The 288,358-nt window shown below is 36.9% G+C and overlaps 1 pseudogene; it reads right to left on the reverse strand.

Annotated features, from left to right (window-relative positions):
• Positions 1 to 86,256: 86,256 nt before the first annotated feature.
• On the reverse strand, positions 86,257 to 218,730 carry LOC131874435 (uncharacterized; annotated as a pseudogene).
• Between the last annotated feature and the right edge of the window lie 69,628 nt (positions 218,731 to 288,358).

Raw genomic sequence — 288,358 nt, forward strand, 5'->3', positions numbered from 1 at the left:
ACAATTAGCATCTGTGTATGCACATAAGTCAAAATTTTCATCTCTATGATACCATAAACCAAGATTTGTAGTGCCTTGTAGGTACCAGAAAATCCTTTTCACTGTTGATTCATGATTTTCTTTAGGATTACTCTAAAATATTGAAACAATACATACTGCATTCATAATATCAGGTCTTGTTTGTGTCAAATACAGTAAACCTCCTATCATAGACTTGTATCTAGTCAGATTAATAGGTGTTGATTCATCCATCAAAGATAATATATCAATTGTAGTCATAGGTGAGCTTACTGGTTTACAATTTTCCATGCCAAATTTCTTTAGTAATTCCTTCAAGTACTTAGATTGACATAGGAATATACCTTTATCAATCTATGAAATCTGCAATCCTAAAAAGAATTTAATCTCGCCAATCATAGACATTTCAAATCCTTGTTGCATTTTGTTAGAAAAGTCTTTACACAAACCATCTTCTCCTCCAAAGATTATATCATCAACAAAAACTTCTATAACCAAGATGTCATCATTAGTCACTTTGTAGTGTATCCAAGCTTCAAAAGATATTTGTCCAATCTAGCATACCAAGCTCTAGGAGCTTGTTTGAATCCATATAAAGCTTTCCTTAACCTACAAACCATATCTTTGTTATCTATCAAATAAAATCCATCAAGTTGTTCAATATAAACTTCTTCTTCAAGATCTCCATTCAGAAATGCACATTTAACATCCATTTGATATACTTTGTAGTTCTTGTGTGCTACAAAAGCCAATAAAAGTCTGACTGCCTTGATTCTAGCTACCGGTGCAAAGGTTTCATTGTAATCAATTCCTTCTTTCTATGAATATCCCTTACACACTAATCTTGCTTTGTTTTTGATTACTCTACCATATTCATTAAGTTTATTTCTGAAAACCCATTTAGTTCCAATTACATTTTTGTCTTTAGGGCGGGGACCTAATGACCAAGTGTTATTCCTTTCAAGTTGTTCCAATTCATCTTCCATAGCTTTAATCCAATATTTATCTTCACATGCCTCATTAATTGATGTAGGTTCAATTTGAGAAATAAGACATACCAATTAATTTTCCAATCTTCCTCTAGTCATAACTCATTGAAATTTGTTTCCAATTATCTGATCTTCAGAATGATTCGGTATTACATACCGGGGTGTTTTTATTTGTTGTTGTTCTTCAGTGGTTGTTGAATCTCTAGATGATGCAGGTGTAACTAGATCACCATTCTATACCGGTGTATTCACAATAGGTTCATTTGTGATTATCTCTATTGCCGGTTCAGAGTTTGTGTACCTTGAATTTCCTCTAAACTGTTCATCAATCTTCACATTTGTACTCTCAACAATTTTCTACAATCTCTTGTTAAAACTTCTATATGCCTTGCTCTTAGATGAATAACCAAGAAATATTCCTTCATCACTTCTAGGATCAAATTTGCCAATATACTAATCTCTTCTAATATAGCATTTACTTCCAAATATTTTGAAATATTTAAGAGTAGGAGTATTACCAACCATAGTTCATGAGGGGTCTTATCGGTTTCACCTCTGATGTGAACTCTGTTGAATGTATAAACTATTGTATTGACCACTTCTCTCCAGTATATATGAGGTAGATTTGCTTCTGATATCATACTTTCGGCTGCATCCAAGAAGGTTCTATTTTTCCTTTCCACAGCTCCATTTTGTTGGGGTGTCTGGGGTGCTGATTACTATCTTCTGATCCCATTCACTTCATAGAATGTATTAAATTCCTTAGACGTGAATTCACCTCCTTGATCTAATCTCAAACATTTTATTTTCTTGTCGGTTTCATTTTCTACGATCACCTTGAATAGTTTGAATTTCCCAAATGCTTCAGATTTCTCCCTAAGAAAAGTAACCCAACACATTATAGAATAGTCATCAATGATTAGCATAAAATACCTATCTCCTTGTATACTTCTAGTTCTTGTTGAACCACATAAATCAGTATGAATTAAATCAAGAACATTGTTAGACTTTTCTGGAATACTCTTGAAAGTTGCTCTAACTTTCTTTCCAAATTGACATTCCTTACATATCGGATTGTGAGGTTTAACAATCTTAGGTAAAACTCTTACCACCTTAGTAGTATTGAATTTCACAATGCAAACAAAATTTACATGACAAAGTCTCTTATGCCATAACCAACTTTCATCAATATGTGCAATCAAACATGCTTTCTCATTGTTGTTCAAATGAAAGATATTACCTCTAGTCTGATTATTGCTTGCAATTTCCAAACCAGTTCTGTTTAAGATTTTGCATTTACCATTCTTGAATTGTAACTGAAATCATTTCTCAACTAATCGACCAACAATAAAAATATTATACTTCAAACCTTCAACATAGTAAACATTATCAGTATTGTGCTTACCATCAAAAGATATAGTGCCTTTTCCTTTGATCAAACAAGCTTTATCATCTCTAGATCTTACTAGACCTCCATTGTGTTCCTGAAAGGTTAAGAATTTACTCTTATAACCAGTCATGTGATGTGAAGATCCTGAATCAATAATCCATTCATTCTTATCTTCAACTTTAGGTGCCAGGGCCTGCTCTATCGGTTGAACAGTAGGTGTCGGTTGATCTTCTGTTATAGCAACAAAAGCCCATCCATTATCTGTCAGATCCTCATCAGAATCATCAATAACTCCTTCATCAGCATAATAACAAGATTTGTCTCTATTCTTCTTAAACTTGTATTTCTGATAATGAGGGCTAGGCTTATATGTTCTTTTAGCTTCTTCTCTTAATCTTGCATGTCTGTCAGGACATCTAGAAGCCATATGACCAATCTTATTATAGTTAAAATATTTAAAGGGTGTTTTACCTTCATACTTACTTCCAATTGGACCTTTCGGCATTTTCCTTGCAAATAGTGCTTCAAGTTCTTCAAGTTCTTCATTTTCTCTCCTGCTTTCTTCAATTTCTCTTGCATAGAAGACTTTCTAATTAGATTTACCAGATGATGATGATGATGCCTTGAAAGCTAGATCTGTCTTGATAATAGTAACAGGACCAAATTCCTCAAGTTCAAAAGCTGAAAGTTTTCCAACCAAAGTGTCTCTAGATACTGATGCATTAGGCATTGTTCTCAATTTATTTATAACAGTAACTTTCATTTTATATACCAGTGGCAAAGCTCTTAAAACTTTAGAAACAATCTCATCTTCACTTAAGGTTCCTCCACAACATTGTATACCCAAAACAATTTCATTTACTCTTTCCATAAAAGCAGAAATTCTTTCTTCTTCTTCTTCCATTTTCAGACTTTCATACCTGACTCAGAAGCATTCAATTTTTGCAATTTTGACTATGGAATCTCCTTCATTCAATGTTTCTAGTTTGTCCCAAATAGCTTTAGCAGTAGATCTATCTGACAATCCCATGACTTGCTGAACTGATAATGCACTCAAAAGTGCTTCTCTTGCTTTGCAATCATTTTCTTCATCTTTAGCCAAGGTAGGTGGATTAGGTTGACCTTGAGTAGGAGCAGTATAGCCATTCTTTGTAACATCCCATATGTCCTTTCCAATGCAATTTAGATGTGTCTCCATCCTGATCTTCCATATGCCATAGTTAGTTCCATCAAGTTTCAGACTGTCCTTCCTGAAATAGTTAGAAGACATTGGATCTCCTCAAGCTGTTAAACTTCTGCAAAAAGAGGACTATGCTTTGATACCAATTGTTAGGTCTCAAAGACAACTAAGAGGGGGGGGTGAATCAGTTGTCCAATAAATTCAACCAAAATTATTTTAACCAAAACTTAATGCTTAATACTGGTAAACCAAACTTTATGTCGGTAGAATGTTTTATCAGTTAATTGTAGTACTGATAAAGATTAATGCATGAAACAAAAAGACAACAACATCCACAACACATAACACAAATATTTGTATGTGGAAACCCTGTAAGGGGAAAAACCATGGTGGGAAGCCTTACCCACAATCAAATGATACTACTGCAGATAGTATGTGTGTACAATATGGAGTCTACAAATGCAGAAAAGCCAGCTGCCTAGAGCTCACTACTCAATCACAAAATGAGAGTCACACTGACTACAATTGCATGGTTAAATCCAATGATCATGTATTGCATAAAATAGCATCTTCATATGCTAGATTCAGTACTGGTTTAGTTCTAATTGCCTTCACAAAAACCTTCCTTCAACCTTCAAATGATGTCTTTGTGTATAGCTCTTCTTATTTTTGCATATACCTTATTACAATTCTTTTTCCCAATCACATATCAATCTCACAAATGAGATCTTACATTTATACCATATCCTAAGACCAATTGAGTAGGTCGGCTCACTAAAAGATATTACAATAAAATTAATTACAAATAAATCAATATCTAATGCATGATGTCGGCACAATGCATTTACAATAATAATAAACTATCTCCATAATGTGTCGTGCTGATCTGGAATAGATATACCTATCGGTGCATATCTTGGACCTATTTTTTGGTAACAGCAAATATGCAAACCCGAATAAACAATTAACCAAATCACCAAAACCAAGTGATTGAATAATGTCTTTGACATAACCAAGTAGTCTCCAAGTCATTTGAAGTGCCGATGAATAGTATAATATATTAGTGAACCAAATACCGATGACTGTGCATAAGTATCTGACTTGCCGGTGAACATAACCAAAGATCTCCAAGTGCTGATAAGTGTTGACAAGTGATGACAGGTGTTGACATCAATGACAAAACCATATCAACATATCCAAAATACCATAGATAGTGATGCTAGTGATTCAGATGATGAGACTCCTTCAACTCTGACTTGCAGGGTTACACCTCCATAGTGTCCACTTGCAATTGAGGAGCCTCATTCTCCACCTCCACCTAGACCTTGTTGGGCTCAATGGACACTTGAGTTAGTAGGTTCTCTTATTGGGGATCCTTCAAATACACAAAGGACTTAAGCACAACATCAGGACCTTCCACATGCATTCATTGCTATCGCTTCTGATCCACAAACATTTCAGGAACCATCAGGGGTTTCTGAATGGGACTACACTATGGAGGAAGAGTATAGTTACTTGATGAGGAACAACACGTGGGAGTCAATCCCTCTCCCTAAGGGGCGAAAGATGGTTTGATGTAAGTGGATCTATTGGACCAAGTTTGTAATGGATGGTAGTGTGGATAAGTATAAGGCTTGGCTTGTTGCGAAAGGTTTCTCTTAGGTTCCAAGTGTTGACTATATTGAGACCTTTGTGCCCATAGCCAAGATGAACTCCATTCGCTTGACACTTGTTGTTTCCGCTGCTCATGGTTGGGTTGTACATCAGATGGATGTAAAGAGTATTTTTCTTCATGGGGATCTTGATGAGGAGATGTATATGGAGAAGCCACATGGTTTCATCTAGGATTCTTCCTTGGTTTGTAGACTAAGGAAATCTCTTTATGGCCTTAAGCAGGCCCCTAGGGCTTGGTATGCCAAGATTGATTCCTTTCTTCTCTCAGTAGGGTTCACCAGGTGTCATTCTGATTTGAATGTCTACAATTTGCGATGGGATGACTCTCACTTGATACTTGTGCTCTATGTTAATGATTTGATCATTACAGGGAGCACCACATCCATCATTAGCATGGTCAAATCTACTTTGCATGATAGATTTTCTATGAATGACTTGGGTCTTTTGCACTACTTTCTCATGATAGAGATTTCACAGTCACCTTCTAGGATTACACTATCGCAGCCCAAGTATGCTCTTGATCTACTTGCATGCTTTCATATGGCTGATTGTAAGCCTGCACCGACTCCCTTTCTCTAAGGAATCAAGCTTGAGGCTTAATTCTCTTCTCCACCAGTCGATGCCATAATGTATCGTCAACTTGTGGGTAGTCTCATCTACTTGACTCACACACGACCTAATATTTCATTTGCAGCTGGCATGGTTTCCCGCTTCATGTAGGAACCACGTGAACTTTATTGGAAAGCCGCCAAATGCATACTTCATTACATCCAAGGTACACATCATTATGGGATTCACTATGCAGCAGACACATGACTTTTCTTGGTTGGTTACACAGACTCCAATTGGGTTGGCGATCTTGATTATCATAATTCTACTTCAGGTTACAGTTTTCACCTTCGTTCAGGCCCCATTTGTTGGCAAAGAAAGAAGCAGCATGCTATTGCTCTCTCTTCAATTGGGGCCGAGTATCAAGGAGTTGTTAACACAGCAACTAAGACCATTTGGCTTCAGCAGATTCTCACAGAGTTTGGGTTCACCACTCCACGGCTGCTAGTTCTACATTGTGACAATTAGAGTGCTATTGCAATCTCAAAGAACCCAGTCTAGCATCAATGGACCAAACACATAGAGATCCATATGCACTATATCCAAGAGTTGATTCAGGAGAAGGTCATTGATTTGCAGTATTGTCCTACAACGGAGCAGGTTGCTGACATCTTTACCAAACCTTTTATTAAGAGTAAGTTCCAGTAGTTGGGAGCTCTCTTGGGGGTGCGGCATGTTGATGAATACTAAGAGGGGGTGAATTAGTATACCAATAAATAATGAACTCAAACACTTAAATAGTTTAGTAGTTAACTGGTATAAGAGATTTACTAACAAATCGGTTAAGACAAATGCAAACCAAATAGCAAATAAAGCGTTCACCCACAAGAACACAATCACCATAACATAAGAGATTTTGACGTGGAAACCCAAATGGGAAAAATGACAGTGAGATGAAACTCACAAGTAACTATCTGCATAATAGTAACCAGACTAGTTAAGGATAGACCGGTTAAGGTCATACAATGTTCTTCACCAGAACATATCCTGTTAGGAATCTAGATCTCTGTTAGGAGATAAGTCCGATTAAAGACTACCCTATGAGAGGATTTCAAATCCACAATTGTGAGCCACCTTGTTAGAGGATTTACAAAGGCTTTTCTGGGCCTACCTAGTTAAAGGTTTCAAACTTGTCAAAGATGTGAGTAATCAACAAGTGAGTGATCTAGATACTAGCACAGTATGCTTGGTTAGATCCTTGATAGCTCATTGTTAATGCATTTCAGCATTACATCAGTCTTCAATATCTCCACTTTGTTTCTTCACACAGATCTAATCTTCTTCTATGATCGCACATAAAAAAACCTCATCAACCACCTAAAATCCTAACAACCTTTAAAACCCTAGACATGATGTCCTTATAAAGGAATCTGATTTCATGTCAGTCCAATACGATTACATTGCAAGTTCCTAGGTTTAGTGCATCTAGACACATTTGGTAACACGGCACAAGATCACCGCCAAAGTGTCGGTGAATGATAAGTCATCACAAAAATACTGGTTGGTAACTCATCATAGAGTAATTCTAGTTCATTACATTTAACCGATTACCGGTTCATACATTTTACCAATTACCGGTTTGTCAAAATGAAGACTGGGAAAAATGATAACTGTCACTTTATTTCTTCATTCTGCTTGAGATCCTCGAACCTCTTGAGGTCTTCATACCACTTGGGTCTTCATACCACTTGAGATCAGTAAACACTTTCTGCAAAACACCGATTGTCTAAAGACTATAATACATAATACTCGTTGGAACAAACACCGGTTGAGCATAACTCATACATACAAAAAGTGATCTCAAAACAAGTGTGTGTCCATCAATGACAATCACAACATCATCAAAATGCCAAAAATATCCCCCTTTGGCATTGATGGAAACACTTAGGAAAATTTTGACCTATAAGTGTTTTACAACAAAAAAAAAATATGCCATAATCAAAATTACTCCCCCTAAGCATATACACTATCAATATGCCATAATCAAAATTACTCCCCTTAAGCATATACACTAACCCTTTTACAGAAATAATAATATATACTACTCCCTTAAAGAAATAACATGAAAGTATACATAACATTCACCAAAATTTTAGATACTACTCCCCCTTTGCGAACAATGACAAAATACCAAGTAGAATAACCCCTGTTCCTCATTATCATTAAAATAATAACTATTTATGGCAATAATGAGTGGAAGTTATCAAAAACTGATTTAAAATCCTGCATAAAAGTCTTCATGGATAAAGACCATGACTCGAGTAATGAGGTAGCCTCCTCACTTTCTGTTTGCATCTGGGATACCTATTCTTCCATGGCATCAATTATTCTCACCTCTTGAGTGAACGTTAAGCATCCAAAATGAGATAGCATTTCTGAAGTATTTGTAGTTTGGGTAGTAGAACCAGTTGAAGTACCTACAAATCTCTAGTTCGGTTGCTAATCTCTAACTCTATTCTGGCATACTAGAGCTGAAACCAGTGAACAATTTGCCCATATGTAGTGAAGGAATCATAGGGCATCTTAAAGGTACTTATATATGCTTGCAAATCAGATTGCATTTTTTCCTTCTATGCAAGCACATCATCACAAAATAGATGGGGTTGGCTTATCTTACCGAGCAGTAGTTTCTCCCTCATCCATAGCATCTCTTATGTCCTTATGTTCTTTCTGAAGTGCAGACCGGAGCTCGTTCAATTTCTTCACTAAGGTAGTGTTTAGTGCCTTTTGATGCGTCTTCTATGCATTAGCTTCAGTAACCTCTTTCAGGAATTGTGCTTGGTCATCCACAACTATACATAGAAGCTTTAGTTGGGCCAGAGAGGAATCGGTACCGGGGAGGTTAGTGTCGGGAATCAAACTGGTAAGAGTTTCAACTACAGTTTGAATAAAATCTTGCTCCTTTTTCCTCCTTAATGCTTCCAATCGCTCTTATGCAAGCTTAATTCTTTAGAGAAGCTCTGATTCATTTGCAAATTGGAGGTCAATAGGACTGGTGATGTCAACCGGTTTGTCTTAACCACCGGTTGCCTTTGGGGTCTCCACTTGTGTGCTCTTTGACACTTCCTTCTTCTCTTCAGCTCTTTACTTTTCCTCTTCTGCCTTCGTTTGCTCCTCTGCTTCTTTCTTTTTCTTCTCTTCATGTTTCTTCTTCTCCTCTTCCTGTTTCCTCTTCTCCTTTTCCTGTTTCTTCTTCTCCTCTTACTGTTTCTTTTTCTCCTCTTCTTGTTTCTTTTTCTCCTCTTCCTATTTCCTCTTCTCCTCTTCCTATTTCTTCTTCTCTCCTTCTTGTTTCTTCTTCTCCTCCTCTATCTTCTTCTCCTCATCTTTCTTCTCCTCTTCTTTCTTCTTCTCCTCTTCTACTTGTTTCCTCTTCTCTTCATCTTTCTTTTTCTTTTCCTCTTTCTCCGCTTTCTCATTGTTAGCCTTTTCTTTGTCTTGTTTCTGCATCTCTGCCTTTTCTTTATCCTGTTTTTCCTTGTCTACTCTCTCTTTATCAACCTTTTCCTTTGCTGCATCTGGAGTGACATCTTCACCATCCAAAGCATCAATGTCAATAGTGTCCATCTATTCAGTAACCGGTTCTCCTTCACTATCATATACCTCATCCAGTTTTTCGGTTTCTGGTTCTTGTTCACCCTTCTTGTTGGCTTTAGACACTTGGTGCAATCTCAAAGTGGCTTTGGCATGGGAGTGTGTATCTTTCACCACTTTAGAGACTTTTCCTTCCAGTAACAAGAGTCTTCTTCTTCTCATGAAGAAGAGGCCTTTGTACTTATCCATGATTTCATAAAGCTCAAAATTTGACACATCAGGAAAATGCTGTGCAAATATTTCCTATCTTATTTCTTGTTCTTTTTCAATGGCAATATGTCATTTGTTATCTAAAGAATTGTATAAAGAATCTGGTGTCACAAATCTAATTTCTGATGGCGACCGGTCATTAATACATAGATATTGGATGACTTCCTATTCGACTTCCTCTTTTTCATTATTGTTAAAATCATCATAATAATCTATTAAATCACTTAGCACTTTTCTCCTAACATTCTTGATAGTCCTTTGACAATGTGTCAATGGTTTGTAAGAGGAAATGTCTATATTTACCGGTGTTGATGATGTTGGTTCATTGTTGGTTGTCTTTTCCTTCTTCCTTGTTTTCCTAGTCTTCTTAGGCTGCACTTCAGGTTCTCTATCCTCATAATCTAGTGAGTTTCTCTTAGTCTTCCGCTTTCTTTCAAAAACCTTGGCGGGTGCAACTTCCGGTTTTTTCTTGGCAAGTGACCGCTTGGTCACTTTAGGACTTGCTGAGGTAATTAGTGTCGATACCGATGGCATTGCCTTTCCCTTCTTCACTGAAGGTTCTTCAACCGATTTTATCCTTTCCAAGTAGGTGTCGGTTCTCTTCTTCTTTGGATCAAGAGGCGAGGCAAGTAGGGTAGAGGAATACCCATCTAGCATGTCATACATCACCTCATATCCCATGGGTTCAACTTTTTCCTTTCTGAGCTCCACTGCCTCCATTATGCACTCATCTACTCTGATGGTAAATCAGATGTCTTCTTCATACTTCTTGACAATATCGCTAGATATCCTCATCCTCTGGCTCATCTTCCACTTGAATTCATCAAAATATTTATTCAAAATTTCAGGATACCCAATTCCCACTACTTGAAGACTTTCTCTGATTTGTTTGGTAACCAGTTGGTCAGTAGACTATTGAATATCACCAACCCCCTTAAAATAGCCTTGAAAGTAGAAAAACAAACCTACCAACAGTTGTCCAAATTTAAATCTTAAGGAATTGTCTTATGTCATGCCCAAATTTTAAGGCAAGAATGGAAATTTTTTAAAAAAAAACATAACTACAAAATCATTAAATCGACAAATATAACTTGCTACAACATGGTTTGTCTTAACTATGTTTAGAGTTAACTAGCTCAAGTAATCAGAAATATTAAAATAAAAGCGGAGTTCTAAAGATTAGTTTTAAGAGTGCCTCCAATCTACTTGTCAATAATTAAATAGTAAATTAAACTAGGTCAACTAAAGGGTCGACCATAAATGCCAATGCATATTTTCCTATAGCATTTAATCACATGCATCTATGTCTAGGAGAGTTAAATGTTTACCCTTTAGCCCATTAAGTTACATTTAGAATTTAAATTCCCTAGTGGTTTAGTTTCAAACATCTAAATTTATTTAATTAATAATCTATAATATGTAGGTCCCGGAGACAACTGAGAGGGGGGGGGGGGGTGAATTAGTTGTCTAATAAATTCAAACCAAAAACTTATTAACCAACTTAATGCTTAATACCGATAAGACAGTTAAGTATGCCGGTAAACAGTGTTAACAGAAAATTGCAGTACCGGTAAGAATTAATGCATGAAACATAAGCACAAAGTCATTCACAACACATGCCACCAATATTTGTACGTGGAAACCCTGTAAGGGGAAAAACCATGGTGGGAAACCTTACCCACAATCAGATGATACTACTGCAGATAGGAAGTGTACAAAGAGGGGTCTGCACATGCAGAAAGGCCAACAGCCTAGAGCTCACTGCTCAATCACAAATGGGAGTCACACTGACTACAGTTGGATGGTTAAATCCAATGAGAATGTACTACACAAAATAGCATCTTCATATGATGGATTCAGTACCAGTGTAATGCTGATATGCTTCTACAAAAACCTAACTTCACCTTCAAATGATGTCTTCGTGTATATCTCTGTTTGATCTCGCATATACCTTTCCTTAAATCTTTTTCGCATTCCACACTTGATCTTACAAATAAGATCTTACATTTATACCATACCCTAAGACCAATTTTAGTAGGTCGGCTCTATAAGATATTACAATAAAAACATTTTACAAATAATACAATATCCGATGCAATAACTGATTGAACATGTCGGCTTAATGCATTTATAACAATAATAAATCATCTCCATAGCATGCCATGCTGATCTAGAAAAGATAAACCTGTCGGTGTAACCCTAGATAACCTGGACCTATTTGCCGGTAAAAGAAAATATGGAAATAAGAATATACCAATGATTATTACTTCAAAGTAAAGTGTCCACATGATGTCTTTGATATTACCAAGTGTCTTCCATGTCATTTCAGGTATTGGTGAACATTATATCCTGCCGGTTGACTATATACCAGTAACTGTTTGCACAGTTTACTGTTTGCCGGTGAATGTTGTTGGATCTCCAAAGTAGGTGTATTTAGCAGGTGTTGACATCAATGACAAAACCATACAAAAATATCAACAATCTCCCCCTATGGCATTGATGGCAACACAAGATGGAAACAACATCAAAGTGCCAAAACAGAAATGCCAAGTACAAAAACCAATTCTCCTCTTGGGAGTAATATGTGTTTATACCAATCTCTCCTCAAAAAGATAATGCATTTTTCATACATCTCTCCCCAATTTTTTTCCATATATCTCTCCCCCTTTGACATCAAATGCCAAAGTCACAAAAAGTCAAGTTCATACAAAATACCAACCAAGTCCATATACCAACTACTCCCCCTGTGAGGTAGCTTCCTCATCAAATACTGGAGTAAAAGATTTGTCCATTTAATTCTGTCGGTTGATGACAATCATCAACTATCTAAGTTTGTACCGATGGAGGTAAGACTCTGAGCTGATCTCTGAGATATTCAAAAGTTTCCTTAGGCAAAGGTTTTGTAAAAATATATGCAAGTTGTTCTTTAGTATTCACATAAACCAGTTTTATCTCCTTTTCTTCAACTTTTTCCCTTAGAAAATTCAGTTTGATAGAAACATGTTTTGTTTTAGAATGTAATACTGGATTCTTAGAGATATCAATTGTTGCAGTGTTATCACAATATATAGTAATAGGTTCCTTGCATTTTACCTTTATGTCTTTCAACATTTGCTTAAGCCAAAGCACCTGTGTACAGTTTGTTGCTGCTGCAACATATTCTTATTTTCCTGTTGATAAAGATGTACAACTCTGTTTCTTACTTAACCAAGAAACTAATCTCTTTCCATGAAAGAATGCTCCTCCAGTGGTTCTTTTTCTATCATCCACATCTCCTACCCAATTTGCATCTGTGTATGCATATAGATCAAAATTTTCATCTTTAGGATACCATAATCCAAGATTTGTTGTGCCTTGTAAGTACCGGAAAATCCTTTTTACTACTGATTCATGATTTTCCCTAAGATTACTCTGAAATCTAGAAACTATACATACTGCATTCATAATATCAGGTCTGGTTTGTGTCAAATATAGTAATCCTCCTATCATAGATTTGTATCTAGTTGGATTAACAGGTGTAGATTCATCCCTTTGAGATAATTTGTCATTTGTACTCATAGGTGTGCTTACCGGTTTAGTGTTTTCCATCCCAAATTTCTTAAGTAGTTCTTTCAAGTACTTAGATTGACTCAAAAATATGCCTTTATTAGTCTATAAAATCTGCAATCCTAAAAAGAATTTTATTTCTTTGATCATAGACATTTCAAATTCATGCTGCATTTTAAGAGAAAATTCTTTGCATAATCCATCTTCTCCTCCAAAGATTATATCATCAACAAATACTTCCATAATCAAGATGTCATCATTAGTTACTTTGTAATATAAATTGCTATCTGCATTTCCTTTAGTAAAACCAATCTTTAAAGGATACTTATCCAATCTTGCATACCAAGCTCTTGGAGCTTGTTTTAATCCATACAGATCTTTTCTTAATCTGCAAACCATATCATTGTCATCTGTCAAGGAAAATCCATCAGGTTGTTCAATATAGACTTCCTCTTCAAGATCTCCATTCAAAAATGCACATTTGATATCCATTTGATAAACTTTGTAATCCTTGTGAGCTGCAAAGGCCAAGAATAATCTAACTGCCTCAATTTTGGCTACCAGTGCAAAGGTTTCATTGTAATCAACTCCATCTTTCTAAGAATATCCCTTACACACTAGTCTTGCTTTATTTCTAACAACCCTACCATCTTCATTGAGTTTTTTCTAAATACCCATTTGGTTCCAATTACATTTTTAATTTTAGGCCGGGGAACTAATGTCCAAGTATTATTTTTCTCAATTTGTCCTAATTCTTCTTCCATAGCTTTAATCAAAAATTTATCTTCACATGCCTCATTGATAGATAATGGATCAATTTGAGAAATAAGACATACCTCTTCATTTGTCAATATTCCTCTTGTCATGACTCCTTTAAATTTGCTTCCAATTATCTGATCTTCAGAATGATTCAGTCTTACATATCGGGGTGTCTTAGTCTGTTGTTGCTCTTCAATTACTGTGGAATCCTCTGATGATGCCGGAGTAACTGGATCATCATTCTGTACTGGTGGATTTACTATTGGTTCATTTGTCATAATTTCTGTTACCGGTTCAGAGTCTATATACCTTGAAGTTCCTCTGAATTGTTCATCAATCTTTACATTTGTACTCTCAACAATTTTTTGTAATCTTTTATTAAAACATCTGTATGCTTTACTCTTAGATGAATAACCAAGAAATATTCCTTCATCACTTCTAGGATCAAACTTGCCAATATACTCATCTCTTCTAATATAACATTTACTTCCAAAAATTCTGAAATACTTAAGAGTAGGAGTAGTACCAAACCATAGTTCATGAGGGGTCTTACTGGTTTCACCTTTGATGTGAACTTTGTTGAATGTATAGACAGCAGTGCTTACTACCTCTCTCCAGTACACATGTGGTAGATTTGCTTCTGATAACATACTTCTTGCTGCATCCAAAATAGTTTTGTTTTTCCTTTCAACAACTCCATTATGTTGTGGTGTCCGAGGTGCTGATAATTGTCTTTTGATTCCATTTACTTCACAGAAGGTATTAAAATCTCTAGATGTGAATTCTCCTCCTTGATCTGATCTTAAACATTTAATTTTCTTACCGGTTTCATTTTCAACCATTGCTTTGAATAGTTTGAACTTCTCAAGTGCTTCTGATTTTTCTTTGAGAAAAGTAACCCAACACATTCTAGAACAATCATCAATAATTAGCATGAAATATCTATCACCTTGTAAGCTTTTAGTTCTAGCTGGACCACATAAATCAGTGTGAATTAAATCAAGAGCATTATTGGATTTTTCTAGAATACTTTTGAAACTAGCTCTAACCTGTTTTCCAAATTGACATTCCTTGCAAATTGTATTCTGAGGTTTCACAATTTTAGGTAGATCTCTAACTGCCTTAGAAGTATTGATTTTTACCATGCAATCAAAATTTACATGACAAACTCTTTTATGCCATAGCCAACTTTCATCTATATGAGCAATTAAACATGCCTTTTCACTGTTATTCAAATGAAAGATATTACCTCTAGTCTGATTACCGGTTGCAATTTCCAAACTAGTTCTATTCATGATTTTGCATTTACCATTTTTAAATTGTAACTGAAAACCTTTCTCAACTAATTGACAGGCACTTAAAAGATTATGTTTTAAACCTTCAACATAGTAGACATTGTCAGTGTTATGTTTACCATTAAGAGATATTGAACCCTTACCTTTGATTGAACAAGCTTTGTCATCTCCAAATCTTACTAAACCTCCATTGTATTCTTGAAAGTTCAAGAAATTACCTTTGTCTCCAGTCATGTGATGTGAGCATCCTGAGTCAATAATCCATTCATCCTTTGATTCAATTTTAGCTGCTATGGCTTGTTCTATCGGTTGAGCAATAGGTACCGGTTGATCTTCTGTTATAGCAACAAAGACCCATCCATTGTCTATTGGATCCTCATTAGAATCATCAGTCACACATTCATCAGCAATGTAACAAGATTTATCTTTGTTTTTCTTAAATTTGTATCTCTAATATTCAGGATTAGGTTTGTATGTCCTTCTAGCTTCTTCTCTTAGTCTAGCATGTCTTTCAGGGCATCTTGAAGCCATATGACCAATCTTATTGCAATTGAAACATTTAAAGGTTGCTTTACCTTCATACTTACTTCCAATTGGACCTTTTGGCATTTTTCTTGCAAATAGTGCTTCAAGTTCTTCAAGCTCTTCATTCTCCTTCCTGGTTTCTTCAAGTTCTATTGCATAAAAGGCTCTCCAGTCTGATTTGTTGAAAGATGGAGCAGATGATGTTGATGCTTTGAAGGCCAAATCAGTTTTTATAGTAGCAACAGGACCAAATTCCTCAATTTCAAAAGCTGAAAGTTTTCCAATCAATGTATCCCTAGTTACTAATGTATTAGGCATTGTTCTCAACTCATTTATAGCAATAACCTTCATTTTGTATGCCGGTGGCAAACCTCTTAAGATTTTTGAAACAATCTCATCTTCACTCAAGGTTCCTCCACAACATTTGATACCCAAAACAATTTCATTTACTCTTTCCATAAAAGCAGAAATCCTTTCATCTTCTTCCATTTTCAGATGTTCATACCTGACTCAGAAGCTTTCAAGTTTTGCAATTTTGACTGTGGAATCCCCTTCATTCACTGTTTCCAAATGATCCCAAATAGCTTTTGCAGTGGATCTATCTGATAATCCCATGATTTTTTGATCTGATAATGCACTCAAAAGTGCTTCTCTTGCTTTGCAATCATTTTCTTCATCTTTAGCTAAAGTAATGGGAGCAGTCTGACCAGCTACAGTAGCAGTATAACCATTCTTAGTAACTTCCTAGATGTCTTTACCAATGCAATTCAGACGTGTCTCCATTCTGATTTTCCATATCCCATAGTTGGTTCCATCAAGTTTAGGACTATCCTTTCTGAAATAATTAGTAGACATTGGATCTCCTCAAGTTGTTAAACTTCTGCAAAAAGAGAACTAGGCTCTGATACCAATTGTAGGTCCCAGAGACAACTGAGAGGGGGGGGGGGGGGGTGAATTAGTTGTCTAATAAATTCAAACCAAAAACTTATTAACCAACTTAATGCTTAGTACCGGTAAGACAGTTAAGTATGCCTAGTAAATAGTGTTAACAGAAAATTGCAGTATCAGTAAGAATTAATGCATGAAACATAAGCACAAAGTCATTCACAACACATGACACCAATATTTGTGCATGGAAACCCTGTAAGGGGAAAAACCACGGTGGGAAACCTTACCCACAATCAGATGATACTACTACAGATAGTAAGTGTACAAAGAGGGGTCTGCACATGCAGAAAGGCCAACAGCCTAAAGCTCACTACTCAATCACAAATGGGAGTCACACTGACTACAGTTGCATGGTTAAATCCAATGAGAATGTACTACACAAAATAGCATCTTCATATGCTAGATTCAGTACCGGTGTAATGCTGATATGCTTCTACAAAAACCTAACTTCACCTTCAAATGATGTCTTCATGTATATCTTTGTTTGATCTCGCATATACCTTTCCCTAAATCTTTTTCGCATTCTACACTTGATCTTACAAATAAGATCTTACATTTATACCATACCCTAAGACCAATTTTAGTAGGTCGGCTCTACAAGATATTACAATAAAAACATTTTACAAATAATACAATATCCGATGCAATAATCGATTGAACATGTCGGCTTAATGCATTTATAACAATAATAAATCATCTCCATAGCATGCCATGCTCATTTGGAAAAGATAAACCTACCGGTGTAACCCTAGATAACCTGGACCTATTTGCCGGTAAAAGCAAATATGCAAATAAGAATATACCAATGATTATTACTTCAAAGTAAAGTGTCCACATGATGTCTTCAATGTTACCAAGTGTCTTCCATGTCATTTCAGGTACTGGTGAACATTATATCCTACTAGTTGACTATATACCGGTAACTGTTTGCATAGTTTACTGTTTGCTGGTGAATGTTGCTAGATCTCCAAAGTAGGTGTATTTAACAGGTGTTGACATCAATGACAAAACCATACCAAAATACCAACATAATAATCCACCGATTTCAATTTATAAATATTTCACCCCATTTAGAATCACAATTAAATATTAACTGCATTAAAATTTAATTTCATAATATCTCAATAAAATAAATATTAACCTCGTTAATATTTATTTTATGACATCTCAATATTCTCAAAAAAAAAGAATAAATATTAATCCCCATTTAATATTTATTTCATAACATCTCCACCTTTATAATTATATATATACATATATATATCTATTTACAACCATATAATAATATAATAATATGATATATATATATATTCAATTTCCAAGGGTATTGCCCATGCAACCCTAGGGATTTGTAGGGCCGAACCAGACCCTGGAAGTGATGGCCATGGCAAGGGAGAGGGCGATGTTAGGGGGATGGTGTGGCCAAAGCCACCCACTGTGCAATGCATAGTGGATTCGGCCCTCGCCATCCACTGTGCATTACACAGTGGGCTCAGCCACTGACCACTGTGCAGTGCATAGTGGGCTCGGTCGCTGACCACTGTGCAGGGCACAGTGGGCTTAGCCACCAACCACTATGCAGTGCACAGTGGGTTCGGCCCTGGCCGACCCCCCCCCCCCCCCCCCCCTGAAAATGCATGCATATAAATTTTTTTTTTAAGTTTATTTAATTAATTTATTTTTTTTGTTTATTTATAAAACTAGTATATTATATATATATATGTACATTAGGAAATAGGAAATCATCACAAGACAAGATAAACGTAATAGCTCAATCACAAATGCATTCATTGCAATGATCTATCCTAAACAACACTCAATAGAGACATGAAATAAAAGCATTCAAGACTAGAAATTAAGCAAACCATAGATGTGATTTGAATGCTCCTTCATGCGGCGCCATTGTTCTTCTTTCCTCTTCAAATAGTTTGGTTGTGGATATCACCTACAAGTGCACATACATGATTGAAAGCAAGTAGGTAAGAAAATTGCTCAAAAGTACTCGAAGCGTGATTGATTAGAAATTCGATAATCTGATTAGCAATTCAAGAATCAAGGGTCAAGGGGATTTGAGTGAAGAAATTCATCCAATTTATAGAAGAATTGGAGAAATGACAAGATTAGCATGATTCAATTCAAATGGAAATTGCAAATCAATTATGTCAATTATGACAAATTATGCACTTTCTATGCAAAATTTGTTGATTGATAATTTATGACAAATTATGACAACTTCTATGTCAAAATTGATTGATTGTCAATTATGACAAATTTATGACAAATTGACATGTCATTTCCATGAATTTAGGAGAGAAATAGGAGGAAATTGAAATTAAGAATTAGAAAATTAGGAAATTGGAGAATTAAGAATTTAGGAATTAAGAAATTAGAAATTGATGAAATTAGGTAAATTAATTAATAATTTATCATTTATTAATTAATTCACAAAGAGGAATAATTAGCCAATTAAATGAACATTTAATTGCAATGAGAAGACTTAGGATAAATAAATAATTTATTAATCCTAAAGGGAGAAATGACAAACCAGGTTAAATGATTAAATCATAAAACCCTAGAAGATGAATTAGGTCTTGATGAAAGATAATTGACTCGATCATGATTTGATTGTGGATTGATAAATGACCAAATTGATATGCACCAATTGACATGATTGAAGAGGACAAGGATCGATGACAAATCGATCGTAAAACGACGAGATTGACAAGTTGATAAGAGATTGACAAGATTGACCAAAATCATGATTAAAGATTGTTATCGACAAGACCAAATTCGAAAGCGAGACAAATGAAGAATGTAGAAGAATGACTCAATGCTCACAAATGATAAAAACCAAGTGCGTGACATAGGAGAAATGTTAATGCAACGCAAAAACCTAAAATGAGGCAATGCGCAAATGTTAAAGTATGACTCCGCAAGCGTTGACCATTTTTTGGTGTCTACATTTTGCCCCTCTTTGAGACAATGCGATTTTAAGCGTTGTTTCAAAGAACTTAATGAAAATGCCCCAGACAATGACAATGACATATGAAAATGCCCCAGACAATAATAATGACATATGCATGCCCCCTTGAGGAATTGGCCGGAAATAGGCAGAGAAGAGGCCAATTGATCGATAAAAATGATAGAAAATGATAGGAGCAAACAGACTGACAAGAATGACAGAAGAAATGTTAGTAAACAGAAATTAGACAGAGGATAGTTAGAGACGAAGAAAAACTTGCTTTCAGTAATGCACTTTGTAGGTGAGAACCTTTATTTAATGTAGCAAAACAGATGTAGAGCATCATGGCATTGAAGGCCAGAGCTGAAATGCAACCCTCTTTGCAAAAGACAGACACATCACAGACAAACAACAATCACAACAAAAAAGAAAAGGACCATGAACCATCCCGGTCACTCTAAATCACTCAGTGACATCATCGAGCAACATAGGAACATGATCGAAGATAAATCAATAAATGATAAGACTCACTAATTCCAACAAATCAAACAAACATCTTGATCTTCATTGTCAAAAGTTGAAAGCGTTGATAGGACAATCATGTTGTCTGGTTTCAGGACATGTGGTACCCCGTCTAAGACAGGACATCGTGTGGTTTCGAGTATACCACACCCTGTATAAGACCCATGATAGTAGAGACAAGGACAAATGATTTTGATGGTAACGTTCGATAGATAAGAAAATTTTGATCAATTTGAATGTCTCGTTTGATGGAAAAAGTGCATCTGTTAACGCATGATTTCATTAAAGCACAGTGTGTGATTGCATGTCGTTGGAGGGATGCTCAGTGATTTGTCTTATTCACAAAAAGAGATCCTTTATTGACAAAATGCGTGTTTTTGGATTTTAATATTTTGAAATGTTTTTGTTCATTTTTTTCAAGAATTTTTATGATTTTTAGGGATTTTCATTTTTTCAGTTTTTAGATACTTTTTTCAGGACTTTATTCGATTTTTTTGCTTGAAGATTTTTTCAGGACTTTTAAAAAATTTTATGATCTTTTTTTAGGACATTTTTCAATTTTTAAGAGATTTTTTCAGGACTTTATTCGATTTTTTAGAGATTTTTTTTTTTTCAAGACATTTTTAAATTTTTATGATCTTTTTTCAGGACATTTTTCAATTTTTTTTTTTTTTGAATGCCCCCAATGTCTAGCAAGGCATTGAATATGACAGGTGAATAAATAGGCTTGCTGAAATGATGGTGGATAGAGGGAAGACAAAGGCCTTTTAGCATGGAGAAAATACGGATGCAATTTTCAAGGGCTATGGCATGATGGGACAAGAGACTGGATATGACAATGTAAATCAGTGACATGGCATGAGGGACATGTCAAGAGGTTTTTGAAAAATATGTTTAAATTTTGCGTCCTTATGTCAGATCAAGATCAAGGAATGAAAAAGAGTGTATGGATAGTGATAAGATATGGATAGGATAAGCAAGACCAAGAATGGATAAGGGACATGGACTGAAGGTCGGGATTGGCTAAGGGATAGTGGCATAAAGTTGCAATAAGCCAGGGACTATGGATGAAAGGTTATAATAAGCAAATGGATAAAGACCAAAAGCTATGATAGACTAAAAGCTGCAAACAAGATGCATGATGCTCATGAAGATCCTCAGCCTTGTCAAGATCAAAGGTGGAAAGGGAAACTTGACATGAGGGACAATAGGATAACGGAGGGTAATGACAGGGGTTCGATAGGATAATGGAAGGGCAATAGGATATGAAGGAGGAAACCTGTCCCCAAGTGTGGTGTGCAAGAAGTTCATAAATTACGCATGATGCCTGTTTGCCAGGTTTTCACCATGGTACTTGCCCAAGGCGCCTGTTTGCCAGGTTTTCACTAGTGGACGAATCATTTTCGCTTTACTTTTTTTTCTTTTCTTTTCTTTTTTTTTTTTTCTTTTGTTAATTTTTTTCAATTTTTTTTTTGCTTGAAGATTTTTTTCAATAGAAGATGGACACATGATAGGGGATGGAAGAAGGACTCAAGTGTCTTTTTGTTTGGATATTAGCCTTGAAAAAAAATGGACCATGACCTTTAAAAGTATGCTCAAAGAGGTTGGTAGGATAAAGACATTGAAAATGAGATGAAACTAAGGCAAGGATTTATGCAAAGGATTGGATCCAAGGGATGGAAGGATGGAAAATATGCATTGGCTAATGGATAGGGTATTGGAAGAACTGGGCTTCAGTGGATGGAAATGTTGGCAAGATCGACATTGGCACACACCTTGAGGGGTGATGGACTGATGGAGGAAAGACGTATTTTGGATATTGAGATTTTGAGGAAAGAAAGGCTATGGATTTTGGGACATAAGGGCCCAAAATGGATGAAGAAGGTGATGGAGGAATAGATTTGAGAGGTTTGGATGGAGGAAGAGCAATTTTGGATGCCAAGTTGGATGTTTCTTTAGGATTTTGTGCTTCAAGGAGCCGCTTAGGGATCCACATGGTTTTTGATTTTTCATGCTTTTGTGGTTCCTTGGAGTGCATTGCTTGCACAAGGGATTTAGGAACCCATATATATTTTGACTTTTCTTTATTTTGCTCAGTGGGCCTTTGTGGCCTTTTGGATATTTCCTTTTCTTTATAGATCATATTTTTCTTTGTTTTGACATGTTGATTATATTGGACATGTTGATCCTTGAATACATGTGGATTTTTAGAATTATGACTTTTATACTTGGCATCCAAATTGCTTGGAAGAGGGAATGAATGTCGATGTGGATGGGAATGATATGGAGGCATGTGGGATGGATGGAAGGTTCTCCAAGATGTGTGCCTTTGCTGATGTTGCATAGGAGATGGAGGGATATAGGGACCTAGAATGGATGGAAGCGATGATGGGGAAGGTGGACATTTGGATTTTGACTTTGAAGGGATACCAGCGCTTTGAGTGTGAGCTTTGTAGCCATGACCATTAGTATATTCTTTGATATGGAGGGGCTCTTGCTCATGAAGGTCTACTCCTTTGCCTTTATGAATATCTTGACTTGTAGGATGCTCTTTTCTTTGGGAAGAAGACGAGAGTCCATTATGAGGTGGATATAATATGAGAGAAATAATGAGATCTTGAAGTGGATCGGATTGCACCAAAGTGGAAGAACCCATTATGCATGTTGAGGGTTCATGAACATCTTGCACTGACACGTTATAATCATGAGGGGGATTAGGATCATGTTGTGGACATGGTTCAATGACAGGCTCTTCAAGAGATGGAATGGGAGGAATAATGGGATCATCACAAGAAATACGATCTTGGAGTGTGTATGGAGGATTAAGACAAGGAGATGGAGGAACAAGCGGATCTTGTGGAGGATTTAAAGGAATAGTTTGATCTTGACAAGGAGGAAGATCATTGGAATCCTCTTTAAAGGTGCTTTGCTCTTGACTTTCAATGGGATCATCAGAAAGGATGAAAGAGATATCTGGAATGTCAATGGGATTTGAAAGGGCATTGTGTTCATGAAATGGAAGGGGATCGTTTGGGGTTGGATGAACTAGGATATCTTGATCTTACTCGAGGAATGGAGTGTCAATAGGAATTTGGATAGGATGGACAAGAATAGGGGAATCATCATGAGTGTCTGGGAACATGGGGTCCTGGTCAACAATTGGATGGGATGATAAGGTTTTAGGATCTTGATCTTGATTTTCTTTAGGACTCATTTCTTCATGCTCTAAATTATCCTCTTGACATGAGGTTGGACTTTGGATATGCATGGGGGATTCTGACAAGGAATCAATGTTTTAGCATGAAGGAAATGCACTTTGAACATTTGTGATGGATTCTGGCAAGGAATCAATGCTTGAACATGAGGAAGAAGGACTTCGAATGGGGTCCTCTAAAACAGGTAATGGTAATAAAGTGCATGGTGGCATTGGGTCTTGAATTTTTGAAACATGAAAAGGATGTGCATCATGAGTTGGATTATCTTGGTAATCAATTATGGATAGCTCTTGGATAATTGCATCCTTGGGTGTATTGTTTGGTGAGGACAATACGGAAGGTTCTTGTGAAACTTCTAGAGGTGTAGGGATAGATGCCACTGGAGAGTCAATTTGCTTGTGAGGGGATGAGGCATTGCTAGACATAAGTGTATTATTTTGATCTTCCTCAAAGAACTCACTTGGTAATTTCCTTAAGAGCATTGCAATAAAGCCACCTTTCTTTCGAGGTTTTGGCATAGTTGTATCTGGAATTTGAACTTGTTTGGAAAGGAGTTGGTTCTGATCTGATGTCATGTTTTGATATTGGACTTGGTTCAATTGTTCTGACATGTTTGAAACTTGGGTTGGTGTGTGCTGCAACCTTTGTTTTTGAATGTTTTCTTGTTGTTGTTGACATTGATATTCCACCATTGGTTGAACCATTTGTTGATATTGTATAGTTGGTTGGACATATTGTTGAAATTGGACCATTGGTTGTGTTGGCTGAATATGTTGGACAATTGGTTGTGATGGTTGAAAATCTAATTGATAGTAAACACCTTCTTGTTCTTGTTGTGGAGGCACATAATGTTGTTGTTGATGTTGTCTCCTTTCTTGAAATTGTTTCATCATCTCTATTTGTGAGAGGAGAGCTAGTATGTCTGATCGTTCGATAAGAGACCTTACATCAATTGGCTCAATATTTGGATTTCGACTTGGAAGGTTTCGAAACATTTTGGACATTTGTGATCTATTCTTCGCAATGTTTTTCACTCTTTGTTCCAAAATCTCATTTTCTTGAGCTAGTTTCTCCTCTAGTTTTTGTATTTGGAGACTTGTTTCATCATAAAAAGTTTGATCAATATTGCCTTGTTGTTGGGTTGGATAGAATTGTGATTGCATTGTCGGTTGATATGTCAAATTTTGTTGCATCATCGGTGCTTGGAACCTTGTTTCAATAGACATGTCACTATGCAAATGCAATATTTTTGGAATTTTCAAAGATAATGTATGATATGCAACTAAATGCAAACTTGAATAGATGAAAATGCAATCTATGTTTTTGGTTGTTTTTTGAAGATTTTGACAAACTTTTTGGAATGCAAATCTAAAAGAGACCCTTAGGAAATTGAAATGATGTCTAGACCTCAAAGGACAAAAGGACCAAGTGACAAAAGGACAAAATGACAAAGTCTCCCCTATATGCTTGGATACTAAGCTAGGTTTGACAGAATGACATTGATGACAAAAAGACAAAATTTTGATAAGGTTTATACTTCTTAACAATGACTTAGGGTTTAGCAAAGATTTGGATTACTCAAGTATGACAAAACCTAGTTTTGACACTATATGCTAAGGGACAATTAATATGCAAGTGACCCTAATATGATATGATAATGACCTAAGCTTAATGAAGAGACATAGGGTATGCAAATATGAATGAATGACAATGATATGACTTTGATGCAAGATGACATATGCAAAGGAATATGACTTAGGTGAAACCTAACCTTGGTACTTGACAATGACTTTTGCAAAATGCAACCTAGGATGAATTTAAATGTAAGTGACATGAATGTTCAGACAAGATTTTGAACAATATTTGACAACCATGTTTGAAGATGAATTTTGAATCTTGTTGAACCTTTGTTGGATGAATGTCTCTTATGTTTAATCTTATGTTGGATCAATTTGTTTTGCTTTTTGAAATGGGATGCAATTCAACTTTTGACAAGAAAAGAATACAAGATATTACAACTTAGACTCAAGACAATCATGCTCATTTCCACATTTCTTATGGTAGGCAAAGACATTAGGTACTTGAGAGGTAGACTCATTATGGGATTCAAGGAGAATACATAGATGCTTGACCCCACGGGCTCCCCTCCACGGCACTCACTTCTCAGGGCAGCCAAGCATCAGTCCCCATGGAAATCTCCCCATGGCGAACTTAGTATCTCTTCCAAGTATCCGAATTTGTCCTTCTCAAGCAACTAGAAGGGTTTTTGGCCTCTAAAAACAAGGTGTTTAGTAAGGATTTCTGTTAAGCATTACTCCTTGATGTCACGCAAGCGTGATTGAGACATTAAGCCCATCAAGATACCAAACAAATGTAGTCGCGCAAGCACAATTTAGACCAAGAGGCCCTACTTAGATGTTGATATGAGAAAGAGTCCAAGGGTCATCACTTCCCAAGTAACTGCAATTCCCACGTAATACTTCCTTCAAAGCTTTCGCTCATCGGGTATTTTTTTATAGTGAGTTAGAATGCCAAGGAATTCTAGCCATACTCACTTTGGGTCATTTCCTTCTCACGATTATCACTTGCTTGCAAAAGCAAAGTGGTCGGGAAGGCAGGCCCTCTAAAGGAGACACACAATCAAAGACAAAAGCATGGTATCGAAGATCTGGATTTCTGATCACCCTAAAAGGATGAGAGCATACTCTCCTACTCCAATGTCACACTCAATAATCAAATCAAGCATAGATTCATTCCATCCTATTTAAAAAATCACTAGGTGCCTAAAACATTTAAAGACAAACACCAAGTTTAGTTGTTTCTCCAAGGCAACCTGCAAAACCCAAGTTAGAAGTTTGATTTGTTGTCTTTGACTATCGATCCTACATAACACATGTTAGTAGTTTGATTTATTGTCTTTGCCATGCATATGCCAAGATTCTGCACAGATAATTAGTACCAAAATCCAAAGCACAGAAAACAAAATGCAAAAACTAAACAAATTTCAAGTAAAACACTGCATTTTTACCCCTGTTCTAGACTTTACATAGGCGCAGAACTCAGGACACAGGCGCAGAATGCAGGACACAAGTGTAGAATGTCTTCTACACAGGTGCAGAATGCTCAACACAGGCGCAGGATGCAGGACACAGGCGCAGAAGTCTCCAAAAAACCCTGCACGACCCTGTTTTTGGGTTTTTTGGCCTGCAAATCAACTTGAAAGCACTCAAAACACCATAAAGAGGTTAGAAGGTTAGTGTTCACGTCGGGTTCACCGATTAATGTACGTTAGGAAATAGGAAATCATCACAAGATAAGATAAACGTAATAGCTCAATCACAAATGCATTCATTGCAATGATCTATCCTAAACAACACTCTATAGAGACATGAAATAAAAGCATTCAAGACTAGAAATTAAGCAAACCATAGATGTGATTTGAATGCTCCTTCATGCGGCTCCATTGTTCTTCTTTCCTCTTCAAATAGTTTGGTTGTGGATCTCACTTACAAGTGCACATACATGATTGAAAGCAATTAGGTAAGAAAATTGCTCAAAAGTACTCGAAGCGTGATTGATTAGAAATTCGATAATCTGATTAGCAATTCAAGAATCAAGGGTCAAGGGGATTTGAGTGAATAAATTCATCCAATTTATAGAAGAATTGGAGAAATGACAAGATTAGCATGATTCAATTCAAATGGAAATTGCAAATCAATTATGTCAATTATGACAAATTATGCACTTTCTATGCAAAATTTGTTGATTGATAATTTATGACAAATTATGACAACTTCTATGTCAAAATTGATTGATTGTCAATTATGACAAATTTATGACAAATTGACATGTCATTTCCATGAATTTAGGAGAGAAATAGGAGGAAATTGAAATTAAGAATTAGAAAATTAGAAAATTGGAGAATTAAGAATTTAGGAATTAAGAAATTAGAAATTGATGAAATTAGGTAAATTAATTAATAATTTATCATTTATTAATTAATTCACAAAGAGGAATAATTAGCCAATTAAATGAACATTTAATTGCAATGAGAAGACTTAGGATAAATAAATAATTTATTAATCCTAAAGGGAGAAATGACAAACCAGGTTAAATGATTAAATCATAAAACCCTAGAAGATGAATTAGGTCTTGATGAAAGATAATTGACTCGATCATGATTTGATTTTGGATTGATAAATGACCAAATTGATATGCGCCAATTGACATGATTGAAGAGGACAAGGATCGATGACAAATCGATCGTAAAACGACGAGATTGACAAGTTGATAAGAGATTGACAAGATCGACCAAAATCATGATTAAAGATTGTTATCGACAAGAACAAATTCAAAAGCGAGACAAATGAAGAATGTAGAAGAATGACTCAATGCTCACAAATGATAAAAACCAAGTGCGTGACATAGGAGAAATGTTAATGCCACGCAAAAACCTAAAATGAGGCAATGCGCAAATGTTAAAGTATGACTCCGCAAGCGTTGACCATTTTTAGGTGTCTACAATATATATATATTAGATGCATATTAGATCAAGGTTTTTTTGGTGTGTAAATATATAATGATACTATTGTATATGAAACATTTTCACCAGATAAGTTATAGTCATCGGTTTTAAATTAAAGTAATTTTTTTTTTTTTATCTTATATTCCATGGAGCTAAAATAAAATCAGATAGACTTATTTCCTTAAATTTTATTTTCTACCATGTTTAGCTTATAGATTAATTAACTTATCCATCACTATATGACTATGAAAAATACTAAAATCAAATATTTGTGTAACTCTAGATTTCTAATTTTCTGCCATTAAATAATCGATAGAATTCAATAATTTTACCAGCAACTTGATAAAACATAGAAATTATTGAAATAAACTATAAGAAAATTTATAATATCTTTAGACCTTATTTGCTGCAAGTAATTTAAATGACAGAATGTATTAAGATAAATTTTACATACATCTATTTGATGAATCTACAGTCCTTTTCACATGCATGCTAAACTAATTCTTTATCTTTCTATTTCATTTCTTAAAGATAAAAGAATAAATTTAACTCCTTTCTTTTCTGCAATATAACATGATAATTATTGCATTTATAAAAAAAAAATAACATATCCCCAAGTCTTTATTGTTATTTTACAAATAGGTCTCTCATTCCAAATAAATGAGGACACTTTCAAAGGGTATTAGTTACATTTACAATATTTTTCTGCAACAACTAAATCCAGCCACATCTACTTGTCCTACTTTTCTTCTTCTAACAACCTGCAATTAAATCAAAGCTATGACCATGGAGAGCTCACCTCCCAACCTAGGCTAACTGGTAGCCACCCCTGAGCTCGGAGAACCAAGCCCTAGACAGGTAACACACATGCAAACACAAAAGACAAGGGAATACACAAACTCAAACACAATCCCAACCCGGGCTACATTGCACCACACATTTGTGATGTCTTTTCAAGTGTGGTAATGGACCAAGTACCCTGAGGAGACTGCAAGTATGGTAAATCATATGGCCACCTCATGGAAAACCAAAACATATAGCCACCTCATGGCAAACCAAATACATCAAGTATAACAACCCCATATTCCTTATGCCCCCCTAGGCATTCATGCCTTATTTCCCTCCTTATGACCCCCAATGCGTAAACAAGCCATGCAGCAAGGGTCACATAAAATCCCTTGTGATCGCTCTCATAACGAGAGCCTCTCACTCGAGGGTTGTCACTTCTACCACCCACAAGAGCATCCTCTCTCCCAAGAGTAGGAGGTCTTGATTACTCCCAAAACACATAAATTGCAAAATCATAAAACACCAAATAAATTTCCAAGGAATACATGGAAGAAAATTAGTCTTTTACACAAGCATTTCTTTCAAAACAACATGCAATAAGAAAACATTATAAGAAAGGTAGAACCAACCTTAAACTGCCCAAAGGTATGCTAGTTTTGTTGAGGATGAGCAGCCCAATTCCACAAGTCTTTTCTTTCTACACTTAGCCAAATTCTAAATCACAAATCTATCCTTCTTTTTTTCAAAATTCCGTGTCTCCAAAAATGGTGAGTGGGTGATTACCCCCAAAATCTCTCTTTCTTGCTTAAGAAGACACTAGTGTGAGTTCTCTCAAGTTTCTAAAACTGAAAAGGAAAGTAAGGTAAAATGGGAAAGGGAACTCTCATTCAAAAAGGAAGGTTATCAACTTAGTTCAAGCCTTCTAATTTCCATTTTCGCACAACTTAGAAAAGTCACTTTTTAGGGTGTCTAAATGGTCACATGGGAGTAGAAACATGCCTAAAATTACTCCTAACCCTTAGGTATACCTTATGGGCTTTAGGAAACCCTAATAAACTACCCCTAGGAGTCCATTTAACCCTTTTTAAACCCCTCTGAAGTTTATTTTCGGGTCAAACCTATGTTGACCAACCCAAAGATTCTTTACCCAAGGCATTTATGGAATCACATTACATTAATTGAAAAAGTTATAGTTAAACAATTCCCTCCAAGAGACAAATTTAAAACTCAAACATAAATCCACACGTGTCAAGTGACACAAGAAAATACTTTTACAAAATTATACATGAAATCATGTCTCTTGTTGGATTTAAATAAATCAATTAAATAACATTTAACACACATGCATCATTTACTATTACAAATAAAATACGACACAAACGAGGTGTTGTCTATCCAAATAGACAAACCCTAGTTTTACGAACATACATAGGTCTAGGTTTGGTTCTCCATAATATTTCCATGGTCACATGGATATCTTTTCCTACACCATTCAAATACACATTAGTAATTTCCAATAACCTCGCATAATATTAAACACATGAATTAGAATACACATCAAACACTTCGCATACAATTTACATTTGAACAATTCAATATATCTCATATCCAAATAAATCCACATAAGCAATTATCATAATTCTCATAATTTTGATCCACACATAAAACATACATCCTAATTCTATCATCATAGTAAAGTCCTGAAAATCCAATAATGACATACATCATCTCCAATTTATCCTATTCTAGAATCATATAGAGTTCTATATCATAAAGCATATAAATGAAGCATCAACATACATCAATGTTATCCAAATCATGGAATCATATAAGTTCTAAATCTAGATATAGCTTACATACGTTAGATCAAGATTACCCAATCAGTGGATCTTTAGAATTTCAAATTCATAACACATCCAAATTACACCACAAGGTGAAATAATTCTATAACTTGGTTCAATTACTTTTCTCAACAATTTTATCTATCTAACACAGTCTATTCTATTGAATTATATAGCATTTATTAATAGGGTCAAACATGGTCAACTAAGTAAATCAAAGCTTGGTTTGGGGAAGGCCTTACATCCTATTTGATAGACTTCAGATTTACCAGAAGTTGCCTCTACATACAAGTGCATAGATCAAATGAGGCATCTTCCATGATCATTCTATAGGCGGCATTCACTATGGCAACAGAGACAGAGTTTATTCTGCTAGCATAGAACGTCTGGTATCTGATCATCATGCAGGCATACTTGACTAAATCATCCTTGATGGTGTTGACAGTCATTCCCTGTTGGTCACTCACAAAACTGGTGAGCTTAGTCATTTCAGTCTTGATGACTTTTCTTAGGGCTAGCACCTCACCAGTGTTGTAGAAACTGGTGACAACATGAATGGCTTCAGGCATAATGTCATGTGTCCTTTTGAGATACATCTTGTCACCATGCACTCTGCTTGGGATGATGCAGATGTGATCTTCCATAAATTCTTCAAGAAAGTACACCACATTGTGAAGTTTCTTCCTCTCCAGGATGCTCTATTCTGGTTTGATCTTTTTGTCATCCTCACAGAATAGACCTAGCTGGGAATGGATAACTGGAGATCCTAGGTCTTCCAATTTACAATCAATGTACCCTAAAATATCATCTTCCACTATGACTCTAGTGGGTATCTAGGATAGGGCATTGTATTTCATCTTTCGTTGGATCAAATCCGCTGAATCAACAGGTGCACTAGGACTGGAGTGCGATGCAAAAGCCATGATTAACTGATAAACAAGAATTTTGATAAATACCTTCAGAATTTTGAAATTAGGGTTTGTCAATACAATGTACACTTCACCACTTTGTTTATTTGAATACCGCTTTGTGTTCTTCACTGATAGATTGCAAGTACCTCAGAATTCTTCTGCTAGATTTTAATTCACTCTAAATCGCAATTTAAATTGCCTTTGGTCGCTCTGCACTTGAAAATTTATTCACTCGCAAATTGATATGTGAAAATGACTTGAAAATCCCTTTTAAACAAATTCTTCACCTACCATAATAAATGCTCCACCATTAGGGCATAAACCCTAATTTTGCCTTTTACCATTTTCGGTCTTCTGTCGATTGACAGGTAACACATACCGGTTAAGGTCTTTTACTGGTGTAAATCGAGGGTTCTAAACATTTCCCCAATTTGTTCCCCCTGAGCTTTTCTGAAGCTTAGTTTGTCGGTTTAGCGACTTCTACACTAGGTGTAGAAACCGGTTATTCCTATGACACTTCTTTGGGTTTCTTCTTCCATGTTGTCTTCATATCTACTTGAATAGTTTCAACATCAATCTTTCCTTCCAGAGTGACTGGTATATCATATGATATGTTCTTTCTCATCCTGCAGCTTCTAGCTGTGTGACCCGGTTTGTTGTAGTGATAGCATACCATTCCAGGTGCTCTCCATGGTCCATTATTTATGATTCCATTCTTCCTTCTGCATGTTGCAACAATGTGACCGCTACCATGATAGATCATACAGGTTTCTCTCCAACTGGTTGCAGTTTGATAGCCACCACTACGTGACTGATGATTATAGGCATTATACCGGTTTGGATTCTGGTTCACAAAGGATTCAAGAAAAACTCCTTGACTCCTTTGAGGATATCTTCCAGTGTTGTGCACAACATACCTGCATTCAAATGCTCTATGCCCAAACTTGTTGCATGCATAATAGTTTCCATTGAATCTATTGGATCTAGGCCTATTGTTTAGAAAATAAGGAAAATTGTTGTAAGCCTTATTTCTACATACATTAGCAGTATGTCCCTCCTTGAGACAATTAAAGCAAACAGGTTTGAATTTTTTCTTACCTTTATCCTTTGATGTTTGTTGCATCTTTGATGCCACATCTTTTTCTCTAGAGGATTCACCTTCCTCATATCCAGAGAAACCAAGTCCATTAGTATTCTTTACTGGTTTAGCTGATTCAAGCTTTTACTCTAGCTTAGTTGCACTCTGATTGAATTTGGCAAGGATTTCCTTTGACTCAGTGAGTTCCTTGGTAATAGAAGTATTGGATTCCTTCAAGGTTGCATTCTTAGAAATAGCCATGTTTAGTTCACCTTGCATTTCTTCATTTTCCACTTTACTCTCTTGGAGATGAGTCGTAAGGGCACTGCTTTCTTGTTTCAGTTTGGAGATCTCATGATCTTTGTCTTTTATGAGATCTTTAGCTTTCCTCTGATTCTCAAGCTCTTGACACATTCTGATAGTCAGTCCTTCCAGTTCCCTTCTTAGGTTGCCATTAGATTCATTTAGTTTTTCAACTTCTTCAACTAGGGCTTCCATGTCTTCTTCATCAGAGGAACTATTTTCAGTAAGCTCCATCAGTTTCTCAGCATGCTCTGTTCTCTTTGCTAGAGAGGCTTTATATTTGACTTTAAGTTCATCAAAGGCTTTCTCAGTCTGAGTGAGACGATGAGTAAGCTCCCTCACAATGTATTCCCCCATATCTCCTTTCAAGTGGTTAAACTTATAGAAAGGTTGGCACTGATACCAATTGATGAATACTAAGAGGGGGGGTGAATTAGTATACCAATAAATACTAAACTCAAACACTTAACTAATTTAGCAGTTAATCGGTATAACAGATTTACTAACAAACTAGTTAAGACAAATGCAAACCAAATAGCATATAAATTATTCACCCACAAGAGCACAATCACCATAACACAAGAGATTTTGACGTGGAAATCCAAATGGGAGAAACCATAGTGAGATGAAACTCACAAGTAACTATCTATAGAATAGTAACCAGACCGGTTAAGGTCAGACCAGTTAAGGTCATACAATGTTCTTCACCAGAACGGATCATGTTAGGAATCTATATCTCTGTTAGGAGATAAGTCTGATTAAAGACTACCATGTGAGAGGTTTTAGATCCACAGTTGTGAACCACCTTGTTAGAGGATTTACAAAGGATTTTCTCGGCCTACCCAGTTAAGGGTTTCAGACTTGTCAAAGATGTGAGTAATCAACAAGTGAGTGATCTAGATGCTAGCACAGTATGCTTGGTTAGATCCTTGATAGCTCATTATTAATGCATTTCAGCATTACTTCAGTCTTCAATATCTCCACACTCTGTTTCTTCACACAATCCTAATATTCTTTTATGATCGCACATACAAAAACCTCATCAACCACCTAAAACCCTAACAACCTTTAAAACCCTAGACATGATGTCCTTATAAAGGAATCTAATTTCATGTCAGTCCATTAGGATTACACTAGAAGTTCCTAGGTTCAGTACATCTGGACACATTTGGTAACATGGCACAAGATCACCGCCAAAGTGTCAGTGGATGATAACTCATCACAAAAATACCAATTGGTAACTCATCATAGAGTAATACCGGTTCATTACATTTAACCAATTACCGGTTCATACATTTTACCAATTACCGGTTTGTCAAAATGAAGACTGGGAAAAATGATAACTGTTGCTTTATTTATTCATTCCGCTTGAGATCCTTGAACCGCTTCAGGTCTTCATACCGCTTGAGATTGGTAAACACTTTCTGTAAAACATCGATAGTCTAAAGACTATAATACATAATACCGGTTGGAACAAACACTTGTTGAGCATAACTCATACATACAAAAAGTGATCTCAAAAAAAGTGTGTGTCCATCAATGACAATAGATGTCTCATTAGGGGGGTTAGCTAAATTCTCCTTCCTCTCTTATGGGGGGGACTTTTTCCTCTTTGAGGTTTTGTCCTTCTTCTTTGAGAGTCTTTTGTACATTCATCTCTCTTTTGGGGGGGATTTTTTTCCCACTGGGTTTTCTCCCTTTCTCCCTTTGTGAGAGATTGCATTGCATAGTTTTTCTTGGATTTACATATTGTACATGAGTACCCATCATGGCCTAGTATCTAGGACCCATCTTGCATTGTTGACTTGAGTCTTCATTCCCCTAAGTTGCAATTAAGGGGGGGTGTTGGTGTAAATAAATATTCATCATGGATATTATTACACTTTGCTTAAGTTAACTTAGGATAATGCATCTTTTCATAGTTTGGATATGAGGCACTTAGGGAAGTGTGCACATAGGGATATAGCTTGTAGGAGAAATTCCACCTTTTGTGGTCTTATCTTGTTGTTACACTTCACATTCGATGGGTCATCCACCTCTTGTAGAATATTATATTATTTCTCCTATCTACCCCTAGTATTACTTACATACCCTTGTTTCTCATTGAGCCACATGTCATGATTGTGTGCTCGTACATCCATATGGCCTTGCCTATATAAGTAGGCTCATATTCATTGTATTGGTTAATCTGGTTGATCGTTTGTATATTGATGAGAATACAATTTGTTCTTGTCATTTTTTTGTCTCTCTTTATACTTTTATTGTGCCCTTGATCTTGGCAAAATCTCACAATATCGAATCCTATTTTCTCTTCCCAAAACCAAGAGTCTCATTGATGAAAAATAGCATTAAACAGACAAATAGGTTTCGATATTGGAATGTTCCCTTGTTTTCTCCTTTGATCTTTCCTAGATTGATTAACAATTCATCCAACATCCAACCACATAGATCTAACTTCTCATTCTCCCTCATCAATTTATGAGTTGCATAAATGCAAGAGCTAGAAACAAAATTTAGATGGTTTGACTGACTTACCTTCTAACTAATGACCATGCTTCCAAATCTCATATATGTGTCGGTGATACTACTAATCCTCATTGATCACTTGACTGATGTTGAGTCGATGATCTTGTTGACCTGATCATTAGAAACCTTCTCCTCCGAATGTTGTCCAACTTGTGGTACACTGGTGGTTCCCCTGATGGCCTCCTTCAAGATTTTATACGATCTATCCAGCCAGATAAACTCTCCATGCACTCTTCTCAAAACATATCTAGCAATTTCATCTTCAAATTCTAGAATATCTAGAATTTTGGTAAACCCTAGATCCTCAATATGTTTGTATTCGGGCTTAATCTTTCCAAAATCTCCCATTAGCTTACTCGTGTACATTTTCTTAATATCAATCATTCCCAAATCCTTAATATGACAGTGAATGTAAGCTCTAACATCTTCAACATACATGACTCCTTCTGAGACATGGGAAAAAGTGCCAACCGAATCATCTAAGGTAGAAACATGCGGATATCACTTGAAAATTGGCCTGGGATGGTCCTTGAACTCAACAACAGTAGGATTTGCAACAAGAATAGGTACAGATGATGATCCCACTTCCATGATTGAAAATAAATATATGTGAATAGCTATCAGTGAAAAACCCTAAAGAACTCTTCCAATCGCTAGTGAAATCGCTCAAGATGGTATCGATTGCACTGAATCACCTTAGACTTCCTCTTAATCACTCTGAATGCAAAGTGGTCATTAATGAAGTGAATTTGACCTTTTAACCTCCAAGAAACCCTAATTCGTCATTGATATCAATGACTTCCGATGGAAGATACCAAATCTTGATCAAATGTCTCCATGTCAGATAAGCATCTCCAATGTCTTGAACATCTTCCAGAACCTCTTCCTAGGGTATATGCAGTATCTTCATGAGCTTGTCTACCCCTAAGGAGCAACCTCCTCTATCGGTTGAGTAACCAGTGTATTTCCATCTAGTGATTGTTCCTCTGAATTCCTGACCCATCTCTGGGTATGATCTTGTCGGATTTCATTGACCTTCTCTTTCCCTTTAACATTTGATCCATCATTACTAACCGGTGGATTTCTTCTTCTAGAGAACTTAGCAATATGTCCAACCTCATTACATTCATAACATTTAACATTGTTCTTGTTACTTGCTTTGCTAAAACCGGTGCAATTTCTTGACCTACACTGATTAGCCATATGTCCAAATTTTCCACATGCATAACATTTAACATCCATTATGCAATATTTTGTCTTATGATCATACTTATTACACTTAGAACATTGAGCGGGAGCAGAATCAGGGTTTTTATTTTCTCTATTTCTACATTGCCTAGCCATGTGACCAAATTTATTACAAACAAAGCATCTACCATTAAATTTATAAGCATTCTCTTGACTCAGCTTCAAACATTTCTCATTAAGTGCATCTTTCTCATCATTATCCTTATTCTACAAGAGTTCATTCCTCCTAGCATGAATAGATGACAACCTCTCCTATAGGACAAGAATGAATTCCTGAGCAGAATTCAAATCATATTGTAACTTCAAGTTCTTCATCCTTTCAACATCATAATCTTCAAGTGCCACCTCAATTTTCTTCTCCAAACTCATATCCATGGATTCCAGATTCAGGATCTTCCTCAAGCTATTAAACTTCCTCCGAGGCACAAGGCTCTGATGCCAATTGTTAGAATCCAAGAACACTAAGAGGGGGGGGGGTCAATCAGTGTTCTACCAGAATCATCAAATTTAACCTTATTAAAACATACATATACCAACTGGTATATTGGTACATATAGAATTAAAAGAAGTAAAGCAACCAATAAGCCAATCACACAAATGAATACCATAACACACAAAATTATACGTGGAAAAACTCAAAGAGAAAAAACCACGGTGGGATTTGTGACCCACAATATCGATCTACTGGCTATATGAAGAGATATTACAAAATATGGGGGCATGCACTTGCAGGAAGGCTTATAGCCTAGAGCACACTGCTCAATCACAAAAGGAGCCTCACTGACTACATACAAATCTAGACTACAATCTAGAGAAATGATTAAACTGCAAAGATATCATCTTTTATGCCTAAATATAGTTTTAGTTAAGCTTTGTATGCTCCGGTCTGAAACCCTAAACCCTTACCGGAATAACCCCTTACATAAACTTTAAATTACAAAACATTATCACACTCTCATATCTTTCATATTATAAAATGATCTAATCAACTAACCAATATACCCCTTTACATTCTACCATGCCTTGTGTCGGCTTACAAAGATAATTACAATATGAATATATATGTCGGCTCAATAACATAAATACATGAAGATCAGAACAATTGCTGATGTCGAATCTCCCAAATGATGTCGGCCTCCAATACCAATAACTTGATTCTAAACCATGTCAACCTATATTGTCGGTAATCAAAGAAATCTATCCAACCTAACGGTGTTGGTGAAGTGTCTATGAAGTGCCTATCGATACACAATTGAACCAAAATATGAAGCTAAAACATGTTGCCACGTTTCCATCAATGACAACATATTGAAACCAACCAATTCAGTGTCAATTGCCAACAGCTTCACCACTTGGTGCAGTCTCAGTAACTGTCGGTTCCTCCATAAGAACTGTGATCTCATCCTGTACATTCTGATTCAGAGCACTATTGTCCTCAACATTAGTAACCTATACAATTGGAACCTTCAAATTCTCTGATTCTATCGGTATCTCAAAATTTTCGTGTACATTAGTTTCTATCGGGGGCTTCATATCCACTATCTTAATATTTTTCAAAATTGAGGGTGAAGTACCCACAACACCTTTACCTTTCCCTTCAACCAGGATATCTGCAGTATCTGTCTTAGGTTCTGGTGAAGTATAAAAACCATGATTTTCTACAAAGAATTTAACCCATGCCTTGTGTGTCTCAGTGACTATCTCATTTACCCTACCTAACATAAGAATGATTATTTTGTGCTTACTATGAAATATTTTTCATGACTACAATCTCAAGTGTCCTATCCATCTCCTCTAAAGTAATGGAAACACAAACAAATAACAATTCTTGAATCTTTATATGCTTGTCCTCTTCCATTGTTGATAATCTTCTAGCATCTAGTATGTCATATAACTGTGCTGGTATTTGGTTTTCAATTTCTCACAAGGATTTCTTATAAATATCCAAATACAACAAAACTGATTCATCTACTTCTCTCTATTTACCATCATCCAAATGCTCATAATAAAATTGCACATTCTTCAACATACCATCTTTAGTTATTTCATCAACTAATTCTACACAAGTCTTGGGTGGAATAATAGTTACATTACCCTATACAAGTTGCAGATCAGTGTCATCCTTCTTCTTTCTTCTTCCAATACCGGATGGGGCAGAATGTGTTTAGGAGCTCTTTTCTATTATGGTACCATGATAGTAACTTTCCTAAATGGTTTCTTCTATGTTTCCACCTTAGTCTCTTCACTTTTCTTCCTCAATACCCTTTTGAATGCCAAGGGTGTGTCATCATCAGATTGAGATTCCGCTACAATTGGCTCAATGAATATTTATGGTTCTTTTTTCTTTTTTCCTTTCTCTAGAACAACATCAATTAATGCTTTGATGTTCTGTGAAACCTATTCCACAAACTTTCTTACCTTTCCCTGTTGCTTCTCCCTCTTCTTCCAGTTAAACTTAGTTTCAACCTCTTGCTTCTTGTGCTTAGCAATACCAAAGGTTTTTATAGTTTCATCAATAGGTGCATCAATTAGTAATTTTGCATAACCATTTAGAATCTGTGCATCAACTTGATAACCCATTTCTTCAATCCCAATATTTTGGGGCCTGACTGTCTCCATCAAAGTTTCATCTATCTTAACCATGAAGAATATCTTGGTTGAGTACTTCTCGACAATTTTCTTTGGAACCCTCTCCCTAGAATTCATAACCTTCTGAAATGCTTTAAAGTAACCCCAAACTTTGTCATTTTTGGCATTATGGATGAATTGAATACATGTTGCATTGATGTTTTATCATTGATGTCAACACTAGCCATTATGGTTGGTTACCGGTAGACAGGTTTTTCTTACTAGTAGAAGATCTAGTGTTACCGGCAGAAGAGACTATCTGTTGGACATTTCTGGCATGTTTGGGTTAATAGAGTATGTTTGATTTTATGTGTTAAATGTTCCTAGAAAATGTTTTGGTTAGTTGGTATTGACTTGGTAATCAGATTATATCATACACTCTTGTAAACCCTTACCAGCATTGGTTTAAGGTTTAACCGACAGAGCTTTCACTAAAAACTCTTAACTGGATGCATAAGTGGTGTTGGTGCGGCTTCTAGATGGATTTTAGGATGTTGAAGATGTTCTTTGATCATTCCTCAACTGAGTGAAGACATTTCTCAACAGGACCAGTATGATGTTAACGTGTACTCTACACGTTACTGGGATGTTCTATGGATTGGTTATTGTTGTTTTGGTCTTAAGCTGACATGGCATATCATTGTAATATGGATTTATGTAATGATCTTATTGTAATATGTTGGCATTCTACACACTTATGAGAATAGTTGATGTTGTCATTGACAGAAACCAACTAGCAACCAACTAGCAAACATCTGTCAACCCACCGGCAGTTACCGGTACCGGCAATAGACTTCTACATACACCGGCAAGCACCTCATTGGTAGCGGCAATAATGCATACTGACACTCAGGCCGACATGGAATAAACTTTTTTTATTGTTTTATATTGTAATTATCTTTTGTAAAAGACAACATGGCATATTGTTAAAGACTCATATATATGCATGAGATCTTATAGGTCATTTTGTAAGAAAGAGAGAGAGGATGATATTATGATATAGTTGATAGTGAAGGTTTTTGTAATAGATTGAGCTTAAACTGGTACTGAACCTAGCATAGTTGATGCTAATCTGAAGCAATACATTGTATTGGATTTTGATAATCCATTTTGTAAGTCAGTGAGACTTTTGTTTTGTGATTGAGTAGTGAGCTCTAGGCTGCTAGCCTTCCTGCATGTGTAGGCCCCTCATTGTGAGTAATATTTATTCATTGGCTAGTGAGTGAATATTGTGGGTCACAAATCCCATCAAGGTTTTTCCCACACTGAGTTTCCTCGCTAAATATCTTATGTTATGGTGTGTTCTCTATGCTATCTCTGTTATTCTTATTTGTTGCATTAATTCTTATTTACCGATACATTGTTTTGGGATACCAAGTTCTTAATAAGTTTAAATATTCTGCTATCTAGTTAGACATTGGTTCACCCCCTCCTATCAGTGTCTTTGGGACTATCATTAATTCTAACAATTGGTATCAGAGCCTGGTCCTCTATTTTCAAAAGCCTAAATAGCCTGAGGAAGATCCTAACACCGGCACAAATGGAGAACTTAAGAAAACAATTAGAAGGAGTTCTTGTAGATTATGATGCATAGAAATTGAAGAATATCAAACTTGAAGATGATATGTAAATTGCACAAGAATTCATTAAAGGACTTCAGGAGAACCTTGTTATAGCACAAAATAAAAGAAAAGAACTTCATGAGAAGATGCAAAAAGATGATGATGAAAAATAAACTCTTAATGAACTTGCAAACAAGTTGAGACAAGAAAACAATAATATGAAGAATGAAATGCAAGATATGACTATGAGGTTATGTAAAGACATTGAGGACATGAAGAAGAATGAAGAATATTTGACTAGGAGACTCAATGATGTTGGAAATGAAAATCTAAGACTTAGTCATGAAAATGATATGTTGAAGATAGATCTGATTCACATGCAACATGATAAAACTGAGCTTGTGAGACAAAAAGAAATTCTGGAAATAGTTGGCTACTACAAATCAACACAAAGAGAATTCAAGAGAAGTTCAAAGGAGCTTGATGAAATGCTAAAAAAGTCAAAAACTTAATGGAGATACAAATGGAGTTGGATTTGAAGCTGGATAAAGTTACGGTATTGCAAACAATCTAGATTAGAACAAACCGGTAAGACAACCTAATGCTTATAAGTTTAATGGAAAATGTTTCAATTGCAAAAAATATGGTGATAGAGAAAATAAATGTAGATTTAGAAACAATCAGAATATTAATGCACCCACCGGTCAATGTTCCAAATGCAACAAAGTTGGTCATAATTCAGAAAATTGTAGAATGAATGTGAAATGCTATGTTTGTGGACGATATGGACACTTATCTAACCAATGCAGAACACAAACCAGTGTAGGATATGGAAAGGTTATTCAGAGGAATAATGTAACTTGTTATGCTTGTAACAAAATTGGACATATTGCCAAATTTTGTAGAATCAAGACTTTACCAGCGAACAATAAAGGATTCAGTTTGAAAGGCAAAGAAAAGGTAGATGAGGTAAAGCAAGAATTTTCAAAACAATGGATTAGGAAGAGATATCAGAATGTTGATGAAACTATCTCTATACCGGTAGAACAGAGTAATCCTCCACCAGTAGGAGATTCTTCATGCAACTGAGAAGTAATCCTTTGGGGGTATTGCAGTAAGCTAAAAATGATGCAGATTTCCCTCGGTCGATGGTGAGAAGATAAATTTCTTCTTTACCGGCAGATGTATTAAGTTTTAACTTAACCAGCAAGCATTTAATGTGGTTGGTAAGAGAAATGTCATTATAAATCAGCTAACTTCCCTCTTTTTGAACTCACTAAGCATTCAAATTAGCAGAGAGCGCAAAATCAGAGTGAAGACATTCAAGAAAAAGGTGTAGAGTGATTTCTTTCAAGCATTCAGAATACTTGAAGGCAGCTAAAGGTATTTTTTCAATGGCTTCTTCTTTTGCTCCCAAATTTATTCGAAACCCTACTATTGTGGAAAATGTGAAACGCCCTAGGCCCATATTTAAAATAATTCCCAAAGTAGCTAAGCAAGATGATTCTATAGGGGCATTTTCAAAAATTCCTAAAGGTGTAGCTTTTGCAGAAGACCCTAGGATGTATTTGCAATATAGAAGAACTAGGTTCTAAAGAATTGATGAAAATGTATACTAAGGTGATTTGTGATGAAAATGGTGCTATCAAACCCGAACACAAGATTATAGAAACTCTAGGTTCTGTGGAAATACTTAACATTCCCCAATTTCTAGAAGTAGTAAGAATTATCTTGAGTAGAGCACATGGAGAATTTTTATGGTTGGATTTTGTCTACAAAATAACCCGGCAAGCAATTAGGGCAATAACTGGTTTACCCTCAACTGACAGCAGACCTAACAAAACAAATAAGATCCCTAACAACAAAGTGATGACCCTAACTAGAGAAACATCTAACAATAGATCACTGAGAGTGAATGATATCAAAGACATCAATGTGAGATTTGTGAGTATGGTGCTAGGTTACAAGACTACACATGCTAACAGACTAAATTCAGTTTCTAGTCTTTGTATAAATAGTGCTTATGAGATGGTCAACAACAATGCAATGATAGATGTGTGTGAATGGCTAAAAGATGAACTCATTGATAATTTGAAGAAGATTAAAGGAGATAAGAAAGGGACATTCCGATTTGGAAATTTTTTGGTATGTTTGATGTTGTATTTCAATAAGGAAATCCCCGGTACAGGACCTAAAGACTTTGGATATGATATACCGGTAGGAAAACAATTACAGGAAGCTTTTATCGGCATGGGAACTGCTAAGGACAACAACATAATTGAATATTTCAAAACCTTCAAGGCTAAAATGAAAACTAGATAAAGGCTACCACAGAGTGTAGTGGACAAGTATGACAAAGAAATCTATTTTGTTATCAAGAGAGATGAGACATGGATGGAATTTTTACTCCCTAGGATTGTATGGGTGACTGAAATGGGATATGAGGTAGATCTAAACATTCTTAATACATATGCTAAAGCATTACTAGATTCACCAAGAGAACCATCAGAACACATTTTTGGTAGTGCTGAGACTATTGAAAGTGATGTATAAACATTGAAGCAAAGGAAGAAAAGAGAAAAATTTATTAGAGATGCTTCTAAGAAAGTGAAGGAAATCAAGGAAAATGTAGTGAACATCAGTGGCATATCGGCTAGTGAACTTGAAGGACTGCAACCGGAGGCACACATTTCACCGGTTGGCACAACTTTTGGAACCGACAGTGACAAGGTAGCAGAGTTTAAAAGAGTAGAAAGGAGGAAGAGAAAACCTTCATCGGTACCCTCTCCTTCACCCAAGAAAACAAGGACTTTAAGGAAGAAACAACAGGCAATAAGGGGAACACCAAAGAAATTAACACCAAAGAAGAAACAACAAACTGTTACTCCATCTTTAGATGATTTATTGAATGAGATAACTGATGATGGAAATCTGGCCAATGTACACCAACTATATAACACATTTAATGATTCAGACAAGGAAAGCATTGAGAATAGTATTATTTTACATTTGGACATTTTTAAAAAGGTTTTAATTGAAATTATGGATGACTTACCCAATTATCTATATAGGAGATTGGATGCAAAAAGGATTGCAGTAATGGAATTAGATAAAAAACTAAAAGTTGAGAAACTTCTAGCTGTACATCCTATGAATTCAAAAGAAGAAATTGATGAATTAATCTCTGAGGCTAACCGATCTATTTTTACTAGTGGACACCAACAAGTAAGTTTAATGGCAGGAAGAGTAAAAGAGATTGTAGATGAAACTGCTTCTAACTGGGATATATTTTTTGTGGAGAAGGAAAAACAAGAGGAAATGAACCGGCCAAAGAAAACATTTAAAGTGTATCAGAAGGATAAGGACAAGGGAAAAGGGAAAGTTGGTGGTATTCCAAACATCGAGATCACTGACAATTTACCGCCACCTTTGGATACAGCACCGGTACATACTAATGATCCATCGGTTATTAACACTAAAGGTGTCACACATGATGACACTAATCCTGAATCTGAGATACTATTCACCATGAATGTGGATACTCAGGAAGTGAATATTATTGTGGACAAGGATAGTGCAGAGGTTAAGGATGACAATGTTGATTGTGGCAACATGGCTGAGAAACCGGTAGAGATTGTTGAGGTTGAGATCCCAACCCAAATAGAGCAATCATTAGAAATAGAGAAACCTACTAAAGGAATAGATGTTGGTACAGATCCACCGGAGACTGAGATACCAACATAACTTACTGAGAAACAAACTGAGGTAGAGGTACATACTGAGATAGAGAAACCGGCAATAACTGAGACATCAAAACAGTCTGAGAAACCCTTGCTAGTTGAGATGCAAACACAGACTAATCCACCGGAGGTAAACACAAGTAAAATGGTTACAACTGATGGAAGCACAAAGGTAATAAAGGAAATTGGTGAGACTTGTGGTACTTCAAGTGAATTCAGACCTACAAATGTTATAGAGGTACTCTTTGATTCAATCAAAAAGATAACAAATTGCAATGCGTTGGCCTACAAGGCAATTGATAACACTGTACCTATTCTTAAATTGATTGCACCTAATTGTAACATAGATCATATTAGGGATTCTTTAGGAAAATTGGACACATTGTCCAAATTTATTGCTAACAATGTAATAACGGTTGATAAAGCAAATGAGGACACAATAAAGGACAGAGTTGAAAATGAAAAGAACAAATTCTTTGATGACACCATAAAGAAGTGCACTAAACACTTGAATACATTATTACCAACACTGAACTCTACTATTTTGGAGTACAAATAGCTATATAGGGAAACATGCAACCCTCACCTTCTGACAGAGGACATAGACAAGGAGATCAATAAAACACAAAAGGAAATTGATGACGTAGCAGATAACATAATTCGTTCATCTAGTCACATAACAGTTTTTGAGCAAGAAATGGCAGGATTTGAAGAAAAAATAGAGAAACTTGGAAAAGAAAAGGCAAGGATAAGGTCTAATGCCAGAGAGCATAAAAATCAGTTTGGTCCTAAGTTGGACAATCTTATTTCCCAGAGAATAGAAATATCTAAGGCATTAATTCAAGGAGAACGATCACCAAAAGATCACATGCATTATCTCATCGGCATGATCCAACAAACTGAGGCAACTTTGAAGGACAACAAAAGGTTTATCCAGAGTTTGAATTTGGTTTTAGCAGATATCTTTCAGATTGTAAGCAACCGATTACAGACTTTGAGGTAAAGTTTTGCACTCATTTGACTATTTTTTGACAACCTTTGTCATTGATGTCAAAGGGGGAGTAGTGGAGAGAAAAATAATTCTTCAGAGGAGATCATTTGCTCAGGGGGGGCACATATTTTTGGAAACTTTATGGACTTCATCTTTTGGAACAGTTTTTGTATTTTTCTCATGAGTGTTGCCATCAATGCCAAAGGGGGAGATTGTTGGCATTCTACACTCTTATGAGAATAGTTGATGTTGTCATTGATGGAAACCAACTAGCAACCAACGGGCAAACATCTGTCAACCCATCGACAGTTACCGACACCGGCAATAGACTTCTACATACACCTGCAGGCACCTCACCGGCAGCGGCAATAATGCATACCGGCACTCAGGCTGACATGGAATAAACTTTGTTTATTGTTTTATATTATAATTATCTTTTGTAAAAGCCGACATGGCATAGTGTAAAAGACTCATATATATGCATGAGATCTTATAGGTCATTTTGTAAGAAAGAGAGAGAGGATGATATTATGATATAGTTTATAGCGAAGGTTTTTGTAATAGACTGAGCTTAAACTGATACTGAACTTGGCATAGTTGATGCTAATCTGAAGCAATACATTTGATGAATACTAAGAGGGGGGGTGAATTAGTATGCCAAAAATCTTTGCACTTAAACACTTTACAAGACTGATAGTAAACTAGTAAAACAATTTAGCAGACAAACCGGTTAACAAATATGCAAACCAAATAACTAATAATGAATTCACCCACAAAAGAACAAACACCATAACATAAGAGATTTTGACATGGAAACCCAAAGGGGAAAAACCACGGTGAGATGGAACTCACAAGTAACTATCTGCAGAATAGGAACCAGACTGGTTAAGGTCGTACAATGTTCTTTACCAGAACAGATCCTGTTAGGAATCTCAATCTCTGTTAGGAGATAAGTCTGATTAAAGACTACCTTGCTAGAGGATTTTAGATCCACAGATGTGAACCACCTTGTTAGAGGATTTACAAAAGGCTTTTTGGCCTACTCAGCTAAGGGCTATAGACTTGTCAAAGATGTGAGTAATTAACAAGTGTTTGATCTAGCTAGTTGCACAGACTGCTTGGTTAGACCCTTGGTAGCTTGTTCCTAATGCACTCCAGCATTACTTCAATCTTCTACACATTCATATTCTCTCCAACACCTCAATCACCTTAAACCCTAGCAACAACATAAACTTTTGCTATATCCATATCAACAACCTAAAACCCTAGACATGATGTCCTTATAAAGGAATCTGATTTCATGTCGGTCCAATAGGATTACATTACAATTTCCTAGGTTCAATGAACCTGGACATACTTGGTACCACGACACAAAAAGAACCATTAATGTGTCGGCACTGTCAAACAATCAGTGGATGGTAACTCATCACAAAAAGCCAGTTGGTAACTCATCATAGAGTATTACCGGTTCATACAAAATGTCGATTGCCGGTTTGACAAAAATGAAGACTGGTAAAAATGTTTTATGCCACTTTAATCCCTCGAACCGCTTGGAGTCAACATGCCGCTTCAGACTAGGAAACACATTCTGCAAAACATAAATATTCTAAAGACTATAATACAACATACTGGTTGGAACAAATACTAGTTGTGCTCTAACTCATACATATAAAGAGGATCTCAATGCAAGTGTGTGTCCATCAATGACAATCACAACATAAACCTAAAAATGCCAACAATCTCCCCCTTTGGCATTGATGGAAACACTTAGGAAAATAAAATTTTGACATCTAAGTGTTTTACAACAAAATCATGCCATTAGCAAAATTGCTCCCCCTAAGCATATACACTATCCCTTTAACAATACAATGTATAGCACTTTTGCATATAAAGCATAAACATTGAGATATTCAGAGCATATAATCAAAATTTTGATTAAGAGATACTTCTCCAAATAGAATTCTTCTCCCCCTTTCCCAACAATGACAAAGTACAGATGAACAACCTTGTTTTCATTTGATATTAAAAATAATAAAAGTTTATGACAACAAGGAATGATACTTGTCAAAAACAGATTTAAAGTCCAGCAGGAATTGTTTCATCAAAAAAGATGAGGACTCAAGTAGGGAGGTGGCTACTTCTTTCTCTGTCTGCATCTGGGAGACCTATTCTTCCATGGCATCAATTGTTCTCATCTCCTGTGTAACTATTAAGGCATCCAGGTTCAGTTAGCACTTTTGAAGAATTTGCAATTGTGGGAGTAGAACCAATTGTAGCTCCTACAAATCTCGAGACCAAGTGTTGATCTCTTGCTCCATTTTTGCTGACTGGATGTGAAACCGATGAACAGTTTTCCCATAAAATGTAAAGGAATCATAAGGCGGCTTGAATGTGCTCAAGTAGGACTGCAAGTCTGTTTCAATTTTTTGCTTTTGAGCTAGCACATCATCATAGAACAGATGGGGTTGGAAGATCTTGCTGAGTAGTAGATTGCCCTCATCTAGAGCGTCCCTTATATCCTTTTATTCTTGCTTCAGTTCAATCCGGAGCTCATTCAACTTCTTCACGAGAGCTATATTAAGAGCTTTTTGATGCTCCTTCTTGACATTAGCCTCTATTGCCTCTTCAAGGCTCTACACCTAATCATCCACTACTGTGCATAGGAGCTTGAGTTTAGTTAGTGATGAATCAGTGTTGGGAAGATTTGTACCGGGTATCAAACCGGTAAGCATATCCACATCCACTTGAATTACATCCTGCTCCTTCTTCCATTGAATGATTTCAACGCACTCTTGAGCTACCTTGATGCTCTACATTAGCTCTGTTTCACTTGCAGACTAGAGATCGATAGGACTAGAGAGATCAGCTGGTTTGGCTTGACTCCCAGTTGCCTTCAGAGTCTCCATCTGGGTGCTCTTCTCTGCTTCTCCTGACTTGTCCTCTTTCGCTTTCTTCTTCTCCACTTCTCTCCTCTTCTCCACTTCCTTATCCTCCTCTTCCTTCTTCCTTTTCTCTACTTCTCTCCTCTTTTCCTCTTCTTTTTCTTCCTCTTCCTTCTTCTTCTTCTCTACTTCCTTCTTCTTCTCTTATTCCTTATCTTCTTCTTCCTTCTTTTTCTTTTCATCTTCTTGCTTCTTTTTCTCTTCTTCATCCTTCTTCTTCTTCTCCTCTTCATCTTTCTTCTTCTTCTCTTCTTCATCCTTCTTCTTTCTCTCTTCTTAATCTTTCTTCTTCTTCTTCTCTTCTTCATCCTTCTTCTTTCTCTCTTCTTCTCTTCTTCATCCCTTTTCCGCTTCTCTTCTTCATCCTTTTTCCTCTACTCTGCCTCTTCCTTTGCCACTTCCTATCTATCCTCAGCTTGATTATCAATGTGTTTAGCCTTTTGTGTCTATCATGTTGCCTTAGATGGTTTTTCCTGAGTAACATCCTCAACATCCAGAGCATCGACATCAATGGTGTCGATCGGTTCAACAACTGGATTTCCTTCATCATTAAATACTTCATCCGGTTTGGATATAACTGGTTCTTTTTCAACTTGTCGGTTGGCTAGATGCACTTGGTGAGTCTGGACAATAGTTCTCATATATAGATGAGTGTATTTTTTGACATCATCAACTCTACCTTCTAACAGCTAGAGTCTTCTTCTTCTAGTGAAGAAGAGTCCTTTATTTTGGTCAATAACATCAAACAATTCAGAATTTGACAGTTCGGGAAAGTACTGTACAAAAACTTTCTCTCTAATTTCTTGTTCCTTTTCTATGGCAATGCACCATCTATTGTCTAATGACATATATAAAGAATCTGGTGTCTGAGACTTAATCTCTGAGGGCGACCGATCATTAACACATAAATACTGAATTATTTCCTTTTCAACCGCTTCCTTTTCATCATCATTAAACTCATCAAAACACTCAATTAAGTCATTTAGCACTTTTCTTCTAACATTATTTATTGTTATTTGACAATGTGTCAAAGGTTTATAGCAAGATATATCTATATTTACCGGTGCAGATGATGCCAGTTCATTCTTTGTCTTCCTCTTTGCTTGACGTGTTTTCTTTGGCTTTTCCTCAGACACAGTTTCTTCTGAGTCTGGAGAGGTATTCTTTGTTTTCCTCTTTCTCTTTAACACTTTAGCCGGTGCTGCTTCCAGTTTCTTCTTGGCTGGTGACCACTTGGTCACTTTTGGAGTTGCAGTGGTAACCGGTGCTGATGTTGTAGGCACTGCCTTTGCCTTCTTCACTACAGGTTCTTTTTCTTTCATTGCAGAGGGTTCCTTGACCAGTGTAATCCTTTCCAAATAGGTTTCGTTCCTCTTTTCCTTAGGATCAAGAGGTGAGGCAATAAGGGTAGAGGCATACCCTTCCAGCATATCGTACATCACCTCATAGCCCATTGGCTCCACTTCTTCCTATCTGGGCTCAACAGCCTCCATTATACATTTATCTACTTGGATGGTGAAAAAGATATCATCTTCATATTTCTTGATGATGTCACCTGATATCCTCATTCTTTGGCTCATTTTCCTTTTGAACTCATCAAAAGACTTGTTCAGAATATCAAGGTAATCAGTTCCAATTACTTCAATGCTTTCCTTGATTTGCTTGGTCACCGGTTGGTCAGCAGACCACTGGATATCTCCTACTCCTGGAAAGTAGCCTTGGAAATAGAAGAACAACCCAACCAGTAGTTGTCCAAACTTGAACCTAAGTGCATTATCCTATTTGATTGACTTTAGATTCAATAGGAGTTGTCTCTGCATACCAGTGCACAGATCAAATGATGCATCCTCCTTTATCATTCGGTAAGTGGCATTTACCACTGTAGCAGATACAGAGTTAATTCTGTTGGCTGAGAATGTCTGGTATCCAATCACCATGCATGCATACTTCACTAGATCATCCTTGATAGAATTTATTGTCATGCCTCGTGAGTCACTCACTGAACTGGTGAGCTTGGACATTTCAATTTTGCTTACCGTCCTTAGGGCTGGCACTTCCCCTGTGTCGTAGAATCTAGTGACTGCATGAATTTCTTGTGGCGTGATATCATGTGTTCTCTCTAGGTACATCTTATCACCATGGACTCTGCTCAGAATGATCCTTATATGATCCTCTGTGAAATCCTCCAGGAAGTAAATAGCATTGTGGAGCTTTTTCTTCTCCAAAATATTAAACTCCGATTTGATCTTTTTATCTTTTCCACAAAATAAACCTAACTGGGTGTGGATAGCTAGAGACCCTAGGTCTTCAATCTTGCAATCTATGTAGTTAGAAATTCCCTCTTCTACTATCACACCAAATGGAACTTATGATAGGGCATTATACTTGGACTTCTGTTGAATAAAACTTGCAGACTCGACAGATGCACTAGAACTGGTATGAGATGCAGAAGCCATGATAGAAATCTTAAGAACTCGAGAAATACCTTTTGAAACACATGAAATTAGGGCTTGCTGATTCTCCTTCACTTCACACTCCATCGATTGCAGAATCACCACTTTGTGTTCTCCACTTGACCGTTTCCAGTTTGAATTTGAATGTCCTTCACAGTTTCTCAATTTCTCAAAATCTTTGCTCAAATCACCTTTTCCTCGCTCTACTCTTTGAAAAACTTTTCTTCGCTCGAAAACTGATAGTGAGAAATGAGTTGAAAAATGCTTTTAAACATATGCCTCACCTACCATCATTAATGCTCCTCCATTAGGGCATAAACCCTAATTTGTCTTTTTACTATTTCTGATCTTCTACCAAACGATAGGTATAACATACCGGTTAAGGTCTTTTACCAGTGTAAACCAGGGGTTCGAAACATTTTGCCATTTGCTCCCCCTAAGCTTTTCTAAAGCTTAGTTTGTCAGTTCTGTGATTTCCACTCTAGGTGCAGAAACCAGTTCCTCTTGTAGCACCGCTGGTTTCTCCTTCCAGATTTTGTTCATGTCTTCTTGAACAGTGTCAACATCAATGTTTCCTTCCAGAGTGACCGGTATATCATCAGATATGTCCTTTCTTGATCTACAGAATCTGGCAATGTGACCCGGTTTGTTGCAGTGATAGCAGACCAATCCAAGTGCTCTCCAAGGTCCATTGTTCATGTTTCCATTCTTCCTTCTGCATGTTGCAACAGTTTGACCATGACCATGACAGATCATACAATTTTCTCTCCATCCAATTGCCACTTGATAACCACCGCTTCTTGGCTGATGTTTGAAGGCACTGAACCAGTTGTGATTTCGGTTCACAAAAGGTTTAGGACCAACTCCTTGGGTCCTCTGAGTATATCTTCCAGTGTTATTCATAACAGACCTGCATTTAGATCCTCTATACCCATACTTGTTGCATGCATAATAGTTACCATCAAATCTATAGGATCTAGGCTTATCATTTAGGAAATAAGGAAAAATGTTGTAAGCCTTACTCCTACACACATTTGTAGTATGTCCTTCTTTAAGACAGTTAAAGAAAATAGGTTTAAACTTTTGCTTACCTTTATCCTTTGATGTCAGTTGTTTATTTGATGTTCTAGCATTTGTACCAGAGGTCTCACCTTCCTCATGATAGGAATAACCAAGTCCATTGGTATTCTTGACCGGTTTGGCAGATTCAAGCTTTTGCTCTAGCTTGACAGTACTCTTGTTGAACTTAGCAAGTATTTCCTTTGACTCGGAGAGTTCTTTGGAAATAGCAGCATTTGTTTCCAATAGGTTTTCATTCTCAGAGATGGCAGTGTTCAATTCTCCTTGCATGTCTTCCTTTTCCACTTTGCTTGCATGGAGTTGAGCATTTAGGGCACTCATCTCTTGTTTCAGCTTAGAGATCTCATGATCTCTTTCTTTCACCAGATCTTCAGCTTTCCTCTGGTTCTCAAGATCTTGACACATCTAGATAGTCAGTCCTTCCAACTCCTTTCTCAGGATGGAGTTTGATTCATTCAACTTATTTACTTCAGCAATTAGAGCTTCCATGTCTGCTTCATTTGAAGAACTATTTTCAAATAGCTCCATCAGCTTTTCTGCATGTTCTCTTCTTTTTGCTTAAGATTCCTTGTATTTGACCATAAGATCATCATAGGCTTGCTCAAATTGAGTGAGCTGGTGGGTAAGTTCCCTCAAAGTGTATTCCCCATATCTCTTTCCAAGTGGTTAAACTTATAGAAAGGTAGGATTTGATACCAATTGATGAATACTAAGAGGGGGGGGTGAATTAGTATGCCAAAATCTTTGCACTTAAACACTTTGCAAGACTGAAAGTAAACATGTAAAACAATTTAGCAGACATTCTGGTTAACAAATATGCAAACCAAATAGCTAATAATGCATTCACCCATAGAAGCACAAACACCATAACACAAGAGATTTTGACGTGGAAACCCAAATGGGAAAAACCACAGTGAGATGGAACTCACAAGTAACTATCTACAGAATAGGAACCAGATAGGTTAAGGTCAGACCGGTTAAGGTCAGACCGGTTAAGGTCAGACTGGTTAAGGTCGTACAATGTTCTTTACCAGAACAGATCCTCTTAGGAATCTCAATCTCTGTTAGGAGATAAGTCCGATTAAAGACTACCTTGCTAGAGGATTTTAGATCCACAGATGTGAACCACCTTGTTAGAGGATTTACAAAAGGCTTTTGGGCCTACCTGGTTAAGGGCTACAGACTTGTCAAAGATGTGAGTAATCAACAAGTGTTTGATCTAGCTAGTTGCATAGACTACTTGGTTAGATCCTTGGTAGCTTGTTCCGTAGGCACTCCAGCATTACTTCAGTCTTCTATACATTCATATTCTCTCCAACACCTCAATCACCTTAAACCCTAGCAACAACATAAACTTTCACTATATCCACATCAACAACCTAAAACCCTAGACATGATGTCCTTATAAAGGAATCTGATTTCATGTCGGTCCAATAGGATTACATTACAATTTCCTAGGTTCAATGAACCTGGACATACTTGGTACCATGACAGGAAAAGCACCATTAATGTGTTGGCACCATCAAACAATCGGTGGATGGTAACTCATCACAAAAAGTCGGTTGGTAACTCATCACAGAGTATTACCGGTTCATACAAAATGCCGGTTGTCGGTTTGACAAAAATGAAGACTGGTAAAAATGTGTTATGCCGCTTTAATCCCTCAAACCACTTGGAGTCAACATGTCGGTTTCCGGTTTGACAAAAATGAAGACTAGTAAAAATGTGTTATGCCACTTTAATCCCTCGAACCACTTGGAGTCAACATGTCGCTTCAGACCGGGAAACACATTCTACAAAACATCAATAGTCTAAAGACTATAATACAACCTACCGGTTGGAACAAATACCGATTGTGCTCTAACTCATACATATAAAGAGGATCTCAATGCAAGTGTGTGTCCATCAATGACAATCACAACATAAACATCAAAAATGCCAACAACATTGTATTGGATTTTGATACTTTTGTTTTGTGATTGAGTAGTGAGCTCTAGGCTGCTAGCCTTCCTACATGTGCAGGCCCCTCATTGTGAGTAATATTTATTCATTGGCCAGTGAGTGAATATTGTGGGTCACAAATCCCACCGAGGTTTTTCCCACAATGGGTTTCCTCATTAAATATCTTATGTTATGATGTGTTTTCTATGTTGTCACTGTTATTCTTATTTGTTGCATTAATTCTTATTTACCGATACACTGTTTTGGGATACAAAGTTATTAATAAGTTTAAATATTTAGTTAATCGGTTAGACACTAATTCACCCCCCCCCCACTTAATGTCTTTGGGATTGTCATTGATTCTAACATACTCTGCACGTTATCAGGATGTTCTATGGATTGGTTATTGTTGTTTTGGTCTTAAGTCGACATGGCATATCATTGTAATATGGATTTATGTAATGATCTTATTGGAATATCTTTTAGGTGGCTGACCTAATTGCTTTAGGCCTTAGGGTTGGTATAAAATGATGTAAGATCTCATTTTAGATCATGGAAATGGGGATTATGTGTCATGGTCTTGAAATGTAATATCATATGCGAAAGAGATTTGGTCAATCATAGGTGATCAAATTGGGTTTAAGGAAGAGGTTAAAGGCCTCTAGTATAGAGCTTAACCAAAACTATAATCAGGCATGGTAGATGCTATCTTTGGAAGTTCATTACTCTGGATTGTTGTCCATTTATCTTGAGGTGGTTATAACCTCTTTGTAGTTAGTGAGACTCTTTTGTAATGAGCAGTACGCTCTAGGAAGTGTGCCTTCCTGCATGTATAGGCCCCTCATTGTATCACATACTTTTGCAGAAGTATCATCTGACTGTGGGTAGGTTTCCCACCATGGTTTTTCCCATTTTGGGTTTTCCACGTACAAATCATGGTGATATGTGGTATGGTTGCACTACGTTGATTATCTATTTCATTGTTAAGTTTTATTTCTTACCGGTATTTGTTTCTTCTTTATCGGTACTTAATCCGGTTTAAGGTTATTAAGTGGATTAAATGATATAATCTCTTAACAACTTATTCACCCCCCCCCTCTTAGTTGTTCACTAGTTATCATAACAATTGGTATTAGAGCTTTGGTCCTCTTTTGCAGAAGCTTAACCGCTTGGGGTAGATCCTATGGCACCTAATACTTCAAATTTACCAACATCTATTTTAAAAAGAGAAATCCCTAAGCTTGATGGAACAAATTATGGGATATGGAAAATTCGAATGGAGACCCATCTTAGATGTCTTGGAAAGGATATTTGGGAGATCGCTGAGAAAGGATACACCTTTTATGATCTGGCATCTGGCAATCCTGCTCCTGCAGACTTGGACAAGAATATTGAAAATGATTGTAGAGCTAGAGAAGCCCTCTTGTGTGCACTTACTGATCAGCAAATCATGAGATTGACTAATATATCATCGGAAAAGGTTATGTGGGATAAATTGCAAACTCTAAATGAAGGTGATCCTACTGTCAAAATTGCTAAATTTGATTGTTACCAGGTAAGATATGAAAACTTAAAAATGGAAGATAATGAAAGAATTGTTGTGTTTATGGAAAGAGTAAATAAGATTGTTATGGGAATTCAATGATGTGGAGGATCTCTGAGTGAAGATGAAATAGTTTCCAAACTCTTGAGAACCCTTCCACTAGCTTACAAGATGAAGGCAACTACAATTAATGAGTTGAGAACAATGGCAAACACTTCAGTTAACAAAGATATTTTGATTGGGAAGTTATCTGCTTTTGAGCTTGAAGAATTTGGATCTTCTGGAACTGTAAAGTCTGAACCTGCTTTTCATGCATCATCATCTACTAGCAAAAGTGATTGGAAAGCCTTATATAAAAAATAATTAGAAGATATGAGGAAAGAAGATGAATAATTTGAGCAACTTGAAGCCTTATTTTCTAGAAGAGTACCTAAAAGACTGACAGGAAGTAAGTATGAAGGAAAAGCACCTTTTAAATATTTTGCATGTAATAAAATTGGTCATTTTGCATCTAGATGTCCTAAAAGGAAGGCAGTATTTGAGGAAAGAGTTAAGAAATTATTTAAGCCTAACCAGAACAATATAGATTCAAGAAAAGTAAACAATGCTACATAGCGGATGAGGAAGGAGGAAGTGATGACTCTAGGGATGAACCGATAGAAGACTCTGCTAGTGGATCCGACAATGGAAAGGAATGGGTGTTCTATGCTTTAAAGGAAGATGAACTGGAACCAGCTATCATGAATGAAGAAAAGGCCCTCACAGCAATAATTAAAGATAAGGATAAATGGATAATTGATAGTGGATTCTCACATCATATGACTCGAGATTAAAAAAAAAAAATTATGTCCCTAAAAGAATACAATGGCAGTCAAGTCAGATTTGGAGATGAAAAAGCATGTATGATCAAAGGTAGAGGTATTATTTCTCTAGATGGCAAGTAAAATACTAATAATTTCTATTACGTAGAAGTTTTAAAGAATAATCTTTTAAGTGTTGGTCAATTGGTGGACAAGGGTTTCCAACTTCAGTTTAAAGATAGAAAATGCAAAATCATTAACAAAACTGGTTTAGATATTGCAACCGGTACTCGGACTAGAGGTAATATCTTTCACTTGAACACTGGTAATAAGATATGTTTGATTGCTCATATTGATGAGATTTAGTTATGACATAAGAGGTTGTGTCATTTTAATTTTGATTGTATTGTTAAGATCATTTCAACTAAGGCAATTAGAGATATACCTAAGATTATGAAGCCTCATAATCCGGTATGTAAGGAATATCAATTGGGAAAGCAAGTTAGAACTTATTTTAAGAAAATACATGATAAATCTAATGATGTACTTGATTTGATTTACACTGAATTATGTGGTCCAGCAAGGACTAGAAGCTTTCAAGGTGATAGGTATTTTATGTTGATTATTGATGACTATTCTAGAATGATGTGGGTGACTTTTCTTACGGAGAAGTCTGAAGCCTTTGAGAAATTCAAGATCTTTAAAGAAAAGGTTGAAACGGAAATTAGATTGAAAATCAAGTGTCTAAGATCAGATCAAGGCACTGAGTTTGCCTCTCATGAATTTAATAGCTATTGTGAGACAAATGGAATTGGGAGACAGTTATCTACACCTCGGACTCCTCAGTAGAATGGAGTTGTGAAAAGAAAGAACAGAACCATTTTGGATACAGCAAGATCTATGATGATGGAAGCCAAATTGCCTCACATCTACTAGAGAGAAGTAATGACTACACCAGTCTACACATTCAACGGAGTTCACATCAAAGGTGAAACCGGTAAGACCCCTTATGAATTATGGTTTGAACATACACCTACTGTTAAATATTTCATAATTTTTGGAAGTGTGTGGGGGAAAAAGCGAGACTAGGCCAACATGTCCTAATCCTACCTTTTGTCACACACTACGGAATACGAAAGAGCCTAGAGGTATCGCACAATTGGCTACTACTTTTTGGTGAAAGAGAGAGCCACAGGCTACCTATTAGGGTTTCTATTCCTTTGTTGCAATTGAAAGGTAAGATTATGCAAGTTCAATTCCTAAACCTAAAATGCAAGTATGAACTAATAACAAGATTGCAGAATTGAACTTAAACAATGGAAAGCTGCAAACATAAGGTCAAGCCAAGAATGCAGATGCGTACCCGGAGTCAAAATCTGAGTGAAAATGTTCAAGATGGGGGCACGGGCGACACTGTCCTGATTCTGCACCTGAAACTGCACCTTAAACTGCCACTTTGCAATCTGGAAAACTGTCGGAAATGCTAAAAATTGATGTCTGTCAGGAGGACCAGGGCGCCCAGCGCCCCTGTCCCAGGGACCAGGGCGCCTAGCGCCCCTGTCCTGGCAGGACCAGGGCGCCCCACGCCCCTGTCCTGGTCTTCTGCTCTGAAACTTGGTGTATGGTTCCGTATCCGTCTGCTTCTTTCGGATCTGCAACTTGTGGCGTCGTCTGAATCCCTAAATCTGCACTTATATCTAAAAAGTTGTTTGGGCGGCTATATAGGGTTTTGCCTTAGTCAAACCCCCGCTTCGGTGATTTCCACCTCCACGAATAGCCAAGTTGTATTGTAAAAGTAATGTGTGTGCAGACCTTGTGTGTGTGCAAGATCTAAAATGCCAATAAGCAAACTAGAGCAAACTAGAAAGTAAACCCTAATTGCTTGTAAATGACAATGTAAATGCTCCAAATCAAGATGCCAAGTGATCTAAAGCATGAATGTAAGTGACATAATGAGGCTTATGCAAAGACATGAAAACAACATGAAATCATACCCAACCCCAAGGGAGGGATACAAGCCAATCTTCAATCAGTGATCCCTTATTGCTCTTCAATGCCTTCAAAGCCCTAAGTGAATGAATGGATTTGACGAATGCTTGGAGAATGAATGTTGAGAGTTGCTGAAGTCTTCAAAGATCTGCTCTTTCGTTGCATATGAGGTTCCTGAAAATAAAATTCCGATCCCTTCTAATGAAGAAAGAGAGCTCTTATGTATGAAACCCTATGTCTTAATTCCAACTTTTGGCCGACCTAGAGATTGAATATCCCGCCAATTTCTTGGGGTTAAGCTTTATTTTATGATTGGATCATGCTCCTAAAATTTCGGGAAAAATGTCCGGGACCGTGTGCACTCTGGGCGCCATGGTCCCGGCAACTTTTCACCAAATTTTTAGGGCCGTCAAATATGATGATTTTAGAGAGAATCCCGAAGTTACAGATGATTTCGAGATGTTTTGACCCCCGAAATCAAGCCGCCAAGTCCAAAAGAAGGCCTAATTAGGGTTTTTGATTAGATGATGTATTGGAGGAATAAAATGAAAAGGGGCACACTTTAATGAAAGGGCCCGACTTTATGATATGAAGGATGATGAAATAGGACCTTAGACCTAATTAATTTGATTAATTAAGTGCTAAAGGAGAAATGCAATGCAAAATGCAAATTGCGCCAAGGCGGGTGCTAAACTAGATGTGAAATTGTACTGCTTTAGCAAGTGCGTACAATTTACGATGCTACATTTAGCCCCCACTTTAGCGTTCATATGAGTACTACATGCATATGCAAGCTAAAGTATAGGAAAGTAAACATTATTTGAAAAAGGATATATCCATAAGTTCGTCGAACGAAGCCCCCAACGGTATCTGCAGTACACAGTTAGGAACCGCACCCTACAAAACACACGTTAGATCACAAAATCACCTAATGCTTACTAAGGAAGGTGATGAAATTTGTGAGTAGCTATATGCCCCCCCCTATTTCGGCTTGCTTATTAGGGAGGTGAAACAGGGTAGCATGTTTACTTTCAACAAATTGTGTGAATGATTATTGATGAGAGATGTTCACTACAAAGGCTTCATCAAAGCACATTTTGGAACATCAAGAGAGTAAGGGAACAAAAATATGATTCCTACGCAACAAACGATATACGGTCCAAGCCAATTAGGACTAAATTTTCCCTTTTCTTCAGGTAAGGCATTCACATTGCACTGATTCTCATAGAGAACTAAGTCACCCACTGAGAAGGAACGTTGAATAACATTATCATTATAGCTTCGTTGTAGAGTTTTGTGATACGCTTGAATATGCTCAAGAGCATTTATACGCTGTTCATCAAGCATCTCAAGCTGTTGAAGTCTTTGTTCTCTATAAGCGTCATCATCTACTATACCTTTGAGAGAAACTCTAAGCGATGGAATCTCTAATTCTAAAGGCATAATAGCATTAGCACCATAAACAAGATTATAAGGGGTAGTTCCAATAGCAATTCGTACACTCGTTCGGTAGGCCCAAAGAGCATAGATTAGCTAAGTACTCCAATCCTTACCATGCTTATTCACAGTTTTACAAAGAATTTGTTCAATTATCTTATTGGATGATTCGGCTTGACCATTTGATTAAGGATAGTATGGTGTAGAAAATTGATGTCTGATATGATACTTCTCGAGGAATTTCTTCACGTCCTTGTTCTTAAATGATGTCCCATTATTAGAGATTATAGTGGAAGGTATCCCAAATCGAGAAATAATATTTTCTAGAAGGAATCGACAAATCACTTCAGCAGTAGTAGAGCGAAGGGGAATAGCTTCTACCCATTTTGTAAAGTAATTTGTTGCGGTTATAATGAAAGTATGTCCTTGAGATGAAGGAGGAGAGATTTTACCGATAAGATCCAGTCCCCATGCAGAGAAAGGCCAAGAAGCTACATGAGAACGAAGTTCTTGGGCAGGAGCATGAATCAAATTGTTGTGTTGTTGACATTGATGACATTTCTTAACAAATGAAAAAGAATCCTGCTGTATAGTTTGCCAATAATATCCCATACGGAGCAACCTTTGAACCAAGGATTTGCCTCCAAAATGCCCCCCACAGGCACCTGAATGCACCTCTTCAAGAGCAATAGGGATTTCCAATTTGTTAAGACAACGAAGGAGAAGACCGTTATAACCCCTTTGGTAAAGAATATTAGAAAGAATGATATATCTAGCGGACAGCTTGCGAATTCTAGCCCTAGTGTTCCTATTGGTGGAATCAGGAAAGGTACCATCGGTCAAGTATCTTACGATATGCGAATACCATTCATCTGAGTCTATAAAGTCACAACATGTAACCAAGCTAGAATCATCTACAATAGCTGGAGAAATAAGGTTGTGGATAACAAATTTAAGATCAACCACAGGGTCCTCTAAAGATACCAGAGAAGCCACACATGCCATTGCGTCCGCATGTCGATTATCTTTTCGAGGAACAGGTTCCATGGTGTAAGAATCAAATTTTTGTAACAAAGAGATAGCAAGGTCTTTATATTGTGATAATTTGTCTTGTTTTGCTTGATATAGTCCTGTTACTTGTCTTATAATCAGTTGAGAATCTCCAAAAATATGTATGTGTTTTATATTCAAAGCTAAGGCTGCCTTTACTCCTGCTATAAGAGCCTCATATTCAGCAATGTTATTGGTACATAGGAAATTGAGATGATAAGATAAGGGAATGGACTTCTTTGTAGGAGAAATCAGAACAACACCTGCCCCCAATCCTGTATGACACTTAGAGCCATCAAAGTATAACTCCCAAGTTTCATCTTTCTTTGTACAAAGGATGAAGTCGTGAGGAAAAGACTCAGGGTTAGGGAAGGAGAAAGGTGAAGGGGCCTCAACTAGGTGATCGGTCAACGCTTGCCCTTTAATTGCTCTTTGTGAAACAAATTTAAGGTCAAATTTAGTTAACATCATAACCCACTTAGCTAGGCATCCTAATAAATCAGTTTTAGAGAAAAGATGCTTCAACGGATCAAACTTCACCATGACGTGGACTTCTGAATTTAAAAGATAATGTCTCAATTTCTGAGTCGCAAACACCAAGGCCAAGCATTGTCTTTCTATCGCAGAATATCGGGTCTCATAATCAAGTAAGGTACGACTTATATAATAAACCGGACACTCCTTACCATCTTTATCATGTTGTGCCAATAATGCTGCAAGAGCATGAGAGGAAGCAGCTGTATAAAGAAGGAAGGGTTTAGAAGGTTCGGCAGGTTGAAGGATAGGAGGATTAGCCAAATACACTTTTAAATCTTCAAATGCTTGCTGACAATCTTCATTCCATTGAAAAGTGATATTCTTTTTGAGAAGTTGAGTAAAAGGAAAAGTACGATCCGCAAGTTGAGATACAAACCTACGAATAGCTTGAATCTTTCCTTGTAAGCTTTTGAGTTGAGACACATTTCTAGGAGGTGGCATGTTGACAATAGCATCTATTTTCTTAGTATCCACCTCAATCCCACGATGTGAAACTATGAATCCTAATAGTTTTCCACTATCCACACCAAAAACACATTTTTGAGGATTCAAGCACATGTGATATTTACGAATCCTTTCAAAGATTTGACGAAGGATCTTAATGTGATCTATGCGGAGAATAGATTTGGCTAAAACATCATCAACATAATCTTCTAAAATCTTATGCATGTAATCGTGAAAGATAAGGGTCATTGCTCGTTGATAAGTTGCGCCGACGTTTTTAAGTCCGAAAGGCATCATTACCCAACAAAACGTACCCCAAGGAGTGGTGAAAGCAGTTTTGAATTGATCTTGAGGATTAATGAAGATTTGATTGTATCTTGAAAAACCATCCATGAAGGATAACAAAGCATGTCCTGCTGTAGAATCAACTATCATGTCAATGTTTGGGAGGGGAAAATCATCTTTCAAAGAAGCTTTATTTAAATCTCGAAAGTCAGTACACATTCTTATTTTATTATCTGATTTAGCCACAGCAACAATATTTGAAATCCATGGGGAATAATCAATAGGGCGAATAAATCCAGCTTCCAATAATTTTTCAATCTCAGCCTTAACAAGCAAAGCCACCTTAGGATTCATTTTTTGGATCTTTTGTTTCACCGGCTTAGCATTAGGAACTAAGACAATATTATGAGTGACAATCTTAGGATCTATACCAGGCATGTCAGAATATGTCCAAGCAAAGATCTCAGGGAATTCACGCAATAAATCTTCATATTGTTTTTGTTCTTCTTCGTCCAAACATTTTCCAATTTTAATAACTTTTTCTTCATTGTCGGAATCCATCTTAACATCAATGGTGTCGCTTATAAGAAGATTACTTTGTTGAGGAGTATCCTTTAACTGAGGAAATTCTTTCACAATCTCATCGTTATCAGTCTCTTTTCCAAAATAGGCTTCAGTGTTCAAACAATAAGGGAATCCCCTATTGTGATGATAACGAGGAAGAGTATCATATGCTCCTAAAAACTCAGCTAAAGCATCATCGGTAGGAAAAACATCCAATGCACAGGTATACGAAGGATCAATATACTCAGGGTGTCTCATTGGTAGAGATGTAGAAATAACATTAACACTAATACATGGTCTTCTAGAAGCTTTAGTGCGCTTGCAGGGATTATAACCAAGTCCAAAGGCATAATCATAAAGATTATTCTCTAGAGGAACTTTTATTCCTTGTTCGTGAGTGCCACAGCCATTTCCATTATACCCATGCTTAGCTAGAATACGAAAACCACGACCATAACGATCAGCCATTTCAGAAAGAGAAGGTGGTTTTTCATAATACAAAGAATCAAACCCTTCAGAATTGGAAGTGTGAGGAGAAGAAGTTTGAGAAGCGGCCACGAAGTTATTGCTCATAGGCTCAGGTAATGTTGATTGATTTTTAGCTTCTTCCTTCTTTTCAGCTTTAAGCTCTCTAGAAGGAACCTTATATTCACCTACAAAGGCAGGATTAAAATCAAGAGATCCCCAATCGTCTTCTGCGAGAACCTTCTCAGGATCAAAATCCTTCTTATGTGTAGATTCAAGTCGAGAAGAATCTTCTTCAGGAGCTCTAGACTCATCCGAAGAATTTTGATCATCAAAGAGCGAGGATTCATCGATAGGTATCTTGTTTAAAGAGTCATCACTAGATGAGGAAGGCTTAGAAGAACCCCCTTTGGAAGTAGATGTTTGTAAACAAGCTTGGAAATTAGTATCACCTATCAAGGTATATGTTTTATTATTATAAATAAATTTAACTTGTCTATGCAATGTAGAGGGGACCGCTTTCATACTATGAATCCAAGGTCTCCCTAATAGCAAGTTGTATGTTAGATTTCCCGACATAACATGGATAGGAGTAGGCAAAGTAATAGGCCCCACTGTGATGGGTAAGGTGATAGTACCTAATAAAGTTTTAGCCACATTATCAAAGCCTCGAATAGGACGAGAGTCAGGCTCAATTAGGGATGTATCCACATTCATCTTATGCAAAAGATTAATGCTACACACATTAAGACGAGAGCAATTATCTACTAGTGTTCGTCTTATAGCAGTATCATTTATGATAACCACAATCATCAAAGGGATCATATTGATGTTGAATTTCACTAGTGGGCAACTCATCTTGAGTAAACACAATATGAGCTTTAGGATTCATCACGGAGTTAACCAAAGACACTATATTACTAGATGTATTTGGTGGAGGAACATTCAAATCTTTCAAAGCATCTTGTAACATTCCATGATGAGCAGAAGAAGTTTGAATCAAATCCCAAAGGGATATCTTAGCAGGGGTAGCTTTAAGTTGTTCTATGAGATCATATTCCTTACTAAGAACTTGTGAAATGCGTGGAGCTTGTGGAAGAATTGGTTGAGGATTCGGAAGAGAAACTGGAGTAACCAGAGGAGGATTAGGTTGCCTATTATTTCTAGTATGATAAGTATGGGCAACCGCATGATAACTCTCTCTAGTTAATTGGTTGGCATAATTATAAGGACTTATAGGTTTTCTTCCTTGCACAGTGATGATAGGTTTATTTGGAGTAAGAAAGGAATCATACCTCCCTTGGACAGTAAGGAGAGGTGATTTAGGAACTTGAAAGGTGGGAGAAGGACAAGCACCTTGAACTTCAAAGAGAGGCTTATTATGCTCATTCAGGTTTATCATGTTAACTAATTTAGAAGTTTTGTTTTTGTTTAGAGATTTCGATAAAGCCACAAAGTCATCAAGAGCATCATCCAACAAAGCATGATCATATCTATTAAAAGGTTTATCTTTTGATTCAAAAGGAGACATCTCCTCATAGAGGGGATTATTGAAAACAACCATGTTACTAGATTCAGTGGAAGAGTTGATAGGAATGTACCCTTGAGAGGAATCATTCAACTTATCTTTCTCATCACAACGAAATGGCATAGTAACAAGGTTTATGAGTTTTTGGTAAAACGAAGGTTTGGCCTCTTTAGGATTCAAAAACTCATCTAAAGCTTCATCTAGTTCATCTTGGCTATACTCATAATCAGCATAATTGCATACATCATCATAAATATGAACATCTTGCAAATAAAAATCTGACATTTTGAAATAAAAGTTACATAAAACTGAGACACACAATGCAAAGAAACAAAGAAACACACTCTTTTTTTTTTTCTTTTTCCTTTTTCTTCTTTTTTTTTTTTTTTTGAAAATGAAACTTAAATGAAACACACTAAATCTAGATCTAGATCTAACAAATGCAATGCAAGAGAAAGAAATAATTTGATTCACGTCGGGTTCACCAAAATGTGTGGGGGAAAAAGCGAGACTAGGCCAACATGTCCTAATCCTACCTTTTGTCACACACTATAGAATGCGAAAGAGCCTAGAGGTATCGCACAATTGGCTACTTCTTTTTGGTGAAAGAGAGAGCCACGGGCTACCTATTAGGGTTTCTATTCCTTTGTTGCAATTGAAAGGTAAGATTATGCAAGTTCAATTCCTAACCCTAAAATGCAAGTATGAACTAATAACAAGATTGCAGAATTGAACTTAAACAATGGAAAGCTGCAAACATAAGAAAAAGACAAGAATGCAGATGCATACCCCGAGTCAAAATCTGAGTGAAAATGTTCGGGACGGGGGCGCGGGCGCCACTGTCCTGATTCTGCACCTGAAACTGCACCTAAAACTGCCACTTTGCAATCTGGAAAACTGTCGGAAATGCTAAAAATTGCTGTCTGTCAGGAGGACCAGGGCACCTAGCGCCCCTGTCCTAGGGACCAGGGCACCTAGCGCCCCTGTCCTAGCAGGACCAGGGCACCCCACGCCCCTGTCCTGGTCTTCTGCTCTGAAACTTGGTGTATGGTTCCGTATCCGTCTGCTTCTTTCGGATCTGCAACTTGCGGCGTCGTCTGAATCCCTAAATCTACACTTATATCTAAAAAGTTGTTTGGGCGGCTATATAGGGTTTTGCCTTAGTCAAACCCCCGCTTCGGTGATTTCCACCTCCACGAATAGCCAAGTTGTATTGTAAAAGTAATGTGTGTGCAGACCTTGTGTGTGTGCAAGATCTAAAATGCCAGTAAGCAAACTAGAGCAAACTAGAAAGTAAACCCTAATTGCTTGTAAATGACAATGTAAATGCTCCAAATCAAGATGCCAAGTGATCTAAAGCATGAATGTAAGTGACATAATGAGGCTTATGCAAAGACATGAAAACAACATGAAATCATACCCAACCCCAAGGGAGGGATACAAGCCAATCTTCAATCGGTGATCCCTTATTGCTCTTCAATGCCTTCAAAGCCCTAAGTGAATGAATGGATTTGATGAATGCTTGGAGAATGAATGTTGAGAGTTGCTGAAGTCTTCAAAGATCTGCTCTTTCATTGCATATGAGGTTCCTGAAAACAAAATTCCGATCCCTTCTAATGAAGAAAGAGAGCTCCTATGTATGAAACCCTATGTCTTAATTCCAACTTTTGGCCGACCTAGAGATTGAATATCCCGCCAATTTCTTGGGGTTAAGCTTTATTTTATGATTGGATCATGCTCCTAAAATTTCGGGAAAAATGTCCGGGACCGTGTGCACTCTGGGCGCCATGGTCCCGGCAACTTTTCACCAAATTTTTAGGGCCGTCAAATATGATGATTTTAGAGAGAATCCCGAAGTTACAGATGATTTCGAGATGTTTTGACCCCCGAAATCAAGCCGCCAAGTCCAAAAGAAGGCCTAATTAGGGTTTTTGATTAGATGATGTATTGGAGGAATAAAATGAAAAGGGGCACACTTTAATGAAAGGGCCCAACTTTATGATGTGAAGGATGATGAAATAGGACCTTAGACCTAATTAATTTGATTAATTAATTGCTAAAGGAGAAATGCAATGCAAAATCCAAACTGCGCAAAGGCGGGTGCTAAACTAGATGTGAAATTGTACTGCTTTAGCAAGTGCATACAATTTATGACGCTACAGGAAGTAAATGCTATATCAAAAGAGGTGATTTAATTGCAAAGTTTGATCCTAAACGTGATGAAGGGATATTTCTTGGTTATTCAATTCAAAGCAAATCATATAGATGTTATAACAAAAGATTGCAGAAAACTGTGGAGAGCGCTAATGTGAAAGTGGATGAGAAATATAGAAATCAATCTATATCATATGACAGGGAACCGATAGTGGAAATGATCATAACTTAACCAACAATGCCTCAACCAGTACTGGAAACTGAGAGAGTTATATCAGCACAATCAAAAAAATCAATTGTGACTGATGATCAGAGAAGTGAACCTGAAGTTCATAAGACACCAAAGTATGTAAGATTAAATCATTTTGAAGATCAAAAAATTGGAGATAGGAACAAGGGAGTTATGACAAGATGAAGACTGGCAAATGAAGAGGTATGTTGTATTTCTCCAATTGAACCGACATCTATTATTCAAGCTTGTAAAGATAAACATCGGTTAAAACCTATGGAAGATGAATTAGATCAGATAGAGAAGAATGAGACTTGGAATTTAGTTCCTCGGACTAAAAATAAGAATGTTATTGGAACTAAATAGGTTTTTAGAAATAAACTGAATGAGGATGGTCAAGTTGTAAGAAACAAGGCTAGATTGGTTTGTAAAGGATATTCTCAAATGGAAGGAATTCATTATGGTGAGACATTTGCACCTGTAGATAGAATTGAAGTTGTTAGACTATTTCTTGCCTATGCAGCTTATAAGAACTATAAGGTTTATCAAATGGATGTTAAATGTGCATTTTTGAATGGTGAACATGAGAAATAAGTATACATTGAGCACCCTGATGGATTTTCACTGACAGATGATAAAGATATGGTTTGCAGACTGAAGAAAGATTTATATGGATTGAAACAAGCTCCTAGAGCTTGGTATGCAAGGTTGGATAAATATCTTTTGAAGCTTGGTTTTACTAAAGGATGTGTTGATAGTAATTTATATTATAAAATTACTGATGATGATATTATGATTATTAAAGTATCTGTTGATGATATCATTTTTGGAGGGGAAGATAAATTGTGCATGGAATTTGCGAATAATATGAAGAATGAATTTGAAATGTCCATGATTGGTGAGATGAGATTTTTCTTAGGTTTGCAGATTACTCAAACTAACAAAGGCATTTTTATCTATCAAACTAAGTATTTGAGGGAATTGTTGAAGAAGTTTGGTATGGATAATTCCAAACTGGTAAGTACTCCTATGGTGACAAGTGAGAAATTATCTCTCAAGGATACTTCTACACCAATAAATCCGACAAGGTATAAGTCTATGATTGGTGGTTTGTTATATCTAACTTAGACTAGACCAGATATTATAAATGCAGTAAGTATTGTTTCAAGATATCAAAGTAATCCTAAAGAAAATCATGAATGTGCAGTAAAGAGGATATTCTGATTTTTGCAAGGAACAACAGAATATGGCTTATGGTATTCTAAAAATGATGATTTCACTTTATGTGTATATACTGACTCAGATTGGGTAGGTGATACCAATGACAAGTAGAGCACTTCTGGTGGAGATTTCTTTCTTGGAAAGATATTGGTTTCATGGATCAGTAAAAAAAAATCATGCATTTCTTTATCTACTACAGAAGCTAAGTATGTTGCAACAACAACTAATTGCACTCAAGTCTTGTGGATGAAGCAAATGTTGAAGGATATCAAGGTAAATTGCAGTGAACCGATAGTTATCTACTATGATAACTGTGCAACTATTGACATGTCTAATAATCCAGTATTTCACTCTAAGACTAAGCATATATCAAAAAAGTATAACTTTATAAAGGTCGAGGTAGAAGCAAAGGAAGTCAAAATTGTTTATGTGAACACTAAAGAACAGATTGCAGATATATTCACTAAACCATTGTCTAAGGAATCAATTCATTATTTGAGAGATAGGTTAGGGGTTTCTGCCCCTCTGATAGAGATTTAATTGATGTAGTTTGTCATCAGTCTGACATGCATTACCAAAGATACTATTCATTCTGGCACTGATGAGTGGTGCTACTACTCAGGGGGAGTAGTCAGCTTTAAGATTCAGTGGTTTATATTCTTGCTTTGATATTTCTGTCAAATTTATGGCATTGATGTCAAAGGGGGAGAGATAGTGATGTGAAAAATAAATTCAAAACTTTACAAAGATATCATTCACAAGGGGAGAGTTATTGATATTCAAGAGATTGTTGGTTGTCTTCCATATGGGGAGACTTGTTTAGCATTTTCTTGGTACTTAGATGTTTTTCACATCTAGTGTTGCCATTAATTCCGAAGGGGGAGATTTTTGGCATTAGGGATGAATTGATTATGTGTTGCATTGTTGTTTTGTCATTGATGTCAACACTAGCTGTTATGGTTGGTTACCGGCAAATAGGTTTTGGTTACCGGTAGAAGATCTAGTGTTACCGGTAGAAGAGACTATCTGGACACTTCTGGCATGTTTGGATTAATAGAGTATGTTTGATTTTATGTGTTACATGTTCCTAGAGCATTTTTTGGTCAGTTGGTATTAAATTGGTAATTGAATGCTATCATACACTCTTGTAAACCCTTACCGGCATTGGTTTAAGGTTTAACCGGCAGAGTTTTCACTGATAAATCTTAACAGGATGCATAAGTGGTGTTGGTGTGGCTTCTAGATGGATTTCAGGATTTTGAATATGTTCTTTGATCATGCCTCAACTGAGTGAAGATATTTCTTTGGTGTGGTGGACCCAGAATAGGTCTTGTACCTATCTAGGTTATAGACTGGTATCATGTTAACGTGTACTCTACATGTTACCGGGATGTTCTATGGATTGGTTATTGTTGTTTTGGTCTTGAGACAACATGGCATATCATTATAATATGGATTTCTATAATGATCTTATTGTAATATCTTTTAGGTGGCCGACCTAATTCATAGGCCTTAAGGTTGGTATAAAATGATGTAAGATCTCATTGCAGATCATGGGAATGGAGATTTTGTGTCATGGTATTGAAATCTAATATTATATGCGAAGGCTATTTGGTCGATCATAGGTGATCAAATTGTGATTAAGGAAGAGGTAAAAGGCCTCTAGTATTGAGCTTAACTGGAATTGTAATCAGGCATGGTAGATGCTATCTTTGGCAGTTCATTACTTTGGATTATTGTCCATTTATCTTGACGTAGTTATAACCTCTTTGTAGTCAGTGTGCCTTCCTGCATGTGCAGGCCCCTCATTGTATCACATACTTTCTACAAAAGTATCATCTGACTGTGGGTAGGCTTCCCACCATGGTTTTTCCCTTTCTGGGTTTTCCACGCACAAATAATGGTGTTATATGGTATGGTTGCATTGTGTTGATTATCTATTTCATTGTTAAGTTTTATTTCTTACCGGTATCTATTTCTGCTTTACTGGTACTTAATCAGATTTAGGGTTATTAAGTGGATTAAATGATATAATCTGTTAACAACTTATTCACCCCCCCTCTTAGTTCTCCATTGGTTATCCTAACAGTCATCATGATGACTACCCAATGTAGCAATTGATTGTTTTAGTTGCCTCTCTACCGAAATATCGAATGCCCATTGTCTCTTCCCAAAACTAGGAGTCTCATAAATGAAAAACAACATTAAATAGACAATAAGATTACCATACTAGAATGTTCCCTTCTTCTCTCCTTTGATCTTTCCTAGGCTAACTAACAATTCATCCAATTGTTAGACACAATGCACCACTGAGAGGGGGAGGGGGTGAATCAATGGTTCTCAAATCGTTTTACTTCTTTTGCAATCCTTGGTGAACATACCGGTTCCTAGATTTAAATCAATGCAGACTTACCGGTTAGGGAGAAAACTAACTTAAATGTAAACACACTCACAAGGAGACATCACATAACACCAGCATATACGAGGAAAACCCAAGATGGGAAAAACCCTAGTGAGCAATCTTGCTGGAGTCTACTGCTCCATTTCAACCTCACAATAGAACAAAGTTACAAAGTTTAGGGCACCAACCCAAGGAGCACCAACCCCTACCTGATTTATGGACTACAACCCAAAGGAGCACCAACCCCTGACTTTAGGGCACCAACCCAAGGAGCTACAACCCCTGCACCAAGCTGCAACTCAATGTTCACAAAGTAAATATCAAATACATAAGTGGCTATCTTGTCACAAGTGAATCTTGCAACCATTACATATATCTTGTTCTATCAGTGAGATACCTTCTCTGCTTCACCGACTCACTTCTCTACTACTCTTCACCAGTTGCTTCTTTGCTGATAAGAACTATCAGTTTACCTCTCTTCAGCCTCCTTCACTTCTGCTCTGCTAGTATGAGCACTACCGGTTCTTCCTTTCAACTCGTTGAAAGCTTCAACCCGGTTCTCTCTCACTTCCACTCTTTTCACAGATGCTCATTGAGCACATGGTCTATTTGTTCTTTCTTGCTAAATTCCTCAACCTCGCAATCACATAATATACCTCTATGCAGTAGCACCATTCTTCCTCTTCTGTTGTATACTTATAGATTGGTTTTTCCTCCAAAAACCAATTCAAAAACTAGGCGGTTAGGGTTTCCTCACCATCCTTGAGGCAAACCAAATCCAATCAAATATTGCATGATCTGATCTTTTCGATATCTGAATGCACAACTCTGCCATAATCGCATCTCCTCGATCACACCTTCACTTTCTAGCGACTTTCTTTTTACCCTCATGGCTAATCCCTCGGTCAATCACGAAATATCTATCATGCTATTTCCTTCATCGCCTTGATATTTTCAATTTCTCTTAGCTGACTCATAGTTGTCTTCCAAACCTCGAGTCTCAAACCCCTACAATAGCTCTGCAACATGTCCTGTGATTTAGGTGAATTTTTATTAAAGTTTACTAACCCTGCAACAACCTTGTCAATGTATAGTCTATCTTTATCCAAACGTGGGTTTTCCATGTTGACTCCATTTCGCATCCATATTGACTATCTGCCAGCTTGGCACTTCAATTCAGTCCAAGTAGAATCACCAACCAACCACCCTACTGGTTCCTTATTTTTGTCAGGGCTAACCCTTCCGGTCTCAACCATTTTATCGGTTACCTTATCATATCTTCTCTCATCTTAAACTGTCGATGGAGCTCTCAAACTGGTCTCTAGACTGATAAATCCAAAGAATGCTCATTCCCACACATGGGAAATATTTTTGCACCTACACCTTACTTATATAACCAACAGACTCATATACCGGTTACTACTCTGATAACACGATGTCATCAACCTTCACAAGACTCTTATCTTCTTTCAGTGAGGTCAGATTCCTATGTTTACTCTATTCAGCCTTTCTTCTTGATCGATGTTGTTTCTTCCTCTACTGGTTTGTCAAGGTGACAAACACTTCACACTTCCTCTATATTGGAATCTTAATCATGCCTTCTCTTTTCATTTTAGTGTACAACCTTGATCTTAAGAACATAGGGCATTCCTTCAATTCACCGGTAGATCCAGTGTGATCCTTCAAGTGTTTGCCTTTACCTCTTCACTCTTATTTCTCCACACAATAATGCAGTCAATGCATATAGGATATAAGCCCCACTTACTTGGTGGAGTAACACCCTATCATCTACTCATGTGAGTTCCCTATTTGTGTAGCATATCTTTAAATAGGCACATGAGAACCGATGTGAGCATATTCACTGTCAGTCATTGCTTCTCATGATGACTGCAACTTCATCTGGTGGGAGTCCTATTGTTCTTCATCCTCACATCATACCAGTTCATCCTTCTCTTCCAATGTTGATGTGATTTAGATAACATTCTACCTCTTCATCACAAACAACCGCTCAAAACACTTTTCTATCTCATCACACAAGTCAAACATTAACCTATTGTACTAGTGACTCCCGAGGTCATCTTCCTTACCATTACCAGTGTTTTGCAACACAAGGGGATATGCAAGAATTCTTCATAGTAGTGTTGCACATACATCTTAACTACCAGTGGTCATCCCATACTGGTTGACATCAATGACAATACAATGCCAAGAATCTCCCCCTTTAGCATTGATGTCAACACATGTAGTATCTGGCATACTACATAATTCCTTCTCCCCCTTTGACACAATGACAAAGGGTACTATCGATATATTATGTCTCTTTGTAGGTACCAGTCACTGACAGAATTTTTCCCCTTTTTTCCTCATTGGATGTATCACTTCCTTTGATACCACTTGTTATCTTATCATCGGTTGTTACATCTTCTCAAGTCACAGCACTTGAGGTGGGGAACATAACCATCAACTAACACCAGTTGAGCATGCAAGTCCGATGCTATTGGAACTCAATTTGTAGAAATACCAATACCAATAGTTAATGTGTCAGTGAATACTACTCACCTGTCGATCAACTTGCAACACTTTTGCAATTTCTATCTCCTGTAGTTTAGGCAGACAGTATCCTTGCAAGTTCAAGCGATGCACACTACTTACTAGGCCTGACAACTTTAGGAGGAATACACATAAGGCATAAATTTTTTGCGATTAATTAACATGACTGCCTAGGCAAACGACAAGGGGGGACACTTCCTACGATCCCATGACCCATTACTTAAGTGGATAAAGTAACAAAAGCATAGAAACCAGAGGGTTTTAAACAGACATTAGGTGATTTAAAATCAAAAAACCCTAAACCCTTAAGGCCTAAAATAGAGCTGAAGCATTTGAAAATGTGCCTTACTCAAATTTTCAAAAAACCATAGCCAATTATGGGAAAAGAAAAGCCCATTTTTAATCAATGATAATAGTGGCTCTGACTGGGGATGGTTGACCGCAAGGTCAACACAAGAAGACTCAAAAACTTCTGGAGAAGCAGACCAAAATAGAAAAATAGGAAAGGAACAAAATATGTACAAACAAAGGACCTACCGTGCATGGACATTAAGAGAAATAGTGCTTTAGGAATTGTCCATGCACTGGAAATTCCTATATTTCATCATTCATATTCTTCAATAAATATGAATCCTTACCATTTAAATCATAAATCACAAAAGGGCCAATCCACAGTGATTCGAATTTCTTATGCTTTCCCTTATCCTGTCCTTTTGCATTCCACTGAAGAACCATGTCATCAATTTGAAACTTCCTTTGTGATGTCCTTTTATCAAAAAGATATTTTGACTGCAACTGGATCTTCTGATTTCTCTTATGGGCAGAAGTTCTAAGCTCCTCCATTTCTACAATTTGGATCATTCTATTTTCCATCGGTTTAGATATCTCCATGTCCTCACTTTGCAAAAACTTATAAACTGGAAGAAGATTATTTACTGGCAATCTGGCTTGGGCACCATAGACTAATTCAAAAGGTGACATTCCAATGGATTTCTTAACTATTATTCTATCTGCCCACAGAGCTAACTTCAATTTTTGATCCCAAGACCTTTTATTCTCTTCTAGGATTTTCTTAATGATAGTCAACAGGCTTTTATTGCTAGATTCTACTTGTCCATTCCCTTGAGGGTGATAAGGTGAAGAGTAGGACATGAGTATTCCATGATTGGTACAAAAGACTACAAACTCTTCTGATCTGAAACACATGGCATTATCCATCACCAATCTTGCAGGTGTTCCAAATCTAGTTACAACATTATCCATCAAGAAATCAATGACAACTTTACTAGTAGCTCTTCTTGTAGGGATGGCTTCTATCCATTTGATGAAATAATCAGTGGCAACTATGATCCATCTGTGACCTCTCCCTGACTTCTCAATAATCTCTCAAATAAAATCAATGCCCCACTGAACAATCTCCTACAGAGACTGGATTTAAGGGTAAGGCTCCTTCATACTTCAGCTTGGATGAGAATTTCTGAGATGGGTCACATTTCTGAACATATGCATGAGTATCCTTAAATAGAGTGGGCCAATAGTATCCAGCCCGGATTATCTTACTAGCAGTAGTCTTAGTAGAGTAGTGACCTCCACATACTCCGTCATGCATTTCAGTCAACACCCGTTTAGCTTGGAATTCATCCAAACATATTAGTAGCTCTCCATCTCTTTTCCTCCAGAAAAGATCACCCTGAATGAGCACATATTTTTGGGACCTGAGTTTCAGAGTTCTTTTCTGATTATGTGTCATTTCTTCTGGGAATGTAGCACCTCTCAAAATTTGGACTATCTCTGTGTACCAGGGTTGCCTCTCAATACTAGTGACTGAAGCATCTCTAACCTCAACATTATTGTAGCGTCCTAAAATTGCGACACTTGCAATTTCGACTGCATTTGGGTCTTCACGATGGCGATGCAACACAGAACCTGAATGGAGACCCCGAAACTTGTTCATGACATCAAAAACTGCATTTTTCAGCACCCTGGCCTGATCCCTCCTTGCACCCTGCTGTCCTGGGAGGTGGGACCATGGTGCCCAGCGCCCTAGTCCTTCAGGACTAGGGTGCCCAGCGCCCTAGTCCTTCAGGACTAGGGTGCCCAGCGCCCTAGTCCTTCAGGACTAGGGTGCCCAGCGCCCTGGTCCCTGGCCCTATTTTGGGCCCGGTCTCTTTTGGGGATTCGGGTCTTTAAGTTTGCAAATTGGAAAATAATGTTTCCTGGTCGGCCTAAGGTCGGGAAAATCAGTCTATCAGCCCTAATTGACAAGTATATAAACTACATTTCCTCTCCCATTTGAGGAGGTCAGAAAAAGAAGATATATGCAAGCAAAAGGCAGAAGCAATATTCAAATATTCAAACATTCAAGCATTCAAGCATTCCTTCAAGCAATTGAGCATTCTAAGTCTCCATTCAAGGCTAGGTGTTGCATTCAAGACAAGGATTCAACCATTGAAGAGGAGATCACATACAACATACAACATACTACATACATTACACCTTCGCATGTAAGAATACAAACATTCTTACAACAAGGTATCAGTGCTTGTTTACATTACAAACATTTACATTTACAGCATTCTCATTTCTTGGTTAATTCAAAAACTGAGGTTTGACCTAAAGGCAAACCCCTCATCCCTAACCCCCCAATCGTCCTCTCTTTTCTGTGTGTAGGTTGCAGGTATGCGGCTGTAATTGAAGATCTGGAATCCTTGTGCAGAGACGAACAGATCCCCCTGTTGAACACTATATTTGAAAATAAAAAATATATATAAAAAATGTATATTCCCATAGGCGTGAAGACTGAAAGATGTTTTCGGCCAGCAAATTGTATCGAACACTGCAAAAGAAGTTTCATCGAAAGAGTATTTTCATCGAAATGAGGTATGTAAAGCACCGAACAAAAGTATTTCGGCAAAAGGTCACTTTCGATGAATGTAGAAAATCACTCATCGATACTCTAAGTTTCATCGAAAGGCAAAAAGGCAAAAGTAATTTCGAAGGAATATCATTACCGAAGAAACTCATAAAGCATTCATCGAAACGCAAGTTTTCATCGATGACATAATGTCGAACAAAAGCAAAGGTGTTTCATCGATAAAGGAGGATATCGATGAAAAAGGAATGTCAATGGACATACATGGGCCCTCACCGAAGAAAGAAACTCATCGAAAGAATGATTTCGATGAAACTTGCGAGTGACTTATCGAAAAGGAGGACTATCGATGAAAGAATGATTTTGATGAGTCTTGAAAGTGGCTTCTCGACATGGGCTATTCACCGAAACAATAGTATCGAAGAAAATGGGCTTTCGATGAAGGATTTAAACACTCGGCCGAAGACAAGGGTTTCATCGATAACTTGAAATATGATCACTTTGAGCGAACTGTACTTCTCGCGAAAGAGTTAAAGGCCCAAGTGAAGAATGTCACATCTGCAATTAAGTTTAAACACTTGAGTAGCCATTGTAGACACAGAACATTAACTATGCACAAGTTGCCCATACGATTACAGTTGAACTGATTGAATTTTCATAAGAACCAGATCAATGCTAAAAGACTGAAAATTGCGGAGAGCTTGTGGAAACTTGCGAACGATAACCAGAAGAGCTGAGCATTTCTCCAAGTAAGTGTTGTTTCTCATATTTGCTGTAATCATGGAACCTTCGTCTTCTTCTTCTAAAAAGAGTAGGAAAGGAAAAGAGTTAAACCCTGAAGAGAAGCCCAAGAGACAAAAGAAGGAAGGAAGAGCTCTGACTCAGGATTTATTAGACCAATGTCCCTCATCTAGTGTAAGGTCCAAAAAGATCAAAAGTGAAGAAGAAGGATTGGAGGATAGGTTTGAAAATCTAGGAGATATTTGGACTGAAATCAAAGGACATGAGTTATTCTTATTTAGTTACAAAAGAAGGGACGCCCCTGAACCCATAAGTAATCTATGGAAGAAGAACTTAGGCAAATTGGTAGTCCCAAATGTGTTTGTAGATGTAGAATTAATGAAAGCTCTGGTAGATTGTTACAACCCAAGAACCAAAACCATATGTGATTACAGAGGGAATACATTAGTAGTAATTAACAAACAGACTATTGATATGGTGTTTGATTTGGACTGGGAGGTGGAGGAGAGTATCGATATGAAGAAACTTTCACAAGAATTCTTTAGTTTGGAAAACATCTACAGGACTTGGAGGCTACCTATTCACAGGCCAAAAGTGGGTGGGTCATTTGTTCCATTCAGCAAAGATGACAAGGTGCCATTTGATGTCAACCATTTCCATCCTTATTTTAAATATACCTATTATGTTGCAGCTCAAGTATTAGGCCTAGAGGCTCATCCACTCATGGATATTGGGGTTATGGTTCTGTGTGCTGATTTACAGTCAAAAGACCCTAGGTCATTTGATTTTGCCACTTATGTTGCAGATGCTTTAAATCATGGATTGGAAAAGTTGAAAGGGGACCTTGTGAATGTTCATTTTTCATTGTATTCCTTGTTAATGCATATCATTCTTTATTGTGGACAAGAGATTAATTTCTGGTCAGATGATTTCTGCATTCGATCCTATGATAAAAATGGTTTGAAGAAGCCAGTTCAGTTATGGGTATCTGCATGGGACCAGAGGTTCATGAACAACCAGTACTGGCACTTTCAAGAATATTTTGTGAAACCTCTTAGTGCAGCTTTTGGGCAACACAGGGATTACACTTTGTCCCCTGAAATCAAGAGATTCCTCAGACCAAAGGACTTCTCTCCAGAGTCACAGATTGATCATAATTGGGGTGATTGGTATTGCCATAACAATCATACAGAAATCAGGGTATTTGGATATGAAGGAAAACCCCACATGCTCCCAATTACAGTGCCAAACAGGGTGGCTAGCCTGGAGATTATAAGACAATTGTCTATTGTCAGTGCCAAACACCTTACAGATTCCGGTAAACAATCCATTGTTCTAGGTTTATTGGTTTTTTCTGATTTCATTGTTAAAAGTTCAAAAAGTTATCATTTACTGCAGAACAAGTTAGACTACTATGGCATGACTCTGGGTGAACCTAGAGAGAACTTCGACCCTGAAGGATATATAAGAGCTGCCAGAGTATCACAAAAACTCAAAGCCGGAATACATGTGGCCAAAATGCCAGATGACCTGATTAAGAATCTTGAAAGAGAGGAGGCCAAAGCTTTGAGAGAAAAGAGTGAGTTAGTTTGGGAGGCCTACAAATGGAAAAGGGCAAGGGGAATGATAGATGGAGACTTAATTGGAAATCTCCAAGATCCTCTTGAAGTGGCTAAAAGGCTGCTTCAACATGAAGCAGAAATCATGCATAGAGTGCCTTCGCAATTCCTTCATTTCATTAATACTGAGAAGGATAGTCAGCCCCTAGCCCACATGTCACCAAAATCGACTGCCAGTAGTATCCCAGCTGATTCTCCTAGAGAAGATTATCCTCCTGGTTTCGAAGCAGAGATGAATATGGACACTGGTGAAATTAACATCAAGGATGTCGTCGATATAAGGATGACTGAGCATGAAGATTTTGTTGCTGATGATGGATTCGCCTCCTCTAGGGAATTTCTTTCATTTTTATATCAATACAAAGGAGCTCATGTAAAATGAAGCATGGCTGGAAGACCAGAAGAGGAACAGATGAAGAAATTGCAGGATGAGATTGATGTCCTCATGAAGGATATGACTCCTGAGAAAGGGAGGAAATTACTGAAAGAGGCCAGTGTAATCATCTTCTCTGGTTGGGATATAAACTCAGCACTTTTATTTGACGACTTCCTGAAGAAACAAGACTTAAATCAACAGGTGTTGCCTCAGGAGATAGACAAATTGTTCTTAGGCTCTGGATATGATCTAGACAAGAAAGCTCTCCTACAATGGGCATTATATCCAAAGGGGAAGAGGCCTATCATTGTAGACATTGAAGAAACCTTTGGGCACCTCATGGTTCATCAGGTTGGTAAGACAGACCCTAGGGTCACTGCTAAACTCAACTTGGATGTTGCTAGATTGAACCTAGACCAGACAGAATTTTTGGTCAGAGAAAACGTCACATATAAGGGGTTATATGAAAAATCTAAAGAGGAGAATCAAAAGTTGCAGGCAAAAGTATTGCAACTAGAGACAGGGACTCCTATCAGTGAATACACATCATACCCCGGGGGACGTAGCTTGGACGATGTCTCTGATGCTCTGTACTGGAAGTATCAAGCAGAAAAGGCCAATAAACGCGCAGAAGGTATCCAACAAAGGATGGACAAACTGGTCAACGACATCATAGGACATCGGTTTAACACCATGCTCTTGCAGGTTGAACCATATTGGAAAGTATATAATGGAACGATAAAAGTGTTAACAGAGCATGAGAGGTTAAAAGCACGATTGCATGAAGTACTAAATAATGTCGATGCCTTGACGCCAGAGGAAAAAGCTGAGGGGACTGCGTATATGGAGAATCATGTCAAACTTGAAGATACGCTGAGAAGAGACCTGAAGGATTTGGATGACGAGAAACCTGTTGGAATGCCCTCTGTCTACAAAGAAGGAGAAGTGATATCCCTGGAGGATTTGCGAAAAGAGCTCGTCAGCGTCAAGGATTGGGCCTTGTCAGAAATAGATCGAAGTAAAGATATGGCCCCTACTGTCAACCAGATAATATTCAAATATCTGTCGCTGGGAGACGAAGTGAAGAAACAGACTGCTCGGATCAAAACCTTTAAAGACGATGACTACATTCATCATTTAGGACTTCTAAATCTATTTCTGCTTAAGTTTGTTAGAAGCACTCAAACTAATGATTAGTGTTTCGAAAAGTCGTGTCTCTTCATGAAAAGTCTTCATCCTCATATATATATGAGAATGATTTTTGTAATATAGGGCGATAGTGATTATATAGGATGAAGGTAGCGAAAAATAACAGCCTGTAAGTCTTCTGTATACGAACTATAATGGAATACAAATTTTGATCAACTATTTCTCTGCATATGTGTTGTGGATCATTTCATTTTCTTTTGGCAATCGTCTGTGATATTGTCTGATAAGATAAGGTTATTCATGTTCTTAAGATCAGATCTATGTTTTATATTATAATGTTGCAACAAAAGTTTTGCTTGCGGATTGTGATTGTTCCTTGCAAAGCTTAATTGACTGGTCCCTTAAGGGTAGGGTTAAATTCACTCAATCAGCATATGATATAAGCATTCATTTGGTTCCAAAAGAAATAATAACTGACAGGTTCATAAAGGGATGAATTAAAAAATTGTCTCACAGGTTCGCACCATAAGTCCTAAAGAAAAGTGTAATGACTCTGTAACCCAAACAGCGAAGAAGGCACTGGCTAAATTACAAGTTGCACTCATCATTTCATTCATAATTGAGTATTTTAATAAGCAATAGAAGTAATTAAGAAACATAAAGAAAACAGTTATTACAAACAACAATCTTGAACTCATCTGCTATATCTCCATTCAAGGAACTCATGCCATTTCAAGATCAGGATATATCAGATTAGGATAATAAATCTGCTATAAAAAGCACTGGTAATTGGAGACATTCAGTGAATAGGTATACCTGCCTAGGTCTTGCAGAGCCTAAAGTGAGAGAGTTAGCAACCAAACAGGTTCACTCTATATGTTGGCCAAGTCAATTGGAGGGTTTGATCATAGGAGTTGGCATTTCCTTAGAACCTATCCAATCTATTGATTTGAGACCCAACACCCCCTTCGTTTCGCGGATTTTTCGGAGGACCGTGTGCACGCCGGGCTCCATCGTCCTGTCAACTTTCACTCAAATTTGCAGAACAGCACCGTCTCGACATTTTACTGCTAATTCTAGGTCCGCAGCTTCATCCCATATCCCTATCTCTGTTTATAAGCGAATCTTTCCTACTTTACATGCATTCCTAGTTCAATCTTTCTATCTACATTCTTTACAAAAGAGGGTATCCTTGATGTCTTAACCCTTGGAATTCATATATAATCCAATCTTGCATTGCGTGGGATTGGATCTTGTGGGTTTCAACCCCTCTTTTGAATGTAAAGTCTCCCCTAAGTGAAAACCATCAACCCTAGTGACTCTCCCTTCTCTCTCCTTGGAGTTGGGGAGGGGAGAACAACTAGGGTTCGATTTTTCCGCTTTACATTTTGGTGAACCCGACGTGAACATCCTCATTCTGATTATTCATGGTTAGATCTGAAAATTTTGCTTTCCTAATTACATTTCCATGTTTGATCTTTTGCAAATTTTAGAGGTTGATTGCATAAAAACCCTAAAATTTTGTTTTTAGTAATTAAACTTGTGAAATGTTTAATTGTTAATGCTTGTTTCAGATCTACCCTTCTATTGCAAATTGTCAATTCATATTTGTGCTTTAATTCTGAAAATTAAGTGGTTAAATGTCAAAACCCTAATTTTTAAGACCTTCTTGATTCAACCTTTGACTGATAATTTCACTAATCAAAACACCTCTAAATCGGCTGTAACTTTGGATTCCGCAATAAAATCACAATATCTTTCATCCCTAAAAATTTGGAAAAAAGTTGCAAGGACCGTGTGCACCCCGAGCGCCATCGTCCCCGACATTTTTTCCGAAATTTCGGGAGCTAGATCTTACTGTATTTTTCTGCTAAAATCCAGAATTTTGGCTGATTTTATCAATTTTAACACTTTCAAAATTAAAGTCAAAGTTGGTCTAGCGATTGCTTGGATTGAGGCTTCTAATCATTCAAAAATTGTTGAAATTGAAATTTGTATCAAAATTGTGTTTCTTACTGTCCTAAATCTGAAAAGTGTGTTAGCATTCATTTGGAATTTCAGTGTTTTATTCAAAAAATTTGTAATTTGTGACTTTTGAAATTAAGTGTTTAATTGCAACAACCTTGATTTCCATTTTCAAAATTCGAATTTTGCATGAAATCAAGTCAACTTTTAAATTTCAAAGCCTGCATTGTTTTCAGCATTCCCTCTAAAATCATAAAATTCAAAATTTCAGTTTCCCTCTCTTTTTCAAAATTCAAAATTTGCATTTTTCAACAATCTTGGTAGGGTTCAATTTTGAGATTGCAACTTTAATTTGGCCTATCTACAAATCGTAAAATCACTCAATTTTTTCAGATTAGCTTTAAAATCATCATAACTGTCATCCCTGAAAATTTTTGAAAAAAGCTGCGAGGACCGTGTGCACTCCATTCGCCACGGTCCCGGACATTTTTTTCAAAATTTTGGGAGATTGTCTTGATTGCATTTAACAGCTTAAATCTAGGAGATTGGCTGGTTTTATTGAAATTTGCTACCTCTAAAATTCAAAATCTTCTCTCTTTCTTTAGTGCATGAGTTTTACAACAATAAGCCCTACTTACACTATTCTCGTTAGACGAAGCCTTAGAATTAAGTCTTTCCAAGGTGTAATTACCGAGGAGATGGAACCTAATTTGAATGGCCTTTTTAACGAGGACATGGGTAATTCCTCTAATCCTCTTAATGATGAAGAAGCTCTCCATGAGGTTTCTGTAGAACAACTTTCGAAATTGGATAACCAATTTGATGATTTTCGACAATGGATGTCTCAAAAATATCCTGATAGCGAAGCTCTTTCATTAATTGAGGGTCTAAAACGTATGGTTCAAAGTGATAAGAATGGAATTGATATTTTGCATGGTATTGCACACATTGTGGATTCGAATGTGATGCCTATGAAAAGTTGTGCTGAAACCTTAGGTTATACACAACCTCCTACTCAAGTTAATCATTCTATTCCTTTGACAACTCCTATTGCTAGTATACCTACTTTTACATCAAACATAATGACTACTTCAATACAAGACATTCCTCCTATGATCACTAGTCATGGGAACAATCCTTCTTCTTCAATCAACCCTCTTATATCTCCACAAATGAACATGACGCAAGGGGGCAATTCATTTAACCCTTCCATTCCTCCTTGTAGTGTTCCTCCTTTCCAATCGTCTCCTATGACTAACTATCATAGTGTCCCACCACCTTACTCTCTACCTTCTTTCAATAACATAACACCTCCATCACAATCTAACACGTCTAATATGAACTCTTCGATTGAAGCGACCATTAACAATCTTGCACAAACTGTCTCTTCTTTACAGCAACAAATTGCCTCTATGAATCAATCTAAGTTTAGTGTGCCCACATTTGATGTTGCAAGCCCACTTTCTCTTGACATTGTTCGAGCTATTCCCCCTAAACATGTTGAAATTCCGCATTTGGAGCTTTATAATGGTAAGGGTGATCCTCTAACACATGTTAAGACCTTTCAAACAATATGCATTGATTTTTCTTATGATCAAAGGTTGCTTGCAAAACTGTTTACTAGAACTTTAAGAGATAAAGCCCTACAATGGTATTGCTCATTGCCTTCTTATTCTATTACTTCTTTCGAACAACTGGCAAATGCTTTTATTCAACAATTTCAAAACAATATAAGTCCTAAAGTTACTTTGATTGATTTAATGCATTGTAAACAAGGTGTTAAAGAAAAAGTGACTGATTTCATTGGTAGATATAAGCATTTGTATGCTCAAATTCCTTTTCCAGTGCCTGACAATGATATTCAAAGAATCTTTATTTCTAATTTACAAAAAGATATTAGAGAAAAACTCCTGTTTTCTGAGTTTACTTCTTTCCAACAGTTGTGCGCAACTCTTCACAATTATCAACTGACTGTGAGTCAAATGGAACAAGCAAATCCTATCGCTCCAAGTGATAAGGGTGATAGTAGTCAACAACCATTTGGGAAGTTTAAACCGAACAGAGAGTCCATTAAATTCAATGAAAACATCATCAACAACAATGTGAATGCGGCATCAGGTGTGCCTCCTATTTCTAAGTTTTTCAAGAAAGAAAGAAAGTTTACTCCTTTGAATGAATCATTGCATAGTATTATGAATAAGTTATTGGAACAAAATGTGCTTACTCTTCCTCCTATAAGGCAAATAGATCCTGCAAAGATTAACTCACCCTATTTTGATAACAAATATTTTTGTCAATTTCATCATCAACCTGGACATGATACTGAAAAATGTTTTGCTTTAAAGGGTAAAATTCAAGATTTGATTGATAATAATACTATCTCTATTTCTGGAGTGAATGATAAAGGCAACACATCTGTAGCTCCTCCTAACCAAAATCTTCAGATTTGTACTGATCCATTACCTTCTCATACCTCTAATGCGATTGATACTACTGATTCCTCTGTCTCACCTGATGATCTTGTGTCTATGACTCCGAATGTGATTAACTTTGTAGAGCAGCAGAAAATCCCTAAAGAACCTTCCATCACCTTTGATTCTAGTGAAACTATCAGGGCACCTGATGGTCCTTTATATATAGTTGCAAAAGTCAAGAATACACCTTGCCGTGGAGTGCTTATTGATCCTTCTTGTATGGTTAATATCATTACTGAAGAATTTCTTTTTACTTTGCAATTGAATCAAGTGATCTATGATGAAACAAATGTGGTTGTGAAACTATTTGATGCATTTTCTTCTCCTGCAATTGGTTCTATTACATTACCTATTGAGGTCCATAACAAACCCCTTGATGTAGACTTTGCTATTATTCCATCATCCGAACAATTTCGTGTGAAGCTAGGCTATCCTTGGCTATCTTCCATGAAAGCTATTGCTTCTCCTATTCACAAGTGTTTGAAATTTCCCCATAATGGTGAAGTTGTTACTGTCAATCATAGTCTCTTTAAACCAGCTGAAAGAACTTCTAGCCTTCCTATTGATTACTTTTGGCCTAAACAATTCCAATCTCTTCCTCCGCAAAGTGATCATCTTTTTAAATCTTATCAAAAGTGGAAAAAAGATATGATCCTATCTCTAAGTGAACCTAGAACACCCAAACTTGACATTCCTATCGTTCTTGAGAAGGAAGTTCTTCCTTTAAAAGATAAAACTAATGTCTTTCTGTTAGAATATTTAATCTTTACTTAGCTTAGGTTTATTTGTATTTAGTTTAGGATATTCTTTTGGAATTCCTACATGTAATTTGTCCTCTAGTACATGTGTGAGGACAAGTCATTTCTTTTATTTTCCTTTATTAAAGAATATTAGATTTCCTCCATAAGAGGATGTGGACACATGGCACACACATTTTATGAATGGTGGCATTCATAGATTTGGGAGTTACTTTGTAACTCCTCTCCTCATCTCTATTTAAGAGATGTCTCCTCTCTCATTTCTTCTTAATGACAATATTGTAAAGAGCTTCTTGCTCTCTCTCTCTCTCTCTCATTTTTAGGCATTGCCTCATTCATAATATCACAACGGGTTTTTCTTTGCTTTTCCCCTTTCAAAAAGTTCTTGTGCCTCCTTCTTCACATTTGGGTGATGCTCCAAGGTTTTTGCTTTTCTCTTGGTAACAATTACTTCATCATAAACTTTCTTGGATTTTATTTTCCTTTCCTTGCTCTTGTATTTCCTTTCATGGTATCAGAGCAAGTTTCTAATCCTTGTTTTAAGTTGACATTGATGAAGGTTACCATTCTGTGGAGTTCACCTTGTTGGAGGCATTCTTGAGAGGAGAAGAAGTTCTTTTTCTAATATTTTCTATTGTGCAGGTTTTGGTTTCAGATTTTAACTTTTTTTCAAACTTGTTAACAAGTTTGCCTGCAGGTTTAATCTTCTATTCTAGTTTTTTTAATTAAAAAAGGGCTTTGGAAGGCTTGCCGCCAAAGTTCCTTCTTTCTAGTTTAAATTTGTGTCTTTGGAAGGCTTGCCGCCAAAGTTTCTATTTTTTTTTTAGTTTGCATAGTTTGGAAGGTTTACCGCCAAACTTAGCCTCCTTAATCTATTTGGTCGGCTTGCCACCAAATCTAATTTATTATTACATTGCATTAGTTCGCATAATTTGTTTCTTTGAGAGGAAAGATTTAAGTTTTTTTAATAGTTGTTCTTATCAGAATAACCATAATCTGTAGCTTTGATATCTGTGTATTCTTATATCTCCATTATATTTTGTTCTCTTTACATATCAGCCTTGCTTTTGGCATATTTTGTTTGCTCAAGTTTAACAATAGTTTAATACATCTAACGCATGTAAACACCAGCAAAGGTTTCCAACTTGTATTTTGTGTTATTCCACTCCTTAGGATCCAGGTAGATCTTCATTATCTTCGAGCCATCAACACGGTACCTATCTCGCTTCCCAGCAATCTCTGCAACTGCGCCATCAGGTATAGATTGTAAGGTTTGATATTTGTGAAATATTTTGTTCTTATGAGTTTTCTACATAACGGGATCTTTGCTGGGCTAGTACAGAACCATTTAAATCTGCTTGAAGTTGCTCCCATTGCCTTTATTAAATCTGGAAAATTATGTTAAATGTTATTCAAGTTTAGTACTCACTAAACGATTATTTGGTACTTTTCAACGAAGTCCCAAACTTATCATCCATAGGTTTCAGGCAATAGGTACGCCTCTATTTGAAAACTTTTCCATCAGTATATAGTTGTTAAGGCAACCAAAAACAGTCAATTATTAAAGTTGTGACTCTGCAATCCCATGTGAAAGAACAAAATATCAAACGCACCCTGCACTTCGCCCTTCACCCGCACTTCATAGATTTGGCTGAGGCTGGTGACATCCGATAAAACCCCACTCACTGTACTGAGAACATTTCCACACTGTATGCCCAGCAAAGACTTTAATGATCAAAAAGATAAAGCTCAACAACATCTCTATTCTACAGTCATAGTAACCATTTAGCTCCTCATCAATCGATTTGTTAAAATCTCACAAAGTTCGAATACCTATCAAGTTCTAATCTCATTTTCAAATGTAACGCCTAGTCAGAAGATATACTAAAGTCGTTGTTGTCCACTTAGAGTTGAATACCTGCGTTTTGTATTCATTCTTGTCATTCAACGTCTCTGCACTGTAGATTCTCTGCAAAGTAACATCTCTGTAGTCTGTGCCATTTGCTCTGTCATTATCAATGTGTAAAACTTGTCAATATCGCCCTCACTATTTTTAACGCCTCTATCTTGTGATTGGTCTTTTATTTGTATCAAGGTTGGTAACATTCATTTCATGCATATTTGTCTTTAACAAGTCTTTTTTTACCTTTCCTTTATCTTATACGTGTAAAGTAAAGTTCCTTTATTTACACTAATAGTTTAGTTTCTTTAGTAAAAGTTTATTTAAAACAAGTTTTCTTTAATATTAACCTTTTTAAGTTTATAATTTTTTTTAAGTTTTAAATAATTTTGTTAATATAAATAATTTTATTTTATTATTAATAAAGATTTAAAGTTCTTTTAAAATATAAAGTTTGTTTTAAAAAAAAATTTTAATTTGTTATTTAAGATTTGAATATAACATTTTTTTTTACATAAATTTTGTTATAGTTATTACTCAGATCTGGTTTATTTTTAAATCAAGGAGGTTAATTTTTATTTTTAATTTTTAATCAAAGGGGCAATTTTTTTTTTACAAACTATTATTTTGCTATCATGTCTACATTAATTCCGGAAATTAAATTAAATAGTTCCAATTATCATTCTTGGAAAACACATATCTCGTTTATTTTTCGTTTCAAACACCTTTTGGATGTTGCGACTAATAAAACCTTTGAACCCGCTACATCTACTCCTCAAGCCGACCTAGATAGATGGAAGGCTCAAAATGAGGAAGCACTTGGTTTAATTGGTATTTCAATGGTTCCTGATTTGTATGTTTTAATTGGAAATTGTACAAAAGCGCATGAAGCTTGGGAAATTTTAAAAACAACTTATGATAGCTCAAATGAATCCCGAAAAATTCAACTTCAAGATCAACTTGAAGATCTAAGGTATACGGATTTTAAAACTATGGATGAATTCTTATTAAAGTTTGATTCTGTTAATAGTCAATTAACTGGTTTAGGAGTTACTCTTGCTGATTTACGTTTAATTCATCTTATTCTTAAAAAATGTCTTCCTCATCAATTTCAACAATATATTACGAATATTCATGCTCAACTTGCTATTCCTAGCTTAGCTACTCAATTAACATATGATATTTTTCGTAATTTATTGCGTCAAGAGGAAGCTAAATTAATTCAATTTGGTACTCTTAAAAGTAGTGAACATGCTTTTATGTCTAAAAATCAAAATCATAATAATACTTTTAGATCCAATAATAATAAACATAATCATAATCATAATAATAATCACAAATCTTCTAATTATCAATCTCATTCTAAATCCTACCATAATAATTCTCATAATAATAATCATAATAATACGTACAATAATCAAAGGAATAATTCTCAAACAAGACCCCATTGCACATATTGTGGGAAAGATGGACATATTACTAATAATTGTTTTAAGAAACAAAATGGTAAAAAGCCCATGAATCAAAATAATCAAAATAATCAACATAAACCTCATTATAAGAAAGGTAATAATAATGGTAATTCATCTCGTCATGCATTTACATGTACTTATAATGTTTCTCAACCACTTGAGTGGATTATTGATTCTGGTGCATCTCAACATGTTACTTCTCATAAAGAATGTTTTGAATCTTTGCATCCCGATACTTCTAATATTCCTGTTCAATTAGCTAATAATCATAGTTGTAAAGTTGAAGCTATTGGTGATGTGAATGTTCCTAATGGGAAATTACATGATGTTCTTTATGTTCCTGAATTAAAATCAAATTTGATTTCAGTTCCTAAACTTTGTCAAGATTATAAGATTAACTTTTATAGGGGCATATGTTATATCATTGATCCAAACACTAATCATGTTATTGCTACTGCTAAAATGGATAGTGATAACTTATTCAAGTTCTATGAATTTGCTCCTCCAAAGTATTCTTTGCTTACTACTGTTGATTTTACTATATGGCATGAAAGACTTGGCCATCTCAATTCTGATTATATTTCATTGATGCAAAAAGCAAATATGGTTGATGGATTGCCTCGTATTGTTCCTTCTCAAATTGTTTGCAATGGTTGCATGAGTGGTAAGATGCATAGGGAACCCTTTCCTCATGGTCAATCTTCGAGGGCATATACTAAATTGCATCTAGTTCATAGTGATCTCTTGGGTCCCATGGAGAATCCCTCCATCCAAGGTTCAAGGTATGCACTTACCTTTGTTGATGATTTTTCAAGGAGAACTTGGATATATTTCCTTCATAGTAAGGATCAAGTGCTTGATGTGTTTATTGAATTTCATATGTTTGTAGAAAGGCAATCTGGTTCTAAAATTAAGATTCTTCATACTGACAATGGAAGAGAATATGTCAATCATGCATTTAATGCTTATTTGAAACCTTTTGGAATTAAACATGAGCTTACCGTTCCTTATACACCACAACAAAATGGTGTGGCAGAACGGAAGCATAGGACAATTGTTGAAATGGCTAGATGTTTATTGCATGCTAAAAATATGGATTACAAGTTTTGGGCTAAAGCTATGGCTTGTGCAACATATTTAATTAATAGAACACCTACCAAAGCCTTAAAGGATAAAACTCCTGAAGAAGCTTGGTCTGGTAGAAAGCCCAATTTGCAGAATTTAAGAATTTTTGGTTCCATAGCTTATGTTCACAAACGTAAGGAGAAACGAAAAAAATTAGATGCTAAATCTTCTCCTTTTATTTTTGTTGGTTATGATGAAAATACTAAAGGTTATAGAGTTTACAATCCTATTACTAACAAGGTAAAAGTTGCAAGAGATGTTTGTATTGCAGAAAAAGGCATTCATGATTGTTCTAAAGTGGAGGATGATGAACTTGGTCAAACCAAAGTTGTGCTTGTGGAGGACCAACCTCCTTCTCTTAACCCTACTCCTAATGCATCTCTTTCTATTCCTTCTAGTGATAGTGATGATGATAATAATAACTCTACTCCTCATGACTCTTCTTCTAGTGATGAATCCATTACTTCTAAAAGAAGACCTAAATGGTTTAAATCTTTAATTCAAGATAGTGATGAATACTTAGCTAGAATGGATAAACTTCAAGCTAGAAGAGTTAATTATTGTAATTATGCTTTAATGACTACTATTATGAATTCTAATGATCCTAAAACATTTGATCAAGCTAAAAATCAACCACATTGGCAAAAAGCAATGAAGGAAGAATATGATACTTTAACTTCTAACCAAACTTGGGATTTAGTTCCCTTGCCTCATGGTAAAAATCTTGTTTCTTGCAAGTGGCTTTATAAAACCAAATTGAATGCTAATAATCAAGTTAGTAAATTTAAAGCTAGATTAGTTGCTAGAGGTTTTTCTCAAATTGAAGGCTTAGATTATACTGAAACTTTTGCTCCTATTGCTAAAATGCCTACAATTAAACTTGTGTTTGCTTTAACTTCTAGAATGAATTGGCCTATTCACCAAATGGATGTTAAAAGTGCTTTTCTTAATGGTGATTTACATGAGGAAATTTATATGTCTCAACCTCCTGGTTTTATTAAAGAAGGTAATGCACACTTAGTTTGTAAATTAAAGAAATCAATTTATGGATTAAAGCAATCTCCTAGGGAGTGGTATTCAAAGATTAATGCATTCTTTCTTTCTCAAGGCTATATTAGAAGTAAAAATGATCCTAACTTGTATATTAAACATAGTGAAGATGATATTATAATTATTATCTTGTATGTAGATGATTTGATTCTTACTTCAAGTTCCAATACTTTGATTTCTGATATTAAGTTTCAACTTAATCAAAAATTTCAAATGACTGATTTAGGTCTTTTACATTATTTCTTAGGAATGCAAATTTGGCAAACCTCTAAAGGAATTTTCTTATCTCAAAGTAAATATGCTCAAGATCTCATAGATAAGTTTAAAATGAATGATGCTCATCATGTTTCAATTCCTATTGAATTAGGCACTAAGTTAATGCTTGATATGCAAACTCCTCTTGTTGATCCTACTTTGTATAGACAATTAGTTGGAAGTTTAAATTATTTAACTCTTACTAGGCCAGATATTGCTTATAGTGTTGGTTTAGTTTCAAGATTCATGTCTAAACCTCAACAAACACACTTTAAAGTTGCTAAAAGAATTTTAAGATATATTAAAGGAACAATTAATGTAGGTTTGTTTTATGATGCAAATTCTGATTTTACCTTAAAAGGTTTTACTGATTCCGATCTAGGTGGAGATCCCAATGATGGGAAATCTACTTGTGGTTATTGTTTTTTTGTTGGTTCAGGAGCAATTTCTTGGAATAGTAAAAAGCAACAATCTACCTCTCTTGGATCCACTGAAGCTGAGTACAAAGGATGCACTAATGCTTCCAAAGAAGTCTTGTGGCTTAGAAGACTACTTGAAGATTTGGGTCTACCTCAACACGAACCAACTCCATTGTATTGTGACAACCAAAGTGCCATTGCCTTGGCTAAAAATCCAGTTTTCCATGCAAGGACAAAACACATTGCTCTCCAACACCACTTTATTAGAGAACAAATTGAAGACAAGCAAGTTTCACTCCTCTATTGCAAGGGGGAAGACCAAGTTGCAGACATTTTGACCAAGCCACTTTGTAAAGAAAAATTCCAATTTCATTGTAAAAATCTTGGATTACGACCCATTGAAGGGTTTGATGTAAGCTCCCCAAGTAAAGCTTAAGGGGGGGTTTTAGAATATTTAATCTTTACTTAGCTTAGGTTTATTTGTATTTAGTTTAGGATATTCTTTTGGAATTCCTACATGTAATTTGTCCTCTAGTACATGTGTGAGGACAAGTCATTTCTTTTATTTTCCTTTATTAAGGAATATTAGATTTCCTCCATAAGAGGATGTGGACACATGGCACACACATTTTATGAATGGTGGCATTCATAGATTTGGGAATTACTTTGTAACTCCTCTCCTCATCTCTATTTAAGAGATGTCTCCTCTCTCATTTCTTCTTAATGACAATATTGTAAAGAGCTTCAAATGACTGAGCCATGTCCACTACACACTACTAGTCCCCCTCATGATCCTGATACCCCTCATGATTCTAACGTGTCAGTGCAAGATGTTCATGAACCCCCTACATGCATAATGGGTTCTTTCACTTTGGTGCAATCCGATCCACTTCAAGATCTCATTATTTCTCTCATATCATGTCCACCTCATAATGGACTCGCGTCTTCTTCCCAAAGCAAAGAGTGTCCTATTAGTCAAAATATTGATAAAGGCAAAGGAGTAGACCTTCACAAGCAAAAATATCTCCATATTAAAGAGTATACTAATGGTCATGGCTACAAAGCTCACACTCAAGGTGTTGGTATCCCTTCAAAGTCAAAATCCAAATGTCCACCTTCCCCATCATCGCTTCCATCCATTCTAGGTCCCTATATCCCTCCATCTCCTATGCAACATCAGCAAAGGCACACATCTTGGAGAACCTCCCATCCATCCCACATGCCTCCATATCAGTCCCATCCACACCAACATTCATTCCCCCCTCCAAGCAATTTGGATGCCAAGTATAAAAGTCATAAGTCTAAAAATCCACATGTATTCAAGGATCAACATGTCCAATATAATCGACATGTCAAAACAAAGAACAATATGATCTATAAAGAAAAAGAAATATCCAAAAGGTCAGAAAGGCCCGCTGAGCAAAATAAAGAAAAGTCAAAATATATATGGGTTCCTACATCCCTCGTGCAAGCAATGCACTCCAAGGAACCACAAAAGCATGAAAAATCAAAAACCATGTGGATTCCCAAGAAGCTCCTTGAAGCACAAAAAGAAAAATACAACTTGGCATCCAAAATTGCTATTCCTCCATCCAAACCTCTCAAATCTATTCCTCCATCACCTTCTTCATCCATTTTGGGCCCTTATGCCCCAAAATCCATAGTCGTTCCTTCGTCAAAATCTCAATATCCAAAATACATTTGTCCTCCATCAGTCCATCACCCCTCAAGGTGTGTGCCAATGTCGATCTTGCCAACATTTCCATCCACTCAAGGCCAACTCTTCCAGTACCCTATCCATTATCCAATGCATATTTTCCATCCTTCCATCCCTCTCGTCCAATCCTTTGCATAAATCATTGCCTTAGTTTCATCTCATTGTCCATGTCCTTATCCTACCAACGTCTTTGAGCATACTTGTAAAGGTCATGGTCCATTTATTTCCAGGCTACTATCCAAACAAAAAGACGCTTGAGTCCTTCTTCCATTCCCTATCATTTGTCCATCTTCTATTGAAAAAGTCAAAATCAAAAAAAATCAAAAAAAAAGTGAAAAAGTGAAAAAAAAAAAAGCAAAGAAAAATAATTCGTCCATTGGTGAAAACCTGGCAAACAGGCGCTTTGGACAAGTACCGTGATGAAAACCTGGCAAACAGGCATCATGCGTAATCTATGAACTTCTTGCACATCACACTTGGGGGCAAGTTTTATCCTATCATATCCTTTTGTCCCTCATTGTTCCATTATCCTATCGAACCCCTGTCATTACCCTTCATATCCTATTGTCCCTCATGTCCAATTTCCCTTTCCACCTTTGATCTTGACAAGGCTGAGAATAATCATGAGCATCACGCATCTTGTTTGCAGCTTTCAGTCTATCATAGCTTTTGGTCATTTATCCATTTGCTTATTATCACCTTTCATCCATATTCCCTAGCTTATTGCGACTTTCTGCCACCATCATGTATCCTATCCCGACCTTCAGTCCATGTCCTTTATCCATTCTTGGTCTTGCTTATCCTATCCATCTCTTATCACTATCCAAACACTCTTTTTCATTCCTCGATCTTGATCTGACATAAGGACACAAAAATTTAAACATGTTTTTCAAAAACCTCTTGACATGTCCCTCATGCCATGTCACTGCTATACATTGTCATATCCAGTCTCTTGTCCCATCACGTCATAGTCCTTGGAAATTGCATCCATATTGTCTCCATGATAAAAGGCCTTTGTCTTCTCTCTATCCACCATCATTGCAGCAAGCCTATTTATCCATTTGTCATATTCCTTGCATTGCTAGACACTGGGGGCAAAATCTCTAAAAAAATCATAAAAAATTCAAATAATGTCCTGAAAAAATCATTAAAAAATCAAATAATGTCCTGAAAAAATTCCAAAAAAAAAATCAAATAATGTCCTGAAATAAATCCATAAAAATTTGAAAAATGTCCTGAAATAAACTCATAAAAATCCAAAAAAGTCCTGAAAAAAGTTCAAAAAAATTGAAAATTGTCCTGAAATAATCCATAAAAAAATCGAATAATGTCCTGAAAAAATTCATAAAAATCAAATGAAGTCCTGAAAAAAGAATGAACGAACAAAAAAATTGTAAAACTTCAAAAACAAAAACACGCATTCTGCAATAAGGTATCCCCTTTATGCATCGACAGATCACTGAGCATTCATCCAACGTCACTTGCCATCCAACATTGTGCTTTAATGAAATCATGCATTAATAGATGAACTTTTTCAACTCAAACCAAGCATTCAAACTGATCCAAATTGTCTTATCAATCAAATATCAACATCAAAATCATTTGTCTTTGTCACATTATCATGGGTCTTATACAGGGTGTGGTATACTCGAAACCAGACTGTGTCCTGTCTTAGACGGGGTACCACATTTCCTGAAACCAGACAGCATGATTGTCCTCTCAGCACGTTCAACTTTTGACAATGAAGATCAAGATGTTTGTTTGATTTGCTTGAATTTGTGAGTCTTATCTTTTCATTGATTTATCTTTGGCTTCGATCATGTCCCTATGTTGCTCGATGATGTCACTGAGTGATTTAGAGTAACCGGGATGGCTCATAATCCTTTTCTTTTTTGATTATGATTGTCGTTTGTCTGTGATGTGTCTGTCTTTTGCAAATCGGGTTGCATTTCAGCTCTGGCCTTCAATGCCATGATGCTACGCATCCATTTTGCTAAATAAAAATAAAGGTTCTCACCTACAAAGTGCATTACTGAAAGCAAATTTTCATCATCTCTAATTGTCCTCTGTCTTATTTCTTCTTACTAACACTTCTTCCGTCCGGTCGGATAGTCAGTTCGGTCTAGTGCTCCGATATCCAAAACCATATTGTGTCCTGCATCCATTTGGTTAGTACATTTGCATTCCATTACATATTATATCAAGTATTTTATCCATTTCATATTATAAATACATCAAAAAAATACATAAAAATGCATTCATACATGTTCATAAACCAGTACATAAGTCATCCATACATGAGAAATAACATAAGTCATCACATATTGCATCCCATCATATCGATGCATATCATATCACATATCATAATAATGTCAGAGTACAAAATCGGACTGTCTGTCCTAAGTATGGCCCGCAGGCTGACTACATAATGGCAAACTACATGATGTCCACTGTCTGTCATATGGAGCACGTGCCTCTGTCACTGCGTGCTCCCTCTGTCCTCCTCATCCCTGCCATGTCTCGCAGATGATGTCCCTCCTGGTCCTGGCTGTGGTGGTCTCATCGATCCACTCACTCCTATGCTGCTCAATGTCCTCCGAGAGCGTGACCTGCTCTCTGTCCTCGATCGTGCCCGATATGAAGGTGCTCTCCGCTCCGGTGGAACTGCACCCTCATATAGTGTCCTCCAGTACAGTCTCTCCTCGCCGGTCTCTACTAGCATTTGTGCCATCTCCCGTGCACTGGCATCCCTAATCGATCCAATGAACTCAGCGACTCTCTGTCCCTCTCGCTGTGCCTGAGCTATGGCTGTATCCCGAGCCTCTGTGAGTCTGGTAGAAAGCCCAATTTGCAGAATTTAAGAATTTTTGGTTCCATAGCTTATGTTCACAAACGTAAGGAGAAACAAAAAAAATTAGATGCTAAATCTTCTCCTTTTATTTTTGTTGGTTATGATGAAAATACTAAAGGTTATAGAGTTTACAATCCTATTACTAACAAGGTAAAAGTTGCAAGAGATGTTTGTATTGCAGAAAAAGGCATTCATGATTGTTCTAAAGTGGAGGATGATGAACTTGGTCAAACCAAAGTTGTGCTTGTGGAGGACCAACCTCCTTCTCTTAACCCTACTCCTAATGCATCTCTTTCTATTCCTTCTAGTGATAGTGATGATGATAATAATAACTCTACTCCTCATGACTCTTCTTCTAGTGATGAATCCATTACTTCTAAAAGAAGACCTAAATGGTTTAAATCTTTAATTCAAGATAGTGATGAATACTTAGCTAGAATGGATAAACTTCAAGCTAGAAGAGTTAATTATTGTAATTATGCTTTAATGACTACTATTATGAATTCTAATGATCCTAAAACATTTGATCAAGCTAAAAATCAACCACATTGGCAAAAAGCAATGAAGGAAGAATATGATACTTTAACTTCTAACCAAACTTGGGATTTAGTTCCCTTGCCTCATGGTAAAAATCTTGTTTCTTGCAAGTGGCTTTATAAAACCAAATTGAATGCTAATAATCAAGTTAGTAAATTTAAAGCTAGATTAGTTGCTAGAGGTTTTTCTCAAATTGAAGGCTTAGATTATACTGAAACTTTTGCTCCTATTGCTAAAATGCCTACAATTAAACTTGTGCTTGCTTTAACTTCTAGAATGAATTGGCCTATTCACCAAATGGATGTTAAAAGTGCTTTTCTTAATGGTGATTTACATGAGGAAATTTATATGTCTCAACCTCCTGGTTTTATTAAAGAAGGTAATGCACACTTAGTTTGTAAATTAAAGAAATCAATTTATGGATTAAAGCAATCTCCTAGGGAGTGGTATTCAAAGATTAATGCATTCTTTCTTTCTCAAGGCTATATTAGAAGTAAAAATGATCCTAACTTGTATATTAAACATAGTGAAGATGATATTATAATTATTATCTTGTATGTAGATGATTTGATTCTTACTTCAAGTTCCAATACTTTGATTTCTGATATTAAGTTTCAACTTAATCAAAAATTTCAAATGACTTATTTAGGTCTTTTACATTATTTCTTAGGAATGCAAATTTGGCAAACCTCTAAAGGAATTTTCTTATCTCAAAGTAAATATGCTCAAGATCTCATAGATAAGTTTAAAATGAATGATGCTCATCATGTTTCAATTCCTATTGAATTAGGCACTAAGTTAATGCTTGATATGCAAACTCCTCTTGTTGATCCTACTTTGTATAGACAATTAGTTGGAAGTTTAAATTATTTAACTCTTACTAGGCCAGATATTGCTTATAGTGTTGGTTTAGTTTCAAGATTCATGTCTAAACCTCAACAAACACACTTTAAAGTTGCTAAAAGAATTTTAAGATATATTAAAGGAACAATTAATGTAGGTTTGTTTTATGATGCAAATTCTGATTTTACCTTAAAAGGTTTTACTGATTCCGATCTAGGTGGAGATCCCAATGATGGGAAATCTACTTGTGGTTATTGTTTTTTTGTTGGTTCAGGAGCAATTTCTTGGAATAGTAAAAAGCAACAATCTACCTCTCTTGGATCCACTGAAGCTGAGTACAAAGGATGCACTAATGCTTCCAAAGAAGTCTTGTGGCTTAGAAGACTACTTGAAGATTTGGGTCTACCTCAACACGAACCAACTCCATTGTATTGTGACAACCAAAGTGCCATTGCCTTGGCTAAAAATCCAGTTTTCCATGCAAGGACAAAACACATTGCTCTCCAACACCACTTTATTAGAGAACAAATTGAAGACAAGCAAGTTTCACTCCTCTATTGCAAGGGGGAAGACCAAGTTGCAAACATTTTGACCAAGCCACTTTGTAAAGAAAAATTCCAATTTCATTGTAAAAATCTTGGATTACGACCCATTGAAGGGTTTGATGTAAGCTCCCCAAGTAAAGCTTAAGGGGGGGTTTTAGAATATTTAATCTTTACTTAGCTTAGGTTTATTTGTATTTAGTTTAGGATATTCTTTTGGAATTCCTACATGTAATTTGTCCTCTAGTACATGTGTGAGGACAAGTCATTTCTTTTATTTTCCTTTATTAAGGAATATTAGATTTCCTCCATAAGAGGATGTGGACACATGGCACACACATTTTATGAATGGTGGCATTCATAGATTTGGGAATTACTTTGTAACTCCTCTCCTCATCTCTATTTAAGAGATGTCTCCTCTCTCATTTCTTCTTAATGACAATATTGTAAAGAGCTTCTTGCTCTCTCTCTCTCTCTCATTTTTAGGCATTGCCTCATTCATAATATCACAACGGGTTTTTCTTTGCTTTTCCCCTTTCAAAAAGTTCTTGTGCCTCCTTCTTCACATTTGGGTGATGCTCCAAGGTTTTGCTTTTCTCTTGGTAACAATTACTTCATCATAAACTTTCTTGGATTTTATTTTCCTTTCCTTGCTCTTGTATTTCCTTTCACTTTCCTCAAGAAGATTCCCAACCCATCCCTATGAATGTGACTATGCCTATATCTAATAAACTTCCTAAAAGTAGACCTATCCCTCCTCGTCATGATTGACTTGGTCTCTTTCCTAAACCAAATATTCCTCCCTTATATGGAGCAGTTCCTCCTCCTTCCTCTTATGGAGAGAAGAGACCTTCCTCTTCTCCTATTATTCAACTTGAGAGACCACAACCTAAACACCCAAGTGATAAGGATGAGAACATTCCTCCTCCTCAATCTCCTCAACTTCCTACTAAGACTAGACGAAATCGTTCTGCACGTGAACGCCGACGAAAGCGTCGTCTTAGAGCTCAAGCAGCTGCTTCTCAAACTTTGCAATCCCCAAAAACACCTTCAGCCAATATTATTCCATTTTCTCCTCAGTCGACGATTGAGCCGAAATCTCCTAAACATAAGATGCATGATGGTCTTGATCCTGTGCGAGTTAAAGATCCTATTTTTATAAATCTTGATGATGATATAGATGAAAATATTATGCATGATGAAAATGTTACTCCTGTTCATTCTGATAGTGAATATGAATATGTTGATGTTGATAACCATCTATCTAATGAATTTTCTAAAGCACTTATCCTAGCTCCTAGACAAGAACACCGTGGCTTGGGATATGAACATAGCCCTTGTTTGGATCTTGTGATAGCTCCATCTGCTGTGTTGGATGTTCCTCCTCTAGCGTGTTTCCTACCTTCCTGAAATATTGATCAGCAAGATCGGGGGGTAGATGACGTGCTAGACTAGTTCATTAGCATAGCAGACTCTCTCCTCCTCTCTTTTGTTACTTCTTCTATGTGTTATTCTCATTCTTCTATTTGTTGTCCTTAGTGTTGTCTACTTGAGGACGATGCAAAACATTGAGATCTCTTTTGGTCTCTCTCATGTTGACTCAAAAGACACATGTGTTCCCTTCTTCTAGGTGACCTTCCTTGATTGGGGAATGAAGAACAATTATGCATACATACTGTAGACACCCAAAAATGGTCAACGCTTGCGAGGTCATACTTTAACATTTGCGCATTGCCTCATTTTATGTTTTTGCGTCACATTAACATTTCTCCTATGTTACGCACTTGGTTTTTATCATTTGCAAACATCGAGTCATTCTTCTACAGTTCTTCAGTCATCTCATCTTCGAATTTGGTCTTTTCGACAACATTATCCAATCATGATTTTGATCGATTTTTATCTTATTGCATCAATGTGCGTGCTAATTTCGCATCAATTTGGACATCATCAATCCTAATTAGGGTTTTGTCCTCTTATCAATCCTGTCAATCTTGCGATCGTTGTCCTTCTGTCAATCTTATCAATTTTATCATCAATCTTATCATTTTGGACATCGTCAATCCTAATTAGGGTTTTTGTCCTGTTTTCAATCTTATCATTTGGCGATCGGTTTATCAATCTTGTCGATTTATCATCAATCCTTCAATCTTGTCATTTTGCGATCGATTTGTCATCGATCGTGGTCATGTCTAATCTTGTCATCTTGCAATCTATTTTGTCAATTTTGTCATTTTTCAACCGATTTGTCATCGATCGTTATTTGTCTCAATTGTATTAATTTGGATCAATTTGTCATTGTTCCTCGTCAATTGGCGCATCTATCAATCAAATCATTTTGTCGCATTGGTCATTTATCAAATCAAATCATGATCAAGTCAATTATAGACCTAATTATCATCCTCGCATTTCTAATTCGTCTTCTAGGGTTTCATGATTCAATCATTTAACCTAATTTGTCATTTCTTCCTTTAGGATTAAATAAATTACTTGTTTATCCTAAGTTCCCTTATTACAATTAAATCTTCATTTAATTGTCTAATTATTCCTCTTTGTGAATTGATTAATAAATGAAAAATTATTAATTAATTCACTAAATCCTAATTTCTAATTTCTTTTAATTTCTAATTTCCTATTTTCATTATTTTCTAATTTCCTAATTTCTTAATTCTTAAATTCAATTTTCTCCTATTTCTTTCCTAAATTTATGGCAATGACATAGAAATTTGTCATAAAATGTCATAAATTGTCATAAAATTCTTGACATAGAAATGTGTCATAGAATTTGTCATGAATTTCTCATAAAATGTCATAAATTCTTGACATAGAAATTTGTCATGAATTGTCATAAGCCTTGCATAGCAATTTGTCATAGATATGCTATTATTGATTTGAATTTCTATTCAAATCTCTTTCATACTAATTGGCTCATTTATCCAATTCTTCTATAAATTGGATGTTTTCTTCAATCAAATCCTTCATGAATCTCGAATTTTTACCGAACTTTCGTTTCTAGTACTCTTGAGCCTTTTTGCTTTCAATTGTGTGAGCACTTGTAGGTGAGATCCACAAAATTATTGAAGAGGAAAGAACAACAATGGAGCCGCATGGAAGGAGTATTCAATCTTGAATCTGGTTTGCATAATGTTTTCTTTTGAATGCTTCATTTTCATACCTTCATTGAATGTGCTTTAGAATTAGGTTCATTGCAATGAGTATTTCTTTGATTGAGCTATCATGTTTAACGTTTTTGATTGATATATTTTATTTTGATGAATCCTAATTTCTTACGCTACACATACATATGATATACATGAATTATCATACAGTATACTGACCCCGAGGAAAGCGAAGTCACCTTGTGCTTTGTGTTTTGTGTCTATTATCCTTGGGCTTATCTCACACTTGGGGGCTAAATCCTTGTGATAACGTGCTCCTTTCTCATTTCCTATATGTATCACTACCTTAAAGCAATCACCCCCAGTGAGGCATGTGCGATCGCTTTAACGTAGGGGGGCATACATCCCGTTCATATCTTTTCAAGATACTTGAAAATTTCTTGACAAATTTAGCTTTGCCTTGAAAATTTTTGATATCTTTCTTGCATGACTCATAGTGAGGGAACCTTACTACTGACAGTCATGGTTCTCCCTCATGATCTTCCCTTTTACTTTGTTAATCAAAGTCGTAAGATCCTTAGTCCACTGGGGGCTTGGTGTATCTTGCCTCCTTGACGTGGTGAAAGTTTTTCAATGTTGTTTCCTTGTACTTTATCGGAAGTATGAGCGTACGCTTATACTCCCGCTAAAGTGGGGGCTAAATGTAGCATCCTAAAATTGTGACACTTGCAATTTCGACTGCATTTGGGTCTTCACGATGGCGATGCAACACAGAACCTGAATGGAGACCCCGAAACTTGTTCATGACATCAAAAACTACATTTTTCAGCACCCTGGCCTGATCCCTCCTTGCACCCTACTGTCCCAAGAGGTGGGACCATGGCGCCCAATGCCCTAGTCCTTTAGGACTACGGCGCCTAGTGCCCTGGTCCCTGGCCCTATTTTGGGCCCGGTCTCTTTTGGGGCTTCGGGTCTTTAAGTTTGCAAATTGGAAAATAATGTTTCCTGGTCGGCCTAAGGTCGAGAAAATCAGTCTATCAGCCCTAATTGACAAGTATATAAACTACATTTCCTCTCCCATTTGAGGAGGTCGGAAAAAGAAGATATATGCAAGCAAAAGGCGGAAGTAATATTCAAATATTCAAACATTCAAGCATTCAAGCATTCCTTCAAGCAATTGAGCATTCTAAGTCTCCATTCAAGGCTAGGTGTTGCATTCAAGACAAGGATTCAACCATTGAAGAGGAGATCACATACAACATACAACATACTACATACATTACACCTTTGCATGTAAGAATACAAACATTCTTACAACAAGGTATCAGTACTTGTTTACATTACAAACATTTACATTTACAGCATTCTCATTTCTTGGTTAATTCCAAAACCGGGGTTTGATCTAAAGGCAAACCCCTCATCCCTAACCCCCCAATCGTCCTCTCTTTTCTGTGTGTAGGTTGCAGGTATGCGACTGTAATTGAAGATCTGGAATCCTTGTGCAGAGACGAACAGATCCCCCTTTGTTTCGCGGATTTTTCAGAGGACCGTGTGCACGCCGGGCGCCATCGTCCCGTCAACTTTCACTCAAATTTGTAGAACAGCACCGTCTCGACATTTTACTACTAATTCCAGGTCTGCAACTTCATCCCATATCCCTATCTCTGTTTATAAGCGAATCTTTCCTACTTTACATGCATTCCTAGTTCAATCTTTCTATCTACATTCTTTACAAAAGAGGGTATCCTTGATGTCTTAACCCTTGAAATTCATATATAATCCAAATATGCATTGTGTGGGATTGGATCTTGTGGGTTTCAACCCCTCTTTTGAATGTAAAGTCTCCCCTAAGTGAAAACCATCAACCCTAGTGACTCTCCCTTCTCTCTCCTTGGAGTTGGGGAGGGGAGAACAACTAGGGTTCGATTTTTCCGCTTTACAATTATGTATTTCTACATTCATGAGATTAGACTCAGTCATGAGCTTAGCCAAACCTAAACCTCTCGCCAATTTGGTGATCTTTATCTCCAAGTTGAATTCTTGAATTTTGTTGATCCATCTGCATCTCTTCCCAGTAACCTCAGACTGAAACAAAATATCCTTAACTGCCGCATGTGGGACATAAGCAATGATATTTGCATTCACTAAGTACAACCTAAAAGCCTTAACAGCTTTAACTAGAGCATAAGCTTGTTTCTCCATGGTCTAATATTTTAGTTCTGCCGCCTGCAAAGACTTACTATAAAAGGCTATGGGATGTTCATATCCTTCATTGTCCTTTTGTAGTAATACTGTAGCCACCGTATGATATGAAGCAAAAGAAAACAAAGAAAAAGGCTTACTGTAATCAGGAGATTTCAACACTAGTGCCTCCTGGATTTCCTTCTCAATCTCAGCAAAAGCTTTTGAGGCTTCTTGATCCCAATAAAATTTGGTATCCTTCTTAAAGAACTTGACAATAGGCTTCACTATCTCTGCGAAGTTTGCAATGAATCTCCTAACAAAATTTACTTTGCCTAAAAAAGATTGAATACCTTTCACATTTTTAGGTTCAGACACCTTATTGATGGCTTCAATTCTTTTAGGGTTTATCCTTACCCCTTCCTTGGAAACTATGTGTCCCAATAGCTTTCCCTCAGTGACTCCAAAATTTCTTGGGATTTAGTGATACACCAAATTCCAAGGCTTTATTGAACACTTTCTCCAGATGTCCACAATGATCATCAACCTTCTTAGAGAAACAAGTTAGGTCATCTTGATAAACCACCATGATGATGTTAATGAATTCTTTAAAAGCTACATCCATAGCTCTCTGAAATGTAGCTCCAGCATTTTTTAATCCGAATGGCATTCTCACATAAACATAAGTTCCCCATGGAGTAGTGAAGGTTGTTTTAAACTGTTCAGACTCCTTTACTAACACTTGATTATATCCTGAGAAACCGTCCATCATGGAAAAAAGATCACATCCTGTCACTCTCTGAAGCATGGCTTCCATATTTGGGGATGAGTAGTTATCCTTCAAGGAAGCAACATTTAAATTCCTAAAATCTACACACAATCTGATGTACCCATTCTTCTTCCTTACTGGGACCAGATTGGAGACCCATGAAGAATGCCTTATTTGTTTGATAATCCCCCCTTCCCTTAATTTAGTCAGTTCCTGCTGCATCTTAGCTTCTAATAAGGGGTTAATAGGTCTCTATTTTTGCCTAAAAGGCTTAGCATCCGGAAGTAAAGGAACCTCATACTGAAAAAGATCTTGCCTATACGCCTTTAGGTTTTCATAAGACCAAGCAAAAACATGTTTATCTCTTTTCAATAAATTAATAAGGTTAGTCCTGACATGAGGAGGTAATTTTTTGCCAATGTATACTAACTTAGGGGATGACTCAGTCCCCAAATTTACCTCCTCCAACTCTTCTAATTTGGTGGTAGATTGCTGACGTAAGTGACTATCATTGTAACTGAACATACTCTCCAGCTCTACCAGCCCTTTAGGTATTTCATTAGTTTCCAACTGGACCACATCATTTCCAAACACTATCTCTCTATTGTCTACCACTTCCACCAATGCATTACAATCAATCTTTTGTCCATCATAATCATCAACACATTGAATAAACCTAAGAATGTCTTCATCATCAGCAAAAAATTGCCAATTGTACACATTGTCAGGAATAGAAGGCCTAGATTTTATTTCCACAGTGGAGATACCGGTTAGGGTTGCATCATCATTTTTCAAAGCAACATTAGCTAGGAAGTCTGCCATAATATTCTTTGCTCGCTCTATCCAATTAATAGAAAATGCATCAAAATATTCTATAACATCCCAAACAGCATGCTTATACTGCTTTAATCTATCATTCTTGGATGCATACTTAGATTTGACCTGAGAGACAACCAATTCTGAGTCCCCCATTACTTTCAATAGTTGGATTCCATGCCTTTTTGCAACCTCAAGTCCCAGTAACAGGGCTTCATATTCTGCAGTATTATTTGTGCACTGGAATGCCAATAAAAATGAATACTTAAAAGTTATACCTGATGGGGACACAAAAAGAACCCTTGCTCCTGATCCTTCCTTGGAGAAAGCTCCATCAAAATACATCTGCCACAATCCATATTGTTGTGCTTGTAACTCGATCACAATAGGGTCAGTATTCTTCAATTGAGGTAAAATTGGTTGAAGTCTGAAGTTATCTAGGTCTACATCAATCATACAATTAAGCATACTAGGGTCTACATTTTCTATTATCCTAGGAGCTTGTGGCTCTCTGTACAATTTGACCTAGTTACCATTAATAGGAATGGTGGCATAAGATAAGTCCAGTTGGACATTTCCCCTTACTGCTGCTGCCCATTGCCTGGAAAGTAACATACCATAGTGGGGTTTAGTGTCAGTAACAATAACATCCATTTTGTAAGTGGCTTCAGGGAATGCTGCTATTTTTACTTCTACATCTTTCATTGTGCCTATCACAGGCACTTCTCTTTTATCCGTGGCATAGCACTTCCCATACACAGTGGTTACTGATAATCCTAATTCTTTCATAACACCATAAGGCATTACATTAGCAGCTGCCCCTGAATCTATCATGCAGTTTTTAATCAGCTGGTTATTGACTAACATGGTAACATAGAAGGGATCTACCTGTGAGGGCTCTTGAGTGATAGTGGTTCCAACATAAACCTCTGGGGTTTGGAACTCTTGATCCTTTCTAACTCTAGCTGAACCGGTGGGTAAGACTGTGTCACTGTCAGATATACTAGAGAATAGAGACAAAGCTGCATCTTTATGTTCTTTAATCTTTTGTAATTCTACTAAGGGAACAGTGACCTTCATTTGAGTAAGAGCTTGGGCCATGTCAAATGTAGAACTATTGCATGTTTCAGTGTTAGTTCTGACCCTTTCTGTCTTGAACTGGCTTGCCTTTTTCACTATTGCTACTCCTTGTACATCATCAATATTTTTATCATGTTTGCCTTTGGGTACATCTTTAGCTTGTTCCTCTTTCTCTTGACTGACCTTGGGAACAATGGTAGCACTACTTGATGCCCCCTTCTTAGTGACCTCCTTTACAAACATAGAACCTGACTCACCCTAATCAGTATCTCTCTTAGTGCTTCTCAAGTTATAATTGTGTTTTGCTTCGGCAATTGCAGCTTTAGTGAGATTTCTAACTTCTTCCTCACTAGGCCTCCTGAGATGAACCTCTTCATCCTCAATTGTTACCACATTCAATGTAGGATTCCAATCTAAGGTTAACTATCCTTGCACTAACCTTTCATTATCCAGCACATCATTGTATCCACTTTGCATGGATTCCTCATCACTTTCTATGATGGTTTCAAACATATTAATGTCAGGCTCTGCTTCTGGTCTCATAGATTCTTCTAGAGCCTGAGCCACTGCACACTGATGAGGAGAATGTGGTCCATCACAAGCAATACACCAAGGAGTATTTTCTATATTGTTAATAGTTTTCCCTTTCAAGGGATCTGGAGTGTCTTGACTTTGGGCAATTTTAGGCTTCTCAATTTGGGGCTTGCCATCTTTCCAATTAGTATTATATGGCATATCATGCAATCTAGGGGGTCTATCTTGCCAGTTATAATGAGGTTTATCATTTTTGTTAACCTTGGCAGTCAAATCTTTCATAGCAGTAACCAATTTCTCTATCATATCATCTTCCTTAGCAACTTTATTAGGTTGCTATTTGGTTTCTTGCCATAATCTACCATCTGTCCTTCTTCCTAACTTCCCAAATGCTTTTCTATTACTTTCTACATTTATGGCAATTCTAAAAGCATCTCTCAAGTTATGTGGGTTCTTATCCCTCAAAATATAGGCCATCTTGGAATCAAATGCATTGTAATATGTATTAAGACACATGTTATCATCTAGCCTCATCACTTGATACAATCTGTGCATGGCCTTCTGGAATCTAGCATTGAAATCAGTGACCATTTCATTTTCAGATTTTCTGATATTGTTGAATTCATTTAGCATGAAACTCACATTAGTCTTGTCACCATACTGCTCTTGAAAACAATTTTTAAAATCTTCCCATGACCCTATGCTATTGACCGGGAGACCTCTATACCAATCTCTTGCATCATCAACCAGGGATTGAACAAACAGTTTCATAATAACATCTTCATCTACTATCTCATAATCATTTATTAGATCCCCAAAAGATTTCAGATGTTCCTCAGCACTAATTGCATTGTTCCCAGCAAATTTATGGAGTCTGTCTCTTAACTCAGTGGGAACATGATTTGGATATCCCGGGATCCCATCAAAGAACAATTGTCTATATTGTTCTAAATTGATTGGTCTTCTTTGAAAAGGGGTACTAGCATTATTATTTCCCATGGTCATTTTAACTTTTGGGATTGGAGATTGAGGTATTTGGGTGTGTTGTTTATTCACAAGGATTTGACTTACTGAGGTAATATTAGCTTGTACTGCAAGTTGAGTATTAGCCTGAGGAAAGCAAATATGTTGAGAATTAGGCTTGCTAAGATCTTCTAATGGGAATGTAATGGGGGGAGCCTTTAAGTAATTAATCTTTCTTTTACTTCTTGATTCATTGCTTCTAACTCAACCTTTTCTAATTCCATTTGGAGATCTTCCTTTTCTTTCCTCATCCTTTCCATTTCTCTCTCATTTGCTAAAAGCTTATGAGAGATCTCTTCTGCAGTTTTAGATTCTACTCCATCATCTACCCATTTCTATTTTCCTTTATCCATATTAGCTTTAGGAAACTGGGAGTCATTAAATACTTCCCTAGTTGGCTGGACTACTGACTTACAAGCTTGTTTAGTTTTGGGGATTAGAATCTCTCTAATCACAGGGCCTTCCTCATCACTTTTTTCTTTCTCCTTAGCAAGTACTTCAAGATCAGCTATCTATCTAAGGAGCCTATCCCTTTCCATTAATTTGGCTTTGACTTCCTTCTCCTTATTTTCTTCCTTTTGGGCTCTTAGGGAGATTAAGTGATGGACTCTTCTATTTAAGTCTTCAATCTCTTGAGACAATTTATTCTCATTAGGGAAGTTTTCTTCAAAGTCTGATGCATTAACTTGATCTATGTCAATCAAACTAATGTTCCCATCAATTGTCCTAGGAACAGAGTGTCTAATTGCATTTGAACTGGTTCTATCTCTTGCAGAAACACTAACATGAGATCAATCTTGATTTAAAATAGGTGTATTATCAATATTTCCAAACAATCCTGAATGGAAACCTAAGATATCATGTTCTGAATCTCTGGAAGATGAATTAGACTTTACATAAATAGGTCGATCAGGCATCTTACCAGTATTATTGTTTTTCTACACCCAAGCAGCATTTGATGGCTCATGCAACATAGATCTCTTCTGGCTTCTCCATGACTATTCTGGCAGACCTTCTTGCAAGGTTTCACGAGGATGTTTCTTCATGAATGATCTCATGTTTTTTGCTCCTTGCATCTCGCTTGTCTCCCTTTTAGAAATATTTGTATCTCACAAGGACTGGTTCAAAAGTAACAAAGTCACCACCCACAAAACTATGGGAATTATGAAAACAAGCAGTCTAATCCACAAACACACAACAATTTTCTTTATAAGCCTCAACATAGTTCTGCGTTTATATCTTTATTGTAACTCTCCCCAACAGAGTCACCACTTTTGTTGTCTTCAAAATCTGATTCTCTTTAACATCTTTAATATAATATGATTGAACTCAGTGCAGAAGAGATATAAAAGATAAGGAAATTCTCAAGACAACATATGACAAGGTTTAAATAAACCTTCTACACTTCGGACTTGCTCAAAGTCCAGGTGGGTATACCTTTGTGAACTAAATTCACGCTTTCAAACATAAACCCACAACAAACCAGTCCAGAAAACCAGTGGATTTAATCACCTTGAAACCGACTGAAACAAAAGAATGCAAATTATACTCATATTTAGTATTGTGACCAACAAAACATGTAATAGACAACTTCAATCAATACCAGTGCCATATCCAAGGTCACAGAGTCATCTAAAATTTAGACAATACTCCCCAAAACAAAATATCTTCACACATCCCATTGGCTCGACTTTTTTTAATCCTTATATGTGCCTAACACTTATAAGAATTTATGCATATCAAATTAAACCATGATCATCAAGATTCAAAGTTCCCTACAAAGAATTCACCAGTAGGAATGATCCCCGCATCTTTAATTTCCCTCCTAAAGAGAAAAGCTAGCGAACACATCTACTGAAAATTGCCTTGCAACCCCATTCAAACAAAATAACCCTGGATTATTCAGAATGAAAACAATAAACAAATTGCAGGAATACTCAAAGACAACACAAAGTTTACTCAAAAGCCGATGGTCTGCATATTGATATTATTCTTCAAAGAAGTATTACAAAACTTTGGAATTTTCTCCATTATACTTAGAAAAGCTCAGCTATGAATTTCAATAGCGCTTTCTTACAATTCTTTGCGATCCTCTTTCCTCTAGTCCTAGTATCCATTTATAACATGGATTCACAAAGCTTCAGACTTCTCGAGGAGAGTTTGTTACAATCATTTCTTTCAAAACAAAGAGGTTACAAGCTTTTCACAAAAATAGTTACAAGCTCTTTTTGGCCTCTGCAGTTTCTTCAACAGGCTGTTCGGTTGTAACTTCTTCTACCTTTCCAGGGGTGCTCTCCAACTATTCTAGATCATGGGTGGCATATTTTGTGGTCCACTCATCATACACATCATCGGTAGGCCATGAGAAATTAATCACCTTAGCTTTAGCCTTGGTCAACCTTTTCCAGGAGGTTCTCAATTTGTTGACTTCTGAATTGAGAAAACCATAATGTGCCTTAATTTTCTCTATCTTCTGTATTGTTATAACAAGGAAAGAAACATCATCTAGATCAATAATTCCTTTAATTCTTGCTGACAGTTTGGCTTCTATCTCCTTAAGCCACATTTGTTTATCCTTCAGTTGATCCGGGCTAGCAAAAACTCCTAGGAGTAACTCAAAAACTTGATCAGTATATTCCTTTTTGCACAAATTAACTTTCCTATCAACATTATCCACCTGTGCTGCTAATTGTACTAAATCTTTAGTGATATCACAAGTGGATTTAATGATAGGATTGGCCCCTGCTTCATCATAAGATGCACATAAAAACTCTAAATCTTTCTCCCTAGGCCTCCACTTATCAAAAATAGGTGTCAAAATGGCCTTATCTCCCCTTAGCTCATTCCATATATCCAAAATTTTACCTACATTATTATATAGCATTGAGGCATTTATTGTATCTGCAAAACTGGAAATGGTAGCCTTTACTCTCTCCTCATACTTCTTTGCATATAAGGCCTGAGCTTGTTTTAAATTTTCTAATTCTTGAGGAGTAATCTCAACCATTTGAGAGCTAGAGGGTGCTGGAGATGGTGGAAACTCAACGATAGGGCTAGTGGGTGGAGGTCTTGCAGGAGAAGAGGATATCATTAGTGTTGAAGACTCACCTTGATGGTATTGTCCAGTCAATTGGCTCTGCAACTAAGCAATGATGCTATCCTTACCTCTTACCTCCTCCTTAGCACTGTTATAGGCCTTCAAAATTGTTTCCAACTTGACTTGGAGGATCTCTTTTTCTTTGGCTTCCTTTTCTGCTACTGCAACACTAAATTTTGTAGTCTCTAGCACAGTGCTAGTAGCTTCCACTACCCCTGTACTCTGCACTCTCTTCACCATCATCCCACCAAGGTAACTTGACCCTAGGGTATCTTTTCTTTTCTTACTCTCATTTCTCTTGAGAGACCACATGACGAGTGCAGCATTATCCTTACTGAAAGTAATTCCCTCCATGGGTTTGGTCTCCTTCCTCACTGTGTCTAGTACCAGGGCATCTGCTATATCCCACTCGGGTAAAATAAGCACTCCAGCTTGTGCCACCATATCTCTCCCTTGCTCAGGGGTGATGGTTTTGAATTCTTCCATCATCTCTTACTTTATTTCCTCTTCTACCAGGGCTGGATCTTTATTAGGCTGCTCACCTTTTCTCTTTTCACATCTAGCATTGTATTTATCTATGTTCTGTTTCCATATAAACTGCATAAATGCTTCTGATGTGACAAAATTGTTATCAGCCAAGAAGGCATTACTTGCCTGCTTTATCTCAGGATCCCACTCCTAGCCTTTGAGTTCAGTGGTGGTAATGTCCATTTCAGTAGCAAGGGGTTCTTTTGGCATTCCTTCTTCCACTTCATCATAAGTGTAGGCAATTTCCCCTAAACTGCCTAACTGTAGGAGTTGCTCAGCTGCTGCTTGCTCATCTCCTATGTGGATAGGGGATTGGGATGGAGAATACAAAGGTGCATCTGATTGTACTTCTTTCCCTACCCTTTTCTTCTTTGGGCTCTCTTGGATGTCAATAACATCTTGTATCTTCCTCTTTCCTTTAGAGGTAGAGGGCTCCCCTGTTGTAGGCATCAGTACACTGTAACTAGATTTCTTGTGCAGTGTATAATCACCAGGAGGGATTGCTTTGCTAGAAGCTAACCTACTTAGGACCACTCTCGCCTTTTCAGGGTTTCTTTTGATTACAACTTCCCTCTTCTCCTTCAAGGTCTGCATCACATCCTCAAAGCAAACAATTAAAAACTTTATTTTCTCCTCCGGAGGGAAAAAACTAGACAATGGGTCATAGCTAGCATCAAACTGATGCATGAAATCCAAGGCTTTCTTATAAGCCACCCATTTCTCTTTCCTTAGCTCCTGCTCATCTAGATCAAACTCATTTCTGATGAGGTCTTCAAGAAACTGAAATTGATGGGGCCTACCTCTGCATGCTGCTCTCTTTCTAAACATGTCATTGAAGAAGTCTTCTGGATCAGCACACCTGGATACTGCAATAGACAAATGATAAGGCTTGAGAAAATACTCAAAGCAATTCCAACCCCCTTTTGTTATTACAAATTGGTGGGCTATGGTAACTGTAGGGAAAATAGTCCCTTTACCCCTGCCTGTTAGTTCTGCCTCTTGTACACCACCAATTTGTCTAAGGATCTCTGGAATTCCTACTTTGAGAGGGACCTGGTAAGGTAGCAAGAATGGGCTGCCTCTAAAACCAAACACTCTGAAAACTGTCAAGACTGGATACAAATAAATGTCACCCCAATTGTGAACAATTTTTATGTTCTCTGTGAATTCTTTTGGTCTTATGAATTCCAAAAGAACCTTGGGGATTCTTGGGTTCTCTGAGAAGAGGAGAGTCCTGATCTTGGATGCAAAGTATTTGTCAAACTTCAAGAAACTAGCATCCTCCCTATCCCATGACAACACAGTACTCCATAGTTGTACTGGCATCTTTTCTCCTTCTTTCTCCTTGACAAGGTCTAATCCACTGGCAAAGTAATCACCACCTTTGAAAACAAATAGATGCATCAGGAGTGAGTACCATCCGAAAGGCCTATCCACCTTTCCATTCTTTATTCCTATTAACCCTCCATGGATAGCGTCAGCAATGAAAGAAGCATAATCAAATGTAATTGCAAGAGAAGGATTCAAGATCTGAGCAATCATTAACAGGTAGTGATTGGGCATATTTGCTTCAACATCTTCTCCCAAAACTTGGCAAAGTGCCCAATACATTCCCTTAGCCCTAAGGGTGAGCATACTCAATGAAAAGGGCTCTTCTATGTTGGGTCCTACAACTGCCAACCCACCTATCTTTACAAAAAATTCCTTGAGTGGCCCATTCCTGAGATGATTCCTCTGTGCACTATAAATTTGAGCTAGTGACTTGTAATTTATGGGCTCTAGAAAATTGGTAAACTCGTTAAGCCCAAAAGCATTTCTGAATTCTTCAGTATTAATCTCAATAAGGGTTTTTCCATTTATATCCCAAATGCTTCTTGTGACTGGATCATAGTTGAGTGCAATTTGGGTCAACAAATCTATGTCCATAAATACCCCTGGGACTACCAATTTCCCAACATCTAATTCCCAAATACTGTTTTGCAGGGCCGGAGAATTTCTCATTCCAAATCCAATCTTAAATAACCCCAACCCAGACAATCCAACCTGTGGGTCTCTCAACCAGTTACCCTTGTCATACAGTCCTTCTCCTATCTTCAAACGGGGAGCTCTAGGCACTAATTCTTTTTCCTTCAATGCCTGATTAGTTGACAATGTCAACTGTTCAAGAAAATCATCACAGATGCTTCTTTCTAAATAATTGACTTTGCCTAAAAATTCTCTTTTAGGAGCCATTAAAAAAAAATGTAAGAAATGAATACCGCCCCTAAATACTTCTGTGACGAATCAATATCTTATCTAAAACACACCACACAGAAATTGCTACACAAGAGTACGAGAAAACCTATTCTTAACTTGAAGGAATTTTCTCTGCAACTGAATTGACTTGCTCTATACCTGAAGAAGATAGCTCTGCATCCGCTCCTCTGCAATAATTCTTTAAAAAGATATCTTCATCCGGTTGATGGAAAATCATATATTGTACCCAGGGTCTTAACTACAACATTGATTTCGCATGCTTCGGTTGTCCCTTCAAAATTGAATTCATAGGAGAATTCATATTTTTCGCTCCAACGGGTCACAATGTTCCTGCAAGTCTTTATTTTCGCTCTTTTGCAACTTCGCGAAGCATAACTATCGGGCAACTTGGTCCTGCGAAATAGCACCAACCGTCCGATCAAAAGAAACTTGATCAACCGTTACACTAACTAACAGCCTTGGCTTCGCGCTGGGTCCTGCTTCTCTATTGGCTACGTGCTACCATGTGGCACTCAACCACTGGCCTTGAAATGCCTTTCGCATTCGACTCAACGCTGGTCGCGTGTCTTTCTCTTATACCGTCGGTTCCACCTTCACGGGCCCACAGCTTTCTTTTAAGACCACGTGTCCCTGGACACATTACCATCCATCACGACACATGGACGACCCTCGTTCACTTTCGCTATTTCGCAAGGTATAAAGCACGAGCATCTTACCCTTGTGAAATAGCGCGAGCCGTCAGATCATTTTTTAGTTGATCGGCTTTTAACCATCTGAATAGGCTTCAGGAGGGGTGGGTCCTCTAACTCACTTTGAACACCTAGCGTACAATCATCTTCAGAGCTGACATGTCACTTTTTTATTTGCCGAGAGAAAGCACTGGGCTCCGATCAATTCTTGACACCTCTATTTGCCATGTCATTTCCTAACCTGCGACGTGACTCACCTCTGGGACCCGCCTTTTAACCTTTAATCCTGACTTGCTGAATGTTGTAGCTTGTACCGCATGCCGCCATTTTACTCACCCTCATTGACCAGCTAGACCACCTAGTTGGCATGCCATGTCATTTTCGCAACTTCATTGGTTTTAAACTACGCGCAACTTCGCCTAGCGAAATAGCGAAAGCCGTAGATCCATCCGCGAGATGCACACTACTTACTGGGCCCGACAACTTTAGGAGGAATACACATAAGGCATAAATTTTTTGCGATTAATTAACATGACCACCTAGGCAAACGACAAGGGGGGACACTTCCTACAATCCCATGACCCATTACTTAAGTGGATAAAGTAATGAAAGAATAGAAACCAGAGGGTTTTAAATAGATATCAGGCTATTTAAAATCAAAAAACCCTAAACCCTTAAGGCCTAAAATAGAGTTGAAGCATTTGAAAATGCGTCTTACTCAAAATTTTAAAAAACCATAGCCAATTATGGGAAAAGAAAAGCCCATTTTTAATCAGTGATAACAGAGATAGCACCGGTGAGTCCACTGAAAATAGCTTTCATGGCTTCTTCATTGCACTGGTTTCTTCTTTCTTCTACAAATCCGGTAGGAAAACTGACCTTTCTAGGGAGACCATCTACTACTGACATCTATACATCAAATCCTAAAGAAGATAGAAAAACTTCCATTTTGCGACTCCAAATAGAAAAATTTGAGCCATCAAAAACTAGAGTAGAGATAGATACTAAACAAACCATTGTGTCCTTAGGCTGGAATCTACCCAAGATGGAGAATATTCTTCTAACTGGGAACCTAGGCTCTGATACCAATTATTAGAAACAATGCACCACTGAGAGGGGGAGGGGGTGAATCAGTGGTTCTGAAATCGCTTTCCTTCTTTTGCAGTCCTTGGTGAACATACCGGTTCCTAGATTTAACTCAATGCAAACTTATTGGTTAGGGAGAAAATTAACTTAAATGTAAACACACTCACAAGAAGACATCACATAACACTAGCATATACGAGGAAAACCCAACATGGGAAAAACCCCGATGAGTAATGTTGTTGGAGTCTACTGCTCCAATCCAACCTCATAATAGAATATAGTTACAAAGCTTAGGGCACCAACCCCTGACTTTAGGGCACTAACCCAAGGAGCTACAACCCCTGCACTGAGCTACAACTTAGTGTTCACAAAGTAAATACCAAATACATAAGCGGCTATCTTGTCACAAGTGAATCTTGCAACCATTACATATATCTTGTTCTATCGGTGAGATACCTTCTCTGTTTCACTGACTCACTTCTCTACTACTCTTCACCTGCTGCTACTTTGTTGATAAGCACTATCAGTTTACCTCTCTTCAGCTTCCCTCACTTCTGCTCTACTAGTATGAACACTATCGGTTCTTCCCTTCAACCTGTTGAAAGCTTCAACCTGGTTCTCTCTCACTTCCACTCTTTTCACAGATGCTCATTGAGCACTTGGTCGATTTTTTCTTGCTTGCTGAATTCCTCAACCTTGCAATCACACAATATACCTCTATGCAGTAGCACCATTCTTCCTCTTCTGTCATATACTTATAAACTGATTTTCCCTCCAAAAATGAATTCAAAAACTAGGCAGTTAGGGTTTCCTCACCATCCTTGAGGCAAACCAAATCCAATCAGATCTTGCATGATCTAATCTTTATGATATCTAAATGCACAACTCCTCCATAGTTGCTTCTCCTCTATCATGCCTTCCATTTATGGCTACTTGCTTTTTACCCTCATGGCTAATCCCTCGGTCAATCATGAAAGATTTGTCGTGTTGTTTCCTTCATCACCTCGATCCTATCAATTTCTCTTAGTTGACTCATAGTTGTCTTCCAGACCTCAAGCCTCAAACCCCTGCAATAGCTCTACAACATTACCCATGATTTGGGTGACTTTTCATTAAAGCTGACCAACCCTGCAACAACCCTATCGATGTACAGTCTATCTTTATCCAAACGCGGGTTTGCCATGTTGACTCCATGTGGCATCCATATCGACTATCTACCAACTTGGCACTTCAATTCGGTCCAAGTAGAATCACCGAACAACCACCCTATCAGTTCCTTACTTCTGCCAGTTTGCTAACCCTTTCGGTCTCAACCATTTTACCGGTTACCTTATCAAATCTGCTCTCATCTTGAATTGTCCATGGAACTCTCAAACTGGTTTCCAAACTGATAAATTCAAAGAATTCTCATTGGTTACACCTGCACCTGTACCTACACCTTACTTATATAACCAACATACTAATATATTGGCTACCACTCTGATAACACCATGTCATCAGCCTTCACAAGACTCTTATCTTCTTTCAGTGAGGTTAGATTCCTATGTTTACTCTATTTGGCCTTTCTTCCTGATCGATGTTGTTTCTTCCTCTACCAGTTTGTCAAGGTAACAAACACTTCACACTTCCTCTGTACTAGCATCTTAATCATGCCTTCTCTTTTTAGTTTAGTGCACAACCCTGATCTTAAGCACTTAGGGCATTCCTTCAATTCACCGGTAGATCCGGTGTGATCCTTCAAATGCTTGCCTTTACCTCTTTGCTCTTATTTCTCCACATAATAATGCACTCAATGCATATAGGAGATAAGCCGCACTTACTTGGTGGAGTAACACCCTGTCATCTACTCATGTGATTTCCCTATTTGTGCAACATATCTTTAATCAGGCACATGAGAACCGATGTGAGCATATTCACTATCAGTCATTGCTTCTCATGATGACTGTAACTTCATCCAGTGGGATTCCTACTGTTCTTCATCCTCATAGCATACCATTTCATCCTTCTCTTCCAATGTTGATGTGATTCAGATAACATTCTTCCTCTTCATCACAAACAACTGCTCAAAACACTTTTCTATCTAATAACACAAGTCAGACATTAACCTGATGTACTAGTGACTCCTGAGGTCATCTTCCTTACCGTTAATGGTGTTTTACAACACAAGGGGATATGTAAGACTTCTTCATAACAGTGTTGCATATACCTCTTTACTATCGGTGGTCATCCTATACCGGTTGACATCAATGACAATACAATGCCAACACCAACATCCAACCACATATATCTAACCTCTCATGTTCTATCATCATCTTATGTGCTGCATAAATGCAGGAGCTAGAAATAGAATTCAAATGGTTCGTATGAGTTACCTTGTAACCAATGACCATGCTTCTGAATCTGATATATGTGTCGGTGATAGTGCTAACTATAGACACCTAAAATTGTCATGTCTAATTAAATAAATATCTTTAATTATTTAATTATTTTAGCCTAATTCTTCTATTAATTAAATAAATCTTTATTTATTTAATTAATTCATTTATCCTCTTCTAGCCTTATTTCTCATTTAAATAAATACCTTTATTTATTTAAATTATCCTTTACTTAAATTAAATAAATATCTTATTTATTTAATTGATCCCACTTCTTCTATTAATTAAATAAATCTTTATTTATTTAATTAATTCATTAGCCTTTTCTACCCATGACACATGTCATTCATCTCTTAATTCATATACTACCTACCCTCTCATTATTTTATTATTTTCTCTACCTACCCTCTAATCATAGCCAACCATTTTGTTGGTATTTTGGTATGGTTTTGTCATTGATGTCAACACCTACTAAATACACCTACTTTGGAGATCCAGCAACATTCACCGACAATCAGTAAACTATTCAAACATTCACCGGTATATGGTTAACCGACAGGATATAATGTTCACCGGTACCTGCAATGATATGGAAGACACTTGGTAATGTCGAAGACATCATGTGGACACTTTTCCTTGAAGTAATATCATTGGTATATTCTTATTTGCATATTTGCTTTTACAGGCAAATAGGTCCAAGTTATCTAGGGTTACACCGGCAGGTTTATCTTTTCCAGATCAACATGGCACGCTATGGAGATGATTTATTATTGTTATAAAAACATTAAGCCGACATGTTAAATTGGTTATTGCAATGGATATTGTATTATTTGTAAAATGTTTTATTGTAATATCTTGTAGAGCTGACCTACTAAAATTGGTCTTAGGGTATGGTATAAATGTAAGATCTTATTTGTAAGATCAAGTGTGGAATGTGAAAAAGATTGAAGGAAGGGTATATGTGAGATCAAGCAGAGATATACACGAAGACATCATTTGAAGGTGAAGCTAGGTTTTTGTAGAAGCATATCAGCATTACACCGATACTGAATCCAGCATATGAAGATGTTATTTTGTACATTACGTTCTCATTGGATTTAACCATCCAACTGTAGTCAGTGTGACTCCCATTTGTGTCTGAGCAGTGAGCTCTAGACTGTTGGCCTTTCTGCATGTGCAGACCCCCCTTTGTACACTTACTATCTGCAGTAGTATCATCTGATTGTGGGTAAGGTTTCCCATCGTGGTTTTTCCCCTTACAGGGTTTCCACGTACAAATATTTGTGTCATGTGTTATGGTTGACTTTGTGCTTATGTTTCATGCATTAATTCTTACTGGTACAGCATTTCCTGTTAACACTGTTTATTGGCACATTAAACTGTCTTACCGGTATTAAGCATTAAGTTGGTTAATAAGTTTTTGGTTTAAATTTATTTGACAACTAATTCATCCCCCCCTCTCAATTGTCCTCGGGACCTACAATTGGTATCAGAGCCTAGTCCTCTTTTTCTGTGGAAGTTTAACAACTTGAGGAGATCCAATGTCTACTAATTATTTCAGAAAGGATAGTCCTAAACTTGATGGAACCAACTATGGAATATGGAAAATCAAAATGCAAACACATCTGAATTGCATTGGTAAAGACATCTAGGAAGTTACTAAGAATGGTTATACTGCTACTGTAGCTGGTCAGCCTGCTCCTATTACTTTAGGTAAAGATGAATAAAATGATTGCAAAGCAAGAGAAGCACTTTTGAGCGCATTATCAGATCAACAAATCATGGGATTATCAGATAGATCTACTGCAAAAGCTATTTGGGATCATTTGGAAATACTAAATGAAGGGGATTCCATAATCAAAATTGCAAAACTTGAAAGCTTCCGAGTCAGGTATGAACATCTGAAAATGGAAGAAGATGAAAGAATTTCTACTTTTATGGAAAGAGTAAATGAAATTGTCTTAGGTATCAAATGTTGTGGAGGAACCTTGAGTGAAGATGAGATTGTTTCAAAAATCTTAAGAGGTTTGCCATCGGCATATAAAATGAAGGTTACTACTATTAATGAGTTGAGAACAATGCCTAATACATCAGTAACTAGGGATACATTGATTGGAAAACTTTCAGCTTTTGAAATTGAGGAATTTGGTCTTGTTGCTACTATAAAAACTGATTTGGTCTTCAAAGCATTAACATCATCTGCTCCATCTTTTGACAAATCAGATTGGAGAGCCTTTTATGCAAGAGAACTTGAAGAAACCAGGAAGGAGAATGAAGAGCTTGAAGAACTTGAAGCACTATTTGCAAGAAAAATGCCAAAAGGTCCAATTGGAAGTAATTATGAAGGTAAAGCACCCTTTAAATGTTTCAACTGCAATAAGATTGGTCATATGGCTTCAAGATGCTCTGATAGACATGCTAGACTAAGAGAAGAAGCTAGAAAGACATACAAACCTATTCCTGAATATCAGATATACAGATTTAAGAAAAACAAAGATAAATCTTGTTACATTGCTAATGAAGGTGTGACTGATGATTCTGATGAGGATCCAACAGACAACGAATGTGTCTTTGTTGCTATAACAGAAGATCAACCGGTACCTATTGCTCAACCAATAGAACAAGCCCTAGTAGCTAAAGTTGAATCAAAGGAAGAATGGATTATTGACTCAGGATGCTCACATCACATGACTGGAGACAAAGGCAAATTCTTGAACTTTCAAGAATACAATGGAGGTTTAGTAAGATTCAGAGATGACAAAGCCTATTCAATCAAAGGTAAGGGTTCAATATCTATTGATGGTAAACATAACACTAACAATGTTTACTATGTTGAAGGATTAAAACATAATCTTTTAAGTGTTGGTCAATTAGTTGAGAAAGGTTTTCAGTTACAATTTAAAAATGGAAAATGCAAAATCATGAATAAAATTGGTTTGGAAATTGCAACCCGTAATCAGACTAGAGGTAATATCTTTCATTTGAATAACAGTGAAAAGGCATGTTTAATTGCACATATAGATGAAAGTTGGCTATGGCATAAAAGACTATGTCATGTAAATTTTGATTGCATGGTAAAAATCAGTACCTCTAAGGCAGTTAGAGATCTACCTAAAATTATGAAACCTCATAATACAATTTGCAAGGAATGTCAATTTGGAAAACAAGTTAGAACTAGTTTCAAAAGTATTCCAGATAAATCCAATAATGCTCTTGATTTAATTCACACTTATTTATGTGGTCCAGCTAGAACTAAAATTTTACAAGGTGATAGATATTTCATGCTAATTATTGATGATTATTCTAGAATGTGTTGGGTTACTTTTCTCAGGGAAAAATCAGAAGCACTTGGGAAGTTCAAACTATTCAAAGCAATGGTTGAAAATGAAACCGGTAAGAAAATTAAATGTTTAAGATCAGATCAAGGAGGAGAATTCACATCTAGAGATTTTAATACATTCTGTGAAGTAAATGGAATCAAAAGATAGTTATCGGCACCTCGGACACCACAACAAAATGGAGTTGTTGAAAGGAAAAATAGAACTATTTTGGATGCAGCAAGAAGTATGTTATCAGAAGCAAATCTACCACATGTGTACTGGAGAGAGGCAGTAAGCACTATTGTCTATACATTCAACAAAGTTCACATCAAAGGTGAAACCGGTAAGACCCCTCATGAACTATGGTTTGGTAATACTCCTACTCTTAAGTATTTCAGAATTTTTGGAAGTAAATGTTATATTAGAAGAGATGAGTATATTGGCAAGTTTGATCCTAGAAGTGATGAAGGAATATTTCTCGGTTATTCATCTAAGAGTAAAGCTTATAGATGCTTTAATAAAAGATTATAGAAAATTGTTGAGAGTACAAATGTAAAGATTGATGAACAATTCAGAGGAACTTCAAGGTATATAGACTATGAACTAGTAACAGAAATTATGACAAATGAACCAACAGTAAATCCACCAGTACAGAATGATGATCCAGTTACTCTGGTATCATCAGAGGATACCATAGTAATTGAAGAACAACAATAGACTAAGACACCCCGGTATGTAAGACAGAATCATTCTGAAGATCAGATAATTGGAAGCAAATTTAAAGGAGTCATGACAAGAGGAAGATTGGCAAATGAAGAGGTATGTCTTATTTCTCAAATTGAACCATTATCTATCAATGAGGCATGTGAAGATAAATTTTGGATTAAATCTATGGAAGAAGAATTAGGACAAATTGAGAAAAATAATACTTGGACATTAGTTCCTCGGCCTGAAAATAAAAATGTAATTGGAACCAAATGGGTATTTAGAAACAAACCCAATGAAGATGGTAAGGTTGTTAGGAATAAAGCAAGACTAATGTGTAAGGGATACTCTCAGAAAGAAGGAGTTGATTACATTGAAACCTTTGCACCGGTAGCCAGAATTGAGGCAGTTAGATTATTCTTGGCCTTTGCAGCTCACAAGGATTACAAAGTTTATCAAATGGATATTAAATGTGCATTTTTGAATGGAGATCTTGAAGAGGAAGTCTATATTGAACAACCTGATGGATTTTCTTTGACAGATGACAATGATATGGTTTGTAGATTAAGAAAAGCTCTGTATGGACTAAAACAAGCTCCAAGAGCCTGGTATGCTAGACTAGATAAGTATCTTTTAAAAATTGGTTTTACTAAAGGAAATGTAGATAGAAATTTATATTACAAAGTAAATAATGATGACATTTTGATTATGGAAGTATTTGTTGATGATATAATCTTTGGAGGAGAAGATGGATTATGCAAAGAATTTTCTCTTAAAATGCAGCATGAATTTGAAATCTCTATGATTGGAGAAATAAAATTCTTTTTAGGATTGCAGATTTTACAGACTGATAAAGGCATATTTTTGAGTCAATCTAAGTACTTGAAAGAACTACTCAAGAAATTTGGGATGGAAAACTCTAAACCGATAAGCACACCTATGACTACAAATGACAAATTATCTCAAAGGGATGAATCTACACCTGTTAATCCAACTAGATACAAATCTATGATAGGAGGTTTATTGTATTTGACACAAACCAGACCTGATATGAATGCACTATGTATAGTTTCTAGATTTCAAAGTAATCCCAAGGAAAATCATGAATCAGCAGTAAAAAGGATTTTCCAGTACTTACAAGGCACAACAAATCTTGGATTATGGTATCCTAAAGATGAAAATTTTGATCTATATGCATACATAGATGCAAATTGGGTAGGAGATGTGGATGATAGAAAGAGCACCACTGGAGGAGCATTCTTTCTTGGAAAGAGATTAGTTTCTTGGTTAAGTAAGAAACAGAGTTGTACATCTTTATCAACAATAGAATCAGAATATGTTGCAGCAGCAACAAACTGTACACAGGTACTTTGACTTAAGCAAATGTTGAAAGACATAAAGGTAAAATGCAAGGAACCTATTACTATATATTGTGATAACACTGCAGCAATTGATATATCTAAGAATCCAGTATTACATTCTAAAACAAAACATGTTTCTATCAAACTAAATTTTCTAAGGGAAAAAGTTGAAGAAAAGGAAATAAAACTGGTTTATGTGAATACTAAAGAACAACTTGCAGATATTTTTACAAAACCTTTGCCTAAGGAAACTTTTGAGTATCTCAGAGATCAGCTCGGAGTCTTACCTCCACCGATAGAGACTTAGACAATTGATGATTGTCATCAATCAGTAGAATTAAATGGACATATCTTTTATTCCGGTATTTGATGAGGCAACTACTTCGCAGGGGGAGTAGTTGGTATATTGAATTGGTTGGTATTTTGTATGAACTTGACCTTTTTGTGACTTTGGCATTTGATGTTAAAGGGGGAGAGATATATGGAAAAACATTAAGGAAAAATATATGAAAAATGCATTATCTTTTTGAGGAGAGATTGGTATTGTAAATAAATCTTTGTGTAAACACATATTACTCCCAGGGGGAGAATTGGTTTTTGTACTTGGCATTTCTATTTTGGCTCTTTGATGGTTTTTCCATCTTGTGTTGCCATCAATGCCAAAGGGGGAGATTGTTGGTATTTTGGTATGGTTTTGTCATTGATGTCAACACCTGCTAAATACACCTACTTTGGAGATCCAGCAACATTCACCGACAATCAATAAACTATTCAAACAATCACCAATATACGGTTAACCAGCAGGATATAATGTTCATCGGTACCTGCAATGACATGGAAGACACTTGGTAATGTTGAAGACATCATGTGGACACTTTTCCTTGAAGTAATATCATTGGTATATTCTTATTTGCATATTTGCTTTTACCGGCAAATAGGTCCAAGTTATCTAGGGTTACACCGGCAGGTTTATCTTTTCCAGATCAGCATGGCATGCTATGGAGATGATTTATTATTGTTATAAAAACATTAAGCCGACATGTTAAATCGGTTATTGCATCGGATATTGTATTATTTGTAAAATGTTTTATTGTAATATCTTGTAGAGTTGACCTACTAAAATTGGTCTTAGGGTATGGTATAAATGTAAGATCTTATTTGTAAGACCAAGTGTGGAATGTGAAAAAGATTGAAGGAAGGGTATATGTGAGATCAAGCAGAGATATACATGAAGACATCATTTGAAAGTGAAGCTAGGTTTTTGTAGAACCATATCAGCATTACACTGGTACTGAATCCAGCATATGAAGATGCTATTTTGTGCAGTACATTCTCATTGGATTTAACCATTCAACTGTAGTCATTGTGACTCCCATTTGTGTTTGAGTAGTGAGCTCTAGGTTGTTGGCCTTTCTGCATGTGCAAACCCCTCTTTGTACACTTACTATCTGCAGTAGTATCATCTGATTATGCATAAGGTTTCCCACTGTGGTTTTTCCCCTCACAGGGTTTCCACGTACAAATATTTGTGTCATGTGTTATGGTTGACTTTGTGCTTATGTTTCATGCATTAATTCTTACTGGTACAACATTTCCTATTAACACTATTTACTGGCACATTAAACTGTCTTACTGGTATTAAGCATTAAGTTGGTTAATAAGTTTTTGGTTTGAATTTATTTGACAACTGATTCACCCCCACCTCTCAGTTGTCCCCGGGACCTACACATTTATCTTTTACACCTCTCAATCTTATCCCTTCATTTCTTATAGTGTCTTTTATATAAGGAGATACTTCCTTCATTATCAACCCTAATAAATTGTTCTAATCAATCTATTCATCCTAATCAATTGAAAAACCCTCACTATGAATTCAGCCCCGATTGCACTTTCGAACTTGCATATGCAATCAAGCCTACTTGCAACCACATTTCCGTTCTTTGTTGAGCTCTTGTGCACATATAAAATCTAAGAGCAAATATATCAAGCAAGATCAATGGAGATAGGAAGAATGGAGATCCAAACCCTATTGGACATGTGATGGTATGATCTTTGTGATTTCATTTGATTTGCATTGTCTTAGGTAATCTTCATATGTTATGGTGGATCTTTGTTGTTGTTAGGCTAAGGTTTTGTGCTTGAATCCATTTAGTCTTTCAACATTGTTGTATCCATTTTCACCATATACATTTTGGCATGCCCCGTGGGACATGGATTTTTGTTAGATCTGTGTTTTTTGCATATTTTTCTAACCCTATATTGTTGTTTTGTAAAACAATTTGGAGAATAACCTTGTGCAGCTAGAGTTTTGGACAAAAAATCAAGATCTTGGAGAAATTTGATCATATCTCACAAACGGATTGGAAATTTTGCACCAAATGTTTTTTGTAGGTTTAACACACTATCAGGAGCTCTCAAAGAAAAATTCAGATCTATTGGAGCATATTTTAATTTTCTATGAATTTTTTATGAATTTTCATAAAAAATTAATTTTGAGAGCAAATGAGAGAATTTTTCAGATTTTCTTACATTTTTGGAAATCTCTCATAATTATACACAGGATCTGTTCTTTGTGATTTCAATTTTGATGCAAAATATTTCCCTAAAAATTGGATCTTTAAAAATTAGGGTTTTTCTTTATTTTGATCAGATCTCACAAACAGCTTTGAATTTTGGCATGAAATTTTTTATTCGAGTCAAGGAAAGTATTAGAAATATTCAATACAAATTTTAGATTTTTTGGATCAAATTTTCATTTTATATGAATTTTTTATAAGTTTTCATAAAAAATTAATTTTGAGAGAAAATTAGTGAATTTTTCAGATTTTCTTACATTTTTGGAAATCTCTCATAATTATACAAAGGATATGTTCTTTGTGATTTTAATTTTGATGCAAAATATTTCCTAAAAAATTGGATCTTTAAAAATTAGGGTTTTTCCTTATTTTGATCAGGTCTCACAAACGGCTTCAAAGTTTGACATCAAAATTTTTTTGTAGGTCAGTAAAAGTATCAGAAGGATTTAGAAAAAATTTCTGATTTTTTGGATCAAATTTTCATTTTATATGAATTTTTTATGAGTTTTCATAAAAAAATTATTTTGAGAGAAAATTAGCAAATTTTTCAGATTTTATTACATTTTTGGAAATCTCTTAGAATTATACATAGGATCTATTCTTTGTGATTTTAAATTTGATGCAAAATCATTCCTCAAAAATTGGATCTTTGAAAATTAGGGTTTTGCATTATTTTACTCATATCTCACAAACTGCTTTGATTTGTTGCAGAATTTTTTTATGCAAGTTTGGAAGACCATTATAACTCTCCAGTAAAAATTTCAGATTTTTTGGATCTATTTTTCATTTTATATTAATTTTTTATGATTTTTCATAAAAAATTAATTTTTGGAGCAAATTAGCAAATGTAATGGATTTTCTTACATTTCTGAAAATCTCTTGAAATTTTACAAGTGGTCTTTTTTTATGATGAATCAGATCTTTGAATTGGTCAACAAAATGCATTGTTGAAGGCCCCTATTTCACAAAGTCTTTTGGATCTAAAATTTACCTAACTTGTTTGTTTGCAGGAAGGGGTGATCATTTGAAACAATCCAAACTACTAACAAATCTTTGTTGCATGACCTTGGCAAGGGTTTTTGATCTTTATTGTGTGCCTTGTTCTCATAGACTAGCAAACACTTCAATTGGTGCACTAAAATTGAACCATTGTCTTTTGTGTCTTGAGCAATAGGCTCTTTTTGTTTCATCTTTAGAGGGTCTATCTCCCCGTGTGGTCATTAGGACTACTAGTGAGGAGAGAACAACCCAAGTGGTAGCAAAAGAAAAGCCATCTTCTTCCAAACCACTATAAATAACTATATCCATGGTGAAAACTATGGATAACTTGTGTTGATTAGTTCATACCGACACTATGTCTCCCCATAAACCCGTTTGATCAAATTTATTTGATCATTTGTAGGGTGTAACCCCTACCAGCTAGGAGCCTTCTGTATTTAAAGAGCTGAAAGTGCCACATGTATGGCCACACGAGCGGATGCCCTTACTAGCACCTTTTTGTTTTAGAAGCCAAAATCCTTCTAGTTGTTGGGGCAGGAGGTCGGACCTCTGGTAGCGGCCCACACACATATGATTCTTAGTAGAGATACAAAGTTTGCCACGAGGAGTTTTCGTCGGGACTGATGCTTGGCTGCCCCAAGAAGTGAGTACCGAGGGTGGAGCCAGTGGGGTCAAGCAGCTAAGTATCTGCTCTGAATAGCGTAGCCTCAGGGGAAACTCCATGTGGGATCAACAACTATTGTCTTGGCCAACCATAAGAATTGTGCTTGACTTATTTTGAACAATCAAACATTCAAGACCAAAAAGCAAAACATTGTGTCTTTTGTGTCTTCAAGTGTATGTAAAACATTCTTACATCAAACAACACACTTTTCTTGGAGTCATTTTGAGTCTAAACACTTGCAAACATTGAGTCCTCATCATCATTGTGTCCTCTTATCATGAAAAACAGTCAGACATTCAGATTTGGTCACAACAAACAACTTCACAAATTGAAAAAATTTATAGTCCAACAAACAAGAGCAATCAATTTCAGAAATCTTGATCTTCCTAAGCTATCTCTTCAGGTTTTCATCTAGCATTCAACCTATCTTTGGGTCTCACAAAGTCCATCATTGCTTTACACCTTACATTACATTCACATTTGTCTAAACTTGAGTCAAAAGGTCACTTGCTTGTCCTCATCATACTTTGTCAACACACTACATACAACAACATTTTGCTAAGTGGTCCCTCATCGAGGTCTATCACCTTTGGGTCTCATTTGGTCTTACTTAGAGTCAAGGTCAACTTACCTCATCAAGAGAAACTATCCTCTCTTTGGAAGTCACACCTACTCTACTACATACATACTTGGTCTTACATTTTGGACATTGCAAGTAAACCTCAGATTCTTTTACATTCCATCCAACTCTTGGTCTTCCATACTCTTTTCCATTTTCATATAGTCTCACACATCTTGGTCAATACCTAGTTCATGGTTGAAACCCGTTCCCAAAAATCTAGGAGAGAAACTAAAGAGGCTCAAGAGTCCACAAACATGAGTTCCTATGAATATGACAATGATATCTTTTTAAATTCTGATCATACTACATTACTTGACATGGATGCCTATAAAAACATTCCAAATGTTGAAAACGTTGACACTATAAACAACAATGATACACACAATGACAATATGGACAACATTTCAATACATTCAGCAAAAGTGGAAGACTCCATTATGGATCCTCATTTCAATCGATTGGTTGAGGAAATAATGAGGAGAGATAGACAATATTTTCTACAAGTGATGGCACAAAGTGGAACCAAGATCCCTCATGATTTTGACATGTCTCAAATAATGGAAAATTGACCTTTGCAACAACCTCACTCCAACATGGATCAAAGGAGGCCTAATAGTGGAGGCAATAGAGGACCACATATGGTGTCTGAATCACCATCGTCTTTGTTTCAAAAACCAGAGGTCCCTTATGGTCAAGCATATGATACTCACCTTCGCAGACCATTATGGAAGTCTTATGCAGATAAATATGCTCAACCACATACCAATGCTAAGGATCAACCACCAAGGCAATTGGATATTCAAAGGCATGCTCAAAATTTGGACACAAGGAAACCCCGCGTCAAATTCGGGGGCAACACACTAGAACAAACTCATGACATGCCTATAGAGTATGGTATACGTGGACAAAGCAGATATTCCATTCCTCAACATGACTCTATACCAAGTGGTCCATATACACAGCATCATTATAGACCTCCTCCATATGAACATGTGTATGATCAATATCATCCATATATGCAACATGCTCCTCCTCCACCTGGTGGTTCAGGCATGGGGTATGGTCCAAGAAGTCGGTCTCCACCGAAGAACAATTTGGAGCAACAAATCAGGGACTTACAAAAGAAAATGGAGGACATAAATACACCGAAGCCAACTTACACAATGAGAGACATATGTCCTTATCCATTTGACAAGAGCATTCTAATGCCTCCTTTTCCTACACATTTCGTGACACCTAAGTTTGATAAGTATAGAGGAAAAGGGGATCCTAAGGCACATATAAGATAGTTTTTTACAGCTTGCATTGAGGTAGCAGCAGAAGAGACATATTTGATGAGATTATTCCCACAAAGCCTAGGTGATCAAGCTATGGAATGGTTCTCCCAACTTCCACCTGGAATTAAGTCATGGGGTGACTTAGCAGAGGCATTTATCCAACATTTCTCATACAACATAGAGATAGACATATCAGTCACCACTTTGTGCAACACCAAGAAAAAAGATGGAGAGTCTTTTTCATCATTTTTACAAAGATGGAGGAATCTAGCTAGCAGATGCTCTTGTGAAATTCCACAAAAACAAATGGTAGAGATGTTCACCCAAAATGTTAACAAAGACATTGGCTATGATCTAAGGAAAGCTTGTTTGTCCACCTTCAAGGATGTCATCAAAAAAGGCTTAGCAATAGAGAATGTCCTAATTGAACAAGGAGTCATTAAGATATTCAAAGAAAACAAAGATGACTTTAAAGGAAAAGATAAGCCAAGATTTTGGAACAAAAACAAGAACATAGTCAATGATGGTGTTGTGGATGCCAATACAGTGCAACCCACAATCATTTTTTCAAGATCAAGCTCTACAAACAATCAAATGAATACTCAAACAACTTCCAGATCACGAAGGAAGTACACCCCATTGGGAGAACCACTCGAGTCAGCTTTCAAGAAGCTAGTGGCAAACAAGATAATCACAATTCTAGATTTTCCTCCATATGAGCCAAAGGTCAAACCAAATTGGTGGAATGATGATGAGTATTGTGAATTTCATAAGAGCAAAGGTCATAAAATAGGAAATTGTCATCGACTGAAGAACATCATACAAGATCTTATTGATAGAGGTGACATTGAGATTAAAGGGCATTCATCCAACCAAGAACATGAAATGTTTAAGGAACAATTCCCAAAGCATGACAAGGGAAAAGCTAAAGCCACAGATGACCAAACCAACTATACTAGAGCATCTTATAACTATGATTCAACTGTCAGTCACATTTTGATGGACAATTATGTCTCTACCATTATCATCAAGCACAAAACACCTGAAAATTCTACCCAAAGACCCAAGATTGTCCTAAAAGGCATTGGATCTTCTTCCGAACCTACCTCTGAATGTACTGTCACAACTTGTCGAGGTAAATTCACTTTGCAAGGTGCTCCAGCTAAAAATACCACTTCTTCGTCAACCAAACCTGAGCATGACCTTGTAGAACAGTTAGGGAAGACACCTATGCTTATTTCAATCCTTGAGCTCTTACGTATATCCCCTGCACATAAAGCCATTCTTTATAAAATCTTGAGAGACACTACTGTCCCTACTGATCTGAACGTGGACCAGTTTCAAGCCATGGTGGGATACCTTTCCGTTCCACACTCCCTTACATTCGATGACACCTCCGTAAGTCAGCCACATAATGCACCTTTACACATTGAAGCCTTCATACACAAACATCAAATAAAACGAATCCTGATAGATGGAGGAGCAGGTCTGAACATTTGTACATTGAGCACTATTAAACAATTGGGATATTCTAATAAAGCTGTGAATTCTACAAACAAAATTACCATCAAGGCATATGATGATGAAGAGCGTTCATCCAAAGGCACAGTCACCTTGCCTCTCAGAGTTGGGCTAGTTACAAAGGATGTGGTTTGTCAAGTCCTAGACCTAGATCTCACATACAACATATTGCTAGGACATCCATGGATTCATGAGATGAGCGCAGTCCCATCTACATATCACCAATTCATTAAGTTTCCACACAATGGAGTTGAAGTGACCATCAAAGCTAACCCAAATCCATTCATATATTGCAACAATCTGCGACCTAGATCAGAAATAACAATACCAGTCAATCGAGAGGCTATTCCATCTTCAACATATGTGGATCTTAAATCCTTGAAACCTTCTACATCAAAGCAAGCAGAGCTCAAAGAAAAATTCAAGATTAAAGATCTAGGATGTGGTGAATATATCTTTCATGTTGATCAACTCCCACTATCTCCTAAGGTATTCAGTCGACAAGAACAACCTACAAAAAAATTGCAATGCCAAGGAATTGGGTGTGAACCACCTAGTGTTGTGGCTACTAAGTCCGAATGCAAATCTCCTCTAGTGATGCAAGCAACTCTTGATATCAATAGTCCTAAGAGTGGTTCCAACAAAGAATTTATTGAGCATATCGCCAACCCTCTTAAGAACTCACATAGCTTTACCATATCATCCACTCATTCCATTTCCACTCCACTTCCAAACTTGGATCAACAAGAATCACAAAAGCCCTTACTTATTGGGGATCAAAAATCAAGCTTTGAAAAGAAAAATCTAAAAGTCAAAAATAAAGAAAAGTCCTTTAGTTCAAATCAAAATCAAAAGCTATTGGACTCTGCAAAAATCAAATTCAAGGATAAAAATCCTATGAAAGAAAAAGAACAAGAGTTGATCTCCCCTAATATCAAAATAACTGGGGGCAAAAGTTCTAAAAATTTAAGTCAAAAAGCGCACTTGTTGATCCTAAGTCTCCATCATGCTATCCTACTTTCACTTCTTTTCGCAATCACAAGCCTTCATTACTCATCCACTTGTTCAACACATCCTTTCCCTCCTGGCGATACATCATGGACCTTTACTGGAGCTTCCTCAAGGGATTTTGTTATCAGGGATGCCCAAACTTCTTTAGGTGACACGCATATGGGCCTGTGTAGTCCACACGCTACTAATTCTATCTCAGTTCCTTCATCGAGGAAGACAGTCACTCAAGATACACATCATTCAGTCAAGGAACGTTGCAGTTACAATCATAAGGTTAAGCCTCACACATTTGAGGTGGGTGCCTTGGTTCTCAGAGAAAATCCTAAAAATCAACAAGACAGAGACAAGAAGGGCAAATTCAAACCAAACTAGCTTGGTCCTTACATCATCACAGCAGCATATGGATATGGTGCATATCAACTCTCAACCGCAGAGGGTGAACCTTTGGAGGATCCTATCAATAGCATGCACCTTCACAGGTCTTACACATAGCTCTTCAGAGTATCCTAATTCAAAAATACAAAAAAAATCAAAAAAAATCAAAAATACAAAAAAATCATAAAACATAAAAAATTGTTACTTGGTGAAAACCTGGCAAATAGGTGCCTTGTGACCAAAAAAAAAAAATTGAAAAATCGAAAAAAAAAAAAAAAAAAAACATTTCGTCCAACGGTGAAAACCACTTCGATGGCGCCCTGGGCAAGTACCATGGTGAAAACTGGGTCACCAACGCCATGCGTAGAGACATTGTTCCTTCCTCTTTCAGGATTCACTTTCATCCTTTCACTTTTTGCACACACTCACAACCTATCCATCCATAATAAACTTACCCATTCCCATCATGGCTTGTTATTGATCTACCTAAGATTGGTTAGCCATTCATAATAAACATCCCTTTTTATCCATAATAAATCAGCTCCTATTTGTGGCTATGGCAAATCCTATGTCTAGTAATGGGTGTGGAGCTGAGAGCATCACATGTTTCGAGGAGTACAGTTTCTTTCGATTTTCTTCAGTCTATCTACGCACAATCCACAATAAAGCAACATCTGCATCACCAATCTACAATAAAGTTACGTCTTCTCTGCAATAAAGTATCAATTTCATGGATTCAGTCAGTTTCAGATGAGACACAACAACAACAATGGACTTCAACAAATCAAATCTTTCAACAGACTCAAACAACATTATGGTTCAGTGCTATCTATCCTTTTTGTGAAAGTAAACATTGTGACCACAATCAAATAAGACTTATACAAATGACAAGAGACACTAAACTTGAGGACTAGAGTGGATGTTGGTGTCGAGTCTTGGTTTTCTTTTGATTTTATCTTTCTGGTGACATGTCTTTTAGCTTTTCTAGGATTACTCTGACTAGAGATTTTATCTCTAGGATGTCTTTGACTAGAAAGGTGAGGATGGGGTATCGTCACCTATTTTTCTTTTGCTGTCTATGGATTGTCTCTTAGTAATGCTTTGAATTCTCCAAGGATATGAGGACACTGAGAGTCTAGTATGAACTAGGGCATTCCTTGTTTACGATTGTCTTATCTCCATGCAAACAGGTACAATGATTTTCTAGGTCGAACATATGCCTTGAATGTCATAACCTACTTGCCATAATAAAGCTCAATGATGATAACGCACAAGAAGCTCTTTCACTTCCATATCTTCTATCTTCCATCCCCATTTCTTCTTTGACTTCCATCATCCTTCTTGAGTCCGTGTAGCCTGCTATCACATGACTGAGTATAATGACACGCCAAAAATATTTGCATTTCATGCAGTTGCACCTGCATTACCACATGTTAGCATTTCATACATACATATAGATATCACAATTTCATCATATCGTGCACACAACATATATTAGCACATTTGATAGTCTCATCATGTAAATAGTTATTTGCATCGTCATATCCATCTGCATTTCATACATTCACATTCACATATGCATAACATATAAAACATAAAAGAACAAAAATATGGCATTTCATCATGTACATATTTGCATCCATATCATAACCATCACATAGAAACATACATCATGAAATATCTCATCACATAGGTACACATGCATATAGTTGCCACAAGGATGAATCTCATACATATATATAATCATAAGTGTCATGATACAATGATGTCAAAATCATATGGCTACAATCACCCAAAGGTGTCTACATCATCATACAAAATGGTACAAAACTGATACATAGGGAGCCCTCTGAGGCTATGATGAACTCCCTCCCTTGGAGCCAGCTGGCTTCGATGGAGTTTGAGCCCTGAAAGGACCCGCCCCAAGATCATCTCTCTTGGCCCCTGTGTCCTCTGCAGCCACCCCTCATGTCGCCCTATCCCGATAGAGGAACCCACTGATAACTCCTGCCATCATTGTTGGTAATGCTAATCCAATTCATGTCATCATATCCCACGTGACATGTCCTGCCCTCATTTCCAGTCCTAGATCCTGAAACACTCATCTCAGTGTATCCCTATCCTCAGTATCCTATACACATACTCTAAGGTTATTGTCATTTCACCCATCGGCAAATGAAATGTACAAGTCTTTGAGTGTCGTCTCTCAGCTAAAGTAGTCAACAACCCCATGTTTTCCTGAAACTTAGGCACATACAAAATAAAATAGCAAACCCATAACCTCAATCGTGGCTCTATCCTCAAATTTCAGCTCTAGTCGTAAACTCTAAGTCGATGGGAATCTCTCCCGTGACTCCAGCATAGGTAAATACTCCTACAATCAAGCAAATCAATCATGTCAGTCAAAGTGACACTCACTGTTCATCACAAAGTGTTGCTTCTATTCTAGTGACACTCATTGTTCATCACAAAGTGTTTCTATTTTTTCCTAGTGGTACTCCCTATTCATCACAAAGTACTACGTGTTTTGCACTCCATGTTCATCACAAGTTGCTGCTCATATTTTAGTACTCCCTGTTCATCACAAAGTACTATGTCTTGGTACTCACTGTTCATCACAAAGTACCTCGATCTATCTCATTCTTCCCTAGAGGACCTGCTTGAGTGTATCCTCTCAGCAGCTTATCCAATCAACAGCGTATGTTCATCACAGAACTACCGATTTAACCTAGGAGACATAAACGCGCTTACATATTGCACATACGTGCCTAGCCAACCCAGACACACCTTAGCATTTTTTTACCATTGTTTGACATATCATAAAAATGCATTTAAATGCACTACCTAGCATTCATTAATGACAAAATTTATTGCAACAAAGTACAAGGAGGTTATGTGGTACTTACAGACTCTCCTGCATCTACTGGCCTCTGAAATCGGCGAACGTGATCAAATCTGTGCACCAATGCCATTGCTGCTAACTGTTGCTACTCTATTCTCTCTGTGCACTCTGGTCTCTTGGATGTGTGGATGACAATGAGGATGGTTTCCCCTCGTGGTCTAACTTATAGACTACCCTAGCCCTAGCCCTAGCCCTAGTCTCCCGAGTCAGCCTTCTTTATCCCATGACTCTGTCACTCTATTCTATCCGGTCAGTCCATTCTATCTCGCCTTTCTTATCGAGAGATTGTCTGCGATCTTTCCAGACATTTTCATCCAATCTCTCGAGGGGGCATATCATTCCCACCTTGGGGCAACTTTGTATCAGTTCATATTATCTTCCTTGAAACAACGCGACAAGCTGCATTGTCTCAAAGAGGGGCAAAATGTAGACACCTAAAATTGTCATGTCTAATTAAATAAATATCTTTATTTATTTAATTATTTTAGCCTAATTCTTCTATTAATTAAATAAATTTTTATTTATTTAATTAATTCATTTATCCTCTTCTAGCCTTATTTCTCATTTAAATAAATACCTTTATTTATTTAAATTATCCTTTTCTTAAATTAAATAAATATCTTATTTATTTAATTGATCCCACTTCTTCTATTAATTAAATAAATCTTTATTTATTTAATTAATTCATTATCCTTTTCTACCCATGACACATGTCATTCATCTCTTAATTCATACACTACCTACCCTCTCATTAAATTATTATTTTCTCTACCTACCCTCTAATCATAGCCGACCATTTATCTTTTACACCTCTCATTCTTATCCCTTTATTTCTTATAGTGTCTTCTATACAAGGAGATACTTCCTTCATTATCAACCCTAATCAATCATTCTAATCAATCTATGCATCCTAATCAATTGACAAACCCTCACTATGAATTCAGCCCTGACTACGCTTTCGAACTTGCATATGCAATCAAGCCTACTTGCAACCACATTTCCGTTCTTTGTTGAGCTCTTGTGCACATATAAAATCTAAGAGCAAATATATCAAGCAAGATCAATGGAGATAGGAAGAATGGAGATCCAAACCCTATTGGACATGTGATGGTATAATCTTTGTGATTTCATTTGATTTGCATTGTCTTAGGTAATCTTCATATGTTATGGTGGATCTTTGTTGTTGGTAGCCTAGGGTTTTGTGGTTGAATTCATTTAGTCTTTCAATATTGTTGTTTCCATTTTCACCATATACACTAACCCTCATTGATAGCTTGTTTTATGTTGCATCGGTGATCTTGTTGACCTGATCATTAGAAACCTTCTTCTCGAGATGTTGTCCAGCCTGTGGTAAACTGGTGATTGCCCTGATGGCCTCCTTCAAGATATCAGACAATCTGTCCAACCAAATAAATTATACATGCACTTTGCTCAAAACATATCTAACAATCTCATCTTCAAAATCCAAAATATCCAAAATGTTGATAAACCCTAGATCCTCAATATGTTTGTACTCGGGCTTAATCTTTCTAGAATCTCCCATTAACTTGTTCATGTGCATGTTCTTAATATCACTAGTTCCCAGATCCTTAATATGACATTAAATGTAAGCTCTGATATCTTCAACATATACGACTCCTTCCGGGACACGGGAAAAAGCGCCAACCGAATCGTCCAAAGTAGCAACATGCGGATATCGCTTGAAAATCGGCCTAGGATGGTGCTTGACATCAGCAACAATAGGATTTGCAACAAAAATAGGTATATATGATGATCTCACTTCCATGATGAAAGATAAATACCTGAAAGATAGTTGTCGATGAAAACCCTAAAGAACTCTTCCGATCGTTGGTGAAATCGCTTAAGATGATAATGATCACATAGAATCACCTTAGACTTCCTCTGAATTGCTCTGAATTTATCTAAATGCAAAGTGATCAGAAATGAAGTGAAATCATCCTTTTAACCTCCAAGAAACCCTAATCCGTCATTGATATGAATGACTTCCAGTGGAAGATACTAGATCTCGATCAAACATCTCCATGCCGGATAAGCATCTCCAATGTCTGGAACATCTTCCAAAACCTATTCTCGAGGTATAAGTAGTATCTTCATGAATTTTTCCTGCCCATAAGGCATCTGCCTTAGTTACCGGATGAGCTTCGTGTCGGTGCAAGAGAAACCTCCTCTGTCGGTGGAGTAACTGACGCATTTCCAACTATTGATTGTTCTTCTGACTTCCTGACCCATCTATAAGTTTGATCTTGCCGAATTTCATTAACCTTCTCTTGTCCTTTCTCATTTGATCCATCATTACCAATCGGTGGATTTGTGCTTCCACAAAATTTAGCAATGTGTCCAGCCTCATTACATGCATAGCATGTAACATTGGTCTTTTGAATTTCTTTGCTAAAACCGGTATAATTTCTTGACCTACACTAATTAGCCATATGTCCAAATTTTTCACATGCATAACATTTAACATTCATTCTGCAATCTTTTGTCTTATGACCATACTTATTACATTTAGTACATTGAACAGGAGCAGAATCAACGTTTTGATTTTCTCTATTTCTACATTTCCTAGCCATGTGACCAAATTTATTACAAACAAAGCATCTACCATTAAATTTATAAGCATTAAACTGCCTTACCGGTGCCTTATGGTTTTGATCTTCATTTTCAAAACTAGAACTTTGTCCTTGTTCAAATCCAAGTCCACTGGAATCTCCATTGGTTAAAAGCTATGGAAGATGAATTAGATCAGATAGAGAAGAATGAGACTTGGACTTTAGTTCCCCGGCCTAAAAATAAGAATGTTATTGGAACTAAATGGTTTTTTAGGAATAAACTGAAAGTGGATGGTGAAGTTGTAAGAAACAAGGCTAGATTGGTTTGTAAAGGATATTCTCAAATGGAAGGAATTGATTATAGTCAGACATTTGCACCTGTAGATAGAATTGAAGTTGTTAGACTATTTCTTGCCTATGCAGCGTATAAGAACTATAAGGTTTACCAAATGGATGTTAAATGTGCATTTTTAAATGGTGAACGTGAGGAAAAAGTATACATTGAGAAACCTGATGGATTTTCACTGACAGATGACAAAGATATGGTTTGCAGACTAAAGAAAGATTTATGTGGAATGAAACAAGCTCCTAGAGCTTGGTATGCAAGGTTGGATAAATATCTTTTGAAGCTTGGTTTTACTAAAGGAAGTGTTGATAGTAATTTATATTATAAAATTACTTATGATGATATTCTGATTATTGAAGTATTTGTTGATGATATCTGTAGACACCCAAAAATGGTCAACGCTTGCGAAGTCATACTTTAACATTTGCGCATTGCCTTATTTTAGGTTTTTGCGTCGCATTAACATTTCTCCTATGTCACGCAATTGATTTTTATCATTTGCGAACATCGAGTCATTCTTCTATATTCTTCAATCATCTCGTCCTCGAATTTGGTCTTGTCGACAGCATTATCCAGTCATGATTTTGATCGATTTTATCTTGTTGCATCAAAGTCTGTGCTAATTTGTCATCATTTTGGACATCGTCAATCCTAATTAGGGTTTTGTCCTCTTTTCAATCTTGTCATCATGCAATCGATTTGTCATTGATCGTGGTCATTATCAATCTTGTCATCTTGCAATCTATTTTGTCATCGATTCTTGTCCTTTTGTCAATCTTGTCATTTTGCGACCGATTTGTCATCAATCGTTGTCTGTCTCAATTATGTCAATTTGGATCAATTTGTCATTGTTCCTTGTCAATTGGCGCATTTCTCAATCAAATTGTCTATCGCATTGGTCATTTATCAATTTAAAATCATGATCGACATTAATTATCTTCAATCAGGACCTAATTGTCATCCTCGCATTTCTAATTCGCCTTCTAAGGTTTTATGATTTATTCATTTAACCTAATTTGTCATTTCTTCCTCTAGGATTACTAAATTATTTATTAATCCTAAGTTTTCTCATTACAATTAAATATTCATTTAATTGGCTAATTATTCCTCTTTGTGAATGAATTAATTAATAAATGAAAAATTATTGATTAATTCACTAATTTCTAATTTCCATCAATTTCTTAATTCCTAATTTCATTATTCTTAATTTCCACCTAATTAACTTGTCTTTAGTTCTCCCTATTTTTGTGCTTCATGCGTCATACTCTTGGCATAGCAAGATGTCATAAGGTTCTAGTCCTCTAACCATTGCATTGGCAATATGTCATAATTCATGACATAGAAGGTGTCATAACTAAATTTTGCCATTTTGAAATCAATTGCCAAAATATCAATTTCATGCTAATTTGTTCATTTCTCCAATTTCTCTATAAATTGGATGATTTTCTTCAATCAAATCCCTTCGAATCCTTCATGAATCCCGAATCAAATCCCTTGATCCTTGACCCTTGATTCTTAATCCTTAATCATATAATCACTTTGTCAAATCACGCTTCTAGTACTCTTGAGCTTTTCATCAATCTTGCTTTCAATTGTGTGAGCACTTGTAGGTGAGATCCACAAACCCATTGAAGAGGAAAGAACAACAATGGAGCCGCATGGAAGAAGCATATGGTTTGCATGATATTTTCTTTTAAATGCTTTGTTTTCATACCTCTATTGAATGTACTTAGAATTAGGTTCATTTGCAATGAATGTTCTTTTGATTAAGTTATCATGTCTTGTGTTTTGATTGATCTACTTACTATCTTGTAATGATTCCTAATCTTCTATGCTACAATATCATTTTTGGAGGAGAAGATAAATTGTGCATGGAATTTGCGAATAATATGAAGAATGAATTTGAAATGTCCATGATTGGTGAGATGAGATTTTTCTTAGGTTTGCAGATTACTCAAACTAACAAAGGCATTTTTATCTGTCAAACTAAGTATCTGAGGGAATTGTTGAAGAAGTTTGGTATGGATAATTCCAAACTGGTAAGTACTCCTATGGTGACAAGTGAGAAATTGTCTCTCAAGGATACTTCTACATCGGTAAATCTGACAAGGTATAAGTCTATGATTGGTGGTTTGTTATATCTAACTTATAATAGATCAGATATTATAAATGCAGTAAGTATTGTTTCAAGATATCAAAGTAATCCTAAAGAAAATCATGAATGTGCAGTAAAGAGGATATTTCAATATTTGCAAGGAACAACAAAATATGGCTTCTAGTATTCTAAAAATGATGATTTCACTTTATGTGCATATACTGACTCAGATTGAGCAGGTGATACTGATGACGGGAAGAGAACTTTTGGTGGAGCTTTCTTTCTTGGAAAGAAACTGGTTTCATGAATCAGTTAAAAAAATGTCATGCATTTCTTTATCTACTGCAGAAGCTGAGTATGTTGTAGCAGCAACTAATTGCACTCAAGTCTTGTGGATGAAGCAAATGTTGAAGGATATCAAGGTAAATTGCAGTGAACCAATATTTATCTACTGTGGTAACTGTGCAACTATTGACATGTCTAAGAATCCGATATTTCACTCTAAGACTAAGAATATATCAATAAAGTATAACTTTCTACAGGACAAGGTAGAAGGAATGGAAGTCAAATTGGTTGATTTGAACACTAAAGAACAGATTGCAGATATATTCACTAAACCACTATCTAAGGAATCAGTTCAGTATTTGAGAGACAGGTTAGGGGTTTCTGCCCCTCCGGCAGAGACTTGACTGACGCAGTTTGTCATCAGTCTGACATGCATTACCAAAGATACTATTCATTCTGGAACTGATGAGGGGTGATACTACTCAGGGGGAGTAGTCAACTTTGAGATTCAGTAATTTATATTGTTGCTTTGATATTTTTGTCAAATTTTAGGCATTGATGTCAAAGGGGGAGAGATAGTGATGTGAAAAATAAATTCAAAACTTTACAGAGATATCATTCACAGGGGGAGAGTTATTGATATTCAGGAGATTGTTGGTTGTCTTCCATATGGGGAGACTTGTTTGGCATTTTCTTGGTACTTAGAATTTTTTCACATCTAGTGTTGCCATTAATGCCAAAGGGGGATATTTTTGGTATTATGGATGAATTATTTATGTGTTGCATTGATGTTTTGTCAATGATGTCAACACTAGCTATTATGGTTGGTTACCGACAGACAGGTTTTGGTTACCGGTAGAAGATCTAGTTGTACTGGTAGAAGAGACTGTTTGTTGGACACTTTCGGCATGTTTGGATCAATAGAGTATGTTTGATTTTATGTGTTACATGTTCCTGGAGCATGTTTTGGTCAATTGGTATTGCATTGGCAATCGGATGCTATCATACTCTCTTGTAAACCCTCACCAACATTGGTTTAAGGTTTAACCGGTAGAGTTTTCACTGAGAAATCTTAACATGATGCATAAGTTGTATTGGTGTGGCTTCTAGATGGATTTCAGGATGCTGAATATGTTCTTTGATCATGTCTCAACTGAGTGAAGATATTTCTTTGGCATGGTGGACTCAGAATAGGTCCAATACCTATCTAGGTTATGGACCGGTATCATGTTAACGTGTACTCTACATGTTACCGGGATGTTCTATGGATTGGTTATTGTTGTTTTGGTCTTAAGACAACATGGCATATCATTGTAATATGGATTTATGTAGTGATCTTATTGTAATATCATTTAGGTGGCCGAACTAATTTGTAGGCCTTAGGGTTGGTATAATATGATGTAAGATCTCATTTTAGATCATGGGAATAGGGATTATGTGTCGTGGTCTTGGAATCTAATATCATATGTGAAGGATATTTGGTCGATCATAGGTGATCCAATTGTGATTAAGGAAGATGTAAAAGGCCTCTGGTATTGAGCTTAACTAGAATTGTAATCAGGCATGGTAGATCCTATCTTTGATAGTTCATTACTCTGGATTATTGTCCATTTATCTTGAGGTGGTTATAACCTCTATGTAGTCAGTGTGCCTTCTTTGCATGTGCAGACCCCTCATTGTATCACATACTTTCTACAGAAGTATCATCTAACTGTGGGTAGGCTTCCCACCATGGTTTTTCCCTTTCTACGTTTTCCACGTAAAAATCATGGTGTTATGTGGTATGGTTGCATTGTGTTGATTATCTATTTTATTGTTAAGTTTTATTGCTTACCAGTATATGTTTCTTCTTTACCGGTACTTAATCCAATTTAGGGTTATTAAGTGGATTAAATGATATAATCTTTTAACAACTAATTCACCCCCCCCCCCTCTCAGTTGTGCACCAGTTATCCTAACAGTCATCACGCTGACTACCCAATGTAGCAATTGATTATTTTAGTTGCCTCTCTACCAAAATATCAAATGCGCATTGTCTCTTCCCAAAACTGGGAGTCCCATAAATGAAAAACAACTTTAAATAGACAATAAGATTACCATACTGGAATGTTCCCTTCCTCTCTTCTTTAATCCTTCCTAGGTTAGTTAAGAATTCATCCAACATCCAACCACATATATCTAACCTCTCATGTTCTCTCATCATCTTATGTGTTGCATAAATATAGGAGCTAGAAATAGAATTCAGATGGTTAGACTAAGTTACCTTGTAACCAATGACCATGCTTCGAAATCTGATATATGTGTCGATGATAGTACTAACCCTCATTGATTGCTTGTCTGATGTTGCATTGGTGATCTTGTTGATCTAATCATTAGAAACCTTCTTCTCGAGACATTGTCCAACCTATGGTAAAATGGTGATTGCCCTGATGGCCTGCTTCAAGATATTATATGGTCTGTCCAACCAGATAAATTATACATGCACTCTACTCAAAATATATTTGACAATCTCATCTTCAAATTCTGGATTATCCAAGATGTCAATAAACCCTAGATCCTCAATATGTTTGTACTTGGGCTTAATCTTTCTAGAATATCCCATTAACTCACTCATGTACATGTTCTTAATATCACTGGTTCCCAAATCCTTAATATGACAATGAATATAAGCTCTGACATCTTCAACATATACAACTACTTTCGGGACACGGGAAGATGCCCCAATCGAATCGTCCAAGGTAGCAACATGCGGATATCGCTTGAAAATTGGCCTAGGATGGTGCTTGACATCAACAACAATAGGATTTGTAACAAAATTAGGTATATATGATGATCTCACTTCCATGATGAAAGATAAATACCTGAAAGATAGTTGTCGATGAAAAACCCTAAAGAACTCTTCCAATCGCTAGTGAAATCACTTAAGATGTTATCGATCACACTGAATCACCTTAGACTTCCTCTGAATTGCTATGAATTTCTTTGAATGAAAAGTGATCAGAAATGAAGTGAATTCATCCTTTTAACCTCCCAAAAACCCTAATCTATCATTGATATAAATGACTTTCAGTGGAAGATACTGGATCTTGATCAAACATCTCCATGTCGGATAAGCATCTCCAATGTCTGGAACATCTTCCAGAACCTCTTCCCGGGGTATAAGCAATATCTTCATGAATTTTGCCTACCCGTAAGGCATCTGCCTTAGTTACCGGATAAGATTCCTGTCGTTGTAAGATAAACCTTCTCTATCGATGGAGTAACCGGTGCATTTCCATCTATTGATTGTTCTTCTGACTTCCTAACCCATCTCTGGGTATGATCTTACCAGATTTCATTAACCTTCTCTTGTCCTTTCTCATTTGATCCATCATTACCAACCGGTAGATTTTGGCTTCCATAGAATTTAGCAATGTGTCCAACCTCATTATATGCATAGCATGTAACATTGTTCTTTTGAATTTCTTTGCTAAAACCAGTGTAATTGCTTGACCTAGACTAATTACCCATATGTCCAAATTTTCCACATGCATAACATTTAACATTCATTCTACAATCTTTTGTCTTATGATCATACTTATTACATTTAGAACATTGAACGGAAGTAGAATCAACATTTTGATTTGCTCTATTTCTACATTTCCTAGCCATGTGACCAAATTTATTACAAACAAAGCATCTACCATTAAATTTATAAGCATTAAACTACCTTACCGGTGCCTTATGGTTTTAATCTTCATTTTCAAAACTAGAAGTTTGTCCTTGTTCAAATCCAAGTCCACTGGAATCTCCATTCTATCTTTTTCTTCTCAATAACTCATCAAGTTGTGTTGAACTAACCTTGATTTTTTCTTTATACTCACTTGCAATAGCCAAATCATCTCTTAGAATTATCATTTTTCTCTCAAGTTATTGTTCATTACTCTGGGATTGTACTAAATCAGTCCTCAACATATCATTATCATGAACCAACCTACCACATTCTTCAAATTTGTTTTTTAGAGATACAACAAGATTTTATTCCCTTTTCTTTCGGTCTTCAATCTCTCTAGACATCCTCATAGTTATATCTTGCATTTCATTCCTCATGACCATATTCTCCTGACTCAAATTTAGACATCTCCCATTAAGTGCATCTTTCTCATTATTATCCTTATTCTGCAAAATTTCCTTCCTCCTAGCTTGAACAAATGATAGCCTCTCCTGTAGGACAAGAATGAATTCCTGAGCAGAATTCAATTCATCCAATAACTTCAAGTTCTTCATCCTTTCAGCATCATAATCTTCAAGTGCCACCTCAAGATGCTTCTCCAAACTCATATCCATGGATTTTGTATTCCGGATCTTCCTCAAGTTGTTAAACTTCCTCCGAGGCACAAGGCTCTGATACCACTTGTTGGAATCCAAGAACACTGAGAGGGGGGGGTGAACCATTATTCTACCGAAACAATTAACCTTATTAAAACATGCATTCACCAGCTAGTATACTAGTACATATAGAATTGAAAGAAGTAAAGCAACCAATAAGACAATCATACAAATGAATACCATAACACAAAGAATTATATGTGGAAAACCTCAAAGAGGAAAAACCATGGTGGGATTTGTGACCCACAATATCAATCCACTGGCCATATTAAGAGATATTACAAAATATAAGGCCTACATTTGCAGGAAGGCTTACAGCCTAGAGCACACTGCTCAATCACAAAAGGAGCCTCACTGACTACATACAAATCCAGACTACAATCCAGAGAAATGATTGAACTGCAAAGATAGAATCTTCTATGCTTGAATATAGGTTCGGTTAAGCTCTGTCTATTCCAGTCTGAAACCCTAAACCCTTACCAAAATACCCTCTTACATAAATATCCTCACATACATAATCTCTCTCATATATCTCGCATATTCTTCATTATTTCCTTACTCATGTATATAACAAAATGATCTAATCAACTGACCTATATACCCTTTACAAACTATCATGCCTTATGTCATCATACAAAGATATTACAAAGATAATTACAATATGAATGTATATGTCGACTAGATAACATAAATATATGAATATCAAAATCAATTGTCGATATCGGATCTCCAAAATGATTTTGGCCTCCAATATCAATAACCTGAATATAAACCATGTCGGCCTGCAATGTCGGTAACCAAAGAAATCCATCCAACCTGTTGGTGCTAGTGAAGAGTCTTTCGATACACTACCAAACCAAAACATGAAGCCGAAACATGTTGCCATATTGCCATCAATGACGACATATTGAAACCAACCAAATGAGTGTCAATTTCCAACAACTAAAGATTTAAAGACTTTCTACATGGATGAATTGTTTGGCTCTCTGCCTGCCTATGAAATGAGAGAAATAAGTGTTGAACCTTCAAAGAGAGAAGTTACCTTCAATACCACACAAAAGGGAAAAGAACAAGCCACAAATGAGGATGAAAATGATTCTGATGATGTTGTAGCAAATTTTGTTAGGAAACTCAAAAGAGGCTCAGTAAAGTACAAAGGTAAGATGCATTTCAAATCTTTCAATTGTGGAAAGATTGGAAATTTTACATCTAAATGCCCTAATGGAGAAAAGGATGAAGATGGAAAGAAAACCATGAAGTCTCTTGGCAAGGAAAAGATGAAGAAATCTTATAAGCCAAGGAGAAGAAGTTTTAAGAATAAGATAAGTCTTCACACTTTTGAAGATGATGCCTCTGATGAAGAAAGTGTCTCTTAAGATTGTTGCATTGAAGGTGAAAGAGAGGTTAATCTCTTTATGGCACAAGGTGAGTTATCTGATGAACACATTGTTAATGATGAAGAAGAGAAAATGGAAGTTGAAGTAGATCTTGAAGGTGAACTTGTGAGTGCACTGGAAGAACTTAGAAAAGTAAGAAAAAAATATTAAAAATACAAGAATGTTGTTGTTGAAGAACAAGAGCTATTAAACAAATCTCTTAAAGAATCAAAGAAAATAATTTCTGATTTGAAGATTTAGTTGGAAGAAGAAAACGGGATGTATGAAGTAACGAAGTCAGATTTAGAAAGAAAGGATAAAGAGTATCAAAAGTTAGAGGAAGAGATTGTGAGTCTCATAAAAGAACTTGAAAAGAAGAAAGATGAACTAAACATGAGGATTAAGTATGATGGAAGCATCGAAGCATTAGACAAAATGTTAAGTAAGTAGAAGCACAACAAGGACATCAGTGGAGTTGGATTTGAAAATGGACATGTTATAACAATAAATATTCATCAGACAAGGAGATAATCTTCACCTCTTCAAGTGAAAGTGAAGTCAAACAAACCTTCCTAGTTAGTAAATTCAATGAGAAGAAGACATATGCTACTACTACAAAGAATCAATCAAGGAACGAGCATGTTGATCCTAATATAAAAGCTAATGTTGATAATGGAGGCTTCACAAAGGTCAAGGATATACGAAGGGTGAGCTCAAGAAGACTGAACTATGCTGCTCCAAGGAGACAAATGAGAAATAACTTCAATAATTACTAGTATGTACCTCAATTCAATGGCTACTGCTATAAATGTAATACTTATGGTCATAAAATTGCTGATTGTAAGCTTATGCATAGGTCTCCTCCGAGATTTGAAAGTAGAAACCAATTTGTTTCTTTGAGGGGTATGAATGTTATTTGTTATTATTGTAATGGGTATGGTCATAGAAGCTATGAATGTAGGAGAAATGTATCTCAGTCCTACAATAGATTTTCAAATGCATCATTCAATGTTAATGTTAAATGCTATCATTGTCAAAACTTGGGCCACATTGCAAAACATTGTAAGCTTAGGATAGCTAAGCAAAAGAAGACAATATCAACATCTGAACATAATGCAAAACTAGAATTGAATGGGATAGTAGAAAAGAAGAAAGAAACCAAACAAGTTTGGGCAAAAAAGGATAAAGATAAGGCTGAGTCAAGTTTAATTGTTCAAACAACCCTACATGTTGAAAGGAAAAACTTGTGGGTAGTAGATAGTAGTTGTTCCAACCACATGGCTGGTGATAAGAATAAATTCATCAAATTAGAAGATTGAAATGGTGGCTTAGTGAGGTTTGGAGACAATTCATCCATCAAAATAAAAGGCAAAGGTACTCTCAATATTGATGGTAAACTAAAAGCACATGATGTATACTATGTGTAAGGTCTGAAACACAATCTTCTAAGTGTGAGTCAAATGTGTGATAAAGGATATACGTTTACATTTGATTCAAGAGTATGTGAAATCAGAAACGAAAGTACTGGCAAACTTTTTGCTAAAGGAAAAAGGATAGATGTAAATGTGTACAACTTGAAAGAATGATTTGAGTCCCAATGCATGATGGAACAAGTTAATGAAAGTTGGTTGTGGCATAGAAGACTAGGTCACATCAATTTTGATAATCTTGTTAAAGTAAGCAAGAGAGGGTATGTTAGGCACATACCCCAAATTATCAAGCTAGAAAGAACTTTCTATGATGAGTGTCAAAGAGGAAAACAAACTAAAGAGAGTTTCAAAACAAAGGAGTACTCAACTACAAGACCTCTTGAGCTTGTGAATACTGATTTGTGTGGGCCTACAAGAACAAGATCCCTAAATGGAGAAATATACTTTATGTTGCTCATAGATGATTTCTCTAGGATGACATGGGTCACCTTCCTGCAAGACAAGTCTCAAGCCTATGGAAGATTCAGAATCTTTAGGAAGATGGTTGAGAAGGAAAGTGGATACAAACTGATATGCCTAAGGTTAGACCGTGGAGGTCAGTTTACATCAAATAAATTTGATGATTACTGTGAGACACAGAATTAGAAGGCAACATTCTGCCCCTAGGACACCACAACAAAATGGTGTTGTGGAAAGGAAAAACAAGATGGTCAAGGAGATGGCAAGGACAATGTTGAATGAAGCTAATCTACTCAATGTATATTGGAAAGAAGCAGTTCAGATTGTTGTATACACATTAGAAAGAGTTCAACTGAGAGTGAACAACAGAATGACACCCTATGAGTTATGGTATGATAGGAAGCCATTAGTCAAGTATTTCAATGTGTTTGGTAGAAAGTACTTTATCAAAAGAGATGAAGATGGAAACCATCAGTCAAGTATTTCAAGGTGTTTGGTAGCAAGTGCTTCATCAAAAGAGATGAAGATGGATTAGGTAGTTTTGATTCAAGAAGTGGTGAAGGTATCTTCTTGGGGTACTCTACTCATAGCAAGGCCTACAAGTGTTTCAAAAAAAGACTAAAGAAGGTAATTGAGAATGTACATGTGAAAGTAGATGAAGATATACATAAAGGAAGGAAAAACCCAATTACTCAAAGTGAAGTGCCATATGTTGAAGATGAAGATCAATTTGAGAGTGAACATGAAGAAGAAACATCTAGCAAAGCCCCAAATAGATATGTGCAAAAGAATCACCCTGAGGATCAAATTATTGGAAACAAAAATGATGGTGTACAAACTAGAAGGAGAGCAAGGAACACTGAGCAAGTAAATTTATATCTTATGACTAAGATGGAACCCAGGAAATTTGACAAATCCACCAAGAGTGAAGAGTGGATGAAGGCAATTGAAGAAGAGTTGCAGCAAATAGAAAAGAACAAAACATGGGAATTGGTTCCTAGACCTACAAACAAAAATGTCATTGGGACAAAATGGGTCTATAGGAACAAGATGAATGAAGAAGGCAAGGTAATAAGGAACAAGACAAGGTTAGTATGTAAGGGATATGCTCAAGTTGAAGGGATAGACTTTTAGGAGACATTTGCACCAATTGCAAGACTTGAAGCTATAAGGATGTTCTTGGCATTCTCAACACATAAAGGATACAAAGTATATCAAATGGATGTCAAATCTGCATTCTTGAATGGTAATCTTGAAGAAGAGGTCTACATAGAGAAACCTAAAGGCTTTCAGCTACATGTAGATGAAAACTTTGTCTACAGATTGAAGAAAGAATTATATGGTCTAAAGCAAACACCTAGAGCATGGTATTCTAGGTTGGATAAGTATCTCCATCAGCATGGTTTCAGAAAATTAAATGTTGACATCAATTTATATATCAAGGTAGATGGAGACCACATGATCATAGTTGTAGTATATGTGGATGACATCATCTCTGGAGGTAACAAAGATGTTTTATGCAAAGAATTTTCTGATCAGATGCAATCAGAGTTTGAAATGTCCATGCTTGGAAAATTATCATGTTTTCTTGGTTTGCAAATATCACAATAGAATAAAGGCATACTCATTTCTCAAACCAAGTATTCTAAAGACATGTTGAAGAAATTTTAGATGGAAGACAACAAACCAGTTAGTACCCCCATGGTAACAGGATGCAAGATGAACAAATATGATGAATCACCTAGTGTTGATCAGACCTTGTATAGATCCATGATTGGAAGCCTATTGTATCTTATAACTTCAAGGCCTGATATAGTTAAAGTTGTATGCATGGTGTTAGAATCAATGACAGTCCCAAAGACACTGAGAAGGGGGGTGAATTAGTGTCTAACCGGTTAGCAGAATATTTATACTTATTTAAAACTTTACATCCCAAAACAGTGTACCGGTAAATAAGAATTAATGCAACAAATAAGAATAATAGAGACAACATAGAAAACACACCATAACACAAGATATTTAACGAGGAAACTTGGTATGGGAAAAACCTCGGTGGGATTTGTGACCCACAATATTTACTTACTAGCCAATGAATAAATACTACTTACAATGAGGGGCCTGCACATGCAGGGAGGCCAACAACCTAGAGCTCACTTCTCAATAAAGAGTCACACTAACTACAAAATAGATTATCAAAATCCAATACAATGTACTACTTCAAAACATCATCTCTTATGCCATTAAGCTCAGTCAATAACCAAAACCTTCGCTGTCAACTATATCACCTTATACAAAATTGTCTTATATTTCTCATCCATCTACATACAAAAATGACCTATAAGATCTCATACATATATGAGTCTATTACAATGTACCATGTCGGCTTACAAAATATATTTACATTACAAAACAATAAACAAAAGTTTATTCCATGTTGGCCTGAGTGTCGGTATGCATTGTTGCCAATGTCGGTGAAGTGCCTACCGGTGTATGTAGAAATCTATTGCCGGTGCCGGTGTCTGTCATTTGGTTGCCAGATGGTTCCCAGTTGGTTGCTAGTTGGTTGCCATCAATGACAACATCAACTATTCTCATAAGAGTGTAGAATGCCAACAATCTCCCCCTTTGGCATTGATGGTAACACTCATGAGAAAAATCCAAAAACTGTTTCCAAAAACTGAAGTCCAAAAAGATTCCAAAAAGATGTGCTCCCCCTGAGCAAGTGATCTCCTCTATATAAGCATTTTTCTCTCCACTACTCCCCCTTTGACATCAATGACAAAGGTTGTCAAAAATAATCAAATGAGTGTAGAATGCCAATACATGGTTGCAAGATTTCAAGAAGCCCCTAAGAAATCTCATGTTAATGTAGTGAGAAGAATATTCAAGTATCTGCAAGGCACACTTACTTATGGCTTATGGTATCTAAAGAAAGGAGATTTCAGTTTGCAGGCCTATACTAATGCAGATTGGGTAGGATGTGTAGATTATAGGAAGAGTACCAGTGGTGGATCTTTCTTCCTTGGAGATAGATTGGTCCCATGGCACAACAAGAAGTGGGATTCTATTTCACTATGAACTACTGAAGCAAAGTATATTGTTGCTGCCACATGTTGCTCACAGGTTTTGTGGATGAAGCAAACTCTCAAGGACATTTAGGTAGAGTTTTTGGATTATGTGTGACAACTAAAGTGCAATCAATATATCAAAGAACCCTTTCATGCATTCTAGGATGTAAAGCACATTGCAATCAACTATTATTTTCTTAGAGAAAAATTTGCAGAGAAAGAAGTAAAAGTTGAATATATTTGTACTGGTGAACAAATAGCTGATATCTTTACTAAGCCACTGCCCAAGGATAGTTTTGAATACTTGAGACAAAAATTGGATGTTGTCTCACCTCCATCTGCACTTAAAGCATTGATTTGAGATCTATGGTTCGGGGGAAGCATATTGTTTCTACACTTACCACCTTGAACCTCATGTACAATCTCAGGGCTGAATTCTTGTAAGCAGTATTGGAATTGCTTTTTATATTGTAATAATGGTTCATCTAGCTATAGGAAACAGAGGTCAATAAGTTGTAAAGGAAATTTCTAATGTATTGTGGATGTGTCATGATCAAAATTGGAAGTTCCATTCATTGCTATAGAAAATCAAAGGGGGTGTTCATGTATAGTTTTCAGTTAGTTGCAACACCCTTTGCCATTGTTTCCAAAGGGGGAATTTGGTATCAAAATGGAGATATGGTCAGAGACATGGTTTGAGAATAATTATGCCAGTGTGTTGACATCAATGCCAAAGGGGGAGATTGTTGACATTATTATCATTGATGTCAAGAGATGTCAAATGGTTGCATAGAAGTAGGTAGATGTCAAGGGGTGTCTAGAGATTGCAGTGATGCAGGCATCAGTCGCACAGAACACATTGTGTTATGCTACAGGGGTTTCAACCAGTTTCATCATCGGGGTTTTCGACCAATTTCTGCAGAGGTGTCGACCACATTCATCGTCTTCACATATTGGTCGTGTCGGCAATAGTCATCGAATCATGTGTCATGATTTCCACATGGCAACAACTGTTTCGTTCACGTGCATCCTTGCATCTGAGGGTTCTATGGTGTGTTCGAATGAGGGTTAAATGACAATACGGGATAACATTGTCGACTGGTCAATCGAGCTATCCTCTTATCTCACAGCGTTCTTGAGAGAGAGTTTTGACCTTGCGGGATAACACTTGCGAGGTGCACATGATGTTTGTTCTTATCCTGTAGCATGTTGGTTGAGCATTGTGGAAAAGGTCATATGCTTGTCGCATAGAATAACATATGTTCAATGAATAAGGTGGTCCCTCTTATCCCGCGATATCAAATGTGACCCTCAAATGTCGTGCGATATAACTTAAGATTGTTTAGCAAAGTAGTTCATCTTATCCTATAGTGTCAAAAGTGACCAAAAAATGTCGCGCAAGATAAGAAACCTAAGGGAAGTTTGTGGATTCCCTTATCTCACACAGGCTAAGATGTACATTAAATATTGTGCAGGCTAACAAGTGAAAGCTGATGTGAAGAAAACCTTATCCCATACAAGATAGATGGTTATGCAGTGGTTCTGCGCAATAAAAAAAATGAAGGCAAAAGAGAGAAACCTTATCCCGCACGAAGTAAGAGGCTACACAAGGTTCTCATGGGATAACAAAAGTAAAGGCACATCCTTAGCCCACATGGTAAAATTTGGAGAGAAATGCTCTCATGAGATAAGAAAACAAAAGGAAAATGAAGGGCTTGCTTATCCCGCATGACCAAGCGGGGATGAGAAGAAACTCATGGGATAAGAAAAGGTAAAAGACAAAGGCTTATCTTGCATGGGTTAAGAGACCATGCTAATGTGGTGTGGGATAACAAAGAAAGAGGAAGGCTTCTTGAGAATAACAAAAGCTTATCCCACATGTGTAGAACATGCTTGAAGTTCAATGGATTTGAGAAGCTCAATTGTCCACATGGGCGTTGACCAAGTTTGACCTGATGACGTGGCATGTACAGAGTGAATCAAAGGACACCTATCAAAATGATGAAAGGATATTTTGTTGATGGAATTGAAGGTTGTGATTGACTTTGCGGCCATGTCTGCAAGCCGATAGACTCAGACGTCCACATAGATGATTGACCAAGATTGACCAAATGAGGACGTTGAATAAGAAGATGTCTGCATGTCGATACACATAATGATCTACGTGGAGGTCGATCAACCTTGAACATTTGATTTGGATGAATAATACGAAGACATAAGGCTCTTTGATGAATAGAAAATGAATCAGATTTGCAGAAGTGGGTGACGGTAGATTTCAGTGTGGTAGTTGTCGAACTTTTCAGAGAGGATGGAGAATGCATCAATGATTACTGAGTTGTAGATGGTTGATGGGCTCGAGGAAATCAATAGAGGAAAAATCAAATCTGTTAGACAGATTGGGGCTACTAAAAATAGCAACTTAGTACATAAAATGATCAGATGCATTTACTACAGACGAAAAGTATGAGATCATATTCAGGACAAAGAATGAAATCTCCAGAGTTGCAGATATCCAAGACAACTGACTTGAATAGAATATTAAAAATTATTGTAGAAGAAAAATCTAATGTGTACAAAACCAATCTAATCCAACAGTATCTGTGAATGTGATTCAACATTGGTAAGTGTGGTCATTGAGATAGTGACTAAGGTGGAAACAAAGATATCTCCACTAGTTGATGAATATATACAGAGCTGAAGTGTCTTGTTGCGATGAAATATAGAGAGGTGTATCTGCCAAGAGAAAACAGAGAATTCTAGAGAGTAATGTTGTAGTAGAGAGAAGAAAACATTCAGACAGAGGGAGAAGAAAGAAATAGAGGAAGAATACCAGCCAACAGAGAGAGTCATTCTCAAGATATGAGAATTTTGTAAGTGATAAAATTCATTTTGTAACAGGGCTTTGTCATTGCATTGTAAAATTGAACAATCATTGTATTTCTCTGAGTGGGTGCAATAATTGTGTGCTATGGATATCAATAAAGTTTCACAATTGATCTAATTAAAGAGTCAATAAGTGGGATTTGTTATGCATTCAAAGGACAAAAAATGGGCATTTTGAGTTGATATCCCATACATATTCCCTATTGCCCTATTACTAAGGGATGCGTGAAATTTTTACAAGGGAGTTTTAAGGAATATCTACTCCAAAATGATGGTTTTCAATAAGTCTTACGGCTACACTCATGAAGTTGTTACAAATGTCATGCATGCAAAGTCTTTCATTTTGTCATGTCTATATTTAGAAATATGATAAGATGAAAAAATAATGAATAAGGATGAATTAATATTGAAGATGACCATAAAAGTATGAATTTTCCATCTATCATGAAAAACAATAGGTTGCACAATCTGCATCATGACTTTCTTGACAGTTATAATTAGCAGCTTTGGCATTTTTTTCTTTTTTTTGTTTGAATGTTGGATATAAGGATGGATAATGATATAAAATGATGCAAATGATATTTATATGAGTAAATTGGTACTTTCCATATTTTCATGTATATCTAGGGTGGAAGAGATGGGAAAAAATGAATAAATCATGAAGATTAAAAAGTTGGATATGAGCTTTTCATGAAGAAATTGACCATCTATAGATGCATCGTGTTGCTTGCACTTTGGAAAATGATGAGATACAACTTCCTATGATGAAAAAAAAAAATCTTGAGATGGATTTGGAGTTCACTTGTAGGGAGGTCTAGTATGACTTACCTTATCTCATTTTAACTTTTAAGTTGAATTAGTTCCAACCCTATAATAGTGAATCTAATTTTGAGATTATAGGGACAATCAATGAATGAAATGTAAGATGACCTTTATAAAAAGAGGGATACTCTTTAGTTTTAGGGAAAATCTAGGAGAGCAAATTTGAGAGCATAAGGATAAGGATAAATGACAACTTTTGGTGTGGACTTCTACTAAAAGTTCATCACATGCACATAGCTTGTTGGTTTTTCACCTTGGATGGTGATTCATTTGTATTTACTACTTTGAAACTTGGTTGTTTGGTGAAATTCAATAAAATGCAATGTTTACGTATTTTATGGAGAAGTTGTTAAAGTTTGTGTAATACTTGTTCTTGTAATATGATAGTCTTATGCAATTAATTTTTCATTTTCACAAAACTCCTTAGAATCTTGCATATATGATGTTCATGATTGTGTAGAATACTAGGAGTTGAGAAGATTTGTCTTAAATTTGAATTCTTAAATGTTAAGGTTGATGATGTTTTATTGGGATTCAAGTCCATAGTTTTTATTATTGGCATTGTGTTGTCATTGATGTCAACCAGTATAGGATGGAAACCGATATGGGAGATTGATGAGTAGTGTTGTCATTGAAGCATAATGAAAATGGTGTCATTGATATCAACTAGCTTAGCAGGTCACCGGTAAGGAAGAGAATGTCATCCATTGGAGTCATCAGTACACAAGTTAGTGTTGACTTGTGTTGAAGACATGGACTGGAGACCAGTATGGTATAACCATCGGTAAGTGGTATGTTGGCAATGCATTGTTGCCAACCGGCCTTTGAGCAAGCAAGGCAAGCTATTGCAGATGTGCCAACCAATATGTTGTTGGATGTTTGGATGAGAAACAACATAACTCTCACCGGATTAAGATTAAGTCACTGGATGAAGAAGATATCACAGGAAGAAGATAATACTGACAGAGAGTGTGCCCAACTGGATTATATGTGGTTGTTTGAATATATGCCTGGTCAAACAGGGAAGCCATATTGGTGCATTGCAAAATGCAGATGTCAAGGATCCACTCCCACCGGTAAGTGGAGCTTATCTCCTATTATGCATGGAATGAATCATAGTCCTCTGAGATAAGACAAAAGAGTAGAAGGCAGGTGATTGAAGGCTCACACCAGATGAACTGATGAAACGCTAAGCTGCCTCAGGTGCACGAGATCAGAGATATGCACCAGATCAGCTGGGTAGACATGATGACTTGTCGATACAGAGAGAGAAGGAAGGATACATTTGTCACTTTGACAAACCGGTTGAGATGATGTCAGGGCTGATGAAGATAAAGGAAATGGTGAAAAACTGCATACAGAGGATGTTGCTGGAATGAAGATGGGGTTGGTGTGCATGGTATGTTACCATATACATGTAGAAGATGTTATCGGTATAGTTGTCAACCAGTAAAGCTAGCAAAGTGACAAGTGAAGAGCTCATGTTTGATGAAGTTGAGTATGTTGTGGTTTGGCATGTGAAGTGACCAGTAAGGGTGTTCCACCATAAGAGAAGCAAAGTACAAGTTTGAAGGCAAACTTGTTAGGGTATAACTGATAGGATTAGAGAATCGGTAGATGAACCTAGTTGTGTGGTTGGTCGGTGATCTTGTCTGAACCCACTCAGAAGAGTCAACAGAGGTGGATGCTGATAGAGATGACACATGGTGTCCAAGTCTCAAATAAATGGATCGTGCATTGTCGGTGAGGTAGGTGGTGACTAGTTGACATTAATATCGATAGCGTGTTTCACAGGTCGAGAGCAGAAGGGTGCGTCTCAAGACTGATCAAAGGACAAATATATGATTTGGTGGCTTCATGATCGAGGCCAAGTGTCTAGGTACTAATCAAGGTAGGTGAAGCTGTCTACGTGATCGTTTCATAGGAGTTTGAAAAGTGTAGATCGAAAGAGGTTGCTATGTTTGCCAAATATGGCAAACGTGTTCTGGACACAACGAGATTGGCGGAGTCTGATTGATCTATTGCAAGTGGTCGATTTCTAGAAAGGATATTTGATTAGATTTTGTTTGCCTCATGGTTGATGAAGAAACCCTAGCACGCCAGAGGCTTGAATGTTTTTCACATCTAGTGTTGTCATCAATGCCAAAGGGGGAGATTGTTGGCCATTTGGAGGAATTGATTTGTTGCACTAATGTTTTGTCATTGATGTCAACACTAGTTGTTTTGGATGTTTTACCAGCACCCTTCTGGTTCAGGTAGGTTGTGTGGTTTCTGGTTGGTTTGGATCCGACATGATATGGTATGCTTCGGTATGATTTGGTTATAGAATTGGCTTACTCATGTTAATATTCAGTCAGTTGGTTTTGGTCTGGTGATTGGATGCTATCCTGTTTGCTTGGAAGCTTGGCTTGTGGTTCCGGTGAGGGTTTCACTGATAGAGATTTGTTGAAGATCTTTGATGATATGCATAAGTGGTGTTGGTGCAGCTTCTAGTATGGATTCAGGATGTTGATGGTGATCATGTTTGAGACTTGGCAGATTGGGATCATTTCTTTAGTGTGTGGACCTATATTGAGTCCCGATTGATCTAGGTTATGGACCAACTTAATGTAACGTGTGGATTGGACCTCTCGATGTGTTTCCGGGATGCCTTATGGGTTGGATATTATTTGTTTGGTCTTAGGCCGACATGTTTTGTAATTATGTAATTGGTTTATTGTCTGGTGGCCGATCCGATTGTTTATGGTGAAGGGTTTGTATATATATGATGTAAGATCTTATTGTAGATCATCATGGCATGGGATATGGATATATAATGTGCGAATAATGTAAATATCATTCAGGCAGAGGATTTGCTCAATCATTGAAGATCGAGTTGGGTTTATGTAAGAGGATTTAGTCCTCCGGTATTGAGCTTATCTAAAACTATACTCAGGAATAGGAGATGCTATCTTTGCAGTTCATTCATTCTTTAAGATTGTAGTCTGGATTTCTATGTAGTCAGTGAGATTCCTTTTGTGATGAGCAGTGCACTCTAGGTTGTTGGCCTTTCTGCAAGTGCAAGCCCCTCAATTGTAATTCACATACTTACTGTAGAAGTATTATCTGATTGTGGGTAGGCTTCCCACCATGGTTTTTCCCTTTACCGGGTTTTCCACGTATAAATCTTGGTGTCATGTGGATGGTATTTATTCTTTGATTATTGTTTATGCTTAATTGGTTTATCTGTTATTCCGGTATTTGGTTTAAGCATTCCAGTATCAATGTTTTGGGTTCTGGTATTAAAGTTTTAATTGCTGGATGTTTCGGTAATCTGTGACAATTGATTCACCCCCCCCCTCTTAGTTGTCTTCCAGTTATTTGAACTATCTAACCATTTATCTGTCTTTGTAGTAAGAAAACTTGTGTTACAACATACTCTATAAATATTAGTACACTGCCTTAATGCATCATCAATCAATTTCAACTTATCATTAATCTCCTTCTTCTCCGACTCAATCATTTGATCAAAAGTAGCTCTCTTTGCCTGTGTAAACCTCTCCAATGCCTGTTGGTTTGATATCTACTATATACATTAGGGGGATTGATAAATTCAAAAAACAAAGCTTTACATAGATATCATTCACAGGGGGAGTTTGGTCTTTGTTTCAGAACTTCATTGATATATCTTTGTGTGGGAGATTGTTGGTTGTCTTCCATTGTGGGAGACTTGTTTGGCGTTTCTTGGTACTTAGATGTTTTTCACATCTAGTGTTGCCATCAATGACAAAACATCAATGCAACACATAATCAATTCCTCCAAATGGCCAACATTTCACCCAAATACTACACAACTAAATTTTCATAAAAAATCTTAATTTGGCATTGTGAAAAGTACCTCCTACTTTTCAATTTAAAGTTTGAATTTGCAAATGCAGAAGTAACCTAGGTCAAATTTGCACCCACAAACTTGATCCAAAGTTCATAAATGGGAGATCTAATGATCATTGACAAAAATGTTTAATGAACCCAAAATATCAAATCTAAGAAAAATAGAAATATGGATTTTTCATATTATAAATATTTATACTCAATAATTAATTGTGTATATTAAAACACATCTCTAATTTCAAGACAATAGAATAAGAGTTTGCAAAAATTATGATATAGTAAAGTTATCATATTTTTTTTTTACTTATCTTTATAATTTTCACCATGTAGTAAAACTAGTATAAATTCTTACATCTACCTCAAAAATGTTAAGAGATATCTAGAGTTTTTTTATTTACTTAAAAGAGTTGTTTTGTTTTAGTTTAAAAGTATTTTATTTAGTGGATGAATACATAAATTTGATTTTATTTTGTGGATAAATACATAAATTTGATTTTATTTAAGAATTATTTGATTTTATTATATTGTTTACTTCAATTTTATTCAAAAAGTTATTTTACTTTTGTATCTAAATTTTAAATTTACTTTTAAAAAATGATAACAATAAATTAGAATAATAACTATGAAATCTTCTTTTCTAAAATTAAAACAAATATAATTCAAAATAGATCCAAAAATTTAAGAGAAAAAATGAATAGTGATAAAAATTATTAGTTTCCAAACTTATATTCAAATTAAACTTTAAGTTGGAATGCCCTTAGCAGCTTCGACTCTCATGTATTTGTAGTTGGGATTCATCATTTCCTCATGATTGTAACAATAGCTTCAAGTAGTGAAAAGAACACGAATGCTCCAAGCCCTGGAAATCGAGCCAACCACATTGGAATGGATGGTGCAAATCCCTCCAACTTTTTATACTTTTGAAGAACCTTGAATAAACATTAGAATTAATTTTCTTGCATTGATTCATAAATTAAAAAAGACTAAACAATTAAAAAATTAAAATAGCAAGGTTATTTCCATAGTGTGTTGGTTAAGTGGTGGTGTTGTTGTTGCGATTACCAAGGTTCAAACCCCCGCTAGACTATTGTGATCGTATACTTGTGCCTTTGTTGATCCAATGTGGTCAAGGCATGTTGTGCCAACATCACCATTCACAAATTTAAAATTAAAATTAAAAGGGGAAGCTTACCAGTAGCCATTATAACTAATTATGACGAACATTGAGGAATTTGTTATGCATTCAAGGGTCAAAGAGTGGACATTTCAATGACATCCCATATATATTCTCTATTGTCACATTAATCATTTGCTTTGACCACCAAAAAATGTACACAATTGATCCAATACTTAAGCACAAATGACCCAATAATTGTGTGCTATTGATATCAATAAAGTTTCACAATTGATCTAATTAAAGAGTCAATAAGTGGGATTTGTTACGCATTCAAGGGACAAAAAGTGGGCATTTTGAGTTAATGTCCCATACATATTCCCTATTGCCCTATTAATTGTTCGCTTTGACCACCATAAAATTTGCATAATTGATCCAATACTTATGCACAAATGTCCCAATAATTGTGTACTATTGGCACCAATAAAGTTTCACAATTGATCTAGTTACTAAATTTTTCCAACATCTACCAATGGACAAACCACTAGATATTTGTTTAGTAAACTTTTAATTGACAAAATCCAATGAAAAATAATTGAAACGTGGAAGCTAATGAACTCCTTCCCTAGGGAAGCATACCGATAGCTGTTATAGTTAACTTTGCGCACCCACCGATCCTAAATGGTACATTAGATGTCAACAATTTTTTTTGTTGTCTTTGTATGTGACTCGGTTGCTTATGGCTATTGTTTTGGCTTCTAGGTAGCAATGATGCATGTTGTGAGATTTGTTATACGCACAAAGGGTCAAAAAGTGCACATTTCAAAGTGTCACTTGATACCTACTTAAAGATGTCCCATTAATCGTGCACTTAAAATTGCCAATACTTATGCACAATTGGGCTAGTTGTCATGCACAAATGTCCCAATAGTCATACACAAATGGGCCAATTATGGTCCAAGAATGCTAAAAAACGAGAGGCTATTGGCACATGTAAAATTTATTAATGGGTTTTTAGTTATAATTTTTTTGGTCTCTTTAAAGTTAGTAATTCGAGGGTTGAGTGAACAAAGAGTGAACAATCGTTAGAACTATAACGATTACTAGTGCTCTTCCCCTACCTACAAATATAGGGAAATAAGAGGTATACCTAGGGGAAGTGTACCAGTAGCTGTTATAGCTAACTTTGCGCACCCATAGATCTTAAACGATACATCGAATTTCAACCATTTTATTTTTGTTGTCTCCGTATAGCGTTGTGGGATCTGTTATATGCATGAAAGGGTCAAAAAGTACACTTTTCAAAGTGTTGCTTGATACCTGCACTTAAAATTGCCTATACTTATGCACAAATGACCCATTAGATGTACATAAATGCTCCAATAGTCAACGCACAAATGTACCAATTACAGAACAAAAAACTAAAAAGTGAACAGCTACTAATACATATGAAATTTATTAATGAAATTTTAGTTATCACTTTTTTGATATCTTTAAATTTAATAACTAGAAAATTGAATTCAAAAAGAGTACTATGCTCTCTTCCCCTATGTGAAAAAGGCATTTTGAGAAAGGTGGCATTACAAAATTAATAATAGCTAGTCGAGTTTCAGGAGGGCATTTACTTTGCTTTAACTTTGTCTGTGTCTTTCAAAGGTACAAACCGGCGTCGTATTAGCAAAGCGTGATCCACCAATTTTCTCTGTTACCAAGGCAGTCTAGTCTGACTTATTAGTGAAAAGCGAGGGATGGATATATTGCTGTGTCCTGCCAAAAATGGGAAATCTCCCGCTTTAGTAATAACGCAAAATGGCCATTTGATATCCAGTCCCAAATGTGGCTGAGAATTTTTGGGGAAATGCAGTCACAGAGATCAAAATCTGCCATAACTTGAATGAAATTACTTACACGGTGACTCTTCAGTCTAAGTTAGGTATTGGAGTCCTGTAATAACTGTCACGTAATGTACATAGAAATGTACTTTGATGCCTTCATTATTCACTCAAAACTTTTTCTGCGGGAAGCATGTTTGGTTATGACACGGAGGACGCCGTGCAGAGTACTAAGAGGCCTCTTGAGGAAAGCCAAGGGTCAAGTGTACAGACATTTTAAGATTTTGCAATCCCATAATACTAGCCGTGCAATGTCCGTGCCCATGTCCAGTCGCTGTAATATGGCCCCTCACTCCCTTCAATTCACCTGCACCTGCACACCTGCAACTGCAACTGCACCCCCTCTAATCAACATCGTACGCTACTTATTGGGGAGCAGAGTTTTTTAAGCTTTTTTACTGCTCTTCTCTTTCTCTTCTCTTCTGCTTTGTTCTTGTCCTTTCTTGCCCATTCCCCACCACTCAAAACGAAGTCTTTGTACCTTCTCCTTACTTAAATAATTCACTTACTTTACGCCACCTCGTGTTTTCTTGTGTTCCCTCCATATCTCCGAAAGCTACAATGTAATGTAATAATATATACATATCCCATTGTCCAGAGGTATATACTTTCCTTGTGTATTTTTGTTGGCCGCACACAATTATCTTGATTTTCACAGCCGGTTTGGTAGGTCGGTCTCTTCGTTGAAAAGAGGACGTGTGTGAGGGACCCACTTGAAATCATTTACTTCAAGCCCTAACTATGGGAATCCCCCTCCCCAACTCCCCACTCTCCACTACCTACAAATTCCATGGGTTTTGTAGTTGTCCTCAAGTTCAAACTTGGAATCCTCTACAACTTATGACCTCACATGGAATACATGGGAGCTTGCTTGAAAATCTTTTAATCCAACATAAAAAATTAGAATAGGGGAAGCATATCAGTAATCGTTAGTTCTAATAATCGTTCACTCTTTGTGCATCCAATCTTTCAATTACTAATTTTAAAGGGTTGCAGCTATTCTGGTTCCAAAAACGCACTGTCGTACACCAATAACTTTTGTGTTATACGACAGTGGAGGACAGCGGCCGCATTGCTTTTGTCGAGCCCTACAACCATTCTAAAGCCTATTCTGCAGTTTTTTTGTCCATATAACATGAAAGTCAGCCATAACGACTACTGGTATGCTTCCCCTATATGTTAAAAGTGAAAACATGAGCTTGTAACTTATGAAGTTGAACAATTCATACATTTCAAATATTTGTATTATCCTTTAGGTTTTCTATCAAGGTCATTTTTTATCACTTGTCCAAACCTCAACCTCATACTCTGTGTACCATCTCCCTCCACCCTTATCTTTCTTTTTGGTCGAGTAAAGTCTGCAACTAACCCAATTTCAATCTCCTTTTGCTATCTAACTCTTGATATAATGGATCACAAAGTGTGATCCGAAATGTTGATGCAAAAAAATTCACTCAATCTATGCCAAAAGCAACAACAATTTAATTTCATGGATTGTGGAGTAATTTCAAATAATTCCCAATATGATATAATATATGAGGCTAAAGGTGATAGGTAATACCTAACCTACAAGCAAATTTGGTAAATGCTAACTAAGGATATATATTATTACAATGGTAAATCCCATGAATATCAATTAAATTAATAAGGCTTGTTAAGGAGATGGAATCTACACCAAGAGTTGTTAGGGGAGCATAGAGAACTAATGTGCAAAACAAACCATTTACATATTTTGCTTAAGCTTCTACATTCTACCATTTGAAACTATGCTAAACATGTCTATTAGGGCATTAGCTTTAGGGGAACCTATAACAAAATTTCCCTTTACAATATGTGTTTTAAATATTTATTTGCTAAATGAATATTAATTATTGGTTTGATGAGGAAAAAAATGCATCTTGCTGTATTTAATACTAAATAATTGTTTGTATCCTTTTTGAATGAAACATGGTCACAAATAGCTATCCACTTGATCGTAATGTCAATGACTTTTCATTGTAGATTGGCATTGTTTCACCAAATGCAATGATTTTCTATCTAGCTAAATTACTTCACTTTTGCCATGTAATACTCTTATTAAGTCTAAAACAAGACCTTTGGATTAATGTATGGGAATTTATGAAAACATTATGGAGAAGACATTGAATGCATATAATTGAGTTGCACCTCAACATATACAATTGCAATAGTTGCCCCTTTACAGTTATTCCTTGTTTTGATCATACTAATGCATCCATAACATTTTGGTGGAATCTTTCTTGCATTATAGATCTTGTTATATTTTATTAATATTTTTGTGTGAAGGTTATGGTGATTGAAAGTGACACTTGAATTTGCCACATCTTACCAAAATCCACTTTCAATCATGCTTTGATGTATGTCCATACCCTCTTCCAAAGCTCCAATCTAGGTATTGGCAAGGAAGATGCTAACAAAGCTTAACAAGTTTGGATTTACAACCATTAGTTGTATTTGCTTAAAGGGTTATGTAAGCCACTACATATCTACAATATCTTTTACATCACCATAGCTTGAACCAGCTTTATATTAGGCTTGCAAGATGTGTCCTTGAAAAATGAATTTGTATGAGATTTTAAGGTTTGAATTAAATTATGTCACGAGTTTTGATGAATTGCTTCTATTTTAAAATATTACACTTTTAAAATTGTTTTCACCTTGAGTTTGGTATTGCTCATTTATGTGAAAATTATGTAAATCAAATTGATTTGCACATTCTTGGAGGACACTTGACACTTTATGGAATCTTTTAAGCTACCCTTTTGTGATGGCCTAGACCTCTTAAGATCATTAATGATAATTCAAACTTGCTTGGCCAACAACTAGGTTCTTACTTGGAAATAATCAAAGGCTTTCAATTTTAGACATGCTACAAACCTATTCAACTACCAACATCAATTAAATTTATAAATAAAAATTAACCAAAAAAGGTGTCACCCTGTGATATTGGTTCCTCCTCTTCTTACCCATTTATGTCTTCACTATCAAACATTTTTTTAATACATCTATGTCGACAACTATATTTGCTATCACTTTTAAAAGATAACCCTTTTTTCTCTCTTCCCTCCAATTTGTTGTGGGGTCAACCAAGTAGGTAGGGGAAGTGATTGTGTATGAGAGATTTTATCTTACCTTTTTACCGAACATTGTCTTCTATAGGCCACACACTTTTCATTTATTCACCTTGCCATAAATCATTTCTTGCAACACAATGGATAAAAAATATGTATTCCATATTTAATAGAGTCCATTTTACACCCCCTCCCCCCCCCCAAGAAATAATTCTTTTCAATTTTCTTCGCGACATTATCCACTCTTAATTTACACCCACCCATCCCCAAGAAATAATTCTTTTCAATTTTCCTCTCAACATTATCCACTCTTAAAGACAAAGTTTGCAATTGATGAATGCAATTCTTGAACACAATTGTTTACATTAATTTTGAAAGTTGGGTAGAGTATTTATCCATAAGATTAACATCATAATGTGAAGTGAGTTTCTCTTAGGAAAAAAACCTTGTAACAACACATCCAAGATTCTTTTTTATTCTCTTCACATAAAGAATGATACCAAATGAAACAATCAAGATACAAGTATAAGAATGCCACCATAAACTTTTTTGACACAAAATATGATGAAGATTGAAAAATCACTCTATTTAGAAAAGCTAAATGGTTAGATCTTTGTTATTAAACTTTTGCATCTCCATATTTGGTGTGAAGAGTTTAGCCATAGAGTTATTTAAGTGATGGTCCATCTTGAGATCTGATTCAAACCCACTAGCATATATCCCTTAGAACAATCATCTCCCTTCTAGTTCTTATTATGTGAATATACTCCCTTATAATTCATACCACTTGTAAAAGGAATCCATTTTCCTCAATAATGCATTAATATCTTCTCTCATGTTTGTTATATCTTTTATAGATTCATTAAACTTAGTGATTTCATCCTTCATATTAATAGAATTAATCTCCTTGATCTCTATAACATCCTTATCTAGATACTTTCAAGTTGTGATAGGATTCATTTTTACCGCTTATATAAAGCTTTGTCATGATGGAGAAAAATAATTTTGTAATAAATCACACAAAATTAATTCAATTAATCTAAAAAAATTACTATAACTTTCCTAGATCTCACTTCCCAAATAAATCTCCAAGAGTTTAATTGATTGTATCCTTGAGGGTGAATTTGGTGACAACCCCAACTGCATACTAACATTTCAAAAACAAATCCAAATGCCTCTATTGGATATTGGTTGATATGTTGTCATTGATGTCAACATATGTGGAGATTGTTGGAAAGTTTTCTATGTATTACAGTATTGCAGTTTGATTGGATGAGTTAGTTTATCCTGTGTGTTGTAGATGAGCTGATGCGGTTTAAAGGGTTTCTAGTATTTTGTTTGTAGATGGTTCATTCTCATTTGTAGAGGTCTGGATGATGATTTGATTGAGTTATGAGATTTGGTATTGGGATGTTATGCAGTTGTTCGTGTTATTTGGTATTCTAGTTTGTGCTCCGTATTGCTCCAAAATTTCTATATCTTTGGTTGTGGTTGTGTGGGATGTGTTCTAGATGCTGATGCGTGTTCTTAGTTCATTTGTTTCATGATTTGGATATCCACAAGCGAATCTTTCAGGTTGATAGTCAGTTATGTTGATGTTCTTGAGCTTCGATAGAGAGATGATGGTTCTGGTAATCAGTGTTATTGTGGTTGTTGTGATGCAATTCACATTTCTTGTGAATGTCTCTAGATCATGTTCTATGCATATTGGTGGTCCAAGTTGATTATTTTGTGTGTTATTGTGTTGTGGATAATCGAGGCATAATTCTTGGAGGTGTTTCATATTTGCGGTATCGATTTGGGTCCAGACTACGTCTTAGCCCACATTGTTTTGGTCTGCATGTATTGTTGTAGCATGTGAGGATATTATTTTATAATTTGTATTGAGGGTTTGGCCAACCTTGAAATATAGGTTGAGGGTTTGTATAAATAAATGTAATAATCATGTAAGATGTATGTATGAGAGAGTATGTGTTGTATATGCAAGTGAATGATCGAGTTGGATGTGCGAAAAAGTGATTTGATCTTTTAGAAGTGTAAAGAAGAGAAGTGTTGTAGAGCAGACAATGTGCTTAATCAAAACTATAATCAAGGATATGGAGATACTATTTTCATAGTTCATGTGATCCAGATTGTAGTCTGAATACTTTTGTAAGTCAGTGAGACTTCCTCTAAGGCAGTGAGCCTTCCCTAAAGTTGTCATCTTTCTGGGTTTCTTATTTTGAGTAGTGAGCTCTATGCAGTGTACCTAAATACATGTGCATTCCCATTTTAATATTCACATTTACTCCTAATAGGGTATTATCTCATTGTGGGTAGGTTCCCACCGTGGTTTTTTCCTTAATCGGGTTTTCCACATCAAAAATCTTGGTGTTATGTGTGTTATTGAAGTGGTGTTGTTTAATGCTTTAACTGTTCATTATCAGATCTAAATTGTGGCATAAGTTGTAGAAGTTTTTGGTGCAAACTGATTCACCTCACCCCTCTCTGTTTGATGCATTGTTTCCAACAATTGGTATCAGAGCTAGATCCTCCAGAAGAAGCTTGACCGCTTGAGGAGATCTGGGATGGCAACCTTTGCTTTCAAGAAGGATAGTATGAGATTTGATGGAACGAACTACACTCTCTGGAAGAGCCGGATGCAAGTTCAATTGAGATGCATTGAAGAAGAGTATTGGAAGATCCAGAAGAATGTCTATAATGTCCCTAATAATGGTCCTTCTACTCCAAATGAGGTAAAGGAAGCAAAATACAATATTAGAGCCAAGGAAGCATTGCTAAGTGCCTTGTTAGATTTTAAAATGACTAATGTGATGGATCTTGAATTCACTCATGAGATTTGGGTAAAGTTGGAAACCTTGCATGAAGGTGACAGTCGTGTGAAAGTCTCTAGGTTGTAGAGCTTGAAAGAAAAGTATTCGAACCTGAAGATGGATGAAGATGAGAATATTACTTCTTTTATGCAGAAAGTGAATGAGCTTGTGTGCGGAATCAGATGTGTTGGTGGAGTCCTTGAAGAATCTGAGATTGTTGCTAAAGTATTGAGATCCTTTCCTCATTCTTACAAACATAAGGTTGCTGCTATAGATGAGATCCAAACTGTAACAAATGTGACAAGAGATATGTTGGTTGGTAAACTTGCTACTTTTGAGTTGAGTGAGTTTGGTGACCCTCTTCCTAAGAATGAATCTGCCTTCAAAGCTACTATATCTGGGAAGCAGAGATATGATCTAGGAGAAAGTTCTACAACAATATCTAGATATGAGAAAGAGATGAAAGAGATGGAAGATGAAGAAAGAGATCTTGAGGAGCTTGAAGCACTTATTGCCAGAAGATTGCCTAAAGGTGCTGGTAAGTATTAAGGGAAGTTGCCTCTTAAATGTTTTTCATGTAATAAGATTGGACATTTTGCATCAAGGTGTTTGGAAAGAGATAGAAATCCTAAGAAGTCATATAACCCATATAAACCTAAATATTAGAAGAAGTGTTATTATGATGTTGATGAAGGTGTGATAGATGATGAGTCAGATGAGGGTAATTTAGGAGATGAATTTGTGTTCATTGCTATCAAGGAAGATGATCCTATAATTATAGATTCTACAAGCTGCACTAATGAAGGGAAAGCTTTAGCTACTAAAGTTGACGAGAAAGATGAATGGGTAATTGATAGTGGTTGGTCTCATCATATGATAGGTGATAAGAGAATTAGTGAACTTGGAAAGCTATGATAGTGGTATGGTAAGATTTGGTGATAACAAAGCTTGCGTAATCTATACTAGAGTTTATATTTCTCTTGATGGTAAACATAATACTAATGATTTTTTGTATGTTGAAGGATTAAATCATAATTTTTTGAGTGTTGGTCAAATGGTTGATAAGGGGTATAACCTACAATTCAAGAATGGAAAATGCAAGATCTTGAGTAGCTCCAAAACTAAGATTGCATCAGGGACAAAGACTAAAGGTAATATCTTTCATTTGAATGCTGGTGGTAAAAGTTGTCTGATTGCTCATATTGATGAAAGTTGGCTATGGCATAAAAGGACGTGTCTTGTAAATTTTGAGTGTGACAAGTTTGTCCATGTTTGGATCAAATTGTCATCTAGGGTCTGGTAGAGCAAATTGAGTCAATAAGGGTCATAATGGTCTAAATTGAGGGATAAAGTGACCACAAGTCTATTTGAGTCATTTTTTATGTTTTAAATTCAAATGTAATATTTTTTTGGTACTATGATAGTCTAGAGTCTAAGTTGGTTGAATTATGCAAAAGTCATATTGTCAATTTGTTGTCCTGACGATTTTGCACTTTTTGTAAATCAGGATTCTCCAATGGTCAGTCCATTTCAAAAACAATTGGAGGAGGTTATGGTCATTTGGGAAACACCTTTAAAGGCCCCAAACACTGAATAATGTATGTTGGTTATGTTGGTTGAATTGCTAAGGAATTTGAAGCGTCAAGAATTATTGGAAACTCGAAAAATCATTTGATTTCTATTGATTGCATACTGAAGGTGGATTGGTAAGAATTCTCATGACTTAGATCCTAAAATTATATTGTCTTACCTTTCTTTTGCATTCAGTGCCAAACCTTGAAGTGATCGCTACCCATTTCTACAAGCAAATCTTTACTGGTAGCCTAAAACCCTTAAACCCCTAGGGTTTGAATGCAATAATGGGTTTTGGCCTATCAATCCTTAACTGAACTCTCTGCCATTATAGGAAATGATAGGCCACTATATCATATGTCAGTAACAAAAGCCATTAAGAGGTTACAATAGGGTGAAGAGGATGGAGAACTAACCCTAGGTTTGACATCTCTATGTGACAGAGCAGTTTGATGAGTGCAGTTTGTGAGAATTGAGAGGTAGAGCACTGAAAAAGGGTTTAAATGTGGTAAATGAGTATTTTGGAGGTTTACAAGATATTTCATGGTCAGTAATGGTCACCCATTAGGAGAACCAAACCAGGTTGTGAAAGGTGTTCAGTCAAATAGGTCTAAAAGCCCTATTAGGTTTGTTAGTGCCGCATCGATTGGAATACCTGCAAGTTGTTATGGTACCAGAAACTGAGCTATTGTTTAGAACTTAAAAAAGGGTATCCAAAAACATAATTTTTTTGTCTAGATCCTCAAGGTGCCAAAAGTTATCACCCGATTCCTTCAAAAGGAGGCCTAATAGAAACTAATTTAGGTTTGTGGGCGAATGAGTCTGTTGGCATTTTCATGAAGATTGCATTAATGATATGTTATGTTGTCATTGATGTCAATTAACCGATAATGATATTGTTGTAATATTGTTTTGTAACTGGTAGGATGAACAAGTGAAGGAAATTGTAATCGGTAGTAAGAATTTGTTGAGTTGAATCGGTAACCGGTAAACCCTACTTGTTGTTTTTGATAAACCCTAATCGACTAAATTTGGTGAATTCATTATATTGGTTTATGATCCGATGTTGAGTGGCAATGATTATGACACGTATGATTATTGTATGAAGACAATTTCAAGTGTTTTTGGCGAGTTGTTGTAATGGTTTTTGTCTAGGGAATGAGCAAATGTATTGCACATAATGCAAAGCGTGTGATGAGTTACTAAGTTTGATGAAGCGGTGATCAAGGAGAGATCAAGGTTTTCTTGATTGATGTGCAAAGATTTCTATGTAATCCAATGGTCATACTAAAACTGATTTGTTTGTAATCTCTATGAAAATTAGGTTTTTGTTGTGTTACCGACCTAATTGATTTGTTTATAAGGTCGATGAATTTGTTTAGTTTAATGAGTTGGCAAAGAGTTGGAAAAGATCAGTTGAGTGTGGTTGCCAAACCAGATGATGTATATGCAGTTTGAGTAAAGGCAGATAGGAGCATCAAATGGATCTGATCAAGCAGGTGTAGCGCTATTCAGACAAATCAACAAACTCCCGTTGTTTTCTAATAATTACAACATAATTGGAATCCCTTAACCGGGTAAGCTCTAACAAGCTTGGTGTTATTCAAATCCTCTAACAAGGTGATCCATTAGCTTGGATTTTCAAATCCTCTATCGAGGTTACTCCTTACAGGGTATTGCTTCTAATAAGGCATTGTAGTCAATCCCTTAACCGGGTGATTCCTAATAGGATTAGTTCTCAACAGGACTTTTGTAAAAGCTTTAACAGGCTAGGCTCCTAACAAGGCAAACTTCACAAGAGTTCAGATAGTTATCTTGTAAGTCTCATCTCACCATGGTTTTTACCTATTTGGGTTTCCACGTCAAAAATATTTGTGTCAAGTGGTGAATGTTTTTGTGGTTGATTTACTTAACTACTTAACTACTTTGATTAGTTATGATAACCAAAAGCATTGAGAAATGAAGTTTGTTGACATATGAAAAAGCATTTGGATGTTTATGAGTTTGAAGTTGTTTACTGTTAATTTGCTGTAATAGTCAACCAGTTTATATTATGAGTTTTTATCTTGACAGTGGTATTACATTGATAGTTCTAAGTTTACTTTGACAGATTGATTTTGAGATTGGTGAAGTTAGTATCATTTTTTATATCTACTGATTCACGCCCCCCCCCTCTCAGTAGTTGACTGGATAATTATTCTTTCATCATACCATCAATTGGTATCAGAGCTTATCAAGTCCTCTAAGGTCTTAGCCTAATAGCTTGAGGTAAAGATCTTGTAGATCATGATGAGGAAGGAAGGTCCGAAATTTAATAGAGAGAACTATAGGATATGGAGTGACAGAATGAAAATTTATATCAAGAGTTTGGGAAGCCAGTATTGGGAACATGACGATACTAAATATGTTGCACCTACTGGGATATTGACTGATGATCAAAAGAAAGAGAAACAAGAAAATCATCAAGCATTGGAGGCTATTATCAATTCTTTGTTTGATGCAGAGTATGCAGATGTTCATGGTCTTGAGACTGCATATGAGGTATGGAAAAAACTTGAAGAGATTTATATCGGTGATGAACATGTTAAGATTGCTAAAGAAGAGAGTCTAAGAGGAAAGTTTGATGACATGTGGATGGTTGAAGGTGAGAATATCCACCAGTATGGTCAAAGGATAAATGAGATAGTTGGTGAAATTAAGAGTGCAGGTGGTAAAGTGGAAGATTCCACAGTGATCAATAAGGTACTGAGAACCCTGCTACCGGTCTATGCTATTCGAGTTGCAGTCATTCAGAAGCTAAAGTCCATTGAAAAAACTAAGGTAACTCTTGACTCTATCATTGGCAAGCTTACTGCTTTTGAATTAAATGGTTATGATGGTAGTGTATAGAAATCCGAGTTTGCATTTAGAGCTTATGTTTCTAACCCATTTGTGAGGAAAGTAGAGATGCCAGTCATAGTAATGAATCCAGATCTAGCAAAGAAGTTGATGATGAAGACAATTTAGTTGAGCTTGAAGCATTGTTGGCCAAGCGGTTGCCTAGAGGTACAGGTAAATATAGAGGTAGATTACCTTTTAAATGTTTTGCATGCAACAAGTTTGGACACATAGCTGCTAACTATCCTAATGGTGATAATAAGCACAAACAAGAGAAATTAAAGAAGTATAAGGGTAAAGGAAAAATAGATTGTCTTATTGCTATTGATGGTGGTATCACTGATGAGGAATCTGATGGTGATTCTAATGAAGACATTGTGTTTGTAGCTATTAAAGAAGAGATATCAGACCAAAAGGCATTAGTATCTAGGATGGATAACTCCGATGATTGGATCATTGATAGTGGTTGTTCACATCACATGACCGATGATTGGATCAAAATTATTTCTCTGAAGGAATTTGATGGCAGAGTTGTAAGATTTGGTAAAGACTCACCCTGCATTGTTAAAGGTAAGGGAACTATTTCTCTTAATGGAAAGAGTAGTGTAGATGATTTCTACTGGGTTGAAGGTCTAAACCACAATCTTTTGATTGTGGCACAACTCAATGACAAAGGATACCCATTGGAGTTTAAAAATGGTATGTGCAAAATATATGGCAGCAAAGGTAAACTAATTGCAACCGAGAATCAAACTAAAGGTAACTTGTTTCACCTTAATCCTAAAGTTAGCAATTGATTAATTGCAAAGATAGATGATAGTTGGCTTTGGCATAGGATATTTTGTCATTTAAAATTTGATAACATTGTTAAAGTGAGTAAGTCCAAGACAGTGAGAGGTTTGCCTCAGTTAGACAAACCGATTAATGCTCTATGCAAAGAATGTTAGTTGGGAAAGATGACATCCTCAACATTCAAGAGAAAATATTTTTCAGCGGAACATTTATTAGATTTGGTTCATACAGATCTTTGTGGACCAATAAGGACAAAAAGTATTCAAGGTGATAGATATTTTATGATCTTCACTAATGATTGCTCAAGGATGATGTGGGTCACATTCTTGAAGGATAAGACTGAATCTTTTGGGATGTTCAAGGCATTTAGGGCCTTAGCTAAGAAGGAGAGTGGTAAGAAGATAAAGTGTTTGAGGACAAATCAAGGCAGTGAATTTACTTCTAAGGAATTCACTAGGTATTGTGAAGAAAATGATATCAAGTGACAACTTTCTGCACGGAGGACACCACAACAGAATTGTATCGTAGAGAGAAACAACTGGTCAGTTGTTGAAGCTACTAGGACGATGTTGATACAAGGAGGAGTAGCAAAAAAAATCTGGAGAGAAGCTGCCAGCACAACTATCTACACTATGAACCGGATTTTGGTAAAGAGAGGAAAGGACAAGACTCCTTATGAATATTGGTATGGAAGATCACCTGATGTTAGTTATTTCAAAATATTTGGAAGCAAATGTTTTATTAAGATAGGTGATTATATTAGCAAATTTGAAGCTAAAAGTGGTGAAGGTATATTTCTTGGCTATTCCACCAAGAGTAAGGCCTACAAGTGTTTTAACAACTGGACACAAAGAATTATTGAGAGTGCAAATGTTCGAGTGGATGAATATCCTAAAGTCTCAGAGGAAACTAGTTTGGAGAAAATGGATGAAGATCTTTGCATTTTGTTTCTGGAGCCAGAAATTGTGAAATCTGAAACTGGCAAAGCAAATACTGATGTACCAGTTCAATCAAAATAGATAAATTCAGAAGAAGATGATAATGAAGAAGTTGAACCTGACAATAATGATCATGTTATTCCAAGATGTGTGAGACTGAATCACAATCCTGAACAAATTATTGGAGATAAGGATGCTAGAGTACTAACCAAAAGAAGAGTTAGAGAGAACTCTTTCATGATATCCACTATTGAACCAAGGACTGCTAAGGAAGCATTTGGTGATAATCATTGGGTTAAAACTATGGAGGAGGAACTTGATCAAATTGAGAAGAACAACACATGGACCCTAGTACCCCGACCAGTAAATAAAAATGTGATAGGTACTAAGTGGGTATTCAGGAACAAGTTGAATGAAGATGGTGTTGTAGTTCACAACAAAGCTAGGTTGGTTTGGAAAGGTTATGCACAAGAGAAAGGAGAAGATTATGGTGAGACTTTTGCACCAGTGGCAAGACTAGAAGGCGTTAGAACTTTATATGCATTTGCAGCACACAAGAAATTAAAGGTATACCAGATGGATGTTAAGTCAACATTTTTGAATGGGATACTGGAAGAAGAAGTATACATTGAGTAGCCAGATGGTTATGCTTTGACTGATAAGAAAGACATAGTATGCAGATTTCATAAAGCTTTATATGGATTAAAGCAGGCACCGGGAGCATGGTATGAAAGGCTTAATACCCATATGATGAAGATAGGCTTTCTGAGAACCAGTGATGATAGTAACATATATCTTAAATATGAAGGAGATAAAATAATAGTTAGCGAAGTATTTGTTGATGATATCATATTTGGAGGTAATGATGACATGAGCAATAGTTTTGTAGATGAAATGAAAAATTAGTTTGAAATATCTTTAGTGAGAGAAATAAAATTTATCATAGGCTTGCAAATACAACAAATGAAAAATGGTATTTACATCACACAACCTAAGTATGTGAAAAAGGTCTTGAAGACATTTGGCATGAGTGATTGTAAACCAGTTGGGACACCAATGGTTACATGATGTAAGTTGTCTAAGGAAGACGAGTCCAAATCTGTTGATGAGAAGGAACAAAGGTCAATGATTGGAAAATTGCACTATGTTGTTCACAACAGATCGGACATAGCTCATGCAGTTGGCATAGTTGCTAGATTCTAGAAGAATCCTAAGGAAACACATCTAATAGCAACCAAGAGAATTTTTAGATACTTGAAAGGTACTATTGATTATGGATTATGGTATCCATATGGAGGAAATTTTGACTTGAAGGTGTATATAGATGCAGATTGGGAAGGAAATGTTGATGATCGGAAAAGCACAATTGATGGAGCATTTTTTCTTGGAGAAATGCTTGTTTCATGGAGTAGTAAGACGCAAAGTTATACTTCACAGTCTACTGCTAAAGCTGAGTAAGTTACATCTTACATGAATTGTACTCAGGCTATATGGATGAGGCACATTTTGGAAGGTTTTAAGATGAAGATTTCAGAACCTATAAAGATTTTATGTGATAATACAAGTGCCATAAATATTTCCAAGAATCCTGTTTTGCACGCACGAACCAAGCATATTGAATTGAAGTATCATTTCTTAAGGGAAAAAGTATAGAGTAAAGATGTGATCTTGGAGCATATTTTTACCAAGGAGACGCTTGCAAATATATTTACTAAACCTCTGCCTAAGACTACTTTTGAATATCTTAGAAGTCAGCTAGGGGTTGTCCCTCTTCATGAAGTCAGTTAAGTATGATGTAGATTACATCAATCTCGGAGCTACTTGTAGAATTTTACAAAAGGATTGGTGTAGAAGTGGAGTTATTCCACAAGGGGAGCATCAAGCTACAAATTGTTGATGTTGCAAAGTGAGATTTGACATTACATGTCTTACTTTCAATTTGGCATTGCTGTCAAAGGGGGAGAAGAATTATGTGATCATTGGAAGAAGAACCAACATCAAGATGAAGACATGGAAGCATGGTGAATACTTAGTAATGTAAACCAGGATTCCTATTCACAATCACAGCAACAATCAATGGTATTGATATTTGTATTGCCATCAATGCCAAAGGGGGAGTTTGTTAGCATTTGCATGAAGTTGCATTAATGATATGTTATGTTGTCATTGATGTCAATTAACCGATAATGTTATTGTTGATATTGTTGTAATATTGTTTTTTAATTAGTAGGATGAACAAGTGAAGGAAAATGTAACCGGTAGAAAAAATTTGTGAGTTGAACCGGTAACTGGTAAACCCTACTTGTTGTTTTTTATAAACCCTGACTGACTAAGTTTAGTGAATTGGTTATATTGGTTTATGATCTGATGTTGAGCGGAAATGCTTATGACACGTATGATTATTGTATGAAGACAATTTCAAGCCAGTTTTTGTCTAGGGAATGAGAAAATGTATTGCATATAATGCAAAGCGTGTCATGAGTTAGTAAGTTCGATGAAGTGGTGATCAAGGATCAATCAAGGTTTTCTTGATTGATGTGTAGAGATTGCTATGTAATCCAACGGTCATACTAGAACCGATTTGTTTATAATCTCTACGAGAATTAGGTTTTTGTTGTGTTACCGACCTGATTGATTTGTTTATAAGGTCGATGAAGTTGTTTAGTTTAATGAGTTGGCAAAGAGTTGGAAAAGATCAGTTGAGTGTGGTTGTCGAACCGGATGATGTATCTACAGTTTTAGTAAAGGTAGATAGGAGCATGAAATGGATCTGATCAAGCAAGTGTAGTGCTATTCGGACAGATCAACAAACTCCTCTAACAATTACAGTAGAATTGAAATCCCCTAACTGGGTAAGCTCTAACAAGCTTGGTGTTATTCAAATCCTCTAACAAGGTGATCCATTAGCTTGGATTTTAAAATCCTCTACCGAGGTTACTCCTTATATGGTATTGCTTCTAACAAGGCACTATAGTCAATCCCTTAATCGGGTGATTCCTAACAGGGTTAGTTCTTAACATGACTTTTGTAAAGCTTTAACAGGCTAGCTTCTAATAGGGCGAACTTCAGAAGAGTTCAAATAGTTATCTTGTGACTCTTATCTCACTGTTGGTTTTACCTATTTGGGTTTCCATGTCAAAAATATTTGTGTCAAGTGGTGAATGTTTTTATGGTTATATTTTAATGGTTGATTTACTTAACTAATTAACTGCTTTGATTAGTTATGATAACCAAAAGCATTGAGAAATGAAGTCTGTTGACATATATAAAAGTATTTGGATGTTTATGAGTTTGAAGTTGTTTACTGTTAATTTGCTGTAACAGTCAATTGGTTTATCTTATGAGTTTTTATCTTGACAGTGGTATTACATTGATAGTTCTAAGTTTACTTTGACAGATTGATTTTGAGACTACTGAAGTTAGTATCAGTTTTTCTATCTACTAATTCACCCCCCCTCTTAGTAGTTGACCGGATACTTATTCAATCATCATACCATCAGAGTCAAAATTGATGTTCCGGTGGATCTAAACCATGAAATCTTGTTTCATTTGTGTTCAAGTGTTGTGAGAACACCCCTCCAGGGATTTTTTATATTGAATTGGTCAAGTGGGCCATTCAAACCCTTAAGCCTAGTAGTAGCCCACTCATTGTTTGCAAGGGTGTGTGTAGTCACACAAGAACTTGAGAAGTGTTAGTTGTCTGTAAGTGGACATAGTGGAGCCTTGGGGTCTTCCTAGGTACAATTTGGTTTCATTGAACCATTGTTTCATTTGGTGTTGTGTAAAGACTTTTGGAATCAGGGATTACCGATTGAGTCTATGAACCTTAGAGATTGACTGGTTCAAGGTCACCTCCTTCCGATCTGTTTCCTCCTCATCATATTGGTATCAGAGCAGGATTTTGAAGATCACTTGGGTGGTGTGGTCTTAGTGTATGTTAGAGGAAGAGATTGAAATAGGGATTACCAGAATGCCTCCTAAGAGTATGTCATACGATGCGGTGAAGAAGTTGATTGAAGAGATACTTGAGTCAAAGCTTGAAGAATTGAAAAAGACTAAGGATAAGGAAGATGGAAGTGACACTAATGAAGAAGGGGATAAAGAAGATGGGGAATCCTCTAAGCGGGTAGAGGAGATACCTGCAGATCAGAGGGTATTTGTAGATGCCTTGAGGTTAATCAATAGGGACACCATTAATGGTTTGCCTATATATAGTGGAAGTATGGAAGCATAAGAGGTGATAGACTAGATTGAAGCATTGACAATAAGAGGGTTAAGTTGGAAAAAGCAAGGTTGGAGGGGTCTTCTCTTACATGGTGGAACTATGTACAAGGAGAGAGAGTTAAGGAGGGAAAAAGTATGATAACCTCCTAGGAAAGGATGAAAACTAAAGTCAAGGCACAATTCATGCCTATTGACTATGAAGTGTAGATGTATAGAAAATTGCAAAACCTCAAACAAAGAGACCTTGATGTGAATGCCTATATAGAGGAGTTTCATAAACTCGACCTTATATCAAAGAGACAAGAAGAAGAGTTAGAGAAAGTGGCCAGGTACTTGAACAGCCTAAGGATGAATATCCAACATGAGATCAACATCTTGGCACCAGAGACAGTGAACAAGTGTTTTCAATTGGCCCTAAGGTGAGAAAAGAAACTAAAGAGAAGAAGCGAGAAGAGTAAAAGAGGTAAAGGAGGGAGAAGTTTCAGAGGCAGAGGAAGTTTTGGAGGAAGAATTCCTAACCAGAGGTCTAGTGGTGAGTCTAGCCAGGGAGAGAAAGTTGGGGACTCAAGTAGTAGAGGAGGCTACCATGGGAGAATACCTAATGGTAGAGGTGGGACAAATGGATCAAGGAGAGGGTCCAAGTTCTCTAGTATGAGATGCTATAATTGCAATCAGATGGGGCACCTGACCTACAAGTGTCCAGAGAAGGCCTCAACTTCTCATGGTGGTGAGAGGAGAACCAATTTGACTCAAGAAGATGCAAGGAGTGTGACATCTCCTGAAGTGAATTTGACATTAGAGATGAGAGAGAACCTGATAATCAAGAGGACACTTCTCAAGGAACTAGTGCAGATTGAGCCACCCCAAAGGAAGGCTTTGTTTAGAATTGATGAATAATTTTGAACAAAAAATACCCTAATCGATACTGAGAGGGGGGGGTGAATCAGCACAGATAAAAACTTTCCCAACAACTTATCAAGTTAAAGCAATATCAACCGGTTGTCTTCATCACTAAACTTAACCATGGCAATACCACTTAAACATAGTAAGACTTTAGACAACATAAACTGATAAGTCTCAACACTTCAAATACATTCAATACTTGATAACAACTTCACCCATAAACATATGCATGTGGTATACTAGTAATACCATAACCTAATAGCTCTGCATGCATAATTACTAAAACACAAAATACTTGATCATCACATGAAAAATGTACAACGCATGACATAGATTTTTCACGTGGAAACCCAAATGGGAAAAACCACAGTGGGGATGAATACCCACAAGATTGTTTTGAACTCTTTTGAAGCTTGCTTTGTTAAGAGCGTAGTCCGGTTAAAGACATTTACAATAAGGTTCTGCTAGGAACCGATCCTGTTAAAGATCACTCGGTTAAGGGATGGCTATATACCCTATTAAAGGTTGAAACCCTACTAGAGGTTACCTCGCTAGAGGATTTGAAGAACTCAATGATCTTGAGTCACCTAGTTAAAGTATTTACAATAAGCTTGTTAAAGCTACCCGATAAAGGGATTTTCCAACTGTTGAAATGGTTAGAAGACAACAGGTAAAACTCTAATCTGATAACAACACTACATGCCAAGGAAAATCGTTTTCATTTCCTCTACTCTGCAATCTCACACTTTGCAGTTTTCCTCTTACTGGTCTGGCAAGTATCTCATCAATTGGATACACACACAACATTTTCCAACAGCTTACAACAACAAACATCATCGACCTTATAGACAAAAGTTAGGTCGGTATCATAAACCCTAAACCCTAAGCATCTTAGGCTTACAATACAAGCGGTCCAATCCTGACCATCCAAACACTTTGCATAGAGAAATACAATCTTAAATAGATCACAAGACAATTTGCATCATTCATTCTTCACCGCATATGGGAATCAATAACCCATCACGCTTTCTTCTCATACCGCTAAGAAGAATGTTCCTTCCTGAGGTAAACATTTAATGCAATTGATCTTCATATGCAAGATCCTCAAGGAAATCCTTCACGCACACAAAACTGACGTGGCACCTCGATCTCATTCTCATCTCTTAGCTAACTCATCATAGGATGTCTTTAGTTGCATTGCACAAGATGGATTGCCAAATCAGAAACCCTAGAACTAAGACAACCAACCGATAGTCATGCTTAGTGAAACCCTAACACCGGTTCACAACATCTCTTCATACCTCTTCGTACCTCTTCATACCGATTCACCAACTTCTTTTAATCTGCATATCGGTTTACTTGTAATTATTGACATCAATGACAACATACATTATCATCATATCAATATGCCGGTTCATCATATGCCAACAATCTCCCCCTTTGGCATTGATGGCAATACTCAGTGTAGCATTGCAACTGTAAACATCATAGACCAGTGTATCTGCATTATTAGATATCTTCTCCCCATTCATCAGATATCTTCTCCCCTTTTGACAACAATGCCAAAGTGGAGGCACAAGCTTCCATACTCCATTATGCTTCTCCCCCTATGGAGTAGCATCCTTTAACACATCAATCTTGAAAGATTTGTCACTATAGTACCTGACTAATGTGCAGCACACAACTTTTAGTTGACTTCATGAAGGGGCAGAACCCCTAATTCACCTCTCAAATAGGTAAATGTAGTCTTTGGTAAGGGCTTAGTGAATATATCTGCTAGCTGCTCCTTACTGGAAATATGTTGAAGTACAACTTCCTTATTCTGAACTTTCTCTCTCAAGAAGTGATATTTAAGCTCAATGTGCTTAGTTATAGTATGCAATACCGGATTCTTGGAAATATTTATTGCACTTGTGTTGTCACAAAATATATTCACTGGTTTAGATATAGGTACTTTAAAATCTTCCAATACATGTTTCATCCAGATTGCTTGAGTGCAGTTCATAAATGCTGCCACATATTCTGCTTCAGCTGTAGACTGGGAAGTACAACTTTTCTTCTTACTCGTCTAAGATACTAATCTTCCACCAAGAAAGAACGCTCCACTGGTTGTGCTCTTCCAGTCGTCCACATTACCTTCCCAATTAGTATCGATATACACTTTGAGATTGAAGTCACCATTATATGGATACCACAATCCATAGTCAATTGTTCCTTTCAGATATCTAAGAATCCTCTTGACTGCTACCAAGTGGGATTCTCTAGGACATTTCTGAAAAAGAGCTACTATGCCCACTGCATGAGCAATATTTGGTCTACTGTGCACCACATAGTGTAGCTTACCTATCATTGATCGATACTCCTTTTCGTTTACCAGCATTGAATCATCTTCCTTAGTCAGTTTATAGCTGGTCACCATCGGTGTACCAACTGGTTTTCTTTCCTCCATGCCAAAAGTCTTCAATACCTCTTTGACATACTTGGACTGGGTAATAAAAATACCCTCTTTCATTTGCTGAATTTGTAACCCAATGAAGAACTTTATCTCTCCAATTAGAGACATCTCAAACTCTTTCTTCATTATATTTGGAAATGCATGGCTCATTTCATCATCTCCTCCAAAGATTATGTCATCTACAAATACTTCATAGATCAGAATCTGATCACCCTTTGATTTCAAGTAGATGTTGCTATCTTCACTTGTTCTCTGAAATCCAATCTTCCAAAGATGAGAATGTAATCCTTCATACCATGCCCTAGGTGCTTGTTTCAATCCATACAGGGCTTTGTGTAATCTACACACCATGTTACTATCTTCTGATAGGGCAAACCCTTCTGGTTGCTCTATATATACTTCCTCTTCAAGGATTCCATTCAAGAATGCAGACTTCACATCTATCTGATATATCTTAAATCCCTTAAATGTTGCAAATGCAAGTAGCATTCAAACACCTTCTAGTCTAGCCATAGAAGAAAAGGTTTCTCCATAGTCTTCTCCCTCCTCCTGAGTGTATCCCTTGCATACAAGCCTAGCCTTGTTCCTTATAACTGTACCTTCTTCATTTAGCTTATTCCTGAAGACCCATTTGGTACCTATGACATTTTTGTGTTCTAGTCTGGGTACCAAAGACCATGTTACATTCTTTTCTATCTAGTTTAGCTCCTCTTCCATTGCTTTAATCTAGTCTTCATCTGTAAGTACTTCTCTGGAAGTCTTGGGTTCTAATTCAGAAATCCTGCAAGAGTTTTCTTTCACTTTTCTTCTTGTGAGTATCCCAACATCTTTATCTCCTATGATCTGCTTCGGATCATGATGCAATTTCACATATCTTGGAATGACTCTAGCTGGTTCTTCTTTCTTTTCCTCTTCTCCTTCTTCTCCATCCTCTTCTTCTCCTACTGCAGCTTCTACTAGTATAGGAACACTGAGATCTTTGCTTGTTTCTATTGTAACCGGTTCCCAGAAAGCTATTCCTGGTTCACCTTCCACTTGCTCGCTACTGGTTCCCTTAGATTTCTCAGGTGATTCATCAACCTTGACATTGATGCTCTTAACAATCTTTTGAGTTCTATTATTGTAGCACTTGAGAGCTTTTCTCTTAGTGGAATATCCCCAAAATATTCCCTCATCACTTTTAGTATCAAATTTGCTCAAATGTTCTCCTCTCTTGATATAGCACTTACTCCCAAATACCTTAAAGTAACTCATAGTGGGAGTCTTCCCGGTCTAGTACTCATAAGGGGTTTTATCTTTTCTTTTCTTGATAAGTACTCGATTCATTGTATAGACTGCAGTGCTCACTGTTTCTCTCCAAAAAGTGTGAGCAACCTTTCCTTGGATCAACATTGTTCTCACCACTTCAGCTACAGTCCTGTTATTCCTTTCTGCTATGCCATTCTGTTGTGGTGTCCTTGGGGTAGACAACTACCTCTTGATACCTCTATCTTCATAGTACTTGTTGAATTCATCAGAAGAGAATTCTCCTCCTTGATCAGTTCATAGGCACTTTATCCTTTGGCCACTTTCCTTTTCTACTAATGCTCTGAAGGCTTTGAATTTTCCAAATCCTTCAGACTTGTCTTTCAAGAATGTGACCCACATCATTCTTGAGCAGTCATCAGTAAAAAATCATAAAATACCTATCTCCTTGAATACTTCTAGTTTTCATAGGACCACACAAATCAGTATGCACAAGGTCAAGTAAAATTTTTGTTGAAAAAGACTTACCTTAAAAAGTTGAGGAAGACAACTTCCCAAGTTGATATTTTCTACACAAAGAATTCTCAGGTTTGTTTAGCAAAGGCAATCCTCTTACTGCCTTGATCTTATCGGATTTAACAATATTGTCAAAGTTCATATGACAAAGTCTCCTATGCCATATCCAACTGTCATTAAACTTAGTCATCAGACACTGACTAATCTTGGCATTCAACTGAAATAGGTTACCTCTGGTCTACTTACCAGTGGTAATAAGTTCACCACTCTTTCCAATTATACCACAGATTCCACCTTTGAACTTTAGAGTGAGTCCTTTTTCATTCAGCTGAGCAACACTTAAAAGGTTATGCTTCAGACCTTCTACCCAGTAGACATCATCTACACTGCTCTTTTCATTCAGTGAGATGGATCCTTTACCTTTTACCAAGCATGGTGCATCGTTGCCAAATCTGACAACACCTCTATCATATTCTTCTAGAGACAAAACTTCTTCAGTCACCAGTCATGTGGTGAGAACAACCACTATCAATAATCCACTCATTGGAGTTGTCAATGTGAGAGATAAGTGCTTTCTTGTTAGACACTTCTTCCTTTACAACTATAAACACTATATCTTCACTCTCTTCATCCTCCGATTCTTCATCAGTAACACCTTCATCTACAACAACAAGACATTTTCTCCTATTTCCTCCTTTATACTTTCTAAACCTCTCTGGTTTATCCTTATTATCACTGTTAGGACAATTAACAACTATATGTCCTATCTTGTTGCAGGAGAAACATTTTAAAGGAAGCTTACCTCTATATTTACCAGTTCCTTTCAGAAGTCTTTTAGCAAGAAGAGCTTCAAACTCCATTAGAATCTCTTCATCATCCATATCTCTGTATTGTCTAGATTCATAACTGGTACTAGTTTCTTTTCCTTTTCTAGATGGTGCAGTAGATGCTCTAAAGGCCGACTCAGTCTTCTGAACACTACCATCATAGCTATTCAAATCATATGCAGTCAACTTTGCAATGATAGAGTCTAAGGATACATTGGTTTTATCAATAGACCTTAGTTCTTGAATAGCAACAACCCTGATTGCATAGATCTGTAACAATGATCTCAAGACTTTACTAACAACAGTGGCATCTTCAATTGTTCAACCAGCACTTTTGATATCTCCAACCACAGTCTTAATCCTAATGCCATATTGCTGAATGGTCTCTCCTTCAACCATCCTCATGTATTCAAATTTCCTCTAAGGCTCTCTTCCTTAGCTTTCTTTACATGCTCATCACCACCATAAATGGTTTCCAGTGCATCCCATACATCCTTAGGAGTGTCCTTGTCTTGTACATCAATAAACTCAATATTTGACAAGCTGCTGATAAGGGCTTCCATGACTTGCCCATTTTCTTGAATCTCTCTCTTATGATCATTGGTCAGAGTGCCAATGGGAATCACATAGGCATTCTCAACATAGCTCTAGTGTTGAGTACCCATACTCTTGATGTAAATATTTATTCTATCCCTCCATATCTTGAAGTTATCTCTATTGAACTTAGGACCTTCCCTCTTCATCATTATAGCAGGATATTTTACCTCAAGCGGTTAAGCTTATATCACCGAGGACATGGAGTTGCTCTGATACCAATTGATAAATAATAATGAACAAATACCCTAATCGGTACTGAGAGGGGGGGTGAATCAGTACAAACAAATACTTTCCCAACAACTTATCAAGTTAAAGCAATATCAACCGGTTGTCTTCATTATTGAACTTAACCATGGCAATACCGGTTAAACATAGTAAGACTTTAGACAACATAAACTGATAAGTTTGAACACTTCAAATACATTCAATACTTGATAACTTCACCCATAAACATATGCATGTGGTATACCAGTAATACCATAACCTAATAGCTTTGCATGCATAATTACTAAAACACAAAATACTTAATCATCACATGAAAAATGCACAACTCATGACACACAGATTTTTCACGTGGAAACCCAAATGGGAAAAACCATGGTGGGGATGAATACCCACAAGCTTGTTTTGAACTCTTTTGAAACTTTCTCTATTAGGAGCCTAGTCTGGTTAAAGAGATTTACAATAAGGTTCTGCTAGGAACCAATCCTATTAAAGATCACTTGGTTAAGGGATGGCTATATACCTTGTTAAAGGTTGAAACCGTGTTAGAGGTTAACTCTCTAGAGGATTTGAAGAACTCAATTATCTTGAGTCACTCGGTTAAAGGATTTACAATAAGCCTATTAAAGCTACCCGGTAAAGGGATTTCCCAACTGTTGAAATGGTTAGAAGACAACAAGTAAAACTTTGATCTGATAACAACACTATATGCCAAGGCAGATCCTTTTCATTTCCTCTACTCTGCAATCACACTATGCAGTTTTCCTCTTACTGGTCTGGCAAGTATCTCATCAATTGGATACATGCACAACATTTGCCAACAACTTACAACAACAAACATCATCAACCTTATAGACAATAGTTAGGTCGGTAGCATAAACCCTAAACCCTAAGCATCTTAGGTTTACAATACAAGCGGTCCAATCTTGACCATCCAAACACTTTGCATAGAGAAATATAATCTTAAATAGATCACAAGACAATTTGCATTGTTCATTCTTCACCGCATATGGAAATTGGTAACCCATCACGCTTTCTTCTCATATCGCTAAGAAGAATGTTCATTCCCGAGGTAAACATTTAATGCAACTGATATTCATATGCAAGATCCTCAAGGAAATCCTTCACGCACACAAAACTGACATGGCACCTCGATCTCATTCTCACCTCTTAGCTAACTCATCATAGGATGCCTTCGGTTGCATTGCACAAGCTGGATTTCCAAACCGGAAACCCTAAAGCTAAGACTACCAACCGGTAGTCATGCTTAGTGAAACCCTGACACCGGTTCACAACATCTCTTCATATCTCTTCATACCGGTTCACCAACTTCTTTTAATCTGCATACTGGTTTAATTGTACTTATTGACATCAATGACAACATACATTATCATCATATCAACATGCCGGTTCATCATATGCCAACAATATCCAACAAGAATCAACTACAAGATTCAAGGTAAGGTTTGTAAAGTTGTCATAGATTCACGATCTACTGATAACATTGTATCTTTGGAAGCAGTAAATGAGTTGAACTTGGAAAGAATACTCCATAGTTGTCCATATAGAGTCAGTTGGTTGAACAAAGGGCAACACATACTCATGAATGAACAAGCATGGGTAGAGTTCAGTATTGGGGCGCATAAGGATAAAATTTTGTGAGACATCCTTCCAATGGATGCTTGCCATCTCTTGCTTGGCAGACCATGGCAGTTTGATAGAAAGGCTCATCATGATGGAGAAAATAATGCTTACTCCTTCCAAAAGGAAGGTGTGACGTTTAGGATACAATCAGTAGTAGAAAGGGATCCACAACATGTAGGATCTAGTGTGATGATGGTAGGAGAAAAGGAATTCCTTGATACACTAAAAGAGGAAGGTGGAGTAGCCTTTGCTTTGATTGTGAAACCCAAGGAAGAAAGGAAGAAGGGTGTGAGTGAGGTAGGACCTAAGGAGGTCATGGAACTGCTGGACCGGTACAAAGGAGTGGTTGTTGAAGATATACATGATTCCCTGCCACCTATCAGAGATATTAGTCATCAGATCGACCTCATACCAAGAGAAATACTTTCTAACAAGGCAACATATAAAATTACCCCACATTAGAATGAAGAGATAGCTAGGGAAAATTTAAGAGCTCCTAGATAAAGGGTTGATAAGAAAGAGCCTTAGCCCATGTGTAGTGCCTATTTTTTTAGCCCCAAAGAAGGATGGGAAATGGAGCCTTTGTATTGATTCTAGGGCTATAAATAGGATAACCATCAGATATAGGTTTCCTATTCCAAGGATAGAAGACCTATTGGATTATTTAGGGGGAGCTACCCATTTCCTAAAATTGAGCTCAAGCTTGGGTACCATCAGATAAGGATTAGAGAGGGGGATGAATGGAAAATTGCATTTAAAACCAATGAAGGGTTGTATGAATGGCTTGTGATTCCTTTTGGTCTTTCAAATGCCCCTAGCACCTTTATGAGACTAATGAATGAATTCTTGTAGGAGTTTATAGGGAAATTTGTGGTTTCTACCTTGATGACATATTGGTGTTTAGCAAGAGCAAGGAGGATCACTTGAATCACTTGAAGATAGTCTTGAAGCGACTGCAGGAGCAGAAGCTGATGATAAATTTAGAAAAGTATGACTTCATGAAGCAGCAGTTGGTGTACTTAGGCTTTGTCATCTCTAAGGGTGCATTAAAGATTGATTCTTCCAAGATAGAGGCTATTTTGAACTGGCCTACACCTAAGACAGCCAGAGAGGTAAGAAGTTTTCATGGCTTGGCAACATTTTATGGGAAATTCATTAGAAATTATAGTGATATTTGTGCACCTATGTTAGAAACCATCAAGGGTGGTGGTAAGGTGAAGTTCGTGTGGAGCAAAGAAGCAGATAAGAGTTTTGAATGTTTAAAACAGAAAGTTGCCAAGTACTCAGTCCTAGTATTGCTTGATTTCAGTAAGGTTTTCACCACTGAATGTGATGCAAGTGGTTTGGCCATAGGAGTAGTATTGAGCCAAGAGGGCAGACTGGTGGCCTTTTTAAGTGAAAAAATAAATGAAGCAAAGAGGAGTATTCCTCATATGATTTAGAGTTGTATGCTATGGTACAAGCTCTAAAAAAGTGGAGGCATTACTTGCTTCCTAAGGAGTTTATTGTGTATACTGATAATCATGCTCTTAGTTTTTTGAATGGATAGGAGAAACTCATTCATAGACATATGAAATGGGTTGAAAGTCTTCAAGAATACACCTTCATCATCAAGCACAAGAAAGGGGTAGCCAATAAGGTTACAAATTCTCTAAGTAGGAGGGTGTTGAGAGTGCAAGAAGTATAGTTGCAGAGTATGGGTGTTGAAGCACTCAAAGGATTGTATGAAGAGGATCAATATTTCAAGGAAATATATAAGGTATGGTGTAAGTTTGAAAATGCTTTTCATGGAGAATTTTCTGACTATACCTTGTAGGATGGTCTTTTGTTCAAAGGGTGTCAGTTATGTATCCCTAGATGTTCAACGAGGGATAATGTAGTAAAGGAGAAACATAGTTGTGGTTTAGGATGTCACTTTGGGTTAAATAAGACCTTGGACCTAGTTAGGAGGTTTTACTTTTGGCCTATGATGGAGACTGATATCAGAAAGTTTGTGGAGAGTTGTACTATGTGTCAGAGAGAAAAGAGGGTCTCAACCAATGCAGGACTATACCAACCTTTGCCTATACCAAGTAGACCATGGGAAAGTTTGAGTATGGACTTTGTGATAGGATTACCTAAGACAAAGATAGGTCATGACAATGTATTTTTTGTGGTAGACAGGTTCAGTAAGATGGCTCACTTTATTCCTTGTAAAACCACAAATGATGCTAGCTATATTGCAAGATTATTTTTAAAAGAAATTGTTAGATTCCATGGGTTGCCTTTGAGTATTGTATCTGATCGGGACAACAAGTTTGTAGAGAATTTTTGGAGAACCTTGTGGAAAAGGTTGGGAACAAATTTGTCTTTTACCTCAGCCTATCACTCTCAAACTGATGGCCAAACTGAAGTTGTGAATAGGTCGTTGGTAAATATTATTAGATGTTTGACAAAGGATTAAGGAAGTAGTTGGGATATGGTGATACCTCAGGAAGAGTATGCCTATAATGATTCAATAAATGGGAGCTTAGGTCTGAGTCCTTTTGAGATTGTCTATGTTAGTCATCCAAGAAGAGTCTTTGAATTGAGAGATGTCCAGGGGTTGGACAAGAGAAGTGGAAATGTTGACAAATTTGCAGAGACTATGAAAGACGTGTATCAACAAGTCACATATACCTTGCAAAAGAACAGTCAAAAGGTTAAAGCAAGAGTGGATTAGAGAAGAAGAGATGTGCAGTATCAAGTGGGTGACATGGTAATGGTTCATCTCAACAAGGACAAGTATCCTAAGGGAAGCCATAGCAAGTTAAGGATGCACATAATTGGACCTTGTAAAATTTTGGATAAATATGGTCCTAATTCTTACAAAATTGAACTCCCTGATGATGTTGCTATTTCACCTATATTTAATTTTTTTGATCTAACATTGTATAGGAGTCCTACCGTAGAAGAATGTGCAGGTGAATTTGTTCAGCAAAGTGAAGAGTGGATACAACACTTACCACCTAAGGATCCGCCTAAAATGGAGTGCATTTTGGATAGTAGGGAAGCCAAGAAAACAAGGCACAAGACCTATTTTGAACACTTAGTTAAATGGAAGGGCCTTACTGACTCAGAAGCTACATGGATGTTGGAAGAAGATATCACAAAGTAGGGTGGTGATTTGTAGCAGTTAGTCTCTTAGAGGACTCAAGACAAATTTCATCCTGGGAGTATGGTGCAGGAGCACGTACCTATGAAGGCATGAGCCAGGAGAAAGATGATTTTATATTAGTTAGAAGAAATGTAATAAGACCCTATGGGTCCTATTTTGTAATTCAATGTCCTAGGAGTGTGACAAGTTTGTCCATGTTTGGATCAAATTGTCATCTAGGGCCTCGTAGAGAAAATTGAGTCAATAAGGGTCATAATGGTCTAAATTGAGGCATCAAGTGACCACAAGTCTATTTGAGTCATTTTTGATGTTTTAAAGTCAAATGTAATCATTTTGTGGGACTGTGATATTCTAGAGTCTAAGTTGGTCGAATTATGCAAAAGTTGTCATATTGTCAATTTGTTGTCATGACAATTTTGCACTTTTTGTAAATCAAGATTCTCCAACAATCAGTCAGTTTGAAAAATAGCTGGAGGAAGTTATGGCCATTTGGGAAACACCTTTAAAGGCCCCAAAAATTGAAGAATGTATGTTGGTTATGTTGGTTGACTTGGAAAGGAATTTTATGCATCAAGAACTGTTGGAAACTCAAAAAATCATCTGATTTTTATTGATTGCATACTAAAGGTGGATTGGTAAGAATTATCATGACTTAGATCTTGCAATTAGATTGCCTTACCTTTTTTTTTATACAGTGTGGAACCTTGAAGTGATCGCTACCCATTTCTACAAGTAAATCTTTATCGAGTAGCCTAAAACCCTTAAACCCCTAGGGTTTGACTGCAATAATGGGTTTTGGCCTATAAATCCTTAACTAAACTCTCTGCCTTTATACGAGATGATACACCACTGCATCATATTGTCATGCCTGTGATGTGCGATACCTACAGCTGCAACACAAAACACTCAATAGATCATTACAAGCATGGTTAGAAAATAATAAGCAAATAAATATGAACCATGACAAAGCGACCTATCGCCTCCTAAGAGATGCAAGTATGGATTTGTTCTCAAATCTGGATAAGAAATCCTAGTGACTTGACTACACCTAGATGGAGGATTTGAAATGATAATGATATGCAAAGATGAGATTGATTATGCTAGATTGATCTAAGAGATTAATTAAGCTAATGATATGAATGCTTAAGCTATGATGATGATGCAATTAAGCTAGAAAAGAGATTGATTAAGCTACATGATTCAACAATTATGCTAGAAAATGATCAAATTAAATAGATTTAAAATGCAATTGCCTATAATAACAATGCTCAAATGATATGCTAGAATGGATATGCCTATAGTAACAATGCATAAGATGAAAATGTGATGGGATCCTTATTGCTCCAAAATGGGGGATATTTATAGGATTTCCAAGGCCAGGGGTGAGGTGGTAGGAATCAACGGTCAAGATTGAGTCTGAAGATATCAAGGGTGAAATTGGAGGAGGTTGAAGAAGAGGTTGGAGGAAGAGACACTTGTCATCTCTATGGTGACAAGTGTCAAGGAGCTTTGCTCATAAAAGGGAAAGTGTCTAAGAGAGGAGACATGTGGCCAAAGTGCCATGTGTCTCAAGAAGAAAATATCCACACCATAGGAGGTTAGGATAAGAAGGTTAGAATGTGTAAGATAGGATATGATGAATACTAAGAGGGGGGGTGAATTAATATACCAAAAAATATTGAACTTAAATAGTTTAGCAGTAAACCAGTATAACAATTTTACTAACAGAGCGGTTAACACAAATGCAAACCAAACAACAAATAAGGCATTCACTCATAGAAGCACAATCACCATAACACAAGAGATTTTGACATGGAAACCCAAATGGGAAAAACTACGGTGAGATGAAACTCATAAGTAACTATCTGCAGAATAGTAACTAGACTGGTTAAGGTCATACAATGTTCTTTACCAGAATAGATCCTATTAGGAATCTCAATCTCTATTAGGAGATAAGTCTGATTAAAGACTACCTTGTGAGAGGATTTCAGATCCACAGTTGTGAACCACCTTGTTAGAGGATTTACAAAGGCTTTGTCAGGCCTACTCGGTTAAGGGTTTTAGACTTGTCGAAGATGTGAGTAATCAACAATTGAGTCATCTAAATACTAGCATAGTATGCTTGGTTAGATCCTTGATAGCTCATTATTAATGCATTTCAGCATTACTTCAGTCTTCAAAATCTCCACACTCTTTTTCTTCAAACAGACCTAATCTTTTTCTGTGATTGCACATGCAAAAACCTCATCAACCACCTAAAACCCTAACAACTACTAAAACCCTAGACATGATGTCCTTATAACGGAATCTGATTTCATGTCAGTCCAATAGGATTACATTGCAAGTTCCTAGGTTCAGTGCATCTAGACACATTTGGTAACACGACACAGAATCACCGCCAAAGTGTCGGTGGATGATAACTCATCACAAAAATAATACCAGTTGGTAACTCATCACAGAGTAAACTGATTCATACATTTACCTATTACTGGTTCACATATTTTACCGATTACCGGTTCACACATTTTACCAATTACTAGTTTTGTGAAAATGAAGACTAGGAAAATTGATAACAACCACTTTGTTCCTTCATACCGCTTTGGGATCCTCGAACCGCTTGGGTCTTCGTACCACTTAGGTCTTCATCCCGCTTGAGACCGGTAAACACTTTCTGCAAAACACTGATAGTCTAAAGACTATAATACACAATACCGGTTGGAACAAATACCGGTTGAGCATAACTCATACATACAAAAAGTGATCTCAATGCAAGTGTGTGTCCATCAATGACAATCACAACATCATCATCAAAAATGCCAACAATCTCCCCCTTTGGCATTGATGGCAACACTTAGGAAAATTTTGACATCTAAGTGTTTTACAATAAAAATATGCCATAATAAAAAATTACTCCCCCTAAGCATATACACTATCCCTTTTGCAGAAAATACAATGTATACTACTCCCTTATAGAGATAAACATGAAAGTATACATAACATGCATCAAAATTTTAAATACAGAATAATACTCCCCCTTTGCCAACAATGACAAAGTATTGTAGAATAACCCCTGTTTCTCATTATCATTAATATACTAAATGTTTACGACAATAATGAGTGAAACTTATCGAAAACTGATTTAAAATCCCGCATGAAGGCTTTCATGAATAAATACCATGACTCAAGCAATGAGGTAGCAACCTGACTTTCTGTTTGCATCTAGGATACCTGTTCCTCCATGGCATCCAAGGTACTCATCTCTTGAGTGACCGTTTAGGCATCCAAATTGAGATAGCACTTCTGAAGTATTTGCAGTCATGGTAGTAGAACCAGTTTCTTGCAAATATGTGGTCTGGTTGGTGATCTCCAACTCTATTCTGATAGTTTGGAGTTGAAACCAGTGAACGGTTTGCCCAAATGTGGTGAAGGAATCATAGGGCATCTTGAAGGTGCTTATATATGCCTGTAAGTCAGATTGCAGCTTTTCCTTCTGTGCAAGCATATCATCAAAAAATAGATGGGGTTGGCTTATCTTACTGAGTAGTAGTTTCCCCTCATCTAGAGCATCTCTTATGTCCTTCCATGCTTTCTAAAGTTTAGACCGGAGCTCATTTAATTTCTGTTGGCATTTTTTATGTTTATGTTGTGATTGTCATTGATGGACACACACTTGCATTGAGATCATTTTTGTATGTATGAGTTATGCTCAACCAGTAATTGTTCCAACTAGTATGATGCATTATAGTCCTTAGACTATTGGTGTTTTGCAGAAAGTGTTTACCAATCTGAAGCGGCATGTTAACCCCAAGCGGTTCGAGGATCTCAAGTGGTACGAAGGATCAAAGCGGCAGAACACATACTTCCCAGTCTTCATTTTGTCAAACCGGCAACTGGCATTTTGCTTGAACCGGTATTTTGTATGAACTAGTAATACTCTATGATGAGTTACCAACTGACATCTTGTGATGAGTTACCATCCATCAATTATTTGACGGTGCCGACACTTTAACAGTGCTTTTTGTGTCGTGTTACCAAGTATGTCCAGGTTCATTGAACCTAGGAAATTGTAATGTAATCCTATTGGACCGACATGAAATCAGATTCCTTTATAAGGACATCATGTCTAGGGTTTTAGGTTGTTGATGTGGTTGTAGTGAAAGTTTATGTTCATGCTAGGGTTTAAGGTGGTTGAGGAGTTAGAGAGAGTATGAATGTGTAGAAGACTGAAGCAATGTTGGAATGCATTAGGAATGAGCTATCAAAAATCTAACCAAGCAGTCTGTGCTATTAGCTAGATCAATCACTTGTTGATTACTCACATCTTTGACAAGTTTGTAGCCCTTAACCGGGTAGGCCCAAAAGCTTTTTGTAAATCCTCTAACAAGGTGGTTCACATCTATGGATCTAAAATCCTCTAGCAAGGTAGTCTTTAAACGAACTTATCTCCTAACAGAGATTGAGATTCCTAACAAGATCTGTTTTGGTAAAGAGCATTGTAAGACCTTAACCAGTCTGACCTTAACCAGTCTGGTTCCTATTCTGTAGATAGTTACTTGTGAGTTCCATCTCACCGTGGTTTTTCCCATTTGGGTTTCCACGTCAAAATCTCTTGTGTTATGGTGTTTGTGCTTTTGTGGGTGAATGTATTATTAGCTATTTGGTTTGCATGTGTGTTAACTGGTTTGTCTGCTAAACTGTTTTACCGGTTTACTATTAGTCTTGCAAAGTGTTTAAGTGCAAAGATTTTTGGCATACTAATTCAGCCCCCCCTCTTAGTATTCATCAATTTTTTCACTAAGGCAGTGTTCAGTTCCTTTTGATGCTTCTTTTGTGCATTGGCTTCAACAACATCTTCTAGGCATTGCACCTGGTCCTCTACAACTATGCATAAAAGTTTCAGTTGGGCCAGAGAGGAATCGGTACTGGGGAGGTTAGTACTGGGTATCAAACTGGTAGGAGTTTCTATCATAGTTTGAATAACATCTTGTTTCTTCTTCCTCCTTAATTCTTCCAGTTGCTCTTGGGCAAGCTTAATGCTTTGCAACAACTCCATTTCATTTGCAGATTGGAGGTCAATGGGACTAGTAATGTCAACCAGTTTGGCTTGACTACCAGTTGCCTTTGGGGTCTCCACTTGTGTGCTCTTTGCTGCTTCCTCCTCTTTGGCTCTTTACTTTTCCTCTTCAACCTTCTTTTTCTCCTCATCTTCTTTCTTTCTCTTTTCTTCTTCCTTCTTTCTATCTTCTTCTTTCTGCTTCTCTTCTTCTTTCTTCTTCTCCTCTTCCTGTTTCCTCTTCTCTTCCTCTTTTCTCTTCTCCTCTTCCTGTTTCTTCTTCTCCTCTTCCTATTTCTTCTTCTCCTCTTCCTCTTTCTTCTTCTCCCCTTCCATTTTCTTCTTCTCCTCTTCCTTTTTCTTCTTCTCCTCTTCCTCTTTCTTCTTCTCCGCTTCCTTTTTCTTCTTCTCCTCTTCCTCTTTATTCTTTTTCTCTTTCTCCGCTTCCACTTTATCAACTTTTTCTTTGTCCTATTTTTATTTGTCCACTCTCTCTTTGTCAACCTTGTCCTTTGCTACATCTAGAGTGACATTTTCACTATCCAAAGCATCAATGTCAATTGTGTCTGTAGACACCCAAAAATGGTCAACGCTTGCAAGGTCATACTTTAACATTTGCGCATTGCCTCATTTTAGGTTTTTGCATCGCATTAACATTTCTCCTATGTCACGCACTTGGTCTTTATCATTTGCGAACATCGAGTCATTCTTCTATATTCTTCAATCATCTCATCCTTGAATTTGATCTTGTCGACAACAATATTCAGTCATGATTTTGATCGATTTTACCCTGTCGCATCAATGTGCGTATTCATTTGTCATCATTTTGGACATCGTCAATCCTAATTAGGGTTTTGTCCTCCTATCAATCTTATCATTTTGGACATCGTCAATCCTAATTAGGGTTTTGTCCTGTTTTCAATCTTATCATTTGGCGATCGGTTTATCAATCTTGTCGATTTATCATCAATCCTTCAATCTTGTCATTTTGCGATCGATTTGTCATCGATCGTGGTCATGTCTAATCTTGTCATCTTGCAATCTATTTTGTCAATTTTGTCATTTTTCAACCGATTTGTCATCGATCGTTATTTGTCTCAATTGGCGCATCTATCAATCAAATCATTTTGTCGCATTGGTCATTTATCAAATCAAAACATGATCAAGTCAATTATAGACCTAATTATCATCCTCGCATTTCTAATTCGTCTTCTAGGGTTTCATGATTCAATCATTTAACCTAATTTGTCATTTCTTCCTTTAGGATTAAATAAATTACTTATTTATCCTAAGTTTCCTTATTACAATTAAATCTTCATTTAATTGTCTAATTATTCCTCTTTGTGAATTGATTAATAAATGAAAAATTATTAATTAATTCACTAAATCCTAATTTCTAATTTCTTTCAATTTCTAATTTCCTATTTTCATTATTTTCTAATTTCCTAATTTCTTAATTCTTAAATTCAATTTTCTCCTATTTCTTTCCTAAATTTATGGCAATGACATAGAAATTTGTCATAAAATGTCATAAATTGTCATAAAATTCTTGACATAGAAATGTGTCATAGAATTTGTCATGAATTTGTCATAAAATGTCATAAATTCTTGACATAGAAATTTGTCATGAATTGTCATAAGCCTTGCATAGCAATTTGTCATGGATATGTCATAATTTTGCTATTATTGATTTGAATTTCTATTCAAATCTCTTTCATACTAATTTGCTCATTTATCCAATTCTTCTATAAATTGGATGTTTTCTTCAATCAATCCCTTCATAATCTTGACCTTCGAATCCTTCATGAATCTCGAATTTTTACCGAACCTTCGTTTCTAGTACTCTTGAGCCTTTTTGCTTTCAAATTGTGTGAGCACTTGTAGGTGAGATCCACAAAACTATTGAAGAGGAAAGAACAACAATGGAGCCGCATGGAAGAAGCATATGGTTTGCATAATTTTACTTTTGAATGCTTTGTTTCCATACCTTTATTGAATGTGCTTTGGAATTAGGTTCATTTGCATTGAGTATTCTTATGATTATGTTATCATGTTTTGTGTTTTTGATTGATATATCTTATTTTGATGAATCCTAATTTCTACGCTACATTAATTGGTGAACCCGACGTGAATACTAACCTTCTAACCATCTTACTGTGTTTTGGAGTCCTTCTAAGCTGATTTGCAGGTCAAAAACTCAAAAACAGGGCCGTGCAGGGTATTCTGGACACTTCTGCGCCTGTGTTAAGCATCTTGCGCCTGTGTTGAAGAGTCTTGCGCCTGTGTCAAGACATCTTGCGCTTGTGTTTGACAACCTGCGCTTGTGTCCTGTCTTCTGCGCCTGTGTAAAGTCCAGATCAGAGGGTAAAAAAATGCAGTTTACTTGAAATTTTTGATGTTTTTGCATTTTGTTTTCTGTGTTTTGGATTTTGGTACTGATTATTTGTGCAGGATCTTGGTATACGCATGACAAAGACTAAAAATCAAACTACTAACATGTGTTATGCAGATTCGATGGTCAAAGACAACAAATCAAACTTCTGACATGTGTTTTGCAGGTTGCCTTGGAGAAACAACCAAATTGTGTGTTTGAGTTTTTAATTAGGCACTTAGTGATTTTTAAATAGGAGGAAATGAACCCTTGTTTGCTTTGTTTGTTAAGTATGACATTGGAGTAGGAGAGTATGCTCTCATCCTTCATAGGGTGATCAGAAATCTAGATCTTCGATACCATGCTTGTGTGGTTGATTGTTTGTCTCCATTAGAGGGCCTGCCTTCCCGACCACTTTGCTTTAGCAAGCGAGTGATAATCGTGAGAAGGGAACGACCCAAAGTGAGTACGGCTAGAATTCCTGGGCATTCTAACTCACTATAAACAAATACCTGATGAGCGAAAGCTTTGAAGGAAGTGTTACGTGGGAATTGCAGTTACTTGGGAAGTGATGCCCCTTGAACTCTTTCTCATATCAACATCTAAGTAGGGCCTCTTGGTCTAAATCGCGCTTGCGTGACTACATTTGTTGGTATCTTGATGGGCTTAATGTCTCAATCATGCTTGCATGACATCAAGGAGTAATGCTTAACAGAAATCCTTACTACATACCTTGTTTTTAGAGGCCAAAAACCCTTCTAGTTGCTTGAGAAGGACAAATTCGGATACTTGGAAGAGATACTAAGTTCGCCATAGGGAGATTCCATGGGGACTGATGCTTGGCTGCCCTGAGAAGTGAGTGCCGTGGAGGGGAGCCCGTGGGGTCAAGCATCTATGTATTCTCCTTGAATCCCATAATGAGTCTACCTCTCAAGTACCTAATGTCTTTGCCTACCCTAGGGAATGTGGAAATGAGCATGATTGTCTTGAGTCTAAATTGCAATATCTTGTATTCTTTGATTGTCAAAAGTTGAATCCCATTTCAAGAACAAACACATTGATCAAACATAAGATTTAAACACAAGAGACATTCATCCAACAAACATTCAACAAGATTCATAGATCATACTTCAAGCATGGTTGTCAAACATTGGTCAAAAACTTGTCTCAACTCTTATGTCACTTGCATTTAGGTTCATCCTATTTTGCATTTTGCAAGTTCATTATCAAGTATCAAGGTTAGGTTTCACCTAAGTCATACTTCTTTTGCATATCAATAAAAGTCATCCATTTGCATATGTCCTCTTGCATAAGAGTAATATCATTTCATAATTAAACCTTAGACTTCATCTTAGGTTGACATTGTCATATCATATTAAGATCATTTGCATATTAATTATCCTTTTGCATATAGTGTCAAACATAGGTCTTGTCATACTTGAGTAATCCGAATCTTTGATAAACCCTAAGTCATTGTTAAGAAGTCTAGACATTATCAAACTTTTGTCCTTTTGTCATCAATATCATTTCGTCAAACCTAGCTTAGTATCCAAGCATATAGGGGAGACATTGTCATCTTGTCCTTTGCCATTTAAGTCCTTTTGTCCTTTGAGGTCTAGACATCATTTCAATTTCCTAAGGGTCCATCTCTTAGATTTGCATTTCAAAAGTTTGTCAAAATCTTTTAAAACAACCAAAAACATAGATTGCATTTTAGTCTATTTTAGTTTGCATTTAGTTGCATATCATATATTATCCTTGAAAAATTCCAAAAATATTGCATTTGCATAGTGACATGTCTATTGAAACAAGATTCCAAGAACCAATGATGCAACAAAGTTTGACATATCAACCAACAATGCAATCACAATTCTATCCAACCCAACAACAAGGCAATATCGATCAAACTTATCATGATGATGTAAATCTCCAAATACAAAAACTAGAGGAGAAGCTAGCTCAAGAAAATGAGATATTGGAACAAAGAGTGAAAAACATTGTGAAGAATAGATCACAAATGTCCAAAATGTTTCGAAAATTTCCAGGTCGAAATCCAAATATCGAGCCAATTGATGTAAGATCTCTTCTTGAACGATCAGACATACCAGCTCTCCTCTCACAAATAGAGATGATGAAACAATTTCAAGAAAAGAGACAACAACATTATGTGCCTTCACAACAAGAACAAGAAGGTGTTTACTATCAATCAGATTTTCAACCAATACAACCAATTGTTCAACAGGTCCAACATATACAACCAACGCAACCAATGGTCCAACATATACAACAGACACAACCAATTGTCCAACATATGCAACCAACACAACCAATGGTCCAATTTCAACAATATGTCCAACCAACTATACAATGTCAACAAATAGTTCAACCAATGGTGGAATATCAACAAGTTCAAGTTCAATCAACATATCAATATCAACAACACCAACCAAACATTCAAAAACAAAGGTTGCAGCACACACCAAGCCAAGTGTCAAACCTGTCAGAACAATTAAACCAAGTCCAATATCAAAACATGACATCAAACCAAAAACAAGTTCAAATTCCAAGTCCAACTATGTCAAAACCTCGAAAGAAAGGTGGCCTTATTGCAATGCTCTTAAGGAAACGACTAAGTGAGCCTTTTGAGGAAGATAAAGATAATACAATTATGTCTAGCAATGCCTCATCCCCTCACAAACAAATTGACTTTCCAGTGGCATCTATCCCTACACCTCTAGAAGTTTCACAAGAATCTTCCATATTGTCCTCATCAAACAATACACCCAAGGATGAAGTTACCCAAGAGCTATCCATAATTGATTGCCAAGATAATCCAATTCATGATGCACATCCTTGTCATGTTTCAGAAATACAAGACCCAATGCCACCATGCACTTTATTGCCATTACCTATTTTAGAGGACCCCATTCGAAGTCCCTCTTTCTCATGTTCAAGCATTGATTCCTTGCCAGAATCCATCGCAAATGTTCAAAGTGCATCCCCTTCATGCCAAAGCATTGATTCCTTGTCAGAATCCTCCATGCATATCCAAAGTCCAACCTCATGTCAAGAGGATAATTTAGAGCATGAAGAAATGAGTCCTAAAGCAAATCAAGATCAAGATCCTGAAACCTTATCATCCCATTCAATTGTTGACCAGGATCTTATCTTCCGAGAAACTCATGATGATTCTCCTATTCTTGTCCATCATATCCAAAGTCCTATTGACACTCCACTCCCTGAGCAAGATCAAGATATTCTAGTCCATCCAATCCCAAACGATCCCATTCCATTTCATGAACACAATGTCCTTTCAAATCCCATTGACATTCCACTTCCTAAACAAGAGCAAGATATCCCTTCCATCCTTTCCGATGATCCCATTGAAAGTCAAGAGCAAAGTAATTTTAAAGAGGAATCCAATGATCTTCCTCCTTGTCAAGATCAAAGTATCCTTCCAAATTCATTTCCAACACAAGACCCTATCATTCCTTCAGATCCTCCACAAGATCCACTTGTCCCTCCATCTCCACGTCCTAATCTCGCATATCCACTCCAAGATTGCATTTCTTTTGACGATCCCATTATTTCTTCCATTCCATCTCTTGAAGAGCCTATCATTGAACCATGTCTACTACACAATCCTAGTCCCCCTCATGATCCTAATCCCCCTCATGATTCTAACGTGGCAGTGCAAGATGTTCATGAACCCCTGACATTAACAATGGGTTCTTCCACTTTGGTGCAATCCAATCCACTTCAAGATCTCATTATTTCTCTCATATCATATCCACCTCATAATGGACTCGCGTCTTCTTCCCAAAGAAAAGAGTATCCTACAAGTCAAAATATTGATAAAGGCAAAGGGGTAGATCTCCATAAGCAAGAATCCTTTCATGTTAAAGAGTATACTAATGGTCATGGCTATAGAGCTCACACTCAAGGCATTGGTATCCCTTCAAAGTCAAAATCCAAATGTCCACCTTCCCCATCATCGCTTCCATCCATTCTAGGTCCCTATATCCCTCCATCTCCTATGCAAGGTCAGCAAAGGCACACATCTTGGAGAACCTTCCATCCATCCCACATGCCTCCATATCATTCCCATCCACACCGACATTCATTCCCTCCTCCAAGCAATTTGGATGCCAAGCATAAAAGTCATAAGTCTAGCAATCCACATGTATTCAAGGATCAACATGTCCAATATAATCGACATGTCAAAACAAAGAACAATATGATCTATAAAGAAAAAGAAATATCCAAAAGGCCACAAAGGCCCACTGAGCAAAATCAAGCGAAGTCAAAATATATATGGGTTCCTAAATCCCTTGTGCAAGCACTGCACTCCAAGGAACCACAAAAGCATGAAAAATCAAAAACCATGTGGATCCCTAAGAAGCTCCTTGAAGCACAAAAAGCAAAATCCAACTTGGCATCCAAAATTGCTATTCCTCCATCAAAACCTTCCAAGTCTATTCCTCCATCACCTTCTTCATCCATTTTGGGCCCTTATGTCCCAAAATCCATAGTCTTTCCTCCATCCAAATCTCACAATCTGAAATACATCTTTCCTCCATCAGTCTATCACCCCTCAAGGTGTGTGCCAATGTCGATCTTGCCAACATTTCCATCCACTCAAGCACAATTCTTCCAACACCCTATCCACTATCCAATGCATATTTTCCATCCTTCCATCCCTCTGGTCCAATCCTTTGCATAAATCCGTGCCTTAGTTTCATCTCATTTTCCATGTCCTTATCCTACCAACGTCTTTGAGCATACTTTTAAAGGTCATGGTCCATTTTTTTTCAAGGCTACTATCCAAATAAAAAGACGCTTGAGTCCTTCTTCCATCCCCTATCATGTGTCCATCTTCTTCTGAAAAAGTCAAAATCCAAAAAAATCAAAAAAAGAAAAAAAGTGAAAAAAAAAGAAAAAAGAAAAGAAAAAGTAAAGAAAAATAATTCGTCCACTGGTGAAAACCTGGCAAACAGGCGCCTTGGGCAAGTACCATGATGAAAACCTGGCAAACAGGCGTCATGTGTAATCCATGAACTTCTTGCACACCACACTTGGGGGCAGGTTTCCTCCTTAATATCCTTTTGTCCTTCATTGTTCCATTATCCTATCGAACCCCCGTCATTACCCTTCATATCCTATTGTCCCCCATGTCCATTTTCCCTTTCCACCCTTTGATCTTGACAAGGCTGACGATCTTCATGAGCATCACGCATCTTGTTTGCAGCTTTTAGTCTATCATAGCTTTTGGTCATTTATCCATTTGCTTATTATAACCTTTCATCCATATTCCCTAGCTTATTGCAACTTTCTACCACTATCCCTTAGCCTACCCCGACCTTCTGTCCATGTCCTTTATCCATTCTTGGTCTTGCTTATCCTATCCATATCATATCGCTATCCATACACTCTTTTTGTCCCTTGATCTTGATCTGACATAAGGACGTAAAATTTAAAACATGGTTTCAAAAACCTCTTGACATGTCCCTCATGCCATATCACTGCTATACATTGTCATATCCAGTCTCTTGTCCCATCACACAATATCTCTTGGAAATTGCATCTGTATTGTCTCCATAATAAAAGGCCTTTGTCTTCCCTCTATCCACCATCATTTCAGCAAGCCTATTTATTCACCTGTCATATTCCTTGCCTTGCTAGACACTGGGGGCAAAAATCATAAAAATCAAACAATGTCATGCAAAAATCATGAAAAAAAAAAATCATAAAAATTGAAAAAAAGTCCTAAAGAAAGTCATAAAAATTGAAAAATGTCATGAAAAAATTCATAAAAATTAAAACATGACCTGAAAAAAGATCATAAAAATTGAAAAAAGTCCTGCAAAAAAAATTCTAAAAATCAAATAATGTCCTGAAGAAATCCATAAAAATCGAAAAATGTCATCAACAAAATTCATAAAAATCATATAAAGTCCTGAAAAAATTGAAAACACAAAAAAATTGTAAAACTTCAAAAACAAAACAAACATTCTGCAATAAATTATTCCCTTTGTGCATCGACAGCTCACTGCGTATACGTCCAACAATTTGCAATCAAACATTGTGCTTTAACTGAAATCACGCATTAACAGATGAACTTTTTCAACTCAAACCAAGCATTCAAACTGATCCAAATTGTCTTATCAATCGAATATCAGCATCAAAATCATTTGTCTTTGTCACATTATCATGGGTCTTATACAGGGTGTGGTATACTCGAAACCAGACTGTGTCCTGTCTTAGACGGGGTACCACATTTCCTGAAACCAGACAGCATGATCGTCCTATCAGCACGTTCAACTTTTGACAATAAAGATCAAGATGTTTGTTTGATTTGCTTGAATTTGTGAGTCTTATCTTCTTATTGATTTATCTTTGGCTTCGATCATGTCCCTATGTTGCTCGATGATGTCACTGAGTGATTTAGAGTGACCGGGATGGCTCATGATCCTTTTCTTTTTTGATTGTGATTGTCGTTTGTCTGTGATGTGTCTGTCTTTTGCAAATCGGGTTGCATTTCAGCTCTGGCCTTCAATGCCATGATGCTACGCATCCATTTTGCTAAATAAAAATAAAGGTTCTCACCTACAAAGTGCATTACTGAAAGCAAATTTTCATCATCTCTAATTGTCCTCTGTCTTATTTCTTCTTACTAACACTTCTTCCGTCCGGTCGGATAGTCAGTTCGGTCTAGTGCTCCGATATCCAAAACCATATTGTGTCCTGCATACATTTGGTCAATACATTTGCATTCCATTACACATTACATCACGCATTTTATAAATACATCCAAAATACATAAAAATGCATCCATACATGTTCATAAACCAGTGCATAAGTCATCCATACATGCAAAAAAAAAGAAAAAAGCCATAAGTCATAACATATTGCATCCATCATATCGATGCATATCATATCACATATCATAATAATGTCGGAGTACAAAATCGGACTGTCTGTCCTAAGTATGGCCCGCAGGCTGACTACATAATGTCAAACTACATAACGACACAGAATCACCGCCAAAGTGTCGGTGGATGATAACTCATCACAAAAATAATACCAGTTGGTAACTCATCACAGAGTAAACTGATTCATACATTTACCTATTACTGGTTCACATATTTTACCGATTACCGGTTCACACATTTTACCAATTACTAGTTTTGTGAAAATGAAGACTAGGAAAATTGATAACAACCACTTTGTTCCTTCATACCGCTTTGGGATCCTCGAACCGCTTGGGTCTTCGTACCACTTAGGTCTTCATCCCGCTTGAGACCGGTAAACACTTTCTGCAAAACACTGATAGTCTAAAGACTATAATACACAATACCGGTTGGAACAAATACCGGTTGAGCATAACTCATACATACAAAAAGTGATCTCAATGCAAGTGTGTGTCCATCAATGACAATCACAACATCATCATCAAAAATGCCAACAATCTCCCCCTTTGGCATTGATGGCAACACTTAGGAAAATTTTGACATCTAAGTGTTTTACAATAAAAATATGCCATAATAAAAAATTACTCCCCCTAAGCATATACACTATCCCTTTTGCAGAAAATACAATGTATACTACTCCCTTATAGAGATAAACATGAAAGTATACATAACATGCATCAAAATTTTAAATACAGAATAATACTCCCCCTTTGCCAACAATGACAAAGTATTGTAGAATAACCCCTGTTTCTCATTATCATTAATATACTAAATGTTTACGACAATAATGAGTGAAACTTATCGAAAACTGATTTAAAATCCCGCATGAAGGCTTTCATGAATAAATACCATGACTCAAGCAATGAGGTAGCAACCTGACTTTCTGTTTGCATCTAGGATACCTGTTCCTCCATGGCATCCAAGGTACTCATCTCTTGAGTGACCGTTTAGGCATCCAAATTGAGATAGCACTTCTGAAGTATTTGCAGTCATGGTAGTAGAACCAGTTTCTTGCAAATATGTGGTCTGGTTGGTGATCTCCAACTCTATTCTGATAGTTTGGAGTTGAAACCAGTGAACGGTTTGCCCAAATGTGGTGAAGGAATCATAGGGCATCTTGAAGGTGCTTATATATGCCTGTAAGTCAGATTGCAGCTTTTCCTTCTGTGCAAGCATATCATCAAAAAATAGATGGGGTTGGCTTATCTTACTGAGTAGTAGTTTCCCCTCATCTAGAGCATCTCTTATGTCCTTCCATGCTTTCTAAAGTTTAGACCGGAGCTCATTTAATTTCTGTTGGCATTTTTTATGTTTATGTTGTGATTGTCATTGATGGACACACACTTGCATTGAGATCATTTTTGTATGTATGAGTTATGCTCAACCAGTAATTGTTCCAACTAGTATGATGCATTATAGTCCTTAGACTATTGGTGTTTTGCAGAAAGTGTTTACCAATCTGAAGCGGCATGTTAACCCCAAGCGGTTCGAGGATCTCAAGTGGTACGAAGGATCAAAGCGGCAGAACACATACTTCCCAGTCTTCATTTTGTCAAACCGGCAACTGGCATTTTGCTTGAACCGGTATTTTGTATGAACTAGTAATACTCTATGATGAGTTACCAACTGACATCTTGTGATGAGTTACCATCCATCAATTATTTGACGGTGCCGACACTTTAACAGTGCTTTTTGTGTCGTGTTACCAAGTATGTCCAGGTTCATTGAACCTAGGAAATTGTAATGTAATCCTATTGGACCGACATGAAATCAGATTCCTTTATAAGGACATCATGTCTAGGGTTTTAGGTTGTTGATGTGGTTGTAGTGAAAGTTTATGTTCATGCTAGGGTTTAAGGTGGTTGAGGAGTTAGAGAGAGTATGAATGTGTAGAAGACTGAAGCAATGTTGGAATGCATTAGGAATGAGCTATCAAAAATCTAACCAAGCAGTCTGTGCTATTAGCTAGATCAATCACTTGTTGATTACTCACATCTTTGACAAGTTTGTAGCCCTTAACCGGGTAGGCCCAAAAGCTTTTTGTAAATCCTCTAACAAGGTGGTTCACATCTATGGATCTAAAATCCTCTAGCAAGGTAGTCTTTAAACGAACTTATCTCCTAACAGAGATTGAGATTCCTAACAAGATTTGTTTTGGTAAAGAGCATTGTAAGACCTTAACCAGTCTGACCTTAACCAGTCTGGTTCCTATTCTGTAGATAGTTACTTGTGAGTTCCATCTCACCGTGGTTTTTCCCATTTGGGTTTCCACGTCAAAATCTCTTGTGTTATGGTGTTTGTGCTTTTGTGGGTGAATGTATTATTAGCTATTTGGTTTGCATGTGTGTTAACTGGTTTGTCTGCTAAACTGTTTTACCGGTTTACTATTAGTCTTGCAAAGTGTTTAAGTGCAAAGATTTTTGGCATACTAATTCAGCCCCCCCTCTTAGTATTCATCAATTTTTTCACTAAGGCAGTGTTCAGTTCCTTTTGATGCTTCTTTTGTGCATTGGCTTCAACAACATCTTCTAGGCATTGCACCTGGTCCTCTACAACTATGCATAAAAGTTTCAGTTGGGCCAGAGAGGAATCGGTACTGGGGAGGTTAGTACTGGGTATCAAACTGGTAGGAGTTTCTATCATAGTTTGAATAACATCTTGTTTCTTCTTCCTCCTTAATTCTTCCAGTTGCTCTTGGGCAAGCTTAATGCTTTGCAACAACTCCATTTCATTTGCAGATTGGAGGTCAATGGGACTAGTAATGTCAACCAGTTTGGCTTGACTACCAGTTGCCTTTGGGGTCTCCACTTGTGTGCTCTTTGCTGCTTCCTCCTCTTTGGCTCTTTACTTTTCCTCTTCAACCTTCTTTTTCTCCTCATCTTCTTTCTTTCTCTTTTCTTCTTCCTTCTTTCTATCTTCTTCTTTCTGCTTCTCTTCTTCTTTCTTCTTCTCCTCTTCCTGTTTCCTCTTCTCTTCCTCTTTTCTCTTCTCCTCTTCCTGTTTCTTCTTCTCCTCTTCCTATTTCTTCTTCTCCTCTTCCTCTTTCTTCTTCTCCCCTTCCATTTTCTTCTTCTCCTCTTCCTTTTTCTTCTTCTCCTCTTCCTCTTTCTTCTTCTCCGCTTCCTTTTTCTTCTTCTCCTCTTCCTCTTTATTCTTTTTCTCTTTCTCCGCTTCCACTTTATCAACTTTTTCTTTGTCCTATTTTTATTTGTCCACTCTCTCTTTGTCAACCTTGTCCTTTGCTACATCTAGAGTGACATTTTCACTATCCAAAGCATCAATGTCAATTGTGTCTGTAGACACCCAAAAATGGTCAACGCTTGCAAGGTCATACTTTAACATTTGCGCATTGCCTCATTTTAGGTTTTTGCATCGCATTAACATTTCTCCTATGTCACGCACTTGGTCTTTATCATTTGCGAACATCGAGTCATTCTTCTATATTCTTCAATCATCTCATCCTTGAATTTGATCTTGTCGACAACAATATTCAGTCATGATTTTGATCGATTTTACCCTGTCGCATCAATGTGCGTATTCATTTGTCATCATTTTGGACATCGTCAATCCTAATTAGGGTTTTGTCCTCCTATCAATCTTATCATTTTGGACATCGTCAATCCTAATTAGGGTTTTGTCCTGTTTTCAATCTTATCATTTGGCGATCGGTTTATCAATCTTGTCGATTTATCATCAATCCTTCAATCTTGTCATTTTGCGATCGATTTGTCATCGATCGTGGTCATGTCTAATCTTGTCATCTTGCAATCTATTTTGTCAATTTTGTCATTTTTCAACCGATTTGTCATCGATCGTTATTTGTCTCAATTGGCGCATCTATCAATCAAATCATTTTGTCGCATTGGTCATTTATCAAATCAAAACATGATCAAGTCAATTATAGACCTAATTATCATCCTCGCATTTCTAATTCGTCTTCTAGGGTTTCATGATTCAATCATTTAACCTAATTTGTCATTTCTTCCTTTAGGATTAAATAAATTACTTATTTATCCTAAGTTTCCTTATTACAATTAAATCTTCATTTAATTGTCTAATTATTCCTCTTTGTGAATTGATTAATAAATGAAAAATTATTAATTAATTCACTAAATCCTAATTTCTAATTTCTTTCAATTTCTAATTTCCTATTTTCATTATTTTCTAATTTCCTAATTTCTTAATTCTTAAATTCAATTTTCTCCTATTTCTTTCCTAAATTTATGGCAATGACATAGAAATTTGTCATAAAATGTCATAAATTGTCATAAAATTCTTGACATAGAAATGTGTCATAGAATTTGTCATGAATTTGTCATAAAATGTCATAAATTCTTGACATAGAAATTTGTCATGAATTGTCATAAGCCTTGCATAGCAATTTGTCATGGATATGTCATAATTTTGCTATTATTGATTTGAATTTCTATTCAAATCTCTTTCATACTAATTTGCTCATTTATCCAATTCTTCTATAAATTGGATGTTTTCTTCAATCAATCCCTTCATAATCTTGACCTTCGAATCCTTCATGAATCTCGAATTTTTACCGAACCTTCGTTTCTAGTACTCTTGAGCCTTTTTGCTTTCAAATTGTGTGAGCACTTGTAGGTGAGATCCACAAAACTATTGAAGAGGAAAGAACAACAATGGAGCCGCATGGAAGAAGCATATGGTTTGCATAATTTTACTTTTGAATGCTTTGTTTCCATACCTTTATTGAATGTGCTTTGGAATTAGGTTCATTTGCATTGAGTATTCTTATGATTATGTTATCATGTTTTGTGTTTTTGATTGATATATCTTATTTTGATGAATCCTAATTTCTACGCTACATTAATTGGTGAACCCGACGTGAATACTAACCTTCTAACCATCTTACTGTGTTTTGGAGTCCTTCTAAGCTGATTTGCAGGTCAAAAACTCAAAAACAGGGCCGTGCAGGGTATTCTGGACACTTCTGCGCCTGTGTTAAGCATCTTGCGCCTGTGTTGAAGAGTCTTGCGCCTGTGTCAAGACATCTTGCGCTTGTGTTTGACAACCTGCGCTTGTGTCCTGTCTTCTGCGCCTGTGTAAAGTCCAGATCAGAGGGTAAAAAAATGCAGTTTACTTGAAATTTTTGATGTTTTTGCATTTTGTTTTCTGTGTTTTGGATTTTGGTACTGATTATTTGTGCAGGATCTTGGTATACGCATGACAAAGACTAAAAATCAAACTACTAACATGTGTTATGCAGATTCGATGGTCAAAGACAACAAATCAAACTTCTGACATGTGTTTTGCAGGTTGCCTTGGAGAAACAACCAAATTGTGTGTTTGAGTTTTTAATTAGGCACTTAGTGATTTTTAAATAGGAGGAAATGAACCCTTGTTTGCTTTGTTTGTTAAGTATGACATTGGAGTAGGAGAGTATGCTCTCATCCTTCATAGGGTGATCAGAAATCTAGATCTTCGATACCATGCTTGTGTGGTTGATTGTTTGTCTCCATTAGAGGGCCTGCCTTCCCGACCACTTTGCTTTAGCAAGCGAGTGATAATCGTGAGAAGGGAACGACCCAAAGTGAGTACGGCTAGAATTCCTGGGCATTCTAACTCACTATAAACAAATACCTGATGAGCGAAAGCTTTGAAGGAAGTGTTACGTGGGAATTGCAGTTACTTGGGAAGTGATGCCCCTTGAACTCTTTCTCATATCAACATCTAAGTAGGGCCTCTTGGTCTAAATCGCGCTTGCGTGACTACATTTGTTGGTATCTTGATGGGCTTAATGTCTCAATCATGCTTGCATGACATCAAGGAGTAATGCTTAACAGAAATCCTTACTACATACCTTGTTTTTAGAGGCCAAAAACCCTTCTAGTTGCTTGAGAAGGACAAATTCGGATACTTGGAAGAGATACTAAGTTCGCCATAGGGAGATTCCATGGGGACTGATGCTTGGCTGCCCTGAGAAGTGAGTGCCGTGGAGGGGAGCCCGTGGGGTCAAGCATCTATGTATTCTCCTTGAATCCCATAATGAGTCTACCTCTCAAGTACCTAATGTCTTTGCCTACCCTAGGGAATGTGGAAATGAGCATGATTGTCTTGAGTCTAAATTGCAATATCTTGTATTCTTTGATTGTCAAAAGTTGAATCCCATTTCAAGAACAAACACATTGATCAAACATAAGATTTAAACACAAGAGACATTCATCCAACAAACATTCAACAAGATTCATAGATCATACTTCAAGCATGGTTGTCAAACATTGGTCAAAAACTTGTCTCAACTCTTATGTCACTTGCATTTAGGTTCATCCTATTTTGCATTTTGCAAGTTCATTATCAAGTATCAAGGTTAGGTTTCACCTAAGTCATACTTCTTTTGCATATCAATAAAAGTCATCCATTTGCATATGTCCTCTTGCATAAGAGTAATATCATTTCATAATTAAACCTTAGACTTCATCTTAGGTTGACATTGTCATATCATATTAAGATCATTTGCATATTAATTATCCTTTTGCATATAGTGTCAAACATAGGTCTTGTCATACTTGAGTAATCCGAATCTTTGATAAACCCTAAGTCATTGTTAAGAAGTCTAGACATTATCAAACTTTTGTCCTTTTGTCATCAATATCATTTCGTCAAACCTAGCTTAGTATCCAAGCATATAGGGGAGACATTGTCATCTTGTCCTTTGCCATTTAAGTCCTTTTGTCCTTTGAGGTCTAGACATCATTTCAATTTCCTAAGGGTCCATCTCTTAGATTTGCATTTCAAAAGTTTGTCAAAATCTTTTAAAACAACCAAAAACATAGATTGCATTTTAGTCTATTTTAGTTTGCATTTAGTTGCATATCATATATTATCCTTGAAAAATTCCAAAAATATTGCATTTGCATAGTGACATGTCTATTGAAACAAGATTCCAAGAACCAATGATGCAACAAAGTTTGACATATCAACCAACAATGCAATCACAATTCTATCCAACCCAACAACAAGGCAATATCGATCAAACTTATCATGATGATGTAAATCTCCAAATACAAAAACTAGAGGAGAAGCTAGCTCAAGAAAATGAGATATTGGAACAAAGAGTGAAAAACATTGTGAAGAATAGATCACAAATGTCCAAAATGTTTCGAAAATTTCCAGGTCGAAATCCAAATATCGAGCCAATTGATGTAAGATCTCTTCTTGAACGATCAGACATACCAGCTCTCCTCTCACAAATAGAGATGATGAAACAATTTCAAGAAAAGAGACAACAACATTATGTGCCTTCACAACAAGAACAAGAAGGTGTTTACTATCAATCAGATTTTCAACCAATACAACCAATTGTTCAACAGGTCCAACATATACAACCAACGCAACCAATGGTCCAACATATACAACAGACACAACCAATTGTCCAACATATGCAACCAACACAACCAATGGTCCAATTTCAACAATATGTCCAACCAACTATACAATGTCAACAAATAGTTCAACCAATGGTGGAATATCAACAAGTTCAAGTTCAATCAACATATCAATATCAACAACACCAACCAAACATTCAAAAACAAAGGTTGCAGCACACACCAAGCCAAGTGTCAAACCTGTCAGAACAATTAAACCAAGTCCAATATCAAAACATGACATCAAACCAAAAACAAGTTCAAATTCCAAGTCCAACTATGTCAAAACCTCGAAAGAAAGGTGGCCTTATTGCAATGCTCTTAAGGAAACGACTAAGTGAGCCTTTTGAGGAAGATAAAGATAATACAATTATGTCTAGCAATGCCTCATCCCCTCACAAACAAATTGACTTTCCAGTGGCATCTATCCCTACACCTCTAGAAGTTTCACAAGAATCTTCCATATTGTCCTCATCAAACAATACACCCAAGGATGAAGTTACCCAAGAGCTATCCATAATTGATTGCCAAGATAATCCAATTCATGATGCACATCCTTGTCATGTTTCAGAAATACAAGACCCAATGCCACCATGCACTTTATTGCCATTACCTATTTTAGAGGACCCCATTCGAAGTCCCTCTTTCTCATGTTCAAGCATTGATTCCTTGCCAGAATCCATCGCAAATGTTCAAAGTGCATCCCCTTCATGCCAAAGCATTGATTCCTTGTCAGAATCCTCCATGCATATCCAAAGTCCAACCTCATGTCAAGAGGATAATTTAGAGCATGAAGAAATGAGTCCTAAAGCAAATCAAGATCAAGATCCTGAAACCTTATCATCCCATTCAATTGTTGACCAGGATCTTATCTTCCGAGAAACTCATGATGATTCTCCTATTCTTGTCCATCATATCCAAAGTCCTATTGACACTCCACTCCCTGAGCAAGATCAAGATATTCTAGTCCATCCAATCCCAAACGATCCCATTCCATTTCATGAACACAATGTCCTTTCAAATCCCATTGACATTCCACTTCCTAAACAAGAGCAAGATATCCCTTCCATCCTTTCCGATGATCCCATTGAAAGTCAAGAGCAAAGTAATTTTAAAGAGGAATCCAATGATCTTCCTCCTTGTCAAGATCAAAGTATCCTTCCAAATTCATTTCCAACACAAGACCCTATCATTCCTTCAGATCCTCCACAAGATCCACTTGTCCCTCCATCTCCACGTCCTAATCTCGCATATCCACTCCAAGATTGCATTTCTTTTGACGATCCCATTATTTCTTCCATTCCATCTCTTGAAGAGCCTATCATTGAACCATGTCTACTACACAATCCTAGTCCCCCTCATGATCCTAATCCCCCTCATGATTCTAACGTGGCAGTGCAAGATGTTCATGAACCCCTGACATTAACAATGGGTTCTTCCACTTTGGTGCAATCCAATCCACTTCAAGATCTCATTATTTCTCTCATATCATATCCACCTCATAATGGACTCGCGTCTTCTTCCCAAAGAAAAGAGTATCCTACAAGTCAAAATATTGATAAAGGCAAAGGGGTAGATCTCCATAAGCAAGAATCCTTTCATGTTAAAGAGTATACTAATGGTCATGGCTATAGAGCTCACACTCAAGGCATTGGTATCCCTTCAAAGTCAAAATCCAAATGTCCACCTTCCCCATCATCGCTTCCATCCATTCTAGGTCCCTATATCCCTCCATCTCCTATGCAAGGTCAGCAAAGGCACACATCTTGGAGAACCTTCCATCCATCCCACATGCCTCCATATCATTCCCATCCACACCGACATTCATTCCCTCCTCCAAGCAATTTGGATGCCAAGCATAAAAGTCATAAGTCTAGCAATCCACATGTATTCAAGGATCAACATGTCCAATATAATCGACATGTCAAAACAAAGAACAATATGATCTATAAAGAAAAAGAAATATCCAAAAGGCCACAAAGGCCCACTGAGCAAAATCAAGCGAAGTCAAAATATATATGGGTTCCTAAATCCCTTGTGCAAGCACTGCACTCCAAGGAACCACAAAAGCATGAAAAATCAAAAACCATGTGGATCCCTAAGAAGCTCCTTGAAGCACAAAAAGCAAAATCCAACTTGGCATCCAAAATTGCTATTCCTCCATCAAAACCTTCCAAGTCTATTCCTCCATCACCTTCTTCATCCATTTTGGGCCCTTATGTCCCAAAATCCATAGTCTTTCCTCCATCCAAATCTCACAATCTGAAATACATCTTTCCTCCATCAGTCTATCACCCCTCAAGGTGTGTGCCAATGTCGATCTTGCCAACATTTCCATCCACTCAAGCACAATTCTTCCAACACCCTATCCACTATCCAATGCATATTTTCCATCCTTCCATCCCTCTGGTCCAATCCTTTGCATAAATCCGTGCCTTAGTTTCATCTCATTTTCCATGTCCTTATCCTACCAACGTCTTTGAGCATACTTTTAAAGGTCATGGTCCATTTTTTTTCAAGGCTACTATCCAAATAAAAAGACGCTTGAGTCCTTCTTCCATCCCCTATCATGTGTCCATCTTCTTCTGAAAAAGTCAAAATCCAAAAAAATCAAAAAAAGAAAAAAAGTGAAAAAAAAAGAAAAAAGAAAAGAAAAAGTAAAGAAAAATAATTCGTCCACTGGTGAAAACCTGGCAAACAGGCGCCTTGGGCAAGTACCATGATGAAAACCTGGCAAACAGGCGTCATGTGTAATCCATGAACTTCTTGCACACCACACTTGGGGGCAGGTTTCCTCCTTAATATCCTTTTGTCCTTCATTGTTCCATTATCCTATCGAACCCCCGTCATTACCCTTCATATCCTATTGTCCCCCATGTCCATTTTCCCTTTCCACCCTTTGATCTTGACAAGGCTGACGATCTTCATGAGCATCACGCATCTTGTTTGCAGCTTTTAGTCTATCATAGCTTTTGGTCATTTATCCATTTGCTTATTATAACCTTTCATCCATATTCCCTAGCTTATTGCAACTTTCTACCACTATCCCTTAGCCTACCCCGACCTTCTGTCCATGTCCTTTATCCATTCTTGGTCTTGCTTATCCTATCCATATCATATCGCTATCCATACACTCTTTTTGTCCCTTGATCTTGATCTGACATAAGGACGTAAAATTTAAAACATGGTTTCAAAAACCTCTTGACATGTCCCTCATGCCATATCACTGCTATACATTGTCATATCCAGTCTCTTGTCCCATCACACAATATCTCTTGGAAATTGCATCTGTATTGTCTCCATAATAAAAGGCCTTTGTCTTCCCTCTATCCACCATCATTTCAGCAAGCCTATTTATTCACCTGTCATATTCCTTGCCTTGCTAGACACTGGGGGCAAAAATCATAAAAATCAAACAATGTCATGCAAAAATCATGAAAAAAAAAAATCATAAAAATTGAAAAAAAGTCCTAAAGAAAGTCATAAAAATTGAAAAATGTCATGAAAAAATTCATAAAAATTAAAACATGACCTGAAAAAAGATCATAAAAATTGAAAAAAGTCCTGCAAAAAAAATTCTAAAAATCAAATAATGTCCTGAAGAAATCCATAAAAATCGAAAAATGTCATCAACAAAATTCATAAAAATCATATAAAGTCCTGAAAAAATTGAAAACACAAAAAAATTGTAAAACTTCAAAAACAAAACAAACATTCTGCAATAAATTATTCCCTTTGTGCATCGACAGCTCACTGCGTATACGTCCAACAATTTGCAATCAAACATTGTGCTTTAACTGAAATCACGCATTAACAGATGAACTTTTTCAACTCAAACCAAGCATTCAAACTGATCCAAATTGTCTTATCAATCGAATATCAGCATCAAAATCATTTGTCTTTGTCACATTATCATGGGTCTTATACAGGGTGTGGTATACTCGAAACCAGACTGTGTCCTGTCTTAGACGGGGTACCACATTTCCTGAAACCAGACAGCATGATCGTCCTATCAGCACGTTCAACTTTTGACAATAAAGATCAAGATGTTTGTTTGATTTGCTTGAATTTGTGAGTCTTATCTTCTTATTGATTTATCTTTGGCTTCGATCATGTCCCTATGTTGCTCGATGATGTCACTGAGTGATTTAGAGTGACCGGGATGGCTCATGATCCTTTTCTTTTTTGATTGTGATTGTCGTTTGTCTGTGATGTGTCTGTCTTTTGCAAATCGGGTTGCATTTCAGCTCTGGCCTTCAATGCCATGATGCTACGCATCCATTTTGCTAAATAAAAATAAAGGTTCTCACCTACAAAGTGCATTACTGAAAGCAAATTTTCATCATCTCTAATTGTCCTCTGTCTTATTTCTTCTTACTAACACTTCTTCCGTCCGGTCGGATAGTCAGTTCGGTCTAGTGCTCCGATATCCAAAACCATATTGTGTCCTGCATACATTTGGTCAATACATTTGCATTCCATTACACATTACATCACGCATTTTATAAATACATCCAAAATACATAAAAATGCATCCATACATGTTCATAAACCAGTGCATAAGTCATCCATACATGCAAAAAAAAAGAAAAAAGCCATAAGTCATAACATATTGCATCCATCATATCGATGCATATCATATCACATATCATAATAATGTCGGAGTACAAAATCGGACTGTCTGTCCTAAGTATGGCCCGCAGGCTGACTACATAATGTCAAACTACATAACGACACAGAATCACCGCCAAAGTGTCGGTGGATGATAACTCATCACAAAAATAATACCAGTTGGTAACTCATCACAGAGTAAACTGATTCATACATTTACCTATTACTGGTTCACATATTTTACCGATTACCGGTTCACACATTTTACCAATTACTAGTTTTGTGAAAATGAAGACTAGGAAAATTGATAACAACCACTTTGTTCCTTCATACCGCTTTGGGATCCTCGAACCGCTTGGGTCTTCGTACCACTTAGGTCTTCATCCCGCTTGAGACCGGTAAACACTTTCTGCAAAACACTGATAGTCTAAAGACTATAATACACAATACCGGTTGGAACAAATACCGGTTGAGCATAACTCATACATACAAAAAGTGATCTCAATGCAAGTGTGTGTCCATCAATGACAATCACAACATCATCATCAAAAATGCCAACAATCTCCCCCTTTGGCATTGATGGCAACACTTAGGAAAATTTTGACATCTAAGTGTTTTACAATAAAAATATGCCATAATAAAAAATTACTCCCCCTAAGCATATACACTATCCCTTTTGCAGAAAATACAATGTATACTACTCCCTTATAGAGATAAACATGAAAGTATACATAACATGCATCAAAATTTTAAATACAGAATAATACTCCCCCTTTGCCAACAATGACAAAGTATTGTAGAATAACCCCTGTTTCTCATTATCATTAATATACTAAATGTTTACGACAATAATGAGTGAAACTTATCGAAAACTGATTTAAAATCCCGCATGAAGGCTTTCATGAATAAATACCATGACTCAAGCAATGAGGTAGCAACCTGACTTTCTGTTTGCATCTAGGATACCTGTTCCTCCATGGCATCCAAGGTACTCATCTCTTGAGTGACCGTTTAGGCATCCAAATTGAGATAGCACTTCTGAAGTATTTGCAGTCATGGTAGTAGAACCAGTTTCTTGCAAATATGTGGTCTGGTTGGTGATCTCCAACTCTATTCTGATAGTTTGGAGTTGAAACCAGTGAACGGTTTGCCCAAATGTGGTGAAGGAATCATAGGGCATCTTGAAGGTGCTTATATATGCCTGTAAGTCAGATTGCAGCTTTTCCTTCTGTGCAAGCATATCATCAAAAAATAGATGGGGTTGGCTTATCTTACTGAGTAGTAGTTTCCCCTCATCTAGAGCATCTCTTATGTCCTTCCATGCTTTCTAAAGTTTAGACCGGAGCTCATTTAATTTCTGTTGGCATTTTTTATGTTTATGTTGTGATTGTCATTGATGGACACACACTTGCATTGAGATCATTTTTGTATGTATGAGTTATGCTCAACCAGTAATTGTTCCAACTAGTATGATGCATTATAGTCCTTAGACTATTGGTGTTTTGCAGAAAGTGTTTACCAATCTGAAGCGGCATGTTAACCCCAAGCGGTTCGAGGATCTCAAGTGGTACGAAGGATCAAAGCGGCAGAACACATACTTCCCAGTCTTCATTTTGTCAAACCGGCAACTGGCATTTTGCTTGAACCGGTATTTTGTATGAACTAGTAATACTCTATGATGAGTTACCAACTGACATCTTGTGATGAGTTACCATCCATCAATTATTTGACGGTGCCGACACTTTAACAGTGCTTTTTGTGTCGTGTTACCAAGTATGTCCAGGTTCATTGAACCTAGGAAATTGTAATGTAATCCTATTGGACCGACATGAAATCAGATTCCTTTATAAGGACATCATGTCTAGGGTTTTAGGTTGTTGATGTGGTTGTAGTGAAAGTTTATGTTCATGCTAGGGTTTAAGGTGGTTGAGGAGTTAGAGAGAGTATGAATGTGTAGAAGACTGAAGCAATGTTGGAATGCATTAGGAATGAGCTATCAAAAATCTAACCAAGCAGTCTGTGCTATTAGCTAGATCAATCACTTGTTGATTACTCACATCTTTGACAAGTTTGTAGCCCTTAACCGGGTAGGCCCAAAAGCTTTTTGTAAATCCTCTAACAAGGTGGTTCACATCTATGGATCTAAAATCCTCTAGCAAGGTAGTCTTTAAACGAACTTATCTCCTAACAGAGATTGAGATTCCTAACAAGATTTGTTTTGGTAAAGAGCATTGTAAGACCTTAACCAGTCTGACCTTAACCAGTCTGGTTCCTATTCTGTAGATAGTTACTTGTGAGTTCCATCTCACCGTGGTTTTTCCCATTTGGGTTTCCACGTCAAAATCTCTTGTGTTATGGTGTTTGTGCTTTTGTGGGTGAATGTATTATTAGCTATTTGGTTTGCATGTGTGTTAACTGGTTTGTCTGCTAAACTGTTTTACCGGTTTACTATTAGTCTTGCAAAGTGTTTAAGTGCAAAGATTTTTGGCATACTAATTCAGCCCCCCCTCTTAGTATTCATCAATTTTTTCACTAAGGCAGTGTTCAGTTCCTTTTGATGCTTCTTTTGTGCATTGGCTTCAACAACATCTTCTAGGCATTGCACCTGGTCCTCTACAACTATGCATAAAAGTTTCAGTTGGGCCAGAGAGGAATCGGTACTGGGGAGGTTAGTACTGGGTATCAAACTGGTAGGAGTTTCTATCATAGTTTGAATAACATCTTGTTTCTTCTTCCTCCTTAATTCTTCCAGTTGCTCTTGGGCAAGCTTAATGCTTTGCAACAACTCCATTTCATTTGCAGATTGGAGGTCAATGGGACTAGTAATGTCAACCAGTTTGGCTTGACTACCAGTTGCCTTTGGGGTCTCCACTTGTGTGCTCTTTGCTGCTTCCTCCTCTTTGGCTCTTTACTTTTCCTCTTCAACCTTCTTTTTCTCCTCATCTTCTTTCTTTCTCTTTTCTTCTTCCTTCTTTCTATCTTCTTCTTTCTGCTTCTCTTCTTCTTTCTTCTTCTCCTCTTCCTGTTTCCTCTTCTCTTCCTCTTTTCTCTTCTCCTCTTCCTGTTTCTTCTTCTCCTCTTCCTATTTCTTCTTCTCCTCTTCCTCTTTCTTCTTCTCCCCTTCCATTTTCTTCTTCTCCTCTTCCTTTTTCTTCTTCTCCTCTTCCTCTTTCTTCTTCTCCGCTTCCTTTTTCTTCTTCTCCTCTTCCTCTTTATTCTTTTTCTCTTTCTCCGCTTCCACTTTATCAACTTTTTCTTTGTCCTATTTTTATTTGTCCACTCTCTCTTTGTCAACCTTGTCCTTTGCTACATCTAGAGTGACATTTTCACTATCCAAAGCATCAATGTCAATTGTGTCTGTAGACACCCAAAAATGGTCAACGCTTGCAAGGTCATACTTTAACATTTGCGCATTGCCTCATTTTAGGTTTTTGCATCGCATTAACATTTCTCCTATGTCACGCACTTGGTCTTTATCATTTGCGAACATCGAGTCATTCTTCTATATTCTTCAATCATCTCATCCTTGAATTTGATCTTGTCGACAACAATATTCAGTCATGATTTTGATCGATTTTACCCTGTCGCATCAATGTGCGTATTCATTTGTCATCATTTTGGACATCGTCAATCCTAATTAGGGTTTTGTCCTCCTATCAATCTTATCATTTTGGACATCGTCAATCCTAATTAGGGTTTTGTCCTGTTTTCAATCTTATCATTTGGCGATCGGTTTATCAATCTTGTCGATTTATCATCAATCCTTCAATCTTGTCATTTTGCGATCGATTTGTCATCGATCGTGGTCATGTCTAATCTTGTCATCTTGCAATCTATTTTGTCAATTTTGTCATTTTTCAACCGATTTGTCATCGATCGTTATTTGTCTCAATTGGCGCATCTATCAATCAAATCATTTTGTCGCATTGGTCATTTATCAAATCAAAACATGATCAAGTCAATTATAGACCTAATTATCATCCTCGCATTTCTAATTCGTCTTCTAGGGTTTCATGATTCAATCATTTAACCTAATTTGTCATTTCTTCCTTTAGGATTAAATAAATTACTTATTTATCCTAAGTTTCCTTATTACAATTAAATCTTCATTTAATTGTCTAATTATTCCTCTTTGTGAATTGATTAATAAATGAAAAATTATTAATTAATTCACTAAATCCTAATTTCTAATTTCTTTCAATTTCTAATTTCCTATTTTCATTATTTTCTAATTTCCTAATTTCTTAATTCTTAAATTCAATTTTCTCCTATTTCTTTCCTAAATTTATGGCAATGACATAGAAATTTGTCATAAAATGTCATAAATTGTCATAAAATTCTTGACATAGAAATGTGTCATAGAATTTGTCATGAATTTGTCATAAAATGTCATAAATTCTTGACATAGAAATTTGTCATGAATTGTCATAAGCCTTGCATAGCAATTTGTCATGGATATGTCATAATTTTGCTATTATTGATTTGAATTTCTATTCAAATCTCTTTCATACTAATTTGCTCATTTATCCAATTCTTCTATAAATTGGATGTTTTCTTCAATCAATCCCTTCATAATCTTGACCTTCGAATCCTTCATGAATCTCGAATTTTTACCGAACCTTCGTTTCTAGTACTCTTGAGCCTTTTTGCTTTCAAATTGTGTGAGCACTTGTAGGTGAGATCCACAAAACTATTGAAGAGGAAAGAACAACAATGGAGCCGCATGGAAGAAGCATATGGTTTGCATAATTTTACTTTTGAATGCTTTGTTTCCATACCTTTATTGAATGTGCTTTGGAATTAGGTTCATTTGCATTGAGTATTCTTATGATTATGTTATCATGTTTTGTGTTTTTGATTGATATATCTTATTTTGATGAATCCTAATTTCTACGCTACAGTGTCCATTTGTTCAGTGACCAGTTCTCCTTCATTGTCATACACCTCATCCGGTTTTCCATTTTTTGATTCTTTCTTAGCCTTCTTGTTGGCTTCAGACACTTGGTGCAACCTCAGAGCGGCTTTGGCATGCAAGTGGGTATCTTTTACCACTTCAGGGACTTTCCCTTCCAATAACAAGAGTCTTCTTCTTCTCATGAAGAAGAGGCCTTTGTAATTTTCCATAACTTCATAAAGTTCTGAATTTGACACATCAGGAAAATGATATGCAAATATTTCTTCTCTTATTTCTTGTTCCTTCTCTATGGCAATGTGCCATTTGTTATCTAAATAATTATATAAATAATCCGGTGTCATAGATCTAATTTTTGATGGTGACCGATCATTAATACATAAATATTGGATAACTTCCTGTTCAACTTCCCCCTTTTCATTGTCATTAAAATCATGAAAATGATCTATTAAATCACTTGGCACTTTTCTCCTAATATTCTTGATATTTCTTTGACAATGTGTCAAAGGTTTGTAAGAGGAAATGTCTATATTTACTAGTGTTGATGATGTCAGTTCATTGTTGGTTGTCTTTGTCTTCTTCCTCGTTTGCCTAGTCTTTTTAGGCTGTACCTCAGGTTTTGTATCCTTAGAATCTGGTGAGGTGTTCTTGGTTTTCTGCTTCCTTTCAAAGACCTTGGTAGGTGCAACCTTCATTTTCTTCTTTGCCGATGACCGCTTGGTCACTTTAGGACTTGTTGAAGTAACCAGTGCCGATACTAATGGCACTACTTTTCCCTTCTTCACTGAAGGTTCTTCAACCGGTGTTACCCTCTCCAAATAGGTGTCGGTTCTTTTCTTCTTAGGATCAAGAGGCGAGGCAAGTAGGGTAGAGGCATACCCATATAGCATGTCATACATTACCTCATATCCCATGGGCTCTACTTCTTTTCTAGGATCAACAGCCTCCATTATGCACTCATCTACTTTGATGATAAAGCAGATGTCTTCTTCATACTTCTTGACATTATCACTAGATATTCTCATCCTCTGGTTCATCTTGCATCTAAACTCATTAAAGTATTTGTTCAGGACTTCAGGATAGCCGGTTCCTACCTCTTGAAGACTCTCTTTGATTTGCTTGGTAACTGGTTGGTCAATAGACCATTGTATATCACCTACTCCTAGGAAATAGCCTTGAAAGTAGAAAACAATCCTACCAGTAGTTGTCCAAATTTAAATCTTAAGGCATTGTCTTGTTTAATTGACTTCAGGTTCACCAGAAGTTGGCTTTGCATACAGGTGCATAAATCAAATGAGGCATCTTCCATGATCATCCTGTAGGCGGCATTTACTGCTGCAGCAGAGACAGAGTTACTTCTCCTAGCATAGAACGTCCGATAACCTATCACCATACAAGCATACTTGACCAGATCATCCTTGATGGTATTGATGGTCATTCCCCATTGGTCGCTCACAGAATCAGTGAGCTAGGTCATTTCCATCTTAATGACTTTACTTAGGGCTGGTACATCTCCAACATTACAGAAACTGGTGATGGCATGAATAGCTTATGGTGTGATGTCATGTGTGTGATCAAGATATATTTTGTCACCGTGCACTTTGCTTAGAATGATGCGGATGTGATCTTCTGTAAATTCTTCAAGGAAATAGACTGCATTATGAAGTTTCTTTCTTTCCAGGATGCTGTATTCCGGTTTTATCTTTTTGTCCTTTCCACAGAATAAACTTAACTGAGAATGGATCACTAGAGATCCTAGGTCTTCTATTTTGCAATCGATATAATCTGAAATACCTTCCTCAACTATAACACCAATGGGTATCTAGGATAGGACATTGTATTTCACCTTCCATTGGATGAAATCTACTGAATCATTAGGTGCACTAGAACTAGAGTGCGATTCGGAAGCCATGATAAATGGATAAACAAGAATTTTGATAAATACCTTCAGAAATCCTTAATTTAGGGTTTGCAACTTCAGCTTTGCCACACACTACTTTGGTTGCTGGATTATCACTTTGTGTTCTTCACCTAACTGATTGATATTATCTCTAGATTCTTCTTCCAAGTTTTGAAATCTCTCTAAATCATAAGACAAATTGCCTTTTGTCGCTCTGCACTTGAAAATTTCTTCGCTCGCAAATGATATCTTCCAATGTTTTGTATAACAGACCTGCATTCAAATGCTCTATGCCCAAACTTTTTGCATGCATAACAATTACCATTGAATCTATTGGATCTAGGCTTAATGTTTAGAAAGTAGGGAAAATTATTGTAAGCCTTACTTCTACATACATTGGTAGTGCATCCTTCCTTGAGACAATTAAAGCAAATAGGTTTGAACTTTTGACTACCTTTATCCTTTGGTGCTGGTTGCTTCTTTGATGCTCCATCTTTTTCTCCAGAGGTCTCACCTTCCTCATAACCAAAAAAACCAAGTCCAGTGGTATTCTTTACCGGTTTTGCTGATTCAAGCTTTTGTTCTAGCATAACAATGCTCTTATTGAATTTGGCAAGTATTTCTTTTGATTCAATGAGTTCTTTGGAAATAGCAACATTGGATTCCTTCAAGGTTTCATTCTCAGAAATAGCCATGTTTAGTTCACCTTGCATTTCTTCTTTTTCCACTTTACTCTCTTGGAGATGAGCGGTAAGTGCACTGATTTCTTGCTTCATCTTGGAGATCTCATGATCTTTGTCTTTTACCAAATCTCCATCTTTCCTCCGATTCTCATGCTCTTAACACATTCTGATAGTCAGTCCTTCTAGTTCCCTTCTTAGGTTAGCATTAGATTCATTTAGTTTTTCAACTTCTTCAACTAGGGCTTCCATGTCTGCTTCATCAAAAGAACTATTTTCAGTAAGCTCCATTAGTTTCTCAGCATGCTCTCTTCTCTTTGCTAGTGAGGCTTTATATTTGACTTTGAGTTCATCAAAGGCTTTCTCAGTCTGAGTGAGACGATGAGTAAGTTCCCTCACAATGTATTACCCCATATCTCCTTCCAAGTGGTTAAACTTATAGAAAGGTTGGCTCTGATACCAATTGATGAATACTAAGAGGGGGGGTGAATTAGTATACCAAAAAATACTGAACTTAAACACTTAAACAATTTAGCAGTAAACCGGTATAACAATTTTACTAATAGATCGGTTAACATAAATGCAAACTAAACAACAAATAAGGCATTCACCCAAAGAAGCACAATCACCATAACACAAGAGATTTTGATGTGGAAACCCAAATGGGAAATATCATAGTGAGATGAAACTCACAAGTAACTATCTGTAGAATAGTAACTAGACCGGTTAAGGCAAGACTGGTTAAGGTCATACAATGTTCTTTATCAGAACAGATCCTGTTAGGAATCTCAACCTCTGTTAGGAGATAAGTCCGATTAAAGACTACCTTGTGAGAGGATTTCAGATCCACAGTTGCGAACCACCTTGTTAGAGGATTTACAAAGGCTTTTCCAAGCCTACCCAGTTAAGGGTTTCAGACTTGTCGAAGATGTGAGTAATCAACAGGTGAGTGATCTAAATACTAGCACAGTATGCTTGGTTAGATCCTTGATAGCTCATTGTTAATGCATTTAAGCATTACTTGAGTCTTCAAAATCTCCACACTCTTTTTCTTCACACAGACCTAATCTTTTTCTATAATCACACATGCAAAAACTTCATCAACCACCTAAAACCCTAACAACTACTAAAAACCTAGACATGATGTCCTTATAACAAAATCTGATTTCATGTCGGTCCAATAGGATTACGTTGCAAGTTCCTAGGTTTAGTGCATCTAGACACATTTGGCAACATGACACATAATCACCGCCAAAGTGTCAGTGGATGATAACTCATCACAAAAATAATATCGATTGGTAACTTATCACAAAGTAATATTGGTTCATACATTTACCTATTACCGGTTCACATATTTTACCAATTACCAGTTCACACATTTTACCAATTACCGGTTTTGTCAAAATGAATACTGGGAAAATTGATAACAACCGCTTTGTTCCTTCATACCGCTTTGGGATCCTCGAACCGCTTGGGTCTTCATACTGCTTAGGTCTTCATACTGCTTAGGTCTTCATACCGCTTGAGATCGGTACACACTTTCTGCAAAACACCAATAGTCTAAAGACTATAATAAACAATACCGGTTGGAACAAATACCGGTTGAGCATAACTCATACATACAAAAAGTGATCTCAAAGCAAGTGTGTGTCCATCAATGACAATCACAACATCATCATAAAAAATGCCAACAAGATAGGGTTAGGCAAACCCAAGGTTAGGTGGAATGAGTTAGGTTAGGGGGATGGTTAGGTTAGGTGGTTGGAAGTTAGGAGGCATGTGGGTAATTTGAATTTAAAAATTCAAATAATAGGAAAAGACTAATTAATTCTCAACAACTCATAAATTGATTTGTTTTAATTAATTAGAGGATTAGAAAAATTGATTGAAGTGGGGGGAGGATTAATTAATTTGAATTAATTAATCAAAGGGGACTATTGAAATGAATCTATTAAATAAATCCTTAGGTTTATTAATAAGTAGATGAAAGGGAAAATTTAATTAAATTGCCTGATGAATTCAATTAAATTAGGAAGGGGGATTAATTAAATAATTGCTTATTTAATTAATTATCTTTAGACTATTTTTAGGTGTATACATTTTTCCCCTCTTTGAAGCGAGGTGTGATAACACGTTGATTCAAAGAATAATCTCATTTTGATGATGATATTGGTTCAATAGGATGCCCCAGCTATTGATTGATAAATTTCGATACAATGATGCCCCCTCGAGAGATCAACTGAGGTAATTGACCTTTGGAGTGTTTGGATTTTTTGTGAAATTGATGTCCCAATTAGAAATGATTTGATGTTTGCAACTGTGGTTGATGAAAATGCGAGTCCTATGATCAGGGTGATGTGGTTCTTGATTGATTAGATTGATAAGATCGAGACTCAGTCTAGTTTCAAGAATGACACCTCCTATTTAAGACAAAGATGATCAAAGCATCTGGTTTCAGGAACGATATATCTTGTTTAAGACATGATCAAAATGTCTTGTTTTAGGAAAGATACATCCTGTATAAGACATGATAAAATAGATGAGATGTGATCGATTGATAGAATTGATTGGATGAAGAACTGACAATTTGTTGATATCAAGCTGTAGGAAGATTTAGATATGTTGATGTTGGTTCTATTGAGGGGGGAAATATAAGATTTTTGCTGGGTCGATAATATCTGGATAGAGATGAGTCATCAGTTTGATTGCATATACACTCATGATGATAACTTGATGATTCTTGCGATAGATTTAACCTTGGATAAAATGAGTATGCGAGATCCCATGCAAGAATGAAATGACAGCTAAATGCAAATGAAATGCAACACGACGATCCAATCAGTCATTGGGTTATTGTGTTTTGTCATCATTGAACTTTTTAAAATGTGGGAAGTAAGTGCAAACATTGATGGTATATTTAAACCATGATGACCTGAGCACGACTTTCTTGGATTTTGATATTGCAAGTTAGCACAAGCATCGAGGTATAATTGAACCAAGATGACCTGAGTGTTGCTTGTGTAAAACAGGCAGTATTATTCATTTCAATACGCAAATCAAAAATGTCTTCGATGATACTCTGATGATCATGTCCCGAGACAAATTTGCATATATTAATGATTAATTTACAGATATCAGACAAGAAAAATATCATGTTCCTTGTTTCTCTAGTCAAAGACATCCTGGAGCCACTCAGAAATCATGATAGCAAAAATTAAGATAAAAAAATTGAACAATCATGTTAAAATCATTATCCAAAACATATCATCCATGTGCTTAGACTGACTTTGTGATAGTTTTATGTTTGCTAATTTGATCTCGTGTTCAATGTTGGATATGTCTCAGTTTTCGCTTGATAAGAGTTGTCTAACTGTTGTTCTCCCTGTTTGATTAAGCTCAAAATGATAAAAAATTTTGCCCCCAGCTAGGTGCAGGATTTTGCCCCAAGCCTAGAAACAAATTCATTATGATATACCCAATGATCCAAACCATGGCGAGAAGCCACCTGAGATGCCTGCGTATGGACACGACTTTATTATGGATATGAACAATGCTGAATGAATGCAAGCGGAAGGATGCATGAACTAATAGATGGAAGAGATAGCTAACAGATAGCTCCTGTTTGCCAGGTTTTCACTATCTATTTTTATTGCACTTTTTCTCATATTTGATTTTTTTTTATTTTCTGCTTTTTCACTTTTCTTTTGGACTTTTCTACTTTTTCACTATTTTTGGATTTTTTTCGCTTTTTCACTGTTTTTGGATTTTTCTGCTTTTTCACTATTTTTGGATTTTTCTCTTTTTTAAGACATAAAACTTCTTTAGATGCATGCTATTGATGGGTTCCTCGAGCTGATCTCCATCTTGTGTTGATAGTTGATATGCTTATGACCCAAATACGATTGTGACCACAAATGGACCTAATCAATTTGGTTCAAACTTTCCTTTCTTTTCTCAATCTACCTAGTTGCGTGGATTTTCTTTTAGTATTAGTTCCCCAACTTAAAAGACTCGTGGTTTGACCCTGTGATTATAACTTTGGCACATTCTTTGTTGATATATATTTAAATGATCAAAAGCATTTTGTCTTCATTCATGGATCAATTCTAACTCCTACAGTCTAGATACTCATTGTTCTTCATCTGGGATAAGACCTTTTAATGATACTCGTAGAGAAGGTATCTCTACTTCTATTGACAGTATGCTTTTGATCCATAAATAAGAGAGAAAAGTATGTCACCTGTTGGTGTGTAGATACTAGTATAGTAGGCCCATAGAGTAGGGTTCAATTGAATATGCCAATCTCTTCCAGCATCATTCACTATCTTTTTGAGGATTTTCAAAATAGTTTTGTTTGATGCTTCTGCTTGTCCATTCCCTTGTGGATAGTAAGGTGTGGAAAATATGTGTTGGATCTTGAATTTCTCACATAGCTCTTGTACATCCTGATTCTTGAAAGGCCGCCCATTATCAGTGATAATGGTCATGGGTATTCCATAGCGACAGATGATGTACTTCAAGATAAATGCAACAATTTGTTTTCCTATGATATTTGTGAGAGGTATTGCCTCAATCCATTTCGTGAATTATTCTGTAGCTACAAGGATGACTTTGTGACCATTGGATGAAGAAGGATTTATCTTTCCTAATAGATCAAGACCCCATTGACAGAAAGGCCAAGATGTTGCCAAAGCATGAAGTTCTTGTGCTAGTGCATGAATCAAATTCCCATGGATCTGACATTGTTTGCATGTTCTAGCTATCTGAAAAGAATCTCATTCCATAGTTGGCCAATAATAGCCCAAGCGTACAAGATTTTTTGAAAGGGTAAGACCACTTGAATGAGTGCCACAAATGTCATTATGGACTTCATGTAAGGCCTTCTCAGATTCTTCTTGTTCGAGACATCTTAAAAGGCTACCGTCTAGACCTCTTTTAAACAGGGTATCCACGACGAGAGTCTAATGGGAGGATTGGCGAATAAAGTTTCTCTTTTGATTTTTTGATAAGTCAGGAGGGAGGATATTATCTTTCAGGTATGTGTAAGTTTGGCCGTAGCGGGAGGAATCATGCCCAACAAGGTGACAAATAGTTTGGGAATTAGGGCAATTATGAGCAGGGTAAAACAAGTCTTCTACCAAAATTCACAATGCTGTTGATTTTCTTGTGTCTGAAGTAGAGAACCAGGTGTAGCCATGGCGTCTTCTGCTTTGTTGTCATTCCTTGGAATCTGCTGGAAAGTTATTTCTACAAAGTATTTCTTGATATCATCAACCATCTTTTTATAAGGCATCAACTTTTCGTCCTTTGTTTGGTAATTATCATTGATTTGATTGATGACAAGTTGAGAGTCTCCAAAGACTTGAAGTTGTGTAATGTTCCATTCTATAGCCATTTTGATACCTGTAACTAGAGCTTCATATTCTATAGCCATGACAAAGAGACCTATCGCCTTCTAAGAGATGCAAGTATGGATTTGCTCTCAGATCTGGATAAGCAATCCCAGTGAATTGATTACACCTAGATGGAGGATTTGAAATGATAATGATATGCAAAGATGATATTTATTATGCTAGATTTATCCAAGAGATTAATTAAGATAATGATATGCATGATTAAGCTATGATGATGATGCAATTAAGCTAGAAAAGAGATTGATTAAGCTACACGATTCAACAATTATGCTAGAAAATGATCAAATTAAACTAGATTTTAAATGCAATTGCCTATAATAACAATGCTCAAATGATATGCTAGAATGGATATGCCTATAGTAACAATGCATAAGATGAAAATGAGATGGGATCCTTATTGCTCCAAAATGGGGGATATTTATAGGATTTCCAAGGCCAGGGGTGAGGTGGCAGGAATCAATAGTCAAGATTGAGTCTGAAAATATCAAGGGTGAAATTGGAGGAGGTTGAAGAAGAGGTTGGAGGAAGAGACACTTGTCATCTCTGTGGTGACAAGTGTCAAGGAGATTTGCTCATAAAAGGGAAACTATCCAAGAGAGGAGACATGTGGCCAAAGTGCCATGTGTCCCAAGAAGAAAATATCCACACCATAGGAGGTTAGGATAAGAAGGTTAGAATGTGCAAGATAGGATAGGGTTAGGAAAACCCAAGGTTAGGTGGAATGAGTTAGGTTAGGGGGATGGTTAGGTTAGGTGGTTAGAAGTTAGGAGGCATGTGGGTAATTTGAATTTAAAATTTCAAATAATAGGAAAAGACTAATTAATTCTCAACAACTCATAAATTGATTTGTTTTAATTAATTAGAGGTTTAGAAATATTGATTGAAGTGGGGGGAGGATTACTTAATCTGAATTAATTAATCAAAGGGGTCTATTGAAATGAACCTATTAAATAAATCCTTAGATTTATTAATAAGTAGATGAAAGGGAAAATTTAATCAAATTGCCTAATGAATTCAATTAAATTAGGAAGGGGGATTAATTAAATAATTACTTATTTAATTAATTATCTTCAGACCATTTTTAGGTGTATACACATATGTTAGTACCAAAAGCCATTAACAGGTTACAATAGGGTGAAGAGGATGGAGAACTAACCCTAGGTCTGGCATCTCTATGATGCATACTGATTTGATGAGTGCAGTGTGTGAGAATTGAGAGGTAGAGCACTAGGAAAGGGTTTGAATGTGGTAAATGAGTATTTTGGAGGTTTAAATGACATTTCATGGTTAGTAATGGTCACCCATTATGAGAACTAAACCCGGTTGTGAAAGATGTTAAGTCAAATAGGTCTAAAAGCCCTATATGGTCTATTAGTGCATCACCAGTTGGAATATCTACAAGTTGTTCTGGTACCAAAAACTAAGATATTTATTACAACTGCTAAAAGGGTATCCAAAAACATAATTTGTTTGTCTAGATCCTTAGGGTGCCATAAGTTATCACCCAATTCCTTCAAAAGGAGGCCTAATAGCAACTAGTTCAGGTTTGTGGGCGAATGAGTCAAAATTGATGTTCCGATGGATCTAAACCATGAAATCATGTTTTATTTATGTTTAGGTGTTGTGAGAACACCCCTCTAGGTACTTTGTATTTAATTGGTCAAGTGGGCCATTCAAACCCTTAAGCCTAGTTATAGTGCACTCATTGTATGCAAGGGTGTGTGTAGTCACACAAGAACTTGAGAAGTGTTAGTTGTCTGTAAGTGGACATAGTGGAGCCTTGGGGTCTTCCTAGGTATAATTTGGTGTCATTGAACTATTGATTCATTTGGTGTTGTGTAAAGACTTTTGGAATCAGGGATTATCAGTTGAGTTTGTGAACCTTAGAGATTGACTGGTTTAAGGTTACCTCCTTCTGGTCTGTTGCCTCCTCATTAAAGTGCTAATGTAAAGGTTGATGTAGGCAATGTGAAACATATTAGATCTTGTAGATATGATTCCGATGATCAGGATGCTAGTTCAAATAAAGGAAATCTAGTGTAAAATCAAGTTCAGGTTGATCCAAAAAAGATAGAGAATCAAGGAGAAGTTGCAAATGCAAATACAGAGGAAAGAGTTCAAGAACCTGGAATTCAAGAAAATCCTAGAACTCCCAGGTATGTGAGGTTGAATCATTTAGAAAATCAGATTACTAGTGATAAGAATAAAGGTGTAATGACTAGAAGAATACTTGCTAAAGAAATTTGTTTGATTTCTAAGATTGGGCCTAAGAATGTTGATGAAGCATGCAAAGATGAAAATTAGATTAAATCAATGGAAAAGAATTGAATCAGATTGAGAAAAATAATACATGGATTCTTGGTCCTAGATCTATAGATAGAAATGTAATTGGAACTAAATGGGTATTCCAGAATAATTTGAATGAATAGGGTGAAGTTGTCCAAAATAAAGCTAGACTTGTTTGTAAAAGTTATTCACAGATGTAAGGAATTGATTATGAGGAGACTTTTGCTCCGGTGACTAGAATTGAAGCTGTTAGATTATTTCTTGCCTATTTTTCTCACAAACATTTCAAGGTTTATTAGATGGATGTCAAATCAACCTTTCTTAATGGTGAACTGGAAGAAGAAGTCTACATTGAGCAACCAGATGGATTTCAGCTAATAGATGAAAAGGACATGGTTTTCTAGTTGAAGAAAGCATTCTAGGGATTGAAGCAAGCCCCTAGAGCCTGGTATGCAATATTGGATAAGTATTTGATGAAGCTTGGATTCCATAGTTGTATAAATCTCTTAGGTATTTCAGTTAGTTTATGAACATATTGTTCACATTAATTTTCCTGGTCTAAGGTTTGTTGCAGGCCCGATTGGTTTTGCCTTTTTGTTACCCAGCAGCGCAAGGCGCGTAGGACAGTTGTCGGCACGATGTTGTTCCCTCGATCCATTTTTGGTGTCCAGTTTTTGAAGCAGTGTGGTAGTGACAAATGGCAAGGCGTGCTGACTGGTTTCTCTTTCGGGGCCCACCTTTTCGCATAGTAAGCGAGCGATTTCCCGCGTTTTTGTCTTTTTCTAGCAGCCCATCCGCAGTTAGCAAAATTTTTTCAGTTCGCAGTAGTATGCGGACCATTGCAGGTGAGGAATGGAATTCCAGGGGCCGTTTTGCTAGGTATGATCTTTGAGGCAATATGGCATGTTTTTCTATTCAGGGAGGTTATGCCCTTTTGGCGTATTTTGGGGAGTTGTTTTTCAGGAGCCGAGGGCTCTATTTATGCTAGTTTTTTCCCTGTTGCGAGGGGTTTAGAACTTTTGAAGAAACAATTAAGTTTTCTAAGTAGAAGTTTCTTTTTAGCCTTTAAAACTATTATGGTTTTGCTTGAGGAATGTTATTCAAATTGTGTCTGTGGCCTTTATGATGCCTCTTTTAGTATGCTTTTGATGGTACTTTTTGTGTTGTTATGTTAAAGTTCCAATAACTTTTGGAATATATCTATCTAAGATTTTGCCTATTGAACTATGTTTCGCACTTGTTATCTGGTACATGATGAGTGTTTCCTTATGTCGCAAAGAAATTTGATTGTATCTTTTGATTAGGTTCTTGATCCGGACTTGTAGATTGTTGAATGGGCTTATGAAAGTCATATGTTTTATGGATTTTGTACACTCATGTCTTTTAATGATTTGGCGTATCACCTTAGTAGTCTAGTTTTATTTTTTTAAAGGTGTTTCTTTCTTTCCCTTTCCTCAAAACACTAAGGAAGAGACGACTTCTCAATCTCGGAGGTCATTCAGTGTAACCTGCACAATCAGTCCCTAGCACTGAATTTACCATAAGACACTATTTGTTTCCAAAGCAAAATTTAGACTCAACAGTTCTTTTTCTGGCACGCCTGGTGGGACCAATCACTTGAAATACATTTCAGCTAGTTTATGAGTCATAGGCCTATCACCAGGAATCAAACGACCCTAAATCCTCACCTTCTTTTTCCTCCATTGGCGACCGTCCATTCAGCCATAGCTTTGTCTTCTTAGGGTTTCCCCAAAATCATACATGCTGTGATGGCACAAGTTCCTCCCTAGAATTTTGTGACTTGGGATAATGGTAGCCCCCTCATTCCCCTAGTTCCACCCATAGTTTGGGGAGCCATCCTGACAGCCGCACTTAAGGCTGTTCCTAAGTTCACAGGAGAATATCATAAAACCCTTGGGGAGAATCTACAAGATGTAGCTACTGTCTGCACTGTCCATGGCATCACCGAGTAGAACATAGCTTTGAGGTTGCTCGTAGCATCTTTCAAAGGAAAAGATCTGGACTGGTTTAGATCCTTAGGCCCTAGTACTATAAGGGATTGGGATCAGTTGGGGGATCGTTTCTTTCAGAGATTCTCAGATAAAGCTAACAGATCGTCCTTAATGCACCAACTCATTACAATCAAGAGAGCTCCTACAGAGGCACTAACCAATTTTAATCCGAGGTTTCAACAAACCTGGCAAAGGATACCGTTGTCTGCTTGCCCTCTAACAAATATGGCTTTTGTATTCTATCTAAAAGCTTTCAATTCTGACATATTAGTGATGATTCAATCTTTAGGAGGTAACACCCTTCCACAAGCATTTGATATAGCAGTCCAAGCTGAAAACAACCTTATTGACATTGGAAAGCTATCCCCTCGCCCTATAATGCCATTATTCCCTGAAATATCTAACCAAGTCGTGGAGGAAGCCACTCCCAGTACTTCCACTCCACAGTCTATGTACTTGTTCCCTACTTCCCAAACTGCTTCTTTGGTTGCTGAAGTTAGTGATATGAAAAATCTCCCGAGATCCTTCTCCAATGAAATTGTTAACCTAAAAAGAGCCCAGGTCTCACCCACCAAGCCCCCTTTTTAGCAAAATTTCCAAGGGAACTGACCTCCATACTAACATACGAATCATCGTACTGAGAAATCTCTTCTGCCAAATGGCCAAATAGTCCCAGTCCCCAATCCATTGTAGGATGTGTACCCCACCGCTGGTAGAGAATTGACAGTAGGTCAAAATAACTTGGCGGATGACACCTCTTGGTGTTTCCCATGCAACAATGTTCATACTTTGAAAAATTGCCCAAGGGGAAATTTACAACAGAAGGTCGCAGAACAAAGGGACTCAGGCATGATGCCAGATGAATCTGCATACACATCTCTGGGTATGGACCAATGATGTAAGCACCCCAAAGGATGGAGCCCCTATTGTGCACTCAGATTACAATCTTCACTCTAAAAGGCATTTGACTAGGAAGGATGCTGACAATATGAGATCCAGGCTCGTGAACAGTGACCCAAAACCACCGATCGTCAATTCCGCCTACCCAAGGAAAGAGTTCATCCCTTATAAACCGAAAGAGCCAAAGGTCCTCACGCCTCAGGTGCTAGATGTAATTGAATAGTTGAAGAAAGCTCCAACTCATCTCTCTCTGTGGGATCTCCCAAGTATCCCAGAATAGAAGAACAGACTAAGAGAGGACTTGTCTCATGATCAAAAGGATGCAGGTGCAGTAGCTCCACCATCCTTTCAGACTAATGGGGTGAGTCCCTACTCAACAGCTGGTAAAATGCGCTCCCCGACCATATTGACAAATGAAAGCGCACCCCCTGCTATCCAAAGAGAAGGTAAGCCTAAGCCGAATCCTTTTTACCTTACCCTTATAGTTGGAGATAAAATCTTGCATAATTCCATGATAGATTCCAGGGCTAGCACCACCATCATGCCTAAGCAAATTGCCGAAGTGTTAAACATTAGGTACGACCCTTTAAATAAAGGAGTAATGCAACTTGATGGGAATAGGGTTCAGACGGTAGGCCTCATCAAAAACCTCTCCTTAACATTATTTGCATGTCCAAGTGTAATAGTATCCCAAGAAGTAGTGGTCATCGATATCCTCCCTGTCTTTGGACTTTGTCTATCTCGAGATTTTACTGCTAAAATAGGAGGCTATATGTCCCTAGATTGGCCCCATCTTATCCTCCGTACCCAACATGGCACCAAGATGAAAATCCTTTCAAAACCCCTTCACACTGAGCACATAGCTAACCAAGCCTTGATTAATTTCAAGCCTACTCACACCTCTATATCCGATGATGAACGAAAGGTGGTAGAGATTTTAGAAGATGAAGAAGTAACGGGGGAAATCCCACCTGAGCAAGAAGCTTTCCTAAATGAGTTCATAGATTTAGACCCCTTCTCTAATTACCATGCCACCGACCTGGGTACCTATTGCATTTTTGAAGAGGATCAGACCTTCCCAAAGCTCTCCAGGGATCTGTTCTCTGAAGATCTGTTGTCTTCAGCATTATGGACCTTACACTTAGACGACGCTAAATGCAAAATGGGCTGCAAAGCCAAAGTTTGTCTCACCCCCCCTTCAGGCGATCAAATCTGAAAGCCTTTCTAGTTGTAGTTTGCATGCTCAAATAATGAAGTAGAGTATGAAGGACTGATTTAGGGCCTGAGCATGGCAGAAAAGATGGGCATTAGAAAATTGAAATTCCTTGGCGATTCCGAGCTAGTAGTGCACCAAGTTCGAGGGATATCCAGTGCTAAGCATGTTCGCATGAGGTCTTACCATGCCAGAGTGTGGGATCTAATAGAAAGTTTCAATGCTTTCAATATCATAAGTATTCCTTAGAAACTAAATACCTTAGTAGATCACATGGCTACCATAGGAGCGCATTTTGATCCTGCCGTGGACTTCCTAATCGGCTCCCAAGTAGTCAGTGTGGTGGTCTACCTGGCTATCCGTGATAATGATACATATTGGCAAGTGTTTGACAGTGATGCATAGATCGCTTTGTTTATCCAAAGCTCGAGAGAATTTGTTGACCAACTGCAACCTAAGATCAAAGAAGCTTACCAGAACCAGGTCATTCAGTTAAAATCCAACAAGCTTCGTAATGGTTTAATCATCTTAGAGAACCTGTTTGACCACAAGGATACCAAAAAAGATAAGTAGAAACTCACAGCAAATAAAGGAGATTACACTAAGATGTTAGTCGAAAGTGGAAGAATCCTCAAGGTAGGAAAAGGTGTTTCCTTCAAAGATAGAAAGAAGTTGGCTTGATACTGTGATGAATATGAACATGTCATGGCTTGGTCTTATGAGGATTTAAAGGGTTACGATCCTAACATCATCCAGCACACCATTGAGCTTGCAAATGGAGCTAAGCCAATTCGATAGAAGCAAAGACCAGGAAAACCCAAAATTGAATCCCTCATGGCTTAAGAGTTGAAGAAGTTGATCGAATCAAGCATTGTTTACCCCATAAAGCACAAATAATGGGTGTCCAATTTGGTTCCTATTAGGAAGAAAAATGGAGATATCCGACTCTATGTGGACTTTTGAGACCTAAATCGAGCATCGCTCAAAGATCACTATCCCTTGCCATCAATAGAACAATTATTGAGCATCGTGGCTGGATAAAAAATGTTCTCAATGCTTGACAATTTCTCAGGATATAACTAGGTAAGTGTGAAAGCGGAGGACCAACACAAGACGACTTTCACTACTAAGTGGGGAACATTTGCATACCAGAAGATGCCTTTCGACTTGTCAAATGCCGGAGCAACTTTCCAAAGGGCCATGGACTTAGCTTTCAAATAACTAATTAACAAGATCATCCTAATATACTTAGATTACCTGACCATGTTTTCCAAACACTAGGAGGATCATTTTGATCATCTCGAGTTAGTCCTACAAAAATGTCTTGAATTTGGGATCTTCTTGAACCCAAAGAAATGTATCTTTGGGGTTCCTCAAGAAAAATTACTTGGGCATATAGTTTCAAAAGAGGGTGTCTCCATTGATCCAGACTAGGTCAAAGCTATTAAAGACCTCCCCCTTCCGGTCAACAAAAAGGGAGTCCAATCCTTTCTAGGAAAGGTCAATTTTGTTAGTCATTTTATCTCTGACTTTGCTGGAATAATAAGACCCATCACTCTCATGCTAAAAAAAGATATACATTTCAAATGGATTGCTGAAGCCAAAAAAGCTTTTGATGAAATAAAAAATTCCATTTGCTCCACTCCCGTATTATCTAACCCAGACATGTCTAAGGATTTCATAATGTATGTCTATACCGGTCAGCATAGAATCACCATGGTTTTAACTCAAAAAGACACACAAAGAGGAGGAGAGTGTCCCATAGCTTTCCATTCAAAGACTCTTAAGGATTATGAGGTCCGCTACAACTTTGTTGAAAAACAAGCCTTAGCCACCATAAAAGGACTAAAGAAATTCGGGCATTTCATTGCCTGTAATAAGACCACAGTGTACGTAACTCATCCTGTATTAAGGGAATATATCATGGAGGGTGACATCACTGAAAAGAGGGAAAATTGGATCACTAAGATTCTAGAATATAATGTCGATATCAAGCCAGCAAAGCTTGTTCGTGGAAGAGGCCTGTGTGAATATATAGTGCAGGACTGTGAACCCATGGTGATGAAGCGGTCGTAGAGGAAACAGTTATGTTTGTACCCGATGTCCCCAGTGACAGTTGGATTGACAAAAGGAAGTATTTCATGAAGACTAGGATTTTTCTCAAAAATCTTCCCCCAGCTAAGACGAGGTTCTACCGACTCCAAAATTGCAGTTTCTGCTTAATAGATGGGACTCTTTTCAAAAGGAATTTTGATGGAGTTTTGCTCCACTGTGGACTAGAGCCAAGATGATAAAATCCTGCATGAGTTTCACTACGCCTCCTTGGGAGGCCACTTCTCCACACCCACAACCACTATCAAGATTACCCAAGCTAGATATTTTTGGCCATCCATGTTCAAAGATACACACAATTTGGTAAGGGGATGCAAAGAGTGCCAATATTACACAAGAAGAGGTAAGAAAGCTGCAATGCCACTTAGGCCCGTGTCCATGGAAGATCCTTTCACTCAATGGGGTCTTGATTTTATCGGGATGATCAACCCCCCAAGTTCAGCTAGACATAAATGGATCTTGATTGCTACTGACTATTTCACTAGATGGTCTGAAGCAATCCCTTTGCAGAATTCATCTGAAAGCGAAGTGTTGGCTTTCCTAGAAGATCTGACTTTTCGGTATCATCCCCCAAAAAGTATTATATCAGATAATGCGCATGCATTCACAGGCTCGCAAATCACACAATTCGCCCTCAACAAAGGTATTTATCTCAAGACCTCTTATAACTACTACCCTCAAGGGAATGGACTTGCCGAATCTACCAATAATAACCTGATCCGACTTATCAAAATGATAGGTTCTGAATACAAGAAGGAGTGGCACCAACACCTAAGAAGCACACTATGGGAAGACCACATAATGCCTAAACAAATTCTAAAAAACTCCCTGTACAAGATGGTATACGGGAAAGATGCACTTTTTCCCTTGTCACTTGAGATCCCGGTGTTGCAATTGCTAAAATCAATGGAAGTTGTCAAAAATGGCCCCATGGCCGTAAGGTTGGCAAAAATTATGGAGCTAGAGGAAGCGAGGTAGGCAGCTTTCACAGCTCTCCAAGACAAACAGGAAGTCGTAAAAAGGTGGTTTGACAGTAAAAAGAGTTCTAATTTGATTTTTGCCCTCAGAGACCTTGTATTAAAATATAACAAGAGGATGGAAAAACCTGCTCAGCATGCCAAGTTCGACTACCTATGGGAGGGACCTTTCCACATCATAGGTTGCAAAGGTTTCAATGCTTTCGAGTTAGAAGATATGAATGGAGACCCCCTCTCCATCCCGGTTAACGACTTCCACCTCAAGCCTTTTCATTAAGGGTTCCCTTCCCTTTTTAAGTAAATAATGTATATTATGTTCATGTTGTATATAGTGCCTATCTATTTTATTTATTTTCCACTCAAGCAAGTAGAATAAGAAGAAGGAAAAAGAGAGAGGTCAGATAGAGGAGAAAAGTAAAATCGATTATATTAAGTTTCTTATATTTTCGTTACAAAATATGTGGGCCCTTGGCCTCTCCTTTTTTTTACATCCTTTGGTTCAGGTATAGGTCGAGGTTTCGTCGCTCCCTTCAGTAGCTCTCCTTAGTCTCTCCCTCATTAGTGTCAGAGTTTTCTTCTTCCCCTAGCCATTATGAGTCAGAAGAGCTCTCAAGCTACCCGGCATGAAGATGACCACCAGGTTTGGTTGCTGGTCTGGCATGAAAATTCTCAGGAAGATATAATCTCTGAACCCAGTGTACCAGTCCGTGCCTTCCGAAACTGGGACTATCAGATGGACACGTAGAAGGAATTATATAGAAAGCTCAACACGGTATCGATGGGAAGACAGTGTCATGGTCTTTAGTCCACCGATGAGTGGATGCCACACCACCTCCTCATTGAACGTGATGAACTACTCCAAGTCAGATGCCACAGGATGCCCTAAGAAGGGCACATGGTATGCAACAACATCATCCAACCCACCCAAGTAATCTTCAGGAAAAAGCGCTTGAGTCAGCTGTGTCGCGAGCACCCCCGACTGACCACAATCTAGCAGAGAGGCTATGAAGCGCGAGTAGATGTCTGTATTCACCCGATATTGGTTTGGGTTGCCAACAAAATCCTCTCCAATTACCCATTTAATTGCAGCTATTATTAAAGGGTTCTTCCTGCGCGTCATCCCTTGTAGTCTCTGGTCTGAGATTTTTCCCAAGAAAGTGACCTGTGCCCTCTTGCTGACGAGCCGAACAAGAGTATCCATTTCTTTAGAAGCTCCACTGTTAAAGCTTGCAATATGGTAAAAGAGTGTTTGAAAAGACATATTTATAGCAAACTTTCAGCAAATAGATGACTGACGATCAGAGCTCATGCCTCCCCAGTTCCAATGTTTCTATCATGTCTCCATTAATTCATGTCATGCGAATGGGATTGTCTTTAGGGTACCGGGGTCTTGTCAGTTACCTCGAGTAGAGAAATGGATGGAAGCAAAGAGCCATGCATACATTCAAGTATGTCATGCTTTAAATATTAGGTTCCGCTAGCCTATTTCATTTCGTGCGGTCATTATTTCTGACCGATCCCCTCGATCAAAGAAAAGATTTGCCTGAGGAACGTCTCTCGAGTAATGTCAAATTAGCCAAAGGGTTTTCTAGGGAAGTGGGAATGACGACGCCCTTCATTAGTGGGGGTTGATCGCAGCAGCAATCTGAGTTGGCATGCGTGTAAGCAGCTCCTTGCCACTAAGCACTTGGCTTTCACAAAAATCAAGGCATGTTATCCATTTAAAGCTCAAAGTTCTCCCTCCTATCAGTCTATTTTTTTTAATTTTGAAGAACAAGGGAAAAGAAAGAAGAGAAAGGTTCTATCTCCCATCTTTAGTTTTCTGGAAAAAGAAGGAAAGTTGTCTGCCTATACTGGATTCTGAGGCTGCGTCCGCAAGTGCCATTCCCAGGGGTTTTTGGGTTAATATTTTTGAAGAACTATCTTATTCCACACATGCTATCCCTCTAAAGAAGGAGTATCTAGAGACGAAGGCTAAGGCTAAAATGACAACCCAGAATGCATCTCTCATTTTGGATTCTTTGGAAAATATTCACGACCTCGAGATCCATAGGCAGCCCAAGAGCCTTAGAGAGGCTTCTTGCTCGAGGATGCTGCATCACAGAAATGATCCTCATTCCGTAGCAGTGCATTTCTGGAAAAGTGGTGCTCCTCAGTCTTTGGTCCCACAGTCCCATACTGCCCTGAGCTTGTTGCAGCTTGTGCGGAGGTTTTTGACCTCGCTTCATCCTCCATTAGCGGCTCCCACCTGAAATTGGTCATATCTCTAGAAGCCATTAGGGAGATGCTGTGCTTCCCAATCTTCAAAATAATAGAGGTTTTCTCAGAGAAATCCATGGAGGAGTTTTGGAGTACTAGGAGAGATGCTTTGACTCTCTGTCAAAGTGCCCTAAATCAAAGTTTGTCGGCTAGACTTCCAAAGTTCCCTTTGTCCTACAACGACCTAAAGCAAGATGATCTCAAGGATATCTTGTCTACCCTAGCATGGCTGTGTGGTCATGACAATGACTGGGATATCATAGCTTCTATGATGGATTTTCTTTTCAAATATAGGAAGAAAAGAGAACCTTTTCACTTTGATTTCTCTGTAACTATTGCTAAAGCCATCGCTAAGCAATTATCTGAGTTCCAACAGCTGCAACACTTCAGATTCTCTTCAGTATTGGTGCACCTGCTTTTGCACCAAAATGAAGCTTTCTTCGCACAGTTCATGCGATTGGCCTCTTATGATGAGTTGGGAAATATAATGCCGGTGTCCTACTGGAAACCTCTACTACTGGCCTCTTATGATTCCTATCAGTTTTCTTATTTGTTCATGGCTCTCGTACTCAAGGACTTTGGAGTGATTCCCAATGAACCATTAGCCCGTTTCTCTTAGATTCAGATGAATTGGATACAAAATGAACATCCTCCTTGTGACTGGTTCGTGGGCCCTATTTTTTCTTTCATCCACTTGTATGGGTTTTTCGAGGAACCTTTCCAGCTCCCCACTTATGTAACTAGCCGAACCCTGGCTCTTGAAATGGTAAGGCAGTTGGTGAGAATCAAGAAAGCTATTGGTACTAGAATGCATGATACCTCTATCACCAAAGATAACAAAGCCATTGACCCAATTAATCTAGTAAGGAGAAAGGTGGCTGAGGAAACCCTGATGTCAAAAATGGTGCAGCTAGGTTTTGTAGTAATTGATGACTCTTGGAGTTATGATCCTGATGGTTGCTTAAGCAAAAGGAAAAATGTCATCAGGCATGAACCTCAAAACTTATGGGCCAAGCATACGAACCCTCGAGTTGATGATCCGAACCAATATGTGGGCCCTGATGATTTTCTTGTTTTAGAACACCCCCCATGGCTAAAGTTCTATTCTTCCATGTAAAGGTTCAACCTCGCGAAGCCTATTCCTTGGGCATTGTTGAAAAACATTAAGACTTTATCTTGGTCCAGAAAGAAAAGGGAAGATTTTTGGATTTATCGTCAAGAGGTAAATTATCTTTAAGCCAGCCTTGGGAATGCATCCCTGGATGAGCGTTTTGAGCAGGAATGGGGTAAGGTAAATAAATCTGATGATGAGACAGGTGACAGTTCCTCACATGGAGACTTGTCTCCCAAGGTATCCGCCTAGCAGGAGGTTGAGGTTATAAATATCAAAGGGTAAGAGCCTGAACCACAAACTCTTCTTTCTTTAGATAGCGCAGCTCGCAGGCCTCGTTCATAGGCTAGTAAGAGGTATTCCAAGAAGTAGTCCTTTGAGAGCCCTCCAAAAAAGAAGCCATATCTTAGCGCATCAGGAGGAAATTCACCCTCTAAATTGTTGGCAGCATCTTCAGATCTTCAGCAGCTACATACTTCCACTGTTCAGGTATGTCCTCTTTTCCCTTTATCTCAGGCTCTAGATTTTCTTTCGACTGTCCCCATGACCATAATGCAAACATCAGTCCATACCGCTCTCACCATAGTCTCAACGGGTACACTGGTCAATCCCCAAGATGTGTTCATGCAGGCTTCTACCCCTTTCCCGGACACGGCTTCCATATCCGCAACATTTCCATCGCCCACATCAGAAGCAGTCCTTATGTCACGTAGGGTAGGTTTTGAAGAGTCCTCTCCCCAGGCTATGGGTGCAATGTCCTCTAGCCCTTTCCCATTAGGGGGTTCCCCTTTTGTCTCGTTATTTTCCCCATTGGCTCTGGCTCATCCCATCCAACCTGCTTTTGCTAGACCCATTTTGCATTTCCCCTTTGTAGTCCCTCCTGGTGTAGCTTTTGTAGGTAAAGCCATCGATCATCCAGATGATTTCCAGCAGCAAGTCATTTATGATAGAACCGCTAGCCTGAGTAAGACCAGAAACCAGAAGGAAAAGGAAGGTTCTCATCCAGCCCGCCCTCATTTACAAACACATTTTAGCGAGCAAAGGGATTGCCTCTACTTTGCAAATTTAGTTTCCAAGGTTGACAAACTAAAATCTCAGATGAGACCTGATGACTACACGCTACAAGCCATCGATGTTAGTCTCTAAAGTGTCACGACATCTGACAAGGTCAGAATGATGGAAGAGACTTCAAAAGAAGTATCCATAGACTTTATCAAGAAAAGATGTCGTCTCAAAAATCTCCAAGCAGAGAATGTTAGTTTCCGTGATTCCCTTACCCAACAAAGGAAGGAAGATAAGGCCCAAAGCTTAGAGATCAATCATCTATAAAGTTTGCTAGCTCAGGCTAATTCAGAGAAAGGGAAGTTGTAGTCGGCTCTCAACAACGTAAGCTCTCGGCTAAAGGGCCAAGAAGCGACAAGGAATGTGGCTTTGAAGGAATTGCAAGAAAAGGATGCAGAAATACAATAGTTAAAGGTTGCCTCTAGGGATGTCATCCAGGTCTAGATGTAATTGTGCGAAGAAATCCTTCTCAAAGAATATTATGCCTATCAACTGAGTGAAGCCTAGATATCACGGTCGAAGGAAAAGATGAATTTCGAAGTAGAGCTGAAAGAGAGAGAGACTAGTCTTGGACAATGAGGTGAGCACATTTAAGAGTTGGAGACTCTTTTACAACATGAGCAAGATCATGTATTGTAGTTGTAGCAAGCCATAAGGATTGGGGAAGCAAAGATCCTTACTTTGGAAAATCAAGTAGCCATTGAACAAAGCAAATGCAATCGGCTCCAACAGGAGATGATTGCAAAACATAATGAAATATCTCGATTGCTGAACCTTCCACCTTTGCAGCAGATTTCTCTATATTTTTCTATCATGCTGATAGAGATGTATGTTTCTCATTGGGAAAAGGTAAAACAGTTATGTCCATCTCTATAGCCAGTGTTAAGATTTCTCAGTGATGCGCAATCCCTAAGTGCTAAGGTCGATGCTCTTATTAGCAGTTCTATGCTTGTCATCGGTCCTAAGTTCCCAGTAGCCCAAAGTCTTATTCAGTTGCTGTATTCCACCCAAGATGAGGGACTAAGGGAGAAAGGGATTGCTGACTGCCGCTAAGCAGCCCTGGCGCCTTTACAATTTTTCAGTTCCAGATATCAAACGATGCTTAGAGAGGTTCATTTATTTGGGCTTGCCTTCTCCTCTCCCTGCGTATGATACTATACTAGGAATTGATCAAGTAGTGCAACAGGTTGAGTATTTGCAACAAGATAGAGCTTTCCTACAGCGACTGGGGACTCCTATTTCGGTGAATGAGGTGGAGTGTCTTTTGCACCCTCTGGCCTAGCTGTCTGCTCTCTTGAAGTAGGTCCAGGATGAGCCTATGCCTCCACCCTTTGATGAAGTAATTTGCCTGCATCAATATTTCTAGGATTTAGAGGCACAAGCTACGCTCTCTGAGGATGAATGGTTGCCTTTGCAACAGGACTTCAATTTTCTCCGTCCCATTGTGGCTTGAAATCTGGTTTGTGGAGCCAATAATTTTGGGTTCTCCTATTTCGTGGGTAGAATTTCCCCTGTTAGTCACCAAGAAATGTTCACATTAATTTTCCCTAGTGTAAGGTTTGTCGCAGGCTCGGTTGGTTTTTCCTTTTTGTTACCCAACAGTGCAGGGTGCATAGGACAGTTGTTGGCACGACGTTGTTCCCTCAGTCCATTTTTGGCATCTAGTTTTTGAAGCAGCGTGGTAGTGACAAATGGCAAGGCGTGCTAACTGGTTTCTCTTTTGGGGCCCACCTTTTTGCGCAGTAAGCAAGCAGTTTCCCACATTTTTGTCTTTTTCTAGCAGCCTGTCCGTGGTTAGCAAAATTTTTTCAGTTTGCGGTAGTATGTGGATCGTTGCAGGCGAGGAGTGGAATTCCAGGGGCCATTTTGCTGGGTATGATCTCCAAGGTGACACGACATGTTTTTCTGTTCAGGGAGGTTATGCCCTTTTGGTGTATTTTGGGGAGCAGTTTTCAGGAGCCAAGGGCTCTATTTATGCTGGTTTTTTCCCTGTTGTGAGGGGTTCAAAACTTTTGAAGAAACAATTAAGTTTGCTAAGTAGAAGTTTATTTTCAGCCTTTAAAACTATTATGGTTTTTCATGAGGAAGGTTATTCAAATTGTTCCTACGGCCTTTATGATGCCTCTTTTCGTATGCTTTTGATGGTATTTTTTATGTTGTTCTGTTAAAGTTCCAATAACTTTGGGAATATATCTATCTAAGATTTTTCCGATTGAACTATGTTTCGCACTTGTTATCTGGTAAATGCATGATGAGTATTTCCTTATGTCGCAAAGAAATTTGATTGTATCTTTTGATTAGGTTCTTGATTCGGACTTGTAGATTGTTGAATGGGCTTATGAAAGTCATATGCTTTATGGATTTTGTATGCTCATGTCTTTTAATGATCTGATGTATCGCTTCAGTAGTCTAGTTTTACTTTTTTAACGGTGTTTCTTTCTTTCCCTTTCCTCAAAACACCAAGGAAGAGCTGACTTCTCAATCTCGGAGGTCATTTAGTGTAACCTGCACAATCAGTCCCTAGCACTGAATTTCCCATAAGACTGTTTGTTTCCAGAGAAAAATTTAGAGTCAACACATACTGTTAAATTGTTGCAAGAGACTGTCTCCATTTGCATCTTCAATTTTTTCTATGTATTTTGATATTGCATTTTGATTGGATGAGTTGGTTTAGCGTGTGTGTTGCAAATGATCTGATGCGATTTAAAGCATTTTTGGTATGTTGTCTTTATATGGTTCATTCCCATTTGTAGAGGTTTACATGACGATTTGATCAAGTTAAGAGATTCAGTATTGGGATGGTATGCAGATGTTTGTATTATTTGATATTCTGATTTGTGATCCATATTGTTGGTATTTTGGTATGGTTTTGTCATTGATGTCAACACCTGTAATACCCTAAAAATGGTCATCTAAACCATGGGCCCCTAATCTCGACAACATCACCAAGGTCTTAACCAAAGGCAATTAAATCAATCTTGAGCACACAATTAATTCTTTAATCATCAAATGTCACATGGCAAAATCAATCACTCAATATTAATTAAATATTTATTTAATTAATTAAATCATTCCATGTAAATTATTTTAAACAATTATCTTATTTATTTTAATTAAATATCCTAGTATATTAAATTAAATAAATCAAATTGCCATAAATCTTCAAAAAAAGGAAACAAATCAAGAAAGAGGAATTAATTCAATTAAATAAATCAATTGAGCACAAATCTTCAAAAATGGAAATAAATCAAAAAAGGAATTGATTGACCAAAAAAGAATTAAAAATTTGAGAAAAGAAATCAATTGGAGATAATCTTGAAAAAACAAATTAAAAATTGATAAATAATCTCAAAGAAAGCAATTAAAACAATTAAATATAAAAATTGAATGAAATAGATAATAAATCAGTTTTTTCTTGATTTTATCTTAATTTTAGTTCAATTTCCTTTAAATCAGTTTTTTTCTTGATTTAATCTTAATTTTAGTTCAATTTCCTTTAAAACTGAGAAAAGTATCCAATCACATCAATTCACCTGGATTGTGCTTCCTCTTGGAAAATCTTGACCGCTCATCATTATTTGATCTCAACCGTTGGTTTCTTTCTGAATTTTCTATAAATTCAGGCTCATCTCTCATTCAAAGAGAGGCTGGAGAATATATTGTTATTATTGTAGACGTCTAAAAATGGTCAACGCTTGCGGAGTTATACTTTAACATTTGCGCATTGCCTTATTTTAGGTTTTTGCGTCGCATTAACATTTCTTCTATGTTGCATACTTGGTCTTTATCATTTGCGAGCATCGAGTCCTTCTTCTGCATTCCTCAATTTTCTCACTTTCAAATTAGGTCTTGTCGATAGCAATCTTTAATCATGATTTTGGTCGATCTTGTCAATCTCTTATCAACTTGTCAATCTCATCATTTTGCGATCGATTTGTCATTGATCTTTTTCCTCTTCAATCATGTCAATTGGCGCATATCAATTTGGTCTCTTTATCAATATTGGTCAATTTGTCAACCAATTTCAATTGTTTATCAATCAAATCATTTATTAATTCAAAATCATGATCGAATTGACATCAAATCAATCTTACATCAAGACCTAATTGTCGTCCTTGCATTTCTAATTTATCTTCTAGGGTTTCATGATTTATTCATTTGACCTTGTTTGTCATTTTCTCTCCATTTTCCCTCTAGGATAAATGATTTATTTATTTATCCTAAGTCTTCTTGTCACAATTAAATATTTATTTAATTGGCTAATTAATTCCTCCTCTTTTTGTAAATTAATTAATGAATGAGAAATTATTAATTAGTTTACCTAATTTTCATCAATTTCCTAATTCCAAGTCATTATTTCTAACTTAATTTTCTAATTTCTCCTAAATTCCTAAATATCTATTTCTATTTCAAATTCTTGTCATAAATTCTTGCATAGCAATTTGTCATAAATTGTCATAAATCCTTGCATAGCAATTTGTCATACACTTGTCATAATTTTGCTATTCTTGATTTGAATTTCCATTCGAATCATCTTCATGCTAATCTTGTCTTTTCTCCAATTTGTCTATAAATTGGATGAATTTCTTCAAGCAAGGTCCTTGGTCGAATCAATCACGCTTCTAGTATTCTTGCACTACCATCTTGTCTACTTGCTTTCACATCATGCTTATGCACTATTAGGTGAGATCCACAAACAAAGTTATTTGAAGGAGAAAGAAGGACAATGGAGCCACATGAAGGAGACATTCAAGTTTGCAATGGTTTGTGTTTGAATTAATGTCTTGTTTTCATGTCTTTATTGAGTATTTTTAGGATTGTTATCACTGCATTTTAGTTTTCGTGATTGAACTAGGCTAATGTTTGTCTTGCTTTGATGATTTCCACATTTCCTATCTACATTAATTGGTGAACCTAACGTGAACTAACCCCCTAACCATGCTTTTGAGTGCTTTTGAGATGATTTGCAAGTGAAAAACCCAAGAAATAGGGTAATGCAGGGCTTTCTGGGCACTTATGCGCCTGTGTAGGAGAGTTCTGTGCCTATGTCAAGCAATCTGCGCCTGTGTCAAGGACTTCTGTGCCTATGTCAAAGGGATCTGCACTTGTGTTACTGCATTCTACACTTGTGTTACTGCATTCTGCGCCTGTGTGAGACATTCTGCGCCTGTGTAAGGCCAGAAACAGAGGTAAAAGGCACTGTTTTTACTTGCAAATTGTTTTGTTTTGCATTCTGTTTCTGCTTTTTGGTTTTTTGGTACTGATTCTTTGTGCAGCACCTTGGTATTACGCATGGCAAAGACAAAGATGAAACTAATAATGAATTTTATGCAGGTTCGCTAGTCAAAGATCAAACAAATCAAACTTCTGACTTGGTGGTTTTGCAGGTTGCCTTGGACTCCAACTAAACTTTGTGTTTGTAATTCCTAATTAGGCACTTAGTATGATTTCTAAATAGGATGGAATGAATGTTTGTTTTCTTTGATTGTTGAGTTTGACATTGGAGTAGGAGAGTATGCTCTCATCCTTCTTAGGGTGATCAGAAATCTAGATCTTCGATACCATTCTCTTGGTTCAGATTGTTTGTTACCTTTAGAGGGTCTGCCTTCCCGACCATTTGCTTTCTTTTGCAAGCAAGTGACAATCGTGAGAAGGGAACGACCTAAAGTGAGTACAACCAGAGTACCTTGGCATTCTAACTCACTATAAATAAATACCTGATGGGCGAAAGCTTTGAAGGAAGGGTTACGTGGGAATTGTAGTTACTTGGGAAGTGATGACCCTTGGACTCTTTCTCATATCAACATCTAAGTAAGGCCTCATGGTCTAAATTGTGCTTGCGTGACTACATTTGTTTGGTATCTTGGTGGGCCTATGTCTCAATCATGCTTGCGTGACACCAAGGAGTAGCGCTTAACAAAAATCCTTATTAAACACCTTGTATTTAGAGGCCAAAATCCTTCTAGTTGCTTGAGAAGGACAAGTTTGGATACTTGGAAGAGATACTAAGTTCACCATGGGGAGATTTCCATGGGGACTGATGCTTGGCTGCCCTGAGAAGTGAGTGCCGTGGAGGGGAGCCCGTGGGGTCAAGCATCTATGTATTCTCCTTGAATCTCATAACAAGTCTACCTCTGAAGTACCTACTGTCTTTACCTACCATAAGAAATGTGTGAATGAGCATGATTGTCTTGAGTATAATTTAAAATATCTTGTCTTCTTTGCTTGTCAAAAGTTGAGTTGTGTCTCATTTCAAAAACAAGACAAATTGATTCAAAACAAGGATAAACACAAGAGTATTTCATTTAACAAAGTTCAAAACACCTTCAAACATGGTTGTCAAACATTTTTCAAAATCTTGTCTCAACATTCATGTCACTTAGATTTAGGTTCATCCTAGGTTTGCATTTTGCAAATTCATTGTCAATTACCAAGGTTAAGTTTCACCTAGGTCATACTCCTTTGCATCCATTTGCATGTGTCCTCTTGCATTAGAGCAATACCATTTCATAATTCAACCTTAGGTTGATATTGTCATACATTTGCATTTGCATCCTTGTCCTCATAACATTAGGTCACATTTGTATACCCTAGGTCCCTTCATTAAGCTTAAGTCATTATCATATCATATTAGGGTCATTTGCATAGTAATTGTCCCTTTGCATATAGTGTCAAAACCAGGTTTTGTCATACTTGAGTAATTGCAAATCTTTGATAAACCCTAAGTCATTGTTAGGAAGTCTAGACCTTATCAAACCTTTTCTCTCTTTGTCATTATTGTCATTTGGTCAAACCTAGCTTAGTATCCAAGCATATAGGGGAGACATTGTCATTTTGTCCTTTTGTCACTTGGTCCTTTTGTCCTTTGAGGTCTAGACATCATTTCAATTTCCTAAGGGTCTCATTCTTAGATTTGCATTCCAAAAAGTTTATCAAAATTTTGAAAAACAACCAGAAACATAGGTTGCATTCTTGCCATAGATTGCATTTTCATCTATCTAGTTTGCATTTAGTTGCATATCATACATTATCCTTGAAAAATCCCATTAGTTGCATTTGCATAGTGACATGTCTATTGAAACAAGGTTCCAAGCACCAATGATGCAACAAAGTTTGACGTATCAACCGACAATGCAATCGAATTTTAATCCAAGGCAATCACAATTATATCCATCCCAACAACAAGGCAATATCTATCAAACTTTTTATGATGAAACAAGTCTCCAAATACAAAAACTAGAGGAGAAACTAGCTCAAGAACAAGAGATTTTGGAACAAAGAGTGAAAAACATTAAGAAGAATAGATCACAAATATCCAAAATGTTTCAAAAATTTCCAGGTCAAAATCCAAAGATTGAGCCAATTGATGTAAGATCTCTTCTTGAATGATAAGACATACCAGCTCTCCTCTCCCAAATAGAGATGATGAAACAATTTCAAGAAAAGAGACAACATCAATTTTAACATTATGTGCCTCCACAACAAGAACAAGAAGGTGTTTACTATCAATTAGATTTTCAACCAATACAACCAATGGTTCAACCAATTGTTCAACATATACAACCAATACAACCAATGGTCCAATTTCAACAATATGTCCAACCAACTATACAATGTCCACAAATGGTTCAACCAATGGTGGAATATCAATGTCAACAACTACAATAAAAAATTGACAAACAAAACTTGCAACATGCACCAAGCCAAATTTTGAACATGTCAAACCAATTTGATCAACATCTAGTTCGAAATTAAAACATGACATCAGACCAGAACCAACTCCTTGCCAAACAAGTTCAAAATACAAATACAACTATGTCAAAACCTCGAAAGAAAGGTGGCTTTATTGCAATGATCTTAAGGAAATTACCAAGTGAGTTCTTTGAAGAATATCAAGATAATACACTTATGTCTAGCAATGCCTCATCCCCCCACAAACAAATTGACTCTCCAGTGGCATCTATCCCTACACCTTTAGAAGTTTCACAAGAACCTTCCATATTGTCCTCATCAAACAATACACCCAAGGATGCAATTATCCAAGAGCTATCCATAATTGATTGCCAGGATAATCCAATTCATGATGCACATCCTTGTCATGTTTCAGAAATACAAGACCCAATGCCACCATGCACTTTATTGCCATTACCTATTTTAGAGGACCCCATTCGAAGTCCCTCTTCCTCATGTGCAAGCATTGATTCCTTGCTAGAATCCATCACAAATGTTCAAAGTGCATTTCCTTCATGCCAAAACATTGATTCCTTGTCAGAATCCTCCATGCATATCCAAAGTCCAACCTCATGTCAAGAGGATAGTTTAGAGCATGAAGAAATGTGTCTTGAAACATATCAAGATCAAGATCCTGAAACCTTATCATCCCATCCAATTTTTGACCAGGATCCCATTTCCCCAGACACTCGCAATGATTCCATTATTCTTGTCCATCCTATCCAAAGACCTATTAACACTCCATTCCCCGAGCAAGATCAAGATATCCCAGTCCATCCAATCCCAAATGATCCCCTTCCATTCCAAGAACACAATATCCTTTCAAATCCCATTGACATTCCACTTCTTGAGAAAGATCAAGATATTCTTTCCATCCTTTATGATGATCCCATTAAAAGTCAAGAGAAAAGAACCTTTAAAGAGGATTCCAATGATCTTCCTCCTTGTCAAGATCAAATCATTCCTTCAGATCTTCCACAAGATCCACTTGTTCCTCCATCTCCTTGTCTTAATCCTCCATACACACTCCAAGATCCCATTTCTTGTGATGATCCCATTATTTATCCCGTTCCATTTCTTGAAGAGCCTATCATTGATCCAAGTCCACCACACAATCCTAGATCCCCTCGTGATCCTGATTCCCCTAGTGGTCCTAATCCCCCTCATGATTCTAACGTGTCAGTGCAAGATGTTCATGAACCCTTGACATGCATAATGGGTTCTTCCACTTTGGTGCAATCCGATCAACTTCAAGATCTCATTATTTCTCTCATATCATATCCACCTCATAATGGACTCGCGTCTTCTTCCCAAAGAAAAGAGTCTCCTACAAGTCAAGATATTCATAAAGGCAAAGGAGTAGATCTCTATAAGCAAGAATCCCTTCATGTTAAAGAAAATATTAAGGGTCATGGCCTAGTGAAATTCCTCAAGACGTGGGTACCCCTGCTAAATCCAACATCCCTTCAAAATCCAAGCATACACCTTCCCCATCATACCTTCCATCCATCTTAGGTCCTTATATCCCTTCATTCTCTATGCAAGGTCAGAAAAGGCACACATCCTTGAGTAAATTTCATCAATCCAAAAGGAGTCCATTTCATTCATATCCATCCATGCATTCCTTCCCCCCTCCAAACAATTTGGATGCCAAGTATAAAAGTCATAAGTCTAGCAATCCACATGTATTCAAGGATCAACATGTCCAATGTAATCGACATGTCAAAAAAAAGAACAATTTGATCTATAAAGAAAAGGAAAAATCCAAAAGGTCACAATGGCCCATTGCTCAAAAACAAAAGTTAAAATCTATATGGGTTCCTAAATCCCTTGTGCAAGCAATGCACTCCAAGGAACCACAAAAGCATGAAAAATCAAAAACCATGTGGATCCCTAAGCGGCTCCTTGAAGCACAAAAACCTAAAGAAACATCCAACTTGGCATCCAAAGTTGCTATTCCTCCATCCAACCCTCTCAAATTTGTTCATCCACCACCTTCTTCATCCATTTTGGGCCCTTATGTCCCAAACTCCCAAGCTATTCCTCCATCCAAATCTCACAATCTGAGATCCATTTTTCCTCCATCAGTCCGTCACCCGTCAAGGTGTGTGCCAATGTTGATCTTGTCTTCATTTCCATCCACTGAAGCCCAATTCTTCCAATACCCTACCTATTATCCAATGCATATTTTCCATCCTTCCATCCCTTTGATCCAATCCTTTGCATAAATCCTCACCTTAGTTTCATCTTATTTTCCATGTCCTTATCCTACCAACATCTTTGAGCATACTTTTAAAGGTCATGGTACATTTTTTTTTCAAGGCTACTATCCAAAAAAAAAGACGCTTGAGTCCTTCTTCCATCCCCTATCATATGTCCATCTTCTATTGAAAAAGTCAAAATACAAAAAAAAGTGAAAAAAAAAGACAAAAGAAAAAAATAAAGCAAAAATAATTCGTCCACTGGTGAAAACCTGGCAAACAGGCGCCCTGGGCAAGTACCATGATGAAAACCTGGCAAACAGGCATCATGCATAATCTATGAACTTCTTGCACACCACACTTGGGGGCAGGTTTCCTCCTTCATATCCTATTGCCCTTCATTATCCTATCATACCATGTCATACTCCTCCATTATCCTATTGTCCCTCATGTCCATTTCCTCTTTCCACCTTTGATCTTGACAAGGCTGAGGATCATCATGAGCATCATGCATCTTGTTTGTAGCTTTTAGTCTATCATAGCTTTTGGTCTTTATCCATTTGCTTATTATAACTTTTCATCCATATTCCCTAGCTTATTGCAACTTTCTGCCACTGTCCCGTATCCTATCCCGACCTTTAGTCCATGTCCCTTATCCATTCTTGGTCTTTCTTATCCTATCCATACACTCTTTTTCATTCCTTGATCTTGATCTGACATAAGGACACAAAATTTAAACATGGTTTCAAAAACCTCTTGAAATGTCCCTCATGCCATGTCACTGCTTTACATCGTCATATCCAGTCTCTTGTCCCATCACGCAAGAGCCCTTGAAATTTGCATCCGTGTTGTCTCCATAATAAAAGGCCTTTGTCTTCCCTCTATCCATCATCATTTTAGAAAGCATATTTATTCACCTGTCATATTCCTTGCCTTGCTAGACACTGGGGGCAAAATCATAAAAAATTGAAAAATGGTCCTAAAAAAATCATAAAAAAATTGAAAAATGGTCTTGAAAAAATCATAAAAAAATTGAAAAAAATCTTGAAAACATTCAAAAACATCAAAAAAATCATGTGTTCATTTTCAGCTAAAATGTTAAATCCAAAAAAATCAAATAAGTCCTGAAATAATCATAAAAAAATCAAATAATGTCCTGAAAAAATCCAAAAAAATCCAAAAAAAAAATCAAATAAAGTCCTGAAAAAAATGAATATAAAAAAATTGTAGAAACTCCAAATCCAAAAACAAGCATTTTGCAATAAATGATCCCTTTGTGCATAGACAGATCACTGAGTATACATCCAATGACACGCAATCACACATCGTGCTTTAATGAAATCATGCATAAACAAATGAACTGTTCAACCAGACATTCAAACTGATTAAAATTGTCTTATCAATCGAACATCAACATCAATATCATTTGACCTTGCCACTACTATCATGAGTCTTATAGAGGGTGTGGTATACTCGAAACCAGACTGTGTTCTATCTTAGACGGGGTACCGCATTCTCTGAAACCAGACAACATGATCATCTTATCAACACTTTCAACTTTTGACAATGAAGATCAAGATGTTTGTTGGACTTGTTGGAATTAGTGAGTCTTATCATTTATTGATTTATCTTCGATCATGTTCCTATGTTGCTCAATGATGTCACTAAGTGATTTAGAGTGACCAGGATGGTTCATGGTCCTTTTTTGTTGTGATTGCTGTTTGTGGAATGTTTGTCGCAAATTGGGGCAACTATATCATTGGGTGTCTGTGATAAGTACGTTCGCTTTGTGAATGCCGCACATACCTTGACCCTTGATGTATGTGTTGGGAGTATTTAAAACTGAGTCAATTTTATAGGCCCATTTCAAAATTTTGCCCTGCATTTCCAAAGTACCTAAATGAGTCAGTTTGGATGGCCTAGTTAGCAAGGGGGTAAAATGAAGCCAGTTGATTTTCAGAGGGTAAGGCTTGGGATTCATGTCCCACACCTTTCATTTGGCCTATTCAGCAATGTGCAACTTTCAGAATTCAATTTGGATAAGTTTATGAGGTACCCATTTTGAGGGGTGAGCTGGAAGTGCATTTTAGGCACAAATGCAGATTTTATTGAGTAGCCTACTTTGAGCAATTACATCTTTTGCCCTGTTGATCATCATGGAGAAATTAAAAATGGATTCAATTGTATGCATTAATGTGAGTCAGCCTGCAAAATTTTAGGTCTTGACGAATCCATTTGCTTAGTTTTTGAAGCCAAATCCGTTTGCAGTTTGTATGTTTTGGCAAGTCCCTGTTTCGACAGCTAGTCGGAGCCCTGTTTCGCATAAGTGTAAAAGTTGCCTCAATAAGAATCATGTCAGAATGTTTGTTCTGGGCTAATTTTGGTATAAATGGTGAGCTACGTTTCAAATTTCAAGCCTTTATCAATCCGTTTGATCAGTTTTCAAAAGAGCTCATTTTGCCATCATTTTCAGTTATCCCCACTCCAGTGTTATATCAGTTAATGTAGCCGTTTTGGTGAGTGTACCATTTGCATCCTGTCAGTCTGGTAATCAAATTGAAGATTTGAAGATTTAATATGTACTTCAAGGTACCTATGTTTCAAATTTGAGGGCCTACAGAGGTCGTTTGATATTTTTGAGAAAGGCATCATGTGTTGCCAGGACATTGACTTCATCAGGTCCGCAGTGTCGACAAAACCAGTTGGGCATTTTCGGAAATTATTATCTCTTCACTCGGGACTCGTCTTGAGAAACCACTTAGTAGAAGTCATCCTTGTATATCAGAGTACAAGCCTATTAGATGGCGAGCTCCAGAAAGGTGTTTTGACAGGTTTGAAAATTACATCTTCGCGATTAAATGCGAAAATTGTGGCATAATTGTCTGAAGGTTGTAAAATGCGGATTAATGATCCGAAAATGATGCCGATCATTCCCAGAGGTATGTTTGAGGTCCGTGAAGATATTCCAGAGGCCAGTAGCTTGAAAACGAAATTTTTTTTAGTCGGACTCACTTTGGGGCCCGACCTGGCTCATGCCCATGCATTAATTTCATGGCGAAGTGGTCTTAATTCAGAGTAATGTATATCAATGTCAGCTCAACTGTAATTCACCAGTAGGATGGAGAGAGGCGACTTCATTGTACTTGTTGTTTATGGATTGATGGATATATATTTGAAATGAAAATGTATAAGCCATTTAAAAAAAAAAGTGTCTGATGAACTAGATGCTGCTAGCCATTTTTTCCAATGAGATCCCATATTGCCCAATAATGCATGGACTGATTTAGGCAGCCATTAAAAAACTCTCAGCAAATCCAATTGATGGATTAGAACCTTCAGAAAAGTGGTAAATGGGCAGCATAGTGAATAGTAAATGCAATTAAATTGCAATGTCTTCCCTCCAATGGCAGCATAGAAGTTGAAAGAGGCCGTCATGAACTTTCTGGCAAATGAAAATTGCCATTCCTTCCTCTCATATACAACAGCCCCATGGTGAAATTCCAAGCAAATGCCATTCTTAACTTCTCAGCAAATGCCTTTGGCTGGTGTAAAGCCAAATTCCACAACCTTCCCAACACTCTCCTTGCTGTGTGTGATGGCTGGGAGTGCAATTTTAAACTCCAAACAAATGCAATGCAGAATATTTCCCCTCAACGTGGAGTTTGTGCAGCATAAAAAACTCAAGCAAAATGTGATTGGCAAGTGTAGTGCCAAATGCCATAACTTGTGACATCTTCCTTGTTGCATGGAGATTAGAGAGGGGTTTTATAATGGAAAGAAAACAGTAGCAACTTCCTCCCTCACGTGGTCTATGAAAAGGGGGTTGAAACTCCAAACAAATGCAAATGGAAAGTGTTTTGTCCCCAATCCTCCTTGCTGTGCGTGGTTTCTGAGCAGTAGCTTTAATGTTTAAAGAATTTGCAAGCTATTTCAAAATCAGCACCCCCCTCTTTCATATGGAACATGAAGCACAGGCTCACATGATAGCAGAAGAAGGTAGATGAACTTGCAATTCAAATTCCATTGGAAATTTTGCCAGGTTTAATGCAATTTTTCTGTGCGTGGTAAATAAAATTAGCAGCAATTAAATCATGAAGGTAATGAAAAGGGCTTTAGAAATCTTTCAAACAAATGCTTCTGCCAGCATCTTTTCCCTATGTGTGGTGGGTAATGGAATGATTTAAAATCAAATTCCAAGCAAATGCAAAAGAAAGAGGCCATTAAAGTTCTTAGGCAAAACCTTAAAAACACAGTCTCAGGAAAAACACTTTATCCCACATTGGCTAGGAAATGAACTTTTTTGATATTTAAATATAAGGCTCCACCATACTATAATGTCAAAGCCTTAAGAGGCTTTTGACAGATGGTGCCTATGGGCGCCCAAGGTGGGCCCACACATGAGCACAGATCTCGAGGTGACGGAGGAGGTGACTGGGCGGTGATAGGTGGACCCCACATAGGCACACTTCCCGAGGCAGACAAGCAAAATTTTGCAGAGGAAGGTCGGTTTAATGAGTGAGCAGGTTCGAGATGGATCAACGGTGCACGCTATTTTGCGAAAGGAAGATGCACGCGAGTTACACCCTGTGAAGTTGCGAAAGCCAGGTGGCGGGTATAGTCAGCGGTCCAGCAGGCAGGTCCCGGTGAGGTGGCGCAGAGGTGGTGCCTAGGTGGCGATGACGTGGCACTGAGGTGGTGTACACGTGGCGGCCAAGTGGCAGTGACAAAGAAGATGACGTGGTGATGATGAGGTGTCATCCTAGGTGGCATCCGGTCAACCCCATCGACTAATCCAATCCCACCACGTGGCAAAGCATCAGGACCAAATGGAGGCAAAAATCAAATTTTAAAATGAGTAAATGATATAGTCTAAACTATATTAAATTTCAAAAAATTTAAATGATTGAGCACATTGGGGAATTAATTCGCCTAGGGTCTAAATTTTGGCCACAATATAAAGTGTTATATGTTTTCGGAAAGCTCTCAGAGCGATGAATCCAATTATGGGGTTAATTTTGACAAATGTGTGATATTTTAGAAGAAGTTTCTATGGGAACAAAATTTAGTTAAAGAGGAGACACTTGGCAATTCAGTTGCAGATTTGATTTGGTTCCCTCTCCTTTTTATTCCCAATTCTTCTTAGTTGTAAGGGTTTCAGAAATTTGGAGAATGGCTCCATTTTTTCATGGCTTCCAATTCTGAATATTCTTTCAGATTGTACAGAGAAGGGTTATCCTTTCAGTAATGGAGTTCGATTCTTTGCTATAGGTGTTCTTAGCTACAGGTTCTTGTGTATGTAAGGAATGCACAAATTCACACAGAAGTTGTCTCTGGATTTGTATTTTCATTATATTCAGATCAGATCCTCAAGGAGGATAAGATTTGTTATCTCAAGGAGGTAATTGTGATTGTTTGCAGGGATTCTTCAAGGAAGAATTTAAATTCTGTAATAAATCATGAATAATGGAATATAGTGTCTGGATTTGATATTTTTTGTGAGTGAGCTAAGTAATGCATTTATGCAAGGCATTAAATGCATGAATATTTAATAATGAAGATGGATTTGCAGTATAAGGTTTCATTTATAGTTTGATGTGTGACTCTGTTGCCCTTAGATAAGGCACTGATCTTACAAGTTTGGGGATGTCTTTCAGATTAAACAATTTAAAAGATAAATCTATTTCCCTTTATGTTTAGGGGTGTGTTCTTCTCATTCCAAGCTTTGTTTTCATTTATGATTTATACAAATCTAGCCAATTTGTAGTGTGTTCCTAATTTGGTGAGCTTGTGGAATGGTTTGTCTGCTCATTGTTGATGAAGTCTTATGTTTGTGATTGTTGTATTCAATGCATCAAAAGGGTGTCCCCCCCTAGGTCTAGCAGAACCTGAAGTGTAGGAGGATCATTAGGATCCTATGTTATGTTGTCCAAGCCCTGAGGTGTTTCATTGATTGAGATTGGCTATCTCATAGATAGATTTACAGTTGTCTTGGGTTATCAGTTTTGGTGAACAACAGTATGCACTCTAGGATGCTTCACTCATTCCTTGTGTGCGATGTGTCTATCTTTTGCAAGAAGGGTTGCATTTTAGCTCTGGCCTTCAATGCCATGATGCTACGCATCCATTTTGCTACATTAAATAAAGGTTCTCGCCTACAAAGTGCATTAGTGAAAGCAAGTTTTCTTCGTCTCTAACTGTCCTTTGTCTCATTTCTTCTTACTAACATTTCTTCCATCAGTTCAGGTAGTCCGTTTGGTCTTGTTCTTTGATCTCCACATACATATGCTGCATCCTGCATCCATTTGGTTAGTACATTTGCATTACATCAAACATCACATCAAGCATTTTATCCATTTCACATCAAAATGTATCCATACATGTTCCACAATAAATAGTGCATAAGATATCCATGCATGGAAAACAACTATAAGTCATAACACATTGCATCCCATCATATCGATGCATATCATATCATATATCACAATAATATCGGAGTACAAAATTGGACTATCTGTCTTAAGTATGGCCCACAGGCTGACTATATTACATCACACTACATAATGTCAACTGTCTATCATAAGGGGCACGTGCCTCTGTCACTGGGTGCTCCCTCTATCCTCCTCATCCCTGCCATGTCTCAAGGATGATGTCCCTCCTATCCCAGGTCTTGGCTGTGGTGGTCTCATAGGTCCACTCACCCCATGCTTCTCACTGACCTCTGAGAGCGTGCCCTGCTCTCTGTCCTCGATCGTCCCCGATATGACGCTGCTCTCTGCTCTGGTGGAACTGCACTCTCATATAGTGTCCTCCAATAGCGTATCTCCTCTCCAGTCTCTACCAACATCTATGCCATCTCACGTGCACTGGCATCCCTAATTGACCCAATATACTCGGTGACTCTCTGTTCTTCTCGATGTGCCTGAGCTATTCCTGTATCTCAAGCCGCTGTAAGTCTGGCTATCTCTGCTCTGAACTGATCATTCTCTATCCTCAAGATAGCATTCTGTCTCTCTAATGTCACAATGTGATCATGCTGACTCGCTATGGTAGCCTTGCACATCTCCATCTCCTCTATGCTAGTTGTCTCCGGCTCTATGGGTATATCCTGCAATGATTCCTGATCGGCTGAGTCTGGCTCATAATTGTCATCCCCCTTGTCATCTCCATCCTCATCATCCCCCTCTTCCTCATCACCACCCTCATCCTCATCATCTCCCTCCTCCTCTCCTATGAGTGGGAAGTCCTCCTGTCTCCTCGATACTGGAATATCAGGATCTATCAATGGCACTGGCCGTCGTCGTGCAGACCATCTCTCATACTTCTCTGTCATCCTGACGTCCACCACATCTGATCTCCAATCCCACTATCTCCACTGTAGCTGTGTGAAGTCAACATATGCTATGTGTGGCTGAATCATCCTCCCCCATTGACTTGTCTCTCTGTGAGATCGGGCAAAGTGTGCAGTCCCTCTAGGTACATCCTGCCTCTCTCCAACCTATCATCTAACTCTCTCTGGCAGGTACATCTCAATCACTCTCTGGCAATTCACTGGTCTCCCAATCAGGTATCTCTCCTATCTGCAATACGATATCTCATCACTATCATCTAACCATCCAGGGCAATCAAGATATGGCCTCCATGTGAACTCTCTCAATCTGTCTAGCTCGTGTCGTCGATACAATATGTATCCAAAAGGACCCTGTCTCAGTGCTCCCCCATAGCAATACACATATGGTCGGTGTGGTAATACGTGTCTCTCTACAATCAATTGACATATGGCTATGTGCTCAAAGGCCCATACCTGTAACAGTGTAACCCCACAACTCAAAGTCTGAACTCCCTGATATGCTATCTGATGCAGCTGAAAATATAGCATAGCAAGCACACATGGTCCCCATGTGTACATCATCCCCTCTGTCACCATCTGCTCTAGCACTCTTCCCCATCCAATAGGGAATCCATGTCCTCATTTGTCTCCTGCTAATAGGCATGCTATCACCACTGCTATCATCACATATCGCCGATCATACTCTGATGCATGGTCTCCCAGCCGATCTCCCTCTCTATGATATCCAAATAATCTGCGTCACACTCAAATAATCGCACAAAGCATCTCTCCCTATCACTAGGTCATACTCTATCATCTCCCCATGAATCGGAATGTGGAGGATATGCCATACATCCTCTAGTGTCACAGTCGCCTCTCCAGTCGCCAAATGGAATGAGGAAGTCTCCGAATGCCATCGCTTTGCCAATGCGGTAAGCAATCTTGTGTTTTCCCTAATCTCAAGCATGAATGTGATATAGTATATTCCAAGTCCTGCTAGTGTATCTCTATCCGTGCTCTTGAGTCTATGTCGTAACATGAAGCAGTCTGGTCGGTTCTCCCGCGTGATCAATGGATACTGTCGACTCTGCATCATAATTGGGGCACATTTTGTCAGTTTTAGGGTTTGCTCCTATGGGCTGCATTTCCTTATTTCATGTCCAAATCAGGGTGTTTCTAATCTATTTTGACCTATCCTATTCTTATCCCCCTTTTCGGGATCGTTCGCATGCTGTTTTTGATCAAATTGGGGATCTTAGTGCACAACTGCGTCTGTGTGATATGTCCTGTGCCTATGTAGCAACACCTTGTGCCTGTGTACCATACACAAGTGCAGGATACCCTACACAAGTGCAGGATGCACTCACACAAGCACAGAAGTCAGTTTCTGCATTCTCTGTGGGCCCCGCAATGTCCCGCAAGCAAGTCAAATTCATGAAATTGACAATATGGGTTTTTGAGACACATACCGCTGCTCCCATGTCATTCGGTCATCTATACGTGTGTACGCATTCTCTGAGGTGATCTGCCATTGGAATGTTTGCCATCTCTCTGCAAGTGTCCTTTTCTAGAGCAACAAATTCTCCTCTTTGACTAGTGCAAATGAGCAATTTTCCTTCTCCTTGTCTCATTTATAGATCTTTGTTAGTGCATAGATGGACGTGCACTCTATCCATCTCATGCTGGTTGTGGTCTTTTGCACCTTCAATTGCCTGTCATTTGTGCATCCGATCTCTGATTGTCAATCTGTTTGATCCTATCATCTTCTATCATTCTTACCGATCAATTGGCCTCTTTTCTGGATGTTTCTGGCCAATTCCTCAAGGGGGCATATATATGTCATTGTCAGTGTCTAGGGCATTTTCATTATTGTTCTTTGAAACAACGCTTAAAATTGTATTGTCTCAAAGAGGGGCAAAATGTAGACGTCTAAAAATGGTCAACGCTTGCGGAGTTATACTTCAACATTTGCGCATTGCCTTATTTTAGTTTTTTGCGTCGCATTAACATTTCTTCTATGTTGCGTACTTGGTATTTATCATTTGCGAGCATTGAGTCCTTCTCCATTCCTCATTTTTCACGCTTTCGAATTAGGTCTTGTCAATAGCAATCTTTAATCATGATTTTGGTCGATCTTGTCAATCTCCTATCAACTTTTCAATCTCGTTGTTTTGCGATCGATTTGTCATCAATCCTTTTCCTCTTCAATCATGTCAATTGGCACATATCAATTTGGTCTCTTTATCAATATTTGTCAATTTGTCAACCAATTTCAATTGTTTATCAATCAAATCATTTATTAATTCAAAATCATGATCAAATCGACATCAAATCAATCTTACATCAAGACCTAATTGTCATCCTTGCATTTCTAATTTATCTTCTAGGGTTTCATGATTTATTCATTTAACCTTGTTTGTCATTTTCTCTCCATTTTCCCTCTAGGATAAATGATTTATTTATTTATCCTAAGTCTTCTTGTCACAATTAAATATTTATTTAATTGGCTAATTAATTCCTCCTCTTTTTGTAAATTAATGAATGAATGAGAAATTATTAATTAATTTACCTAATTTTCAAGAATTTCCTAATTCCAAGTCATTATTTCTAACTTAATTTTCTAATTTCTCCTAAATTCATAAATGTCTATTTCTATTTCAAATTCTTGTCATAAATTCTTGCATAGGAATTTGTCATAAATTGTCATAAATCCTTGCATAGCATTTTGTCATACACTTGTCATAATTTTGCTATTCCTGATTTGAGTTTCCATTCGAATCATCTTCATGCTAATCTTGTCTTTTCTCCAATTTGTCTATAAATTGGATGAATTTCTTCAATCAAGGTCCCTGGTCAAATCAATCACGCTTCTAGTATTCTTGTGCTACCATCTTGTCTACTTGCTTTCACATCATGCTTATGCACTAGTAGGTGAGATCCATAAACAAAGCTATTTGAAGGAGAAAGAAGGACAATGGAGCCACATGAAGGAGACATTCAAGTTTGCAATGGAACGCTATGGAGATGATTTATTATTGATGTAAATGCATTAAGCCGACATGTTTAATCGGTTATTGCATCGGATATTATATTGTATGTAAAATGTTTATTGTAATATCTTGTAGAGCCGACCTACTAAAATTGGTTTTAGGTTATGGTATAAATGTAAGATCTTATTTGTAAGATCAAGTGTGGAAGGAGAAAAAGAATTGAGTGAAGGTATATGCAAGATTAAGCAGAGCTATACATGAATACATCATTTGAACGTGAAGCTAGGTTTTTGTATAAGCATATCAGCATTACAGCAGTATTGAATCCAGCATATGAAGATGCTATTTTGTGTTGTACATTCTTATTGGATTTAACCATCCAACTGTAGTCAGTGTGACTCTCATTTTGTGATTGAGCAGTGAGCTCTAGGCTATTGGCCTTTCTGCATGTGCAGACCCCATTTATGTACACTTACTATTTGCATTAGTATCATCTGATTGTGGGTAAAGTTTCCCACCATGGTTTTTCCCCTTACAAGGTTTCCATGTAAAAATATTGGTGTTATGTGTTGTGGATGACTTTATGTTTATGTTTCATGCATTAATATTTACCGGTATAGAAATTTATTGTTAACACTGTCTACCGACATACTTAACTAGTTTATCGGTATTAAGCATCAAGTTGGTTAATTGGTTTTTGTTTTGAATTTATTTGACAACTAATTCACCCTCCCCCCCTCTCAGTTGTCACTAGGACCTAACAATTGGTATTAGAGCCTAGTCTTCTTTTGCAGAAGTTTAACAACTTGAGGAGATCTAATGTCTACTAATTACTTCAGGAAGGACAGTCCAAAACTTGATGGAACCAACTATGGGATATGGAAGATCAGGGTAGAGACACATCTGAATTGCATTGGTAAAGACATCTGGGAAGTTACAAAGAATTTTTATACTGCTGTTGTAGCTGGTCAGACTTCTCCAACTACCCTAGCTAAAGATGAAGAGAATGATTGCAAAGCAAGAGAAGCACTTTTGAGCGCATTATCAGATCAACAAATCATGGGATTATCAGATAGGTCTACTGCTAAAGCTATTTGGGATCACTTGGAAACACTAAATGAAGGATATTCCACAGTTAAGATTGCAAAACTTGAAAGCTTCCGAGTCAGGTATGAACATCTAAAAATGGAAGAAGATGAAAGGATTTCTGCTTTTATGGAAAGAGTAAATGAAATTGTTTTGGGTATTAAATGTTGTGGACGAACCCTGAGTGAGGATGAAATTGTTTCAAAAATCTTAAGAGGATTTCCACTGGCATATAAAATGAAAGTTACTGCTATAAATGAGTTGAGAATAATGCCCAATACATCAGTAACTAGGGATACATTGATTGGAAAACTTTCAGCCTTTGAAATTGAGGAATTTGGTCCTGTTGCTACTATAAAAACTGATTTGGCCTTTAAAGCATCAACATCATCTACTCCATCATTTGAAAAATCAGACTGGAAAGCCTTTTATGCAAGAGAACTTGAAGAAACCAGGAAGGAGAATGAAGAGCTTGAAGAACTTGAAGCACTATTTGCAAGAAAAATGCCAAAAGGTCTAGTTGGAAGTAAGTATGAAGGTAAAACACCCTTTAAATGTTTTAACTGCAATAAGATTGGTCATATGGCTTCGAGATGCCCTGATAGACATGCTAGACTAAGAGAAGAAGCTAGAAGAACATACAAGCCTAATCCTAAATATCAGAGATACAAATTTAAGAAGAACAAAGACAAATCCTGTTACATTGCTGATGAAGGTGTGAATGATGATTCTGATGAGGATCCAATAGACAATGGATGGGTTTTTGTTGCTATAATAGAAGATCAACTAACACCTACTGCTCAACCGGTAGATCAAGCCCTAGCAGCCAAAGTTGAAGCAAAGGATGAATGGATCATTGACTCAGGATGCTAATAACACATGACTGGAGACAAAGGTAAATTTTTGAACTTTCAAGAATACAATAGAGGTTTAGTAAGATTTAAAGATGACAAAGCCTATTCAATCAAAGGTAAGGGTTCAATATCTCTTGATGGTAAGCATAACACTGAAAATGTCTACTATGTTGAAGGATTAAAGCATAATCTTTTAAGTGTTGGTCAATTAGTTGAGAAAGGATTTCGGTTACAATTTGAAAATGGAAAATGCAAAATCATGAATAGATCTGGTTTGGAAATTGCAACCGGTAATCAGACTAGAGGTACTATCTTTCATTTGAATAATAGTGAAAAGGCATGCTTAATTGCACATATAGATGAAAGTTGGTTATGGCAGAAGAAACTATGTCATGTAAACTTTGATTGCATGGTAAAAATGAGTACTTCTAAGGCAGTTAGAGATCTACCTAAAACTGTGAAACCTCAGAATACAATTTGTAAGGAATTTCAATTTGGAAAACAAGTTAGAGCTAGCTTCAAAAGTATTCCAGAAAAACCAATAATGCTCTTGATTTAATTCACACTGATTTATGTGGTCCAGCTAGAACTAAAAGCTTACAAGGTGATAGATATTTCATGCTAATTATTGATGATTATTCTAGAATGTGTTGGGTTACTTTTCTTAGAGAAAAATCAGAAGCACTTGGGAAGTTCAAATTGTTCAAAGCAATGGTTGAGAATGAAATCGGTAAGAAAATCAAATGTTTAAGATCAGATCAAGGAGGAGAATTCACATCTAAGGACTTTAATACATTCTGTGAAGTGAATGGAATCAAAAGACAGTTATTAGCACCTCAGACACCACAACAGAATGGAGTTGTTGAAAGGAAAAATAGAACTATCTTGGATGCAACAAGAAGTATGTTATCAAAAGCAAATCTACCACATGTGTATTGGAGAGAGGCAGTTAGCACTGCTGTCTATACATTCAACAAAGTTCACATCAAAGGTGAAACCGGTAAGACCCCTCAGGAACTATGGTTTGGTAATACTCCTACTCTTAAGTATTTCAGAATTTTTGGAAGTAAATGTTATATTAGAAGAGATGAGTATATTGGTAAATTTGATCCTAGAAGTGATGAAGGAATATTTGCTGGTTATTCATCTGAGAGCAAGGCATATAGATGTTTGAATAAGAGATTGCAGAAAATTGTTGAGAGTACAAATGTAAAGATTGATGAACAATTCAGAGGAACTTCAAGGTATATAGACTCTGAACCGACAACAAAAATTGTGACAAATGAACCTAGACTAAATCCACTGGTACAAAATGAAGATCTAGTTACCCCAGTATCATCAGAGGATTCCATAGTAATTGAAGAACAACAACAAACTAAGACACCCCGGTATGTAAGATTGAATCATTCTGAAGATCAGATAATTGCAAACAAATTTAAAGGAGTTATGACAAGAGGAAGATTGGGAAATGAAGAGGTATGTCTTATTTCTCAAATTGAACCATCATGTATCAATGAGGCATGTGAAGATAAATTTTGGATTAAAGCTATGGAAGAAGAATCAGGACAAATTGAGAAAAATAATACTTGGACATTAGTTACCCAGCCTAAAGATAAAAATGTAATTAGTACCAAACGGGTATTTAGAAACAAAATTAATGAAGATGGTAAGGTTGTCAGAAATAAAGCAAGACTAGTGTGTAAGGGATATTCTCAGAAAGAAGGAGTTGACTACAATGAAACCTTTGCACTGGTAGCCAGAATTGAGGCAGTCAGATTATTCTTGGCTTTTGCAGCTCACAAGGACTACAAAGTTTATCAAATGGATATTAAATGTGCATTTTTGAATGGAGATCTTGAAGAAGAAGTATATATTGAACAATCTGATGGATTTTCCTTGACAGATGACAATGATATGGTTTGCAGGTTAAGAAAAGCTCTGTATGGATTGAAACAAGCCCTAAGAGCTTGGTATGCAAGGTTGGATAAGTATCTTTTAAAGATTGGTTTTACTAAAGGAAATGCAGATAGCAATTTATATTACAAAATAACTAATGATGACATCTTGATTATTGAAGTATTTGTTGATGATATAATCTTTAGAGGAGAAGATGGATTATGTAAGGAAATTTCTATTAAAATGCAGCAAGAATTTGAAATGTCTATGATTGGAGAAATAAAATTCTTTTTAGGATTGTAGATTTCATAGACTGATAAAGGTATATTTTTGAGTCAATCCAAGTACTTGAAAGAATTACTAAATAAATTTGGGATGGAGAACTCTAAACTGGTAAGCACACCTATGACTACAAATGACAAATTATCTCAAAAGGATGAATCTACACTTGTTAATCCAACTAGATAGAAATCTATGATAGGAGGTTTACTGTATTTGACACAAACCATGCCTGATATTATGAATGCAGTATGTATTGTTTGTAGATTTCAAAGTAATCCTAGGAAAAATCATGAATCAGCAATAAAAAGGATTTTCCGATACTTACAAGGCACAACAAATCTTGGATTATGGTATCCTAGAGATGAATTTTTTTAGCTATGTGCATACACAGATGCAAATTGGGTAGGAGATGTGGATGATAGAAAAAGAACCACTGGAGGAGCATTCTTTCTTGGAAAGAGATTAGTTTCTTGGTTGAGTAAGAAATGGAGTTGTACATCTTTATCAACAACAGAATCAGAATATGTTGCAACAACAACTAACTTTACATAGGTACTATGGCTTAAGCAAATGTTGGAAGACATAAAGGTAAAATGCAAGGAACCCATTACTATATATTGTGATAACACTACAGCAATTGATATATCTAAGAATTCGGTATTACATTCTAAAGCAAAACATGTTTCTATCAAACTGAATTTTCTAAGGGAAAAAGTTGAAGAAAAAGAGATAAAACTGGTTTATGTGAATACTAAAGAACAACTTGTAGATATTTTCAGAAAACCTTTGCCTAAGGAGACTTTTGAATATCTCAGAGATCAGCTTGGAATCATACCACTACCAGTAGAGACTTAGAGAGTTGATGATTGCCATCAACTGGCAGAATTAAAAGACAAATCTTTTACTCCGGTCTTTGATGAGGAAGCTACTTCTCAGGGGGAGTAGTTGGTATTTTGTATGAACTTGATTTTTGTAACTTTGGCATTTGATGTCAAAGGGGGAGAGATATCTATAGAAAAAAACATTATCTTTGAGGAGAGATTAGTATTAAAAATAAATCTTTGGATAAACACATGTTGCTCCCAGGGGGAGAAATTGTTGTCTAAAGGAGATTGTTAGTTTTTGGTATTTGGCATTTCTGTTTTGGCACTTTGATGGTTTTTCCATCTTGTGTTGTCATCAATGCCAAAGGGGGAGATTGTTGGTATTTTGGTATGGTTTTGTCATTGATGTCAACACCTACTAAAAATAAGCACTTTGGAGATCCAACAACATTCACTGGCAAGCAAGTAACTATTGCACAGTTATTGGTATATGGTTCACCGACAGGATATAATGTTCACCGGTACTTGGAATGATATGGAAGACACTTGATAATGTCGAAGACATCATGTGGACACTTTGTTTTGAAGAATTGATCATTGGTATATTCATATTTGCATATTTGCTTTTACCGACAAATAGGTCCAGGGTTATCTAGGGTTACATCGACAGGTTTATCTTTTCCAGATCAACATGGCACACTATGGAGATGATTTATTATTGATGTAAATGCATTAAGATGGCATGTTTAATTGGTTATTGCATTAGACATTATATTGTATGTAAAATGTTTATTGTAATATCTTGTAGAGCCGACCTACTAAAATTGGTCTTAGGTTATGGTATAAATGTAAGATCTTATTTGTAAGATCAAGTGTGGAAGGTGAAAAAGAATTGAGTGAAGGTATATGCAAGATTAAGCAGAGGTATACATGAAGACATCATTTGAAGGTGAAGCTAGGTTTTTGTATAAGCATATCAGCATTACACCGGTACTGAATCCAGCATATGAAGATGCTATTTTGTGCTGTACATTCTTATTGGATTTAACCATCCAACTATAGTCAGTGTGACTATCATTTTGTGATTGAGCAGTGAGCTCTAGGCTGTTGGCCTTTCTACATGTGCAGACCCCATTTATGTACACTTATTATTTGTAGTAGTATCATCTGATTGTGGGTAAGGTTTCCCACCATGGTTTTTCCTCTTACAGGGTTTCCACGTACAAATATTGGTGTTATGTGTTGTGGATGACTTTATGTTTATGTTTCATGCATTAATCTTTACCAGTATAGCAATTTACTGTTAACACTATCTACCGACATACTTAATTAGTTTATCGGTATTAAGCATCAAGTTGGTTAATTGGTTATTGGTTTGAATTTATTTGACAACTGATTCACCCCCCCCTCTCAGTTGTCACCGGGACCTAACACATATATCTCTGGAATCGCTATATTTTTGGTTGCGGATGTGTGGGATGTGTTTTGGATGTTGATGTGTGTTCTCTATTTGTTTGGTTCATGATTTGGATATCCACAATTGGTTCTTTCAGGTTTACAGTCAGTTATGTTGATGTTCTTGAGCTCCAATAGAGAGATGATGATGATTCTGGTAATCCAAGTTATTGTGGTTGTTGTGATGCAATTCACATTGCTTATGAATGTCTCTAAATCATGGTCTATGTGTATTAGTGGTCTGCATTGATTATTTTATTGTGAGAATCTAGTTATTACTGAGACGGGGGGGGGTGTGTGAATCAATAATAAACAAATCAGCAACACTTCACAAAACTGTAGCGGTACCAGCTCAAACAATCTTCTAATCTGATTTAAGAAACCATTCACTCAAGTGTTCATCAACATGCAAACAAATTAAAGATATCAAATGCACAAATAAATAATGCATCCACCATATGAACACATAGATTTTTGACGTGGAAACCCAACTGGAAAAAAAATGGTGGGAATTATCACCCACAATATGTATTTGCACTCTTTTGGAATGTGCCTAGCTAAGAGCTTACAATATGATTGGTTAAGAGGAGACCCTGTTAGGAGTCACGCAGTCAAGGGATTTTGCCTCAACCTTGTTAGGAGCTCTACCCTATTAGGAGTAACCTTGTTAAAGGATTTCAAACTCAAGTTAATGAGCCACCCAGTGAAGGGATTTACAATATCATACCTGTTACGATCTACCCAGTTAAGGGATTTCAAACTATTGTAACTGTTAGGGAACAATAGGGCAAATGATCTGATTACAACACTTCCTTGTGTTGGCATTTGGCATAACTGATACAGATGAGGTAATGTAGTTGAATTTGGATGACTGCACCAGTAAAGGATAGAGTTATATTTATGATGAAGAGATTGAGATTCTATGAATAGATGACATGATCAGTTATTTGTGTTGTCATTGATGGCAACTAATGAAAAATGATGTTCCTAATGTTCCTAATATTTTATTTTGTCATCTAAGTGATATGGTTTACCAGATGACAAGGTTTACCAGTAGAGAGCTAAAGTCTGTGAAATAGGACTTTAACTGGAAAAGATGAATTATTTTGATTGTATCAGAAGATCGATGATGATTGGTGATTTGTGGTTTGGATGGTGAACTTGTATCGTGGAAAGGTGTATCTAACCGAAACCAGAACTTATGATGATTACCAGAATACTATTGGCATATGCACACTCCAATGAGACATTGTATGTGATTGAAGGTTTTGTCATTAATGGCAACCTTGCAATCCTATGGCACCGGCAAAAGCATTATACTGGCATCAGCAGATCACACTCTACACTGACACTCAGGACACCGACACCAACACAGAAGAAAGGAAGTGTACCGGCATAGAGGCTAACAGGATTTTGTTATATTATATTTTGTTTATTATTGTAAAACTTTGTAATCAAGAAAGATGAAATCTGGATGGAAGCAGTCATCCCTAGGATAGTTTGGGTAACCGAGATGGGCTATGAAATAAATGATCATATAATTGAAACATATGCTAAAGCACTTCTGGAAGCCCCCAGAGAACCTAAGGAAGGCCAACTGCCTAGAGCTCACTGCTCAATGGGAAGTCTCACTGACTTACAATGAGGATTATACAAATCCAATATCTTGTACTGCTTTATAATAGCATCTTCAATGCCTGATCCAGTACTGGTTGCTATTTAGCTGCTTACATAAACCCCTTAACCTATATTTCACATAATAGGTCTGCCTAATATTTTTCCTTAATGCTTACATATCCTATATCAAATGTCTACAATGATCTCTTTTATATATAAGAGTCATTTTACAATTTGCCAAGTTGGCTTACAAAGTTTTACAATAATAAACAAAATATAATATAACAAAATCATGTCGGCCTCTGTGCCGATATACTTCCTTTCTTCTATGTCGGTGCCAGTGTCCTGAGTGCCAGTGTAGAGTGTGATCTGCTGATGTCGGTATAATGTTTTTTCTAGTTCCATAGGATTGCAAGGTTGCCATCAATGACAAAACCTTCAATCACATAAAATGTCTCATTGGAGTGTGCATATGCCAACAGTCTCCCCCTTTGGCATTGATGGCAACACTCATGAGAAATTTCAAAAATGATCCAAAAATGTGAAGTCCAAAAATGTTACCAAAAATGTGTGTGCTCCCCCTAAGCATATGATTCCTGTGATATTGAATTTTCTCATCCCACTACTCCCCCTTTGGCGTCAATGACAAAGGTTGTCAAGATGTCAGTAGAGTTTATAGTTTCAACCTTGTAACTGGGTGGTTACAATTTGAAAAAGACCTCCCAAAATCAAGTTTATACTATCCATAAACTTTTTGCTATCCTTTATTGTTGTCTCTGTTCTCTTCACTATACCAGTGAGATGCTGCAAATGCTCTGCTGATGTTTTGTTTCCCTGTATTAGTGCCTCAGATACTTCCTTCCGTAGTGATGATAGATAGTCCAATCTTGGACTTAGTTTTGATCTCAAATGCTTTGCCTTATTCACTATTCTTTCTTTCTCTCTTTTCAATTTAAGTAATTCTTCTTCAAAATTTGTTTTCTTTTCCTCAAAAATTGATAGTGTATCAGGTGAGTTGACAAAACTATCTACAAGTTTATTGATCTCATCCTGTACCTTGCTCATCTTCTTGTCTATATCTATAGTCAAAAAGTTTGTTTTACAGGTATCTTTGTATAAATTTTTGTACTCTTTCAATAAATTACATAATTCCAGTAGAAGTGTGTCAAAATCTCTATTACACTTCTTTATTTGCTCATCTTGAGGGAGATCTTGACACCAGTAAAGATGGAAAATCTGATGAAGCAATCAAAAGGAGCACTTTCAGACTATGATGCAGAGGAATTGAAAAATATCAAACTAGAAGATGATTTAAGGGTAGCTCAGGATATCATTCAGGCACTTCAAGAAATTTTTACTGTTGCAAGAAATAAGAGATAGAAAATGGATGGGATATATTCCTAGTTGAGAAAGAAAAACAAGAAGAGTACATGAACCCCAAACCCATAAAAGTTTATCAGAAAGATAGAGACAAGGGTAAAGGTAAATTTGGTGGACCACCTAGTATCAAGGTCAGAGACAACTTACCCCCACCTCCTCTAATTACTCCACCGGTAAAAACAACAACTACAGAAGATCAACCGACAGTTGAGAGTATGGATGTAGAGGATGATAATCCTAATCCTAAAATCTTATATACTATGGATGTTGATACTCAAAAGATCAACATAGTGGCAGACAAAGATACAACTGATAAGACTGATATGGCTAGTGAGCCTCTAGTACCTGAGGAAACTGATAACGCACAAGAGAAACCGACAAAAGACAAAAAGAAAAAGGTAGAGACTTAGACTCAGACTGAGGCAATACAACAAACAGAGAAAAAAATAGAGCAAAAGGCTCTGAAACAGGATCAACAACAACAGGAACAGGTACAAAAGGAAATAGTACCAAACCATTGCTTAAAGAAATGCAGACACAAACAGACCTAGCAGAGGTCAATACAAGCTTGGTTACTTCCACCGGTACTCAGATTGTTGATTCATCATCAGGCTACAAATCAACTAATGTGACTGAGGTACTATTAGATTCAATCAAGAAGATAACCAACTACAACTCACAAGCTTACAAGACAATTGATGATACCATACCAATTTTGAAGGTAATTGCTCCTAATTGTAATATAGACAATAAAGATTATTTAGGACAACTTGATACACTATGTAAATATATCACAGAGAACATTGAGAAAATAAAGGAAGAGTCATTAAAGGATAAAGTAGAAGTTGAAAAACATAAATTCTTTGATGAGCAAATAAAGAAGTGTAACAAAGATTTTGACACACTTCTACCGAAATTATGTAATTTATTGAAAGAGTACAAAAATCTATACAAAGATACCTTTAAAACAAACTTTTTGACTGTAGATATAGACAAGAAGATGAGCAAGGTACATGATGAGATCAATAAACTTGCAGATAGTTTTATCAACTCACCTGATACACTATCAGTTTTTGAGGAAAAGATAACAAATTTTGAAGAAGAATTACTTAAATTGGAAAGAGAGAGAAAGAATAGTGAATAAGGCAAAGCATTTGAGATCAAAACTAAGTCCAAGATTGGACTATCTATCATCACTACGGAAGGAAGTATCTGAGGCACTAATACAGGGAAACAAAACACCGGCAGAGCATTTGCAGCATCTCACCGGTACAGTGAAGAGAACAGAGACAATAATAAAGGATAGCAAAAAGTTTATGGATAGTATAAACTTGATTTTGGGAGATCTTTTTCAAATTGTAACCACCCAGTTACAAGGTTGAAACTATAAACTCTACTGACATCTTGACAACCTTTGTCATTGATGCTAAAGGGGGAGTAGTGAGATGAGAAAATTCAATATCACAGGAATCATATGCTCAGGGGGAGCACACACATTTTTGGACTTCACATTTTTGGATCATTTTTGAAATTTCTCATGAGTGTTGCCATCAATGCCAAAGGGGGAGATTGTTGGCATATGCACACTCCAATGAGACATTACATGTGATTGAAGGTTTTCTCATTGATGGCAACCTTTCAATCCTATGGCACTGGCAAAAGCATTATACCAACATTAGTAGATCACACTCTACACTGGCACTCAGGACATTGGCACTGACACAAAAGAAAGGAAGTATACTGGCACAGAGACCGATAGGATTTTGTTATATTATATTTTGTTTATTATTGTAAAACTTTGTAAGCCAACTTGGCAAATTGTAAAATGACTCTTATATATAAAAGAGATCATTGTAGACATTTGATATAGGAGATGTAAGCATTAAGGAAAAATATTAGGCAGACCTATTATGTGAAATATAGGTTAAGGGGTTTATGTAAGCAGTAGAACAACAACCGGTACTGGATCAGGCATTGAAGATGCTATTGTAAAGTAGTACAAGATATTGGATTTGTATAATCCTCATTGTAAGTCAGTGAGACTTCCCATTGAGCAGTGAGCTCTAGGTAGTTGGCCTTCCTGCATGTGCAGGTCCCTATTGTAAGTAATATTCTCTTATTGGTCAGTGAGTGAGTATTGTGGGTCACAAATCCCATCGAGGTTCTTCCCACACCGGGTTTCCTTGTTAAAACCTTGTGTTATGGTGTGCTTTTCATGTGGATGTTCTCGATTCTATTTATTACATTATTTCTTGCATATTGGTACACTGTTATATCATGTTCTGCATGTTTTAAGTTAAGAAATTCTATATACCGGTCAGATACTGATTCACCCCCCCTTTCAGTATCTATGGGATTCCTAAAAAATACATGTTTCAAATTTCTGATGAAGTTTTGCTAAGGTTTTAGTAGGGTTTAAGGACTAGTGAAGAAATCATTAAAATGGTAATGATTTCTATTATGACGATGATCGACGGTGAGTCTACATGAAGTTGGTAACATGACACAACCTGTGTGAAAGATTTAATTATTATTTTAGCATGATTCAAGGAAGAATTTCTTGGGAATCAACGAAACGCTTAGTAGAGTGTTTTGAGGGTTTGACTTTGGTACAGATCGGATTTTTGTGATGGGTTACAATCAACCAACGATTGATATTGCATTGTAATTTGTAGTAATTATCCGAATATCTATATGTGATGACTTCTTATGATTTGAATTGTAAAGTCATGATGTAATTAGGGTTTTGTGGCCAACCTAGTTGAAATGGCTATTTAGGATGACATAGTTGATTTTCATTATGTTGGTAGTCTTAGAGAAAGTGTTAATCTATCTAAGTGAAGTGTGAGATCTACCTGAGAGTTTTAGAGTGTTGTGTATAACTGGATCTGATCAAGCAAGTAGAGAAGTCCAATTAAACATATTATTTTCTTACTATTGTTTCCTAACAGTTGCAGTAGAGTAAATCCCTTAGCCAGGTAGGTCCTAATAGGCCTTAAATATTTAAGTCCCATAAAAGGAAATCTCTCAAAAGAGTGTTAAATCCTCTCATGAGGTTGATCCTAACAGATCATCAAGCTCCTAATTGGGCTACTAGGCAAATCCCTTACCGAGTGGTTCCTAACAAGGTTTGTTCTTAACTAGGAATATTGTAAGCTCCTAATAGGGTCTACTTCAAAAAAGTACAAATACTTGTGGGTAACAACTCCCACCATGGTGTTTCCATATTTGGGTTTCCAAGTCAAAAACTTATGGTGTTCATGTGTGGAATTATTTTATTGTGATGTTCCTATTTAAGATTCATTTCATGCATTATTTCTGAGACAACCAATTATGATTTTTTATCAGAAGTTTATCAGAGGTTATTGGTACTGATAAAAAATTGTTTGAGAAAGTATGCGATCTGATTGATAAGGTTAATGAGTTGGTAAATGATCAAGTTGATATGATTTATAGTGTTGAAAGTATTGATTATTGAGGCAAATGATTTGATTAATGTGTTAAGAAAATATGATTAAAGAAGTTGAGATATTTGTTAAAAGGTTTTAGATTTGAGATTATTTTGATTTTGGGTTTAAAGTTACAATTGGTCTTAATACTAATTCACCCCCCCTCTCAGTATTAACCAGATCATCATAGGATTAACAATTGGTATCAGAACTTTGGTCCTATATGTGCAGAAAGCCTAACCGCTTGAGGAATAGATTTTGAGGAAGTCAAGATGATGAAGAAAGAGGGTCCTAAGTGTTAGGTCCCAGAGACAACTGAGAAGGGGGGGGGGGTGAATCAGTTGTCTAATAAATTCAAACCAAAAACAACTTAACCAAACTTAATGCTTAATACCAGTAGACATTTTATCAGTTAATTGCAATACCGGTAAAGATTAATGCATGAAACAGAAAGACAATAACATCCACAAAACATAACACCAATATTTGTACATGGAAACCCTATAAGGGGAAAAACCACAGTGGGAAACCTTACCCACAATCAGATGATACTACTGCAGATAGTATGTGTATACAAATGGGGTCTGCACATGCAGAAAGGCCAAGTGCCTAGAGCTCGCTGCTCAAACACAAATAGGAGTCACACTGACTACAATTGGATGGTTAAATCCAATAATGATGTACTTCTCAAAATAACATCTTCATATGCTGGATTCAGTACCAGTGTAATTCTGATATGCCTTTACAAAAACCTTGCTTCACCTTCAAATGATGTCTGCATGTATAGCTTTGCTTATTCTCGCATATACCTTCTTACAATTCCTTTTCCCAATCGCTTAAATCGATCTTACATATATACCATAACCTAAGACCAGTTTTATTAGGTCAGCTCTAAAAGATATTACAATAAAACAATTACAAGTAAATTAATAACCGATGCAATATCTGATTCAACATGTTAGCTTAATACATTTAGAATAACAACAAAATCATTTCCAAAGCATGCCATGCTGATCTAGAATAGATAAGCCTGTTGGTGCTTTTTCTGGACCTATTTGCCGGTAACAACAAATATGCAAATACGAATATACCAATGAACAAATCTCCAAGACAAAGTGTCCAAACGATGTATTCAACATAACCAAGTGTTTTCCATGTCATTCCAAGTGCTGGTGAGCATTATATCCTGCCGGTGAACCAGATATCGGTGACTGTGCATAAGCCACTTGCTTGCCGATGAACATTGCCAATTCTCCAAAGTACCAGAGTTGATAAGTGTTAATAGGTGTTGACATCAATGACAAAACCATATCAACATATCCAAAATTCCAAAAATCTCCCTCTTTGGCATTGATGGCAACACAAGATGGAAAAACAATCAAAGTGCCAAAACAGAAATGCCAAATACCAAAAACCAACAATCTCCCAAAAGAGATCATAACTAGAAATCAAAATTCAGATATAGAGAGTAATCAATTTCTCCCAAAGTAAAAATATCTCCCCCTGAGAGTAACATATGTTTTCCTTGTGTTTTTGCATATCAATCTCTCCCCCTTTGGCATCAAATGCCAAATCCAATATAAAAGCCAGGTTCAAATACAAAATACCAACCAATTTAGTATACCAACTACTCCCCCTGAAAAGTAGCTCTCATCATCAAAGCCGGAATCGAAGATTTTTCTGTTAATTCGGCCAGTTGATGACAAACATCAACTGTCTATGTCTCTACCAGTGGGGGTATGACCCCAAGCTGATCTCTGAGATATTCAAAAGTCTCCTTAGGCAAAGGCTTAGTGAAAATATTTGCAATTTGCTCTTTACTATTCATATAAACCAGTTTTACTTTTTTTGCTTCAACATTATCTTTCAGAAAATTCAATTTGATAGAAACATGTTTAGTTTTAGAATGTAGTACCAGATTCTTAGATATATCAATTGATGTAGTGTTATCACAATAGATAGTTATAGGTTCCTTGCATTTGATCTTTATGTCCTTCAACATTTTCTTAAGCCATAATACCTGTGTACAGTTAGTTGCTGCTACAACATATTCTGATTCTGCTGTTGATAAAGATGTGTAACTTTGTTTCTTACTCAACCAAGAAATTAAACCACTTCAAAAAAAAAAATGCTCCGTCGGTGGTGCTTTTTCTGTCATCCACATCTCCTGCCCAATTTGCATCTATGAATGCACACAATTCAAAGTTTTCATCTCTATGATACCATAAGCCAAGATTTGTAGTGCCTTGTAAGTACCGGAAAATATTTTTTTACTGCTGATTCATGATTTTCTCTAGGAATACTCTGAAATATTGAAACATTACATACTGCATTCATAATATTAGGTCTTGTTTGTGAAAAATACATAGGCCTCCTATCATAGATTTGTACATTGGTATTTTGGTATGGTTTTGTCATTGATGTCAACACCTACTAAAACACTAGCACTTTGGAGATCCAGTAACATTCACTGGCATGTAAGTAACTATTGCGCAGTTACTAGTATATGGTTCACCGACAGGATATAATGTTCACCGACACTTGGAATGATATCGAAGACACTTGGTAATGTTGAAGACATCGTGTGGACACTTTGTTTTGAAGAATTAATCATTGGTATATTCATATTTGCATATTTTCTTTTACCGACAAATAGGTGCAGGGTTATCTAGGGTTACACCGGCAGGTTTATCTTTTCCAGATCAACATGTCACGCTATGGAGATGACTTATTATTGTTGTAAATGCATTAAGCCGACACATTTAATCAGTTATTGCATCAAATATTGTATTGGATGTAAAAGGTTTTTTATTGTAATATCTTGTAGAGCCGACCTACTAAAATTGGTCTTAGGTTATGGTATAAATGTAAGATCTTATTTGTAAGATCGAATGTGGAGTGCGAAAAAGATTTGTGTGAAGGTATATGCAAGATTAAGCAGAGGTATACAAGAAGACATCATTTGAAGGTGAAGCAAGGTTTTTGTAGAACCATATCAACATTACACTAGTACTGAATCCAACATATGAAGATGCTATTTTGTGCAGTACATTCTTATTGGATTTAACCATCCAACTATAGTCAGTGTGACTCCCATTTTTTGATTGAGCAGTGAGCTCTAGGCCATTGGCCTTTCTGCATGTGCAGACCCCATTTATGTACACTTACTATCTAGAGTAGTATCATCTGATTGTGGGTAATGTTTCCCACCGTGGTGTTTCCCCTTACAGGGTTTCCATGTACAAATATTGGTGTTATGTGTTGTGGATGATTCTATGTTTATGTTTCATGCATTAATCTCTACCGGTATAGCAATTTACTATCAACACTGTCTACCGACACACTTAACTGGTTTACTGGTATTAAGCATTAAGTTGGTTAATTGGTTTTTGGTTTAAATTTATTAGACAACTGATTAACCCCCCCCTCTCAGTTGTCTCTGGGACCTAACAATTGGTATCAGAGCTTAGTCCTCTTTTGCAGAAGTTTAACAACTTGAGGAGATCCAATGTCTACTAATTATTTCAGGAAGGATAGTCCTAAACTTGATAGAACCAACTATGGGATATGGAAGATCAAGATGGAGACACATCTAAATTGCATCAGTAAAGACATCTGGGAAGTTACAAAGAATGGTTATACTATTGCTGTAGCTGGTCAGACTGCCCCAACTACCTTAGCTAAAGATGAAGAGAATGATTGTAAAGCAAGAGAAGCACTTTTGAGCGCATTATCACATCAACAAATCATGGGATTATTAGATAGGTCTACCACTAAAGCTATTAGGGATCATTTGGAAACACTAAACGAAGGAGATTCTATAGTCAAAATTGCAAAACTTGAGAGCTTCTGAGTCAGATATGAACATCTGAAAATGGAAGAAGATGAAACGATTTATGCTTTTATGGAAAGGGTAAATGAAATTGTTTTGGGTATTAAATGTTGTGGAGGAACCTTGAGTGAGGATGAAATTGTTTAAAAAATCTTAAGAGGATTGCCACCGGCATATAAAATGAAGGTTACTGCTATAAATGAGTTGAGAACAATGCCTAATACATCAGTAACTAGGGATACATTGATTGGAAAACTTTCGGCCTTTTAAATTGAGAAATTTGGTCCTGTTGCTACTATAAAAATTGATTTGGCCTTTAAAGCATCAACATCATCTGCTCCATCATGTGACAAATTAGTCTGGAATGCCTTTTATGCAAGAGAACTTGAAGAAACCAGGAAGGAGAATGAAGAGATTGAAGAACTTGAAGCACTATTTGCAAGAAAAATGCCAAAAGGTCCAGTTGGAAGTAAGTATGAAGGTAAAGCACCCTTTAAATGTTTCATCTGCAATAAGATTGGTCATATGGCTTCAAGATGCCTTGATAAACATGCTAGACTAAGAGAAGAAGCTAGAAGAACATACAAGCCTAATCCTAAATATCAGAGATACAAATTTAAGAAGAACAAAGATAAATCCTGTTACATTGCTGATGAAGGTGTGACTGATGATTCTGATGGGGATCTAGTAGACAATGAATGGGTTTTTGTTGCTATAATAGAAGATCAACCGGCACCTACTGCTCAACCAGTAGAACAAGCCCTAGTAGTTAAAGTTGAAGCAAAGGATGAATGGATCATTGCCTCAGGATGCTCACATCACATGATAGGAGACAAAGGTAATTTTTTGAACTTTCAAGAATACAATGGAGGTTTAGTAAGATTTGGAGATGACAAATCCTGTTCAATCAAAGGTAAGGGTTCAATATCTCTTGATGGTAAGCATAACACTAACAATGTCTACTATGTTGAAGGATTAAAGCATAATCTTTTAAGTGTTGGTTAATTAGTTGAGAAAGGATTTTAGTTACAATTTAAAAATGGAAAATTAAAAATCATGAATAGAACTGGTTTGGAAATTGCAACCGGTAATCAAACTATAGGTATAAGAGACTATGTCATGTAAACTTTGATTGCATGGTAAAAATCAGTACTTCTAAGGTAGCTAGAGATCTAGCTAAAATTGTGAAACCTCAGAATACAATTTGTAATTAATGTGAATTTGGAAAACAAGTTAGAGATAGTTTCAAAAGTATTCCAGGAAAATCCAATAATACTCTTGATTTGATTCACACTAATTTATGTGGTCTAGCTAGAACTAAAAGCTTACAAGGTGATAGATATTTCAAGCTAATTATTGATGATTATTCTAGAATGTGCTGGGTTACGTTTCTCAGAGAAAAATCATAAGCACTTGGAAAGTTCAAACTATTGAAAGCAATGGTTGAGAATGAAACCGATAAAATAATCAAATGTTTAAGATCAGATCAAGGAGGAAAATTCACATCTAAGGACTTTAATACATTCTGTGAAATGAATGGAATCAGAAGACAGTTATCAGCACCTTGGACACCACAACAGAATGGAGTTGTTGAAAGGAAAAACATAACTATCTTGGATGCAACAAGAAGTATGTTATCAGAAGAAAATCTACCACATGTGTATTGGAGAGAATCAGTTAGCACTACTGTCTATACATTCAACAAAGTTCACATCAAAGGTGAAACCGATAAGACCCCTCATGAACTATGGTTTGGTAATACTCCTACTCTTAAGTATTTCAGAATTTTTGGAAGTAAATGTTATATTAGAAGAGATGAGTATATTGGTAAATTTGATCCTAGAAGTGATGAAGGAATATTTCTTGGTTATTCATCTAAGAGAAAGGCATATAGATGTTTTAATAAGAGATTGCAGAAAATTGTTGAGAGTACAAATGTAAAGATTGATGAACAATTCAAAGGAACTTCAAGGTATATAGACTCTGAATTGGCAACATAAATTGTGACAAATGAACCTACACTAAATCCACTGGTATAGAATGAAGATCCAGTTACCCCGGTATCATCAAAGGATTCCACAGTAATTGAAGAACAACAACAAAATAAGACACCCTGGTATGTAAGATTGAATCATTCTGAAGATTAGATAATTGGAAACAAATTTAAAGGAGTTATGACAAGAGGAAGATTGGGAAATGAAGAGGTATGTCTTATTTCTCAAATTGAACCATCATCTATCAATGAGGCATGTGAAGATAAATTTCGGATTTAAGCTATGGAAGAAGAATTAGGACAAATTGAGAAAAATAATACTTGGACATTAGTTCCCCGGCCTAAAGATAAAAATGTAATTGGAACCAAATGGGTATTTAGAAACAAACTTAATGAAGATGGTAAGGTTGTCAGAAATAAAGCAAGACTAGTGTGTAAGGGATATTCTCCGAAAGAAGGAGTTCACTACAATGACACCTTTGCACCGGTAGCCAGAATTGAGGCAGTCAGATTATAATTGGCTTTTGCAGCTCACAAGGACTACAAAGTTTATCAAATGGATATAAATGTGCATTTTTGAATGGAGATCTTGAAGAGGAAGTATATATTGAACAACCTGATGGATTTCCTTTGACAAATGACAATGATATGGTTTGCAGGTTAAGAAAAGCTCTGTATGGATTGAAACAAGCCGCAAGAGCTTGGTATGCAAGGTTGGATAAGTATCTCTTAAAGATTGGTTTTACTAAAGGAAATGCAGATAGCAATTTATATTAAAAAATAACTAATGATGACATCTTGATTATTGAAGTATTTGTTGATGATATAATCTTTGGAGGAGAAGATGGATTATGTAAGGAATTTTTTATTAAAATGCAGCAAGAATTTGAAATGTCTATGATTGGAGAAATAAAATTCTTTTTAGGATTGCAGATTTCATAGACTGATAAAGGTATATTTTTGAGTCAATCCAAGTACTTGAAAGAATTACTAAAGAAATTTGGGATGGAGAACTCTAAATCGGTAAGCACACCTATGTCTACAAATGACAAATTATCTCAAAGTGATGAATCTACCCCTATTAATCCAACTAGATACAAATCTATGATAGGAGGTTTACTGTATTTGACACAAACCAGGCCTGATATTATGAATGCAGTATGTATTGTTTCTAGATTTCAAAGTAATCCTAGGGAAAATCATGAATCAGTAGTAAAAAGGTGTAAAGCGGAAAAATCGAACCCTAGTTGCTCTCCCCTCTTCCAACTCCAAGGAGAGAGAAGGGAGAGTCACTAGGGTTGATGGTTTTCACTTAGGAGGGACTTTACATTCAAAAGATGGTTTCAAGGGTTGTGATAGCAAGGATACCCTCTTTTGTAAAGAATGTGGATAGAATGATTAAGCTAGGAATGCATAGAAAGTGAGAAAGATTCGCTTATAAACTGAGTTAGGGATATAGGATGAAGCTGCGGACCTGGAATTAGCAGTAAAATGTCGAGACGACATTGTCCTGCAAATTTGAGCAAAAGTTGATGGGACGATGGCGCCCGACGTGCACACGGTCCTCCAAAAAATCTGCGAAACAAAGGGGGGTTTGTTCGTCTCTGCACAAGGATTCCAGATCTTCAATTTCAGCCACGTACCTGCAACCTACACACAGAAAAGCGAAGACAATTGGGGGGTTAGGGATGAGGGGTTTGCCTTTAGGTCAAACCCCGGTTTTGGAATTAACCAAGAAATGAGAAATTGCTGTAAATGTAAATGTTTGTAATGTAAAACAAGTACTAGTACCTTGTTGTAAGAATGTTTGTATTCTTACATGCGAAGGTGTAGATGTTGTTGTATGTTGTATGTTGTATGTTGTATGTGGTATGTGATATGTGATATGTGATCTCCTCTTCAATGGTTGAATCCTTGTCTTGAATGCAACACTTAGCCTTGAATGGAGACTTAGAATGATCAATTGCTTGAAGGAATGCTTGAATGCTTGAATGCTTGAATGTTTGAATATCGTTTCCACACCTTTTCCATCCATCCAAATGAGAGAGGAAAATGTAGTTTATATACTTGCCAATTAGGGTTAATAGACTGATTTTCCCGACCTTAAGCCGACCAGGAAATGTTATTTTTCCAATTTGCAAACAAAAAGACCCGAAGTCCCATAGGAGACCGGGCCCAAAATAGGGCCAGGGACCAGGGCACTAGGCGCCATGGTCCTGGGGGACCAGGGCGCTGGGCGCTCTGGTCCCACCTCCCGAGACAGCAGGGTGCTGAAAAATGCAGTTTTTGGTGTCATAAACAGGTTTCGGGGTCTCCATTCAGGTTCCGTGTTGCATCACCATCGTGAAGACCCAAATTCAGTCAAAATTGCAAGTGTCGCAATTTTAGGACGCTACATTTAGCCCCCACTTTAGCGGGAGTATAAGCGTACGCTCATACTTCCGGTAAAGTACAAGGAATCAACATTGAAAAACTTTCACCACGTCAAGGAGGCAAGATACACCAAGCCTCCAGTGGACTAACGATCTTACAACTTCGATTGACAAAGTAAAAGGGAAGATCACGAGGGAGAACCATGACTGTCAGTAGTAAGGTTCCCTCACTATGAGTCATGTAAGAAAGATATCAAAAATTTTCAAGGCAAAGCTAAATTTGTCAAGAAATTTTCAAGTATCTTGAAAAGATATGAATGGGATATATGCCCCCCTACGTTAAAGCGATCGCACACGCCTCACCGGGGGTGATTTCTTTAAGGTAGTGATACATATAAGAAATGAGAAAGGAGCACGTTATCACAAGGATTTAGCCCCCAAGTGTGAGATAAGCCCAAGGATAATAGACACAACCACAAAGCACAAGGTGACTTCGCTTTCCTCGGGGTCAGTATGCTGTATGATAAGTCATGTATATCATATGTATGTATGCATAATTGTTCTTTATTCCCCAATCAAGGAAGGTCACCTAGAAGAAGGGAACACATGTGTCTTTTGAGTCAACATGAGAGAGACCAAAAGAGATCTCAATGTTTTGCATCGTCCTCAAGTAGACAACACTAAGGACAACAAATAGAAGAATGATAATAACATATAGAAGAAGTAACAAAAGAGAGGAGGAGAGAATTTGCTATGCTAATGAAACTAGTCTAGCACGTCATCTACCCCCTGATCTTGTTGATCAACGTTTCGGGAAGGTAGGGAACACGCTAGAGGAGGAACATTCAACACAGCAGATGGAGCTATCACAAGATCGAAACAAGGGCTATGTTCATGTTCCAAGCCACGTTGTTCTTGTCTAGGAGCTAGGAAAGTGCTTTAGAAAATTCATTAGATAAATGGTTATCAATATCAACAAGTTCATATTCACTATCAGAAGCAAGAGAAGTAACATTTTCATCATGAATAACATTTTCATCTATATCATCATCAAGATTTATAAAAATAGGATCTTTAACTCGCACAGGATCAAGACCATCATGCATCTTATGTTTAGGAGATTTTGGCTCAATTTCCGGCTGAGGAGAAAATGGAATAATGCTTGTTGAAGGTGTTTTTGGGGATTGCAAAGTTTGAGCTCTAAGATGACGCTTTTGCCGACGTTCACGTGCAAAACGATTTCATCTAGTCTTAGTAGGAAGTTGAGAAGATTGAGGAGGAGGAATGTTCTCATCCTTATCACTTGGGTGTTTAGGTTGTGGTCTCTTAGGTTGAAAAATAGGAGAAGAGGAAGGTCTCTTCTCTCCATAAGAGGAAGGAGGAGGAACTGCTCCATATAAGGGAGGAATATTTGGTTTAGGAAGGAGACCAAGTCCATCATGACGAGGAGGGATAGGTCTACTTTTAGGAAGTTTATTAGTCATAGGCATAGTCACATTCTTAGGGATGGGTTGGGAATCTTCTTGAGGAAAGACATTAGTTTTATCTTTCAAAGGAAGAACTTCCTTCTCAAGAATGATAGGATTATCAAGTTTGGGTGTTCTAGGTTCACTTAGAGATAGGATCATATCTTTTTTCCACCTTTGATAAGATTTGAAAAGATGATCACTTCGCGGAGGAAGGGATTGGAATTGTTTAGGCCAGAAGTAGTCAATAGGAACGCTAGAAGTTCTTTCAGCTGGTTTAAAGAGACTATGATTGACAGTAACAACTTCACCATTATGGGGAAATTTCAAACACTTGTGAATAGGAGAAGCAATAGCTTTCATGGAAGATAGCCAAGGATAGCCTAGCTTCACACGAAATTGTTCGGATGATGGAATAATAGCAAAGTCCACATCAAGGGATTTGTTATGGACCTCAATAGGTAATGTAATAGAACCAATTGCAGGAGAAGAAAATGCATCAAATAGTTTCACAACCACATTTGTTTCATCATAGATCACTTGATTCAATTGCAAAGTAAAAAGAAATTCTTTAGTAATGACATTAACCATGCAAGAAGGATCAATAAGCACTCCACGGCAAGGTGTATTTTTGACTTTTGCAACTATGTACAAAGGACCATCAGGTGCCCTGATAGTTTCACTAGAATCAAAGGTGATGGAAAGTTCTTTAGGGATTTTCTGCTGCTCCACAAAGTTAATCACATTCGGAGTCATGGACACAAGATCATCAGGTGAGACAGAGGAATCAGTAGTATCGATCGCATTAGAGGTATGAGAAGGTAATGGATCAGTAAAAATCTGAAGATTTTGGTTAGTAGGAGCTACAGATGTGTTGCCTTTATCATTCACTCCAGAAATAGAAATAGTATTATTATCAATCAAATCTTGAATTTTACCCTTTAAAGAAAAACATTTTTTAGTATCATGCCCAGGTTGACGATGAAATTGACAAAAAGATTTGTTATCAAAATAGGGTGAATTAATCTTTGCAGGATCTATTTGCCTTATAGGAGGAAGAGTAAGCACATTTTGTTCCAATAACTTATTCATAATACTATGCAATGATTCATTCAAAGGAGTAAACTTTCTTTCTTTCTTAAAAAACTTAGAAATAGGAGGCACACCTGATGCTGCATTCACATTGTTGTTGATGATGTTTTCATTGAATTTAATGGACTCTCTATTCGGTTTAAACTTCCCAAATGGTTGTTGACTACTATCACCCTTATCACTCGGAGCCATAGGATGTGATTGTTCCATTTGACTCACAGTCAGTTGATAATTGTGAAGAGTTGTGCACAACTGTTGGAAAGAAGTAAACTCTGAAAACAAGAGTTTGTCTCGAATATCTTTTTGTAAATTAGAAATAAAGATTCTTTGAATATCATTTTCAGGGACTGGAAATGAAATTTGAGAATACAAATGCTTATATCTACCAATGAAATCAGTCACTTTTTCTTTAATACCTTGTTTACAATGCATTAAATCAATCAAAGTAACTTTAGGACTTATATTGTTTTGAAATTGTTGAATGAAAGCATTTGAAAGTTGTTCGAAAGAAGAAATAGAATATGAAGGCAACGAGCAATACCATTGTAGGGCTTTGCCTCTTAATGTTCTAGTAAACAGTTTTGCAAGCAACCTTTGGTCATAAGCAAAATCAGTACATATTGTTTGAAAGGTCTTAACATGTGTTAGAGGATCACCCTTACCATTATAGAGCTCCAAATGCGGAATTTCAACATGTTTAGGGGGAATAGCTCGGACAATGTCAAGAGAAAGTGGGCTCACAACATCAAATGTGGGCACAGTAAACTTAGATTGATTCATAGAGGCAATTTGTTGCTGTAAAGAAGAGACAGTTTGTGCAAGATTGTTAATGGTTGCTTCAGTCGAAGAGTTCATATTAGATGTGTTAGATTGAGATGGAGGTGTTATGTTATTGAAAGAAGGTAGAGAGTAAGGTGGTGGGACACTATGATAGTTAGTCATAGGAGATGATTGGACAGGAGGAACACTACAAGGAGGAATGGAAAACGAATTGCCCCCTTGTGTCATGTTCATTTGTGGTGATATACTGGGAACACTTATTGAAGGAATGAATGAAGAAGTTGGATTGAATGAAGGAAGAGGGTTGATTGAAGAAGAGGGATTGCCCCCATGACTAGTGATCCTAGGAGGAATGTCTTGTATTGACGTAGTCATTATGTTTGATGTAAAAGTAGGTATACTAGCAATAGGAGTTGTCAAAGGAATGGGATGATTGACTTGAGTAGGAGGTTGTGTATAACCCAAAGTTTCAGCACAACTCTTCATAGGCATCACATTTGAATCGACAATGTGTGCAATACCACGCAAAATATCAATTCCATTCTTATCACTTTGAAGCATACATTTTAGACCCTCAATTAAAGGAAGAGCTTGACTATCGGGGTATTCTTGAGACATCCATTGTCAAAAATCATCAAATTGGTTATCCAATTTTGAAATTTGTTCTACAGAAACCTCATGGAGAGCTTCTTCATCATTAAGAGGATTAGAGGAATTACCCATGTCCTCGTTAAAAGGGCCATTCAAATTAGGTTCCATCTCCTCGGTAATTACACCTTGGAAGGACTTAATTCTAAGGCTTCGTCTAACGGGAATAGTGTAAGTAGGGCTTATTGTTGTAAAACTCATGCACTAAAGAAAGAGAGAAGATTTTGAATTTTAGAGGTAGCAAATTTCAGTAAAATCAGCCAATCTTCTAGATTTAAGCTGTTAAATACAATCAGGACAATCTCCTGAAATTTCGAAAAAAATGTCCAGGACCGTGGCGCTCGGGGTGCACACGGTCCTCGCAACTTTTTTCAAAATTTGCAGGGATGAAAGTTATGATGATTTTACAGCTAACCTGAAAAAATTGAGTGATTTTACGATCTGTAGATAGGCCAAATTAAAGTTGCAATCTCAAAATTGAACCCTACCCAGATTGTCGAAAAATGCAAAATTTGAATTTTGAAAAAGAGAGGGAAACTGAAATTTTGAATTTTATGATTTTAGAGGGAATGTTAAGAGCAATGCAAGTTTTAAAATTTGAAAATTGACTCAATTTCATGCAAAATTCAATTTTGAAAGCGGAAATCAAAGTTATTGTAATTAAGCACTTAATTTCAA

Source organism: Cryptomeria japonica, chromosome 3 (genome assembly GCF_030272615.1).
Source record: "Cryptomeria japonica chromosome 3, Sugi_1.0, whole genome shotgun sequence".
Lineage (NCBI taxonomy): Eukaryota > Viridiplantae > Streptophyta > Pinopsida > Cupressales > Cupressaceae > Cryptomeria > Cryptomeria japonica.